A 288,358-nucleotide genomic window follows, 5' to 3' on the forward strand; every position below is an offset into this window, starting at 1 on the left:
CCCGGGCAGACTCCGCTCCTGGCGCGGGGGGCCGAGGGGCACGAGCTGACTGTGTCTGCCCGGCCGCCTGGGTGCAGCTGGGGGCGCTGCTGGGGAGGGTGCGCGGTACGGCCGCCTCCCCGCGGCTCGCTGAGCGCTGTCCCCCAGAGTCACTCGCAGCCGGGCTGCTGCGGGGCACTGAGCAGCGCCCGCTCCCCGCGCTGCGCCGCGCTGCGTGCCTTGGCCGTGCGCACGCCCCCCGCCGGGCTGGGAGCCGCCTGCCGCGCTCGCTCGGGGAAGTTCCCCTTTGTTGGTAACTCTCCTTTCTCCTGGCAGTGCCGCGGGCGCAGGGCGGCGCCGAGCAGGTGGCCGTGCGGCGGGGCCTTCGCTGGAGACACCCGCCTGCAGCGAGGTGAGGGGAGGGGCGGGGCGGGGCGGGGGGGACCCTGCCTTTGCCTCTCTCGCGTGCCGAGCGGGGACCCCCGCGCGCGCCGCGGTCTGCAGGCTGGTGACCATCCCCTGTGGCCAAGGGGCCCCGCTCTCAGCTGTCGCCTGGGGCCAGGAGGCAGCATTTGCCTTGAGATGGGCTTGCTTCAGGTAAAGCGTGTGTTACCTGCCGGGGTGACTGCATGGCTCAAGGGCTGTTTGCCCATGGCAATCTTTGGGGGTGTAGTGAGACTGAGAGGGGTGACGGACTTTCTCCAAATATCCCCACTCCCCTTTGTCCTCCACACCTACAGACTACTACTACTTTTTAAAATCTGGATAACGCCTAGTAGATAACCAACAGCTAATCAGACAAGCGTTGTAGGAGGTTGTGCAAGCCAGTGTTAAGTCTCTTGTTGAGCCCAGGGGGAGTTTGACTTCTCCTCCCCACCTCACGATAAGGACTGCTGGCAATACAGTAAATAAATGAGTAAGGTAGCGCACCCTTTACAAGAATCCCCTTAAAGGCCAAGTGACAGCTTTGTACTGCCCTCTTTAAATCATGCGCTGAAAACAGATATCACATGATTTTAAATGGACAGTATCAGTTTCATCTAAGTTCAAATATCTTGTTTACTTATCACTATTTATACCAGTTACTTACATTTTGCCTTACTTTCCACCTGAGCAACGATTCAAAGATCAATTTCATCATTGTGTATAGTGAGTTTCACTTTCAGGGCCTTAATTTTGAAATATTTAGTTTGTAAATACTTCAAGACAATGGTATTGTTTACAAATTGAAGAAAAACTTATGTTGGATTTAGGTTTTGCAAAAGCTTTTTTTCCCCTTAAAAACTTACCTTAAGTTTGTTTGTTTTTTTTTTAAAAAAAAAATTCAGCTCTCCAATGCAGGAAAAAAATCTTGCAGGGCTGTTGGTTGGTAATTTGCCTGCATTTGTCTAAAAGTAGCCTCATAACTTTTTGTTGTAAATTGCTTATTTTAATACTAGGTCAAGGTGTTGAAGTCTCTGCGTATAGTTATCCATAGTGAAGCAGAGCTATGATAAAACAATTGTCCACAAAATTTCTGTCTTGTACAGTGACTAGAGCATATAGGAAAATATTTAGTGCAGACACTATTGAACTGTATTACCTAGGCAAGGACAACTTTCACTAAAATGGAACTTTCCTTTATCTTGACATCCTCCCTGGACTAGGAGCTGGTAGCAGTGTATCTGTAGTGCAGCAGAGGGTGCTCTTCCATTATTGCACTCATTCATTATTGCACAGGCAAGTAAGGAATGAAGTTTAAAAATATGAAGGAAGTGTCATTTCTCTTTACTGGAAGAAGTTGTTAGAGGCGTGTATGTGTGAGAGAGATCTTCTGATTTTTGGTTTAGTTGGAAGAGTGCGAAGAGGAAAGAATCAGCACAATATCTGGTTACTGTTATGCATAAACTCTTGATTTGGCCCACAGCCCAAAACCAAAAGATGAGGTTGATTAGCTGCTCCTCCCGTAGGAGGTCTGCAGTGGGATTTTGGCCTGCCATTTTCTATTTTCCCTGTCTTTTTTGCAGAAGTATGAGTAGAAGGGGAAACAAATATGTTTAGATGGACAGGAAAAAACAAGTAAATGAGTAGATGCTAATGTTTATAAACTCAGTAATGTATTTGCAGGAAGCTGCCTGCAGTGCAGAAGCACTGTACTATAGTTGACTGTTTAAAGGCTGCTTTGGAACTGCTCTGCTTAACAATGCTCCTTAGTTCAGGCATGTGGTTGTGGATTATGATTCTCATGAGAGCTTGAAGGGGTCTTGCAACAGACTGATTACATATGGATTTAGAGCTTGGCAGGGGGCAATAAGGCAGAAGTTGGAAAGCAAACAAGAGTAGAGACATTATCAGTTTATTCTTGATGTTGTGCTTCGGCTTCAACAGCTGTTAGTGTCGTCTGAGCTAAATAGTCCCATGTTAATGTCCCTGGTACTAAAGAGCAGGGCTTTTATATTAGTTAACTATCGTTTTTGGAGGGGTGGTTCACATATACTCAAAATGAAATATAGCAGCTAAGAAGTACAGTCTGGCTTAATACAAATGGTGGGCTTTCTTAAAAAAATCATTTATATTTTGTTAAATGCTGACAAACATCTTTCAATATTTCGAAGTCTCATACAAATTTAAAAAATAATAGCCGTTTGAAAATATAATGGAAAACTCTTTTGATCAGCTGTTCCCAGTAAATCTGTAGCTTGGTTGGTGCTGTTCACAATAGTAAGACTGAACCATATTTTAACTATGATGGGATATTATTCAGGGTCTGATGTATACAACCACCCTATAATGGCTCCATGCCCCAGCTCTACCCATATACCGTGGGCCTGCCCCTGTTACCTTGTCTGCTGGGATATCTGCTTGGACCTATTGCACTCTTCTGTTGCATAGTCCTGCTAGGATAGTGCTGGCTGCTTCCAGGTGTAGCTAACACTCTATTGAGATGCATGCAGTAGTTCACTCCTGTCAGGGTTGTTATTTCCGGCTGTCCGTAGAGTCTCTCAGACAGTTTACTATAAGGTGGGTGCATAACTGGTTGACAGACCGTACTCAAACAGTAGTTTATCAATGGTTTGCTGTCAAACTGGAAGGGTGTATTTAGTGGGGTCCTGCAGGGGTCAGTCCTGGTCCAGTAGTAGTCAATGTTTTCATTAGTTGGATAATTTAATCGAGTGTGCCTATAAAATTTGCGGGTGAAACCAAGCTGGGAGGGATTGCAAGCACTTTGGAGGTCGGGTTTAAAATTCAAAATGACTTTGACAAACTGGAGGGTTGGTCTGAATTCAACAAGATGAAATTAAATAAAGACCAAATGCAAAGTACTTCACTGAGGAAGGAAAAATCAAATGCATAACTATAAAATAGGAATAATTGTCTATGTAGTAATACTGCTGAAGAGGATCTGGGAGTTACAGTGGCACTGGCGAGGCCCCAGCTGGAGTACTGTGTCAAATTCTGGGCACCACAGTTTAGGAAGGATGTGGACAAATTTGAAAGAGTCAAGAGGAGAGCAACAGAAATGATAAAATGTTTAGAAAACCTGACCTATAAGGAAAGGTTGAAAAAACTGGGCATGTTTAGTTTTGAGAAAAGAAGACTGAGGAAGTGATCTGATAAGTCTTCTACTATATTATGGGCCGTCATAAAGGGGACGGCCATTAATCACTGGGGGAGTTGTAAACAAGGGATTTACAATCCTGTAAGAGGGCAGTGCAAGCATCACACAGTGGGATATTGCTCAACTCTGTGACTCAGCAAAGCCCACCAGGACATGTCTGGGCTAGTGTTTTCCAGGCACATGGACTGAATGTATAAAATAAGGGACAGTGGCATCATGCTTTTACCTTTCTTGTCCCCCCACCTACACTGGAAGCAACAAGAATACTGAGAAGACAAAGATTTGAACTGATGAGACTGGTCCCAGATTTAGAAGGGAAGCTTATGTATTAACAATTGTACATAGAGTAGGGTGAGAGAAACTGCTTGATTGAAATACTGCTTAGTCTAATAATGAGGTTTAATAAGGTTTAAGATTTAAACGGTGTGCTTTTATTTTCTTTGGTAACTATCTCTGACTTTTGTGACTACCACTTATAATCACTTAAAATATATCTTTCTGTAGTTAATAAATCTGGTTTATATTTTATTCAAAACAGTGTGTTCTGCTTGAAGTGCTTGGCAAATCTCAGCTTGGTTTACAAAGGCTAGAGTGCCTCCTCTCCACATGAAGGAGAAGCCGACTGAGTAGTGAACTTACACTGGCCAGGCTTCTGACCAGGGCAAGCTGGTACAGCTCTGGGGTGCAAGGCTGGGGGCTTGGGAGATTTTCTGGTGCCTTTCTCTGTGTGATTTGTGAGTGGCTCAGGTACAATTCCTGCAATTTAGCTGGGTTTGGGGCTCCACATGCTGTTGTACTGAGCGATAACACAATGTTGGAGGAGTTTGCTGCTTGTCACTAGCAAAGCATTGTGAGAGACAGCTCAGGCTGGAGAGTTAAGGGGGCACATCACTACCCCAGTTCCAGGTTGTACCCTGAGGATCTTGTCACAAGGCATATCACAGCTTCTCTTCTCTTGGAGTTGCATACAGTCCCTTGCTCACAGTGATATATAAACTTAGTACAATATGGTTGCCAAAGATATAGCTGTCACATAAATGGCACAGAAATGTCTCTTCTCCTCCCCTCTCCAATGATGAATGTGTAACTCCCGTTAGATAGTAAATTCTGAGTTATGTGCATTTCACCAAAGTAAGTTATGAAGGTTCATTACTTAGCTTGTGTTTTGGTGTCCATCACAGCTGGAAGAAATGGAAGTCTCCTTCATGTTGCTAAACATCCATCAGTTTGTCGACACCACTCAATCTTGTATTATCCTCATTAACTTAAATGTATACCCCAAATTAAAAAAAAATAGTAAGAGAAGCAAAAAAGTGCCACCATAGCTAAACAACAAAGTAAAAGAAGCAGTGGGAGACAAAAAGGCATCCTTTAAAAACTGGAAGTTAAATCCTAGTGAGGAAAATAGAAAGGAACATAAACACTGGCAAATGTAGTATAAAATATAATTAGGAAGGCCAAAAAAGAATTTGAAGAACAGCTAACCAAAGACTCAAAAAGAGGGAAGGTCCTCTCATGGTTTGGTAACTAATTAAAAGATAGGAAACAAAGGGTAGGAATAAATGGTCAGGTTTCAGAATGGAGAGGGGTAAATAGTGGTGTCCTCCAGGGGTCTGTACTGGGACCAGTCCAATTCAAAATAATTCATAAATGATCTGGAAAAAGGGGTAAAAAGTGAGGTGGCAAAATATGCAGATAGTTAAGTCCTAAGCAGACTGCGAAGAGCTACATAGGGATCTCACAAAACTGGGTGACTGAGCAACAAAATGGCAGATGATATTCATTGTTGATAAATGCAAAGTAATGCACATTGGAAAACATAATGCCAACTATACATACAAAATGATGGGGTCTAAATTAGCTGTTACCACTCAAGAAAGAGATCTTGGAGTTATTGTGGATAGATCTCTGAAAACATCCACTCAATGAATACTGCGTGCAGATGTGGTCATCCCATCTCAGAAAAGATCTATTGGAAAGGGTTCAGAAAAGGGTAACAAAATTATTAGGGGTATGGAACAGCTTCTGTATGAGGAGAGATTATTAAGACTGGGACTTTTCAGCTTGGAAAAGAGACGACTAAGGGGTATATGATAGAGGTCTATAAAATCATGACTGGTGTGGAGCAAGTAAATAAGGAAGTGTTATTTACTCCTTCTCATAACACCAGAACTAGGGGTCACCAAATGAAATTAATAGGAAGCAGGTTTAAAACAAACAAAAGGAAGTATTTTTTCACATAACACACAATCAACCCTGTGGAATTCCCTGCCAGAGGATGTTGTGAAGGCCAAGACTATACCAGGGTTCAAAAAAGAACTAGATAAGTTCATGGATGATAGGTCCATCAATGGCTGTTAGCAAGGATGGGCAGGGATGGTGTCCCTAGCCTCTGTTTGCCTGAAGCTGGGGAATGGATGACAGGGGATGGATCACTTGATAATTACCTGTTCTGTTCATTCCCTCTGGGGCAGCTGGCATTGGCCACTGTTGGAAGACAGGATACTGGGCTAGATGGACCTTTGGTCTGATCCGGCATGGCCATTCTTAAGTTTTTATCCTCAGCAAGAAAGGTGGTACCTCTGATGTAATGCTTCTGAGGGAATGTCTACACCCTGCATGGGTGCCGCTGCAGGGTTTCTAGGTACTCAGGCCTGGTTTACACTAGGAAATTAGGTTAGTACAACTACATCGCTTGGGGTGTGAAAAATCCATACCCCCATGAGCAACTCAGTTAAACTGATCTAACCCCCGTTGTAGTCAGTGCTTGGCTGATAGGAGAATTCTCCCGTCAACCTAGCTACTGCCTCTCGGGGAGGTGGAGTACCTGTGCCAATAAGAAAACCCCTCTCAATGGCGTAAATAGTGTCGTCACTGAAGCGTTACAACTGGGTAGCTGCGGCTGTGCTGCTGCAGCATTTTAAGTGTAGACAGGCCCTTGCCATGATGGAAGGGGTTCTTCTGCCTCTGTAGTCAGTCCGTCTCTCTGAGAGGCAGTAGCTAGGTCGACAGAAGAATTCTTCCATTGTTCTAGTGGTGTCTATACCAGTGTTAGAGCTGCTTAATTACATCACACAGGTCATGAAATTTTTCCCGGCCTTGAGCAATATAGTTAGGTCAGCTTAACTTTGTAGTATATAGACCAACCCTAATAAGAGTTCATGACTTGGAAATTGGAAGATCACTTGGGGACTGGGGAGACAAAACTTTAGTACAAGTCCTTATTTAAGTACAGTATTTGGAATTTGTTACCATTGCATTATATTAGGACATAGCTAAATACTACTTGCAATATGTTACCAGTGATTGCATAACAACTAGCAAATGATGACACCCTCATGTGTAAAACGCAAACTGACGGGAGGGTATTGTCTTGCTGTTTTAGGAAGTAAGCTTGTATTTTCATAAAAGTAGGTCACATGAGATTTTCTCTTCCCAAAAAAATAATCTTCCAAAATGCTAGATTTCTTTGTAAACTAGCTAACTTTTATGCAGGCAGGCTGTATCTTAGAAAGTTTACAAACTTGGTTTTCTTTGCTTCCTTCATACTACCTCAAACTACAGTGGTAAGAAGGAACCTTTGTGTATTGCAGATGGCAACTTACACGGTACTGTAGAACTGAACAAACTTGTTTTGGCAACCACTGGTGGAAAGCAAACGTTAAATTCAGAACATTTTTAGTGACACAAAGGGACTATCTGTTTTGGAGGTTAACTTGTGATTTAGAATCTTGTATCTTTTTGTCCAATTGGAAAATAGGCTGTCTATTTTGGTGATCAAGCTGCTGCTTTTAGGATGAATGTCATACTTCGTAAATGTGAACTCCATTTGTATCCACTTGCTGTGCTTTGTCTATGAAGAAAGGAGCAGCTGTAGTGCGTGCGCCAGACCTGCATTTGGCTGTTGCTGCCATTGTGTTGTGTATAAACATGTACCATTATTTTGGATCACATAGCCTGTTCAAAAGTGTCTTGCATTCCCCAGCTGTTCCGCAACTTTTCCATCTCTGAGCTTGCCAGCTGCCTAGAACAGGCAACTGTAGCTACATGTGTTGCTTTTGTGTTAAGTATTAGAGAAGATGATTTTTTTTTTTTTTACTTTTTGTTAAATACTAGTAATTGTAACTAGCTGTGTTATTTCTAATGGGTTGGTTACTAAAGAGACTATCTGTATTTGTGTTTAAAATTTTTAATATGAATAAACTAAGGTTTTAGAAGAAAATGTATCTACGGTATGTTAGAGTGATTGATTTGCATATAAAACATCTTAGACATTTGATTTTAGGTATAAAATGGAAAGGTTCAGAGTTACTTAACTAAAAATATATTCAACAGCACTTGTTTTTGCTGTGGGTGTATTTTAGTGGCCTTTATAGAAAACTAGTCTTAAAAAACCCCTATGCTTTGAGGAGAAGTCACCTTTCAAAATCACATTAATAATCTGTTTTCCTTTCTTCCCCATTTCATTGAGGGATGCCTACTCTTAACTGGTAGTCTTCTGCTACCTTAAATAAAACTTAAGACCAAATAACTCAGAGGGTTTGGCCAAATGTTTTTGTTTCACTGATGATACTGTTAGGATCAGATGGTTAGGAATAAAATGTAGCTCTCAAAATTTTCCGAAGGATTAGGTAGGGCTGCTGCTTGTGGTTTAGGTGAGAGCATTTTATGTATATCTTGTATTTAAAGGCAGACCCCATTTGTTTAGCAAGTTAAACTCAAAACTTTGCTGCACAGTGGAGCGACTTTGATAGCAGGGGGCCATTTGCTTTAACTTGCTCTTAGCTCATATCATTTTAAACATTTCTCAGAACAAGGTGTTGTGCAATGTAGTGAGCTACTACATATAGGGAACTAACAAGCTGTCAGGTCCTGCATAGTAAAGGACTGAGGGTGGCTGGCTATTTGTGACATCCAGGCCAATGATGTTTTTGTCCATAGTCTGTATGTTTTCCTCTTTCTATTGTAACAAGACATATCTGGAATTGTCTCTAGATGGTTATGTATCTGTTACGGTAACACGTAAAGGCCCCAGTCAGGATTGCATAAATAAACTAGAAAGAAGATGATAAGAAAAGGAGTACTTGTGGCACCTTAGAGACTAACAAATTTATTTGAGCATAAGTTTTCGTGAGCTACAGCTCGCTTCATCGGATCATCCGATGAAGCGAGCTGTAGCTCACAAAAGCTTATGCTCAAATAAATTTGTTAGTCTCTAAGGTGCTACAAGTACTCCTTTTTGCGAATACAGACTAACACGGCTGCTACTCTGAATCCTAGAAAGAACATGTTTGTCTTGGCAAACCAAAGTTTCCTGTCTCTCTGTGTGCTGCCCATCAAGGGAGAGGTGAACTCCAAGACTTCCATTGGAGAAGCTGGATTAAACAGAGAGGAACCTGAACCTGATCATATCCTCACTCATTGTAAGGCAGTTTGGTGGGCTGGTGGTCTCTCCATGTGGGGAATGACCTCTTACAAAGCTGGGCAATGTCTCTGCCATATGCTTTCCCACCTTTTCCATCGTTCTCCAGGACCACAAAAAAGGTAGGAGGGCGAGAGCTGCGGTTATACGGTTTATGCCTTTCTGGCTGAAGAGCCTGTGGATCACAAGTCTGATTAATCTTTCCAATGTCTCTGTCTCTCGGGTGTTTTGCTATTGGGACCAGACACGTTTGGTTTGGGTGAGGTGATCGTTCTCAGAGACCCCTAAAGAGAAGTCAACAAATAGAACATATTCTACTGGCTGGTGCAAAGCCCATAGTGTAACTACCATATGAAACAAATGAGACATAGCCTTGAGTTCCTCCAAGAGGATCTTGATTTGGATATATGAGTGTCCAAGCAAAAGTCAAGACTGTCATTATCATCATGTTCCTATTACGCCTCTGGCATTTAGGGCAGCAACGAAGCTCCTCCACTTCTGTCTGTTTCTGGAAAGTCTTTCAGTGGTTCCCCAGCTGTGCCCCAGGTTTTTCAGCTCAGCTTCCACAGCTTTTCACCATGTTGTTTTCGGGTGGCTTTGTTTCCGCTTGTCTTCAGGTGTCCATATTATTGCTACTCTGTTGATGGAATCAGTTTCCATCCAAAGTACATGACCAATCCATCTCCAATGCCTCCTGGCAATGATGGTGCTCAGATCCTCTTTTTGTCAATAGATCTTGGTTTGAGATTGTTCTGGATCAAAAGATCAGGACAATTTTTCTGAGGCAGGTTGAATGGAATGAAGACAGTTTGGACATGTCATACTTTCTCATTCCCTAGCATTCTGCACTATAACATAATGTTGAAAGTATGCAACTCTGATAAGTCTTGAGTTTGGTTTTGGTGGTGTATTTTGATGGTTTCTGGACTGTATTTAAACTCCTAAAGGTGTTCCTGGGTTTACTGATTTTGTTCTGGACGTCCTGGCTTGTTGTGCCATCCTGGCTGATGGTGCTGCCCAAGTATCTGAATGTTTCTACTTTGGTGAGAACATAATCCTCTATTTCTACTGGTGGTGGTGAGTCAATATTAAAGATCTTGATATCTGTCTTATTGTGGTTGATTTTCAGTCCAGTTTGCTGGCCGAATGCGTTGAGTCGAGTTGTTTTTTCTTGTATATGATGTTGGGTATGTGATAGGAGAGTGAGATCATCTGCAAAGTCCAGGTCTTCAAGGGATGAGAAGGGTGTACATTTAATGCCTCTTGGCATGTCTTCTGTTGTATGCTGCAATATCCAGTTGATGGCAGTGTTGAAGAGGATTGCAGACATGACACACCCCCGACGTGCTCCTGTTTTGACTTCAAAACTGAGCTCACTGTGATCAACACTGCAAGTAAAGTTGAAATAAAAGCTTTTGATGATGATGATTATATGGAGAGGGATTCCATATGCCCGCAGAATGAACCATAGGCTGGTCCTCTGAATGCTATCAAAAGTCTTCTCAAAGTCTATGAAGTTTATGTAGGATTGCCGTTGCCATTCTAAGCATTGTTCTGTTATGTTTCGTAGAGTGAAGATCTGGTCTGTGCATCCACGCCCTTTCCGAAAACCAGATTGCTCTTTTCTGAGAAAGTCATCAACTGCCTCTGATATATGTTGGACTATGATTTTACACAATACGTAGCGTGGCACAGATTAAAGTTTGACACCACGCCAGTTATTACAATCACTGATAGTTCCTTTCTTTGGTATATTCACTATAACCCCATTGGTCCACTCATCTGGCACTTTTTCCTTTTCCCAGACTGATGTAAATAGAGGGGCCAGGATAGATGCTGCTAACTCAGAATTTACCTTGAACAATTCTACATTCAAGTTATCCTTGCCAGGAGCTTTCCCATTTTTTAAGGATTTGGTGGCTTGAAATGATCTTTTCCTTAGTTGGGGTGTCTGTGTTGATATCAAGATCATCTTCTGCCTCCTGGATGTTTGCTTCCTTTTTAGGTGGCTCCCTGTTCAGCAATTCTTTAAAATGCTCTGTCCAGCACATTTCTTCTTCTTTCTGTTGGTAGGTGGCCTTGTTTGTCCCTGATGAGTATTTGTTAGTGTCTGTGGTTTACCACTAATAAGCCATGTCATTGTGTAGACAGTTCCTTGTTCACCACGAACAGCTACATCCTCTGCTTGTGTTGCCAGCTTATCAATATAATGTCATTTGTCTGCTCTCATAAGGTGTTTGACCTCCTGATGTGCCTTGCTATACTGCTTGCAATATTTATCCATTAGCTTCTGGGATTTTGTGTCTGAAACGTTATTGATAATGTTTAAGAAAAGACAGTTTTTTACAAATCCTAATGCTAAATGCTTCCTTAAGGTAACAACCCTTATTCCAGCTGCATAAGGTCATAGAGCCCAATCTTGGAACCTCATTCTGCTTCTTGCAGCACTATCCAGTTTGACCTCCCTGCAAGAGATGTCAGTTATATTTCCTGTCCATTAAAATGACCTACCGATGGCTACCGTTTTTATTCAGATGAGTTTGGAATTTGGGGGGAGGCTCTTAGATGAGACCCAGTATTGTACTTTTAATTGAGACAAGTGGAAATTCTCGCTATTGTCGTAGCATTCATTTCCAAAATAAACTGATGTTTTTTCTAGGGCTGTCAATTAATCAGTTTAACTCATGCGATTAACTAAAAAAAATTAATTGCGATTAATCGCACTGTTAAGTTTCAATTGGTGTTCTATTGTTTATTAAATATGTTGGATGGTTTTTCTACATTTTCATATATATTGTATTTTGTGTAATTGAAATCAAAGTGTATATTTTTTATTATTATTTTTACACTGCAAATATTTGTAAACAAAAGAAATAGTATTTTTCAATTCACGTCATACAAGTACTGTAGTGCAATCTTTGTCATGAAAGTGCAACTTACAAATGTAGGGTTTTTTTTTTTGTTACCTAACTGCACTTAAAGATAAAACACTGTAAAATTTTAGAACCTGCAAGTCCACTCAGTCCTACTTCTTGTACAGACAGTCACTCAGACAAACAAGTTTGTTTATATTTACAGGAGATAATGCTGCCCTCTTCTTATTTAAAGTGAGAACAGGCATTTGTATGGCTGCCCTCTTCTTATTTAAAGTGAGAACAGGCATTTGTATGGCACTTTTGTAGCTGGAATTGCAAGGTATTTGTGTGCCAGATATGCTAAACATTCATATGCCGCTTCATGCTTCGGCCACCATTCCAGTGGACGTGCTTCCATGCTGATGATGCTCATTAAAAAAATAATGGGTTAATTCAATTTGTGACTGAACTCCTTGGGGGAGAATTGTATGTCGCCTGTTCTGTTTTACCCACGTTCTGCTATATATTTGATGTTATAGCAGTCTCGGATGATGACCCAGCACATGTTGTTCATTTTAAGAACACTTTGACTGCAGATTTGACAAAACACAAGATACCAATATGAGATTTCTAAAGATAGCTACAGCACTCAACCTAAGACTAAAGAATCTGAAGTGCCTTCCAAAATCTGAGAGGGATGAGGTGTGGAGCATGCGTTCAGAAGTCTTAAAAGAGCAACACTCCAATATGGAAACTACAGAACCCGAACCACCAAAAATGAAAATCAACTTTCTGCTAGTGGCATCTGATTCAGATAATGAAAATGAACATGCGTTGGTCCGCACTGCTTTGGATCGTTATCAAGCAGAACCTGTCATCAGCATGTATCCTGGAATGGTGGTTGAAGCATGAAGGGACACATGAATCTTTAGCACATCTGGCAGGTAAATATCTTGCAGTGCTGGCTACAACAGTGCAATGAGAATGCCTGTTCAGGTGACGTTGTAAATGAGAAGAGGGCAGCATTATCTCCTGTAAAATGTAAACAAATTTGTTTGTCTGAGCGATTGGCTGAACAAGAAGTAGGACTGAGTGGACTTTCAGGCTCTAAAATTTTACACTGGTTTATTTTTGAATGCAGTTTTTTTTTTACATAATTCTACATTTGTAAGTTCAACTTTCATCATAAAGAGATTGCACTACAGTACTCTTGTTTTTTACAGTGTAAATACTTGTAATCAAAAATAAATATAAAGTGAACACTGTGCACTTTGTATTCTGTGTTGTAATTGAAATAATATATTTGAAAATGTAGAAAACATCCAAAATATTTAAATGGTATTCTATTATTCTTTAACAGTGCAATTAATTAAAAAGAAAAGGAGTACTTGTGGCACCTTAGAGACTAACCAATTTATTTGAGCATAAGCTTTCGTGAGCTACAGCTCACTTCATCGGATGCATAGCGTGGAAACTGCTTGCAATTAATTTTTTTAATCTCTTGACAGGCCTAGTTTTTTCTTATGTTCAAAACTAGACTTTGATGTTTGGGAGCAGTGATAATTTCAGGGTAGAGAAATCTTGTCTCCTGTGTTGAGATCTGCTAATTTGGACACCAATGTAAATTCATCAAATTTTATATATTAGTTCTTATCTTCAGCCAATGCCTTTTTTTGGCAGAAGACTTCTGAATGTCTTAAACCTGGAGAAGAGGAACATTTATATAACCTACTTCATTTATGATATTCAAGAATGATCTTGCTTTCCACTCAGGGGAGACACTGCTGCAAAAATTCCATTGCAACTGATTTGTGAACTTTAGCACAATGAAAAATAGGAGAATTTATCTGTGCATACCTGAACAATTTCTTTTTTCAAATTATAAGGTCCACAGATCCAGCCCACCCTGCAGACAAGTATATTTCCCAGAAGAGGGACAGAAATTGACATCCAAAGATCTGGGCTCATTTAATTAAGAGGACTTTCCTACACTCTGCGCTAGGAAAAATTGTGCCTTTTCTTCAAAGTATATTTAACAATTTGTAATTATGGGTATGTTTACACTGCAATTAGACACCCATAGCTAGCTCATGCCAGCTGACTTGGGCTCGAGCTAAGGGGCTGTTTAATTGTGGTGTACACATTTGGGCTTGGGCTGCCCTAGCTGTGGGACCCTCCCAGGGTCCTCGAGCCTGGGCTCCAGCTGAGCCCAAACGTCTACACCACAATTAACCAGTCCCCTTTGCCTGAGCCCTGCGAGCCTGAGTCAGCGGACACTGGCTAGCCACAGGTTTTTAATTATCAATATAATGTCACGGATTTTTAGTTAGTGTAGACATTCCCTTAGGAAAGTAGACTTGAATTATCCTGGCTGTGGAATTTTGTCTCAACTGAAGGGAACTTCAGTCGCTGGGCATTCCCCCTGCTACCAGTTGCTGAGATGTCTGATTCTTCCCCAAAGCTGTAAGCAGGTTGAAGTACCCATTGACATGGACCTTGTTACCGTAAGAAGAAACTTTCAGATAATTTTTTTTTTTTTTTTGGTCCTATGTCCATTGCCAGTTCTAGTTGACTCTTGCCAATTCTTGTTTTAATGACTGTATTCAGCAACAACAGTACTACCTAGGTTATAGTAATAGGAGGATTTCTTTGGTTTAATAATAGTGCACTGCTTTGAAAAAGCCAATTGAAATTTTATTTGATGTTTTCAATTTAATGGAGCATATTTAAGGGTCTGTTTTTTATATATTTCCAAATAGCTGAAATACATTTCCCTCAAATTGTTAATGGTCTTAAAAGAAAATGAAACCTTAACTGTTTCTGGGTAAACACTTTTGCAATGTGAAAAACTATTCTGTCGGGATTAACATCAGAGCACTAATATTCAGATTTATTTTTGTCTTGAAAGTTACAGCAAAAATCTTGCTCTGCCAGTTGAAACTATTACTGTGTTTGTGCACTCAGATTAGTGTAACTGTGTACCAGAGTCCTAAAGTATTAGCTTAAAATGTATAATTAGTTAATCTGGAAAAAGTGTTTAAGAAACTAACCCCTGTGCTAACTCTGATAGTTCTATAGATTTGCATAGCTCTTTATGAAAACAAATAGACACAGAGTTCCTGCCTTGAAGAGCTGACAACTTAAATTAAATCAAGAGTAGGTGTTCTTATGTTCTTAGGTGCGGGTAGGGGAAGATGAGTAAAAAGATAGTAATCTCCCATTGTGGGAGGGGTCAATGGATACATTTGGAGACTTTTTTTATTTTTTTAAATGACTAATTTGAGTCTCTCTACAGTGAGTGTCCAGAAGGGATTTAAAGGAAAGTGGAGTTGAGGCAAATATAATCAGGAAAGGGTTTCCAGGCTGTTAAAAGAAAGAACAGAGATATGTATTGGGTGAGGGGGGAGGACAAAGGAAGCAGTGGAGTGAGTGGTTTGGGCTGAGCAGAGGAAGAGGAGAGTAGTTGAGAGGTAAAACAGAGAATAAGGAACTTGAACTTGGGAGGCAATAGGGAGCCAACTAAGGGATTTGAAATGGGACTGAATGTGGCCAAATAATCAGAAAGGTAGCCTTTTTCAGGGGAATTTTGGACTAGAAGGGGATGAGGCTAGCGCCAGGAAAGCAAGAGGAGGCGGTTGAAGACCTAAGACGTTAAAAGCTTTTTATGGTGGAAATCTAGATGTGTTTTGTAGTGGCAGTAGGAGAGTGGTGGTGGTGAAGAGAGAGAGAATGGCATGTTTGTAAATGTAGATGAAGAGACTATTTCAACCATTTTTCCTTAAACTGACACAATTTTTCCTCCCTGTTAACTGATTAAGTTTATAGTAAACACTTTTTCCTGTGGGAATGGAGTCAAATTCTCTTCAGTCAGTTTCACCACCCTTTTAAAGGCTAGTGGCTCTCCACCCTTCAACATCTTCTGCCCTCCATAGGACTGACAGCTGAGAGGGTTCCATGGGGCAAAGCTTTAAAGCCCCGAACACCCGTAGAGACAAGGAGACCAGCAGGGCAGAGAGGATTTTTGCTTCAGAGCACTAATATTCTGACCTCAGAGACGTCTTGAATTCAGCATTTCAGTCTTTGACTCCTCCAGCTGTAGTCAATGGATTTCTTGTGGGCATCTAATGGTATCTGCCTGTTCAGTCACAATGCTTCCTACTTGCATCTTCCTTCCCCACCCCTGGCCTCTTCCATTGTCCACTATAACTTAAAGCGTCCCTGGATGTCTGTGTAGTGTTTCAAAATAAAACTTAAAAATAGGAAGAGGCTAAAGTAAAAAATGATTTGCACTTCCTAGTAGTGCATATTGTTACTTGCACATTCATTGTGTAATCTTATGACTGTTACCTTTGTCCTCCCTCCTGTCATCTGCCATTGACTCAAGCTGGATTAACTCTTCACGTTAGGTATAATGCCTTCTTATGTTTGTATAGCACCTAACACTGTGGTTTTAATCCTGACTGGGGTCTCTGAGCATACCAGAACATAAATAATTAACATATTTACAATCATGCCTTTAAGCACAGGCTTACAGTTTTCTGAATGTAGCTTTTCATGTGTTTATTAATCTTTAAATGTCATACTCCTTGACCTATTGTATGGGGGTCACCAATCTGCACTGTTTTCTTTCCAAAACACAGTTCCTAATTTCCTTGAGGTAATGATTGGTGGTATGAACTCACTATCAGCAAGAATAAGTCTATTTGTGATCCTTCCTAGAGGGAATCCAGAAGTAATCATTTCTTTACTTGGTGGCTATATGTTACTTCCTAGAATGCAGAAGACTGGTACAGGGTTATTTTTACATAATACCTGAATAGCATAATATCTGGCGCATGCATGACACTGTATTTGGCATATAAAATGCCTTTTCCACATTGTGTTTGCGTGTTTTTGTTCCTCTTTTTGAGGGTTGGAAGAGAAGATATTCTAATCTAATATTTCAGGTAAAACACTACAGTTTGAAGTATAGTAAATCTGCATATAGAAATATTTGTAGGGAGTCCAGGTATGTGTACAGGATTCAAATTGAAATAACTTTTAGATTTGGATTGAAACTACTTTGAATAAAATGTGCTGGGGGGAGGAGCTGTTAAATAAGTGATGTGGGACCAGTCTGAACAAGCAAAAATAACTTCTTGAGACTTGTTACGTTAGTCAGATATGCTGTATTTAACTTCTATTGCTGCAGGGTATTGAGTGCTCTTTGTATTTTTAACATTTCAGGTCTGGAAGAGGTCACTATAGCTCAGCTAAGGTGTATAATTTTATTATATTACAATAATGCCCCAAATGTTTTAGGCACTGTGCAAATCTCAGAATGGCACAGTCCTTTTACAGCCTTAAAAAGAAAGGGGATGTGCTGGTGGGGAGTGGGGAAGTGAGCATCCAAGGTGAGACCTGAATCCACGGTCCCTGGTTTGGGAACCCAGTGTCTTTTCCATTAGGCAACTAGGGTAAGCGTAATGGATGAGTTATTTTTACCTGCCCTGCAGTCTATTTCTTGTTGACACATTATGTTGTGCATGCTCTTCCCCAGGCTCTGCAAGAATGCATCTACCAGTAACAAAATCTGAAACTGAATAGGCAGATATAGTGATAAAGAGAGAGGGGAGGGGTTTGGGTTTGCATATGCGTGGTGTTGCTGTTCAGCCTTTCTAAAAGACCTCTCCAAACACAAGAGTTAAAACAAAACAAAACAAAACCAAAAAAAAAACCAACCACCCAAACTTGTACATATTTTTAAAGAATTAACATAAACTCAAACACAACAACACTGGCAATGATTAAGTTGCTCTGAGAAAACTGAATTTGAGTGCAGTAGTTGATAGTGTCCCTGTAACTCAAACAAATGCCACATTTGTTAAGCAAATGTATCTCTTTTGTCACAAGTTTGCATAGGAACTCTTAACCATACCAGTTTTTCCTGAACTATTTTTTTCCTGAACAAGTCACGTTGTCTTGGCATTACAGAAATTAGTTGTTTTATGCAACCCCCTAAAAAAGTTTCCATGAACGAATTAGTTCCATTCTAGAAGACTAGGTATTCTTCCTCTTGCAGGAAACCACAAGTTCTTATTGTGTAAAACTTCTGTTACTTTTGTGAAACAGTCATTGGTTTTGTGTTAGGTGTTGAGAATGTTTAGCTTATTTGGACTAACCTCTAGAGAGCTGCTGTAAGAAATTTTACTGCTTGGTAATAAGTGAAAACTCACTTCCTCAAAGCTTCCTAGTCCCTAATGTTCACTTTGCACATTATTGGGTAAGTTTTTGAAGCCCCACTACTTACTATCCTGAGTCTACTCAGGAGTTCAAACCCTTCCCTTCCCCCCCCAGGCCCAAAAATAAAAAAAATCAGTCACCATGTATCCACCAAAGCCGTGACTTATACAATCTAAATATAAAACAGTTGGCTATGTTCATTCAGTATAGTGTTTTAGTTGATTATATGCTGGAATTAACTGTCAATTTAGCTTTAAAAATGTATCCTACTGCATCACTTGCTTTTGTTACAACTTGTTGCCCTTTCTGCTTTTTTTCACACTGATCATGGGGTATATCTTTGTTTTCAGTGTCTTTCTCTTGCACTCTTATGTATCTGTTGCTACGTTATTCTGTCTTCTGTTGTTTTTAAAAAATCTATCCCAATCTTCCAAAATCGATCAATATTCCTTTCCTCCCTGCAGCCCAGATCTTTGTGTGTAACTTGCGAGCTCATTTTAGATTGAAAAGCTCTTTGAACATTTTCTGTGAAGCACCTACGGCTTGAATTTATTCAAGTGACACCATCATAGGACCTAATCACATTAGCCACGCCATCAGGGGCTCGTTCACCTGCACATCTACCAATGTGATGTATGCCATCATGTGCCAGCAATGCCCCTCTGCCATGTACATTGGCCAAACCAGACAGTCTCTACACAAAAGAATAAATGGACACAAATCTGACATCAGGAATCATAACATTCAAAAACTGGTAGAAGAACACTTCAACCTCTGTGGCCACTCAGTAAAAGATTTAAGGGTGGCAATTTTGCAACAGAAAAGCTTCAAAAACAGACTCCAGTGAGAAACTGCTGAGCTTGAATTAATATGCAAACTAGATACCATTAACTTGGGTTTGAATAGAGACAAGGAGTGGCTGGGTCATTACACGTATTGAATCTATTTCCCCATGTTAAGAATCCTCACAGCTTCTTGTCAACTGTCTATATGGGCCATCTTGATTATCACTATAGAAGTTTTTTTTCTCCTGCTGATAATAGCTCATCTTAACTAATTAGCCTCTCACAGTTTGTATGGCAACTTCCAACTTATCTGTATGCATATATATTTCTTCTTACTATATGTTCCATTCTATGCATCCGATGAAGTGAGCTGTAGCCCACGAAAGCTTATGCTCTAATAAATGTGTTAGTCTTTAAGGTGCCACAAGTCCTCCTGTTCTTTTTGCATCTACCACACTTGTGGGTGTTTATAAAATAGCTGGTAATCAACCTTTTTCCAAACCACACTTATACAGCACCCAGCTTAATCTTTCCCACCACCCTACCCACACACAGCCCTGCATCCCTTATACTTGTTGCCCTCACCATGACTGTCACCCTCCTCTCTGGCAATTTTCTCAAGACTAATATATGAGATTGAGACAAACACCTCAAGGATAAACTAAGATGAGGCTCTCCATTGCTGAGGGGTAATGCCCAGCAACACTCTTAGCTACTGGGGAAGGGAGCATGTTGGGATTGCTCCCAGGGTTCTGTTCCTGGATCTTCCTCAGTGGTTCCATCTTTTACTAACTGAATGCTGTGGGAGTTCTATCAATGTGGAGTGTCCCAGCAACCTGGTCAGTCAGAAGGGAGGAGTGTTGTGTTCCTCTACTACACCAGAGCCTCCTGGGTGCTGTGAGGCTAGAAATCATACACCTTTCTGATAACATACCCCTCTGCAGCCTCTGATTTTTGGGTGGTTGTCCTCAGGGAATAGTTTTAGTGGCTATCTCTGTTACAGCTCTTCGCTTTTCCAGGTAGCCATAGAATGAAATGTACCGTGTCAATTTCATAGCTGCCCATAGCCACCTCAGTAGCAACAATGAAAACAATATTTTGGTCCATTTTTGCTCTGGTGCAACATTGGAAAGGTATGAGAAGTGGTAATGGCAATAGAGTTGTCTGTCCACAGACTTCAGTAAACCACACTGGATCTGTTTATGTCTATTATTTTGCAACCATAAGGGTTAGGAGCTCAACTCTTTAAGAAAATGAAAACTAAAGTTCTGTAGAAGTTGATTGTGTCACCTGAATGCAATCTGTATAAGCAAGTGGATTATTTTTTAAGCCCTGCATGATGCAAACAACTGTGCAGCTCTTCGCTCGGAGGACTGAGATTGTGTGGAAGCTTGCCCAGCACTTAGCCACCACTGTTTATAGTAATAGACAAAAGTTCCTGAGAAACTTAATGGGTATAAAAACTTTTGGAACTCTAAAATACAGTTCACACCAGAAGTCTCTACTGCATATTACCAAACCCCTTTTCTTGTGCTATATTTTATAGTAACATATTAGGTCATGTATAATTATGTTGTCTTGCAGAGATGTGGCTAGCATGCAAAAGGAACATTGCAGCAGTCCAGGAAAATAATGAAGTAACTTGAAAAATGGGGGGCAGTATTAGTCTTGTTTGTACTGTACCCCAAATGCAATGCGATAACTTTTCAGACAGATCGCTTAATGAATCGTGATCTTCACTTGGTTTATACAGAAGTTAAACATGTCCTACAGAATTTCTTGAAACTCTTTCAAGAATTCTGACTGTACATATGAGAAAAACACACAAACCTTTTCTTCCATCAGCTGGCAATTTGCCACTTCTCTTGCCACTCTATTTTCAGAGATATTGAATCTTTCCCCTGTTACACTGTAAATACATCTCTTGGAAAAGGCTCACAGAATTTGAAATAAGGCTTATCTGTCTAGTGACAGAATCATCTTTTGGATTCGTCTGTAGGAATGCCCTGTGAAACATCTTTTGTACTGTAAAACGTACCCTATATTTTGTTTCCAAAAAATCTATTTCAGAAGATTACTAAAATAATTGTTGCTATAGTGTCTTGAAAGATATCACCAGAAGTTCTGAGAAATTTTCAGACGCAACATATTAATTCAAAATGCAAACATGCAAGGTAATCTTAGACACGCTTATACCTTCAACACCATGTAACAAATGAACTTCATAATAGCAAACATATTCCAGCTCTATTCATAGAAATATTCTCCAGCTGCACATATTCCATAATGGGTAAGGCTGCCGTTCTGTCGCAGAGGTTGCAGAAGTCACTGATTCTGTGACATTTGCAGCTGCAGTGACCGGTGCAGCTGGCCCCAAGACCAGCTGGCCCCGGGGCCACCTGACCAGCTAGCCTTGGGGCCAGCTGCAGCGGCTGTTGCTGCAGCGGCTGTTGCTGCAGCGGCTGTTGCTGCAGCGGCCCTGGGGCCACTGGGCCCCAGGGCCGCCCGAGGAATGGCTGGTGCCGCTAGCCTCCGGACCACCAGGGCAGCATAGGTCCCAGGGGTCTCGGAGCAGTGGCTGGCTGGGGCCAGTCAACCCCTGTCGCCAGTGCATGGGCTAGCTGTCGGCCCCTGGAGCCCTCCAGAGCAGCAGCGCCCTGGGGCCCCAGGAGCTGCTAAGATTTAGTCAGAGGTATTTAGACAGTAAAAGTTATGAACATGTCACGGGCCGTGAATTTTTGTTTATTACCCATGACCTGTCCATGACTTACTAAAAAAAACAACCATGACTAAATCTTAGCCTTAATAATGAGAATTTACAGAAGTGTAATGCACTCTGCAATTATATTCACTTCAAAAAAACTCATACTGATGAAGGATTATATTGCTGTGCAGAGCTGGCTGGGTCCTTTAACTATTCAAATTTTAATCTGAAAGCGATGTTTGGGACTTCTGTAAAGTATAACACTTTAGTAAAGATGATGTAATGCTATTTTTGGGGTGGGGGTTGCTGGACTCTGACATACTTGAATGTCATTGCTGTTATTTCAGGCCATACATCTGTCATGATGTTTGAAGTTTGATTTCTCATTTTTCCAACACATTTTTTTACTTACTTACCTTTGTGTAGCTTTTTTATCTGAGTTTCTCAGGTTCTTTGCAAGTGTTATATCTGACCTCAGCCCTGTGACACAGATACTACAGATAAGCAGAGCCACAGAGAGGAGAAGTTACAGGTCTAAGGGGTAGCATCCAAAAGCAGAGAGTTGATGAGAATTCACAATGTCTGGGTTTGTCTGCTTTAAACACTAGACTACCCTAGCAAGATCAAAATACTTAAAACGATGTTCTGTATTGAAATATCTAAGTGTTCTAATACCTCAAGTATTGGAAGGGGCACACTAACTGAAAACATAACTCAGGAACAAAACCAAAATATGTTAAGCATATGGTCAAATCTCTTAAAATGTAGGTTTTTAAATTTATAGCAAATAGGTACAATAGGTATAAAAGGTATACGCTGTTGGTCTCTGTATTATGGCCAAATGTCTTGTCCCATCTGAAAAAGGCATGGTGAAGCAAATCAGTCCTACTGAAGTCAATGGGCCTTCTCTGGCCCTAATAATGTAAAACTTGCTAATGCACATCCTGATGTAGCCTGTTGCTTTCAAAGCATGGCTTATATGTGAAGTTCTTTGGACTATTTGGACCTCTTTCCTTACTTTCGTTTCAAAAAGTTGACTGCTCTCTCAGTAGCAGTTTGTGGCCTGACCGCCATTAAAATTGCACCCTATTCTAAAAACCAATATTGGACTGTAGCCATCTGTTCCCAGTTCACTCCCTACTCATGCATGTGGGTTAACTATCTGCAGGTTCAGAAATTGCTGCTGGAAGTGGCAATTTGGCAGTCTAGGAGGAAGGAAGTAATTTAAAATAGTCACTTCCTACTTTCCGTAATCTTCGTTACCTTTGAAATTATACCCTGTAAACTTTGTTTAAAGAGGCACTCTTTAAAAAACAAAACTGAATTTCATTTAAAAATGAGTTTCAGGTACAATGTCTGCCCTGAGTCCCATACTAACTTTTATGATTTTTACAGTAACATTATCCTAGTTTATAATGTCTTTTGTTCTCCTGTTGCTGTGTGAATTATCCACGTAAATGGGAAACTGAGTCTACAGGAGAATAGCAAGATTGACTATACAGTGTGTATCTGATAGCAAAATAAAATTTTAAAAATTTTTTTTCCTCATTTAGTTTTTCAGTTGTTAGATTTTTAAAAAAATAAATCATCCAATAGAACATAGTATAAGTTCAAACAGGGAAAAGGAAAAAAAAAACTATCACTTTTTTTCACCTCTGTTTTCCTGAGCTGCCTCACTCAGTGAACATGAGCACTTTTTTCAGTGAAGTCCAGCTCTGAGGTAGTGAGGGTTGGTACAGCAATGTGCCACAATTGGGCCCAATTGGATTGTGGCTCTGGATGATTGGCATCCCGATCTTTATTCTAATACAGTGGTGCACAACCTTATTACATAGGAGGGCCACATAAACCTACGTACAACCTTGTGTGGTCCAAACAGATTCTACGTATTTTAATAAGATTTAAAGTCACCTGTATTGATTTATATTTTAAGTTGAGCTTGTTTAATTTATGTTAGACAACACTATACATAGAAACAAGCTATATACACACTTGTGGAAACTAAAATGATGTAAACCTGATGACAAAATGCTAATGAGATAGCTGTTAGTATATTGTGTTGAAGCAGACCATGGGCCATATGAAATGCTCTGGAGGGCCGTGTACAGCCCGCATTCCATAGGTTGGGTATCCTTGTTATATGTACTTAACACTGCAGGCTGTAAGGGAAATTTAGTGCTGAAAGTGGAGACATATTGGCATGAGATAGCATGAGCTGTCATTGAAATTCTGGAACTGATTTTGTCACTACCATGATGCATCTCTTCAAAACTTTAAAAGGAAGGGGGAATAATGGGGGAGGAGGGAAAGGAGAGGTTTAGAAGGAGCGATGGTTTCGTTGAATGTGGTCAGGATTGGAACATATTCTGGGTCACTTCATGCTGATGGAGGAAAAAAAAAAGTTAAGGCTTTGAGACCTATTTTGTCTTTAACAACCTGTACAGACTCTTTAGGCACTTTGGGAGGTTACTGGAGACACGTACCTTAGCTAAGATGGTGATGGGCTGCAGCATATGCTTGTTAATAAGGCCTGATTTTTCAACAAACGTAACAATTGGGATTTACTTTGACTGAAAGGGGTCAAATGGCTTGCTTGAGTTAGCATAATGCAAGTGTCTGGTTGATGTGATCCTGGAACTGATTTGGTTCCTAGCCATTTGCTGTAACCACTAAATACTGCCACCAGTGCATATTTGGTTACAAAGGAGTTATGAAAAAGCCGTATAAACTGCCGTGTATGTGAACATCATGCATAACCGTATTAAATGCTGTCTTAAAAGCGGCTTTTAAAAAATCTAGTAAATCTACTGACTTCAAACAAGTGGGTAATATCTGACATCATTGGCCCAGGAGACTCTACTGGCTTCCTAAAGGTTGCTAATTGTATCAAGCTACTGTTGCTACTTCTCCTGGACCCTGACTTCATAGTTTTGGGAATTTGTGGCATCTGGGGTGCAGCTTGGCAAAATAACCTCTAAAACAAAGAAATTAACTGTATCAGCTCTATAGGTGGAAGGAAGTAGTTAATTTTCTTCCGGAAGCCAGTGCATCCTCAATCCTATTGATCCTGTCTCTGTAGGATTACTGTGAGGCTGTCAGAGGACTTCCTGGGTTTTTCCAGGTGGCTTCTACTGTACCTGCCAAGCACTGTCCCCTATTTCAGGCTCCTGAAGGTACATAGAGTATTTTGGAGTTGGCTATTAAGTAATCCCAGACCTTCTGTAGAGAAGAGACTGAGTAGGTGGGTTGTTGTTTTTTAAAATTAAAAGTCCTGGTTTCTGTCGCCCCAGCCGGCCCTCTGAAGAGCAAGACTCCTCCGTTATTTTTTAAAATTTGGTTCATTACATATGTCCTATAACAGAGTATTTTCTTAAACTATTAGCTATATGTAACTTTAAAAATGCTTTTTATTGTAAAATTTATTACATTTGACTTCATTTCCTATGACAAACATTAATTGCAATATTGTGCTATAACTTCCTTTTACAATTTATAATTACAGTTTTTCTATTTACCCTTATTTACAATCCATGATACAAATGAAGATACCACAGGTGATTTGAGAGAAATGGTCAAGATAATGTAAAGTAACTGTTGCATGGCCACTTTTCTTTCAACACTTTTTACCAGGAATTGTGTTAATCCATAATATACAAACCCTGTAGTAAATTATGCTAAACAAAAAACAAATAAATTCAAATATACACCAGACTTTTTATTTAATCTACCGTGTCATAAATATTATTGAGTTTTTTCCAAACAGTGGGCTATTTTAATCTGATGAATTTAATTGTTCTTTTTCTGTGTGGGAATCAAATCAGTTTCCAGCCCTAATTCTGTATTACTTTAAGTCCTGCCATTATCATTAGACTTCAAATTGGAAATTTAATTGTAGAATTCCTTGAAGTTGGACTGCTGCTGTGCGTGTTGCCAAAAGCAGGTGCAGCCACTGTACAAGTTTACTCCTTTAACTTTGAGTTTTCTCGTGACCTGCAATACCCCAGACTTCCAATTTTTGTCTAGAAGATCAAATACGACACTTGGATTGAATTCTGAGATTTCTGTGATTTATATCAATGATGGTGAGTGGCTGAGATCTACGGCTTGGCTGCACTAGAAAGTTTTGCCATTTTAATTATACCAGTGTAGTTAAAGTCCCCTGGTATGGACTCAACTACACTGGTATAGCTTACTCTGATTCGGGACCTGAAATAACTTATACTGGTATGAGGCACCTTTATGCCAGTATAAATATGTGTACACTAGATGTTTTATTGGCATAAATGTATCCGCAAAATATTGGCGTAATTATACTGGTACTACTTTTAAGTGTAGACCAACCAATATTCCAGATATCAGCCTTCGCCCGTAGGTAAAGAGACTGACAACTCTGCAGAGGCCTTTTGGGGGTTGGGGCAAGAGAAAAGGGTAGCAGGCAGGTGGGTAGATTAAAGCTTGGAAACTATCCACATTTTACTTGAGTGCAACTGCTCAATTGCATTGAATTTTCCATATAAAAGCAAAACTCAGTCTATCCTCAGATCAAAAGATATCTTTACTTCTTAACTTTTCCTGTAACTGTCTGGCTATTTTACTGACGAAATATTACACTATACAACTCCAAGAGGGTTAGACTACGTTAGGGCTTGTTTAAGTTTGTAAGCTTGAAGTGCAGGACCACTGCCCACAAAATAATTCCTTAGAGCTCAAAGGTGATGTGTGTGTTGGACTATATTGACAATTCTTACCTCATTTTTCTCAAGCATCAATTGTAGCATCAGCTTAATTAATCTTATCAAGACATACTATCTCCTGCACTAATGGAAGGGGAAGGACTGATCTAACTCTTCCATCTCTAATATCTGATTCACTGCTGAAAGTATTGGTATTTCATCTGGTTGTGGAATGTAGCAAAAATATCTTTCTTCTTTTTTGAAAAAAATCTCGATAGCCCCTCTGCACCCACTATTGGATTCTAATGTTGTTGGCTGAGGAAATGTGGTCCCCATAAATTTGCAGTCTAGAGGATTTATCTGCAGAAGTCTTAAAGTTGTCCTTTGTTTTCTAAAATACTTCGTAGACTTGCTCCAACCTGTTTTGTATCTCTTGTCTCTGCTCTCTTCCCTTCCTTTTAATGTCAGTTGAAAGCCTTTCTCCCTTGCCTACAGCTCAGAATTTCTTCTCTTTCTGCAACTGTGTTTCTCCCTGGTTGTACCCCAAAGCACTTTGTAGAGTAAAACATTAATTTGTGTGAAATGTGCCGTACAAAAGTTAGCATATATACAAGGTGGCGAGTATACCACCCCTAAATTCCTCAACTGGAGTGGGGGCAACGGAGCATATACTATGTATTGTAAGGGCTAAGGAGAAATTATTTTACTAAACTGGTTTCTGCTGCTGCTTAATGCAAATAATACTATTTAGCCTGATTCTGCAGAGTTTTTAAGAGGGGAGAGAGTCAGATGTGGAATTATAGGAGGAGTGAGGGAGGTGCTTTAAAGCAGGCACTGATGGAACTATGTCTCCCTCTGGTCAGAGTTTTTGTGCTCTCAGACTCCAGTCTGAACTCCATATTATTTATAGATGAAGTATTTTTGTAAATCTCTGCCAAAGTAAATAGGAATGATAGAAACAGCCTGTTAAGTCCAGTTTGGTCATAATTACTGTGGCTTCCCTCGAAAATCTCCCTCCTAGACTAATACACTTCTTCCTTTGTGAACTGAATCAAGGTAATTAAATATATTTTGTGAAAGTTTTTCTTCTCATGTGTTTTAAAAATTACAAGTAGATCTGCTGTGTCTGAATGTCTGAGCCCACAAAATATGTCTTTCAGACACATTTCTCTCAGGCTTGGTCTAGACTAGCAATTTATGTCGTTATAACTACGTCGCTCAGAGGTATGGAAAATCCACACCCCTGAGCAATGCTGTTATACTGACTTAACTTCCAGTACAGACAGCGCTATGCCGATGGGAGGGCTTCTCCCAGTAACATAGCTCCTACCTCTCGGGGAGGTGGAGTACCTATGCTGATGGGAGAAACCCTCCCATTGGCATAGGTAGTGTCTTCACTGAAGTACTACAACAGGGAGCTGCATCAGTGCAGTTGTGCTGCTGCGGCCTTTTAAGTGTAGACAAGCCCTGAGTCTGACACATTCTTAAATGTAACCCGAGTTAGCCACAGTGAATGGTCTACCAAGGATGATTAGGGATCCAGATATTGAAAGCAGAGGATTATGGTCCAATCCTCTTGCCTTAGATAAGGGAAAGTCAAATGCCGAACGTTCCTTCCATTTCCTGATCTAGCCTTTTCTGGAGGCAGGACTTGTTTGTGACTGAATAGTGTTAGGTAGAGTAAGCTTCACTTTCCTTATATTCTGATTTCTGAGTTTTGTATTCTGTCATATTTCTCTCCTCAATCTCTTCTGTTGTTTTTTCCTTACTTCCATTTTCACTTCTGGGTCTTGGCCAAAAGTTCTTTCCCAACCTGCTCCAGATAATTTTGGTGTTAGATACTGGTACTGGAGCTAACCATGATGCAAGTAATGCTGTTGAGGGCTCCTTGATTATAGGGATTGCCATGATGTCCTAAGAGGTTAGAAATCATGCACTATTGGACTGGGATGATGTGACTGTGATGCTTCCATGCACCTGAAAAGAACCCCCCTACCTCAGTTAGGGGGCATTATTGTGCAGCGGAGAGGAAAAGGAGGGAAATGAGACACGCTGTTTTAGGGGTAGGGAGAGATCTGCTGCAGAATAGGTATATGGTTAAATGAGCATTTCTGTTAGGAAACCCCTAATAGAGATTTCTACTTCTGATCCTCCTTTAAAATTCTATGAGTGACTTTGTTGCATCTAAACATAACCTCTGGTCAGGGTGGATAAAAATCAATCTGTTTTTTATTTAAATCGTATTTTTTGATAAAATGTTTTTTTTCCTCAAAAAGCATCCAAAGATCATTTTAATTAAGATACATTGTAGCTCAAAGATATCTCATCATGGAATAGGGATTATAAATTCTATTAGAGAGAAAATATATTCATGTAAGGTTTAAGAAAAGTTTTGTAAATGAGTTCCAATAGTTCATGGATTAGGGTCCCAATTTTATGGGGTTCCAGAGGCTCCTGTATAGATTATTTAGGTTAATCTTTCTATCTACCCAATGGGCTTCAGTGCTCAGTCTGAAGATACCATCAGAGATGCTTAATTTTGCAATTCTCAAACTGGATTTGTGTCTCCAGAGGCAACATGCTTGTTAACAGCAAAAACGTTTTTAAATAAAATATATATATAAGTGAGAAATAACAGACCTCAACTTCAATTTCAAAAAGTTCAATGAATAGAAGATTGTTGGGGGTGGAATAAACCTGGACAAAGAGAAGAACTCTGGAGATAAATGTGAGAAGCAAGGGACATACAATATTTTAACAAAACAAGCATATGTTTGCCGTTGAAGAAAAATATCCAGAACACTTAACATTGTTGTTTTAGTTAAATAAAACAATTTAAATGTCTATCTGGTGAAGTTCTCCTCCTAATACAGCATGGCAAGAAAATCCTCCAAATATTAATGATTAACCTGTTGAATTGGAGATAGTTCACCTCCTAATGACTTCATAAATATCTGCCTCAATTACCTCTGGTAAATGAAATAACCAGACAATTATTCATTTTCTGATATAGCTGTAAAACTAATCTGAAAAGTTTTCAAAATAAATCACTGTTTAAAAATGTATACAGGTGAGTCGTATTTAACTTACGCGAATTCAACTATATGCATTCGGCAAAAAAAAAAAAAAGAAAAATAAGATACCTGTAAATAGTATGGGCGATTCCACCCATCATTCCACTCAATGAGCATATGCCCTGGAGTGAGCGTGAGGTGGGAGACGTGAATCTGCTGTTCTCCCAGTCGGTCTCAGTTCCCATAAGCCTCTCATAGTGTGAGCATCTCACCGCGCTGAGAGTGCTTCTAGTATTTCAAGATGCTGTATGTATTTTTTGTACAACGTGGCCCCTAAATGCAGGCCAACTACTTCATCTGGTGCTCAACTGAAGAAACAGTGATCTGTTCCAATGCTGGACGAAAAACTGGCTGTGTTAGACTTATTGAGAGACATTGGTCTCCAACGTGGTGCGTAAATATGGCCGCAACGAATCTAGCATTCGTGCCATCAAGATTCGAGAGAGAGAAATTTGTCAAGCCGTGGCATCAACTGCTCCAATAACTGCTAAGGTGACGAGCCAGGTGCGTGAGAAGACTTTAGTGAAGACTGAAAAGGCATTAAACATATGGCTGGAAGACATGAACCGTAAACGTGTGCCTATTGATGGCAACACGTTGCGAGAAAAGGCTCTTAGCCTCTATGCGCTGTTCAAACCTCCTGCCAAAGAGGGTCAGCCTTCTGATGAGAAGGAATTCAAAGCCAGCCAAGGTTGGCTTAACAGTTTTAGGAACCGCTTCAACCTCAAAAACTTGCAGGCTACTGGTGAAGCTGCATCTGCCAATGAAGAGGCACCAAAAGCCTACCCCAAACAATTAAAGAAAATCATAGAAGAAAAGGGCTATGTTCCGGAAGAAGTTTTTAATGCTGATGAGACTGGGCTCTTCTGGAAAAAAAATCATAACTGCACTTACACTTCGAAATCAGAAAGGCAAGCCCCTGGCTTCAAAGCAGCTAAAGACCGCGTGACTGTGTTGTTTTGTGGCAATGTGGCTGGGCATTTAATAAATCCGGGCTTGCTCTACAGGGCTGCAAATCCCTGTGCCCTAAAAGGCAAGAACAAAAAACTCCTGCCTGTGTTCTGGCAATCAAATAAAAAGGCTTGGGTGATGGCAGCATTATTTCTGGTTTAGTTCCACAAGTGTTTCATTCCGGAGTTCAAGCAGTACCTCAAAGAGAAGGGACTTGACTTTAAAGTGTTGCTGATTGTAGAAAATACTCCTGGCCACCCTGCCGCACTCCAGTTTGCGCATAATGACGTTGAAGTCATCTTTCTCCCCCCTAATACCACGTCCAACCTCTCGACCAAGGCGTGATTTACTGTTTCAAGGCCACGTATATGACGCTTACGCTCTCATGGATATGTAGAGCTATGGATAGTGATCACAATGTTAATGTGATGGAGTGTTGGAAGTCCTTCAACATTGGCGATTGCATCACTTATATTAAACAGGCAATGGATACAATCAAGCCTGAAACAGTCAATGCATGTTGGGGAAACCTATGGAAAGAATGTGTGAATGATTTTAAGGGTTTCCCGACCATTGACAAAAGTGAAATGCATTGTTCAGGTGGCCAGGCAAGTAGGTGGTGATGGCTTCGTCGACATCCTTGAGGAATTAATTGAGAGCCATAGAGAAACATTGACTAACGAAGAGTTAGAAGAAAGAACAGGCGTATTTGTGGCACCTTAGAGACTAACAAATTTATTAGAGCATAAGCTTTAGTGTGCTACAGCCCACTTCATCGGATGCATAGAATGGAACACACACACACACAAGTTGGAAGTTACCAAAATCGTCTACAGAAGACGAAGATGACGACGATGATGATGATGATGAACAGGAAGAGCCAGCAAGTTGGAATCTTTATAAATTTGCTGAAGTGTTCCAAGCAGCGAAACACTTGAATGATTTTAATTTCTGAATACGATCCCTCTATGGAACGCAGCCTCAAAATCACATGTCGTATTACGGACGATTTGAGACCATATCAAGAAATGTTTGAGGAGCTCAAGAGACAACAGCGATAGTTGTCGATCACCATGTTTTTCAAGAAGAAACAACCAGCAGCAGATGAGCCTATGCAATCAACTTCTCAAGCTGAACCAGAGCCAACCACTTTGTCTATGACTCGCTCTCCGTCACCTCCGTCTCCTGGATCGACATCAAGCCCTGATGACCCCCTGTAATTAAAGATACAGTACTGTAAAATTATTTTGCATATGTACTCTTTATTATATACTGTACATTACTGTATACATTATACATATTACTGTACAGGGTTGTATACACAAAACCATGTACAGTATACCATACTTTATGGACGATTTAAGGGATTTTCAAGGGTAATTTTGACTATACACGATTTTCTCCTTATGCGCTGACTTTAGAACCTAACCCCCGCGTAAGATGCGACTCCACTGTAGTGTGTACCTTCTAAAAATGAAACCTACATCTCTCTGCATTGTGAAGAATATGTGTTAAGGTTATAGCAACCAACAAGAATGCACTTTTATGTAGAAAACCATGAGTAAATTGAGTCTTCCTAACTAGCGATTCAAATCATGATTTAAATCAATTTGTTTTAAATCAAATCCACCCTGCCTCTGGTTTTAGCCAAATATATGCAAAACTTTTATTGTTGCACTGCTGTGCTGCTTTTGACAGGTGATGTTGTCCAGGATTGTGGTTGTTATGCTAATGAAACTTCAGTGGGACATGACCAAATCATTAATGTTGTCTTGGCCAAACCTAGATTTGAGTCTGGCTCTTTAGAGATAAAAGGACTGTGAACTAATCACTGCTCCACATATCCCCAAACAGATTTACAGTACAGCTGAATGTTCTTAATGAAAAGGTCAAAATGATCTTCCAACTTTAATAGCCAGTACCATCTGTGAGTATGTGACTGATCCAGTAATGAAAACTGACCAAGTGGAAACTTACTCTGTCTTCTTGCTTAAAAGTTAATTTGAGTGGAATTGAGACTTTGGCTGGTAAATGAGGCTGCCAAATTTAAGCAGGGTGAAGATCAAAGCCCCACTTTTGTCCCTTTTGTTGGCTCTTGTTTTTGGGACCACTGTGGGTCCTGGACTCTCTACTGTTGTCTCTTAACCTGGATGTCTTGACCCTTTTATAATACCCACCACCTTTTCTCTCCCTTTCCCCATTTCCAAACTCTCCTGTCTCTCTGTTCCAGAAGACAGCATGATAATCCTGTTCTTCATCCACTCCTCCTTTCCTCTGACCCATGCTCTACCCAGTTGGCAATCATACAAGAATGGGCTAGCAGTATGAAGGCAGAGCTCCTCCCGCCGGCAAGGTAGTAGGAAGGAAGATATTACCATCTAAAAAAACAAGAAAAGTAACTAGGACCAAAGATTTTAAAAGTTATGTCGCCAAAAACTGGGCAGACATTTAATTGAATAAGCTTAAAAATTAAAATGCACACATTTTGGTGTGCCGCTAGTTCTCTCCTTAATTCTTGCTGTGCAGAAATGGACACTTACTTTTAAATAGCATTTGAGCCTTCTGTTGGGGAAGAAAATTATGAAGAAAAGGTGACATTTGTGATACAGTGGATTTCCATTCTATTAATAAGATTATAACCAGCTCCCCTGCTGCTTACAATAATGGTTTACAGCTTTCTGTTCCCAGTATTGCAAGTATTGCTGCTTTTAAACCAGATGCTGAGAAGCAGTAGCGTGTGAAATGCCAGTTACAACAAACTTAATTATAAAATACTGAAAGTGGCGAAAAGTGTTTCATTGCAAATGCTCTTAGGCTGACCCAGTAAAACGAATGTGGAATACTTCTATAGTGGAAATACAAACTTCTGTACTGCTGTTGAAAAAATAAGTGCTGGAGTGGTTCAGGCTATTGTCATCTGTGGTAGAGTCACTTTACCATAGAGGTTGCTTGTAATTAAGGCTTACAGTGCTGGCACTTAAGAGAAAACTGATAGTGAAGCAGTCTCTTGCTCTTAAAACAGTGCCAGAGGTGGGTATAGTAACTCTTCAATAAATCTTGGTTTGAAATCAAAAGGCTTAGTGTTGTAGCAAGCATTGATTGCTCTGTTTACTTGCTAGTTTATTTACTGCGGGCACCATTCCTTTTTTGAACTTCTCTAATATAGTATGTTGCCATACATTAAAACATCCAATAGAGTACAGGTTTCAGAGTAGCAGCCGTGTTAGTCTGTATCCGCAAAAAGAACAGGAGGACTTGTGGCACCTTAGAGACTAACAGATTTATTTTGAGCATTAGCTTTCGTGGGCTACAGCCCACTTCCTCGGATGCATAGAATGGAACATATAGTAAGAAGATATATATAGACATACAGAGAAGGTGGAAGTTGCCATACAAACTGTAAGAGGCTAATTGAGATGAGCTATTATCAGCAGGAGGAAAAAAACTTCTGTAGTGATAATCAAGATGGCCCATTTAAACAGTTGACAAGAAGGTGTGAGGATACTTGGGGAAATAGATTCAATATCTAATAGAATAGTTCAACATCTGTGTACAGCTTATGCCTTAGCCCTTTGCTATTTTCATATAGGGATACAAGTCTAGTCAATTCTGGAAGTGGACCTAGGGCAGGGGTTCTCGCAACAAATTTCTTGATGACCTCAGAGTTCAGCCACCAACTCTTTCTGGTGGCCGCACTGACCCTTTTTCCTAAAATACTTGATTAACTTTAGGAAGAACAAATAAATAGAACATCCACATCATTGTAATTTATGTAGGGTTTTTTTTTTGCAGACTCAATAATACAAATATTACTTATCACAGTGATATTTTTATGTTTGTTAATATCAATCACTTTTCACAGGACACTTAGTAGCTGGTCTGAAAGGCTGTGAAAAGTGATACTTGCATACAGCAAGTGGGGGACATGGTGGGATGGATGTAGGCCGGGGGGAGGCAGTGGGGGTCTGGGGCAATGTAGGGGTGGATGCGGAGTCAGGAAGGCAGTGGGGTCTAGGGGCGATGGGGAGGGAGGCATCGATGCGGGGCGTAGAGACAGGAGGATGGGTGGTGAGCTTCGTGGCTGGGGCCGAAGGTTGGCGCCTGCCGCTGTGTGGCTGGGGATCAGTGCCCATGGCTGGAGCTGAAGGCAGGAGCTGCACAGCCAGGGAGGGGGTAAGTGCCCATGCCCAGAGCAGGAGTTGCACAGCTGGGGCAGGCAGTTTGAGCCTAGCACCAGTGCCCGTTGCCATGCGGCTGGAGCTGGGTGCTGGAGCCTAGGGCTGCATGGCCATATCCAGGGGTAAATGCCTGCTGCCACGCACCCGGGGATCAGCGTCCAGCCGGGCCTGGGAATTGGCATCTGACTGGGGATCAGTGCCTGTCGCTGCATGGCCGGGGATCAGTGCCTGCTGCCTGTGGTTGGGAATTGGCACCCAGGGCCAGCAAGCAGGACTGGGTGTCAAAGCACACGACTGGGGGTCGTTGCCCAGAGCCAGCGGCTGCTGCTGGGGTTGGGGGTCGGTGCCTGGGGCCAGCAGCAGCTGCCAGGGTCAGGGGTTGGTGCCCAGGGCCAGAGACAAGGATTGGAGCCTGCCGCTACATGGCCAGAGGTTGGCGCCTGAGCTGAAGCCCCATAGCTGAATGCCAGGGCCGCGTGGCCAGAGCTGGGGGTCTGAAACCCTGCAGCTGGAGCCTGGTGTTGGCGCATGAAGTCCCATGGCTGGAGCCCTGGTCTGTGCAACCCGGCTCCTAAGTCCCGCCACTGGAGCCCCCCTCCCAGCCACCCCAGGGCTGAAGCCCGAGCCTCATTTCTCTCCCTGTCTCCCCCAGGTCGAGAACTCACCGTGCTCCTGCAGCGTTGTGCCCCACCTTTCTCCAGGGGCCGTGCAGGGCTGCACATCCAGGAGGAACAGGGAGTGGGGAGGGGCCAATGCTCCTCCTCCCCCCCGCCCCCCATCACAGTTCAGGAAGCTGTCGTGGCCGCATGGAAACCCTCTGGGGGCCATATGCAGCCACGGTGGCCACATTTGCGAAATGCTGGGGATAAGTTACAGCTTTGTGGAACTGTGACCCACTAGTAGTTTGTCTCCAGAAAGTGAATTGCAATCTTGCTGATCACAGATCTGCTGTATTGGGAGGCTACAATCTCATATTTAAATAGATCAGTCTTTTCTGCATGCACCAGTTGATAGGTGCTGTATTTAGCATGCCAAAAGAATTCCATCCTTTGGTTCAAACCTGCTTCTGGGTGTATTGCAAAGATTCTGTAGAACTGTACACTAGATCTGAAAATAAATACATACAATTTTTAAAATAAATCTTTAACTTCAAATGGGAGTAGATAAAGGAACAAGATTTTGGTAATACACCTCTATCCCGATATAACGTGACCCGATAAAACACGAATTCGGATATAACGCAGTAAAGCAGTGCTCCAGCAGGGTGGGGCTGCGCGCTTCAGTGGATCAAAGCAAGTTCGATATAATGCGGTTTCACCTATAATGTGGTAAGATTTTTTTGGCTCCCGAGGACAGCGTTATATTGAGGTAGAGGTGTACACAGGAAATTGACTAGAGCTAAATATTAGCAGTATTCAGACTTTGCTGGGGTATACGTAGGACTGTCTTATTTGAAAAATTCTTACTCAATTAACTGACATAAATGTCCAAATTAAACGATGTTTCTTTGTGACATTTTGCTTCTGAACCCAGGTTAGAGTGGAAAATGTTTCAGATTTTTAGTACTTCTCCCCAAATTAAAGTGCTGTGGAAAGTAAGAGACCAAGGATAAAACAAAAGCTGATAGTGAAGACCATACAAGATGACCATCATCAGATATCAGGTGGAATAACTCAGGCTTTTGTGAATGAGTGCTTTAATTTTTTTATACCAGGCATCTACATTAAAAGCTTAGAATAGTTAGACATCCTTCCCATTGTGATTTCATATTCTATCATAAGTGCTTGTAAACTGGGAAATACCAAGCTAGACAAACAAAACAAAGTTTAGCTCCTGGCAGTTACATCTTGCACTTACCTTTTTGAGGAAGAAATATTATGCTGAATTTCAGAGTGCTTAAACAAGTATGTTGGGGGTGGGGTTGGGGGAAGGGAATTACCATAGATATGAAAGCCAGAACACTCAAGACTCCAAGCATGGAAGAATGTTACTCAAAAAAATCCCTCTGAATGCTCAGAAGCCAGTCTAACAAATACAAGCATTGCTACTTAAACTTACTTATACACTTATTAAACCTGTTTTGCAGCCCCTATAATGAAACTTTTCCTAAACAATTGATGGTTAAGGGCTGGAGAAAACAGGTATCATGGAACAGTGTCATGCTTCAGCTGTGCACAAGTATTGTTTGATCACAGAACTTCTAAATTGAAGAATTCTTTATAGTTTGTTGTAGGTGAGATAGGCATTCTATAACTGAAGAGTTTTTATATTTCCTTCAAGCATTTGTGAGAACTTCCTGAAACTATAAAATTTTTAATATTTCTCTGAGTACCTAGCTTAATCTGATGGTTTATAATTAAGGCTAAGATTTTGGCATATGTATTTTTATAAAAATAGACAGGATGCTGGCAATAAATAATGAATCACTGAAATGTACACAGTAAGGGTAGGTCTACACTACCCGCCGCATCGGCGGGTAGCGATCGATATATTGGGAGTCGATTTATCATGTCTAGTCTAGAAGTGATAAATCGATCCCCGAGCATTCTCCCGTTGACTCCGGAACTCCAGCACCATGAGAGGCGCAAGCGGAGTCGACGCGGGAGCGGTGGCAGTTGACTTACCGGTGTGAAGACGCCGCAGTAAGTCTATCTAGGTACGTTGACTTCAGCTACACTATTCTCGTAGCTGAAGTTGCATACCTTACATCGACTCCCCCCCCCCCCCCCCCCGTGTAGACCAGGGCTAATGCAGTTTTCACTACATCAATTCTGAAGCCTAAGCCCCACTGTGTGGGGCTAAATTACTGGAATTTTCAAGAAGTCACTGAGGTCTCGTAAAATCACAGCATCTGTGACCTCTTTGATAGATTCATAGACTTACTTGTAATGGCAAGAGACACTTGGCATTCACTATTCACTCTCCTGTAGCAGCTCATCTTAAATTTGTAATTGCTGTATTGTGCAGATTAGCTGAGTCACTGAAATACAATTACAAAGGAAGCCTGACAAATTGAGCTTGATGTAGTAGTTTCTCTAAATTGCTGCAGATACTTAAATTACACAGCTATTACCTCATTAAGCATACCAACTAGTTCTATTTCACTGCAAAAATATGGAATCTATACATCAAAACTCCTGTTTAGAGATTTACCATGATATGATATATAAAAGCTTAAAATGAAGCAATGAAATGAGAAGAGCTTTGGATTCTAGTGACACTCCTACTCCTGGCACATGTGCTATGTTTCTGCATTTGCACACAAACTGACTTTTATTAATTGAATTTTGGAGCTGGAGTGAGAAAAGAGGCTTATATGTTCCAAGTTGCCAAAAATTATTTTTACCAAGATAATCAAGGATGATGGAGTGAACTTAAATTGAAAATTAGGGTTAGAATCAACTTCCCTGGAGTGGGTGTCTCAGACACAAGAACTTAAAAGTCAAGACAGATTTAACAGATAATTGAAGTCCTGGCAGCGTACTAAACACTGTACAAGATCCGCCTCTGCCTTGAGGAGGCTGCAGTCAAAATAGCATGTTAAATATGATACATGCCCTGGAACTAACAAGAGAGTGCACCCTGGAAGTGTGCATGTTGCAGACTGAATTATTTGATTTGGAAGTCTAATTGTGAAATAGCTGTTTGGTGTAGAGGCCAAATCTAATTCAGGTAGCCCAGATGGGTGGATCCTGAGGACTAGCTTCAAATGGCTGATGTGAAAGGTTCCACACAGCACCAATCACTTCATCCTGAACTCAGTTTCTGACTGCTTGGAGGAGGCTATAGTCAACTCCCACACTTGCTGTGCCATCCTGGAAATATCCAGTTTTTGGACTTTTTCTCTGCTCCTTCTCCACAGTTCAGCTTTTGCACATTCCAAAACTTGCAATTCCCCTTGAACTTGCTACAGCTGTGCCATTAGGATCATGCAAATACCCACTCACTCACCCCTAGCAAACTGAGGTTCCTATCTTACTATGCCTAGCATAGCATTGCTGTGCTCCTGAGGGCATTGGCTTTCATAAGGCTTGACTAACTTGTTTAAACAGACATTGTCAGTCTAAAAATGTATAGACTGCCTCATAACCAATGTGGTACCTGAAACTGTTTAGTTTTTTGGGTTGTTTTTTTTTTTTTTAAGTGGAGTGAATTTCAAATTGACTGTATCCGTGTAATTTCTTTGGATAGTTGCCTGGTTTAAAAACTTGCAGCGCTAGTAGCATACATACAGTACCAAGATATGCTGTGTAAACAGGAGATCACTGGGTAATTGACTCTAAAGTATTCCCAGGTCTTGAAAAATGCACTTGCTCACTCACCGTTGATGAATAGAATATGTTTATGGTAGATGAGCTTGATGGCAGTCAGGTGCTGAATAACTTGGTTGTTACTGCTGTTCCAGATGCTCCTTCTAAGCAATGTGGACAGTAAAGAGAGGGCGTTCTTTTTGTTACCTTGCAGACACAGTGTCCAAGCAGTAGAGGATGGAGTCCGTGCCTGCTGTTGCTCATAGAATTCCAAGTAGCAGCAGTGTAGTGAAGGTGGGGGGAGTGAGGGAACATGGGATGGAGGGCTTCCCATTTGATCAGTGATCCAGACTTAACAAAGCCTGATATGAAAGATAGAGCCTCCAGGCAATGTTTAGGATGAGCACCTGTTGGGATCCCAGCAGTTGTAAGGGACAGTACTGGATTTTTCACAGCCTGATGCTCCTGTAGCTGTAAGTGAAATGAACTACTCAGTCCCATTGCTTATGTGTATGCCTGGTTACAAAGCTTTCCTTTTAAATATTTTAAAGTAGACTTTACCATAATGCTGTGCTGGTCCATTTTTTCACTTGGTTGATCGGAAACTGTAAAGTCCCATCTCAAGTCACTTCTGTACAGTAGAGACAACATAATTTGCCTCTTTAACAAGAGCTATATATATATATATATATATATGCTCATGCACCTGTAATTCCTTTTCATTGCTTTTTCAATAGTCTGTCAAGAAGCTTTAATCTTTGTTTAGAATTCATCTATGTTATTCACCAGCTTTGTATGGTAGTGACATTGAAATAATTAAATATAATAGAAATGCTGTCTTTTAAATATAGTACATTGTCCTGTTGCTGGTTTGCAAGACATGGATTATAATAAATACACGATCAAATCTTTTTGACTTTAGATATAAAGTAGAACATAGGTTTTTATCGTCCACAAGGTAGATCTATCGAAAGATGACGAGAGATTGTAGGCATATGAAACAGTGCATAGCGCATATTGCCCTTGAGCAGAGACAGTAAGAGTGGGGATAACAAGGGGTAAGAGAAGCACAGGGTGCTATGAAATCTAATCCACTAGATGGCATATACTGCAATTGTTTTATCTACTTGGGTGAATTATCCAAAAGTTTGTTTATAAATTGAACTGTGTTTTTTTACAGTGTGGTTGGAACTCTGATTTCATAAAACAAATGAGGTTACAAGAGGGGAGTCTGAAGGCTCCTTCAGCTTTTCAGAGAAAGGTGACATCCATTACTTACTGGTTTAAAAATACCTGGGAGGAGATGCACATCTTTAGAATTGTGTGATTTCTCCAGGTAATGGCTAAGTAAGTTGGAGAAGGAAAAGCTTCATTAGAAGACTCACTCCATTCCTCTGCTCAAGAAAAATTGTTCTCTACAATACTCTTCCTACTGTTCTGTCTAGTTTAGCTTTAAAAGTCAAGTGACTGGGGTTTCCAGCATTTCCTCATTCCACAGGCTAATACATCTTGCTGTCAAATATTTCCTGCCTTATATTCTAGTTCTGCTAACAAAATGGCAATTTTTTTCTTCATGTTACTGCTTTGGGGCTGTTTAATTCTCTAGTCTGAATATAACCTCAAATGCATTTATCAGTTTGAGGTTGACTAATACTGGTTAGATAATTGAGGAGGTGAGAGTAAGGAAGAGCATATAATTTTTTCTCCTTCCAGATGGCTAAAAAACAGCTTCTTATCTTGTCTGAAGGCAGAGGAGAGAGACAGCTGACAAGCAGAGTTCAGCCTTGACTATTCTGGGACACTTATTATACCCTTCTTCCCCTGCCCCTAAGTAGCCAGCTTGTGAAGGCATTCGTGGTACATGTCATATGATTGATTAGAGGTCTTACAAAGCTGCATGAACACTTTTGGTGTACAAATGTATATCTGCACGAACCTTCTTCAGCTTTTCTCTTTCTGCAGTATTGTTACAAACAGATGTAAAAGCGACAGGTGAATAAGGAATCATGGATTAGGAAGCAAACTTTTGGTGGTGGTGATGCAAATTTCTGCTTTAAAGTACCATTTTCGTCGTATGTGCCCAGCTCTCGGAAAGCAAGATGCTTTTATGTTTGTTTCCATTTGATTCTGTTGCATTTGGACTTCTTTAGATACTTAGTTTAGACAGCCATAAATCATTCATGTGGTCTCCTCTTGCCTTTACAGATTGCTTTGCAAACTTTCTTTGCTTCCTGAAATCCTGACCTATGCCCTCTTGATAATGGTGACAGACTGGTTTTATGGCATTGTTAAAAATTACTACAGTTGCTTATGTGTCATACGAGCTTAAATCTTGGACCATGGAGTTTTCCTGTAAGGAAATGTTACAAGAAATCTTGGAAAAGAGGTCGCACAGGATTAACAAGCAATTCCTGTGAGTCCTCATCTCATGGCTTCTGATTGGATAGTATTCTTAATGGTTGAACTAATCCATTCCCAATACTATATACTTGGGGGGGGGGGGTGTCATTATTACAGAGCTTTTCCAGCATAGCCACGATCGAGACACAACATAAGCTGGTAGAAGGAGCTCTTTTGGCAGCGTTGCCACGCCACCTCCAAAATGACATTAGCTACGTTGTCAGAAGCACTCTTCTGTTGGCAAAGAAGCATCTACATGGGGGGTTTGCCAGCATAGTTATGTCAGATAGGAGGTGAGGTCTTTCTACACTCGTAGCACACACAGTTATGCTATCAAAACTTTGTAGTGTAGACCATGTTTCATTGAGAGTGTTGCTGAATGTAGGTTAAGTTGAACAACTGGAACTTTATTAAATCCTGTATTGGGGGTAGCTGTGTTAGTCTGTATCCACAAAAACAACGAGGAGTCCGGTGCCTCCTTAAAGACTAACAGATTTATTTGGGCATAAGCTTTCATGGGTAAAGAGGTTTTTTTATCCACGAAAGCTTATGCCCAAATAAATCTGTTAGCCTTTAAGGTGCCACCGGACTCCTCGTTTTTATTAAATCCTGTGCACTGTTCTGTCCATGTGGCTGAGTTGCTTCCAGGCTAACCCACATATTCTTTGTTCCCCTGGAGTCCTGTCAATAACAGTCCTTCCAGGGAACATTTGGCCCTTTGACTCCAGTTCCACTAATCATAATATATCTTCCCTATTTTAGAAATATTTTAATATAAACATTTAAAACCAATAATTGACTCCCAGACCCTCACCTTGTGTCCCTTTGACCAAAGGTTGCTAGCACATAGCTAAGTTGTTTTGCCATAGACTCAGGTGGTTACATAGTCTTTGAGGTAGTTTAGTGTCTTCAAAAGGCAACCACATCAGAAGCTGACCTATCTCCGTCTGAGTCAAGTTAGCAAACTATCTCTCTGTGACGTCTCCTCCTTCCCTGTGAGGTTGGTTCTCGGCCTCCATTCTGTGATGTCCTCTGTATGCTCTCTAGGTGTTGTCTTCTGGTTCACAAATGCCTCCTGTTCCTTTGGATCACTTGTCCCTCTTGTGTAGACATTGTATGAGCTGGGTGACACTGCACCCCTCATGACTCATTAGTTAATGTCTTATGGTATTTCTGTAATGGCGGGATCCTCACAAGAGTGTCTGTCTCTAGGGCCAGTGGTCCTTGGCTGACCTCCCAAAAATGTGAATCATAATCCACTGTAGTCAGATATTGCTTTTCTTGAAGGTAGGTAGGTGTTCTCCCACCTTTCCCCATGTCCGGATGTGTAGTTCATGCAGTAACAATCCTTCTTCTGGCGGTTATCACATGACTGGCAGGAGTCACACTCTTTTATCAAGGAGCCGAGTTCTATATTCCTTCCTGGCCTGGTAAACACACTTGTGAGCCCATCTAAGACAGCTGTCAATGCCCAGGTGTGAGGTGCACCTGTGTGTGGTGTGGGGAAGGGAGGAAAGGTGTTTTTTGTTTTTATGTGTGGTGTTTTGCATGACATCCTCACATAAAGAGTCAGGGACAACAGCTCAGTGTCCTCTAATATGACTTCATCCTGCACATTCAGTTCATCTTTAATTTTCTCCTGCCGCTACTTGGCTTTTGTCTGCTGGCCACCCTTCCAGTATCACTCTCTTCAGGTTCCACTGTGGGGTCTATTTCCAGTTGTAGCTTTTCTTTGAGGAATCCTGTCACCTTTGAAAACATCCCCATATGCTTTTATAATTGTCTCCATTGTCCATGTCAGTCCTGCTTCTTGCACTGCAGCTGTAAAATTCTGCTTCCCAGGTGTTGATCTGATCAGATCCATGACTCGTATTGCAGTATTTCTACAAGAGGGAATACCATCCACCGCTACAAACTTCAGTTGGTACCAGCTGTTATTTTTCAGATTAGTTACTATGAAGTCACATTTTCTTACAGACTGCATTGTTACTGTTAATGTACTCTTGTACATTATTGGATTGCTCCTCCTCGTTGTAATGGGATGAAGTAGATTCTAACACACCCAAAGAATCACATTGCAGGAGGCCCCACTCTCCAGCTGAAATCTCACAGGGTGTTTCCCTATTAACATTGTTGTTGGCATAAAGGTTGGTATTGTCCCTTATTGCTTTCCTGTACTGACAACCTGTCTTGATATGCTCTCATACTCAAGGAGAGAGTCCAGATGTCATCACCACTGTCTGATGTAGAGTGTCTTCCTTTTGTACAAGTTTGCTTGAATCTTTCTGACACCTTCCTCTGCTCTTGCACACACTGCTGAAATGGTTCATCTTGGCTCATTCCTTTTCAATGCTGTCCTAGGTCAGGGCACGTCTCCTTTATCTGCTCATGATGTCTCCCACAGTAAATGCGTCTCACTATGGGTATGGGACTCTGGCCTGCTCTCCTTTGCTGTTGTCTCATTGCATGTGTGATGTCTAAGCGTGTTGTCTCCTAGGGCTTTCATCCGTTCTCTGATACTTCTCCTGTACGCACCACATGTAAGCATCTGTCTAATGTAAGATTGCTTTCCTGGAGCAGCCACTCCTGCAGGTGTTTGATTTCAGGTGCCACAGACTTTCCTGTCCCAAATCAGGGAGTCTGTCAGGTCCCTGAAATTGCATGTAAGAGCCAGCATGCGTAAGGCAGAATCATAGAGGTCTATCCCATCCCTTCCCCTTCAGATTGGTCTCAAGTGAAAAACCTGTGTGGCTCCACAGTTTCGTTCTGCCTTGGAGTGCAATAAGTCCCAAGGGCTCTCACAACTGCTGAGAGTCTTGAGGCACTGGTGAGCTTCAGAGTGGTGCAGATCTGTTTGCCTTGTTCCCCATTAAGTTTGCTTCTGGGGGAATTCTGCACCACTGGATGTGCACATAATTAATGAGCTGTGCATATTTTTATTTTTTTGGCGCAGAGAATAGCTTCTGCTGGAAAGTTGCTGCAGTTCCTCGTTTTGCCCAACAGAGGGCACTATGGTGCTAGAACAAAGCAGCCTCCCCCAGCAGAAAGAACTTTGGCTGGAAAGTTGCTGCAGTTCAGCCTTTTTCCCCACAAAAGGGAGCTGTGGTGATGGAACAGAGCAGCAGCTCCTGGCCAGCAAGGAAGAGAGAGAGCCTGCCGTGCCTTCTTCACAGTGCCTGTCGGGCCAGGTCAGGAGGCAGGGGCTATGGGGAGACAGACAGCGTGGGACAGCTAGGGAGTCACAGACAGGGGCTCATAAGAGCTAGTGGGAGAGGACAGACTGGGGCAGGGGCTGAATGCAGGTGGAGGTGCAGGGCCAAAGGGAGGGGAGGGGGTGACTGAGTAGGGCACAGAGAACCATGGGGAAGGGGTGCAGGGACACATGGAGATGGAGGAGGGGTGTCGGGAGGGGATGGACACGTGGACAGGAGCGGATGTGCCTGACTGAATGGGAGAGGCTAGGTGTCAGCCAAGGTCTGCATAGGGAAAGCTCCCTAACAACCCTAACCCCCCCCCCCAAAAAAAACCCCCAACAACAAAACCCCAACAACCCTGTTCCATACTTTTCCCACCCATAGCCAACAACCGTCCAAGTTCACACTCAGGCTCCTTTCCTGCAATTACTTCCCTCTCCTTCAGCTCCTCCGTTACCCCTGACTACCCCAAGCCTTTGCACTGCTTCTGAGGGGTGTGGGATATACGGTTCTGTACTGTAGTTTAAATGAATTATTCAGAATTTTATATTAATATGCTAGTAAGGAATCTATTTGTCAAAAAATATTTCCTGAATCTCTCTTGTTGTCTGTATTATTACAAACATACTTGCTGACAAGTATTTTGAAATAAATTACCAAAAATAATTGAAACTGGTATGATTATATTGTGGTGGTTTGAAAAATATGCAGAATTTTGCAGAATTTTAAAATATTATGCACAGAATTTTTAATATTTTGGTGCAGAATTCCCCCAGGAATAATTAAGGTAAAGTAACAATTTTATTTTCCTGTTGCTGTTGTCCTCTTTGGGGGCCAGGTCTCTGTGCAGATCAAATGCCTCCTTCCACCTGGTCCACTGCTGGGCTAGGTTTGTGTCTGCAAGATCCAGAGCTCTGGAGAGCTTCAGACAGAGTTCCATGGCTCATGCTTCCAGCTGCTGCACTGCAGAGAGCTCACAACTCAGACATTGCCACCAGTGTTCCCTCTAATTTTTTACCTCCATGTGCAGAATGAATTTTGTTATGTGCACCCATATGGGCTGGGGTAGAGCGTTGGGGAGCTGGGGGGTGAGGGCTGGGGGTGCATGATTTGGGGTGTAGTTGGGGGCTCAGGGCTGGGGGTGCATGATTTGGGGTGTAGTTGGGGGCTCAGGGCTGGGGCAGAGGGTTGGGATGTGGGAGGGTGTGGGCTCTGGGGTGGGGTTGGGGATGAGGGGTTTGGGTGCAGGCTTCCCTGGAGCTACGGTGGGGAGAAAGGGCTTCCCCCAGCCCTCTCCCGGCTGCGGCAGGCCTGGGCCAGGCTGAGGGAGGGGCTCTTCTCCCCATGAGCTCCAGAGGGCCTGCGCTGGGGGAGGGGCGCCACTCACTGTCTGCCTGCGCAGCCCTTGAGAGCCTGCAGCGTGGCCGCGCAATTTACAGGGAACATAGATTGCCACCATGTTTCACTCACAGAGAGTGATGCTGAATGCTGGTTAACCTGAACAAGTAGAGCTTTATTAATCCCTGTGCACTGCTCTGTCTATGAGGCTTGAAGACACTCAGCCAAACTCCCACCTTCACTGTTTTACTCTTGTCTTGTCAATAACAGTCCCTCCAGGGAACGCTGGCCCTCTGGCTGTAGTTCCACTGATCATGATGTAGACCAGGCCTAATACTCAAGGATGCCAAGCTGGTTTGAGGACCTCCATATAAGATAAAATTAAATTCAATGTTTCACAAGTAAACTGTGTACTTCTGACCAAGAATACACAATTAACTTCTGACACTCCTGTAGGAATCTTGTTTATTGGATTACAGTGCGTACAGACAGTGATCTAATCAGTGACAGGCCTGTTTATGTTAAGAACCACTGCTTTTTAATCAAGGTAGCTGATAGGACAGACTCTTGTGTCTGTAACAAATCCTTTATATGGAATTGGATTACTGATTAAATTAAACTAGGTCAGTATATTCTATTTACTGACAACTCTACACTATAATATATACAATGCATCATGCTATCAGTGGCAAAATGTGAAATCCTGCTTAGAAATCCTGCACTGGGGTTATATGATTAGTCACTAACAAGATACACAATGTATTCTGAGCCATGTTCGTTGTGGCTAAAATCATATTAAGCATAAGGCTTTGAGCACAAAGCTTAGAGAAAAGCTGGTGTATTCTACATGCCCTTTTTATGTGATTTTGTTGTTGTTTGTTGTTGCATTCCTCCTATAGGGGAGGTAGTGGGGGTGGGGAGCAAAGGAGGATAAATTGAGCAACTTGTATCTAATATTCCCTTGTCCATTTTCTTAATGTTTGTACACTGGCAGTAAGAATGGTTGACCTATCTCATCTATCTGTTTTTCCCATTTCCCAGGAAAAATGTCTTTTTATCTTTTAAAATCAAAAACAAAAAACTTACGATTTCAGAGAAGACTAGAAATGTTATAGGTAATATACTTTTTTGAAAGGTAGACATATGTTAGTCTAATTCTTAACTAGAATAAATTGTAGACCATTGTTCTTCAAAAAGTCTGTCATAAATTTTTAAGCTAACACTTAAAATACTTTTTGCACTCTTTAACTTTTTGAAACATCTAATAATGAATAGTTCTTTTGTTTAGTTTTTTTTCTAAAATAGCGTCAATCTAGTATGTTTACACAAATATAAATCTTCTGGAAACAAATGCATTATTGTGCGGATTCTTACATAGCAGGTTTTTCAGGTTAAGTTGCAATTAGAGACTCAACATTAGTTACAAAGTTTGGAATATACCTCTCGCCCTTCGAACCTACGAGTCTGATACCAACAATCAAAATATGTAATAAATGACTGCAATATGGAGCACCTGGGTTTTGCTTCACATTATACCATTCTTCTTCTTGTGCAACGTGCCTAAGGTGGCATGTGACCAGGATTAATCACCGAATTTGGTCTGCTGGTTGGATCGTTAGTGATGGAATATAATTATACATACGCATCCAAAGGATGTTTTCTCCCTGTCAATTAAATATACCATTTAAAAAAAATGGAAATGCAAATGCAACCATAAGGATCTCCCACATGGATCATCAGCACAGTATAAACGCCTTGGGCCTTCAAATCCCTGCATAGACCTAAACCACTTGAGCTACAGGAACAGTTCCTGTCAGCTATGTGGAGCCCCAGAGATGTCCTTGATAAAACACTTTGTCAGTAGGTTGCGTAACTGTTTGCTAAACAAAAGTAGAATATTAGCAATCAGGACCCCGAAGTGGTGTCCCTAACTGTGGGTGGAGTACTGGTTATCCATAGGATAATAAAGGACATATATTTGGCACACTCAAATCAGAAATGAAATGTGGTGGTGTGGATAAGACCTGAGTCTGCCGTATTAGACATCTGGATTCTATTCACAACTCTGCCTGCAGTAACCTTGTGCAACCTGCATTCCATTTTGTAAAACTGGGGTGGGAATACTTGACGACATACTACAATTGGAGTGTGAGACTTAGCTATTAATGAAGGGCTGTGAAGCACATGGAAAGAAATAACAATTGGTAGAAGTGAGATTTGAACTTGGTGTTCTGGCTTCCAGCTCAATACTCTTTCTCCCAGACTACAGGTTATTTGGTGAGGAGGAGCAGGAGGGATGGACTTTTTTCACTCGTGTGTGTCTGGAACACTGCCTGTTTTGGGGACATAGCAGACCAGGCAGCCAGCTTTGATCAAAATGCAGAGTCCTGCAAAATCAGTTACATTTGAGGTCTGGTTTGGGGCTGCTCAGATTCTTGGTTTTGGTTTTAGGCCCCTATGTGAATTAGTGTATCTGGCATAAGCTATACATAATTTCATACTGTACCCATATTCTTCAGCAATGATGAGATTTTTGTCTTCCAACTATTTTCTTTTGGGCATAGAGTTTTAGAAGTAACCTCTAATTTTGGGTGCCCAACTTTAGACACTTGACTACATATTTTTTTAAAAGAACTGCTGAGTTTGACTTACCTGTGCTCACTGCCACTGGAAGGGCAGGTTTTACATGTCTAACACTGAGTACCCAACATTAGAGGACCTATACTTCTAGACCAGTGGTGGGCAACCTGCAGGCTGTATGCGGCCTGTCAGGGTAATCTGCTGGCGGGCCACGAGACAGTTCGTTTACATTGACCATCCACAGGAACAGCCGCCTGCAGCTCCCAGTGGCCACGGTTCACCGTTCCCGGCCCACCACTGTTCTACACAGTCTATAGTCAGTGTGAACTGCTTGAAACTGAGAGCATGTTGAATTTTGCCCAGGTATTTATTTAAGTCCCTGTTAAGGACCATCTTTTGGAATCTTGAAATATTTTTTTCTGACTACAGTAGAATCTTGGAATTACAAACACCTCGGGAATGGAGGCTGTTTGTAACTGAACAAAACAAAGTTGTGGTGGTTTCAAAAATTTACAACTGAATGTTGGCTTCATACAGCTTTGAAACTTTACTATGCAGAAGAAAAATGCTGCTTTTCCTTTATTTTTTTTAGTAGTTTACGTTTAACACAGTATTGTTGCTTGCTTTTTTGTGTGTGTATCTGCTGCTTCCTGATTGTGTACTTCCAGTTCCAAATGAGGTGTGTGGTTGACTGGTCAGTTTGTAACTCTGAGGTTCTACTGTACTGAGAAACTGCAATGGCTTTTTGGCAGTTAAGGTTCTCTCTTTAAGCAAATTTAGCATTGCTTGTTGACAATTTAGCATTCTTTTGTTAATCTTAATTGAGAACGTGTGCACAACATTAAAGTTGCACAGCTTCTTGTGGTAAGAATGGGGGAATAACTTAGGAACTTTGACTAAAAGTTAAATAACTGCTTGGGACGTGATAGCTGAGTTTATAAGTGCTTCTACTCTCCAGAGCAGACAAAGCTCTTGGCCAAAACATAGCTGTGCGTGTCCGTGAATTCCAGAGGAAGTGAGCAAGGAAATCTGAACACTTAAACGCTTTTGAAAAGGTCACTCGATTCAGAAGCAGTTCCTGAATAACTTCCCTACTTTAAAGGGAGGGCTGAGAACCAAATCAAAGCTAGAAACCAATATGTCTTACGGGATTCAGGCTACGTCTACCAATATAGCTTATGTTGGTGTAATTTATGTTGCTCATCTGAGCAATATAAATTACACCAACATAAGCGCTGGTGTGGACAGCACTATTATCTGTGGAAGAGCTTCTCCTGCCAACAGAGCTTCTGCCACTCATGGGGGCTGGAGTAGTTAAGCGGATGGGAGAGCTCTCTCCTGTTGGCTTAGAGCAGCTACATTAGACAACTTACAGCAGCACCGCTGCAAACTCTCTCGTGTAGCAGTGCCCATTGTATCTGTAATCGTAGGGCCAGTGTCTTACGAAACTCCCACAAAATAAATATGAAGGTGAGTAATCATTCAGCACAGCCATTGAATCTTAAGACCATCCTGTTGGACTTGTTTTCAACTTGTTACTGTTATGATAAAGGACATCTACTGAAAACTGAAATGTATTTAAAACAAAACCAGCCTCACAGGACAAAATCCAGATTCCATTGTGCCCAGTGAGTGTTGGGCACTCCTTCTGAAGCATCCCAAAGCAGGTTTGTATCTTCAAACTAAATACTAATTTTAAAAAATCAGTCATGGGTTCAAAAACAGCTTCAAAACAAACTTCTTGGCATCCTCAAAAATAGGTCTGCACTCAGTCCCTAAGAAGAGTCCCAGCACCCTTACTGACTCGTATGGGCATGGAATGCTTCTACATGGAGCCTTGTCTCTCTTTAAGTTTGAAGAAAGTGGGGTGATATCCTAGGTGGTCCCCTCATTCCTAACAAAAAGTTCTTCTGTTCCAAATATTGGCTATAACATGTGCAGACTGGTTTGTTTTTATTCTGTAGACTCCATTGTGAAATTACTGGACTCAGTGGTGTTTGACCATCCCAATCTGGCTTTTGATTATTTTATTTAACTGTTTTACAAAGTTCAGTAAGCCTGCTGTACTTCACAGAATCTGTAGGAGTTAAAAATAAATAAATAAAGTTGGCGTTGAAAGTAGCCCAGTGTGGCTTTGATGTGGAGTGCATTATATAAACACAGCAGCAGTTTAAATCATTAAAGCATTTCAAATCTTATAGTTTATTTTGATATTTTTTCTCTCCAGTTTTTTTTAAATGTGAGTAATCGCTATGAGATCCATCTGACCTCAGTCTCTTTTTATTGTCTGAAAGGCAGATCATGGTGGAAATAACTTACTAAACGTTTCCTAAAGCTTTGAAATGATTCCTGATGTCTCAAGTTTTATTTACTACACTAGAGGTCAGTGTGTGATGGGAACTTCTACAAGGTAGTGTTGAGTTTCTCTCAGAATCCTATTTCATCAGATCCTGAAACAAAATTCTATGAGAAGCTATACTCCAGTACTATGGAAAAAAACGTCAAATTAATGTGTCTTATGACTTTCTTGGCTAATACTCCTATTTGAGTTCCTGCTTTTAATGTTTCCTAATTAAGGGAGGTACTTGGCAAGTAGTAGAAGAAGTTGAACACGCTATTCAATCCTAACGCTCTACTGTTTTTATACATAGACAGTTTCTCCAACATGCATCTCAAACATTCATTTTGTGTTGCAGTGGCAAGTTTTTTTTGGGGTCCAATATCATATACACTGTGCTATTTACTGGAATCATCCTTACCCCATATGCTGTATAAACCTAATCTTGGCACAGTGGAAGGAGTTACATATGCACCTCTATTTTTAGTATAGCACTCACAATTCCCTGAGCATATAAGTGATAACTTTTTAATTTTTTTAAAAAAAGATCAATGCATCACTCCTGGGCAGAGGGGAGGTGTTGTCATGCACACTTCTTTCATGGTACAGTCACTGTCATTCTGTTGAGCTGGTCTCCTCAGCTCTTCCTAGAAAAACAGTCTCTAAACTACTGGGGAGGGGAAACAGCAAAGAATGTGTGAAAGAATTGTTGGCCAAAGGGACTATGATAGATGGACAGTCCATAATAGCATTATGGGAGGCAATACAGAAAAATAATTAACTGAGGGAGACTACTGTAACCAATGTCACTTTAAGATTGCAAGGGGTATTGACATAATGGGTTTAACTTCTAAAAATAAAGCTTTTAAATTTGTTTGCTAAAGAAAGTGTCTAACATTCAGCCAGTTACTATCTAAGCTAAAACACCTAGCATCCTAAGTTGCACTTTTGCTTTAAATGGCTGGAAGTCTATCCTTTTCTTCTGATGTGTTTCTCTATTGTCTCTACATTTACTCACTGTACTACTGCCCATGAGCAGACTGTATCTGTAGTAGCAGGCATAGCTTGGAATTGTGTTCTTTCCTTAGCCTTTAATTCCTTTGGTTTTAAGGCAAATATATGCATTAGCACGAACCATACTTCTGGATATGGGCAGAAAATGATGAGTAAAGGCATTTGTGGTCTTTTCAGGGATGGTTTTAAAAAAACCCACAAATGTCAGTTAAAATAAACACAGGATTAACCAGTTTCCCACCCAGCACTACCTGCAACCTGATATTGAAGGAATCTGTTATAAGAAAATTTTCATGATCTTTTAATTAAGTCTGTGTTTCAGCTTATCATATATGCTAAAATCTGGGCAGTTGGTTTGCCACTCAAGTATATATTCTAATCAGCTGGTGCTCATGGTCTTTTGGCATCACTCTTGGTTACATGATTGTTTTACTGACTCCTAGTCACCACTCTGCTTCTTATGCTCAGTAATTTTAAATATGCTAATTGAGGCTTTGTAGCCTTACAATATCTAGTACTGCATACTGTGTTCAGTCAGCTATTGACTTTACTTCCTAATGGGGTCCTCTTCCCTGTGTGTGACAAGGACACCTAATGTACTGCACAGAGTAACAACTGCCTCATTTGGTGGCTGGGGTGGTGGCACCTCCCGCATGCACTGCTGAGAAAGAAGTACTTGTGGTACTAATAAACCACATGATTCTACAAACACAAAATTTGAACCCATTTTGGCTTCAGTTTCGATTGATGTTTACTGTTTAAAACTGGCAAATAAGTCAAGAGTTGGCACCCCCGGACCAACATTGGACAAATGTAGAATTTTAGCCAGATGTTTGCACAGATGACCTCTCAGTATAGAGGCAAATCCTTCCCAAAATCTTATCCTAAACAGATGAAGCATAATACAAGTCACAAAAATGTTAGCAGAAAAGTTTCCTTTACCTGATGCCTGTTCCTGTTGTACTCCTAATGCTCCAAAGAAGGTCAAATTGTATAAACTAAAGCATGTTTCTGAAAGTGGTTTCTGTCCCTAAAACTTTCTTGTTCAAACTTGATGCACCAGGATAATTTCAGTCCCTTCTCAGAGGGTTTATGTAGAACTTATTGACAGGAAAAGAGATGCTGCCTTAATGTAAGCTCAGTAAAAATTCCTCGTGTGTACATGCATACATTTATGCCTTGAGGGAAATTTTGTAATTTGAAGGAATGTTAGTAAAACTACAAAGGTTCCAGAAAAGGGGGTATTGACATAATGGGTTTAAATAAAAAAAAAATTCCATCAATGTCTCATTTCTGAGGCATCTTTGGACATTCTCTTCAAATAAAATACAGCCTTAAAAAACCTCTAGCTATTCAGAACAGCTGTCTGAATTAGAACAGCTCTCTGAATTAATCCAGCATAGGACAACTTTGTTTCTGAAAGACATAAAGTAGTTGTACCCGTCCTTGATCGGATAACTTAGAGAACCACTCTTCTTAAACATATTGTAGTAGATAGTCCACAGTGGCTAAAGAATGGGACAGACTGCCCCCAAGGTAACTGTGATGCACTTTTGTAAATAGAAAAGGAGTACTTGTGGCACCTTAGAGACTAACCAATTTATTAGAGCATAAGCTTTCGTGAGCTACAGCTCACTTCATCAGATGCATATCGTGGAAACTGCAGCAGACTTTATATATACACCGAGAATATGAAACAATACCTCCTCCCACCCCACTGTCCTGCTGGTAATAGCTTATCTAAAGTGATTATCAGGTGGGCCATTTCCAGCACAAATCCAGGTTTTCTCACCCTCCACCCCCCCACACACAAATTCACTCTCCTGCTGGTGATAGCCCATCCAAAGTGACAACTCTTTACACAATGTGCATGACAATCAAGTTGGGCTATTTCCTGCACAAATCCAGGTTTTCTCACATTCCCCCCACCCCCATACACACACAAACTCACTCTCCTGCTGGTAATAGCTCATCCAAACTGACCACTCTTCAAGTTTAAATCCAAGTTAAACCAGAACATCTGGGCGGGGGGGGGGGGGTAGGAAAAAACAAGAGGAAACAGCCCCCCCCCCCCCCGCCCAGATGTTCTGGTTTAACTTGGATTTAAACTTGAAGAGTGGTCAGTTTGGATGAGCTATTACCAGCAGGAGAGTGAGTTTGTGTGTGTATGGGGGTGGGGGGAATGTGAGAAAACCTGGATTTGTGCAGGAAATAGCCCAACTTGATTGTCATGCACATTGTGTAAAGAGTTGTCACTTTGGATGGGCTATCACCAGCAGGAGAGTGAATTTGTGTGGGGGGGTGGAGGGTGAGAAAACCTGGATTTGTGCTGGAAATGGCCCACCTGATAATCACTTTAGATAAGCTATTACCAGCAGGACAGTGGGGTGGGAGGAGGTATTGTTTCATATTCTCGGTGTATATATAAAGTCTGCTGCAGTTTCCATGATATGCATCCGATGAAGTGAGCTGTAGCTCACAAAAGCTCATGCTCAAATAAATTGGTTAGTCTCTAAGGTGCCACAAGTACTCCTTTTCTTTTTGCGAATACAGACTAACACGGCTGTTACTCTGAAACTTTTGTAAATGTTTTGGGACAGGGAGTGTCTCTTCATTGTATGTATGGTGCTTAATGCAATGATTTTCTGATCATGGTTGGGGCTTGGCTCTAGACATTAATGCAGTACAAATAATAATTATATGATCCAGGCAAACAGGGAAGCAGAAGCTTTGATTTTACTCTAGGTCTGAACTTCGGTTCTGATGCATGTTTTAAACACTATTTTCTATTTGGGGCCAGGTTGAAATGCTTGCAAACTAGAAAACAGAGTGAATGGGTAATTGCAAGTGTCCCAAGGATATTTGGATCTTCCTCCTTGCCTAAATCATTACTCTGCTGTAAAGATCTAAACACTGCTTTACTGGTATGAAATAGAGTATCCCATCAAAATATAAAAGGCAGCATCTGAATGATGCTCTATAATTTCTTTACCTTGTTTTTCTAACTTCTAAAAATTTGAGAGTCTTTTTCAGTATTCTCTTCTAGGACTCATGCTTAGCACCACACTGCTTACTACAAGTTCTTGCCAAAATTTTCTTGCTAGTGGTCAAACACCTTAAAGAGTGTATGGAAAGCCCCATACCTAGCCAGCCAGCGAAACACTCCCTCAAGATAGCTCAAATTTTAGAGGCCTTTCAGAGGCTGGATTTTGACGTTTTAAAGAGAGCATTACGTAGGCTCCAGCTTTCTGTCATTGGCACTGATGGGCAATGAGCTGCTGCAGAAAGAGTAGACAAGTAAGTTGGTACGGTTATGGAGTGTTGATAGCAATAGGTATAGTTGAAGCAAGCTTCACACTTAAGTCCTGTCTCTTCAACTTATTCCTCCCCCTCCTAAAAGAAACTGACTTTCATGAAGCTTTATGTGTTGCATCTGATCTCAGGATAGTCTTTGGGTAATTTGCTAAAAATCAGAAAATGGGGTTTAAAGTTAAATTTCATCTGAAGCTCACCTTTTGAAAATGTTTATATTTTTGGCTCTTCTCTGAACTTGTGGTTTTGGCCTGGCTGAAAAGAGCTTTTGTGCGTTTATGGAAAATGTAATTTTTTTTGGAGGGGAAGAAGGAAAGAGCATTACAAAGATGTAATTAAAAAAAGAATAGTTTGTAATGCTCATACTAAGGTAGAGGGGGAGTAGGTTTACTAGGACTATTAAAGCCGGATAATAAAAATAAACCAGTTGAATGTAAGGAGGAGGATTCTTGAGTATAGAAAAGGAGGTGGTACCTGCATAGCTGTGCCTTAGGGTCAAAAAGCAAGGAGGAACCAGGAGATGGAAGGATAATATGCTGTTTAAGAAACTGTCAGTTAAGGATTTGATTTTGGTTTATTTTCTTCTGAGCTTAAGCTTCTCTTGCTTGCTGTTTTTTGGGGGCCAGGGTGAAGAGAACCCCAGTCTTGATGCCCTGTACCTTTAAAAAAAAAAAAAAAAAAAAGAAGAGGAAAATTCATGTAGGGATGCATGAGGCTAAACAACAATGGGGTGGGGGGAGGGGAACCTTTTAAGGTTGCATTTCCTTTTCTAGTGTCTTGCTTTGATTCTGCCTGAGAATATGGAAACATAAATGTAGGTGGGCAATGTAAATTGCGTGGGTGAAAGTGATTGATGAACTATATATATAACATTGGTAACAGGCTAGATCCCTTTCCTGCTCATTTCTAGTCCATTCTGTGATTTGGGTGTTTTTAAGGAATTGATGATTTAGGTATTGCTGGACTCCATTTTAAAAACGAATGGAAGTGTGTGTGTGTGTGTGTGTGTGTATGTGTGTGTGTTTTGAAGCAGCTTTGTTTAAATCTCTGGCCAGTAGCAAGGGAAATACCAGTTTAGATAGGACTGACCTCTTGTCTAGATATTGTTCCTTGTGCTCAACTTTCCTCTTCTCCCCATGGTTTAGCCATGGCTGTGGAAGCAGAGCAGTTTCCAATAAGTTAGGAAATCCCTGACTTGGTTTTATAGTATTTTCAGAATGCAGTAAAGCTTATCATTGAAAGAGCTGGACTAGGCAATAAGTAACTACCAGTGCATCACTGCAGAGATGTCTTTGGTCTCCTATCAGCAGCTGTACAGGGGCAATTGCCTTTTCAAGAAGACACAATTTTTTTCTTAGAATTAGTTGTTCAGTTCTGTTCTTGAAGTTCATTGTATCCCATGGCAGTCCTAATAACAAACAACTGCATCAGTGGTCGGGTGTATATAAATGAGCCTGAAGTAACTTGCTAATCAATGAGTCTGTCTTTGTTTAATTTAAGGAATAGGCAACTAAGCACCCAGAGTTTAGGAAGTAAATAAAGGCAAACCTGGTTAGAGGCAGTGATCAAAAAGCAGACGATCTGGCATACATTCTGAACACAAACAAGTTTGCTGAGATACAAACGTTCAACTAGGACAGTCCTCAGTTCTGTCAGTTGCTTGATCCAGTGCTGGGAAGACTACCAGCTGCTCCACACAATCAAAAGACTTTAAAGTTAAAACTTGTTGTGGTTATAGTTAGTAGCTTTCACTAGTTGCTGTGATCTGTCTTACTAGCTTTCCCCCTACTTCAAAACTTCTTGCAAGCAGCCCAGCTGGAACTGAGGAAATAGATAATGTCCAGCCTTGAACACCGTGGAAATCCAGTTTTTCAATCTAAAATCTATTAAAGAAAACAGTATGTTTACAGAAAGGATTAAGTAGGATTTCTTCTAGGTACTTAGTGTTCTCCAGTAACAGGAACTGGGATTGAGCCTGTAGTTTAAAAGGCCAGTTTTTTCTTGGACTTTTAAAGCTCTGCAAAAGATCTCACTGTCCTGCCATATGAATATCTAGCCAGAGTGGATTGTCAGATTCTTGGAAAGTAGGTTTCCAAGTGCCGAACATTTTGCCCATGGAAATGGAGGGAGATTACAACCTTTTCCTGTAGGTTTTCCTTTCTCTCCCCACAGCCTTGTGATTAGATCAGTCCTTTATTCTCATTCCTAAAGTTTCTTCCTTATTCCATGTGAAGCAGAATGTATGCTTGTCTTTCAGCCATCTCCTACTTCCTAAAAATGCAGCAAGGGAAAATTCTCTAATGAATTTGAGAAGCTCTAACGAATTTGAGAAGTTTTCTTCCCTTCCCCTACCTTTCTTCAGATCCCAAGACATCAGACACGATCCTGTAATTTGGATTACCTCTTGTGTTTGAGTCGTCTAAGAGAGGCAGGTTTGTAAAAGCCCATTCCACTAGAGCCCTGGCATTTTGCTGGGCATCAACCGTATCTCCATTCTGAAGAGATTTGCATGATAGCTACAGTCTGTTCATTGTTTTACAATGCTCTGTAAGTTACAAAGTGGGGCCTTGCATGTAGCATCTGACAGGTTACTCAGTGCTATTCAAAGCATTAATGAGTTCCCATCTAGGATTCTGTTTATAGCAGTTTTCTAGCATTCTGCATCAATCCATACATCTGGGCTCAGTCTAACGAGCACATAAGAAAACTTGCTCCTGACTTACAAATTGCTCTAGTAGGGAATCCTCCAACACAATTGGACATAGTAAACCTATTTCATTCCCCAGTAACTCTGGAGTGACCACTATACCTTAAATAATATTTGGTGGCAATGAAAGTAAGGCAGAGATTTGAAGTTAGGAATAGAATGTGGAAGAGAATTGTGCCAAAAATTGCCAAGTATAATTGGTCCATCTGCCAGGTTAGAGTGGAAGAGCTGTTTCAACTGGTAAATCTAGTGAGCGGAAGCCTTGGTTTTTTGGATCGTAAGTGAAATAATGATAGTTATAGATAAATGTACTGGGAAAATATTTTTTTAACGAACGTGTACACAAGTGTCACATTTTAGTAATGGAAATTTGAATAAGAAGCAAACAGGTCAGACTAACACTTGGTCATACTTTTCTTCATTTGTGTTTAGTACTTCTTACCTTTTTTGGTAAAATTTAAAGATAACCGCATTTCCACAATTCCATGTGTGGGTGAGGGGGAAGCTGCATGATCACAGGGGACTTCAATTTGAGTGACATATGCTGGACGTTTCATGCTGCCAGTACTAAAACATCCTTGGAATTTCTAAACATTATAGATGACAATTGCCTAACTCAACCAACACTGGAGAATTCTATATTAGACCTTGTCTTGACAGATAAAAGGGAACTGATCACAGAACTAAAATTAATGGTATCTTGGGTAGAAATGATCATAACTTGATCACATTTGTAATGTGCAAACTGAATGAAGTCCAAATCAGTAAATTATACCACTAGGTGCTTTAAAAGAGCCAATTGCACAAAGCTGAAATCAGTTACAAGCCACATCAGCTGTGAGGAAGAATGTAATCAGAAAAATGTGAATAATTTACTAGATGCCCAAAAAGTCACCTCACAATCAAGGAAGAAGTCTGTATTGATTAAAAAAACAAAAACCTTGATTTAGAATGGGAGCAAAGGCAGCTATAAAATAAATATAAAAATAAATGGAAGAAAAGGGAATATAAATTAGAAGCTAGGAATTGGAGAAAATTGGGAAGAGAAGCAAAGAGACACATTATCTTTGAAAACTCATGGCGATCGGGGGAGGTCCCGAAAGACTGGAAAAAGGCTAATGTAGTGCCCATCTTTAAAAAAGGGAAGGAGGAGGATCCGGGGAACTACAGGCCAGTCAGCCTCACCTCAGTCCCTGGAAAAATCATGGAGCAGGTCCCCAGGGAATCAATTTTGAAGCACTTAGAGGAGAGGAAAGTAATTAGGAACAATCAGCATGGATTCACCAAAGGCAAGTCATGCCTGACTAACCTAATTGCCTTCTATGATGAGATAACTGGCTCTGTGGATGAGGGGAAAGCAGTGGATGTGTTATTCCTTGGCTTTAGCAAAGCTTTTGTTACCGTCTCCCACAGTATTCTTTCCAGCAAGTTAAAGAAGTATGGGCTGGATGGATGGACTATATGGTGGATAGAAAGCTGTCTAGATTGTCGGGCTCAACAGGTAGTGATCAGTGGCTCCATGTCTTGTTGGCAGCCGGTATCAAGCGGAGTGCCCCAAAGGTTGGTCCTGGGCCCGGTATTGTTCAATATCTTAATTAATGATATGGAGGATGGCGTGGATTGCACGCTCAGCAAGTTTGCAGATGACACTAAACTGGGAGGAGTGGTAGATACGCTGGAGGGTAGGGATAGGATACAGAGGGCCCTAGACAAATTAGAGGAGTGGGCCAAAAGAAATCTAATGAGGTTCAACAAGGACAAGTGCAGAGTCCTGCACTTTGGATGGAAGAATCCCATGCACTGCTACAGACTAGGGACCGAATGGCTAGGCAGCAGTTCTGCAGAAAAGGACCTAAGGGTTACAGTGGACGAGAAGCTGGATATGAGTCAACAGTGTGCCCTTGTTCCTGTATAAGTTTGGGCTGTATAAGTAGGGGCATTGCCAGCAGATCGAGGGATGTGATCATTCCCCTCTATTCAACATTGGTGAGACCTCATCTGGAGTACTGTGTCCAGTTTTGGGCCCCACACTACAAGAAGGATGTGGAAAAAATTGGAAAACATCCAGCGGAGGGCAACAAAAATGATTAGGGGGCTGGAGCCTAATGACTTATGAGGAGAGGCTGAGGGAACTGGGATTGTTTAGTCTGCAGAAGAGAAAAATGAGAGTTAGTTTGATAGCTGCTTTCAAAGAGGGGGGTTCCAAAGAGGATGGATCTAGACTGTTCTCAGTGGTAGCAGATGACAGAACAAGGAGTAATGGTCTCAAGTTGCAGTGGGGGAAGTTTAGGTTGGATGTTAGGAAAAACTTTTTCTCTAGGAGGGTGGTGAAGCACTGGAATAGGTTACCTAGGGAGGTAGTGGAATCTCTTTCTTTAGAGGTTTTCAAGGTCAGATTTGACAAAGCCTTATCTGGAATGATTTAGTTGGGGATTGGTCCTGCTTTGAGCAGGGGGTTGGACTAGATGACCTCCTGAGATCCCTTCCAACCCTGATATTCTGTGATTCTATGAAGGGGAAATCTATGGCCAACATTAAGGACAATAAGGGGCTAAAGTATATTAGGAACAAAGAGTCCTAATAACAGTATTAGTTCATTGCCAGCTGGAAATGGTAGAATTATCAATAATGATTCAGAAAAGACATAAATATTTATTGAACACTTCTGCACTGGGGAAAAAACAGATGATGTAATCTCATAACACGATTTCCATACCACGAATATCTGAGGAGGATGTTAAAAAGCAGCTACTAAAGACATTAGGGAGACAAGGGTAGGGTGGGGGTAATATTTGGACCAACTTCTGTTGGTGAGAGAGATGAGCTTTTGAGCTACACAGAGGTATTCTGTGCTTCAAAAGCTTGTCTCTCTCACCAACAGAAGTTGGCCCAATAAAAGATATTATCTCACCCACCTTGTCTCCCTAATATCCTGAGATCGACATGGCTACAAATACACTGCATGCTACTGAAGATAGACATTTTTAAATCAGCAGGCCCAGAGAACTTGCATCCAATAGTTTTAAAAGAGCTGGCTGAGAAGCTTTCTGGACTGTTATTTGTTGATCTTTCAATAACTTTTGGAACAGTGGGAAGTTCCAGATGACAGGAAGAAAACTAATGTGCCAGTGTTTAAAAAGGGGGATGACCTGGGTAATTATAGGCCTGTCAATCTGACATCAGTCATCCGCAGGATAATGGACCTGTCTTGATTAGTAAAGAATTTAAAGGAGGGTAATATAATTAATGTTAATCAATATGGGTTTATATAAAACAGATCCTGTCAAACTAACTTTATATATAATTTTTTTGAGATTGCAAGTTTGGTTGATAAAGGTGATAGCACTGACCTGGTTCGCTTAGACTCCCAGAAGGTGTTTCACTTGTTACCACATGACATTTTGATTAAAAAACTAGAATAATATAAAACGTAACACGAGTCAGACAAGATGGGTGAGATAATATCTTGCATGGGGCCAACTTCTTTTGGTGAAAGAGATGAACCTTTTTTCTCTCTCCTATCGTGGGACCAACATGGCTACAACAACACTGGAATTATAAACAGTCCATCATCAGTAGAGGAATATGTGCTCCGTACGGTAATGCAGGGATCTATTCTTGGCCTTAGGTTATTTAACATTTTTAACAATGACCTGGAAGAAAACACAAAATCATCACTGACAGCTTGCCAATGACACCCAAATTGGGGGAATGGTAAATAATGAAGAGGACAGGTTGCTGATGCAGAGTGATCTGGATCACTTGGTAAACCGGGGTGCAAGCAAACAATACACGCTTTTAATACGGCTAAATGTATACATTCTGGGGACAAAGAACATAGGCCATAATTACAGGATGGGGGACTCTACCCTGGGAAACAATGACTTCAAAAAAGATTTAAGGGTGTTGTAGAACTTGGCTACAGTGTCACACTGGGAGCTAATAAGGGCTTGGATGAATAAACAGGGTATCCTGAGGAGGAATAGAGGCTGTTTTACCTCTATTTGGTACTGATGTGACTGCTTCTTGAATACAGTGTCCCGTTCTTGTGCCCACAATTCAAGAAGAATGTTGAAAAATTGGAGAGGGTTCAGAGAAGAGCCACAAGACCGATTAGAGGACTAGAAAACATGCCTTAGTTATAGTGGTAGATTGAATGCGCTCAATCCATGTAGTTTAGCAAAGGGAAGCTTATGGGATGGCTTGGTTACAATCTATAAGTATTGACATGGGGAACAAATATTTAATAATGGGCTCTTCAGTCTAGCAGAGAAAGCTATAACAGAATCTAATGGCTGGAAGTTGAAGCTATCCAAATCCATATAGGAAATACAGCACAGATTTTAAAATCAGAGTAATTAACCATTGGAACAATTTACCATGAGTTATGGTAAATTCTCCATTGTTGACAATTTTAGAAAAACATCTAGTTTTGATTTTAAAAGATATGCTATAGGAATTATTTTGGGGAAGCTCTACGGCCTGTGTTACTCAAGAGATTAGACTAGATTAGACTAGATGATCACAATGGTGCTTTCTGGTATTGACCATCAGAGCCAGGTTAAATTGAGGATTTTTGCTCAGATTCAACCAGCCAATAATAGTGTAGAGCAGTGGTGGGCAGATCCACTGGGAGCTGTGGGCAGCCGTGCCTGCGGACAGTCAATGTAAATACTGTATCGTGGCCCACCAGTGGATTACCCTGACGGGCCGCAGGTGCCCACTACTAGTGTAGACTCTTGCTTGAATCTGTATAGTCATCAATAGTCTTACCTATGCTTCTTGTTTTCTCTAGGGCGCAGTGCCTACAGCTCAAAGCCCATCCTGTTTTGAGTAGTGAACATTTTGACGCAGTTCCACTTGTGAAGCCATGTGGCCTAATGATTAGCATTTGAGGTAAGCCCTGTATAGAAAAACTGTGGATTTTTAAAAATTGACTTTCACTTATAACTGCTTTCCCTCGTTGAGAGGTTGGCCTGTGCAGGACTGACTGTTTAAAATGAGGCACTGTTTACCTCAGTGCTGACATGAACATCGCACTACTACTGCTGACAATACAGGGTGAGGATAAAATCAATGGTAGCCTCTCTGAGGGGCAGGGGGATTAGAGAGATGATAAATATTAGGGAAAATGTATACTACCCCTGTTATTGGATAAATGCTTTTCCACATAGCAGTTCTATTGAATGGAACATTAAAATGAGGAAAATGTTGGGATATAAGGTATTTAACAGCACAGGTGCTGTACCTACCTTATATGTTGTGAAGCTGTTGTCTCTTAAAAGTACACTTTTTTTTAGTTGAAAAGCAGATAATAAAACTAAAGACATAGATATCTATTTCATCTTTTAATACCTTGAATGCTTCTGATTTTATGGGCTTTTGAATATTTGCAGGTTAGATGTACGATTTATTTTCATTTTTGGGCTGTGTCAGGATGGTTGTGCCTGGACCTGTTCTGTCTAGTCTCGTAATTTGTACCTTTATTTTCTGTAATTGAAATAACTTTCTAGGCTTCCTTTGTGTAATTGATAATGGTTCTAATGTATGTTTTGTGACAACCCAAAGTGTTGTGTGGACTACTGCTATGCAACTTACATTTGTACTGCTAGACCTCAAAGTTCAACTATCTGAACTTGTCTAGCAAAACACTTCATTGCTAGCTTCGTTTAGTATCCTTGTCATGCTGGGCAGTGCTCTTCAGAGTCCTGCTTTTTTATACAGAGGAATCAATCCCTTTTGAAAGCTAAAGTTACAAATAGGCCCATAGTTTCCCATGCAGTCGTTGTTTGGAAACAAACCTCATGATCCTTAGGCACTTATAAAGAATCTTTCTCCCTACTGATTTAATCCATTGTTTTCCTTTTCCTGACACAGAAATGCATTTCTTAGCATATAGCATTAGCTCTTACTGTATATTTAACAGCTGTTCAGACACACCAACATAGAATTCACATAAAAATGTCTGTTTCTAAAGCACTGTGAAAATGTTGAGCTGTTGACAAATATAATCTTATGAGCATCTCAAACTGTCTTGTATGTAGCTTCTTACTTCTTTTGATCTTAGTTTAGAAATCTGGTTAACCCAGAAAACTGTCACACTTTTGGCAACTGTTTCTCTCCCATTTCATCTCTTAAACTTGGTCAATCTCTCTGCTTGGGCTTTCTGCTCACATTTATTACAAATGGAGAAATAAACTTGACTCAAACTGAAGTCCAAGAACAACGACGAGTCCTTGTGGCACCTTAGAGACTAACAAATTTATCATCTTATTTCAGGCCGCAAAATATGGATTTGTAGTAGGTAAATACTCTTCTCATGAACCAGCTGTATTTTAGTAGTATAACTACTCTACTATTGAGCTATGTTGGAGAAGTTGTGGCCAAACTGTCCTTCACCATGTGTAGTGATTGTGTCTGCTGAAGTTATAATGTTACTACAGTTATGAGAGTGGCAGTGACTGCTAATGGTGAGGGTTGTATAAGAATTTCAGTTCATATCCTTTGTTTTCAGTTGCTTATAACTTTCCTTAACTTTTATTCCTCAAGCTCAGATTCCGCGGGCTTGGAAAGTTTGAGGAAAAAATGATTCACTTACTCTTCAGGACAGAGTTGGGGAGTAAGGTGGGTAGGAGGGAAGGGGTGTGTGTGTGTGTGTGTGTGTGTGTGTATTCCCTCCATCAAACCCTTTGTCCTCAAGAACAGGAAGAACAGGAGAATTATTTCTTATCTATGTCTTAAGAGCCTGAGGAGCCAAAAGGACTTGGGGTAGAAAAGGGAAACTCGGCATAGATTCATTGCACAAGGTCTCTTCACTGTTGTAGTGAAAATTGGATTCAATTTAACTGTTATAAGTCATTTTAAAACTTTATTCATTAAATGAAACTTAACTTCTTTAAAGAAAAAAAATCCATAAATATTAAGGCTGCACAACTAAGAAGTCAAGTCAATAAATGACAAAGCTAAAGTTGCATGTATAATCCTAACTAGGGCTGTCAAGCGATTAAAAAAATTAATCTTGATAAATCGTGCTGTTAAAAAAATAATAGAATACAATTTATTTAAAATTTTGTGATGTTTTCTACATTTTCAAATATATTGATTTCAATTACAATACAGAAAACAAAGTGTATAGTGCTCACTTTATATTTATTTTTGATTACAAATATTTGCACTGTAAAAAATATCTCATACAAGTTCAGTAGTGCAATCTCTTTATCATGAAAATTGAACTTAAAAATATAGAATAAAAATAGAAATACAGAAATAATTGCATTCAAAAACAAAACAATGTAATACTTTAGAGCCTACAAGTCCACTGAGTCCTACTTGTTCAGCCAATCGCTCACACAAACAAGTGTATTCACATTTGAGGGAGATAATGCTGCCCGCTTCTTGTTTACAGTGTCACTTGAAAGTGAGAACAGGCGTTCGCATGGTAGTGTTGTAGCCGGCGTCACAAGATATTTACATGCCAGACGCTCTAAAGATTCTTATGTCCTTTCATGCTTCAATCAGCTAAATGCTGAAAATGGGTTCTGCTCAATAATGATCCAAAGCAGAGCGGACCGACGCATGTTCATTTTCATCATCTGAGTCAGATGCCACCAGCAGACAGTTGATTTTCTTTTTTGGTGGTTCAGGTTCTGTAGTATCCACATCAGAGTGTTGGTCTTTTTAGACTTATGAAAGCATGCTCCACATCTTGTCCCTTTCAGATTTGGAAGGCACTCCAGATGCTTCAACCTTGGGTCAAGTGCTGTATCTTTTTAGAAATGTGACATTGGTAACTTCTTTGCGTTTTGTCAAATCTGCAGTGAAAGTGTTCTTAAAATGAACAACGTGCTGGGTCGTCATTCAAGACTGCTATAACATGAAATATAAGGCAGAATGTGGGTAAAACAGAGCAGGGGACATACAATTCCCCCTAAGGAGTTCAGTCACAAATTTAATTAATGCATTATTTTTTTAAATGAGCGTCGTCAGCATGGAAGCATGTCCTCTAGAATGGTGGCTGAAGCCAGAAGGGGCATATGAATGTTTAGCATATCTGGCACATAAATACCTTACAATGCCGGCTACAAAAGTGCCATGTGAACACCTGTTCTCGCACTCAGGTGACGTTGTAAATAAGAAGTGGGCAGCATTATCTCTCGTAAATATAAGCAAAGTTGTTTGTCTTAGTGATTGGCTGAACAAGAAGTAGGACTGAGTGGACTTGTGGGCTCTAAAATTTTACATTATTTTGTTTTTGAGTGCAGTTATGTAACAAAAAAAAATCTACATTTGTAATATGCACTTTCATGATGAGAGTGCACTACAGTACTTGTATGAGGTGAATTGAAAAACTATTTCTTTTATCATTTTTACATTGCAAACATTTGTAATAAAAATAATATAAAGTGAGCTGTGTACCCTTTCTATTCTGTGTTTGTAATAGAAGTCAATATATTTGAAAATGTAGAAAAACCTCCAAAAATATTTAATAAATTTCAATTGGTATTCTATTGTTTAACAGCAGCTTTAATCATACTATTAATTGTGATACATTTTTTTAATCGTGATAAATTTTTTTAGTTAATTGCATGAGTTAACTGCTATTAATTGACAGCCCTAATCATAACTAGTCTAATTACACAAAGTGAACAACTTCTGAGGCATATTAATTTGCAGTTTTTTCACAACACTGGAGATATGCATACCGTTTAATGACTTGAAGCAAGGTATAATTCTCAGTGTGATAAAACATTTTGATACAACTGCTGTGTATTTTTATATTATACACCATAGAGTTTATATATAGAGTTACACACTATATATTATTACACACTATAGAGTAGTAGAACAGAGAATGATAATTGAAAAAATTGCTGGCCTCTGTAGGCCACTTAATTTTGTAGCTCAGCTTTGTAGTTCACTGCCACATCCGTTGAATAGGACCCGAGGAAGGCTGTGCTGCTGGTTTTGTGGGGTGTGGACTATGGTACCTGAATACTGACTAAATTTATTAGTCACCTAATTTAAGGCCAGAAGGGACCACCATCATCTATTCTGACCTCCTGTATATCACAGGCTGCCAACACATGCACTTTAAACCCAATAAGCGAAATTAGACCAAAATATTACAGCCCACAGGAGACTAAACAATTATGTGCTACAGCCAGAAAATATGAGGTACCAAGGTTCACCAATGCCTGAGGCCTCCGCAGTGTCAGAGGATTGATTGAGAGAGGTATTCAGATAATTCTGGCAAGTGAGCTGTACCCACACGCTCCAAAGGAAGATGGAAAAACCCCCTTAGTATCAGCCAGTCTGAGTTGAGGGAAAATTGGATCCTGACCTCACATGTGGAGATCAGTTAGACCCTGAGCCTCTGAACAAGCACCAGCCAACTAAGTATGAGAGTTGCTCGATGCCACCTCAGATCACTGGGCTACCCTGGCCAGTGTCCCATTTCCAGGGGTGACTATTTCTGATGCTTCAGCAAAAGAAGACCAAAGAAAATCCCACACAAAATACATAGGGAGGGAAATCACTTCCTGACCCCTGCACGTGATCAGTTGAAGCCATGAAGTATGAGCTTTAGGAACATAAGACAACTGGAAGGAGAACCCCAGGACTGCTGAGAACTGCCCCCTAATATCACGGACACCTTCATCATATACTCATAATCATAAATTTGTCCAGCTCTCTCTCAAAGCTAATTAAGTTGTTTGTCTTCCCTCCCACCCCCAACTCCTATTGGGAGGCTGTTCTTGAAGCTCACTCTGATAGTTAGAAACCTTCCAGTCTGAATTTGTTCTTGGCCAGTTTACACCCATTTGTTCTTGTGCTGATAACGTCCTTGAGTAGAAAGTGCTCTTCCCCATCCCTGGTGTTTGTTCCCCTAAAGTACTTGTAAAGAGTAATCCTATCCCATCGCAGCCTTCTTTTTGCTAGGCTGAATAAGCCAAACTTTCCCCATTTCCTCTCATAAGATGCGCCCTCATTCCCCATATGATTCTCGTGGCTCTTCTCTGTACCTGTTTTGAGCTTGTATTAGTCTTTTTTGACCACAAGTGACCAGAATTGTACACAGTATTCCAGCTGAGGTCTTAACAGTGCCTTTTACAATAGGATTAAACCACTGTATCTCTACTGGAAATTCCTCACCAGCTACATCTTAGATTGCATTTGCTTTTTTTTTTTTTTTCACAGCCACAGCACAGTAGTGTCTTGTAATCATCCTGTGATCAACCCACACACCCAGCTCTCTCTCTTCCTCTGTTCCAACTGATGATCCCTCCAGTTTGTAGCAGAAATTCTTATGAGACCCTGTGTGCATGACTTTGCATTTTGTACTATTGAATTTCATCCCATTTCTGTTACTCCAGATCTTCCTGTATAATATATCCATTTTCCTCTGTATTGACATTGCCTCCCAACTTTGTATTATCAGAAGATTTCATTAGCACACTCCTACTTTTGTGCTAAGGTCATTTAATAAAAATATTAAAGATGATTAGTCCCAAGACTGATCCTTGATGAACTCCACTAGTAACCTCCCTCCAGTCTGATAATTCACCTTCACACAACCTGTTGCATTCTCCCCTTTAGCCAGTTCCTTATTCACTTTACAGTGCTTGTACTGATCCCCATCTTCCCTAATTTAACCAATGATTTCCCACGTGCCATTATGTCAAATGCTTTTCTGAAGTCTGTGTATTAGTTCTACTGCATTTCTCTTCACTAAAGTCAATTTAATTTCCTTCTTTAAGCAAATAACTATCTGGCACAATTTACCTTTGGCAAACCCTTCTTCTGTTTTCTCTATGGATTTAATTATTCTTTCTTTCATAATTTTGTTTCAAAGGCTGACTACTGAGGTTAGACCAGGGTCGGCAACCTTGGGCCCACTGCCCATCAGGGTAATCCGCTGGAGGGCCGCGAGACATTTTGTTTACGTTGACTGTCTGCAGGCACGGCTCCCTGCAGCTCCCAGTGGCCGTGGTTTGCCATTCCCGGCCATTGGGAGTTGTGAGAAGCAGCGGCCAGCATTATCCTAATTTTTTCCATAGAATTGGTCCCTAGCTATCTTCATTGTCTCTTCTGCAGGGACTGTTTTTCCTTTTTTTTCTCCCCCGCTCGCATCCCCATCTGCCTGTTTCTCTTCTTTTTCCAATGCACCAAACTTATAACTCAACTTTTTTTTCACCTACACTAGCCAGTCTCTTCCTCTGTTTTGTCTGGTGGTCACATTCTGCCATGGATCACCCTTCTCTTCTTGCAGTTTTCCCTCCAGGTTCTTTTGTTGATCTGATGTCAGCAAATATTGAGTTGTCTGTAACCTCTTCTCTTCTCTCCTGTTTTTGTATCTTCAGATCACCGTCTGAATTTTATCATTAGTCTGCAGCTGCTTATTTTTATCTTTTTGGATCATCTCTGCCCTGAACTATATCAGGTAACATTTCATGCATAGGCGCTTCCATCAGATACCCACTCAAGGATGTGGCATATCATGTAGCTTCCTCATCCAACCATCTTCTGTCTCCTCTCCTGCTTGGGTCCTTGCTAGTTTCGCCTCAGGAACCATCATTGTCTTCTTTTCCTAGTACTTATTCCTAGAGACAAAGAAGGAAGAAAGAAATTTTTAAAAATCCTCCCAAACTGCCACAGAAACTCTATTAGCTGCTAACTGCTAAAATACATACCTGAGGGAGGACTTACTTAAAAAGTCTAAATCAGTGTATATACTGGACCATAACACCAGTGAAAACAGTATAAACAGCAGCAACAACAAAAATTGCCTTGTATCAAAGGCAATAAATTGTATGATACATATGTGTGAAATAGCATGTGACCAGGCAATTGGATTGTATCATGAGGCATACACAAAAGGGAGCAAAGTGAAGGCTCCACATGCAACTCTTAATTCTGTTACTTCCTGATTGTCACCTTGGGAAGGCTGCAAAATGTCAGTTTGGTGTAGCTTCATGAAATCAAATAAACTACACTTGGCATCCTCTAATCCTTCTCTTTTATAAAAGTTCAGCCATAATGCAGCTTGTGACCTAGTGAAATTTTCACTTCTCTTCAATGGGTTGTAACTGACATACCAGTGATACCCAATTTTTACAAGACCCATGTTGTTTTGATACAATGCAATAGTGTTTACACTGTTAATGTCAGAGATTGAATATCATCACTAAATCTAATTTAAATAAGCTAGAAACATACTCTGGCTCTACATGCCTATGGGGCTACTTTTATTTCCTCATTTCCATTGATACCAATCAAACTGTTCCTGCTTCATCTTTACTAGTTTGGAGTCAACTCCTTTCTGAGAACCATTTAATCTGTGTTTAGCATATGCACAGGTTGATGAGTACTACCATATTTGTATCCATTTATCATTCTTTTAACGTTGAAATGATTTGTGCCTTTGCCACTCTGTGATTAGATAGCAGTAACTTCTACATACTGACTTGCCAAACCAGGTTCTGTATCCCTCTCATTGTGTGGCATTCCCCAGAACAAATATTTGATGCTTTAGTTGCAGAAATGTGGTTAAAGCAGGTTTGAATGCTTGGGAAGCTTTAATGGCAGATGAGTTCAAGAATTTCCTTCTAAAAGTGGAAATGACTGTTCCTGCCAATTGTAAGACTGGGGACTGAATTGTCACCTGAGGTAACCGACTTTCAGGTGATAGAGAGGCTTATCTTCTGTATTCTAGGAACTGCAGTATGGGATGATACCAGTGGCCCATTTAGACCTGTTTCTTGTATCAGATAGGGACTAAGTACCAGCTACTTCAAAGAAAAATGCTTGGAACTGTGGAGTAGGCAGTTAGGGAATAACTTTCTCACATGGAAAGTTTCTTCCTTGCTCCCATTAATTAAGGGTTAGCTTATATCTTGAAGCATGAGAGTTCATATTTCTTCCCAAACTCTTGTTTTGGTGTCCTATTATTGTAACTCTGGATGCCAGGAATAAGTTGTCGTCTTTCTTCATGTATTATTTTTCCAGTGTGGTTAACAGACTGAATCAGGCCTGTATCCTGGTACAATGCCACTTAAAGCCAGAGTAGATGCAAAAAATATATTATGAGGGATGGTGATTCAGCAATATTGCTCATGCTAATCCTCCTAATTATGGGTTCCAATTTGTTTGGAAAGCCTTAAACTCAGTGTTTATAACATGCAGTTCACATCCTTAAAAAGAAGGGAGAACCCTTTGCTTGAATAGGTAATAATTTCAAAATTTTACTTGTGGCTTTATCACTGAGTTATGAGTCCTACCGTAACTAGTGTGCTGAGGTTACAGCTTAGTGAGTATACACTCTTAATTTAGAAAAAGTGATGCTTAGCTGGTGCTTATCAGAAGACAGATAAAGAACAGTGGCATTTCATTCACTCTGTTTGAAGCATGTGTATAGACATACATTCTGTTGACCATTCAAGCTACAAGAGAGATCACCTTAACTTTCAAAGTCAAACTTCAGATCTTAAGGATTTCACGATACAAAAGCAACTTTTATTTTAAAAAAATTTTTTTATTTGGGCCTTCCTTCAGCTCCATTAAAGTTGAGAATCCTGCCATCTCCCTATCAAATAGAAATTCCATTAAATTGTTTTTTTGTTGTGGTGTGTTTATTTCCCCTGTGGCAAAGTTCCTGCTCTACCTTGGTGGGTCTTCCGCTTATTGGCAGATTTGCTCGCCTTGGAGCTTCACGGCAGCCCTCAGCTTGGCCATTTTTCTGAATTCACAGTCCAGGTCGACAACTCCTGTGTCTGACCAGGAGTTGGGAGGATTTGGGGGGAACCCAGGCCCGCCCTCTACTCTGGGTTCCAGCCCAGGGCCCTGTGGAATGCATGTGTCTAGAGTGCCTCCTGGAACAGCTGTGTGACAGCTACAACTCCCTGGGCTACTTCCCCATGGCCTCCTCCCAACACCTTCTTTATCCTCACCACAGGACCTTCCTCCTGGTGTCTGATAATGCTTGTATGCCTCAGTCCTCCAACAGTCCGAGTTCTCACTCTCAGCTCCTAGCACCTCTTACTCCCTGCTCCTCACACGCACGCACAACAAACTGAAGTGAGCTCCTTTTAAAACCCAGGTGCCCTGATTTGCCTGTCTTAATTGATTCTAGCAGCTTCTTGATTAGAACACCTGCAGCCAATTAGCCTGTCTGTCTTAATTGTCTCCAGAAGGTTCCTGATTGTTCTGGAACCTTCCCTGTTACCTTACCCAGGGAAAAGGGATATACTTAACCTGGGGCTAATATATCTGCCTTCTCTTACTCTCCTATAGCCATCTGGTCTGACCCTGTCACACCCCCTCCCCATCCTTAGCTGGAATGTTGTTTTTTAAATGGATTTAAAACCTCTGAGTATTTCACACAAGACCATACATTGTAGGAGCCATGAAACCAGTTGCTACTTTTATAGATCCCCCTCAGTGAGGAACAAATAGTCTGCCAGCCCTTAGAGTTCTAGGTGGTATTCACATGTGCTTTTCATGCAGTCAGATTACTTCCTAACAACCTTCAAATTGTCTAAGGGTATGTCTATACAGCAAAGAAAAACGTGCAGCTAGCCTGTGCCAGCCAACTTGGACTCATGGGCTCGGGCAGGATGGGAAGGTCCCAGAGCTCGGGCTCCAGCCCGGAAGTCTACACAGCAATGAAACAGTCCCATAGCTCAAGCCCCATGAGCCTGAGTTGGTTGGCCAGTCACAGGTATGTCTACACTGTGAAGAAAACCCTAAGAGGGTAAATCCTGCCTCACCATGGTATATCCAGATGTAAAAGAGAGTGCGGTTTTTCACTGCAGCAGGGTTGGATGACAGCTCTTTAGATGGGCCCCCAAACTACGTGGATCCTTCAGCCATTCGCCCTGTGGATGAGAAGCACGTTAGAATTCGGGGTTACTGCAGTGGGTGGGGGGGTGTTTTGTTGCCTCTCCCCAGCATATAGGCAGTGTGTTTCTCAGGCAGTGTGCTGGGGAAAGTATTTTGGCCCTATTAAAATGAAACCAATTGGGACTATTCAGTCATTGAAAGAGTGAACTTTTCCCTCTCCCAGAGGGAGAGAAACCAGGCTGGACAAAAACTATGTGGGTTTTTTAGGCTCGCACAGAAACGTGAATATGCTAAATAAATGAGGTATTTTAAATGAACCAATAGGGATAGCTAGGCAGAGGGTACAGGCAGTGCTTTTATCCCACAAGAGGGAGGAGGAGTGTATGAGCCAGAAGATAAAAGCTGAAACAAAGCCATGCTGTGTCCCTTTGAGTTATTCACATAACACTGGATGGTAAGGCTTTCTGCTTCTGAGATACAGAAGTGGGGTCATGATTCTAACAATGGACGCTGGTAAGTTGCATTAAGTTTGTCTTTCTCGGTGTGTAACAAAGCTTTTCACAGGAAGGAGCAAAGCTAGTAGCTAACTTTTTTGTAAGTAATGCAGTTTCTTGTATAGTTCTACATCTTACAAAGCCTGCAATAAACTTGGCATAGTGTGTGTATTATACTATAATTATTCCATGACTGTTACGCATTGAAACGTGGTCTTCTCTGGAAATATGAGTCCAGGATACCACAATGAGCATGTTAATACGAGCCCTTCTGACTTCATTAAAGGGACAGTCGTCATGGGTCTGAATTACAGCTCCAGTGTCTCACTTCTAGAGAAGCCAAGATAACTGTCCATGAAATGTGTAGGCTGAATCACATATATGCACTGTGAGGTATCCTGGAGGGAAACCTATGATAGTAAGCAAAAACTAATGGTGAAGCTAAAATTTGTAGCTGTAACTCCTCAAGGTCTTTGGGACCCTACAGAATCTTGTAGTGTGTGTGATTGGGGTCACAGCACTCTTACAAGATTCAGAACCTCTTCCCATGTTTTGTATTACTAAGGCAGCTTGTGTGAAAATAGGATCTTAAACAACGTTGGGGTTTGCTAAAAAGGGAATAGTTCAGGAGGGTGGGAACAGGGCCTTAAAATTCCACCTGTGTTGGTAGTTACAATAAACTTACTGTTTGGCTGTGTAGTGGTTTGTGTGAAATGTGTTGGTAATCTCAGTCCAGTTTCTTATTCACGGGAAGCGGTGTCCGTGTCTTAAGGGTCAGTCATTTTTAGAAGTCTTCAGATAAGAGAGCCAGGATTTAAATGGATATGGAGAGAGCACTAATTGCCAGAACTTTTGCTGTACCTGTGGATAAATTTTCTTGTTGCTTTCAGTCTGATTCCCATCACAAACAGATTATTTACTCCATTTTAATGAATATAGTAATATAAGAATTCTTTTGAATCCCTTCTGTTATCAGCCACAGTATACTCAGTTGTGGTGGGAAAGGCTACTGATCTTAGAAATTGTTTTACTTAAAAATGAAGGACTTTTTTGAATAATGTTCAAACTGGAACACAAAACAGTTGGGACAAATTTCACAGTTCTGAATACTTGTCAGCCCAGTGCCTTTCTCCAGTAATGTGCATCTGGCCCCATTTGAATTAATATTTATTCTCTAGGGCCTGAGGAAAAGTTGTCTCCATGCCCTTTTTCAATTCTTGGCCTTTCTGCTCAGACTTCAAAAGCAGGCCAGCTGAGGTGATTTTGTTGATGGACATTTCTTCACCAGAAACTGAGCAAAGATTGCAAACACCTTTACTTAAGTCACCAGCATTTTACTGAAACTACTTTGAAACTAGTAACCTGGGCACGATTAAAACCAGTGACTCCGATGTGGTGCTCACAGTATGCTAGGTGCTTTGCAGACAAGGTTGAAACCAGGACCTTGCCACTGTCTAAGTTGACAATGTGCAGAATGAGGAAGGTGATGGAATGCAACACAAAGCTAACTGGTTATCCATGATTTTCCTTCTGGGGAAATCCTTTTGGGGATTTTCAAACATTACTTCATTTTCATTGCATATAGGCCCTAACCAAAATTCAGACCCTCATTTTGCGAAGCGCTGTGTGAACTCATGGTAACAGGGAGCAGTATTCCCATTTTGAAGAAGGGGAACTGAGTCACAGACTAAGTGACTTGTCTGAGGTCTCAGAGAGAGACTCATGCAGAGCTGGGACTTAAACACAGCTCTCTCAAGACCTACTCCAGTGTCTTCTCTGCACTACCCTTCTTCCAAGCACTGTAATTTGTAGGATTCATGGAAACAGTTGTGGGCTTGTTTTGTTTGTAAGGATGAACCTGAGCGAGAATGTGGAAGCATATAATTTAATCTTAAAGATTACATCTAATTTTATACTTTCAGTTCAAGAAAATGTACTTTAATTGGCGTGTTCTTTCCCTGTGATGTTGAGTAACTTAAAATGAAATGCTGTTCAGGCATCATTATTTGTAAGTTCTCTCTCTTAAATTTTGCCTCAGGACAATGTCACTATTTTACACTTCTCCAGGTGTCACTGTACTTCAGTAGTGCAGTTAATATTTTTAGAAAGTTACATTGCCTTGCATTGGTAAAACATAAAAATAGCCAGTGGCTTCAAAATGTTCAGGTATTTAAATGGTAGTTCTTGGTTTTTGGGGTGGGAAAACACTTCTAAATACTTCAAAGGAAACATGGTACTTTAAGCATGTATTAAAATGAAGGTCTAAGATTTGCTCCAAGGATAATATTTTAACATTTGGTTTTTGTTTTTAAAAGTCATGGAAAAATATCTAGGCAGTTTAATCCACTCACTCTAATAAAAACACTCAAATTGTTACAGCATTACTATCTGCTCAATTTCACTTGCTTTTAAAACTCAATTTGTTGTTCATTCTTCCATTTACTTATTTCAGATCATTTGCTTTGCAAGTCTGGGCTATTATTTTGTCTTGGACATCAGATTGTTAAAGTGCTTTCTTACACACTAAAACTCTGCTGGTTTTTAGAAGGATTTTCAGAGATACTATTTTAATAAAAATCTTTACTAGAAGCACTCTCTCTACTTTCCATCCCATTCCCAGGCCCTTCTCATATTGTGATTGGCTTTCTTTTTTTATTGCCCTTTAGTTTGTGCTGTTTTTAATTTCTTGGTTTGGTGGGGTGGGGGTGGGGATTTAAAATGAAAGCTGCAGGCCATAGTTGACAATATAAGTGGATTTGAAGTAACTACAGGCTGGGAGTGTTGCAACAGCTGATCTGATCCTTCTGAGTTTCAAGAGCTATTTATGGTAGATTAGCTGGTATCAAAGCTCTACTGTTCAGCCCATAAATGGTTGGTCCCATGTGAAGTTGCCACACTGCATTTGGCTTAGTCCTCGGAGGTTGGAGAGCCTGAAGTTTTATGTGGATAAATCAAGTGATGGATGGAAACACTAAAGGCAGATCAGGGAACTACATTGTTGAGGACTTTAGACGGCTGAGGACTTTTGAAAGGAGAGTTTTGCTAATAACTTTCTTCCCAAATATATCAGAAGCAGCACTTGGAATATAGCTTTTGCATATTTACTCTATTTGGCACCCACATGCCATAGGAAAGCACCGTTCTAAATTTATCTGTCTCTGAATCATCTTGGCTGCAGATGTTGCCAAGCTTGCATGTTGATATTTGGTAACTTGAGTGAGGTGTCATTTTTGTTTTCTTAGCACCTGAATGTTTTATATTCTTTGGAAAGAAATTTTTAGCTGAAGTGAGAAACTTCACCAAAATATTGCTATGGAAGTCTAACTCTTACTGTTGGTTAGAAGGAGTTGCAATAATTCTGTGACTATTTTGTGAAAACTTTTTTCCTATATAAAAGCAGACAAGCAGTTTAAAAAAAAAAAAAACTCAGGATTTTGAAGTAAGTAACACCTCTTTCTAAACGCTTGAAAGCAGATGTTTAAAAGGCAGTTGTTTTGAGAATGTTTGAAGCTTTGTCAGGTTGAAGTGCCAGTAGTTTTTTCCAGCCCTGTGCATGCCAGTCATTCAGTCTTCCTTTGAGGCATTTTTATTCTTGTGGTTTTGTTTAAATGAAGAGTTCATTTCAATATGGATGGAAAGTCTGTCACTGACCTGGATTGTGTGTGAAACGTGATACTTTTTGAGTGTATTAACCTATTATACCAATATCTCAAATTGGAATAGGAATATTATTTAAGTAAAAGATATTGCAGTGGTTTTTCCCCCCTTCCTCCTCCCCAGTGTTTTGGGGCAGGTGTTGTAAAACCGATACTTAAATGTATGATTTGAATCTGACAGAAGTCTTATAGTAGTTTAGATGAGATACAACAGCTGCATTTTAACAATTGATAGACTTGAAAGTTTACTCAGAATACTTATCTCTGACTCTCCAGTTTCCATTCTTTTCACATGTTCTCTGGCTTTCTCTGTTAAGATACCCCGGTGAGGAAACTGGTTGCACATTCATTCTTGACCATCAGCACAGCATTATTAGCTGTTGAACCTTTAGGGTTTTTCTTTCTTCTCTCCCAGTATGCCCCCTGATGTTCTACGTTAACTGGTTTAGAGACACTAATTTACAAAACATCCTGTGAAGGAAATATAAATACCATACCCATTTTAAAGATGGAGAAACGGAGGAAAGGATGATGTAGGTTCTCAGGAGCTAGTGATCATGAGTTTATCTCCCAGTACTTGAACTGCAAAACCATAACCTTTCCTCAAACAGTTTTAAAAACACGTTCCCTTAATCTACCTGCTATCCCTTTGAGATTGTGTTCTACTCAGGTGTTTCACTATGCAGCATCAAAAGGGCCAGACAGCTAGATTTTATGTATTTAACTGTTAACAGTCCTCTTTCATCAGTTGGTGAGTGGAGGTGAGACATTTTATTAAAAGTTTTAGTTGTTGTTTTTTGTATGCACTTGAGTTTTGGTAAATTCTGCTTGAATGCCCATTGAAACCTATGCATGCAGTCTAAGTCTGTCCAGTATATTACACAAGGATGGATCTTCCCCAGTACAGAACTTGTAGCCTTAGTCACATGCTGCATCAACCGAAACCATCCTTCAGACGCCATGTCAGCTCAGTCTCTGACAAACAGAAGTTAGTTGTGTTCTCAATGTTTTTACTATCTTATCTCACTAAAACTCTTGTAACTCTTTTTTAAAAATAATTCCTCCCCTTATCAATCGGTTGACTAGGTTTGGATTTTAATAGCAGCATATTCTAAAATGTTACCTCTTCACATAAGTCAATTATTCCTTGTCTGCTGCCACTGAGAAAGAGGGCTGGTAATAAATCATATCACTATATTAACATACCTATACTTTGCACTTATAACCACGCATTGAAGAGTGCTTTTGGAAAATGTCTCATCTGTTTCTGAATCTGACCCCCTGCATGGTGGTTTTGGGCAGGGGAATTGGGACTAACCCTTCTATGAATTAGGAATTTACAGGGCTAGTGCAGCATTCAAACATACATGAGGATGTGGTAAGTCTTATGTATCAGTTCAAATCCAGGGTTACCATCCTGTAAGAACAGGAAGATTGTGCTAGAATCCTTAAGCTTGGATCTAACTTCAAATGTACTGAAGATGTAACTGGATATTTTAGGAAGCATTTTGATTAATGAAAAGAAATGTTATCGGTCCCTCTTCATACAACGAATTCTCAAATTACTAGGATTCAGCAATTAACCAATTCCCCCAAAGATAACAGGGAAAATAGTCAGTATGTCAAGCATTAATCATTCTACTTTTTAGAAGTACTCTTTTCATCTGTCACATTCCTAGCAGAAACTAAGTCGGTGTACGAATATTTTGAACTAGGAACCTCCTTTATTCAGGTAGGACTACAGGTGTGTAGCTCTGGCGTTCAAGCAAAAGTCCTAATCCTGGTACTGTGATGGGGTGGGGTGGGGGAGGAGGGCACGGAAAGGTAGCTCCTTATCTTTAATCCATTAAAGATGTCCAAAGAATTCTATCTTCAATTCATTATGCAGAAAGGAAACATTACATACACTGAGCCTCTGGGATTCTGGTTAAGGAAAAGTGAAATGTCATTTCTCCTTTGTTTTACTTATTGTAAAAGTATGGTGGACCCAGTCTGTTGTAGTGAGATGACAAAGATGCTACAGTTGAGTCCTAGGGTAAGTGTCACTAGCCACCACAGAGAATTAAGGTGCATTCTGCAATCACTATAGCTTTATTTGTGAGGGGGAAAGAAAGCACACAGTAAGTTGTAAAAGCAAATTGGTCCATTATACACATCATTAAGCATCATGAGCTGAAGTTGTTTTCCTCTGGAGATCCAGTTTCTCCAAGTGGTGGTGTGAATGCTTTTTTTTAAAAACCCAGGGCACTTGCTTATGCACATTTGTGTTCTCGCTAATTTGTGGAATTTATGTTTTGACATAGGAAAACCCACTACCTTCATTTTTTTCTTATAGAACAGGTCCATGAGATCAGTTCATCCAAGTGAATTTTAATATGAAGAATGTAGCTAAAGAAATAAAAAAAAAATACTGCCATAGGATGTATATAGCATGGTTGTCACTAATTATAATTGTAAGTGAGTTGTAGCTTTGGAATGCAAAGGTGTAGCTGGTGACCTGAGACAGCTCACCTTCCACAGGCATTGCTTGTGATGGAAGATTTGTATTCAGACTGCCTTTCTGCACTGTGAAGGACTCTGCCCTCTAGCCAGAATTGAAGGGCATAATTTCCTCTTAAAGAAGCAGTAGGCAAGATTTTCTTCTGCTTTTTAATGACACATTCTTATCTTTGTGTTAACTGTAAACTATCTGGTTGAAGTAACTGAACCACTTGAAGGTCTCTGGTTTTAGTGAGCAAAGCATGTTCTAGTTGGAATCTGCCTTAAGCAGATAAGGATGCATTGGGTAACTGACGATAAAAATGCTTTGTTCAATGAAGTCTTTCAGTATAGAAAACAGGAAAATTATACACCAAGCCTTTACTGATGGGCTTAGATTTATTAATGGAACACATTATTTTCTTTGTAAGCTTGAATTGTTGTATCAAATCAATTTTTTATAACTTAAATGAAAAAAAAAAAAGACATTGCATATCCAAATTGAAAATGTTTAGCTGTAGTCCTTGAAGAGAGAATATTTAAAGTAATTTGGCTAGGATAACAGTCTCAAAATTCCTCATGTAATTTATATGATGAAGCATGTTTACTTAGTGATGAGCTTGGACATTAAAAAGCATCATGTGTTGCTAGTAATACCAATGATGTTCTAGGAAAAAATTCAGGCCACATTATTTTGCAGCTATTTCCACAGGATTTGACATTTTGTAACATATGACTAATGAGGTTTCAGTTTCTAACACTTTCTAACAGACTTTATTCAGGTATTTGGAGAAGTGCTGTGTAGACTCTCAGTAGATCAGAGAAAACTGTGCATGCCAAAGAGCAGTGGGGAGTTAACAGTATTATTTGTATGAAGTTAATTATTACCAGATGTTCACTGTGATTATACCTGCAAAATCTACTGTTAGAAAACTATTGGCATTGAGCTGACAGCGGTAGGATCTCATTTTTTGTTTAATCAGATTGGTCTCAAATGTAAGATAACTTTTTTGAAAGATGCACTAGATAATTTACGGTCTATTTTCCATTGTGGTGGAAATGGGGTATGAGATGTAGTATTCAAAATGAGATTAAACATGTAAGAAATGCTCTAAAGTATGTTCAGATTTCATGTGCTTCACGTGAGCTTTCCTTTCCCGGTCTCTCACTTATGGCAATCTGTTCCATTAAGCTGCCAGGGAACACCTCAAATAGTAGTATGTATACTCTTAATTAACTAAAAAAAAAAATCACCTCAACCATTATATTGTACTGAAATATGAAACCTAGGAACCAGGGCTAGTATTCACCGAGGCACTGAAATGGTGGCCTTGTGTTTACAACATGGTACTGGCAGTAGGGACATCTAGGTTCAATTCCTATCACTTTTGGTGCCAAAGTCACTTAAATTGTTTGAACCTTCATTTTCCCCCTGTGTAAAAATTGCACAAGGAACTATTACCTAACCTCTAAGGTGTGCTGCAAGGCTCAGTATGTTTGTTTGGAGGGGGATATAGAAGTTCGCTAATGAATAGCATCTTCAGCTTGTACACTTAAGGCTAGTCTACACCGGCAATGCTAAAGCACTGCCGCAGCAGCGCTTTAACGTGCCTCGTGTAGCCGTGGCGCAGCAGTCTCCCAGTGCTCTAAAAAACCACCTCCATGAGGGGCGTAGCTCCCAGCGCTGCGGCACTGTTTACACTGCCTCTTTGTAGCACTGAAACTTGCTGCGCTCAGGGGTGTGTTTTTTCACACCCCTGAGAAAAAAAATTGCAGCGTGGTAAATTACCAGTGTAGACAAGCCCTTAATCTGTTAACTCTGTAACACCACTTCCCTGGGTGCATCGTCCTCACAGTCATTGAACCACAGACCTCTAGATCTAACCCCTACTGCCTCAGCTAAGGCCCAGGCGTTTGGTCTCAAAGCCGCCAGTAGCAGACTTACAAATCTCCGTGATCTGGCTACTAGTAAGGGATAGAGAGTCATGCTTCAAGTTTTGGTTACACTTGCAATATCTCTATTGGTTTGAGTTGCCACTAGCCACATATAATACACACATGCTGAAAAGTTAGATGGTTGGGTCGGGGGGTTGCAGGAAAAGAATGACATCGAACAGTACTCAATGTGTGTTTATATCCATGCTATTTAGAAGGCATGTGGAGATGCTGGCCCAGAAACTCAATGGAGTAACTCTAAGCAGTTCAATGAACTTCTGAAGCTAAGGCAAATGCAATACACTGCACATTTTCAGAATCCTGTTTCTACAAAGTTAATTTATTTCAAAATTACTTCAAGTCAAAGCATGTGTTCCTTGTTCAAGAGCACATAGCATCCAAACTGGGAGTTTGGGGGAGCAGGGGAGCAATTGGAAACACCAGAGGCTGGGATTTTTCAAAAGGGCTAAACACAGCCTATTTCCTTTGCAAACTATTGGGATTTGAGCACCCACCCCCTTGGGCCCCATTGAAAAATCACAGCCTAAATAGCGTCTCAGATGAAATCTCACATTTGGATGATGCAAATTGACATTTTTAAATTCAATTTAGCCTTTACTGCTTCCTGGGTTCTGAACAGCATTCATGCTCTTCAGTTCCAAAATAACTCTCCAAAAAAGTAAGAAGTTCCATCTTGTAGCTGTAGTGCCTCATAAAATTGCATTGCAAAAACAGTCAGTGACTTAATTGTTGTAGTTTAAGTGTTGAACTGGAGCTTGTGTAATTAAACACTGTAATCTTAGTTCGCTATCTCTGATCATGGAAAATACTAGTGAAAATAATTACTGTGCCTGGCTGATAAAATCATGATCTGGTATCACTGATTTATGTGTAGAGCTCCATAAACTATAAAATATTCCAGCAATGAAAGTACAGAACAACAATGCTGTAAATTTCAAAGTTAACAATAAACGTTATTATTGTACTAATTGAAAATAGTAATTTAATATAAGCATGACTTTGTTTTATCAAACTACATATGGATGTTATAAAGACTGGACAAAGTATTAGCCCGGGGGCTCTCACTTTTTAATGAGTGCTCTCCTACTACATAAAGCCCCGGCTTAGCATCTCTGTTTGGCTGCAAAAGTAACTTTGAAATGACTGAGTAGAGCCAAGTGTAAGAGAACCATTAAACCAAAACTCTTGCTCCAAAAAAACAGAACACCACCTTTGCAGATTTTCAATAAAATAGTGCTTTCCTTAAGCCTTCAATTGATGCACTAACTAATTAGCTAAAACATCAACGTTTATATAAATGTGCAACTGCACTTAAAAAAAAAAAACTCTGGAGTTTTACTAGTTTTATTTTATGGAGAAAGTAAAAATATTTCACCTCAGGAAATGTATTCTTTCCACAAAATTGTTGCTTTTATTTTGTGTTCAGAGAGAAAGTAGTATTTTAAAGAATACTTTGGTAACAAAATTTATTTCAACCTACTTGCCATTATGATCTCTCATAAACTCTGTTATGTGCATGTAGCAGGAAGCCCTGTTTGCCTTTAAACCCTATGATCGTGTCCCTGATTGGTCATGGTATTGCCTGCTAGGTGAACTCATAACATTTAATGCACAATAATTCAAATTAAGGTGGCAGTAATGGGGTGTGTTCTGTCCCTGTTCTATGATGCCCTGGAAGACTCTCAGACTACATCAGAATGTGGCACGTTCATGTGAATTTATTTATATTCCCATCACCAGTCTCATGTAGCAAAATATTTTGTTTTTCCCACAGGGCCAGGGAGGAACAGAGATCTCCCTTCCGCAAGATGTCAGATCATATTGGGCTCAGTTAGCCCAGGTCCTCCCTCCTCACTTCCTTCTGGTGTCCTCTTTTATACCCCTGAGCTAATAGCTAATTGATTTATCAGCTCTCCCAGACTGATCAGCTGCATATCCCCAATCAGCCTTTTCCAAGGGAACTGATTGGTGTCTAAGTGACCAGAGTGCTGGCTCACCTGTTAGCTTCCAGCACTCTGTCAAAGTGGCCCCAACTAAAATTATCTACACTGACATGTTCCTCATTCAAAGCAGTCAAAGGTTTGCTTTTCTAATTTTAATCTTTCCTTGCTTTTGGCTTTTTGATTTATTTTTTAGTGTAGTACACTGCAGTCCTGTGCCAGGAGCCTGAAATCATCAAAGTAAAGAGGGGGTACATATTGACATTATCTAACAGACTATCCTGCTATTGCTTATCGCTATTATATTTTTTACTTCAATAAAATTAGGGGGAATGTAATAAACAGTTATCTGATTTGACAGCATTATCCTGTAGCTTTTAAATGGAAGTCACTTGCTGAAGTGTGGTTCCAAAGTAAATAGAATGTTGCCTTCAAACTTTCCAGGTTATTGTATGGTCTCTATTATAATACTTGAAATGGATAATTGGATTCCAAACTTGATGCATCCCACATCTTTAAAAGTCCAAAAGGTAAAAGATATGAAGAAATACTGCATGACAATGTAATTTTGTATAGGTAAAGATTACACATAGCTTTTAACCTCCAACTTGATAGTTTGACTCTTCTGGCTTGAAAAAGAGGACAGCTTAGTCTTAGCATCCTTTTTGTCACATTATTGTTATTACATGAAGTCCCCAGTATTAGCTTACCTTATTTTCATAAATAAAGGTTTCAGAGGCCATTACCTATCAAGTAACATTATCTGTGGGGAGGGTTCCTATAATCACTAATTTGGGTCAGATCAGAGGAAGGTATTTGGAAGTTGCACAACCCACAAAGGTGTTTGATTAGCATTTCAACCAGGACTTTCCTCATGACTGATTTGGTTTCTGATGGGTGACTAATGGATGGATCACTTGATGATTACCTGTTTGGTTCATTTCCTCTGAAGCACCTGGCATTGGCCACTGTTGGAACACCAGATACTGGGCTAGATGGACCATTGGTGTGACCCAGTATGGCTGTTCTTATGTACTAATTGGGGTTTGACAGAGCACTGTTAATTGTAGAGCTACTAGAAATGCAAAATCAAATTCCAGATTAGGAAGAAAGAAGAGACTGATACCCACAGTTACAAATGTATGTTGTGGTTACTGCCGGTAAACTACAGTTCATAATAAAGATCTGTTCTACACTCAGAACTTCGAACAAATTAGCTAGTCACGGGTGCGAAATTCAAACCCCTGAGACACGTAGTTTAAGATGACCTAAATCCTGGTTTAGACACTGCTAGGTTGATGGAAGAATGCTTCTATTGAACTAGCTACTGCTCCCTGAGGGGATAGATTTGCTACAGAGATGGAAAATCCCTTTCTGTCTCTTTAGCAAGTATCTACACTACAGCAGCATAGCTGCAGCAGTGCCACTGTATTACTTGTGGTGTAGACATACACAAACCACTGATTTTGTGGCTCATTACATCGATTTGTAACATTCCACACTGCCTGTTACCCTTAATTGTCTCTATTAATCCTTTATAAATACAATCTAACCCTTAATTGTCCACTTCATTTCAAGGGACCTCCTACAACCAGTTAGAAGAACATCTTCAGTCTGGGGACAAAACTTTGTTTAGAATTCTGAGGGTTAAAGGTGGCTACTTTGTGAATAACTAGCTGCCTCTGGACCTACAATATAGGCTGGATTAATGTTTATATAAAATATAAAATATATTATATATTGGGCATGAATTGGAGGTCCTAGTATAGGTAACGTGTATTTTTGGCTCATGGGAACTTGCTAGGTTCACTAAAGTGAGCATAAAAGCAATTGGTCTCTACAGAAACATTTAAATGACTAGGTGCTTCTAAATCATGCCAAAGGCAATTAAGTGTTTTATTAGACTTCTGTGATGGATTTGGAGCTGCCTGTAATTTATGGGTGCTGTATCTTGACTGGGTTATGATGTTCACTGTAGCAAACACTTGAGACAATGCAAGAGGCCATTCATTTTTATGCTCTTGTTCAGCTCCCTCCTGGTCTTGCCAGACTGGCTTCTTCAGGAATGACTTGCTCCCTGTGGAGGGTGTTGGTCAAGGGATCCAGGAGATTTTAAAGATCCTTTGTTTCTTAAGTGGAAGACAAGTTTTTGGGACTATACCCTAAAATCAGCTGTGAGAAGGCTTGAGAGAGATTAGTCCTTCCAGAGTCTCCCTGAGAGTGGTTAAATTCTAGGTAAGATAGATATGCAAGTAGTCCTTTTTGTCTTTTTAAAATCCATTCTATTATGTTATGCTTTGTTCCTACTTTTAAGATTAAACAGTTTGTTTTAAGAAGGGTGTTTTGGGTCACTGTACTCCCCACTTGCCACAGGCTCCCAAAGGAAAGAACCACAGATACTGAAACAGAGTTGGATGTGCAGGATAAGAACGCTTGGTAAATAAGTTACTATAGCCTAGGACCAGTCTGAAAGTGGGGAACCATGAATTCTATCCCAGGAGAGGTAAAGGCATGAGGCCTGCCATCTGAAAAGGTGTTCTCAGTAACCCCAGACAAGGGATCAGAGGTGCAGCTAGCCCTGTGACTGTGACAACTTCTTACTCAATAGCTTGAGATTCCTTTTTGTTCATTCTACACTGATGTAGATGTTACATCACATACTTAGTGGTTGTTTTCATAATACTGCTTGACTACTTAATATTGCAAGTAAACTTAATTTAAAATAAATTTAAAGATTTGATTAACACTCTTAAACTACTTTCTTCCCTGAAATTTTTTTGGGACAATTACTTTAACATGCCGTAGGAGACTGGCATCTATGCAATATTTATGGTTGGTCCTGCTAATCCAGATCCTTACATTGAGCATAATTAGAGTTTACAATTGCATCCTTCTTCTTTATCAAGGTGCTGGCTGACTAACAGTCCTCAATGTGAGAACACCTGGGATGGCTAGAATTATCTGCCCTGAAGGCAAGCCTGTGTTCTGCTCAGATTGAGCAGGCTTCTGATTCCGAGATCTTCACCACAGACCTTCTCAGGTCAGTCCCCCAGACTTCTGTCCTATCCTGCTGGCCTCCATTTAGAGTGATTGGTCCTAGATTTTACTTACAGCCCTCTACCTTTCTCTTATCTGAGGGTTCCCCCTCCTCCCTCACACAATGTGAATATTCTACCGGTTAGATATGGAGACCCACTTTAAATATTACCTTTACCAAGGAGACATTTGGGCAGCAGTAGGAAATTGGATCCTTCCGAGTCCAGGCCTCATTACTGCTTTGGAAATAGCTCAAGTATCTCCATGATAGAAAAATGAATAATGACGTTAATACCTGGTTTTTGGTCTTCTTCTATGCCACGCCAGATTTTGGCCATATTTGTTTGCACAGAAGCTGAACAAACTTGCATTGTCTATAAATTGTTTTAAATTAGCTTTCAAAGGTGACTGAGCTAGTAAACTCCGAGCAGGGAAATGAGGATCAGAATTCTATACTGCCTTGTACTGCCCATCTGTTGACAAGTAAAAACTATAGCCAAATGTCTGTGCAGTAGAAATGGTATGCTACTTAGCTTTCAACGTTTTTTTATGTCAACTTTGCAGTGACGTTAGGAGGATGGCTACTGAAAGTTTTAAAATCTCTGGATTAGCACTTCAAGTGTAGTTTAAATTTCACTGGGTTCACAAACTTGGCTTCTTGTTACTGATAGATACCAAGGGCAAATCCTTTTGTTATTTGAGCAGCCTCTTATATCAAATGACAACTATGCTGTTTTTTCTCTGTCCCATACTGCAGATAGCTGCCCTATGCAAATCAGAAGCTTGCATAAATGTGAATTGTCCACACCGTTAAATTCTAGCCAGTTCTGTTGCTCTTTTGAAGTTGGGAGCTGCTGTAAATCCCAACCCTGCCCAGCAGCTTTTTGTGAATTAGATCGTGGGTGACATGTTGTGTAACTTAATTTTAAACTTGTTCTAAGTGCAGTACTGGATGCTACTGTTGTGGGCAGTGGGAAATAAATGACTGTCATATGAGTTATCATTTCAGTCCCCTTGATATGCAAACAAAAAACTATTCAGACTCCCATAAATCTTCTTGGTATTGAACTTCATGGAATGTGTCACAAACTTTATTTAGCTTCTGTAATGTACCAGTTTCCAGCAGGCTTGTAGCATGTATTGGAGTAAGTTGGGTATGTAAAACAACTGTCTGAACAAATCTCTCAGAATTTTTATGTGAATTATTTGGTCTTCAGAAGGGTGAAATTTGCTCCCATATGTGGGATAAACCTTGAAAATTTCTTTTAAGTCAAATGACATGTAAAGGGAGTGAAATAGGAGATAAGGGGGAAAAATAGTTTTAAAAGCCTATCACAGATTAACCCATGTGAAAGAGGCATGATGTCCAGGAAGGAGATTAATAGGTATCCAATCTGTGGTACTGTGATGTCTGCTGCTTCTGCTAATCTGTGTAAATGACCTAGATGGAAGGACCAACTACAGGCTAGATAAATTTTCTGACAGCATAAAACTGGGTTTGTAATAAACACAAAGCAAACAGCAAGTATAATACAAAGGATTGAAAGCGGCATTGTCACTGGGTTTGTATAAATCTCTGGAAGTGTAATGTTAGCAAATTAGTATTAATGAATAGGCCATTAAAATTAGAAGCACCTTGAGGGGTAGTGATGAAAACTCCAGAGGTAATTATAGAGATGGCAAAATACTAGGCTATTTAGTTCAATAATTACATTGTCTAGGAAACTATGATGAGATTATACTGTGTGGGAAAGCCTTTCGGGGACGTTATCTGTTCTTTGCATTTTATAAATCGATCCCTGAATTAAAAGTATATCCAATATAGAGAAACTAAGTGCTTACTTCCATCTATTAAGTAAACAGATCTTCATTTCAAATGCTGAGACTGACCTTTCTCTTGTTCCGTTTTTGTGTTGATCACAATTGCTGGTTTGCTGGCAGAGGGTATCTTTGGACGAGGGAAGGGACATAGTGGTTATCCTCTTAAAAAACTGCCAGTTGTGTTAAATAAATAGACCTCAGTATTTGTGGTAATCAGTAGGGTAAGGGAATACTGCAAATACTAGGAAGAAGAAAAGGAGTACTTGTGGCACCTTAGAGACTAACCAATTTATTTGAGCATGAGCTTTCGTGAGCTACAGCTCACTTCATCGGATGCATACCGTGGAAACTGCAGCAGACTTTATATACACACAGAGATCATGAAACAATACCTCCTCCCACCCCACTGTCCTGCTGGTAATAGCTTATCTAAAGTGATCATCAAGTTGGGCCATTTCCAGCACAAATCCAGGTTTTCTCACCCTCCACCCCCCCCCCCACACAAACTCACTCTCCTGCTGGGAATAGCTCATCCAAAGTGACCACTCTCCCTACAATGTGCATGATAATCAAGGTGGGCCATTTCCAGCACAAATCCAGGTTTTCTCACCCCCACCCCCACCCCCATACACAAACTCACTCTCCTGCTGGTAATAGCTCATCCAAAGTGACCACTCTCCCTACAATGTGCATGGTAATCAAGGTCCCCCCCCCCCCCCCCCCCCGAACATTCTGGTTAAACTTGGGTTTAAACTTGGAGAGTGGTCAGTTTGGATGAGCTATTGCCAGCAGGAGAGTGAGTGTGTGTGTGTGTGTGTGTGTCCCCGGGAAAAAAAAGGGGGGGGGGGTGAGAGAGCCTGGATTTGTGTTGGACATGGCCCACCTTGATTATCATGCACATTGTAGGGAGAGTGGTCACTTTGGATGGGCTATTCCCAGCAGGAGAGCGAGTTTGTGTGTGTGGAGGGGGTGGGGGGGTGGAGGGTGAGAGAACCTGGATTTGTGCTGGAAATGGCCCAACTTGATGATCACTTTAGATAAGCTATTACCAGCAGGACAGTGGGGTGGGAGGAGGTATTGTTTCATGATCTCTGTGTGTATATAAAGTCTGCTGCAGTTTCCACGGTATGCATCCGATGAAGTGAGCTGTAGCTCACGAAAGCTCATGCTCAAATAAATTGGTTAGTCTCTAAGGTGCCACAAGTACTCCTTTTCTTTTTGCGAATACAGACTAACATGGCTGTTACTCTGAAACCAGCAAATACTAGGGTAACGTTGGATAAATATAAAGGCTAAAATTTGTACGTTTGAAGGATGACCACAGCATACAAACGGTTGATTCCCTTTCAGAGAGATGATGTTACCAATACTTTGCATGGTTAACAATATTAAATGTTCCTTTAAAAAAAACTAAACAAACAAACAAAAAAAAAACTTGTGTGGAGTCTAAGGAGAACTACAGATTCACAGCTTGTTTCCATCCCCTGGCAAACAAAAGTTAACGGAAACGTCTGTAACTTGGTATAATATGTTTTGATGTTTGGGTTCACCCAGGCCAGTAAGGGGTTGGTCATCATCTCCCTTGTAACCCTAGATGTCTTGTGGCTGTGCCACATCGGTGCAGGCATGGACCCCAACAGCCTGCCAGCACCGCACAAGCCTCACCCTGGCTCTGCCTAAGCTGGTTTCTGCTTGCAGGCTGACCTTAGTACCCTTCTGGCTCTGAATTTGCTCCCAAATCATTCTACTGCAGGGACAGTCCCTTTCACTGGACCCTCACAGAGACAGTGTTTAGGTTTGCAGCCTTACAGAGGCAGTAATACACTCCAACTCGTTAGCTTTAAAGAAGCACACACTTTACTGAACTTAAAAAGAAAAGGAGGACTTGTAGCACGGTAGAGACTAGCAAATTTATTTGAGCATGAGCTTTCATGAGCTACAGCTCACTTCATTGGATGCATTCAGTGGAAAATACAGTGGGGAGATTTTATATACACAGAAAATATGAAACAATGGATGTTACCATACACACTGTAAGGAGAGGATCAGATAAGGTGAGCTATTACCAGCAGGAGAGGAAAAAAACCAAAAACCTTTTGTAGTGATAATCAAGGTGGGCCATTTCCAGCAGTTGACAAGAACGTATGAGGAACAGTAGGGGGGGAAAATAAACATGGGGAAATAGTTTTACTTTGTGTAATGACACATCCACTCCCAGTCTTTATTCAAGCTAAGTTAATTATATCCAGTTTGCAAATTAATTCAATTCAGCAGTCTCTCCTTGGAGTCTGTTTTTGAAGTTCTTTTGTTGTAATATTGCGACTTTTAGGTCTGTAATCTAGTGACCAGAGAGATTGAAGTGTTCTCTGACTAGTTTTTGAATGTTACAATTCTTGACGTCTGATTTGTGTCCATTTATTCTTTTACATAGACTGTCCAGTTTGGCCAATGTACATGGCAGAGGGTCATTGCTGGCACATGATGGCATATATCACATTGGTAGATGTGGTGAACGAGCCTCTGATAGTGTGGCTGATGTGATTAGGCCCTATGATGGTGTCTCCTGAATAGATATGTGGACAAAGTTGGCAACGGGCTTTGTTGCAAGGATAGTTTCCTGGGTTAGTGGTTCTGTTGTGTGGTGTGTGGTTGCTGGTGAGTATTTGCTTCAGGTCGGAGGGCTGTCTGTAAGTGAGGACTGGCCTTTCTCCCAAGATCTGTGAGAGTGAAGGGTCGTCCTTCAGGATAGGCTGTACATCCTTGATGATGCGCTGGAGAGGTTTTAGTTGGGGGCTGAAGGTGATGGCTAGTGTCATTCTGTTATTTTCTTTGTTGGGCCTGTCCTGTAGTAAGTAACTTCTGGGTACTCTTCTGACTCTGTCAGTCTGTTTCTTCACTTCAGCAGGTGGGTATTGTAGTTGTAAGAACGCTTGATAGAGATCTTGTAGGTGTTTATCTCTGTCTGAGGGGTTGGAGCAAGTGCGGCTGTATCGTAGAGCTTGGCTGTAGACAATGGATCGTGTGATGTGGTCTGGATGAAAGCTGGAAGTATGTAGGTAAGTATGGTGGTCAGTAGGTTTCTGGTATAGGGTGATGTTTATGTGACCATCACTTATTAGCACCGTAGTGTCCAAGAAGTGGCTCTCCTGTGTGGAGTGGTCCAGGCTGAGGTTGATGGTGGGATGGAAATTGTTGAAATCAAGCCCCCCTCAAGGACTTCTTTTCCATGGGTCCAGATGATGAAGATGTCATCAATGTAGCGCAAGTAGAGTAGGGGCATTAGGGGCTGAGAGCTGAGGAAGCGTTGTTCTAAATCAGCCATAAAAATGTTGGCATACTGTGGGGCCATGCGGGTACCCATAGCAGTGCCGCAAAAGGTTTTTTGTTTGTTTTTCTTTTTTTCTCTCCTGCTGGTAATAGCTCACCTTACCTGATCACTCTCATTGCGGTGTGTATGGTAATACCCGTTGTTTCATATTCTCTGTATATATAAAATCTCCCCACTGTATTTTCCACTGAATGCGTCCGATGAAGTGACCTGTAGCTCATGAAAGCTTATGCTCAAATAAATTTGTTAGCCTCTAAGGTGCCACAAGTGCTCCTTTTCTTTTTTTGCAGATACACACTAACACGGCTGCCACTCTGTTTACTGAACTTACACAGCACTGATAATTTTATAATGAAAGCAAAATAAGTTCAACAACAAAAGTGGATTAAGTGATACCACGTAAAGAGAGAAAGGTAAAGATGGTTACAAGCAAATAAAACTGAGAACATGCATCTAAAATTCTAAAACTTAATCTAGCAAGATAGTCTTTGTTCAAGATGATTTCTGTCCCTGTGTCTCCTGTCCATTATTTACTGGCCACGACACATCAATGATCAAATCTCTTGGGTTTTTTTGTTCTCTAAGATGAAGGATAAAGATAGAATCTCTCTCTGTTTCTTATATCCCCAAAGGGATGTCTTTGTCTGAAGCCCTATTGGGCATTCAGTTTCCTGAGTCCCTCTCTGAGGAGCAGAAGCCATATTAATTCTCTCTCTTGAGTTTAGGATCAGGATAACCCCGCTGGTTTAGCTCGATGGCTTTGTTTACTGATGATACGTACATAGAGGTAATCTCATATTCCTTTGTCCAGAATAGACCTGTTTATCCCCTTTACCCCGGCTAGGCTGTCTGGTCTGAAACATGTTCTAGTAACATCATACAGAGGCAATTCATAACTTCATTTAGACCGTTAACACATTAATTCTGCAATATTAATAACCAGCATGTTGTCAGCTTTCAGCTGATACCTCACAAGGCATATTTCATAGTAGTATATAAGGTGTGACTACAGGGGTCACATATGCTTGTATTTCTTTTTTTATAGAATAAATATAAAGGGAAACTTAATTTTGGAACAAATGCTGAAGCAAATCCCCACTGGTAAGATTAGCATTTGAAATTTGGGTAAACATGAAGCATTTGAACATTCTTGAGTAGGTGAAGTAACAAACCTTTAACGTTTGTTAGCACTGAGTGGTTTGTCAATCAGCTTATAAATTTCCACAGGTTTTAGGGTGGGACTAAAAAAAGAGCACACCATTCTGACATTCAAAAATTAAAGATGTCCTTATATTATAGTTTATAATGATGATGAAATGCCTCCGAAATCCTGGGGGAAAAATATTATGGTCTGAAAAAAAAAAATCCTGTAAAATTAAAAACAAGCCAAAAGGACCCTGATGGGTTGGAAGCATTTAAACTGTTCTTCCAACTTGATTTCAAATTGAAAATAACACTTTTAGAAAGGACTCTTCAGCCACTGACTTCAACAGATAAGCTACATACCCATGAAGATTTAAAAGCGCTCTGTTAATTTAGCATATGAAGTATTAATACTGTATAAACTAAAAGAGAAAATAACCATCACAGGAACTCTCCCACCAGCTGGTAAAATGCAACTGAAACCTACTGCCAGCTGGTCAGTTCTACTGCAGTGTTGGGGGAAGGGAGAAGACATTTAGATTAGCTCTGTCAGCACCAGGACACTGAGGCAACAGGAGACCAAAGAGGATAGGCCTGCTTATGAGGGAGACGTCCTGAAGCAAGTAAGCAAGTATGAGTTCCAGAGCAATGGTCTGCCAATTCTGAAGACCATTCATGTGTAAGACTTTTTAGATATAATCTGGTTGTGCACAGCAGTGGCGGCTATCCCAGAAAGTGCTAAACAAGGTGAGAAGTGTGTGGTCCTGCCTCCCTGTTCATCAAATCAATCTTCAGAACAGTTAGGTCATTCACTAGAAATTACCCATAGAAACTATTCACCTTGTTTGATGCTTCTTACCCCAGAGGGCACTTACCTTTATAACCTGTGATTTATGTGTTTCTAATCCCTAATTTTAAAAATAAGGAATAAAACCAAATTGAATTATTTAAGGAATAGGCTCTCCAACTGTGGTTTGGGATTGTGCCATCAGCATATGGGATTGCAGGTCCAGTGGCCCAGATTCAACTTGAGATGATGCCATTGTACCCAAATGTGTCCGGACTAGCTCCACAAATGCTCCATCAGGAGGGCACTGTCTTGATCAATAAAATGGTGGCCTTCTTGTGGCGTGACCTCACATGTAACTGTGTGTGAGGTCACATGTGGAGGCTGCCATTTTGTAGATCAAAATGGCGACCCCTGGTGTGGTGTTTGTGGAGCAGGTATGGACGTGTTGGCTGTGCGGAGATGGCGTGCAGATGTCAGTTTGGCTATTTTCACCACCTGTCTGTGGAAGCATCCAGCTGAGGGACTTAAGTGCAGAAGATCCTTGTCTGTAGCAGCCACCTCATCAACAGAGCATAAAAAAATCATTGCAAGACTGTTTCTATGCTGTCTTAGTATCACCACATAGGGCTTTTCTAAGTCTTGGCCTCATTTGCTTAATCGTGAATTCCTCTTTCTGATTTGCGATAAAAGGCACAACTGACTCATTTTTATGCAGAGTATCTGCTTCAGCCTCCAGTGGTGAGTCTCGTGATGCAGGAATGAATGAAAAACAAGAAACATACTCACAAGTATGGCTAGGCTTTCTTTGATTATGGATCAGCAGTGTTTTGGTCAAGAATGAAGAAAGGCCAATATGCCCCTGTGTCACATTTTGTTATCTCGTTTCACATTAGAAAGCATTAAATAATATACTTAACATATGGGTTTCTTGGCCGCTGTGTTGCTTTCTGGGATCACAGGAAAGAGGAAGTCTCAAAATGGGGTCATGCTGGCTTTAAGGTTCAAGGCTCCAGAGCAGTTACAGATAATTTAGTTTAGTGGAGGACTGTGACTGACACGAGTGATTAAAATTAAAAACTTTGCTTAACTATTTTATGTTAAATAAACAGGTATTACAATATAACCATACAATGCATTGACACCCACATTCTAAGATGAAATGATGCATTTAGGGATGATCAGTCCCTAAATGAGGAGAATGGGTATTATCCTTCCTCTAATGGTACCTTGATAGTGGATGGGCATGCCTAATCTTAAATTAGTAAACTACCCTTTTTAGAATCCATTATAATAATGCACCTTAAGTAATTAGCATTAAATCCACCTTTTTTAACTATAAAATAGCCAATCAGAAAATAGAAAATATTTATTAACATTAAACTCATCTTTAATATTTGCGTAAATGCCATACTAATAACTATCAATATAGGTAGCATTTTCCAAAACATTAACACTTCATGTCAAAGGCTTATAAAAACCCAGTTAGGAGCAAAACATGTTTACCATATGACCTTATTTTCAGCTTGCTTTTGAATGTTCTCACTTCACTTCATTTCTATATGAATGGAAGCAAGCACCACCCCTATAGGCTACAACCTTCATGGCATTTTTCTCCCCCTTTGACAAATACTGGGGGAAAAATCAGGCAGGACAAAACCAAATTCTCACTTGCAAGGTGCACTTCTTGGTGGAATTGAGCTTCAAGATACTTCTCAACAAACAGTGCCCACTGAGTGCATCTTTCAGAGTACAACTTACTGCCAGCTCACACCCTATTGGTCACATCTGCAGTTGGGCATAAGGTATCGTGTAAGGAGACTACAAGGCCATCTTCCTGAGAAGAACACCATGCTCATCTTCGAGGATTCTCATGTAGTCTGGCTGTGGCTTGGCAAATGTCCACAAATCTTTCCTCTGGAAGGAAAGCTCTGTCTTGTTTTCAGTCCAAGATATCCCACGTGAATGATGTTTCTTGAATAGATTTCTCCTCCCCCCCCCCCCCAAGTGTCCATAATTATTTCACTGTCACCTTGTGCACCTCTGCTCTGTCTACCTCCACCTGTTGTGTCTTAGCTTTTCCTTGAATTTTAAGGGCCGGGACCACACCGTTGTTATGTGAAGTACAGTGCCTAGCAGAGGAAACTCTCACCCCCTAGGTGCTACCACAATACAAATAATATTCACAGGCCTGGGGACTGAAATAGACAGCTCATTCTTTCTGGGGATTCATTTACAGCTAGTTGAAGACAAACCCGAATCCATGGAAGTGTGGAGAAAAGGTGTTTGTTTCTTGAAGCCTGGTATGTTGTTACCAGGGCCAGGCACCTGATTGTGAAACTATAAATTGTTTAGGTCAAGAGCCCTGAATCAGTTTTACAGGGGAAGTGTAGGGATTATACAAGCTAAAGGAAGTTTGCAGAATTTAAACTTTGTTTGGCATTTTGTTTCAGTTCTTGTTTGGCTTTGGGAAAGATGAAGTACCTTGAGTAGAAACCCTCTCTCTCCCCTCTTCCCCCACTCACTTCCCAGTTCTGCTTTAACACCTTTTTCTATGTCCATTGTCTCTGCTTTGAGCATTGGCTTGTAAGAGAGATCACTAAAAAGGGACGGTAAGTAGCACAGTGTGGAACTGGATCACTTCTCTCACTTGGATTGTTTCCAACACCTGGCGATCTGTGGTAATTCCACACCATTCAACCAGAAATAGACCAAATACTATCCAAAGGGAGGAGTTGAGGGGGTAATGGAAATACCAACTGGCCTGAGTGACCTGTCAAACTCAAGACCAGCTGGGTGCTGAGGTGTGTCCTCTTTGTCTCGTACACTGCTGGCATAGCTGAGATTTCTGGAAATTAGGAGTTAAAGGCACCATATCAAACCAAAAATAGACTAAGTCATATATTTTCTCCAGGAAGGGTAGGCTGGCCACTATGCAAATGTTGTCTTTATCTTCTCAAGACCTCTGGTGGAGTTGAAGCAGTCAATGGAGACGACTTAATGTTCTAAGTCTATTCACTTCAAGACCTCTAACTTTGAACATTCATATATTGGTTTCTCGAGCTTGTCTTTATCACAGTATTGCATGGCTTAAGAAAACCAACATTGGGAACTGTCAAGAACATTCACATTTTTGAATGGGTGATTTATATAACCACAGAATATTTTTGTAACAGTTGCCCATCGTCCATCCTTTTGTTTGTCATCCTTGCTTCTTGTCTCAAATTAAACTGTAAATTCTTCAGGGCAGGGACTTTTGCTTGCTAGAAGTGGGTGCAATGTCTAGCCTAATAGAGACATATTTATAATTGGGCCTTGAGGGTGCCATGGTTAATACAAATAGTAAAGAATTTTAAAAGCACATCATCATCAATCTTAAACCAGTCAGTTTAATCAATGCACTTCTCTAAATACAGATAGAGAAATGGTTCCTCCCCTCCACACTTAAGAGATTACTAAATAAAGGGACTATTGTGAATGGAATTAGTCATTGTTTTGTTAGAAACCATAAAGCTTTTGTAGAAGAGTATAGCTTTTTGAAGATAAACCCTGAAATTCAGCATGTTTTTGAGTGGCTAGAGTAACAGAGGCAGCACAAAGCTGAATTGATTGTGCCAAGCTGTCACTCATTTTGCCAAGTTGTTGCTAGTTTACATGTGGCTGAATACCATTTAAGAAAACAGTTATGCAGTGCCTGCTCTTGATTTGTCTCCAAATAAAGGCACATCTGACAAGAGAGGAGTTAAGCCTCTAACTATCAGACGTTGAAGGAAAGGACCTTTACTATGAACTGAATAGAAGTGATTTTCCTGTAGCAAACTGTTTCCCAAAAAAGTTGATTTAAGCTTTCAGTTGTGCAAACTTGAAAGCTTATACATTTTAAAAGCATGTTTATAGCTTAAAATATATTTTGTTGTGGAGCCTAACTTTCAGGCCTGTTGCTTAGCCCCGTAGTTGCTTGAATAGACTACTCAAATGCCTAATCTAAGAATTATCTCAGGTAGTTAAACAGAATATTTACCGTTAACACTAAAGGAATGCAAAAGTGAGCCTTAGCTTGCATATCAGCTCTGGTTGTTCCACAGAAGCATGGTGTAGACAAGGGTGTGCAATATATTGTAGAGCTGTGTATGGGCCCTGGAAGGCATTCTGCAGCATGGAATCTAAGGTAAGCCTTTGATGTAGGCTTCTGCTGTGGGTTCTGTTGAAAGGGTAATGATGATTTTCTCCTCTTAATATGAAAGTAGTTTTTACTGCAATTTATTCAGAAAGGTTGTGGTGGCTTTATAAGGAATATGGTGGTAGTTTTAAGAGACTTGAATTTTTCAGATAAAGTGTATTTCAATTGGGTTCACATGGTTTTAAAGGGGTGTAAGTTCTTTAGGGCTGGTTGAGAAGGGACACTCTCCTTCCTAGGTCTGACCCAGTTATTTTTAGACCCAGGTCTGGTTCCCTCCTGCTGTACCAGAGAACTCCTGAAGTGGAAGAAAGTACTTGTGGAGCTGCCAAATGGGATGTGAGACCTGTTAGGGAGAAACGAGGATTCCTTGTGGCACCTTAGAGACTAACAAATTTATTTGGGCATAAACTTTTGTGGGCTAGAATCCACTTCATCAAATGCATGGAGTGGAAAATACAGTCGCAGGTATATTTATACATAGTACGTGAAAAGATGGGAGTTGCCTTACCAGGTCTGGGGTCAGTCTAATGAGACAATTCAATTAACAGTAGAATACCAAGGGAAGAAAAATCACTTTTGAAGTGGTAATGAGGGTGACCCATTTCAAACAGTTGACAAGAAGGTGTAAGTAACAGTAGGGGGAAATTAGTATGGTAAAATTAGGTTTTGTAATGACCCATCCTCTCCCAGTCTTTATTCAGGCCTAATTTGATGTTGTCCAGTTTGCAAGTTAATTCCAGTTCTGCAGTTTCATGTTAGAGTCTGTTTTTGAAGTTTTTTTGTTGAAGAATTGCTACTTTTATGTTTGGTTTCAGAGTAACAGCCATGTTAGTCTGTATTCGCAAAAAGAAAAGGAGTACTTGTGGCACCTTAGAGACTAACCAATTTATTTGAGCATGAGCTTTCGTGAGCTACAGCTCACTTCATCGGATGCAGTTTCCACGGCATGCATCCGATGAAGTGAGCTGTAGCTCACGAAAGCTCATGCTCAAATAAATTGGTTAGTCTCTAAGGTGCCACAAGTACTCCTTTTCTTTTTACTTTTATGTTTGTTATTGAGTGACCAGGGAGATTGAAGTGTTCCCCTACTGGTTCTTGAATGTTGTAATTCCTGGTGTCAGATTTGTGTCTATTTATTCTTTTGCGTAGAGACTGTTCAGTTTGGCCAATGTACATGGCAGAGGGGCATTGCTGGCACATGGTGGCATATATCACATTGGGGCATATATCTGTTAGGGAGAGTGACTGACTATGCACCCCTTTAAACTGCCTTGTCAGTGTAGGATCGAAATTTTTCTTGGCCTCTCTGAGACCTGAATTCTCCCATTAGCTCTCTCCAGATTAAGCCATATCTATAAAACTATTCATTTTTCATTATCTCAAACAATACAATTAGACACATTTTTGCTGAGTTTATAAACTTGGTGAGAGTCATAATCCCCGCTCTGCCCCCTTTCCCTCCCCCACCCCCCGATCTCCACCATGCCCCACAGAGTTGGAAACTGTGACAAACCTATACACCTTCATACTTGTTTGAATTTGTAAGAATTGTTTCATTGTTTAACAAAAATGTAGTATGTTCAAATACAGCTCTAAGGGCATGGATGGTGCCTGGTATGGAACCTGCCCCATGGAGCGAACAATCTGAGCGTGAGCAGGTAAGGTGGTGGCAGATGACCTCATCCAACAGGAAGGAGGAGCTAAACAAACGGCTCTGGGTCTGTGTGGCTGTCATGGTATTGCTATATTATCTCTTCTTGATCTAGAGGGTAAGCCTTGTAGAAGGGCATTTGGAAAAAGGTAACCCTGAGCTTACGATAGGAATCCAAGGTATTATTGTGATTTGGGCTAGTACTGGAGTAATCGCTATTCAGATGGAGATCGAAGGGAATAAGTTATGAGATGACCTGGAGGTAGTGTATCTGAAAAGGGCTAATGTTTCACAGGACTCCAGAACCCCATTCGGTGGAGATAATTATAGTATATGGTACGGTTTATGACACACATCTATGTTTAGCCCTCTTTATTCCTGTTCTTAGAGAGGTGGGGTTTTTGTTTGTTTTTTGGCAGTAATATTTTGGAACGCAATCTAGTCTTTAGATTTAATATACAGACAGCTAATATAACTCTCTCTACCTTTTTTTGAAAGAAAAGTGTTCAGGATCTCCCAGGACAGGATCCCCTGGGAGAATAACATGAGGGGGAAAGGAGTCCAGGAGATCTGGCTGTATTTTAAAGAATCCTTATTGAGGTTGCAGGAACCAAACCATCCCGATGTGTAGAAATAATCGTAAATATGGCAGGTGACCAGCTTGGTTTGACAGTGAAATCCTAGCTGATCTTAAACACAAAAAAGAAGCTTACAAGAAGTCACACTTTTGGAGTTGCAGCTAGCAAGGGACATTAAGAGTAACAAGAAGGGTCTCTACAGGTATGCTAGCAACAAGAAGGGCAGGGAAAGTGTGGGCCCCTTTCTGAATGAGGGAAGCAACCTAGTGACAGAGGATGTGGAAAAAGCTAATTACTCAATGCTTTTTTTGCCTCTGTCTTCACGAATAAGGTCAGCTCCCAGACTACTGCACTGGGCAGCACAGTATGGGGAGGAGGTAGACAGCCCTCTGTGGAGAAAGAAGTGTTTCAGGACTATTTAGAAAACCTGGACGAGAACAAGTCCATGGGTCCGGATACACTGCATCCGAGGGTGCTAAAGGAGTTGGCAGATATGATTGCAGAGCCGTTGGCCATTATCTTTGAAACTCATGGCAATCAGGGGAGGTCCCAGGTGACTGGAAAAAAGCTAATGCAGTGCCCACCTTTAAAAAAGGGAAGGAGGAGGATCCTGGGAACTACAGGCCAGTCAGCCTCACCTCAGTCCCTGGAAAAATCCATGGAGCAGGTTCTCAAGGAGTTAATTTTGAAGTCCGAAGAGGAGACAAAAGTGATCAGGAACAGTCAGCATGGAGGGCAAGTCATGCCTGACTAGCCTAATTGCCTTCTATGATGAGATAACTGTCTCTGTGGATGAGGGGAAAGCTGTGGACATGTTATTCCTTGACTTTAGCAAAGCTTTTGACACGGTCTCCCACAGTATTCTTGCCAGCAAGTTAAAGTAGTATTGGCTGGATGAATGGACTATAAGGTGGATAGAAAGCTGGCTAGATCATCGGGCTTAACGGGTAGTGATCAATGGCTCCATGTCTAGTTGGCAGCCGGTATCAAGCGGAGTGCTCCAAGGGTCGGTCCTGAGGCCAGTTTTGTTCAATATCTTCATTAATGATCTGGAGGATGGTGTGGATTGCACCCTCAGCAAGTTTGTAGATGACACTAAACTGGGAGGAAAGGTAGACATGCTGGAGAGTAGGGATAGGATACAGAGGGACCTAGACAAATTGGAGGATTGGGCCAAAATAAATCTGATGAGGTTCAACAAGGACACATGCAGAGTCCTGCACTTAGGATGGAAGAATACTATGTATGAAATTCAGACTTCTTTTACCAGTGATGCCAATCTCAATCTTTCCTCTCCCCTTTCTTTCTTCCATGTCCATTTATACTTGGAAAATCATTCTTCAAGGCTAGTTGCCAAGAAGGAGCTTTACCACATTCAAATTTCTCCCCAAAAAGCACATTTCTGCCTTCATCATGGGAAATGAACAGGAGACTAGGTAGATAAGAACCTTTCCTTGACATGTGTAAATGCCTCCTGAGTAACTGTAAAATCTTAGGGTGAAGCATTACTGTATCTATCTTGTTGACTTTAGATTGTCTGTTCTTTGAGGCTAGGGCTGTCCCCTCATTCGTTATATAAAGGCATAGTAGGTCTTTGGGTGCCTGAAAAATAGTAACTCTGTTAAAGTAGCCTATAAATTGCAAAAGTCAGAGCCAGCTTTATGTGATATGAGTAAGTTTTCTGTTCATGTAGAATTATATTAATAATTCATTATCAAAGGATTTGCTGATCAGTGCATATTATATTGCTCTTCAAGAGGAGGGGAAATACAGATCAAACAATATTCAGAACTTCCACAAAATTGTATTTATGGTGTCTTACTTTTTAATCTGTGAATTTATTAGAAATTTTAACTCCAAAGATTTAGAATGTATAGCAGTGCCCTAAAAGACCTGTCTGGTCTGTCTTTAAGTCCTAGCAGCAAATTTGCTACATTGTTCTACAGCTTTTTTTAGGATGCAGCACTGTAACTGTCATCCTGCTTCTGGTAAGAGATATTGCACTATTCAGTTTAAATATATGCTCAACCAGTGGGCATAAACCAAAAATCTCAGATGCTAAAATAATACTGATTGTCCAGACTGCCTGTCACTTGCAAAAAAACGGTATGTGACCACTACAACAGATTTGAGTGAAATCCATCTCCCTTCCCTGTAGTTAGGGTAAACTCCCAAGTACCTGCTCTTGTCCCGTTGCTCTGTCTTGGTGCTCAGCTAGCCCTCATTGACACAATGTCAGTCTCACGACCATAACACATTTTTCACAGAACACACATGAGGTAGGGCAGTAGTATCCTCATTTTGCAGATGGGGCCCTTGTGCACAAAGAGACTATGTGATAGAGCTCAGAAATGAACCTAGATTTCATTAGCTTCAGCCTAGTGCCTTAACCACAAAGTCATCCTTTCTCCTATAGACCATGCTTCCTCCATAACAAATTCGTTCTCCTCAGGCTCTTTACCCACTTCAAAACTTCGAAAGCTCCAGCCTGCATCCATGGAGGCTTTTAGCATCTTCTTCCTCACGATAACTTACAATAAATTAGAATAGCTTTTGGCAAAAAAAAGAAAAAAGGGGAGTGCTCACAGATGGCAAGTCATGAAATGTTCTTTTATCGTCCAAAGTTGATGTCATAAATATAAAGGGAAGGGTAAACCCCTTTGAAATCCCTCCTGGCCAGGGGAAAGCTCCTCTCACCTGTAAAGGGTTAAGAAGCTAAAGGTAACCTCGCTGGCACCTGACCAAAATGACCAATGAGGAGACAAGATACTTTCAAAAGCTGGGAGGAGGGAGAGAAACAAAGGGTCTGTGTCTGTCTGTAGTCGTCTTGGCCAGGGACAGAACAGGAATGGAGTCTTAGAACTTTTAGTAAGTAATCTAGCTAGGTATGTGTTAGATTATGATTTCTTTAAATGGCTGAGAAAGGAATTGTGCTGAATAGAATAACTATTTCTGTCTGTGTATCTTTTTTGTAACTTAAGGTTTTGCCTAGAGGGGTTCTCTATGTTTTTGAATCTAATTACCCTGTAAGATATCTACCATCCTGATTTTACAGGGGGGATTTCTTTATTTCTATTTACTTCTATTTTTTATTAAAAGTCTTCTTGTAAAACACTGAATGCTTTTTCATTGTTCTCAGATCCAAGGGTTTGGGTCTGTGGTCACCTATGCAAATTGGTGAGGCTTTTTATCCAACATTTCCCAGGAAAGGGGGGGTGCAAGTGTTGGGAGGATTGTTCATTGTTCTTAAGATCCAAGGGTCTGGGTCTGTAGTCACCTAGGCAAATTGGTGAGGCTTTTTACCAAACCTTGTCCAGGAAGTGGGGTGCAAGGTTTTGGGAAGTATTTTGGGGGGAAGGATGCATCCAAACAGCTCTTCCCCAGTAACCAGTATTAGTTTGGTGGTGGTAGCGGCCAGTCCAAGGATAACGGATGTAATATTTTGTACCTTGGGGAAGTTTTGACCTAAGCTGGTAAAGATAAGCTTAGGAGCTTTTTCATGCAGGTCCCCACATCTGTACCCTAGAGTTCAGAGTGGGGGAGGAACCGTGACAGTTGATTATTAAAATGAAGTGGTACTGTCCAATAAAATCTCGATGTGATGTCCTCCTTAGCAGCCATCCAGTAGTTTGGATCAGTCTTATAAAATATGTTCTAGTGCCCCAAATTTGCTTGGATATGCTTTCCTTCTTTTACAGCACACTAGTGTGGCATTGTAAGCTAATGCAACTACTGGATCAACTCCAGCCTCTTCTGTACTAAATCTAGATTTAAGGTATAAGCTGATTATTTTTGTTTCTTAGGAAGTCAGAAACCAGAATTGAGCTGAAGAAAACTTTGCAGCCTTTCACAAAGATCCCACTTGTTCCCACATGCTATTAGAATTATTTTAAATTTCTTGAACTGAATTTTAATTTAGGGATACTGTCCAATAGAGTTCAAAATACTACTGTAGTTTGACTTGAAGCCATTGGCGGTAGGTCCACTTACAAGAGAGATTAAATTACTCTAATCACAAAATGGGCTGAGATTTATTTCTGTTTAGTTGGCTTCTTGAGAATTAGATTTTGAGGTCAAACTGAGAACACTTCAGTGTATATGCTTTGCAGCAACTTTTTGGTTTAGACTTTATCTGAAGAAGCTCTGTTACTACCCAACTTTTCTGCTTTTTCCACTTACTTATTCAGCCTGATCTGACTTTTATTTCTGGGGGGGTGTCTGACCAGAATTATGAAATTTTTGATGTCTTATTGTGGGGATCATGTCTTAATTGGTTTGTGAAGCACCAAATATACTTGGTGCTGAAAGAATGTTCACTAGTGGCATTTAGATTGGGACCACAGTCAGAGGGAGAGCTGTTCTCACACACATTGTAAGAATCTTGAATATCTTTCCAGAGGCTCTTTCAATGTGACACTTGCTAGCAGTGTAGACTTTGTAATCTTCAGTAGTTTGTTGTACCCTTTTTAATAGATATACTGTGTAAAGTTTTCTATCTGTTGTATTCACATTTTACATCTACTTAGAGCCGTGGTTTTCAAAAAATTTTCCTCATGACCCAGTTGAAGAAAATTGTTGATGCCCATGACCCAACATAATTATATCTTTTGACTAGCGTTTTCATAAATTCATAATATTGCAATACATTCCAGCTTAACCTACTTTACATAACTAACACTAGACACTAGCCTTAGTAAACCTATGGTAAGGAGTGTGGGAGGTGGCCCAGAGCAGAGGGTGGGGTGTGGGGGTGAGGGCTCCCGGGTGAAGCTGGAGATGAGGGGTTCAGGGTCCTGGAGGGGGCTCAGGGCTGGGGCAGAGGGTTGGGATGCTGGGGGGGGGGGGCGTGAGGGCTCTGGCTGGGAGTGTAGGCTCTGCGGTGTGGCCAGGGATGAGGAGTTTGGGGTGCAGGCAGGCTGACCCAAGGCTGGGGCCAGAGGATTCCCCCTAGCCCTCTCCCCACTGGCAGCAGCTAGCTCTGGGGGTGGGGCCCCTCCCCCACCGCCAGGCAGCACGGAGCACAGAGTTCTGAGGAAAGGGTGTCTCTCTCCCGCTGCATGGAGCTCTGGGGGAAGGGTCTCTTTCTCCCCGCTGGCAGCAGCCCTGGGGGAGAGGGCCGGGGGAGAGGCCCGCAGCAGCCCTGCAAGCCCCAACTTGCTCCCCTCCCTAGTTCCTGCCCACCCCGCACCTCTCTCCTCTCCAGGTCCCTGCTGCGCGGCCCTTTAGAGCTGCTGCACGGCCGTGATCATTATAATTTGAATCAGCAAGGCAACCCAGTGCCTGACATTCCACGACCCAGACCTGTACTTTGAAAAACCCTGACTTAGAGGATGCACATTTTAAGGTTGCATGATTAAGCACTGGAGTCAGGAATTGTACGTTTAACTCTAGCTTCAGTGCTTGTGGTTTTTATTCCACTGCTTCTCAACTTTTCTGGGGTATGTCTACACTGGAAACTTCAAAGCGCTGCCACTGGAACGCTCCCACGGCAGCACTTTGAAGTGTGAGTGTGGTCAAACGTGAGCGCTGGGAGACAGCTCTCCCAGCGCTCCTGGTAATCCACCTCCACGGCTTCCAGTGCTCAGAGCCTGTCTACGCTAGCGCTTTAAAGCACTCAGACTTGCTGTGTTTGGGGAGTGATTTTTCACCTTGCTGAGCCAGCAAGTTAGAGTGCGATGAAATGTAAATGTAGACAGGCCCTGAGTCTGTACCCCAACTAGTTGTCCTGTGAGCTACCGTATCCCATCATCCCTTTTTAGCTGTAAAGGATTGTGTGGTTTGGTTAACAGGAAGACACAATGGGGATACTAGGTGGAAAGTGCCACCCCCATCTACTCTTCTCCAGGCTACTGCTGCTTCCAGAGACTGTGAAGTCAGCTCCACAGTCCTTTGGAGCACTGGTTCCTCTGTCCTGGAGCTGAGCACTTATGACTATGGGTTGATAAAAATCTCTAATTTTAATCATGATTTAAATCATCAAGCAGGAAACCTTGATTTAAATCCATTTTAATTTTGTTTTGCCTTTGTACTTTCTAGTTCTTTTGCTAAAGAAAGGTTAATTCTCCTTGGTTGATAATGATTAAAATGTTGATTTGCAATGAAATATAGCCTCTAAACTAAATTTGATACTGCTTTTTGCGAACCAGGAGAATATAGTATTGCGATGCATATTTATTTAAGATATTATATAGCTTAATTTACATCTATGCATATTCTCAATTTTTACAGTTTTTATGTAAAACCGAGCCTGGAAGTCTACACAGCAATGAAACAGGCCTGCAGCCCAAGCCTGGCAAGCCCAAATCAGCTGGCATGGGCCAGACGCAGGTGTCTAGTTGTTCTGTAGACAAACCCTTAGTGACCACTGTGGGTTTTATGACTCCCTGTGGACCCCCCGCAATATATAGTAACCCACCCAGTGCTCCCTCATGACCCACCTGGAGTTTGTGCCCCACAGGCTGATAAACACTGCACTGTGTAATAGTCTTTAATTATATGATCATAGACTATTATGAGAATATACTTTTTTCTGTACCTTTAAATAAACATTTAATTATTACATATTTGGATTAAAAACCTGGGTTGTAAAGTCTGTCTCTTACAAAGAGTTTGTCCATTACCATCACAATTGCAACCTCTTCCCTAAGTGGTACCCCAGAGAAACAGAGAAAACCTGTTTCAGAGTAACAGCCGTGTTAGTCTGTATTCGCAAAAAGAAAAGGAGGACTTGTGGCACCTCAGAGACTAACCAATTTATTTGAGCATAAGCTTTCGTGAGCTACAGCTCAGTTCATCGGATGCATGTTTTATAGAGAAAACCTGGAATCCTTCATTCTTTACTACTTTATTCTGTCCTAGTTAGAGAGACACCCAACTTTTCTGAGGAATGTCAGCTGCCATCTATGGGCTTGTCTACACTGGCAATTTACAACACTGCAACTTTCTGGCTCAGGAGTCTGAAAAAACACCCCCGAGTGCAGCAAGTTTCAGCGCTGTAAAGCGCCAGTGTAGACAGTGCCCCAGCGCTGGAAGCTACACCCCTCATGGAGGAGGGTTTTTTTTAGAGCGCTGGGAGAGTTCGCTGCACCACGACCACAGAAGGCACGTTAAAGCGCGGCCGTGGCAGCGCTTTAGCATTATCGGTGTAGACTAGCCCTACGTTGCTGCGTTGGTTGAAGACAGGCCTTCTTTTGCTGCTATTCATGGGATGAACTAGTTAACTCTGAAGCAAATTTAGCTGCCAGCATAAGTGGCATGTATAAGAGCATATTTCCATTATCGCTCTGTGGTGGTAGACTTATCTGTAGTAAGTGGCGGTAGACAGTAATCTTCTGCGTAAGTACAGTTAACGGTGCACTCTTCATCGACTGTCTGGGGTATGCAGTAATGCACTATACTGTAAGATACATTTTCTTCCACTAATTTATACACATTTGAATATTATATTTCAGAAATGGTACAGGATCACCCCATATACAAGGGACTCCTCATAACTCAGCTTGTGTATGTCTTTGCAAAGCTCACAAGGGTGCCCTCTCAATTCATTTTAACCTTACTGGATACACATGAGCCTTTTCTCCAATCTTAGGCATCCCCACCAATGTGCAGCAGTATATTTAACTAGACTTTTCCCTGTATAGCTAAATCACCTTTGTAGGCATGCCCGGTAGGCTTTTGTAGTGAAAAGCTGCCACACAGGTTAAGTACACAGCTTTCAGAATACTTAGAAATGAGTCAAAGCAAAATCAGTTCCCTTCAGAACAATGTAGAGCATTGCTTCTCAATGAGCATGATTTCTTGCCACAGCTCTCTTTGCCCTAAGACTGTTCAAAATAAGGGTGCAAGAAAGAAAGTGTGGAAGTGTTTTTTTCCATTGTGCTCAAAAATGAACTCTTTATCAAACTGTCCAAAAAAGCGCACTTTCGAGCAAGTACATTTCTGGAAAACTTCACCCTGGAAGTTTGAGCATTTCAGAAATCTGTGAATGGTAGAAAATGAGTGATTAGAATGGAACCAGTTATGCATTCTCTACTACCAGTGCAGCAGTCACTTTCACTCCTGCTTAAATTCAAGTTTTACGATATTTTACATGCATTATGACTTTTAGCATCTGCTAGTGTGTAGTTTTGTAGGTGTTCTTAAATTCATTGGTGCAACTGAGTGTGGAATACTAAGATATCTGTAAAAATGGCATTATGGGATTTTGTCTCATTGATTTCTGTATTTAATTGTTACATGTAAATTGAAGGAATGTTCTGTTTTTTCCAGCCTTGCAGAATCAGTCTGCACTCTGAATCAGACTGGGGGGATTCTTGCAAATCACTCCCTGCACTAAAAGTTTTGTAGGCCAAATTGGATTTGTTACAGATGATCTTCAAATTGACCGCCATGACATCTGTAAATCCCATTGCCTTCAGTGGTTTAGTGCCACTACAACTGATTAAAACTTAGTTAATAATTCTGTTAATGTGCAATAAGCAATAGAATCCAGCTCATTGCTGCTTAGTTGTTTGCTCCTGCAGTGTTGGAGGGAATAAAAAGCAGTTGGAACATACTTGTTAAATTGAGCAAGTTGGACCATGAACACACACAGGCAGCAGATCTGCTGAGTAAGGTGCCATTCTTACATAGTCACACTTCAAAATACAGCTGCACTAAAGTGGCTTTTAGAGGTATTTCCTCGTTTTGCATTGGGAGAGCATAATATAGTTCTGACGTTCTGTACCTCGAGGGAACACCCTACACCCCATGTTCATCCTTATAATGTGATTGTGTGGTGTCTAATGCAAAGTTTGTCATGTCGGGTGTCTTCGGAAGGCTCATGATGCACTGAGTATTGTTGTTATAGTAATGTTATGGTAATTGTTATAGTAATGTTGTAATTTCATGTATATGGTTATGAGGCTGAAAATGTATCCTCATGGCTTAAAGCAGGCCCAGGCAAAACTCTCCAAGGGCAGTGGGGCAGTTCACACCTCATCAGGGCATGTATGGGACAAGACAAGCCCAGCCCAGCCTCACAGGAACAAAGGACACTGGCCTAGGCAACAACAAAGGATCTGTTTGACTCTCAAGTGAGTCATCCGCCCTTCCATTGGTCAGTTTGGGACTGCGATGAGATAATGCTCACCTAATCCTGAAGGGGGCGGGCAAAGCCAAGAGGGAAGAAAGAACATGATAAAAGGGAGAGACGTTTGCCATGCTTTCTCTCTTCCACCTCCATCTACAGACATCCGCATCAAGCGACTGAAGCGCTGATCAAAGGGGAGAGAGCCTGGCGGAAAAGCAACCAGCCAGCCTGTGGTGAGAAGCATCTAAGTTTGTTAGGGCATTAAAAGTGTTAAGATCAGCATAGCATATGTTTTGCTTTTATTTAATTTGACGAAATCCGACTTGTTGTGCTTTGACTTATAATCACTTAAAATCTATTTTGGTAGTTAATAAATTTGTTTGTTTATTCTACCTGAAGCAGTGTGTTTGGTTTGAAGCGTGTCAGAGACTCCTCTTGGGATAACAAGCCTGGTGCATATCAATTTCTTTGTTAAACTGACAAACTCATATAAACTTGCAGTGTCCAGCGGGCGAAATTGGACACTGCAAGACAGAGGCTTCCTAGGGTTGTGTCTGGGACTGGAGATATTGGCTAGTGTCATTCGGTTGCACAATCCAAGGAGCAACTTACATGCCAGAGGCTGTGCCTGAACACCCCAGGAGTGGGGGTTCTCACAGCAGAGTACGGTAAGGCTGGCTCCCAGAGTCAAGGATTGAAGTGACCAAGCAGATCACCGGTCCAGATAACACCGGAGAGGAACGTGACAATAGTTTGGTGGGAAAATAGCATTTTTAATGGAAAAGAATAATAGGCAGGTTTGATCCAAGAGCTGCTGTTACACTTTGGCACAACTTGGACAGTAAATGGTGATAGAAGCTAAGTTTACCAACTGTCAACATGATTCCCTGCAGTGTTTTTAATACATTCTGTTTATAAGAGCAGTTCAGCCATATACACTTGTACTTTTTAACCATGATAGTATGAGCATGAGATTCATTCCAAGTGTAACTGCACAGTTGTTGCCATCCCCTGTCCCTGTCCCACATGGTGGCAGATTTGGTTCCCTTTATTTAGTCATTGTGGGCTAAAGATTTTTCTAACAATGGAAGTCACTTGGCAAATGTGTGGCTGTTGTGCCCAATAACACTGGATAGTTATTTTGGTTTTATGCTGTGTCAGTATTTTTCACTATTTCAAACCAACATATACAGTGTCAAAATCCTAAAAGTGAAGAAATATTTCCAAGTTGTCAGACAGCATTTTTTTGTTGGTGTCTAGTGACCTGGTGACTATGCCCTCTTTCTTTTATAATCTTTCCTTCTCTCACCCCTAATATCTACTGAAGTGTGGGAGTCTCCTGTCCTCTGGAAGGAAGTTAGTCAATAAATTGTGCCTTCGGGGGAGACAGGGTCTTAACAAAATAATGACTCAGATGTTGGAAGTGGTCATTTGGGGAATTGCAGTTAAACTAGTGGTGTAGGGAGGCTTGGTGAAAAAGCCAATTGCAATGTGAGGGGGAGCACTCACTGCAACGTACAAGAGGGAGCGTGTGGAGGGAGCTCCCTTCTTCTATACCTAGAATGGGATTTGTACTGCCCTCCACGTCGTCGTCTCCCCCCCCCCCCCCGATTTTTACCTGTGCTGTAAGCATAGGGAATGGTCTTGCTGCTCTTCTCTCAGAAGCACCATAGAATCATAGAATATCAGGGTTGAAAGGGACCTCAGGACGTCATCTAGTCCAACCCCCTACTCAAAGCAGGACCAATCCCCAATTAAATCATCCCAGCCAGGGCTTTGTCAAGCCTGACCTTAAAAACTTCTAAGGAAGGAGATTCTACCACCTCCCTAGGTAACGCATTCCAGTGTTTCACCACCCTCCTAGTGAAAAAGTTTTTCCTAATATCCAACCTAAACCTCCCCCACTGCAACTTGAGACCATTACTCCTTGTCCTGTCATCTGCTACCACTGAGAATAGTCTAGAACCATCCTCTCTGGAACCACCTCTTAGGTTGTTGAAAGCAGCTATCAAATCCCCCCTCATTCTTCTCTTCTGCAGACTAAACAATCCCAGTTCCCTCAGCCTCTCCTCATAAGTCATGTGTTCCAGACCCCTAATCATTTTTGTTGCCCTTCGCTGGACTCTCTCCAATTTATCCACATCCTTCTTGTAGTGTGGGGCCCAAAACTGGACACAGTACTCCAGATGAGGCCTCATCAATGTCGAATAGAGGGGGACGATCACGTCCCTTGATCTGCTGGCAGTGCCCCTACTTATACATCCCAAAATGCCATTGGCCTTCTTGGCAACAAGGACACACTGCTGACTCATATCCAGCTTCTCGTCCACTGTCACCCCTAGGTCCTTTTCCGCAGAACTGCTGCCTAGCCATTCGGTCCCTAGTCTGTAGCTGTGCATTGGGTTCTTCCGTCCTAAGTGCAGGACCCTGCACTTATCCTTATTGAAGCTCATCAGATTTCTTTTGGCCCAATCCTCCAATTTGTCTAGGTCCCTCTGTATCCTATCCCTGCCCTCCAGCATATCTACCACTCCTCCCAGTTTAGTATCGTCCGCAAACTTGCTGAGGGTGCAATCCACACCATCCTCCAGATCATTTATGAAGATATTGAACAAAACCAGCCCCAGGACCGACCCCTGGGGCACTCCACTTGACACCGGCTGCCAACTAGACATGGAGCCATTGATCACTACCCATTGAGCCCGACAATCTAGCCAACTTTCTACCCACCTTATAGTGCATTCATCCAGCCCATACTTATTTAACTTGCTGACAAGAATACTGTGGGAGACCGGGTCAAAAGCTTTGCTAAAGTCAAGAAACAATACATCCACTGCTTTCCCTTCATCCACAGAACCAGTAATCTCATCATAGAAGGCGATTAGATTAGTCAGGCATGACCTTCCCTTGGTGAATCCATGCTGACTGTTCCTGATCACTTTCCTCTCATGTAAGTGCTTCAGGATTGATTCTTTGAGGACCTGCTCCATGATTTTTCCAGGGACTGAGGTGAGGCTGACTGGCCTGTAGTTCCCAGGATCCTCCTTCTTCCCTTTTTTAAAGATTGGCACTACATTAGCCTTTTTCCAGTCATCCGGGACTTCCCCCGTTCGCCACGAGTTTTCAAAGATAATGGCCAATGGCTCTGCAATCACAGCCGCCAGTTCCTTTAGCACTCTCGGATGCAACTCGTCCGGCCCCATGGACTTGTGCACGTCCAGCTTTTCTAAATAGTGCCTAACCACCTCTTTCTCCACGGAGGGCTGGCCATCTATTCCCCATGTTGTGATGCCCAGCGCAGCAGTCTGGGAGCTGACCTTGTTCGTGAAGACAGAGTATTGAGTACATTAGCTTTTTCCACATCCTCTGTCACTAGGTTGCCTCCCTCATTCATTAAGGGGCCCACACTTTCCTTGACTTTCTTCTTGTTGCCAACATACCTGAAGAAACCATTCTTGTTACTCTTGACATCTCTCGCTAGCTGCAGCTCCAGGTGTGATTTGGCCCTCCTGATTTCATTCCTATATGCCCGAGCAATATTTTTATACTCTTCCCTGGTCATATGTCCAACCTTCCACTTCTTGTAAGCTTCTTTTTTATGTTTAAGATCCGCTAGGATTTCACCATTAAGGCAAGCTGGTCGCCTGCCGTATTTACTGTTCTTTTGACACATCGGGATGGTTTGTCCCTGTAACCTCACTAAGGATTCTTTAAAATACAGCCAGCTCTCCTGGACTCCTTTCCCCTTCATGTTAGTCCCCCAGGGGATCCTGGCCATCCGTTCCATGAGGGAGTCGAAGTCTGCTTTCCTGAAGTCCAGGGTCCGTATCCTGCTGCTTACCTTTCTTCCCTGTGTCAGGATCCTGAACTCAACCAACTCATGGTCACTGCCTCCCAGATTCCCATCCACTTTTGCTTCCCCTACTAATTCTACCCGGTTTGTGAGCAGCAGGTCAAGAAAAGCTCTCCCCCAGTTGGCTCCTCTAGCACTTGCGCCAGGAAATTGTCCCCTACGCTTTCCAAAAACTTCCTGGATTGTCTATGCACCGCTGTATTGCTCTCCCAGCAGATATCAGGAAAATTAAAGTCACCCATGAGAACCAGGGCGTGCGATCTAGTAGCTTCTGCGAGCTGCCCGGAAGAAAGCCTCATCCACCTCATCCCTCTGGTCCGGTGGTCTATAGCAGACTCCCACCACTACATCACTCTTGTTGCTCACACTTCTAAACTTAATCCAGAGACACTCAGGTTTTTCTGCAGTTTCGTACCGGAGCTCTGAGCAGTCATACTGCTCCCTTACATACAGTGCTACTCCCCCACCTTTTCTGCCCTGCCTGTCCTTCCTGAACAGTTTATAACCATCTATGACAGTACTCCAGTCATGTGAGTTATCCCACCAAGTCTCTGTTATTCCAATCAGGTCATAATTCCTTGACATCACCAGGACCTCCAGTTCTCCCTGCTTGTTTCCAAGGCTTTGTGCATTCGTATATAAGCACTTGAGATAACCTGCTGATTGCCCCTCATTCTCAGTATGAGGCAGGAGCCCTCCCCTCACAGACATTCCTGCCTGTGCTTCCTCCCGGTATCCCGCTTTCCCACTTACCTCAGGGCTTTGGTCTCCTTCCCCCCGGTGAACCTAGTTTAAAGCCCTCCTCACTAGGTTAGCCAGCCTGCTCGCAAAGATGCTCTTCCCTCTCTTCGTAAGGTGGAGCCCGTCTCTGCCCAACACTCCTCCTTCATGGAAGACCATCCCATGGTCGAAGAATCCAAACCCTTCTGTCCGACACTACCTGTGTAGCCATTCGTTGACTTCCATGATTCGACGGTCCCTACCCAGGCCTTTTCCTTCCACGGGGAGGATAGACGAGAACACCACTTGCGCCTCGAACTCCTTTATCCTTCTTCCCAGAGCCACATAGTCTGCAGTGATCCGCTCAAGGTCATTCTTGGCAGTATCTTTGGTGCCCACGTGGAGAAGCAGGAAGGGGTAGCGATCCGAGGGGTTGATGAGTCTCGGCAGTCTCTCCGTCACATTGCGAATCTTAGCCCCTGGCAAGCAGCAGACTTCTCGGTTTTCCCAGTCAAGGCGGCAGATAGATGACTCAGTCCCCCGGAGGAGAGACTACTAGTAAACATGACACGATGGCAGTTTAGCATGTGAAAACTCTGTTGGGAGCTGTGTGAAAACTTTTGTGAATAACAGTAGGAGCTATGGGCATCGAAAGCTAAAGAATTACCAGATGTTAGATTTGGTGTGAGTACTCCACTGCAGAACTCTTCTGTACCATTGTACAACAGAAGTCTCTCACTACCGAAGATTAGCCAAATTAAAAAGTGTTTCAAATGAATGTTTCTATTTTGCTTTCATCTAGTTCAGGAGAAAATACATATATTGGACAGGTTTCAGAGTAGCAGCCGTGTTGGTCTGTATTTGCAAAAAGAAAAGGAGTACTAGTGGCACCTTAGAGACTAACCAATTTATTTGAGCATAGGCTTTTGTGAGCTACAGCTCACGTCATTGGATTTATTCAGTGGAAAATACAGTGGGGAGATTTATATACATAGAGAACATGAAACAATGGATGTTGCCATACACACTGTAAGGAGAGTGATCACTTAAGGTGAGCTATTACCAGCAGGAGAGCGGGGGGGTGGGGTAGGTAACCTTTTGTAGTGATAATTAAGGTGGGCCATTTCCAGCAGTTGACAAGAACATCTGAGGAATAGTGGGAGGGAGTGGGATAAACATGGGGAAATAGTTTTACTTTGTGTAATGACCCATCCACTCCCATTCTCTATTCAAGCCTAAGTTAATTGTATCCAGTTTGCAAATTAATTCCAATTCAAAAGTCTCTCATTGGAGTCTGTTTTTGACGTTTTGGACAGTTAGGTGCCTTACTGTCTAGAACGTTGGAAAGTAGCTGTTTGCAACTGATGTAGTGGCCCATTTTTAAGCAAGCAGCAAATGCGTTTATTTGGGAACTGATTGACTTTGAAATAGCAAACGGTCCTAAAATGCGTTGAATGAAAAATAATTGCACTTACCATCTGGGGCTTTATGTTCATGTTGGGAAAACAAACTAACAAAGCTGTAAGCTGCTAGTATCATGAAACGGCAAATGCAATATGTTCCAGCCTCTGCAAGTGAGATTCAGCATCTTCATCACTTTTTATCGAGTAGTCTCCTACAGTGTTTCCTATTGCTGTGTTAATATAGTGAAGCTTTTTTCCTGCTGTTGACAAGGGATAGCTGAGCACCCTCTGTCTGCCAAAAGGTAGGCTGTCAGTTGCTTGCATGCTGTAAGCTTGCAAGGTAAACACTGGATGACCTATAAGCCAGCCAGTCAACTTGCATGTTGCCTTATTAGGTAAGCAACTGAGAATGGTGTCTGGGGACAGAGTATGCTGGATGGCAGCTAACTGAGCAGTCAGCTTAGAACTAGATACAGCCCAGATCTATGCGATGTGGCCCAGTGTATCAGTTGTACAGATAATCCATTGCATTTCAGTTCAGTTTTCATAAGAGAGAAAACTTTAGTTTGCAGGTGGCACAAACTAGGCTAAAGAGGATGTGAAGCTCTTTGTAAACACTGTGATTTAGAACAGGGGGCTTCAGTATTACTCTTCACCTGCACAGTGAGCACTTTGATGATAATGTGCATTAGCTCATCACTCTCTCTGATCATCTTGCCGGGGCTTTATGAGATATATTCCTTGTGGAGCCTGTCGTGTCAATCGCTTTTTGTCTGAATACCCTATTAACAGAGAAACCAGTTTCAGAAAAATAATTTGTGACTTTCTGTGTCTTCAGGTAATGTTCTTTTAGCACAGCAGACATGCAGTTTCATTTCCCTTCTCAGAAGACTGTTTACTGGCTGAAAGTGTGAATTTATCCTGTGTGAAAGAGAGGGAATAGCAAAACAATTACACACACACACACCTCTTTCCTCCCCTCTTGTCAGCCCCACTGTTAGTAGCTTGTTCCTCTCTCGAGTACACTGGAGACTGTCTGGTATATTTGCAATATGCACTAAAGGGGACTAAGAGGAGCGATCTTGCTTTTAGCCATTCAACCCAGGTCACTATGGCAGCTTCCCCTCTGGTCACTGTGCTGGCCAGTTCCCTTTTCATATATTCTTAATGCATTTTGCTCAGAACTTCAGAATGTAACATCAGACTGAAATACACTTGTCACCATGAATGAGCAGTAACTTACCAGAACATTTACAATTAGGCTGCCCTGGGGCTGGCATTCTAGACAGTTGTCATAGTGAAAACTCCTGAGATGTCACCCCAACAATGTGGCAACCTAGAGAAAGAACAAAATGTAGTGTGAAGCCAGCACTAAGAAAAAATAGCAGTTAATGTTAAATATTTTGTTTAAACATTATAGCTTTTTATAGCGTCATAGGCTCCCTTATGACTTAGTGTCTGCCTCATCGCAAAGCTTGGAAATGACCATTATATTTCTAAGTAACTAGTCATGGTGTAGCTTGTGAAATGGGGACAGTGCTGTAGTGGTAAACAGAATTGATGTTTTCCTTTAGCAATCAAATATCTTTGTTTTGAAGGCTTTCTTGCAGCTGGTCGACTCTTCCTTGGGCGAGTCCTGATCTTTGCATTAGAATACACTCTTATATTGTAGAGTAGTCTAACCGAGCTCTTTTTCCTGGCTTAGCTGCACAGGACCACTTTCCATTTGTCTGCCAACCAGACTGCTTAGAGCGGGGGTGGTCAACCCATGACTCCGGCGCCACATGTGGCTCTTCAGAGGTTAATATGCTGCTCCTTGTATAGGCACCGACTCCGGGGCTGGAGCTACAGGCGCCAACTTTCCAGTGTGCTGGGGGGTGCTCACTGCTCAACCCCTGGCTCTGCCACAGGGCCTACCCACCCCTCCCGCACCCTCCCTGAGCCTGCCATGCCCTCACTCGTCCCCATCTCCCCCCCGAGCTTCCTGCACGCCACAAAACAGCTGATTGAGAGGGAGGGGGAGGCGCTGATCAGCAGAGCTGCGGTGGGTGGAAGGCGCTGGGAGCGGGTCACAGGGGAGCTGATGGGGGCGCTGCTGACGTATTACTGTGGCTCTTTGGCAATGTACATTGGTAAATTCTGGCTCCTTTTCAGGTTCAGGTTGGCCACCCCTGGCCTAGAGTTAACAGAATTCCACTCAAGAGGATCATCTTGTAGTTGGGAGGAGACTGAAGTGAATATAAGTATGGGAAGGTGGAGAGGAAACAGTTTCTAGGAAGGAGGCTGGCACTCCCTCACTGACAAAGCTTGTCAGGATGGCATGGTTTTTGCAAGCAATGCCTCTGAATACTGACTAGGCAAGTCCTTGTTCAATTCCAGGAGAAGTAGGGTTGCCTATTCCTGGAGAATTCATCACCTGACTTAATCTGTATTTAAAGATTAATCTTTAATTTCTGGAGAGTCTAGAACAATCCTGGAGGGTTGGCACCCTAAAAGAAGAGATCCAGTTCACCTCAGAGTTAAGTAAGAAGTGAATCTTCTTGTTGAGCAAGTAGGGGGGAAAACAGATGTTTTTACAATGCTATGGCTAAATGTGGCAGACCTGCCTGCACAAGCAATTATGTGACAGGAGACTGAGAGCGTCTCAGAACGTAGCTGTTTAGAGAAGGAGAATTGAATTGAATTGGAGGTGGGTTTAAATTACTTAACCTGTTTGAACAAAAAAATTAAAAGCCTCTGGAGGACAAGCACTTTATTGTGAACCACATCCAGAAGCTTGCAAGCTTACAGCAATGGAATTTCATGGACAAGGCAAAACTCTGGTTCACAAATGCCTCCTTTTTGTATACTGTAACAGGAGAAATGTAGTTTTAATACATTTCAGCCACTGGTGATTTCTCATGTTGATATATCTTTAACCTGGTTTTGACTTCATGCTTCATAAACTACTGATATCCAAAACCGCACAAGATTTTAATTTAAATTAGGTATGGCTTTATCTCATATTTTTTAAAATCTTTAATGTTATGCATAGCAAAAATTCAACGTGGGTGTGAAGATTTTTGGCAAAATTGCTGATTTAATGGATTGCAGTAATTCAGTATTGTAATGAGTTACATGTCGACTTACTTCAAAGACTCTACAAGCCATCTTTGCTTTAAAAGCCTCAGACTTCTGAATAGAGAGACAAGGTAGAGGAAGTAATATCTCTTATTGGACCAACTCCTGTTGTCTCTTTCACCAAGAGAAGTTGGCCCAATAAAAGAATATCACGTCATCTACCTTGTCTCTTAAATATCCTGAGACCATCACACTGTATACAGACTTCTGATTTTCATTCACTCACAGAGGGACTCAAAGATGGTGTCTAGACACTGCAGTTTGTCCATATCAGCTTTCAGAAGGTTAAGGGGTTCTTGGTATAATAGAATACGTAGATTCTGTTAGGACTACACTAAGTATTGACTGCTTTATTAACAAATGGTGCTAGGTCACCCTAATCAAATGAATGAAACCATACCCAATGTACATGCAAATCAGTCTATAATGCATATTTCAATGTGTTCATTTTGAAACAGTGGTGTACATAATTAAAAAAATCCGTTCCAAATGTACGGCAGACTTGAGAGAGTAAACAGGAGATTATTTTCCTGGGGATGCCTAACAAAGAAGGGTCTAGAAAAGATATACTTTATACTTCTAGAACAATAAACCTAACACTAGCACGGAAAGGAATGTAATAGGACTTGAATTGGTTTTACTGTGTATTGATACAGTTCCTCTGTTTAAAATAGTGTTAGAATTATTAACTTAAAATAATTCTTTATGAACTCTGAAGCTGTATTATAGATTCAGGAGCATTTCAGGTAAATCTGATTTTATTTGGGTCAATTCTGTGTCTTGCTGATACCCCTATATGCTACAGTAGATCACTGGGATGGGGAAATGGGCTTCTCTGACATGAGCCAGAACTTACATGGATGCGTAATACTTTTTTTTTTTTTTTTTTTAAGTATTATTCTTAAATCATGCTATAGGCTTGACATACAGTCTAGTGAATATTGACATGCATTACGTGAATGCTGGAATAAATCCCTCCATGCCTCCATCTTTCTTAAAACTTACTGCTCTTGGAAGCAATAGATAATCTTTTTCAGGAGACGTGTTAAAATTGGTGCCTTTTTCAAGAAATGTTGCTTCTTTTGTTCTTTGCTTACTGAAACAGTAATGCAAAGAGTATCTAGATTCTTGGGGTGCATACAGAAGTACTGGTTCTTTTTCCCAAGTGAGAATTCATGTGTAAGTATATAGAACAGGTGGATGGGCACCTTTTCAACACATCTGGCATTTTACAGCAGATAGCTCAGTACTCAGAGTGCCATTTTACTGACCATAAGAATGGCCATACTTCCTTTTGTTTGTTTTAAACCTGCTGCCTATTAATTTCATTTGGTGGCCCCTAGTTCTTGTGTTATGACCACTAACTTTGTTTTTGATCTCTTCACATGTGACCTATTTTAAACTACCTGACACAGGTGATGCAATGCAGAGTTCTATTTATCTGAAGACTTGTCCAAAATAGCAATACTAACCACAGAGCACAAACCTGTTTGCACAATAATTATATAATAATTACACAGAAACATAGGATTCTGGAACTTACTGCACAACAATAGAAGTGATAAAAGGAAAGTGAAAAGGATTAAACATACTCCCCACTCAAGGGTTGATCTCATGTCAGGAGATTTTATCCCAGATTAGAAATCCTGCATAAATTACTTTCACTAAGGAAAATGAGAATACCACTTGCAAATATACATAGGGGGAGGGGGTGATGAGAGTGTATATGAGGTTGACTGATGTCATCAACACACAATATATTGTATTTAAAAAACTGTGCAGTCTTGCTTGAACATAGTGTGGATCATCATTTTCTGTTGAACGTACCACAGGACAAATACTTTAATTTTATATAACTTTATTTTGTGGGCTGTGTTGTGGTTGTTCGTTTTTCTTTCTTTCTTTCTGGAACCATTAGGAAAAAATGCCAACTTTTTGTCCTGAATTTGTGGTGATTTTGTTTTGTTTTGTTCTTGTTGCATGTGGCCACAGTCCCCCGAGTCTTGTGATTGTGGCACCACCTAAGATGCCATTTGCAGACAGGCTTGAAAACAAACTCCCAAGAACTAAAACTCAAAATTTAATATTTTTTAAAATGTTGTGATTGGGGGTGGGGGTGGGCTGACTCCTGGACAAAGCTGTATTGTATGTTGAGAGCAGCTTACAAGCAGTCTGAGTTCTAGCTTTGTCGGTATCCCCAAACAAAATGATGACATTTTGCCGCAGTTCCTGAGGGAAGTTACAGAACAATCTTCAGCTGCCAACAGATCTTTCGTGGGCAGTCTGTTTTTGATTAGAAATGTATGCTTAACCTAATTTTTTCATTAACTGCAATTTTAACTTCCAGCTGTGCTCATATATTAGAGGCATCTGACATTTAAAAATTGGTCTGGGGGATGGGATGGGCAACGGCAGACCTATAACATAGCCTTGCTATATCACCGAGATGGACATGCTTCTGCTCTTGGTCACTAGATCATTCTGAAGGACAGAATGGCCACCTTGAAATATTTGGAGATCTCCCTCTCCATGGAAAAGATTCCATCCTAGGAAATGGCAGCAGCTTCTAAGCAGACATGCAATAGAAAACTGAACCAGCTGATACTTTCATTTTATCTTCTTCTTGCTAACTCACACATTTTCATGTATAAAAGGTTTGGGATTTTTCTGTTTTTTAATGCCAAATTGATGGGTCTTCTCACGGGACTGGTTTTAGTGTAACAGCAGTCTTGTCACTGTGCTGACCCCATGGGCCTTATGAAACTAGGTTTGCCAAAAAGGTCAGGTCAAATTGTGTGTATTGGGGAGAGGGTGGACTTGCTCATTGTATAAAGGATGGAGAAACTCTTGAAGACGGAAGTATGTGTCCAAATTCCCCATCTCTGTGTGGCACCACACTGCTATTGTATTTTAATCCTCTGCCTCCAACAGAACTAATTCTGAAGGACCGGAACAGACCCATTGTCCGAGCGTGGTGTGACAGTAATGTAGGGTCACAGAATGCTGTGTTAGAAGTAGTATTCAGTGCTAAGATCAGATGGGGTGTATTCATGGCTATCCTGCACAGAGCGGCACTTGGCGAATAATTCCAGTGTCAGGTGAAGAGAGCTTGATGCTGAACTCTAGACCAAATGATCATTTGGAAAAAATCAGATATGGATATTCTCTGTAGCAGTTCATCTATTCCCTCCCCCCCACCCCCCAACTTAAGCCCTTCATAGTAGTTATCTTTACACTCATGTGCTACCCCCTGCATTCTTGAACTGTCAGCCCTGAACGCGAGGAGAGGAAGTGCGACCCACAGTAGTGTCTGTCATAAGTTCTGCTTTCACAGTGGAATTGGCAGCTGTTCTGGAAACTCAGGCTTATTTACACATCCTATAAGTAGCATTTGAACACTGAGTAAGAATTCATTTAAAATTACTAAGTTCATAGAGGGGTGTTTTGAAGTTATGATGTTCTTCCAAAACTACATACACTTTTTTCCTGCTCATTGTATCTCTACCACAAGCAAGATTTTGGCTAAAGTCCCAGAGGAGACTTACACAGAGGGTGAGTGAAGGAGTACAAGATGCCTTCAGCTGACAGGGATAAGGCATTTGGGCCTATCACAAAGAAGGTGGGTCCATTTTAGAGATAATGGCCATAGCCTACTTCCCCACCCCACTGTACCCCCCAAAATTGCAACACGTAGACCTGGTAACCAGGAGATGTCTGGCTATACCCCTGGAACCCAGATCCGGTCTTCTGTATTGAACATACTACAGGCTGCTTAAGGAAACTGGAAGAAGAAATAGGCTTTTCCCGCCCTGAATCGAGTCATAAATTACTCCTAAAAACCAAAGCAAATAAAAGCAATCCACTTCAAACAACCTGGCAGGCATACATACTGCTTCCTGGTAAACTGGCTGAAATTAACATTTTCTTTTCTTTTGAATGGACAGTATATTGTAACTTAGCTGTCTCCTAACGTTAAATCCAAAATAGCATCTTTCCTGTGTTTGTATTGGGGTAGTGTATAGAGACCTGTATGACGGATGAGGTCCCCATTGTATGAGACACCATACAGGTGCATAATTTAGCACAGTTCCTGCCCCAAGGAACGTACAGCCTAAGTAGGCAGTGGCTCTACACCTGCACACCCATAAGCTAGTGTTTTGTAAATCTAACACTCCTGACTGCTATTTAGTCTTCTATTGGTATTTAATCATTTAAGTGGTTCTGAGTGGAGGAGGAGGGGGAAGGAGAGTACTAGTTATACAATAATTGCCTTTGGCTGTTTTGGGTTTGTGCATGAATTTTTCTGTCACAGCCATATTTAACACCTCTTTGTTCTTTTGGTTACTTCGTTTTACTCCTGAGATGATCAAACAGGTCTGCTTTGTAAAACAGTTATTGCACCATTCTGAAAAAGTGCTTCCAGATTTTTAGAATGGAATATAAAGGTTCCTGAAATTCTCATTCTTGAAGTCCACAGTGAATCCAAACCCTATAAAAACTAGTTTAAAATAAACGTGGCACCTATGCTATACTTGTTAGATAAATTGTCTGACAGTTCTACACCACCTGTCTCAAATTAAAATGAGTGTCCGGGTATCTGTTCTTAACTCCCCTTCTCCGACCAGTAATTTTGTTCATATGTTCCCCATAAATCTTGGCTGCTTAAACATTCCTTTTTGGCCTATCGGATGGGCAAAATGTTAAGCATAATGACATGATTAAAAGTCAGTTTTTTGACAGCCCAGTTGCTGTGCTTTACTTTGTGCTTAAGCATTCTTTGCAGTTTATTCTGCTTAGAGCTAAGAAGGAATTACTTGTCTTTTGGAGAGAAATTTATTTTCCTGTAAAGAATATTGGGTTTCTACAATATCTTCTTGTTAGAATATAATTTGTGATTTGGCTAGAGCTTTGAAGTAGTAATATTATAAAGCTCCCAATCACCATTGTCCAATTTGTTTTAGAATTCAAGTGCCTAATTTCGCTTGTAATCTGATTACTGGGCTTGAGCTGCTCTACTTTGCAGCCTATTGCTATGCATTTACTATACTCCCTGGGACGCGGTAGCCTGACAGCTTCAGTCCTGTGCTATGAAAAATCTCTACACAGTATTGCTTAGACGGGCCTAGGGCTGTGGCTGGTTGAGAATTAGCTCCCATTGTAGTTTCTCATTGCTGAATCCTTTGTTTGTGCAACCATGTTCAGAAATCCTTGGATCTCCAGCTATCTGGGAAATGTTAAATACTCTGAGGAGCAAGGTAAGAGTTCAAAGTGGATAGAGAAGAATGCAGTAGATTTCTCTTCTCCCCCCCCTTTTTTTTTAATGTGTGTATATATATGCATACTATTTGTCCTTACATAGAAGCATTTGGTACTTTAATAATTACTACTCAGTTTGGCATCTAGTCTATTTTATAATTTCCTCAAAGGTCACTTTTCAAAAATCCGATTAGATGGATCTTCTAATTAGCTTAGCTTGCAGTTGAATTAAGGCCTTCAAATGTACTGAGTAACAATGGAATGTCCAGGTTTCCTAATTCAGTATTCTAACTGAATATATTTTAACTGCTTTTGTTTTTAACCACTATTTTTAAGATTGAGTGGGAATATATTGAATAGTTAAACTCAGAAGCAAGTTCATAATTTAACACTGAAGTAAATATACTCTGAATTGTAAATACAAATACTTAACATTATTTCTGATAGGATTATAAATGTGTTTATAATCTTCCTGTGACTGTTGAGGGAACACAATATTGTTACATTTGTAGTGATTTCTCTTTAGCATACTAGACTGTGTACATTTTTAGATTAACCATTGAAAGAGCCACCTTAAAATGATTTTTCTGTGGACTCCTTAAATTCTCCTGAAAGGAGCCTTTTTTGCCATTCTTTCAAATCTTTTTTAATAACTAAATTTTAAGGTTTAGTAGATTGTGACAGTAAGTTACTTTATTACACTCTAACAAGTCTTCAACATGTGAATGAATCAAGGCAAGGGGACCAATAAAATATCATAGCTGTATACCAGAAACAAGTTTTTGTGGGAGCAGATGCATTTGCCCTATAAAGTGCACAGCAATTTAAAAATGTTAAATGTTGATAAATGTGTTTCATGGGTAACAAAGAGTCCGTCATGTGTCTCTGTGAGCCACGGCTCCTTCCCCCTTCTTCAAATTTCAGATGGTGAAAGCTGCTCTCTCCCTTTTTTGGCTGTGGTGGGAAGGAATTTTTCTGTGGCCTACATGTGGTTTTCGTAGTGGACAGCTGTTTTTGTACCAAATAGTATAAGATGGGTTATATACTGTTAGAATGGTTATAAATTTTATGCATGCCTGGTTTTGATTAACCAAACTCATACTGCGTTGGATTTTTTGTGGAGAATTTTTATCCGCTGTGCTTTTACATTATTATAAATCTGACTTTTTTAGAAAATGCTTGTGGAGTATTTTTTTAAAAATTATTAGTGTTATGGTTTGTAAACCATTCGTAAATCTTTGCTTATAACACTTTGTAACTGGTCTTACAAAATGTCTCTGCTGTGTGATTAATGAGCTTTATTTTCCATGTAGTTAGTTGGAAAGAGAAACAAAATGCCAGCAAAAAACAGGAAAGATGATAATACCTATGTATACTAGAAGAATGCTGTTTACTTAACAAGATTGCTTGAAATACTGAATTGTTTCAGTGTATTTCAGTATTCTAGAAAAAAGGTCGTTGGTTTACATGTTTTCTAGCCTTTTTATAATCCTATTTAAATGGTCTCCATTTAATTCTATGTATCTCTGAGGCGTGGGAAGAGAGAATGAGCAAGCAAATTTTTAAAGGTTGTACAGACATCAGACCCTTTGAAAATGCAGCTCTTGGTAACCAGCTACATTAAACCTAATTACACCATTATTGTATCAATATCCCTTGGTTACATCATAGGTTCCATCAAGCTTATATATAGCTGTGTCAGGTACTGGTTACAAACCTGTTGTTCCTCGACATGGTTACACAACAGTACCATCTTAGTGTAGATGGCACATAACCAGCTTTTAACCATGTCCTCAAATCATGTTAAAGTGTTGGTCATGTAGCAGTCTACATTGCAAGATGCAACAGTCCCTCAGTTATGTCAAGGAACAACCATTCTGTATCTTGGTCCCCTGAGACAACTCACTTCAGTGCAGATGGGACCAAAGTCTGTTTCCCCACTAGGAGCAAAATCATAGTAGCTTCATCTGTTTAAATATCTGCTAGCTGGTTTCTAGCACAATGTCCCTGATTGGAATGTTTCTCAGCCTCCTAACCTTACTGCACTATTGACTGCTTACCTCCCTAATGGTTCTTCAATATTAGGAGTTCTGTGCGAGAACCCTGCCAGCTATAAATGTTTAAACAGGATTATATCTAACACAGCTTTACACCCACGGTGGACAAGACCCAAGGATGGAAATGACTAAGCATATTTCCAGTTTATTCACGAAGATTGTTTGGTTGTTGCCAGATACTAGGGGAACCTTTACTAATGTTTGTTACTGACATCAGAATAGGGTGACCAGAGGGCAAGTGTGAAAAATCGGGTTGGGGTGAGGGGTAATAGGTGCCTATATAAGAAACAGCCCCCAAAATCGGGACTGTCCCTATAAAATCAGGAAATCTGGTCACCCTACATCAGAATACATTGCTGCATCAAACATTTACTTAGGTATGTCTGATTTTTGCAGCGAATGTGCAGTTTTTATAATAATGCTAGGGTCCAACCCATGTTTGTTACAATATGCTTTTGTAACCCGTTTCATCTTCAAAGTACTTTATAAACCTTAAACTCGATACTCCCATGTTAAGCAGGCAAATATGTCCATTCTACGGTCAGGGAAACTGAGTAAGTAACTTGCCAAAGGTCACAGAGGAAGATGCAGCCAGAGTCAGGGTTAGAATTTAGTAGTTCCTGGCTCAGTCTCTTGTGTTTAAACGACTTGAACCATATATATTTAGTTGTCACAAACCATATTAAAAACTTATTGGAACATATGGTCTCTGTACTTTTTCTCAAGACTTTGTTGTCACCATTTTAGGCCTGCAGCTGTACATATGCATTCAACTATAGAATCTAAGACACTACTGTTTCCAACATCAGAGAGTTGAGATAATGATACAGCCATTTAAATATTAATACATGGCCTCTTTACTGTGTTTTTCCTTTCTCATAGATTTTGACAAAGAGAATTCAATCAGATTTAAAACCTCAAAACTACTCCAAAGAAGGAGAGCATTAAGGTAAAACATTGTAAAATTCCTTTTATCTGTCCAGTTTCTTGATAGTAAGATTATAACCTGTAATAACCATTTGAATCTGTGTTGCTTCTGACATATTTGAAAATTATTCTTTGCCTTAACAACTTGACAGAAAGCTATGTATCTGACCTGGGTATTCAAAGCTCTAAATGCCTATTAGTTAGGTGTCTTGGAGTAACTTATTTAAATATTTGCTCAACAGGACTCTAATATACCAAGTACCTCTTTTTTTTTTGTGGCTCTTTCTCTCCACCTTTATTGTTCCAGGCCCCCCCCCCCCCCATTCTTTGTGCGTTGTAGGGGAAAAGGGAATAGGAAAACCTTAAAGTGGGCGACATAGGAGAAATCAAAATGAACACAATCGAGGAGAGGGACTTAACTGTGATATCAAAATCTTTCCCTTTCAAAGTACAAGTGGAGGAAATGATGTAAGGGGAGAATGAGAAACAAGAACTGTATGCCCAATTTGTAGGGTGGCAAATCTATTTTATGATGGTGTATTTCTGTTATAATATTAAATCCTGAAGAAAAATATCCCATAGTATATGGGAGGAAGCAGTGGCTGAACACTGTAGCCGATGGGATTTGAGTCAAATTGCTGTTTGCTTCTGGATATGTAACTAGGTTAATGGAGCAGCTAATTCAAACATTACATGCTACAGTGGCAGGTAAAGTTTTCAAATGTTAATCCCGGTTGTCTAAAAACAACTGCCTGTCCAAAAATTGTCAGAGGAGAGCAGTACAGCTAGTTTGATTCTTAAATTCTCTTCTTATGCAGCACAGAAAAATGATTGCATTTAGAGGAATAAACTAAAATATGGAGATTAGGAAATGCTACCAGACACATTTGACATGATTCATGTGGATTCCTGAAGATTATTCTTTTATTAAACTTTTCATTGGGGAAAATACTCCAACACTTTTTATTATGTCTGGAAATAAACAGGAGCTTGTGGCACCCCATGATCTTGATCAGGCTTCATGAAATATAATTACAAGACATCTTCCAGCTGAGGATGTTGGATGCATTTCTTTTTTCTGAATCCTGTGCAGAATCCAGATCTGACAATGGCTTTGTTAAGGAGAAAACAGAAGAGAAGGTGATAAAATAACTTTTTCAACTTCAGCCAGAAAAATGCAAGAAAGGCAAACAGTAAAAATCCTGAGTGTGTGCCATAAATCATTTTAATACTAAAAAATGAAGTGTTTAACAGTAAAGTACAGCAACACAGAAGTTTCTAGTGCAGCTGCCAGAATCAGCATCTAATCATATTAAGTTACCTTTTTAGCTTTTTGGAATGAGGAACGAATATTCCTAGAATGTGGGAGTAGGGGGAGGGAATTTAAAGATTTTTTTTTTTAAATACTAGATTACGTATAAATCAAGAGACCACAGATTATCTGACCCAACAGGAGCAGCTAATGTTGGGGCTGCAACAACTCTTCCAGCAGAAAATAACTAATGGCGCAAAGGAAAGAATTTCTAAATATTTTCCCCATCTACAAAAAGAAAATCAGTGAGAAATAAATGAATTGTCAGCATCTTATTAAAACCTTTGCCTCTCATGACCTGCAGTACTGAAACCATAGTTCTTAGTTACCATAATCTCACTACTTTTAATTCAGTTGAGCTTGCAAATAAACATTTGTATTTAATGTTATAAGGAGGGGATTTGTCCCACTGTAGGAGGGGAATTTCTGTATGTACGCAGTACCCCAGCTGAACCAAGCAACAAAAGGATCTCAGTCCCTCCCCAACTCACTTCACCCAGTACCTGCCCACCTTGACTTTCCCTCCCAGCTATGCATGAGCATGACTCACACCATGCAAGGACTGAGCTCGGGCGTTCCTTCACGTTTACCTCAGTCTCTCTATGGGCAAGGATTGCCAATGTATTTCAAAAATAAGGGACTGCGTTCTTAGCACTCGCACCCCACCTTCCGATATTATTTATTTATTTATTTATTAAGAATTATTAACCAGTATTCACCTACATTTGCTAGGACTATTTCTTGCTGTTTTTGCAGCATTCAACAACACCCGATTTTGCTGTACAGAGATGAAGAAATAAGGGACGTCCCTAGTAATAAGGGCCTGTTGGCAACCCTAAACTCTGGGCTGGGATGAGGGTGCCCCTACTCCAGGATACTCCTAACTCCCTTGTTACCCTGTTAACCTGTAATCCCTGCCATTCACTTAAACACATATACAGTTTATTTACACCAAAGCTGTTTCTTTGGGGATTAAAGAACACCCTGGAAGCATTGTGAGGAGATGGCTCGGGTAGGGGGTCAAAGCAGTCTCTCACATGCAATAAACTTTACAGTAACAACAAATTTACGAGTCCAGCAAAGTCTTCCTGGACCTGGATGTGCTGCTGTGATGGTGCTGGTGTGGCACTGCCCCAGGATGGGGTTTGGCTCCGTGACAGAACCCATTCTGCCCTACTGTCAGGCCACGTCCCCCTATGGCTCTGGCACTTGATGCCCTCCATCTCTTTCTCTCTCCCTAAACCAGTGCACACAACTCTGCTGCATGAGCAGGAGACTCGCCCCAGCGCTCTCTCCCCCATCTGCTGCTGCTCTCTCCTCAGCCGTGTTCTGAGCAGCTGCTCTCTCCCTGGCTATCTTATTCTGCCCTGGCAGCCCCAGCTCACGCTGAGGAAGACCCTGGGCTATTGACTCCCTCATTGACCTGCCCACCCTGCTGATCCGATTGGCGTGGATGCTGGCCTCCTGCATTAGCCCTGGGGACTGTCAGTTTCAGGATCCTGAGTCCTCTTTCACCATTCTCCTTTCTCCTGGAATTGGGAAAGGGCCAACCAAAAAATCCACACAGATTTCAATAAGAGGCCCCTCACATTGTGATAAGTGCTAAATGCATCTCTGCTTTTTCAGGACTTCTGTATTTCTTTATACCATATTCTTTGGATAAATTGTATTGTTTTTAAAGAGCAATATCTTCCTTTTTGCCTTTTACTATCGGTATAGACATGCTGTCTGGGTAAAGCAGTACAAGGCATTGATTTGATTAAGTAAATGTTTTTGAAATAGTCAGATGGCAGCATGATGAATTCAGGACACGTTCCCAGAGCTCCCTCAGCAACTTACTACTAAACCTTCCTCAAAATTCTTTATGCGAACTGAAGCTACCTAACTGGCATACTGCCACACCAGTTTACAGCACACATGGTCCCATGCGGAAGACTTTTAAAACAACAACAAAAATCTTGAGGCCTTGAGAGAGGGGCTGAGGAAAAGCAGAAAACCCACGGAAGATATAGTGGCCAGTATAGGCAAGGGCTTACGCCCATTGAGTCAAAGGGGGATGTAAGCACATGCTTAATTGAAATGTGCTTAAATGCTTTCCTATGTCAGGAGTCTATATTGAACTAAACTCAAAGTATAATGTTATTTCACATGCACTATGGCAGCATAATCACTGTTGTCAATGGTACTACTAGCCCTATGTCAGTGGCTCTCAACCTTCTAGACGACTGTGCCCCTTTCAGGAGTCTGATTTGTCCTGCGTACCCCCAAGTTACACCTCACCTAATAACTACTTGCTTACAAAATCAGATGGAAAAATACAAAAGTGTCACCGCACACTGTTACTGAAAAATTGCTTATTTTCTCATTTTTGCCATATGATTATAAAATAAATCAATGGGAATATAAATATTGTACTTACATTTCTGTGTATGGTAGATAGAGCAGTATAAACAAGTCATTGTATTAAATTTTAGTTTGTACTGACTTTGCTAGTGCTTTTTATGTAGCCTGTTGTAAAATGAGGCAAATACCTAGATGAGGTGATGTACCCCATGGAAGATCTATGTGTACCCCCGAAGTACGTGTACTCCTGATTGAGAACCATGGACCCAGGGATTCAAAAGTCATGAATCAGGCTGACACCCAAAGCTTAGTCTAAGTAATCAGATTTTTAAGTAACTAATTTTGAGTTCATTTACCTTTATAAATTTTGAGTCAATATTGTTCATATTTTCAAGGTTTTCCCCACAATCATGAGGGCTAGGAACTTTTTAAATGAAAGCAGGGATTCTCTTGTAATCAAGCAATGCTAGGATCTGTGGCTTAATGAAAATGACACATCAGGAGAGTTTGGCAACACTGGATACATGGAAATATGCAGTGGGCTTTTCTTAGCCTCTGGCAGCCTAAAATGAAAGCCGGACTTACCCCATTTGCTGATGGCCACAGTATGGTTTTTGAGCCATTAAATTGTTTTATTCCATGCTGAGGTACAGATTTCTGTTATCAACAAGTTAATGGGAATCTGAGCATTCAACTTGCTATTAGCTTTCTTTAGCAGTTAACACAACTTGTCCAGCCAGCATATATAGTAATTTCATCCTCACTTGTAGGGAAAACCCCTCGTGCCTACTTGTGTCATTGTGGGAGACTTTGCCTCTCGTGTACACATCTAGTGGTCACTTTCTTGGTTCAGCAATGGCCAGGCCCAGCCCCGGCATCTTCTCCTGACTTCTGTCTCTGAGTCTTCTGTGGCTTGGCCATGTGCAATGTAATTAAGCCAACCTAAACCACAGTATAGACACTGCAAGATCTTCTGTCGACCCAGCTACCACTTCTCAGAGAGGTGGAGTTAGTACGGTGATGGGAGAACCCCTTCCATCACTGAAGTAAGTGCCTACGTTACAGCTGTGCTGCTGTAGCGGTTCTAGTGTAGGCATACCCTGATTCTCTCAATAGACTCTTCCTAACTTAACATAAGGGATCTCAGTGCCAACTGAAGATGTCTGTACGGTATAACACCTGTATTTTACATAACAATCTCAAAAAATGCTAAACAGTTGAATTTCAAGAAATATTTTTCTCACGTAAGTGGACAGTTGAGCCTTTTTTTTTTTCTTAATCAATGAAAGGTGCTGGATGGCCTGCTGTTCTAAAAGCCATGATATGTACACAGATACATAGATGTATGTGTGTCTGTATCATAAATGTCATGTTAATTGTACCCAGGGTGTTCTGTTTGGAATGTGTCATAGTACCGAAAAGATAAATATAACCTGCAACATTGTGTGAAATGTTAACATTAAAGGTATTTATAAGGAATGGTTTCACCGAGACTATTTCAGATATAAATTAGGGCGGTTAAGCAATTAAAAAAATTGTGATTAATCGTGCGATAAAACAATTTAATCGTGATTAATCGCACTGTTAAATAATAGAATACTATTTCTTTAGATATTTTTGGATGTTTTCCACATTTTCAAATAATATCAATTACAACACAGTATACAAAGTGTACAGTGCTCACTTTATATCTATTTTTGATTAAAAATATTTGCACTGTAAAAAACAAAATAAATGGTATTTTTCAATTCACCTAATACAAGTACTGTAGTGCAATCTCTTTTTATCATGAAAGTTGAACTTACAAATGTAGAATTATGTACCAAAAACCCCCCTGCATTCAAAAATAAAACAATGCAAAACTTTAGCTCCTACAGTCCACTCAGTCCTACTTCTTGTTCAGCCAATCGCTCAGACAAACAAGTTTGTTTATATTTACAGGAGATAATGCTGCCCACATGTGTCACCTGAATGTCACCTGAAAGTGAGAACAGGTGTTTGCATGGCACTGTTGTAGCCAGCATCGCGAGATATTTACATGCCAGATAGGGTGTCCAGATGTCCTGATATTCAGAGCTTTTGCTTATATAGGCGCCTATTACCCCCCACCCTGTCTCAATTTTTCACCCTTGCTGTCTGGTCACCCTAATGCCAGATGTGCTAAAGATTCATATGTCCCTTCATGCTTCAACCACCATTTCAGAGGACATGCATCCATGCTGATGACAGGTTCTGCTCGTTAACAATCCAAAGCACTGCGGACCAACACATGTTCATTTTCATCATCTGAGTCAAATGTCACCAGCAGAAGGTTGATTTTCTTTTGGGGGGTTCAGGTTCTGTAGTTTCTGCATCGGAGTGTTGCATTTTTAAGACTTCTGAAAGCAAGCTCCACACCTCATCCCTTTCAGATTTTGGAAGACACTTCAGATTCTTAAACCTTGGGTCAAGTGCTATAGTTGTCTCTAGAAATCTCACATTGGTACCTTCTTTGCATTTTGTCAAATCTTCAGCGAAATTTTTTTTTAAAGTAAACATGTGCAGAGTCATCATCTGAGATGACTACAACATGAAATAGATGACAGAATGTGGGTAAAATAGAGCCGGAGACATACACTTCTTCCCCAAGGAGTTCAGTAACAAATTTAATTAACACATTTTTTTAATGAGCATCATCAGCATGGAAACATGTCCTCTGGAATGGTGGTCGAAGCATGAAGGGGCATACAAATGTTTAGCATATCTGGAATGTAGGTACCTTGCAATGCTGACTCCAAAAGTCCCATGCGAATGCCTGTTCTCACTTTCTGATGACATTGTAAATAAGAAGTGCGCAGCATTATCTTCCGTAAATGTAAACAAACTTGTTTGTCTTAGTGATTGGCTGAGCGAGAAGTAGGACTGAATGGACTTGTAGGCTCTAAATTTTTACATTGTTTTCTTTTTGTGTGCAAAAAAAAATCTACATTTGTAAGTTGCACTTTCATGATAAAGAGAGTGCAGTACAGTACTTGCATGCAGTGAATTGCAAAATACTGTTTCTTTTATCATTTTTATAGTGCAAATATTTATAATAAAAATAATATAAATTGAGCACTGTACACTTTGTATTCTGTGTTGTAACTGAAATCAATATATTTGAAAATGTAGAAAAACATCCAAAATATTTAATAAATTTCAATTGGTAGTCTAACAGTGCGATTAAAACTGCTATTAAGCATGATTAATTTTTTAACCACACTTAATTTTTTTGAGTTAATTGCGCGAGTTAACTGTGATTAATCGACAGCCCTAATATAAATAATAATTTAATGCAGAATGGGCTACTATCTGTTGCAACTAAGTCTTCCAAATTCAGTAAAGCCTGGCATTGGTTTAAGTTTCTTTACTCTTTCATAGGTTTACTACTTATCTTCTATTACATTATATTATTATAAATCTAATATAGCACTTACATTGCTTCTGTTTACTGTACTACTTTCATTAATTGTCCCATTAATGGCAGTCTGGCCTTGTTTCTGTGTCTCCTGAAATCATGGCAAATACTCTTCTTTGTGTCTGTATGTTAAGGTATCATGAAGTAAATCTCTATATCTTGGCTTAATTTGATCTGTAGCTGAAGTGTTCACAGCTCGGTAAACCAGATATTATTATTTTCAGTTTTCAGAAAGAATTTTCATTTGAGGATAAAGAAGAACTTGCTAATAGCACAAAGGACATTGATGCTAATCTTTTAGCAGTGCTTCCAAAAGGTAGGTAAAGTAAGTGTGGGTGGGTGCACGCGCACATTGGGTAACAAAACTTAATATAGACAAATGCAAGGCACAGTTGAAACTAATAATAGGCACATGGGGCATGTAAATTAGTTTTCACCTCCCTGTGGAGGCTGTATTAATAACGGAGGAGAACAATACAGAAATTAGGATGCTCTTTTATATAAGTCATTTATTAAATCATTGCCTGTGGAGTTCAGTTTTGTTTTCCTAACTTCAAAAAGGTCAGACAGAAGCTGAAATTCAAAACTTCCTAAAGAAATTATTAGTAGAGCTAGATGAATATTTAGTATAGAAAAAGAACTTGCTTAAATTTACAAAAGAACTTTCTTTTGTTGTGTTTGCAGCCTTTTCTGTTCATCTTTAGCAACTATCCAGGTCACTGAGTTTACTGTATGCAACTCCTCACTTAACGTTGTAGTTATGTTCCTGAAAAATGCGACTTTATGCAAAATGATGTTAAGCGAATCAAATTTCCCTATAAGAACTAATGTAAAGGGGGGGGGGTTAGGTTCCAAGGAATTTTTTTTTTGCCAGAGAAAAGACATTATATACATATACATTATAAGTTTTAAACAATTTTAAACAAACAGTTTAATATTGTACACAGCAATGAATGATTGTAAAGCTTGGTTGAGGTGGTGGAGTAGGATGGAATATTTCCCAGGGAATGCCTTGCTGCTAAATGATGAACTAGCACTTGGCTGAGCCCTCAAGGGTTAATATGCTGCTGTTAATGTAGCCTCACACTCTACAAGGCAGCATGGACTGAGGCAGGAGGGAGGAAACACAATAGATGCAGGGCAGTAGCTGCAAACACTTCCCTGCAAAAACTGAACATGTTGATGAGCCCACGCTATCTAGCTGGAGCGCACCAATCCCTCCTCCTGACAGCACATGCACAGCTGCACTGGTGCTGACTTTCCAAAGTGCTGTGGGGTGCGTGCATGAGTAAGAGAGAGGGAGAGACTTGCAGTGCCCTTTAAGTACACTGACTGCACTTCAAGTACGTTGCCCTTTTAAGCAGATCAGCCCGTTCAGACAGGAACCAATAGCTTCCTGCAAGCTCTCCGCTCCCCCACTTCTGTCCCCGAGCCCTGTGACTGTCCCCTCCTCCACTTTGTGGAGAGGAGTTACGGAGTGGGGGGAGGGGCAGGAATAGGGGGACATCCTGACATCAGCACCCCTCTCCCCCCTGCCCTCCCCACCAAGCAGGAAGCTCCCAGGAGCAGCTCCAAGGCAGAGGGCAGGGCAGGAGCAGCATGGCAGTGGGGAGAGGGCCACCTGAACTGCTGCTGGGCAGCTGCCGAGCCACATACCTTACAGGGTATTTAGGGGAGCCGATGGGGGGGCTGTTGGCCCCCCCGGTTCTAATCCCCACAAGGAGGGGCTCCTCTTCCAGAGAATCCTGCAAGCAGTGGACAAAGCAGGCAGCTGCCAAACGACCTTATAAGGGAACACTGCGCAACTTTAAACAAGCATGTTCCCTAATTGATCAGCAATGTAACAATGAAACGTTCACCGGGACAGTGTTAAGTAAGGAATTTCTGTACTTATATAAATATTCAGTGAATTTTAAGCTTATGTGCTAGAATATCTGCACAGGGCATAGTTATAGTACATCTTATTTCAGATGAGATCCTTGGGGGGACAGCCAGGAGTGAGACAGTGTTCCCCAAGTCCCTATCTCATGCAGATAAACAATCCAGATAAGCATGTGATGGTAACCTTTGTGCCTAGAACCACTCAGGCAATTATTTGAATGTGATGAGAAAAAAAATAAACCTAAACTTCACAACGAGCAAGTAAATGCCATCTAAGCCTAATTACCCTAGGATTCGGAGTAGCAGCCGTGTTAGTCTGTATCCACAAAAAGAAAGGAGGACTTGTGGCACCTTAGAGACTAACAAATTTATTTGAGCATAAGCTTTCGTGAGCTACAGCTCACTTCATCGGATGCATTCTGTGGAAAATACAGTGGGGAGATTTATATACACAGAGAACATGAAACAATGGGTGTTACCATACACACTGTAACGAGAGTGATCAGGTAAGATGAGCTATTACCAGCAGGAGAGCAGGGGGGAAAACCTTTTGTAGTGATAATCAAGGTGGGCCATTTCCAGCAGTAGACAAGAACATATGAGGAACCTCGGGGGGGAATAAACATGGGGAAGTAGTTTTACTTTGTGTAATGACCCATCCACTCCCAGTCTTTATTCAAGCCTAAGTTAATAGTATCCAGTTTGCTAATTAATTCCAGTTCAGCAGTCTCTCGTTGGAGTCTGTTTTTGAAGTTTTTGTTGTTGAAGAATTGCCACTTTTAGGTCTGTAATCGAGTGACCAAAGAGACTGAAGTGTTCTCCGACTGGTTTTTGAATGTTATAATTCTTGACGTCTGATTTGTGTCCATTTATTCTTTTACGTAGAGACTGTCCAGTTTGACCACTGTACATGGCAGAGGGGCATTACTGGCACATGATGGCATATATCACATTGGTAGATATGAACGAGCCTCTGATAGTGCGGCTGATGTGATTAGGCCCTATGATGGTGTCCCCTGAATAGATATGTGGACAGAGTTGGCAACGGGCTTTGTTGCAAGGATAGTTTCCTGGGTTAGTGGTTCTGTTGTGTGGTGTGTGGTTGCTTCAGGTTGGAGAGCTGTCTGTAAGCAAGGACTGGCCTGTCTCCCAAGATCTGTGAGAGTGATGGGTCGTCCTTCAGGATAGGTTGTAAATCTTTGATGATGCATTGGAGAGGTTTTAGTTGGGGGCTGAAGGTGATGGCTAGTGGTGTTCTGTTATTTTCTTTGTTGGGCCTGTCCTGTAGTAGGTAACTTCTGGGTACTCTTCTGGCTCTGTCAATCTGTTTCTTCACTTCAGCAGAGGGGTATTGTAGTTGTAAGAACGCTTGATAGAGATCTTGTAGGTGTTTGTCTCTGTCTGAGGGGTTGGAGCAAGTGCGGTTGTATCGTAGAGCTTGGCTGTAGACAGTGGATCGTGTGGTGTGGTCTGGATGAAAGCTGGAGGCATGTAGGTAGGCATAGCAGTCAGTATGTTTCTGGTATAGGGTGGTGTTTATGTGACCATCGTTTATTAGCACCGTAGTGTCCAGGAAGTGGATCTCTTATGTGGACTGGTCCAGGCTGAGGTTGATGGTTCTTGTCAACTGCTGGAAATGGCCCACCTTGATTATCACTACAAAAGGTTTTTCCCCCTCTGCTCTCCTGCTGGTAATAGCTCACCTTACCTGATCACTCTCGTTACAGTGTGTATGGTAACACCCATTGTTTCATGTTCTCTGTGTATATAAATCTCCCCACTGTATTTTCCACAGAATGCATCCGATGAAGTGAGCTGTAGCTCACGAAAGCTTATGCTCAAATAAATTGGTTAGTCTCTAAGGTGCCACAAGTCCTCCTTTTCTTTTTACCCTAGGAATGTTGCCCCTGGTAATGCCTATGCTTTCTAGCAAGGGAAATGGTTATATTTCCTTCTCCTTTAGCCATTCTACCTAAGAGATTTAAAACACCACTAGCTTCTTCAATCCTCATCACAAGTTACTTAATCAATTAGGGAGCTGTAAAAATGCCATGTGACTTGTGACCCTCACACATTTTACTGGGGAAGAAACGATGAAAAAATCCAGATAAATGGAAATGTCTGTCTGCTCACAAATAGCCTTTGAACAGAAAAGGGCTAACTTCATCAAGTGAACTATTGACTTGAGAATAATATGTAGCAGGAATAGGAAGTCACCCACACTCCAAAGCATAATATTGCAGGGCTCAGGATGTTAGTACACAGCATTCATTCCTCTTTCTAAAGAGAACAGTATTTGCCATGGTCAGACAATATAGCATGGTAGACTGGTTTGTTGCATCATGATAATGCCTGTGTTCCTCCATGCATAGTTTGTGGCAAGACATTTTAGAATGGAACACTGTTTCCCACAATGCCATTGTCAAATAACGTGGCCGATCCTGCACTCTTTCTGTAATCACTTTTGTGATGTAAAATCAATATGCATTTTTTGATGTGTGAAAAAAGCACACATTCATTGAACTGGGCACTTTTTGCAATAATTGAATAACACAGTAGAAAAATGTATTTCTCAGATATAGAATATAAGCTATCCATAATACTACTGAGCTGTAGCAGTCAATACCCCCTCAGCCTCTTCATATACTGTACCTTAATCTTTACTCTCCAAGGAGGAAAAAAATGGGCTTGACAACATGCTTAGAAGCTTAGTGGATTGGGCACTGGCTGACCAAGATGGGAAACAAGTTTGGAGTCAAAGGGCCTTTATTAAAAACACCTTGTCAGCTAGTGCCTTGTACTTTAAACTGATTGAACCATCCAGCCCAAGAAACTCTTCTGATCATAAATGTGTTGTTTAAATGCCATTTTATCATAAAAAGTGATGTAGGAACAATGGTATTGTGAGCTTCCATTCTCGCTATACACTAGGTTCTCAATACGGCTCAGCTACCAGCAGCTCTTTTTAATTTACATAGGAACTACTTAGTACTAAGCGTTTTTTTGGATAGTCTAGCTCTAGGTATCACTGACTTTTCAATATCAGATTTGTTCAGTTTTCTAATGAAAAGATGGGAGGACAGGGGGTTTCTAACTGCCAGCTGAGCAAACTCATTTGAGGCTCTAAGAGTCAAGTCTGGAAGCTTTTATACTACCTGTAATTAAAGGGTCTTCGGTAGGAATTAGGCTCTGTGACACCTGTGCAACTCTGTTATCCATAAGTGGGCCAGCACATGTCCCTGATGGCATAATCTGAAGATGGTGGAGTTTCCTAGTTATGTCTGGTATAATTTGGCCTGTAGAGCACCATAAAACCAAAAACATTTATTAGTTTACTGGATTTTCCTCAAAACAAAGAGATTTAATACGTGATTTTAGGATTATATTATGACACACATTAACTGTAAATGAGGAGTGGTGCTCTGGCAGGTGAATTTTGATCTACCAATGTGACCAAACAAGCCTATATGCCCATCCTCTGAGGGAATTGTGAAAGGTTTAATTATATTTGCTCTTAAAACGGAGCTGTAAAAACGTCACGTGACTTTAAATCTTACTTTAAATCTCTCATATCTAAAAGATTTATAGCCAAAACATGAAGGTGCTCTTACCTTAGCAAGAAGCGTGTTCCTTCCTGAATTTTTTATGATTTTGAAAAGCATCCAAGAAGAATTTTTTAACAAAATAAAAATTATTTGCCTGTTATCTTTCATCCTTGAATGACATGTAGCTGCATTGAAAGATGAATACTGCATCTGCTGAAATGGCCAGTTTGGTGTCACAGGATAAATCCTGCTAGGAAGATCAATAAATATCAAAACAAAGATAAATTCAGCGAGCCTTCAATAGAGGATAACCCATTTAGTGTCCTAACCAACATTCTAAAATCGGTTCTAATGTCAAAGGCTTGAGCTGTTGCTGAGGGCATAATGGCTGTCCCACTTAGCTACAACATAGACCATCAGTAACTATGTATGTACTTTATGCCAAAACAAAGTATGGAAGTTTCAATGTAAATTAAACATTTTACACTTTACAGATGTTTCTCTCTTCCCCCTTTCCCAAGTGTTGCACATTTTAGAGTCGTGCAGGGATAAGTTCCCCACCAAGTTACTAATTGGTTGAAGCAATATTATCCCCAAATCTGCCATGAGTGTCTGTGTGCGACGGTATAATTCTGTTTGGTCACAGAACAACAAATTAGTGAACAGGCAGGGCCTTGGCATCAGCCCCCATAGAATCACAGACCATAGTAAAAAGAGAAACCCAAGTAGATAAGGTCACAAGAGCCAGTCCGCGTCTTTAGGAGAAAAATGTTTCAACATTTTATCCAGCAAATAAGAAAACCTTGCAGTAGCTGAAAATCCGGCCTGTTTTTAAAAATTTCCCAAATAGAGAGTGTGAGGGCATGCATACTCTGAGATCTTTTTGGGGAAAGTGCTATTCAGATGTTGATCTACATACCTGAAATTGCCTTTTGGAATCTCAAGCTTGGGGAAAAATGCAAAGCAGTATAGAGTAGGTCCATGATATTTTTGTCTCCATCTTGTTTGTGAAGGTGTTGGAGAGATCCTTCATGAGCCTGATGCTCTACTCAGAACTGCTGGCTAAAGTATATATATGATTTATAGTGTGGTTAAATTGCTAAAGTTTGGCTTAAAAAAAAAAGAGACTTCCTTTGTTTTATGAAGTTGTCTTTTTGACATTTTGTAAAATTAATCAAAAATAGCTGCTGCCTGATATTGCCTGTAGGTAAATCCATCTGTAATCGGGGAAAAAACGAATGGTCAGATAGTAAACATGAGAGCTCTCTACTCTCTTTATATAACCGAAGAATTCTCTAGGGAGTCTGTGTGTAATCATTTCACTGCTTCTTTTAATTGCATATAAAATTGTGGCCGGGGATGAAGAGGTTGTAAGGGAAAGAGGTCTTCTGACCAGCTTGAAATGGTGTAGTGTGTGTTTTGTTTTTTTAAATTTTGCCCAAGTTGTGTATGTATAACTAGTAAATAATGTGGAAAAGGCCTAAATAAATTTGAAGCAGAATTCTGAAGGACTAGTCTTTAAGGTAGGTGATGTCTGAGGTGAAGCTGTTTATTTAAGCAAAATATTAGTTAAAGGAACTTAATTTCTTCAGTCTTGATTAACTAGCTATAAGACTAAATGAGTAGTTTCAGTAGATGCTCCAGGCTCTTTCTCCCTTACTTTTAATTTCACTTCTCCCCTACCCATCATCTTTAAAGGTCTTGTATTGCAACAACCACTTACAAATTGTACTTAAGGTGCTTCAGCTGTACCTCCAGAACTATTTATTTAGCTCAGTTGTCAGTCACTGTTTAAAACCAACTGGACCTTGTTGATCACCGGGGTCTGACCTGTAGTCCCACATGGCATTTCAGCACACATTATCCTCATTAGGCAATCAGAGCAACATATACTAAATGAATGCTTTAAGAAAACAAAATAAAGTGGGTGTAGGTGAGGCGTGGATTAATTTAAATCACTGATTTTAGCTGTGACTTCAAATCAGCAAGCAGAAAACCTTGATTTAAATAATCAGTTTTCAGCATCTTTGCATTGGTGGTACTTAGTTATTTTCCCAAGGAAAGGTTGATTTTTTTTTCAAGGGTTGGGTGCAATTAAAACACATTGATTTGCACCTTAATATAGTCTTTACACTAAATTTTGGTGCTTTATTTTACTGACAAGGAAGATATACTATATTTATACACATTTATTTAAGCATATATATAACTTGCATCTATTTATAAAGTATTCTCTGTAGTTAGTGAATTGAACTGATTGTTTCTGGTCACCATGTCCTTCAGGATTTTAGATCTAGTAGATCTCATCTTCTCACGCCTAATTTTTATTCATGGTTTAGAAGAGGGGGGTGGAAAAGCATTTCTGCTTTTTCAACTCCTATCATTTTCTAAACATTGGATGAACTAGTCATTGAACTGAAATAGTTGAATAAACTGAAATGGAAAAAAAATCACTGCACCTGCAGAAGAGGCTACTGCTGTCAAAAGCAGATTTAGCACTTCAGCAAACTCTGATTCCAGCTATGTAGTCAGTGACTTCATCCCATTCAGTGGTTTGACTTTCTTTAAAACTTGGCAACACACATGTAATGCTTAATATTTTTTAATGATTTTAATAGATTTAGTAAATGTAGGCCTTAACACAGGTTGTTATAATTTCAAATTTAATTTTAAAATTAAAATATATAATATAATATAAAATAAACCTGTATTTAATTTAGTCAGATTTTTTTTAAAAAAAAATCTTTTTAAAAATCCATTTTTCTCTGACTTTGAGGGAAGCCTGCCCATAAAACCTCCACTCTCATTATCCAGCTATCCTCGCCTTGTGTTTAACATGCAGTTATCTAAAACTAAGAATTCAACTTTGCTAGGGTTCATCCTTTCATAATCAATATATCTTAAGCTGTATGCCTACAGAAAACTTGACAACTGATATGTCAAGCTCGTATGTTGAGACAACTACCTCTCATGCTGATCATTATTGTGTCATTGTTTCCATTTGCTTTCTCTGTATCCACCTGTTGTCTCTTGTCTTCTACTTAGATTGTAAGCGTGTTGTGTTTTGTACAGCACCTAGAACAATGGAACTCTGATCCAGGACTAGGACTCATAGGCACTACTACAATATAATTAAAAAATAAATAAAAAAGTAGATTTTTGCATGTTGTCTTTATTTTGAACCTCATAGTCCTGTGTTTAAACACTATCCATTTCTTTATGGCCACAGAAAAGGAAAGTTAACATATGCCACTTATGTTGCAACCCACATTGCCTATTATACAAAGCCATTATGTAGAACATTTAAAGTTTCAACCCATCATTCCCCTAACACTCCCTGCCCCTCTCTCAAAATACACTAAAATAAAATACATTTTTTTTTAAGCAAACTACACGTGGCTGGCCATGAGACTATATTATATCCAAAGTCCAATATTTAAACCAAAGATTGATGATAGTGCACACTGATAAGTGTTAGTCTACTCATGCTTTCATACAGAAATCCTGCAACCAATCTAAGACCTTGTGGTGAGTCCGGTACACTGTGATTAATATATTTTTCTTTAAAAAAAAAAAAATGATGGGATTGAATCCCACACTATTACTGCTGTAACATTTTTACACCAGTTGGTATCAGATCATCCTGAATAGTGATATCCAGGATATACTGTCTATAAGGTTGCAGTGTTTTGTTAGTTAATAGTGCTCCATATCCATTTTAGTTTAATTTTAAAGTGAATTTTGGTGCTTGAGGGAAGCTCTGTTAAGAGCACTGAGGGCTGAGATATCTGTCCTTCAAACAGGTGACTTCGTATACAAATTGCCCAGAATACCTTACATCTGTGCTTTGATCCTGGTCTGATTAGATTACTCTGGACCAATATTTAAACTCAACAATCTTCATATTGAATTTGATCAGGGAGGCTAATATTGGAGATAACTGGGGAAATCCACCTGATCTTATTAAACGTTTGGTTTTTTTCCTTTTGAAGAGTATGCATGCTATGGCAGACCACAAAAATGATTTTTAATGGTGGAATGGGAATCCAGCAACTGACTTTTCCATTTTCCAGGGATCTCCTTTTTAATTTGAAGTTGCTTGTTTCTGTGAGTTACAGCTGCATCATACAACTTCTCTCTGTGATGCTATCACAAATTCCAATCTACCATTTGACTGTCTGTTATATTGATAGCATCACATGAGCGCTTCTATTTAAAAACAAAAAACAAACCTGCACACCAAAAAAGTATCAACATAAACCCTGAAAAGCACAAAAGACACACAACTTCAACATATTGTTTTATATATAGCTATGATATATGTCAAGGTCAATCTGAACACTATAGAACAAGTGCTTGGACCATGTCCCGGAAGTTCCTGTGCAACAGTCTTCCACACCATTTTAGCAACCACTGATAATTCATGCACCACTAGGATCAGAAATTCACATCTTGTTCCCATTGAGAGCTAAATTTCCAAACTTACAGGGAGTGGGAAGGGCATCTAGTTTCTAGCACTAGCGGTTGGCCAAAAAACTGGTTGAGAAAAGCCAGTGGAAAGGAACAAAGTGAGGGAGAAGAAGCCCAGTGCAATTTGAATGGTGCATATTGGTAATGCTTGTTACCTTATGTCCCACCTAAACTACAAGGACTAAATCTGGTAAGCTTACTTTTGCAGCCGTGTAGAACATTCTCTTCCTGTTCTAGCAGTTCACAAGAAGTCAGGCGTGTTCTCCTCACCCCCCACCCCACACACACACAGGTTCAGGACTAAATAGAGCAAGTCTCACTTTGGCCCTCTTTAATTTTCAATCCCTGTCTAAATGAGGTAAGGATAAAGGGGCAAGAAGTGGTGTAATGCTTTAATACAGTTGCCTTTCACTTGCAGAGATCTTTCAGGTATGCAGGTAGGTATGTTCATCACCCATACTGTGCAATGGAAGTTAAGTCCAAATGCGCATTCATGTTACTAAATACTAGTGGTACGTTCTAAAACCTCCTCTTCAGGGACTTAATGCTGCTATAAAATTGAGTTCTTGGATGAATGCCAGCCTTTATCCTGGAAGCAAATATTTTAAAATATGGTTAATCTTGTCGTTCCATAAATTGAATATTTATTTTTATGTTGATTTATTGATCATACTTACTATGGCCGAGACCCTGAGTTGACACTGCTGTATTACTAACCAGACCTCATTTCTACAATACATCAGTCTGTGTATTTATGTAATACAGTTGCCGCACCTAAATGGAAGTCACAGGAAAAGAAGTAAATTACCAATTTTAGGTAAAACAAAACCCTAAACTTTATGTAAAGAAGCAGCAAGTCTTTTAAATATCAGCGGCAAGGTCAAGCCACTCTATATTAAAACCAAATCAGAGGTCTGCATAGTGATTCAGCTTTTAGTCCTATACTATTGCAAAGGAAATCAGGCTTCTAGCTTGTCACTCCCCAGCCCCTGTGGTAGCATACATGGAGTTTGTTGCCTGGTGAAAAGAAATTGTGCCACATTTATTTATATAGCATCTTTTTGTTCAAAGGGGTTTACAAATGTTGACTGAAACTGTGTACGTAGGGATTACTTCACCCATCACTGAAATGCTAGTGAAATGACAGGAGATGAAATGTGATAGTTGTCTAACAGCAGGTAACACTATTAAACAGTTTAGGATAAGAAGTAAATATTTATAGGGGGAAATTATCTAAGCAGACTGTAACTAACAAAGTAGGAAAATCACCAGGGTACTGGGGTTAACTCTGGGAAGAGTTGGTAAAAAGTACTATGTGGTCTTTGGCCACAAGTCATCAGGACTCTTAGGGCTTGTCTAGACTAGGATTAAATGGATTGACTTGGTGTGTTTTTAAAAATTTATTAGCCAACACATTTAGCTAATAGTAAAAATACAAGTGTAGACAGACCAACCTGTATTAACATATTAGCTCATTGTGATGTCACCTAAATTACCCATCAAGATTAACCTCAACCAATTAATGTGTTAACAACTTTTAAAACACTAGTGTAGACAGGGTAAATTTGTATTTTAACGTGTTCTTAAAATACCATGTTTTAACCTAGTCTAGCTAAACCTTTAGAGGATTCCCTGGTATTTACTACAGTATGTGCAAAATGTGTTTTAAGGAGGCTAGTAAATGAGGAACCCAAATAGGAAATGTTTACCTACAAGTGACTGGTTATGTGAAAACCTACTTTTCTAGACTATTCCTTCTTGCTCTGATGCTTAAAATAGAAGCTTATAGAGATCCTGCTGTGATGCCTGAGAATTCCTAATTTATAAAAGGTACACTGCATCATTTTTTCTTTTTCTTTTTAGTTTCAGAATTAAGAAAACTCTTTGAACCAAACAAGCAAAATATTTTGGAAATGAAAAGGTAAAATAGCCTTTTGTCTAACTGCTGTAAAATACAAATAATTTAGCAATATAATTATTTTGTGACTTCCTCTAGAAACTATCTCCAAATCCTTAGATAACGTTTACACATTTTCTTCCATCTTTTGCAGGAAAGAGAGGATCGCCAGACGTTTAGAAGGAATTGAAAATGATACACAGCCCATCCTCCTACAAAATTGTCCTGGATTAGTTACCCACCGTTTACTAGAAGAAGATACACCAAGATATATGCGTGCAACAGACCCATATAGTCCCCACTTTGGTAAGAAATATGTTTACATATATATATATATATATATATATATATATATATATATATATATATATATATATATATCTCAAACTGATATTGCTGAAGTACTTCATGCTTGGTATGTTATCGAGCTTGCAGTAGCAGATACACAGTTCTCACACTTAATGGTTTGCTTTCAGAGAGAACGCTGTCACAGATGCTTTCAAATTGCTTTTCAGTTTTCTGTCTGGCTTTGATTTATTTTTGTACAGAATCTCTGTTCTCTCACTATTTTAGAAAGAGACATTGGTTGTATTTTTAAAATCTGTGAGTTATTATAAGAATCCTAACTTCCTTTTGAAGGTGAAATACATGCTCAGTATTCAGGAGCATTTACTTCACGTTTCTCATTCATTGTATGTGTTTTGGAGATGTCAGTGCAAGAAGTAGAGGGTTATTTTGGAGTAGTTCATGGCAGTAGCCATAAACAGTTTTGCTAGTTAATTTTGAATCGCAAAAACCTATAATAACTAAAAAGAGTAAGTCACACTATATACGTTTGAAGCCTGCTTACTGAATGGCAAGTGTGATACTCCAAAGAGATTTGAATATTTTCAGTAAAGTGTGAATTCAGGACAAGTCACTAAATCCCTCTTAATTATTCTACTTACATACTTTTTGTAGGAAGATCAAATGAAGAGGAGGAAATTTCAGATTCTTCTGTAGAAAAACAACCTAGGTCATCCAGGTATCGAGCAGAACCTACAGGAGCACATTCAGAGCCTACATATAGCGCAGGAGCTATGGATACCCAGGGACTTGAGTCTAAAGCAGAAAGAATAGCTAGGTACAAGGCAGAGAGGAGACGCCAGCTAGCAGAAAAATATGGATTGCCCTTAGAATCTGAGGGAGATTCTGAATATTTATCCAGGTATACCAGGGCAAGAAAAGATCCTGACACTGGTGAAAAAAAAGAAGTAAAAAGTAACAAGCAGAAGGATGAAAGCAAGGAGTATAGTTCCCTGTACTCCTCCAGGTCTGAGAATAAGGAATCATGGAGTACTGCTTCTGAATCAAAGGAATACTCCTTCCATGAAAAAGACAGCATTCCAGATAGAGAGGAGCTTTCAAACTTGGAGAATAAAAGAGCACAGGATGTTAGTGCTCCTGGACAGGCTCAGAACTTGTCATCAGAAGTGGATGGTTCTGCATCCTTTTCATATTCTGAGCAAGAATCCTCCTTTAAGGAAGTGCCAGTGTCACCAAAGCAAACTTGCAGGGCATCCCTTTCTTCACCAAAGCAGCCAGTTTCACCAAGTCATTCACACAATGACCAGCTCTTGTACAGTGACACCAGACAAGGGTAAGCATGCTTTTACTATACTGGTATCCTTTGACCTTCATAAAAATCTCTCTACAATACAGACAAGACTTAAAGATGATGTACCTGAATAAGCAAATTCTCTGCTGGTGCTAACGTCTTGTGTGCCTTGAGCTGAAGATACTCATTGTCAATCTTGTAAACCTGGATTACTATGCTTACATGCAATAAGGTTTTACAAGTCCATGTGAGTGTTTGCTGAGTGCTGATTAGATTTAAGCTACAGTAACAAGAAGGTCCTTTTATGAAAATAAACTATCTTTTTTTAAGAGATTTCTGGAGAAATGAAGAATGGGGTGGTTACAGTACTACATTTGTTGCATTTTGAAAATGTTTATTTATTGTTTGATCTAGAAAACACTTTCAATTTAAATGTATTTACTTCATATTCAGTATCTTTTTTTAGTAAAAGTAAATTTTCTATATTATTTTCTCTCTATGAAGAGGAGTTTTTTGCCAATATTAAATAGAAGTTGCCTGTTTCCGTAGCCTGCAAATGAAAGTCTTAAACTAAAATGTATGTTGGGTAGGTTGAAAAGAATTGTCCGACAGTTGTAAAAAATTAGGGCCATGGGATTTAGGCAAATTCTGATTCTGCTGGTAGTCTCATACAGCATATAAATGTTGCTTTATGAGATCCTGCATATATTGAGTTCCAGAACACTTGAGATGTAAACTTTTCCACTCTGTCTTCCCCACATAAGTTTTCACATACTCTTATGACTCGAGAAATCTGATATTTGGTGGATAGGAGATCAAATTAATTTCCCAGTCTTCATTTGAGAGCTGCAGCATAAGATTGCTGATGTTACTTTGAAGTCTGAGAGCCTCATATGCTTTATTGTAGCAAATGAAAGCAAAGTCTCACTAGTAATTCTCTAAATACTTCATCTTCGAACAACTTCTTCCCCTAAAAATATGCATCTTTAGTTGTTTGGCTCCCTGAAGGTTAATATAAGCGAATGTATTGCAGGCTGTAAAGAAACAAGATGAAATGGAGACATCCAGTAACAGTAGTTTGACAGTGTACCATCTAAAAAATGGACAGTAAGCTGTTGTCAGTAAGATTTAGCTGTGCTAGGTAATCTTGACTACTTCAGAATAATTTACATGAACTAATATAAGTGGAATGATTCGTGAGGTTTATGTAAATTTAACCAGCAATGGGAAAAGATTATTAAAATCAAGTTAATTTGATTTAGTATATTGTATCTTCTTAATGAAGTTATTAAATTCAAATGAGAGAAGTAAAACTCCTCAGAGTCTTTAAATTCTTCCTAAATTCCTCGTTTTGTGGTATTTATGTACCTTTCAAGTAGTGTAAGGAAAGTGTCCCCTATCCCCTCCCAGTCAAAGGCTGTAGTATGAATGTCTCTTTTCGGTTTCCCTTTTCCTGCCGGTAGATGGATGCAGCCAGCTATCAATTATCCATATTCACTACACTTGTGCAATTTTGCTTATTTCCCCTTTCTGTTTCACATAGGACAGGACTGATGATAGTACAGGCAGTCCTTGACTTTGACGTTCGACTTACAATGAAAGGCAGTTACGATGTTTCTGAATTGACACCCTGATTCGATTTATGACAATTGGTTTCAACTTTATGATTCTCGGTCCCACAATGGAGTATACTGTGGTTCCGAGGTACAGCGTTTCAACTTTCGAAGCAATTTTCAGGAACCAATTGTGTCGTAAGTCTGAGGACTGCCTGTACTTCTAATATTTTAGAGCCTTGAAAACTCAATTTTTAAGATAGCTTCCTTTATGCATCTGCATACAGCTGTCTTTGGATACTCCACTTAAGCAAAAGTCTGAGAGGAAAAGTGCTCATCTAAGGGAGCTATCAGGAGAAAGTTGAGAAGACCGAGACTGTGTTATTATATATGCAAATAACTGCACTGCAGACTTTTGACCTGCTATTACATTCTACTGAGATGTTTCAGGGAGCCTGGTCCAACAGAAGGTCTCAGCCGAGCACTGCACACTTCTATGTCGAGCTTTATTCAGTTAATCTAAAGATAAATCACTCCTGACTAATCCTATTACTAATAGGAACAATTAAAGTGTGAGCCCCCAGGACTCTTCCTTCTCTGGTTTATAAATCCCTGAAGCTAAAGGAGTGGACCAAATTCTAGCCTTAAAAAAGGCACAGAAATTAGACTGTCACTCTTCAAAACCAAGAACCTGTCCACTTCAATTTGAGGTTCTTGTTCTCCCCGATAATAAAGTAAACTTAGTGCATACAGCCATGAGGAGATGCTTTTAGAATAACCCTCTCTTCCATGTTTTTTACCACTTTCCAGCTCCAGAACATGTTATTTCAGCTTTCCCACCACTGTAGGATGGTGGGAAGACCAGACTATGTTCCTGGTAGAACAACGTAAAGATCTGTTTGAGAGTAGAAAACTGGCCCTAAAAAGTAAATTATTTGTATTTACCTGAGGCTGTCTTATCTTGCCATTGTTTTGTTTCCTGTGGGTTCCCCCCTACTCTGGTCTGGCTTAATCCTTTGAGTTTAAATGGACAGCAATACAAAATTGAACAGGAACGCTAAGGCTATGTCTACACTACAGCCTATGTCCGCAAAACTTATGTCACTCGGGGGTGTGAGTATTCCACCCCCCAAACTATATAAGTTGCGCCAACATAAGCGCAGATATGTCCAGTGCTATACTGGTGGGAGAGCTTCTTCCGCCGACATAGCTTCTGCTGCTCGCGGAGGTGGGTTTTTTATCCCGACGGGAGAGTTCTGTCCCATCAGCATAGGGCATCTTTACCACATACGCTGCAGCGCAGGGTTACAGGAACAATTTGCATAGTGGGGGTGCTGAGAGCCATTGAACCAAGCTCTGAACCAAGCTCTAAACCCTGTATATGATGGAAACCATTTCAAGCCAGGGAGTGCGCAACACCCCTAGTTCCAGCACCTATATTGCAGCAGTGCAACGGTGTATGCATAGACATGGCCTAACGCACACAATATTCAGAAAACTAATGTGAATGTCTTCCAGTTCAACATAATAGGCTTTAAAGAATTCAGAACTATTTTTAAGAAATACTTATAGTTGTTTCAGGAGGGTAAATAAGCTGTTGTCTCGTGCAGTCTGTTCTACTAATGTTGCAATGTTGTATTCTCCATCAAGTTTGAATATGCAGGTATGACTAAAAATCAGTTTGCCTGGTGTAGAGCTTTGAAAATCAGAGTTTAAAATTTCAGTGTTCTTTTAACTTTTGTGTTCAGCTGACTTAAAATTTAAAAACAAATACAGCTTGCCTAGAACAAATATGAACATTTTGTGACTTCCTGTGTTAAGAAGGTTTGATTATTAATTCTATTTCCATCACTGAGCAGGCAAAGCCCGCACAAAGATATTCTTTGATATTGGCTGCATTTAAAAAAAATAACCTGTCATCACCTGTCAAATTATCATGCAATAACCCACATTTTTAACATGGTTTACTTACGTTTGACTGCTCTTTTCAAAGGACAAGAGATTGAATACAAATGCTCCTTGCTCATGCCCATTGTGATAAATGCCAGAATATATACTAACAAGCTAAGAGGAAGTTTCGTTGTTTCAAAGCAACCAAATCTCTGCTGGGTCAACGCCCCATGGAGTGCTTTGAAAGGCTTTTTCCACCCTTTGTGTGCAACTCTCTTTGGTGATCTTAATAAGATGAAAAACAAAAATTGTTTTAACAGTAAGGGGTAGATTTTAAATGAGAGATGGGGAGAAAGTCATAATGGTTGAGGTTTCAGACTGAACATTATAAATAGACAGATTTATTTACAGAACCTATACATGATTTCCCTGGGATCTTTTTATCTGACCCTTATAGGAAGGCAAAATAACAGAGTTTTTAATGAGTTTAAGGCTTACTCTAAATTCTTTTCAATTTAATAAAGATCCTTTTGCCAAATTCAGCTGTTAAAGCAGTGTGTAAATCCAGAGTGACTCTACTAAATCATAAAGAGCTACTCCAGATTTACACTAGTGTAACTGAGCAGAATTTGGTCCATTATGCCTTTACATTGCATTTTGTACATAAACTTCATCATTGTCTAAAAAGGTATATGATCTTCTATGGAGGTTGGACTCTTTGTGGATATTATAGATATTGAATGCATCTGTGAAAGAGTGCAGTGGTATATCAGTTGTTTCATGAAGGGCTTTTGAAGCCTTCAGTGCTTTCAGATTTCAGTAGGCGCTCATATATTGTTTCCATTTTGGAGTCTGATGCAAAAAGTATTAGGCCAAGAATGTGTTTCTTTGCTCGTTTAGAGTATTTTAACTCTTCCCACTTTATCCTAAAAGACCGCATACTCCCCACTCAGTGGGGTGGGAGTTACTGGATCTGAACTCCCTGAAACCTAGCATATTGCTCTCAGAGGAGGGGGTTTTCTGATGTTCACTGTCCTTATGCAAGAATTTCATGTAAGCTATGGTAGTACATTCTCCTAGCTTCATTAAACTTGTGTTTATTTGGGGCTAAAGATCTTTTGGTAGACTTTAGTTCTTTAGATTGCAAATAGAAGGAATAGTCCAACAGTAATCCTATGTACAATATAGTGCTTCTGTCCATGTAACTTATATAAAATGTCAAACCAGGAAGTAACATAAAATTACTTTCTATGTAGCTTCCTAATGATGATTTAGATGTGGCTGTCCAGGTTCTGAACAATTTGAGCATGGTTAGTTAAATGAATTGACAGAATGTTTAGGCTTCTGTGTGTTTTCAGAGGGGATGGATCACTTGATCATTACCTATTCGGTTCAATCCCTCTGAAGCACCTGGCATTGGCCACTGTCAGAAGACAGGATACTGGGCTAGCTAGACCTTTGGTCTGACCAGCATGGCTGTTCTTATGTATTCTTTTGTATGTAAAGGTGGTTATTTGATAAATTATCATGCAAATTTGTTAAAGTTAGAAGTGTGCAGTGTCAGTACTTCATAAACCAAGACTTTATAATTGAGAAATTTGAAAACAGTTTTAAGATTAAGACGGGGAGGGAATGAGTGTGCATGTATTGTCGTCTTACCAGAAAGTTATCTGAAATTCTGTTTTCTATAGTAGTACAGGGAAAGCAAAACCTGAATGGTTTCTTCAGAAAGATTCAGAAGGGGACACACCTTCACTTATCAGCTGGCCCTCCAGGTATCCTAGAATGTAGCTGTGTGGCTAATAATCGGATTATACATATTGTTATTGACTTCCCTCTCCTTCTCCTTTCCCATTCCCTCATTTAACATTTGTCTTTTATATCCTTTAACAGCAGTGAATCAGAAAATACTATTTCTGTTCAGTAAACTGCTGCGGAAACTTGTTTCTCGAGCATCTGCTTTTTGTCACTTATAACTAATTGATGTTTTCATGAAGAACTAGACATGCCCCTAATGTTTTCTTCACAGCTATTATGATATTGGTCTTCGGTTAACTTCTTATCTTATCTCCAGCCTGTTCTTGGCCATTTTCCTCCCCCCACTTGCACTCTGCAAGCCAACAGATTTTTGTATTACAAAATGCTTTATGCCCTGAATGCAGGATTTGACTAAAAATAAGACTTTATCGTTTTATTTTTTAAGAATAGAGTGGGGGAGGAGGAGTAAAAATGAAGCCACTGGAAAGACAAAACAACCAAATTCAGAGCTACAAATAGTTGCTACTCTCCAGTTTGACAGAACATCAAAAGAGTTCACAACTGGAAAAATGCTTTCTGGGGAGGAGTCTTCATTGCATTTCAGACTGTTAGTTAAACTAATTATCTGACTCTGAAAACCTCACCAGTGACTGTTCTGAGTAATTGGTGGGTGCATAATACCCTAAAAAAGCATTTTTTTTTAAGCTTTGAGAATGAGCGCTCTTATTCGTGTTTTGAAGTAAGTCACTGTGAGGTGCTTTGTTTTAAAATGGACCAGTCCTCATAAGAGAGAGAAAATATTAAGCAGATGGAAAGGGTGATGTTTCAAGTAGTTGGAGATATAATGGATTATACTAGCGCTCAAAAGCATTAGTTTATTTTTTTTAATCTTGTTTTTATGTAAAATAAATTCTGCAAGTAGGAAAAATCTGTTGGTAGCAAGCCTTGAATTGCACTTACTTGAGGGTTGGAATATCTGTTAATTGCCACTAAATAGTTAGTTTGGTACTGTACATGAGCTTTTCCCAACCTTAGGGCAAAAAAACACCTTACTGATTACTAGCTGCATGGTGGGTGTGGGGAAATAGCTTTCGATTTTAATTTTTTATATGACATTTTAAAATGTTATTCAGCTGTCTCACTGACTTGCACTTTTTGTGGTTCTAAAAATTATGCTAGAGATGTGTTACAATTATGTGGTTATGTGTAGGACAAATGCTGCCCTCAGGTGCTTATTATGCTTAGCTCCTGTTGATGTCAGTGGGAGCCAGCAGCCGGCATCCAGAGGCAGAATATGGCTTGTATTTGTGCATGTACATCGTAAAGGTTGAACAGAATTGCTAGAAAATAAACCAAAGTGGGATAAGTTTCAGTACATTCTCAGAAATTTAGCATATTGGGATGTGGTGAAACTTTTCTAAAATGTTCATACAATGTAAGTTCCTGTACAAACCCACAAAGAGTGACAACCATTCTGGGCTTCCATTTTCTACTGACATGTTTTTCATTTTTAGAGAGGCTCCTTAACATTATTTGGTTTCATTTATCAAGATAGATAAAGTTGTGTGCCACATTTGAAATGCTCCCATTTCTGAGGTTCACATGGAGATTTTGACTTGTCTATGTAACATATTCTGTAACTTTTTTTTTTTTTTGAAGGGATATGGGGAGATACCAAGATGTTTGACTAATTTGTTTCAAAGTGAGCAAGGATCAGTATGTTGGTAGCTTAACAGTACATATAGCAAAAGGAGGTCAGAATTTCACACTAACGACACCCTTCCAAAAACTATATTTTTTAGAAAGCAACTCTTAATTCTCTATTTTGAACAATATGAAAATGTATTACGTTCAACAAAGGAGTGGAATTGTGATTAATAGGAACCTGCTCTAAATTTGATTCCTTGCTCAGTTATCTTTCTGAAAGGTCACACATGTACTAGGTGCCTGTAAAATAATTTAAAATGTCCTTAAGTCTGGTGTTAATGCCAAGATTTTAACATGGGGAGGTTGTTTCAAAGTATATCCTTAAAATACTTAGATGCTTATCTTTTTATTTTGTTTACTATATGATGTTGCTCTCTGTTCCCACAATTGATATATGTTTTCCCCAAAACTAGTTATTGCTGGTCACAGCTTTAATCCTTTTTCTTTCTTAAAGAGTAAAAGTTAGAGAGAAACTGGTGAAAGAGGAAAGTGCTCATGGAAGCCCCGAACTTGTCACAGACCCTGTATCTCAGAAAAAATCTCATCCAGTGCCAGTTGATTACATGCCTCTTCAGTCAGAAACTTCTTCCTTTCATAGGGTTGCCACCCAGACACTCAGTTCAGTCCGCCAACCGATACATGGATATATTCAGCCTGCTGGTGTTGCTCAAACTGCCAAACTGATGGCAACAGAAGATCCAGAAAATATCTCAATTAGTAGCCTCTTATTACCAGACAATGCCAGCATCATGACAAAATCCCCACCAGCCACTGCACTGGAAAAGGAAAAAAGTAACATACTTCAGAATTATGGCTCAAAGCCTGACGAATGTCCTTTGGGGACAGAACAGCTTTTGAAAAACAGAAAACCAATTTTGCCATCTGAGGTTCTCAGGCAAGGGAAGAGCAATGAAGACCATTTTAGAGCAAGTGAATTTGACAAGGCTACTGTTCCCTCCTCTCTTATAAGCAAGCTAAAGGCTAACTCATCAGAGCTTCAGAAAGAGCAAGAGTGTACTAATCACCAGGTGCCTGAACCCCATTTTAAGACTCATGAGAACACTGAAAGGAGTGAGACCGTTATGTACATACAAAGTGGATCCATATCATATTCTGCTAAGGCGAAAGGTCAAGCTCAGGAAGTGTCTACAATGAAGCATAAACTCCTGACTCGCTCAATGTCTGATTATACTGGTTCTCCTAAGCCAGAGGCTTTAAACAGTAAGGAAACTGTTACGAGAAAGGAGATGGTGTTCCAGAGTGCTGAAGCAAATGTGTCCAATGGTGAGATTGGCATGGTTGACACAAAAGTCTCTGTTGCTCAACTCCGTAATGCCTTTCTGGAAACTATCAATGCCCACAAGAAAACTGAACTGTAGGTGACCATTTCAGAAATATTTTCGTGTGACACTTGCACGCCCTTGGCAAAATGACAAACTCAACATCAGTAGTGTTCTGCATTAAACCACACAGCTTAGCTCTCACCAGTGTGTATTGGAGGCTGAATCAGCCTGAATCTGCTCTTATGCTTCTGCTTGCTACTGCAAGTTACGATGTTGGGTAGCTGGAATGTTTGCTATACTTCTGTGCATGTTACTGTAGGAGCATGCAGAGTGATCTTTAGTGGATTGTTTTGGTGGGATGCCTATATCTGTGCTTTACTTTTCTCTTCTATTCTCTTTTCTTTGCACTTTCTATCATATGATTAAAAGTGAATCTCGATTTGAGATGTCAACATCAGGTACTGATTTGTCTGCCAATACTGAACCTGAAAGAGTGTCACGAAGGCCAAGGCGCTATTTTTCTCCTGGTGAAAGTAGGAAAACTTCTGAGAGATTTAGAACTCAACCAATCACTTCAGCAGAACGAAAGGAAACAGATAGGTAGGCATGTGCGAGACTGTATGTAGTGTTCTGGTCCACGTAAATACGAATGAGTTTAAGAAGAGAATTTTCTCACAGTAATGTTAGCAAAACCATTGTACAAAGGGTTTTGTTTCACCATAAAAATAAAAATAGTCACAGTCTTCATTTTAAGATAAGAAATGTAGTTTTTCTGACACCTGACAGTTTCATTTCTTTAAAAAATAGGATTTGCTTTAGGTATCTAGTTATAGGAATAGGTAATGAATTGTTGTAAAACACTGAAATGCAGCTATGTGATTGGTTCTCAGTAATAATAGATTTGTGTGTGTGTATGCAAAGTTAGGTCTTTAAAAAAAAATAAACCAAAACTCAACATTGTGTTAGAGGAACTGGCAGAAAATCTTAAACTACGATCTTCTATGAGTTGTACTTGAAAAAATTTTCTTTACTAGATTTAAGTTTGGCTGGAATTGCTCACTTTTCTGCTTCATTAGAGGTTGTCCTAAATGAAAATTATTGAAACTTTGAAAGCATCCATGATTTTCCTCATTCGTAAGACATCCGGTACCCCATCTGACAATTTGAGTGGAAGATTTGTGTTTCTAGATTTTCTATCCAACTGACTTTTTTTTTTTTTTAATTTGCTGATTTTTACCAGGTCCACTCTGAGTCCAGAAATGCCAGCTGCTGAGGGTAAGTCTGTCTCTTCATCCCCATTTCCGCTTGGGTAATTGTGGACTTTTTTTTCTTGAAAAAGGAGTTATATCAATATAAATATGAATCACTAAAATATGCTACTGTTCCTTGAGCTGTATCTAGAAGGGTTGATTTGCCATTCAGTGTTAGGCCCAAAAAATTGCTTCTGCAACTTCCTAATGAAAATTATATTACAAAAAAGGAATTAAGCCAAACTGCTTTTTTCTGTATGTAATCAGTTGTATCTGACCAAAAGTACAGATGAGTTTATACCAGGAATAAAAATCTATTACTTCGAACCAGTGGTCTGGGACCAGTGCTTAGAAAAGCTGTACTGCTCATGGAAACACTTGTACTGGTCTAACAAAATGTTCTAGCCCAGCAAATTGCAAGATATTGGATCTTAAAGCTGCATAATTTTGAATACCATTTTGCTAATCTCTTTGCCCCATACACATACTTCAATTCTGACTGACACAAATTAAGAAGCTAGTTTCATGGCTAATCTCATGGATAGCTAAATGTAAGAGTTTGGTGTTGATAAAAATATTATAAAATATTCCCACTTTGAGTCCTGTTTGTGCCTTAGTTTCCCCTATATGCTGTCCTGTTCATAGGCGCCGACTGCGTGGGTGCTCCGGGGCTGGAGCACCCACGGGGAAAAAAATGGTGGGTGCTGAGCACCCTCTGGCAGCCCCCCATCAGCTCTTCCTAACCCCCCCCCCCACAAGAGCCTACTGCCTGCCAGTGGGCCCCGCGGATCAGTGCCACCTCCTCCCTCCCTATGCCTCCTGTCCGCCGCAAACAGCTGTTTCTCAGTGTACAGGAGGTTGCAGGGGGGGAGAAGCGAGGACATGGCGTGCTCGAGGGAGGGGTTGGGAAGAGGTGAGGTCTCTGGGGAAGGGTTTGAATGAGGGGCGGGTCTTGGGGCAGAGCCGGGGTCGAGTACCCTTTGGCACTTTGGAAAGTCGGCACCTGTGTGGGTAGAACATATCTGTTTGCTCTTGGGGGGAGGCTAAGACACGGGTTAATAGCATCTAACTGTCTGGGCCCTAGACCCCATATCAGTGGAGCAGATAATGGGAAATCCAATTGCCCGGACATTGACACTTAGCAACCAACAACCCAGAGGGATATGGACTTTCCACCTCTCCTTAAGGAGGCTGAACAGCATTTCCCCAGCTTGAGAACAAAGGAATAGAGAGGTTTGAGGTGGGGGATAAGATTTGACTGCTGGAAGGAGTTGGGGAACGTGATCAGATGTAGGGAGACAGACGGAGCTTGAACCAAGTGGTTCACTACAGCTTGGCTGTGCTCTGGGCTAACCAGAATGGACTATGCTTTAACCTTAATTTCTCTCTGCTACCTCAAGGGCTTCCTATGCTGTGTTCCAGTTAACAAATAAATCCTACTGTTTTGACCACACAGTGCAGGTGTCACTGCAAATGCTTGGCAAGGTGCATTAATCCATGAAGATTAATCCATTAATCCATGGAGATTACAGGTCTCCATCAGGGGTCTGTCTCAGTTGGACTCACTGAACAGAGCTCATGGGGTGAAGCAAGAGTGCTGAAGGCACAGAGGTCCAGTCTAAGGAGATGATGAAGCCATGTGGCTTACCCTGGAGAAAAAGTGAGATCCCTAGGGTGTCTGGCACACCAAAGGGGTTCCTCCTAGAGACTGTTCCAAAGCTGGGGCCATAGCACCAATCCTGTGGATCCATGACGGATGTCTTATTCTATTTGAAAGCTGATATTCCCTGTAGTTTTCAAGATGTGTATAGCACTGGTTTTCAGAGCTGGAGGTGGACAATGGTATCTGCTAAGCATACCAGCTGAAACTTTTTGAAGCAAGATAGTAATCAGAATGTCTTTGTCTTAAGGTCTGATTTGGAACAGGTTATACAGTAGTATTGGTATAAAGTAGGGCTGTCAAGCAATTAAAAAAATTAATCGCGATTACGTGCTCGATTAAAAAGATTAATGGAATACCATTTATTTAAATATTTTTTGATGTTTTCTACATTTTCAAATATATTGCTTTCAATTACAACACAGAGTATGAAGTGTATAGTGCTCACTTTATATATTTTATTACAAATATTTGCCCTGTAAAAAAACAAAACATTTTTATTTTTCTAGTCCCCTAATACAAGTACTGTAGTGCAATCTCTTGAAAGTTCAATTTACAAATGTAGAATTATGTACAAAAAAACCCCTGCATTCAAAAATAAAACGTAAAACTTTAGAGCATACACATCCACTCAGTCCTACATCAGCCAATCGCTCAGACAAATAAGTCTGTTTACAATTTGCAGGAGATGATGCTGCCTGCTTCTTGTTTACAATGTCACCTGAAAGTGAGAACAGGTGTTCCCATTGCACTGTTGTAGCCGGTGTCACAAGATATTTACGTGCCAGATGCGCTAAAGATTCATACGTCCCTTCATGCTTCAACCACTATTCCAGAGGATGTGTAAATGCTGATGATGGGTTCTGCTTGATAATGAAGCAGTGCGCACCGACGCATGTTCACTTTCATCATCGGTGTCGGATGCCACCAGCAGAAGGTTGATTTTCATTTTTGGTGGTTCGGGTTCTGTAGTTTCCACAGTGGAGTGTTGCTCTTTTAAGATTTCTGAAAGCTCTACACCTTATCCCTCTCGGATTTTGAAAGGCACTTCAGATTCTTAAACCTTGGGTCGAGTGCTGTAGCTATTTTTAGAAATCTCACATTGGTACCTTCTTTGCCTTTTGTCAAATCTGCAGTGAAAGTGTTCTTAAAACGAACAACATGTGCTGGGTCATTATCCGAGACTGCTATAACATGAAATATACGGTAGAATATGAGTAAAACAGAACAGGCGACTTACAATTCTCCCCCAACTAGTTCAGTCACAAATTTAATTAACCCATTATTTTTTTAATGAGCATCATCAGCATGGAAGCATGTCCTCTGGAATGGTGGCGGAAGCATGAAGAGGCATATGAATGTTTAGCATATCTGGCACATAAATACCTTGCAATGCCGCCTACAAAAGTGCCATGCGAATGCCTATTCTCACTTTCAGGTGACATTGTAAATAAGAAGCAGGCAGCAATATCTCCCATAAATGTAAACAAACTTGTTTGTCTTAGCGATTGGCTGAACGAGAGGTAGGACTGAGTGGACTTGTAGGCTCTAAAGTTTCACATTGTTTTTTGTTTTTGAGTGCAGTTATGTAACAAAAAAGTCTATATTTGTAAGTTATGCTTTCATGATAAAGAGACTGCGCTACAATACTTGTATGAGGTGCATTGAAAAATATTTTTTATCATTTTTACAATGCACATATTTGTAATCAAAAAGAATATAAAGTGAGCACTGTACATTTTGTATTCCATGTTGTAATAGAAATCAATATATTTGAAAAGTAGAAAAACATTCAAAAATATTTAATAAATTTCAATTGGTATTCTATTGTTTAACAGTGTGATTAATCATGATTAATTTTTTTGAGTTAATCACGTGAGTTAACTGTAATGTGATTAATCGACTGCCCTAGTATAAAGCATTTGTTTCTAGGCCACAGTGAGGTGAGATATTGAGCCTTAAAATGGTTACTGGTCCTTCTGACTAGCAGTGTTCTCCTGGTACATGACTAGGGCTTAATACAAAATCTAAACATGGGCCAGTATAATTTTGATTTTATTTTATATGCTTATTAGAATGACATATCAAATTAATGCTAGTATGTAAAGTAACCGTCCAGAAGAAAAATCATTTTCCGTTCTTAAATCATGTTATAATATGCTGCACCTAGGAATGATTCTGATTTTTAAAAGTCAGTTTTACACTACTTCATGCATATGCATGATCACATTACTTTTGTTGAGCTAAACAGACCCTAACTTGCCCTGACATTTTACTGTTGGTCATTCTCTTGGTGATTCTGATGCTATTAAATATGCTTGTTCTTGAAGTTAAAAGGATTTCTGGACTTGGTCTCTGAAACACTTACTTACCTTTAGAGTGTAACATTTCAAATTCCTGCTATATCGTGTTGTTTGATTTCTGTAGATGAAGAAAAACTGGATGAACGAGCCAAGCTGAGTGTTGCTGCAAAGAGGCTGCTTTTCAGGGTAAATGTCATGTTTACTCAACAGAAATATTTTTGCACAAGGGTAACATCAAAAACCGTAATGCTACCTTACCATGTTTAATCTGTAGTTGCATTAGCATCCATATCCCAATACAGGTCACATAAATTTGCCCTGTTCTCCCCTATATGCGTGCTAGACATATTGTTTACATAGTTTTCAGGACACTATATGTCACCTGGAGATAGGTAGACATATATGTATATATAGAGAGCTGTATTTTTATCTCTTGGTACTGGTTGTCATAGTACATCTTACTGCCAATTCAGACAAGTCCATCCAAAAAATTTGACACCTGGCATCAAGGAAAGCCAAACAAACATTTGCTACACTAATTTATCTTCCTCTGGGTTATTGATACTGACCTGTATCTGATCCTAGGAAATGGAAAAATCATTTGAAGAAAAAAATATTCCTAAACCACGGTCAAGAAATTCAGCAATAGAGAGAAGATTGCGGCGTATGCAGGACAGGTCACGCACCCAACCAGTTACTACCGAAGAGGTGGTCATTGCGGCTACGTAAGTTCCACAAATGCATTAGCCTTGGCATTCGTTCAGAGATTAAATTTCATACCTGTGGTGTTTACAGCTTGGTAGTCAGAAAAAAGGTTGTTTGGAACCAACTTCCTTCAGAAACGTATGGGGAGAGGCTACGTAAAGATTGTTTTGGGGGGCAGGGGGCACAGAGCAGCATAAAACGCATGAACTATAATCCGGCAAAAGGCTGAGAAGTAATATATTTGAGGAGAGAAATTAATTACAGCATTGGTTTGTAAGCCAAGTGAAACAGATTTCTGCCTTGAGGCGGTCTGCACAATATGTTATGGAACATATTTGTATTGGAGAAAATCGGCAAACTCAATAAATCTCACATGAAAACAAATTTTTTACCCTCTCTGTTCACGCATCCTGTAACCCCTCTGAAAAATACAAGAGCAAGCCAGTTGTCAGAAGAGAATACATGCACATAGCTAATTACTAGAATTTGAAAACTGGTTTATCTTGTGAGAAACCAGCAAACTCTAGACAGAGAAACTATTTGTCTTAAGGTTTTAGTTCCTGGCATTATTTTGCAAAAGTTCACATTAGATAACTTGTAGTTGTTAAACATTGCTGTTTGATTTTGTCTTTTCTGTTAACACTTCATACAATGCTTTTCTTAATGCTTTTTTCTTCTCTCTCCTTGTGAATTTTCCTTCCCTTGGCAATTCTTTTTAAAGTGAACCTACCCCTGCTTCACGTACTGTGAATACCCACACTGTAGTGACAAGAATACCTAGCCCCACTGTAGTTAAGAGCACTGTACAACCTACCAGGTACTGGGGTGGGGAAGGGGGAACCTGCATGTTACATGGAGCACAAGGGTCCTGGATAGCAGATGCATCTTACAATCCTTGAATGCCTTATCAATGTGTCAAACAAGTCAATGATATTTATTTTAAGAATGTTTTAAAGATACATGTAACTTCATTTAGTTTTCTGCATGGTAAAATGTTAAATCTTTTTGCTTGTTAAGCATTTGACTTAGGACCTTTCTAACCACTATAGTTAACTATATGTTCTAGAGCATACATGTTTCCTATATGGAAGACATGAACTTGCATGCTGAAACCCTAGCAAAACCCCTCCTTGCTTTTTAGTTTTTTTTAAAAGTGCATTGTGTCTCTAAAATGAAAATACCAAAGCTAGTGGTGGTTGATTTCACAAGTAGTACATCCCTATTTGTCTTTCTCAATATATATTTTTAGCTTGCAGAATTAATGGAAGGATAAGAAATTGCACCACCTATAGGTGTAAGCATAAATTCCAGTTTGTTATAATTGCATTTAGTTCACAGAATGAGTTTTTGTTGTTACAGATATATACAGCAAACTGTATTTACAGAATACATTATAGAAAAATAATCAAATATCAAAGCACTTTAGAACTTGGATCTGTAACTAAGTTTAAGTGAAATGAGGTATACAGAGATGAGAACAATTATGCCTATATGAACAAACATAAACCTATATGCTGTCAATTTTGATCAAATTGCCATTAAAGTACTGCAATGGACTTCAAAATTACTATACGTAATTCCACTCAAAATTACCAAAGCAGAATTCTAGAGATATATACTAGCTCAAATTCTGAGTGTGCAGAAATTGAAGTATTTTCTAGTTCTATCAAGGTAACCTATAATCTTCAGTTAAATAAGTATACTTCTTGAAGTGAAAACTGCAGTTCTTCTGTTGCCTTTAAACAAGATGTTTTACCCCAGCCAAATAAATCTAGAAAGAAATTAACTCGTAATTTTTTAAGTCTGCAGCTGTTGAATCAAAATGCGTGATGCCAATGTTTTACACACTGTGTAACCACTTAAGCTGCTGTTTTATATTGGCTGTTATACTTTGTATGCAGTTCTCTTGGCTTCATATCAAGTTAAAATATTAAACCATAAACTCCTACAAAGAGGTTTTTTAATTAATTTTTCGTTCCACTGTTTCAGTTTACAGGCATCAGCACACCAAAAGACTTTAGATAAAGAAGAAATAAGAGAAGCAGTCGAGCAAGATCAGTCTGGAGAGCCAGACTCCTCCACCCTAAGCTTAGCAGAAAAGATGGCCTTATTTAACAAATTGGCTCAACCAGTATCGAAGACCATCTCTACACGGAGCAGAGGGGACATTAGACACAGGAGAATGAATGCTCGTTACCAAACACAGCCTGTCACGCTTGGAGAAGTTGAGCAGGTACTTCCAACTTTAACTTTTCGCCATAAAACAGGCTAAATTCAATTTCATTGTGAGCTCCCTTAATAGTTGTGCATGGAGGTCAGCTGTGTACTGACAACAGAGGTTATGGCATGTACTGCTGCTTACAGGAAAAAGCTTGTCAGGAAGCAGGCTCCTGGCACAAGGGAACATCATCCTGTAAACTCTTAATCTAGTTGTATTTTTTTAACTAGTAATTTAAGAACAGCAGCTCTTTCTGGTCTGAAAATTCATACATTGTTGTACCTTTCATAGTGCGTACAAGAAAAGATGTTCTGTTAGACTAAGCCCATCGTGTCAGAACAATTTTCCAGGCTGAAGTGAAGCAAACGCTGAAGCACAATGTGCCTAAAATATTTTGAGAGCTATTTGGAGCCCTTGTTTATGCACATTTCTTTATTAATGTTTTGTACGCTCCTTTGCAGCCAGTGTGTGTTTCTCTTACTTGTCGGGACGCTATTCTTGGTTGTTTCTGCATTTTTTCTCTATTTGGAGATGTTGATAAGATCTTCGAAGGCAGAGTTTTCATCAACTCTGATCACCCCTCCAATGGCAAATTAAACTGTGTACTGGGGTGATTTGTGCAGTGGAGTTTGTCTGCTGTGCAATGGACATTTTCTGCTTTGGACCTTATCCTAGCCACTGAATTGCAGAGGTTTTGCTGCAGAGGTTTGAGTACAGAATGGCCACACTGCAGTCCTGACTAGCATGAAAGGCAGCAGAAATGTCACCTGCTTAGTATTACCACATTGAGAATGAAATCACTTGAGTAGCTCAGACCTTATGGGTGCAAGGGACATTTCTACGTATTGTACATCAATTTGAGTTTAAATAAGCTGCTTGTTCTTGATTCTTGGACAGCATGGTGAGTGTTAAGAAGTCTACACCCTTTCCTCAAAGATCACGCCCCATTTTCTCATTTCACAAATGGCCATGTTCACTAATTTATCCACACTTTCCCTAACAGCAAAAACTTGAGCAATTTTAAAACAGGATGTCAGACTTCCCTGCTGCATGCTTCAATTCCACTTCCATTCACTCTCTATACCCAACCATGTGGACACAGAGCCCAACACCTTTGCTGACAGAGATGGTGTGGGAATCTGAGGCCTGGTCTACACTGGGGAGGATCAATCTAAGTTACACAACTTCAGCTACATGAATAACGTAGCTGAAGTCAATGTACTTAGATCTACTTACCGTGGTGTCTTCACTGTGGTCAGCTGATTCTCCCCCATTGATACCACCTGCGCCTCTTGCTCTGGTGGAGTCCTGGAGTCGACAGGAGAGCACTCGGTGATCGATTTATTGCATCTAGACTAGAGGCGATAAATTGACCCCCGCTGGATCGATCGCTGCCCGTTGATCCAGCGGGTAATGTAGACCAGCCCCGAGGAATGGAAATGGGACTGGAGCATGTGGGAGGGAAGTCTGTGATGGCCGTGTATTATAATCTGCAAAACTTTGTGCTTGCTGAACTTGATCTTAAAACATGGAAACACTTTAGGCACTGGAGCTGTGATCTTTGGCCTCGTCTTTATCCCAGCTAAGGAGGATGAACACATTTACCTGTAATGAACACACTATAGTGCAAATATCTTTTGAACAGATGAGCCAGTAGTGAACTGCGTAGATGGGGGGACTAGGATTTAGTTGTACTGGGGCAAAACACATAACAGAGAAGATTGTACAAATAAGCACTGCATGTGCATTACTAACAAAAGAGCTAAAATAAAATCTGCTGCATAAGAGAACGTAATTACAAAGTAGTAAAGATCTACTCATTAAAGCTTAAATCCTCTTCTTGTTGTTCTCCTCAACCTCTGTATCTGGTGACTCACTGCATAATCTGGCTTTTGAGAACCTGTGGACCTCTTCCTTTCTCTGGGAGTCTCTGAGCAAGTTCAGTGACATCAGCCTTGCTTTCCATTTTGGTTTAATCTAACATCACTTCACTCAGGGTTCCACTTCTTCTGTGGCGTTATAGAATTTGCATAAACATTTTACATTTTTAAAGGCAGTTTCTTCCTTCTATGTGGAGCCAGGAACTCCCTATGCATACTTAATAGGTCTAGTGCCATACCTGAAATGACTAGTGTCCCTCAATTTGTATAGAAGTGACCTGTATCAATTCCTGTGCAGCTTTATTCTCTTCTGGGCAGACAAAATTAAACCCTTTTATTTCAGTTTCACATGGACTGTTTAGTCTCTTAAACAATAGTATAACAAACTAGATAGAAAAGATCAAGAACATGCCGTGTTATAAAGGCCAAGTCATGTAACAGTTTTCAGAACAAATTAAGTATTTGCGAGGGGGGTGGGGATTCAACCTTTATATCACCGAAGATGCAAACACGCAGATTTGTAGCACAGGGGACTAGCAAAAGACAAACTTTGATGTTCCAAACATTTTCCAATAATGGTCTCATATCAGTGTCTTGTGGTTACTTGCATGGAGAAAGACATGTACTTTTTCCTCAGTTGAGGGGAAGACAAACAGCTTGCTACTGAAGATGCTAGCATTTTGATCATCTATGGAGTTGTTTCTTATTTACGTGCTATTCTGTATTATGTCCCCAAGCCAAATTGTAAGGACATGATTCATGCCTTCATTATCTGTTCCCCCTATATATTTAGATAGCACCATACACTTGCACAGGCAGTCGTTCCTTGCATTGAAGAGCTTATAAGAGGCTTATAACCTTGTACTTGTGAATTACTATTAGAGCTCTGTTGAAGGTCACACTTTTTTCAGTAATGGTTTTATTATGTATAGGTACAAAATGAAAGTGGAAAAATTACTCCTTTGTCACCTACTGTTGTAACATCAGTGTCAACTATGGTGTCTGTGATTTCTCCAATGTATGCTGGGGATCTGCATGCGAAGTCAACTTTTGATGAAAGTGTAAGTGCTACCAGTAAACCAGATTTGAGATTCCATTCTTCAGTAGAGAATGCCGATACTCCAGTAAAAGGCATACTGAAATCAGAACATTGGCAGCCTTCAGTGGAAGCAATGGAAAGCAAACAAGCATTGAGGGAGCATGAAGAGGGAGAGACAAACAGATTCTTAGCATATGAAGATAATGACCTCAAAAAGTACAGCTCTTCTGAAGAAGTAACCACACATCCTGTTCTTAGTAAAACAGAGGACTACCACAAAGATACAAAATACACTTTCCCAAGAAAGAGCAGTATGGAATTGTTTACCCAACAAGCACTTTTACAGCCTGTGGAACAGAAGGAATTTGTTTCTGATACTATCCTGCAGGGTAAACAGGAAGTCAAAGAAGGACAGTTCTTGGAGAAAAAGATGGAGTTGGAGAGTATCTTGAAAAGCAAGACCTTGCTGAGAGGTACAGTAAATAGTTGCTTTCATTGTGGATGTCTGACATGACCTGGAGCTTTTTCTAGCCTCGTAGTGTGATTGTTTACCAAAATAGAAAATTAGTTGTGTATCTTTAAGCCTTTTTTAAAAAGTGATGAACAAATCTTGTAGAGTTTGAGGTTTTTGCAACCATCTGAGTTTCTTTAGTTTCCCAGACTTAGTTTGCATTCCTCCCCCCCACTTTTTTTCTTTTTAAAAAAACTTTTAAAACTCATTGGTCTTCAAAGGTGAAGGAAAATGTTGCTTTTAACTGTCTTAATTTAAATGAAACAAGCACAGAAACAGTTTCCTTACCTTGTCCAAACTTTTTTTTAAACTTTCCCTTTTTGTATACAATGTACAATATGGAAATATAACTTATTTTCCTTACATTTTCACTTGTCCCTCTCCTCTTGTCTCTTCAAGGTGATACGTAAAACCAGTCGTATTTGAAGTAGTAGAACTTTTAATCCAATGATGTTTGTGTGGATTCAGTATTAGATAAAATAAGTTCGCCTGTCCGTACTTAAATGGCTTCTTGGCACATGATCAGTGCAATCCAGGACACTCTAGTAATTACACAAACTCTGCCTATATTATTGAGTTTGAATTGTAGAAGATTCTTAGATTAAATTGGTTTGCTTCTGTTTTATTAATGGGGAAAATTTGGCCCCTGCATTGTTAATGTGTTGTCTTCACTCTGAAGTTGTTCTTTAACTTCAGAATAAATGAAACTCATCTCAGAAGACAAAAATGCCAGAAGGGCCTCTTTACTATTCCCATCCAGCACGCATTCAGCATAGTTAATTTCCCAGACAGTATTGGGAAGAGAGAGCACTAGAGTAGCAGCAATTGTCCCTATTCCATTGTACCTCAGAGCTATAGTGTGCCTGTCAAGTTTTCAAAAAGAAAAGGAAGGTAATCCATATCATCCATTCTTCAGTATTGGGTTTTCCCATTGTACATGTTTATAAAGAGATTTTTTTTCTAAGCTGTTTTGTTGATACATTCTTTTGTAAAACCCCTCTTTTTCTTACAGATGTCCTGATATGCACTTTCACTCCATATCCACTTACCTGCAATTCATTTTCTCTCTCCTTTCCTCTCCCCCTGCCTCTCTACCATTGCCTCTTCCAGTTACACTTCTCCCTCCACTTCCTTGATTTTCTCTCTTCCTTTCCCATCTTTGGTCCCTTCTCTCTCCTCCCGTTGTTTCTCTTGAGATGGGAGCTGGAGCGTGAGTTCTGCCTTCTTCAAATGAAGGGGACCTTACGACCCTTTTTAATCAGTGCAAGGTTGAGATTTTATAGTGAGCACACTACCCCTGGGGTAATAGTTATTTTAGAATTCTTAATTCTAGTCAAATAATTTAGCTAGGACGTTCTTGTCAGTTAAGGTAGTGTATGATCTGAATGTTAAATAGCAAATCGGCTGGTTCCTGGTTAATAATATAAGAAATGTTTGGTTACAGCAGTAAGTGCTAATTCTGCACTTCTCAATACACAGACCATGTTGAGCCTACTTCTGAACTTGGCGCGACGGCAACACAGAGAGTAACGGTGGTATCCTATGGACAGCAGGAGGCTTTTGAACAACTAGAGGGAAAATTCTATACGAATCCCTGTGAGTTGTTTGCTGCTGGAGACAACAAAACAGAAACAACTGAGGACACCCTGGACACATCCAGCAAAACACTGTCCATTAAAGAAAGGTAATTTTGATCTCTGCATATACTCCTTTATAAGATCATGGTGTACACAGGATCATTTGTTTGGGATTGTTTTTAAAAAGCTACATGTGTGCTAATGCTCAGATTCTTTACTTGTCAAACAACTAAAAGTGAAAACATGTAGCTCATCTGTCTGACACTAGACTTGTAAAAAAAAGTAATTAAGGAAGCAAGTAACTCTAAATGGATATTTTAGGTACCTTTTGTGCTAGTGTATTTAATAAATTTTCCTCAGGTTTTACTTTTACTTGCAACACAAGTACAGTAGAAAATTATGACTATTTTGTACTGTACAGTAATCATGTGCTTTTTGATCTGGAGCAATCTGTTTTAATAAGCAGGCTATTGATAATTTAGCAGTAGAATCTGTGTATAAAGTGTTGGTCTTTGCTTTAGAAATGTGTACGTGGCTTCAGTTCATTTTAATTTAGGAAACTGCTGTATGGGATAACATTTAAGCATCTGTGTGGAAATAGGAGTGTTTACAAGCTCGTTTTCAAAACCCAATGACATGTTGAAATAAAATATAAGGACTATCCTATGTCTGTAGAGCACCTAGCATGATGGTGTCCTTGACTACTATTTGCAATGGTCATAAAAATAATAAGAAGATGTTAATTTAACTAAAACAGAATAAACAGTTCGAGACTGAGTTCAGTCCTCAACTGGCATAAATGGATAGCGTTTTAATTGGGTCAGTGAGGGTATGCCAGTTCACAACAGCTGGAAGACCTGACTCTATTCTCTATTTATCTCTAGTGACAGTACATTGAGAAACAAAAAAAGCCAGTGAGGTTATCAAAACATTGTGTTCCCAGAAATGTTTCCATGCTGAATTCATTTGGACCCTCAAGTTTGGACACCCAAGTCAAGGTTTTCAAAAACAGGAACCTAAAGTTTGGTTCCTAAATGCATTTTCAGGCACCTAAATACATGGCATAGTTTTCTACTTCATTTACTTCAGTGGGAATGATTCATCTCTCAATGCAGTTATTCTCAGACTTTTTCCTTCCTTCCCTGCGTAGTTGGAAGGCAAGTTTGGTGTGGGGGGTAACTGTAATTATCTCATTTTAAAAACCAGCAAGTCGCCACATTTTATGGTTCAAATTAGACAATACAAGTTTAAACTGCTGAACTTGCTGTAACATGATCAGGGATCAGGAGCCCTCTGTTTTCTTCATTTTTAACAGCATATCCTTCATGTAAAGGATCTGTAAAGCCAAAGTTACTTAGTGGATGCTGAGGGAAGGGAGCCAGGGGGAAGCCAAGTCCTGGCACTTGGATAAGAACAACTGATGGCATATTTTTAATATCCCATAAAATCCATACTTTCTGAAAGCTACAAACTTCACGTTAATGTACTTTTGGTGAGCTAGGGTAGAAATCTGGGATTTTCCCATATTTTCCCCTCCTTTTTACTTATCACTGTCCACTAGTGTCTGCAGAGATCCCCCTATGCAGTTCCCCTTCCAGTAGAATAGAGCCTATGCCCTCCAGTGACAGTCAGCACTTCTTCATACTTCAGCCAGAGGTGGTTGCTCATGAGTAAATATAGTAGTTGCGAAAGCTTCTGCTGGTTTGAGAGAGAACTGATTCTGCTGGTGTTCTCCATTTTAAATGTAAGAGCTTGTCTACACTTTCCAGAGGATCGAGGCGCAGTGATCGATGCGTCAGCGGTTGATTTAGCGCGTCTAGTGAAGATCCGCTAAATCGACCACAGATCACTCTCCTGTTGACTCCCGTACTCCACCAGATCGAGAAGAGTAAGGAGAGTTGATGGGAGAGCGTCTACCGTCAACATCGCGTAGTGTGGACCCTGCAGTAAATAGATCTAAGTTATGTTGACTTGAGTTACACTATTCATGTAACTCAAATTTGCACAGCTTAGATCGACTGTTCCCTGTAGTATAGACAAGGCCTAAGGAATATCTCTCAAACCAATTAAATCTTTTAAAGCTGGAGAAACTTAAGTGCAACCACTGAAGTATGACTAGTTACTAGTGCTTACATGCGACTGTGATAGGCACTAAGATACATATGAAACACTCCCTATTTCCTAGGTGCTTACCTTGAAACTTCCAGTGTCCTAGGCCAGGTACTGACTGAAAAACTAGGGAGTTGGGTGGCTGCTGGACAAACTTGCCTCCTTATTGCATTTCAGAAAACATAAAAATCTCCTTAATACATTGTCAAGTGTAAAATACAAAATGTCCAAATAACATCTTTGATATTTTGTCTTCAGGCTTTGGGCTCGTTTCCATGGCAAGCCAACCTGTGAATCTACAGCATGCCAGTTTGCCACTCATTAACGTTCTTTGTAAACACTGCTGCAGCACAGCGAATGTCCTGAAATGCAGTGTAGTGCCCTGCTGTACTAAGCTGCACTGTGGGAATTTCACTGCACCGTACCAGTGTTCATATGGCAAGTTGGTATCCTGTAGATTCGCACCTTGGTTTGCCATGCAGCAACTCGTCATGTAGACAAGCTCTGTGTATGTGTGTTTTGAGTTTCACGTGGCTAGACTAATCGTAACACATTTAGAAGCCTAGTCAGAGGCTTACTTAAAAACGTCCTGACTAAAACATTCTTGAAATGATGCAGACCGCTTTCCTGGGTAATGTTGAAATATGCATGGTTGACATATTTTTTTCCTTCTTAGGCTGGCACTGTTGAAGAAGAGCGGTGAAGAAAGCTGGAAAAGCAGGCTTAACAAAAAGCAGGAGTATGGGAAAGTGTCAATCACTGAGCGTAGCGCACAACTGCAAGAAGCTGAGCAGTTGTTCAAGAAGAAGGTAAAGCTTCCTATGATAGAAAAAGTATTCCTCTGCATTGGAGATGCATCAAACTAGACAAGCATGCCTAACATTGGCTAATGACTACAGCTTGTAGGATTACAGCCATCCTTAACTTGCTTCAGGGTTTATTTAAAAAAAATTCTGTGTCACAAGAACTCTTAAATGGGAAGTTGTCTTGTTGACTGTCTGCTGCCTCAGTATTTTCAACATTGGGCAGAGTATATTTTCATCAGCAGACTACCAAGAAGTAAATGGGCTTTTAAGATTTTGAGGGAGGTTAAATAATTTCTGAAACATTTGGATTTCACATGTTCACAAAATCAAGAACAGATTTCAGCTTAACTATTTAACTTACATGAATATTTTTTGCTATTTAATATAAAATGGTTTTAAGATCTTAAGTTTAGGGATTTTTCTAATGAAAAAGCTTTTAAATCTTTGGGTGGCCTTTTGCTGTCTTCATGCACTGAGAAGCATTTTCAGTATTTCTGATGGAACCAAGGATTAGTTGTTAAAGTGAAAATATTAGAATACCCATGAATTACTTCTCTTTTTGAGTACCTTATATAGTCCTGGCTGTTAGTGGGTGTCTTGCTTATAATATGCCCTTTATCAGTTGGGACAAGAATCTTTGTTTCATTAGTTAATAATAAAAATGTTGTTTTTATTAAATAGTCAGTGCAGGTACCCAGCCAACAGTAGAATATATCTCGTATTCCTATCAATATATGAATAAGAGTAGGGTTGGTGATCAGTCTGTCCTTACTGAAATAACTTTTGTTGTGTCTGAGTACCTGAATCATAAGTGAATGTCTCTGAAACATCTGTTACCTGCACAATAAGACTAAGAAAAGAATCAAAGAATCATTTGTAGCTGTATTTTTCCTCTGTAGACTATTTATTTTTAAAATATGCATTGCATTGCATTGCATGGTTGATAAAGCAAACTTCATTTGATCTCCCAGTGTAACAGTTCAGTCTCCAAAATCACCACCTTTAAGGTCACACTGGTAACATCCTCCAGATGAAAGCAACCTAAGAGAATCACCAATGAACTTAAAGTAGCCAAGCTAGTGTAAATCCAAAAATAACATTCTTGCAGATGGCTCCCCAGCAGCTATCAATGAGCATATCATTCCTGACTTAATTCAACTCCAGGCCAAAATAAATTTGAAGTGCTTTGAAGTGTGTTTAGGCCTGGATGTGATCATATTAGCAACTTGTCCCCAGCAAAAATTGAGTGTCCAGGAGTTGCACAGTATTAGCCTCAAAATAGGCAGGAGCTATGCTGAAAGTTTATCACTCCCAGCAAGCTGCTGGTGAAACCTGGGCCTACCTGAATGAAGACACAGTACAAAAATCTGACTTTGTGGCAGCCTTCCTTGTACCGCAGCATTTGATGATTCCCAGTACTGACATCAGTGATGCTGGTAAACAAAGCAATTTAAACAAAGCTTCACTAGAAGTAGTTTGTGTTTCTAAAGGTATTACAGATCCCTAGAATACTGTCTGACTCTGTAAAGTTTTGAAATCACTTTTAACCTTAATGTCTTCCATTAGAATCTACTGTGAATGTTGTTACTAGCTGCCATTTTGGCTGCAAGGCCAGTTATCAGTAAAACTGTCCCGATTCCGGAAGACCACGAAACAGTACTTCACTCTACAAAACAACTGTGTGTTGGGTATAGCTTGGATTCTCCTTAAAAGGTGTACAGTCTGTCTGGATTTGCAAGAGTATGGGAATTGTATTGACTGCTAAGCTTTGAACTAGTAAAGAATACAGTCTTTGCTTACTAGAATCATGTCTCAACAGAAGGGAATCAGTTACATTCACGGCACTTGTTCTTATTCAGAATAAGGCATGGATTTTCCAAATGCTACTGATTTGTCCAATTTTACTGATTAACATGCTTGGATGCAGTTTTAAAGAGCACGTGGCACAACTTACTAACCTTGCTTTAGAGGACTTGATTATTGTCTCATGGTGTGTAAACATGTAAGTTATCGAGTTTGTCAAAAGCCTTTTAAAAAAATAAACCAGGCAGGTAGTAAGATTCAAATTCCACAAATTAGCATGCGTGCACTAACTTTGTACAGTCAATAAGTTTTAATCAAAATGCTTAAATTATCGATAGGTAGGTAGTTGCCTACAGATGAGATCTTTCCAATACTCCAGAAATTAAGTTTCTTATAAATGTTCCGGTAATTTACATGTAGTTTAAAACTTTGAAGATCCACACAGTTCCAGAAGAACTTGCCTTCATGTCCTCAGATGAAAGAATAATACAGAGAGGAAATGATAAAATGGAGGAGCTTGATAAGCTCTGGAAGAGTTAAGGTTTACAAGAAGAAAAGTAAACATTTTTTAAAATAAACTATCCTAGTGTATTCTGTATATGTTTATTTTATGTTGAAATTTGATGTGAGGATTTTTAGTTCTTCATGTGTACTGTGGAGCCTGTTCATACAATTTATAGAACACCCTGTATACTAGTAGATTGCCTGCATAGTTCCCAGCCTGATAAAAAGATGAAGTGCTTTGACATACGGAATCTAAATTATTTAGAGGGATAACAGATTGGATTTAGTATGTTGTTGTATCAGTCTATCAGGTTGGATAATAGGTCATCAGTTTTCAGGGGGATGGAAGGTTGTTTCCCATGAAAAATAAAAACACAAATTAAAACCTTTCTAGCATAAAAAGCACAACATTTTACTAGAATGAAAATTCCTACGTCATAGCCATTTTAAGTGTAAATCTACTTAGCGTCTCAGATTAGTGTGTGATCTCCCCCCACCACCCCAACTATGTTGCAGTAGTTTTAAAACAGTGAATCAAGTTTGAAATCTGTTTCGTTCCCACAGCAAGTTCCTGCAAACTTATATTGTAATCTGTTACATTGCTAAAAGCATTTGTTTACTGTTGTCATGATTCGGAATTACTCTGAGGATGACACTTTTAAAACCCTGATGGGGAAAGCCTTTTAATAATAAATAATAAATAAATAAAGCATGTGTGCCTCCAGACAAACAATTTCTCTCTTGTTTTGGTAATAAGAGATAGTTATGCATCTGCTGGATGTGCATGCACACAATTCTAGTCACTAGAATGTGAAGCACTAGTCACTGGAATGTGAGTGAGCTGCTCTCTAATGAACTGCATGTTTCCAGCGTTCTGTGCAATGTTTCCTGTTTGTTTTAACCTGTAGGAAGAAGGAGGAATTACAGATGATAATTCCGTGTCTAATCAGCTTTGGGTAAGCCTGACTGTACTGTTAGGAGTTATTCTAGACTTTGGCTAAAGTAGTGAATTCGCTTTTGCTGGGTGCTGGGTGTTCGTATTTCCCTCCAGACGTCTTTCCAATTTGTATTCAAGTTTTAGAAAATGTTGCTTCATTTTATCTGGAAGATACATGGTTCCTTATTCCAGTAAGGGCTGAGGACACTTCCAGTGGAAACATCCATCTTGCGATAGGCATGCTTCAGTAATTTAATGGGTCATGAAAGCAGAGACCATTAAAAACATCTGAGTGTGAAAAGTGTTTCTCCTGTGTGTGCAGCTCTGTTTCACATCAAATGGCTGTGATATTGTCACTAATTCGTTTAATTACTGCATGAAATGTCGGTGGTAAACATGCTGTAATATGAAACTTTTTCTTGCACTGACTTTTCAGTAGGGAAAACGTTTCTAAAAGATTAGGGTTGGAATTGCAATAAGTAAATTCTTTTTTTTTTTTTTTAAAGAAATCACTTGATTTTTCCTCCATTGTCTGACAAATCATTTCCTTCCCCACTCTAATTCTCTTGCTGTGCTTTTGCCCCTACCATAGGAACCTGTCTATGCTTCTACTTATTCTCCTGCTATGCCTGTTGCCCATAAATTTCATCCTTTTGTACCTATTCATCAGGTGAGCAAAAACTTGCACACTTTTACATGGTTGTTGGAATTCCTGATCACTTAAGAGTACTTAGTTATGTGGGGAAACTACTATGTATTCTGCCTAGTAAATACTTCTAAAAAATGTACCATAAGAAGTCCCAATACTACATACTTTCCACCAACATAAATTCCATTAGTATTTTTATTAAACTACATTTCTAAAAATTGCATTTATCTTTTCGATTACAGATGATAACTAAATCAGGCTAAATACAATCTGCCCAAGAATGTTAGTGTGTTCCCTTATAGTACCATGAATCATTAGAAACTCACTAAATAGGATTATGAATGGAGTAATTCCTAAATGCTAAGCATTTTTGCTTCTTACAATAACTGCAGTGCATCGTGCATCTCTTTGAATTAAGTTTCTATGAAAAATATATATTAAAAAAACTGATCACATTTCAATTCATTAAATGATCAAAGCAGTCTGTCGTAGATGGTTTTTATTTCATGCTCTGGTTTCCTCCAGAGATGTTTTTCCTACGTTGCATTCACTACTCTTTTGTTCTAAAAGATTTTGTTAAGGTTGGTACATCCTGCTTCTGTTTTCTGCCTCTCCTGTCTTTCCTCACTCTTCTGTTTCTCTTCCTTTAAGGTCAGTAGTTCTAGTTTGAGAGCATCAAGCCCCCTGGTCTTTGATGAACAGCATCCTTGGAGATGGAAGGTGAAATATTGCATAAACTTCCTGTTTTAGTTGAAGGAGGAGTGAGACAGAAAATAAAATGATTTTAAGACACATTCCCAAAGCAAATTAACATAACCAAATGGATGCTTTGGTTGCTAACAGCATTCTTTTGCTGTTCTAGTAAATGTTAGGAGTGAGTCATATGACATTGCAAAATATAACTTTATAAAGGAATTCCAGGTCCATATTCCAAACAAGTTTTAAAGAACTAATTTAAAGCAGTTAATAGTTAATGAGGGCTTATAAAGTAATTCCCTTTCTCTCAGCCTCTTATTTAACCAGCGAAGTACAGCAGTCAGAGTGAGCAGAACCGGAATACCAGCCCTCCTTCAGAAGAGATTAGCGAAAAATGGGAGTGGGGGGGTGGGGAAAGAGGACTGAACGTATAAAATAGAGTTAAAAGAAATCTGAAAGAAAGTGAGGGAAGGAGCAAGAACAGTTAATTTGAAGGTCTGAACAGCTCTGGCAGCTTTGGTCTTGTTTTATATCATCACCCTGTCCTCTACCTCCCAGCACGGATCTATGGCTGCAGCATTATAGCAAAACTTTTGGGCTTTTCTCCAGATTAGGTACTAGTTGCAGCATGTGCTGTGATTGTCATACTTAAAATATATGGCTGTAGTATGGCTGCATGCCTTTGAGTAAGATACATATTACTGATAGAAAGAACAAATGAGAAACTGTCCACACACATCTGGAGTTTCTAAATAAAGCTTCACATTGACCATGACCCATACCACTTTTATTAGCTTTTCATGACTATTTGTATGAATGAAGTTTTGTCTGTACCAATGGTTTACCCAAAATAAAACCTCTGATTTTGGGCCTGCCGCTGAAATTTGCTAAAAACTAGTTTTGTGACTATATTAAATTCATAATTTATAAAGAAGGCATCTAATAAGGCAACAGATACATTAACCTTTAACCTTAGGTACCTGTAATTCTGTTCAGATATTGGACTTGTAACATCAAATTTTCAAGGTATACACAAACTGTTTGCTGCAAGGGCAGTCTGCTTGGTGTCTTTACAAAACATTAATCAAATAACTTCAAATAGCAAACAGTCTAATAAAAATGGTCTTTTGTTCACATCTGTGAACAGGAAAAAGGGCTATGTTACTATAAAGTCGCATAGGAAACAAAAATAATTCTCTCATGCGCTACATACTTTGGAAGCTCTGTTCCTGCTGTTCTCTGCTTTACAAGCTAAACTAGCACCTTTCTTCCTACTCCTCTGCACAATTCACAGCATATAGTTTAAAGGAACTTTTTGTTCTTTTGAAAATGACATGTTTTGATGTTTCCTCTCTCTTCATTCAGTCTCTTCCTTTCAGGCAAAGACAATCCTAGTGGTTGCCGTCCTTAACTACAGTCCCTTAATTCTCTCATCTCTGGCATTCAAACATACATGCAGCCGTGTCACGTTGGGCTGTGTTCTCGGAAGGCAAGGAGGGACATGATGGGGATGGGAAAATCCAGTGTTGCAGGCAGTGGAGCATTTACTTAGCTGTAAGCCATTCTTTCCTATGAATTGGTACTGAATAAATGTCCAAGCACAACATGTTCTGGAGCTGTGCTGCTGTAGATTTTAATGCAGAAGGGACCGTCATGATCATCTAGTCTAACCTCTGCAGGAGGTTAAGCCTCCTTTAGTAGTTCCCGCATCACGCCTGTAACTTGTCTTTTGAGCTAGAGCATATCTTTTAGGAAGATATACAGTCTTGCTTTAAAACCTTCAAGTGATAGAGAATCCACCACATCTCCATGCAGTTGTTCCAATAGTTAACCGCCATCACTATTTAAAAATTTTACCTTAATTTTAAGTCTGAATTTGTCCAGTTTCAGCTTCAACCATTGGGTCTCATTATGTCTTTTTCTGTTAAAGAGCCCCCTGCTAGCCAAAGTCTCTTCCCATGAAGGTACTTGTGTACCATGATCAAGTAACCTTGTAAACTTCTCTTGAATAAACTAAATAGATTGGGCTGCTTTATCCCTCATCAGAAGGCATGTTTTCCAGATGTCAAATCATTCTCCTAGTTCTTTTGTGAACCATTTCCAATTTCTCAACATCCTTTTTGAAGTGTGAAAACTAGAACAGGACACAATTTTCCAGCAGTGGTCTCACTAATCCCTTATACAGATTAAGGTACCGTCCTACTCCTACTTCCCCCATTTATACATCCAAGGATTGTGTTAGCTGTTTTAACTGCAGCAACATGCTGTGAATTTGTGCTCCATTATTTATATACCATGACCTCTAAGTCTTTTTCAGAGACACTGTTTTCAAGGATACAGTCCCCCATCCTGTTCTTTGTTCCTAGATCTGTGATCTTGCATTTGACTGTTAAAATGAATGTTACTCAAATGAGTCCTCCTTACCAAGCAATCAAGGCCTTCTTACCAAGCAATCAAGTGTAAATGACCTGTCTCCTCATTATGGGCCAAGAACAGATTCCTGCAGCAACCCACTAGAAATACCTCCATTGAATAACTACTTCCCATTTACAATTATTTTTTGCAATCTATCTGTTAAACAGTTTTAAATCTATTTAATATGTGCTGCATTGACGTTTGTATAGTGCTAACTTTTTCAGAAGATCATGCATGCCTGCGTCAAATGCCTTACAGAAGCTTTAAGTATATTATGTCCACACAGTTACCTTCATCAGGCAAACTTGTGATCTCATCAAAAACAATAAGTTCTACATGCCAATTTAAAAATGCTTAATACTTGGTGTTTTACATCCTCCCTCATTAGTGATGAAACAGAAATGTTCATTATTACTAGAAGATTTGAATTCATGATCCTGCTTTTTTAATACAAAAGAAATATTTATTGAATATTTTACCGTTTCTGCATCCTGGTGGATAACTTTATTATCCTCATCTACAGTTGGATCTATACCATTGCTTTAGAATTTAATTTGTTCCAGGTATATTTTAAAGAATGTCTTATTGTTTTTAATGCAACTGACTGAAGATTTTTTCATTGATACCTTTAGCTTACCTTATCAATTGTCTGTATTTCCTAAATACTGATTTGTACTCATTGCTATAAGTTTCTCCATTGTTCCATATTTTTTATTTTCTATTGCTGTCTTCATCTCCCCTCTTCACTAGGATGTTTTTAACCAAAGAAGCCGTCTTCCATGCCTGGAATTGTCTTATTTGGGTCTCTAAAAACATTAATTCCCAATTATGATTCACATTTTTGTTTAAATATTTTCTCCCACTCATTTTTGCTCATAATAGTTTTCAGCTTTGGGAAATTGGCTTTTTTTAAAGACTAAGTGTATATGTGTGTCTATATTACTGGTTGATAGTATATAAAATCAGATCATGAACACTTGCATATGTGTAACCAACAGTTTTTAGTTCAATAATCAATTAATCTTTCTCCATCAGAATGAGCTTGAATATGGAATTACCCCAAATTGGTTGCAATACTACTTGTGTTGGAAAATTATCAACTATAATTTTAGAAACTCCAAAGATGTTTGACCAGAGGAAACATGAAACTTCCAACATATGTCCCCCAGATTGAAATCCCTGATGACATATTTCTTTCTACACATTATGGATAAACGTTTAAGGAGCTGTTTATCCAGGTCCCTTGTCTGATGTGGTAGTCTAAACTCACCACTACCCCCATCTTGAGATTTTTCAGTACACTGATCCATAAGCATTCCTGTTTCTGCCCTTGTGAATTTTCAATAGCCAAGAAGTACAGGTGCTGTCTTTCAGCCAAAATTTAAAAGTAAACCACTTGGGGTTTGTTTGTTTTTTTCAAAAAGCCATTTGATTTTCCCCACACAAAGAAGGTTGAGTTAATGCCAGAGTTCTTGCCAAATTACAACTTCATATTCAATTTGCATATAAAATCCCCCTTGTGGTTTCAGTAGGATATTCATATGAATATTTATTTCCTGTCCAGATCTCCTATGGAATGTTGCTCTGATCTAGGAAACCAAAATTCACTCCAGAGGTGGCTGCACTTCCTGTGGGGGGTTGAGAATGTTTCTTTTAGTTTGTAAAGTATTCTGGGGTCCTTCTGGTTGAAAAGGTCATTGTCATTCCTTGATGGTGGGTCAACTGGCAGCACCCAGGCGGAATTCAGCCCATGGGACAATTCCATATCCCCTCCCCTCCAAGGCCTTCCAAGGTTGCCTCCCGCAGCAGCGGCTGCCTGGAACAGAGCATTTGCACAGTGAGTGAAATGGTGCTCTGAGTGGTGGGAGTCTGCTATAGACCACCGGACCAGGGGGATGAGGTGGATGAGGCTTTCTTCCAGCAGCTCACGGAAGCTACTAGATCGCATGCCCTGGTTCTCATGGGTGACTTTAATTTTCCTGATATCTGCTGGGAGAGCAATACAGTGGTGCATAGACAATCCAGGAAGTTTTTGGAAAGCATAGGGGACAATTTCCTGGTGCAAGTGCTAGAGGAGCCAACTAGGGGGGGAGCTTTTCTTGACCTGCTGCTCACAAACAGGGAAGAATTAGTAGGGGAAGCAAAAGTGGATGGGAATCTGGGAGGCAGTGACCATGAGTTGGTTGAGTTCAGGATCCTGACACAGGGAAGAAAGGTAAGCAGCAGGATACGGACCCTGGACTTCAGGAAAGCAGACTTCAACTCCCTCAGGGAACGGATGGGTAGGATCCCCTGGGGGACTAACATGAAGGGGAAAGGAGTCCAGGAGAGCTGGCTGTATTTCAAGGAATCCCTGTTGAGGTTACAGGGACAAACCATCCCGATGTGTCGAAAGAATAGTAAATATGGCAGGCGACCAGCTTGGCTTAATGGTGACATCCTAGCGGATCTTAAGCATAAAAAAGAAGCTTACAAGAAGTGGAAGGTTGGACATACGACCAGGGAGGAGTATAAAAATATTGCTCGGGCATGTAGGAATGAAATTAGGAGAGCCAAATCTCACCTGGAGCTGCAGCTAGCGAGAGATGTTAAGAGTAACAAGAAGGGTTTCTTCAGGTATGTTGGCAACAAGAAGAAAGTCAAGGAAAGTGTGGGCCCCTTAATGAATGAGGGAGGCAACCTAGTGTCAGAGGATGTGGAAAAAGCTAATGCACTCAATGTTTTTTTTGCCTCTGTCTTCACGAACAAGGTCAGCTCCCAGACTGCTGCGCTGGGCATCACAACATGGGGAATAGATGTCCAGCCCTCTGTGGAGAAAGAGGTGGTTAGGGACTATTTAGAAAAGCTGGACGTGCACAAGTCCATGGGGCCGGACGAGTTGCATCCGAGAGTGCTAAAGGAACTGGCGGCTGTGATTGCAGAGCCATTGGCCATTATCTTTGAAAACTCGTGGTGAACGGGGGAAGTCCTGGATGACTGGAAAAAGGCTAATGTAGTGCCAATCTTTAAAAAAGGGAAGAAGGAGGATCCTGGGAACTACAGGCCAGTCAGCCTCACCTCAGTCCCTGGAAAAATCATGAAGCAGGTCCTCAAAGAATCAATCCTGAAGCACTTACATGAGAGGAAAGTGATCAGGAACAGTCAGCATGGATTCACCAAGGGAAGGTCATGCCTGACTAATCTAATCGCCTTCTATGATGAGATTACTGGTTCTGTGGATGAAGGGAAAGCAGTGGATGTATTGTTTCTTGACTTTAGCAAAGCTTTTGACACGGTCTCCCACAGTATTCTTGTCAGCAAGTTAAAGAAGTACGGGCTGGATGAATGCACTATAAGGTGGGTAGAAAGTTGGCTAGATTGTCGGGCTCAATGGGTGGTGATCAATGGCTCCATGTCTAGTTGGCAGCCAGTGTCAAGTGGAGTGCCCCAGGGGTTGGTCCTGGGGCCGGTTTTGTTCAATATCTTCATAAATGATCTGGAGGATGGTGTGCATTGCACTCTCAGCAAATTTGCGGATGATACTAAACTGGGAGGAGTGGTAGACACGCTGGTGGGCAGGGATAGGATACAGAGGGACCTAGACAAATTGGAGGATTGGGCCAAAAGAAATTTGATGAGGTTCAATAAGGATAAGTGCAGGGTCCTGCACTTAGGACGGAAGAACCCAATGCACAGCTACAGACTAGGGACCGAATGGCTAGGCAGCAGTTCTGCGGAAAAGGACCTAGGGGTGACAGTGGACGAGAAGCTGGATATGAGTCAGCAGTGTGCCCTTGTTGCCAAGAAGGCCAATGGCATTTTGGGATGTATAAGTAGGGACATAGCGAGCAGATCGAGGGACGTGATCATCCCCCTCTATTCAACATTGGTGAGACCTCATCTGGAGTACTGTGTCCAGTTTTGGGCCCCACTTTACAAGAAGGATGTGGATAAATTGGAAAGAGTCCAGCGAAGGGCAACAAAAATGATTAGGGGTCTGGAACACATGACTTATGAGGAGAGGCTGAGGGAACTGGGATTGTTTAGTCTGCGGAAGAGAAGAATGAGGGGGGATTTGATAGCTGCTTTCAGCTATCTGAGAGGTGGTTCCAGAGACGATGGTTCTAGACTATTCTCAGTGGCGGAAGAGGACAGGACAAGGAGTAATGGTCTCAAGTTGCAGTGGGGGAGGTTTAGGTTGGATATTAGGAAAAACTTTTTCACTAGGAGGGTGGTGAAACACTGGAATGCGTTGGCTAGGGAGGTGGTGGAATCTCCTTCCTTAGAAGTTTTTAAGGTCAGGCTTGACAAAGCCCTGGCTGGGATGATTTAATTGGGGATGGGTCCTGCTTTTGAGCAGGGGGTTGGACTAGATGACCTCCTGAGGTCCCTCCCAACCCTGAGATTCTATGATTCTCTGCAGCACAATCAACGTGTGGAGACAAAATGGCATCCTTCATGAAGCGTGACCTCTCAAGCACGATACGTGATAGGTCATGCCATACACAGGATGCAATGTTGTAGAGCTAGTCTTCCTCCAGCATATGCAGTAAAGAGCAGCACTTAAGTATAGTAGCAGAGGATGAAGGAAGGTAGCTGGTGAGCTGCAGCAGCAGGAGAGTAAAGGTAGCCCTAACCAGCCCTTCCTCCGATACCCACACCTAGAGCCCAGTCTCCTGTAGCATTCAATCTAAGGTAGTGAGGACTGACTGGTTTCTCTCAAGTGCAAGGGAACAAGTAACTGTAATGGCTGCTAGCAATAAGAGAAAAGTGAATGCAGAGAACAGAGCATTTCAAGGTAAATGGGAAGAAGTCTACTTGTTCATTGAATGTAATGGATCACCACAATGTCTCGTGCACTTGGAAGTGATAGCTGTGTTGAAGGAGTACAATATCAGTTGACATTAGAACACACTTCACAAGGCAAAATGCAAGAAGTACCCTGGAGAGTCACTCGCCGCTCTAGTTAAGGACTTGAAAAGTAAACTTCAAAAGCAGAGAAACATACTGATGAAACCTGCAGCTGTACTAACTTCCAGTCTGGCTGCCCCTTACAAGGTGTGCCTTGAGCTAGTGAAATGTAAAAAGCCTTTTAAGGATGGTAATGTGTAAAATGTATGCTATCAAGCTGGCTCATCCATTTGGGAATGGAAAAAATGAGAGAGAATTTTGAGTGTGTCATTGCCTCAGCATACAGTAGCGAGGAGAATAAGTGACATGAATGATCCTGTGTCCTCAAAATTGAAGACAGTTGGTGAAAATTGTAAGTGCTTTTCATTAGATTAGTTCCAGACAAGAGTGCTGACATCGGTGATATCAGACATTTATTGCTTTTCATCTGAACCATTGATGAGGATCTCTTCATGCATTAATAGTTACTGGAGCTAGTTCCAAACAAGTGCAGTACAAAGGGAACAGATATTTACTAGTTTCTGCTATGAGCAGATATGGTGGCTTCCAACAGTGCTGCTGCATTGTCACAGCTAGTGCACAAGCAACGATTGGCAGTAAAAGTGGATTTGTAGGTTTGCTGAGAGAAAATGGAATAGGAAATGGAGGAAGTTTGTGGGAAATCTGTTAAAATTAGTGTGTGATAACCAGTGTAATACAAACAGTCGTCATCATCTGTGGAGGAAACAGAGCACAGAGGCAGAAAAAAAATATCAGTTTCCTTGAGGAGTTGAATGCAGAATGTGGGATTTGCATCGCCGGTCACAAGTTCAGTAGCTGAGTGGGGGACAGTACCTGCAACTTTTTTTTTTCCACTCAGAAAGGAGATTCTTGCTGTTCTGAAAAAAGAAAAAGTAAGCAATGCTGACCAGTGTCGAGCAGTTGGAAGACTGAGCATTTCTCTGCTCACTGGCCTTCCTAACAGACAGAACCAGCTCATCTCAATTCACTCAGTCTCCAGCAGCAAGGTAGAGATCAGAATATTTCTACACTTTTATGGGCCATGTTGACGCATTCCACAGAAAGCTTGGTATCTTCAGAAGAATGGCATCACCCATTTTCCATCATGCAAGGATCTCTCAACTGAGACAGTGGTTGTTGGTTTTCGCAGCTTCTTGACAATTATATTGGCTATCTCAGCAGAGTTCAGTACCAGATTTGCAGATTTCAAGAGTTTTGAGATCCAGCATTCAACTGTTCAACAATCCAGTGGAGGTACTAGTTGAGCAGCAACCACAAGATCTTTAGCTAGAGCTGTGTGAATGGCAGATTTATCCTTGGTTTCTTTCAGAGAAGAATGGAGTATGTGAAAACTTCTGGAAACTTGTCCCTGGTTCAGAGGCTTCTTGTGCTGAAGCTGGGCTCAATATTGGGAAGCACATACACTTGCAAAAGCACATTCTGTCATGAAATAACATGTGAAGTCAAAACATGGCAAGATGTTGGATACTGAATATTGATACTAACATTGGAATTGTAGTGCAAGGGGAAAAAAATTCCTTAGAGTTCTCACTGAGATGTGCTATTCTCTGATACTCATTTTATTTTAATGTTTTTTATGGCTAAAATAAATTCTGACCTTAATAAAAAGCTGATTCTAAAATCTGGAATTATATTTTTGTATATGACCCACCAAGGTGCCCCAAACCTAGCATCTGGCCCACAGCATTGAAAAGATTGCACCACACTCTGAATATTTTATCTAAGTTGCCATGTGTCTTGTTGTCAAAATGTCTGGCTGCCCAGCCAGTTAACATTTCTATTGAACTCCGAACAAACATAATTGTGGAGAGGTCTGTGGAAGAGGCACAAACAGAGAAAGGAGGGGAAGGAGAGGGAGCTTCCAATCCTTATGTTAGCTGCTTCTTACCCTGTAATTCCTCTTGCTACTGGTGGATGATTTTTTATCTTTTCAGATAAATTCTTAGTTACATGGAATTCCTTCCCTGTCTCCCTGCCTCTATAGTCACTCTATTGGTCCCTTAAAAGTATTGAATTGTGTTTAATTCATTCAGTATTGTCAACACAAGCATTCAAAAATCATGAGTCAGACTCTTTTTAAAAAAAAAAACGTGATTATCTATATATATATATAAATGGGGTTTTTCTATTTTTCTTTCTGGTTTCAGAGCCTGTAGGGTGCATTCATTTCAAGTTTTCAAGCTTTTCTCTGTAATTGTGAGGGCTAGAAAAAAATTTAAATGAAAGCTGATGTTCTCATGCCATTGTTTGATTACAGCAGCTGGGTTTCTAAGAAAAGCACCAAATAGCACAAGAGTGGCAATAAAATTGATTGTTGGCAATGCTGTTCTTTGGTGTGTCCTGTTCATGATTTCTATGTAACACAAATCCCAAAAATGTTAGCTTCTTTTTAAGGTAACTTGATTTGTAGAAACTGAACTTATTCCCTGATCTGAATCAGCTAAGAGGAGGGAGAAATTTATGGTGGCTTTTTTTCCTACTTAATGTACCTTCTTCCCCAGTCTCCTGTATGGATGGAGGGCACTGAAATAATTCCTGCTCATAGCTGTTTCTAATCACTGAAGCTACTGAATGTCTCTCCCTTAAAGCAAACTGGCAAAAGCTCCATGTGGGTGAGACAAACGGCATTTGAATGATCACAGAATGAAATTATTCAAAAGAACAAGCTGGAGCAGATCCCAAAGTGATCAGCCTCTAGAGACAAGGCTGCTAAGCCAGCTTGGAGAATGTACAGCTAGAGACTGAATTAAAAATCGTTAAACTCGGAGGTTAAAAATTCTATTTATAATCCACTGTGCTACTTAGGAATTCACATTTGGAAGCTTCTCACAGAAATCAGTCAAACAGATTACCAGGAAATATTTCAGCAGTACAATAATTTAGAAAATTTAAACCACCTAAAGTTTTAACGTTATTAATCAATTTGTTTATTTTTATTAAAACTAGGCTAATTGTCTTGCAGTGAATGTTGTCAATTTCCTGAACCAAAATATGCCATTGACTGAAATTTCATCTTACTACTGTAATAGGGTAGCAAAACAATAAAGCTTTTTAAGGAACAGGGTCCCTGGGCTGTAGCATCTATGGGTGTCCATTTGTAACATGTATCTCTTTTCTCTCAATTTAAAGGATAGTGGTTGCATTCATTGGTACATATTGCAGAGTTTACAGCAGTTAAAATCTATTTCTTCATTTCTCAAAAAAGCAGAAAATGGCAGACAGCCATGAGAGTCAAATGACTATTGAAGAAAGAAAACACCTGATTACTGTTCGGGAGGAAGCCTGGAAGACAAAGGGTAAAGGAGCAGCCAATGACTCTAGCCAATTCACTGTAGCTGGCCGAATGGTAAAAAAAGGTCTGTAAAGAAATCATCTGCAGAAAAATAAGCAATTGCTTCTCTATCTGATCAAAATAAAGGGCTAATATTAAACAGAAACAGTATTCGTGTTTAGCAAGAGAGGACTGTTTATCTTCAGCCAAGTGTCATTGTGCTGTTTGTTGTAACTTCCAGTGGGTGCTTCTGTTGGTCATTTTGTTCTGCATTGTTTGCAGTTGCATCCAGTTATTATGAAGCTCAATAGTAAATTGTTTGTACACTCATACTAATGTTCAGTTTTTGTCTCCAGTCCTACCCAGGGGGCACAACTGGATTTTCCTTTATTACAGAACTCTCATTTGACAATGGAAGCACTCTGTCTCAATAAGAACTGAGAGAGTTCGCTATTGACCTGTAACTGACTTCTTTTTGCAAGTCGCTCTCAAAATATTTAGCAAATGTACATTTACTGATTTAATTTTTTTTGAGAGAGAGAGAGAGTTGTGTTTAGGCTAGGAAACAGAATTCACCAGTAACTTTACTGTTATGCTGGTATCCTTGAGATACAATAATCAGCTGAAGGCTTTACAGCAGATTTTCTGCACAGAACAAATATTGAGGTCTCTGAGAATCATAGACTCAGCCAACCACAAAACCCTTGTTTTTTATCCTAAATGGTATAGCGGTCTGTATAGTGTGTCCATTTCAAGGTCAAAATATCAAGAAAGGCTCACCATCTTAAGTCAGTGGACCTAGAAGGGTCGCCTGTGTTGTGGGAATGGATGTCTAGCATTGGGATGGTGGGAGTTACTTCATCTAAAAGGGTCTCAAAATTTGTGGATGTAGCAGTAGCCAGTGGTGACAATAGATGCTGGTCCCTGCCATGCTAATTTTCTGCCATCCTGACCATGTTGTGTGACCAGGGCCAGAAATATCACTCTTGTTAGCATTCCTGTGTGTCACCCATATTAAAGAGCAGGCCACATCTTAACAGAAAACAGAACTGATCTCAGGGACAGAGCTGGGTGAATAACTGACTTTTTAGTTTGTTTTTCATTGGCAGTTCTGAAAAATCAACAAACACTCAGTTTGGGTGAAATGGAAAAATGTGTTTGACCTGAAAGGAAACATTTTGTTTTCGGTTTTTGGGAACTTTTGTAATGTAAAAGCAAGGGAGGGGTTTGGGCTTGGGCTTGGCACTCCCATGTTGTGGGGGAGTGCCCTAACCACTGTGCTTTGCGCTCATCTAGCATGGGTCTGTGGAAAAGTTGCTACTTCAGTACATCCCCTCCTAGCTAGCTGTGGCACTTGTACTTCGGTTTTCCCCTACTGTCCTTCAGCCTACTCAGGCTGTAGAGGTCTCCTAGCCCTCTGGCCAAACTACTTCATAGGCCAGGGCCCCACAGGGGTCCAGCCCAGGCCTGTGCATATACATCGCAATTTTTAGTCCTGCAGCCTGAGCCCTGTGAGCCTGAATCAGCTTACCTGGGCCGCCTGCGGGTTTTTTATCCCTATGTAGACATATCCAGAGTGCTTTATTGAAGTCCAGCAGAAATACTCAAAATGATGGAATATTCAATCCACCTGGGCTCAGTAGACCACCTCTTCCTGCAGGCATGCCTTGACCACGGTAATCATAAAATCTCAGGATTGGAAGGGACCTCAGGAGGTCATCTAGTCCAACCCCCTGCTCAAAGCAGGACCAATCCCCAACTAAATCATCCCAGCCAGGGCTTTGTCAGTCCTGACCTTAAAAATATCTAAGGAAGAACATTCCACCACCTCCCTAGGTAACGCATTCCAGTGTTTCACCACCCTCCTAGTGAAAAAGTTTTTCCTAATATCCATCCTAAACCTCCCACACTGCAACTTGAGACCATTACTCCTCATTCTGTCATCTGCTACCACTGAGAACAGCCTAGATCCATCCTCTTTGGAACCCCCTTTCAGGTAGTTGAAAGCAGCTATCAAATCCCCCCCCCCCATTCTTCTCTTCCGCAGACTAAACAATCCCAGTTCCCTCAGCCTCTCCTCATTAGTCATGTGTTCCAGTCCCCTAATCATTTTTGTTGCCCTTCGCTGGACGTTTTCCAATTTTTCCACATCCTTCTTGTAGTGTGGGGCCCAAAACTGGACACAGTACTCCAGATGAGGCCTCACCAGTGTCGAATAGAGGGGAACGATCACATCCCTCGATCTGCTGGCAATGCCCCTACTTATACATCCCAAAACGCCATTGGCCTTCTTGGCAACAAGGGCACACTGTTGACTCATAACCAGCTTCTCGTACACTGTAACCACTAGGTCCTTTTCTGCAGAACTGCTGCCTAGCCATTTGGTCCCTAGTCTGTAGCGGTGTATTGGATTCTTCTGTCCTAAGAGCAGGACTCTGCACTTGTCCCTGTTGAACCTCATCAGATTTCTTTTGGCCCAATCCTCCAATTTGTCTAGGTCCCTCTGTATCCTATCCCTACCCTCCAGCGTATCTACCTCTCCTCCCAGTTTAGTGTCATCTGCAGACTTGCTGAGGGTGCAATCCATGCCATCCTCCAGATCATTAATGAAGATATTGAACAAAACCGGCCTGAGGACCGACCCTTGGGGCACTCCACTTGATACCGGCTGCCAACTAGACATGGAGCCATTGATCACTACCCGTTGAGCCTGACAATCTAGCCAACTTTCTATCCACCTTATAGTCCATTCATCCAGCTCATACTTCTTTAACTTGCTGGCAAGAATACTGTGGGAGACCGTGTCAAAAGCTTTGCTAAAGTCAAGGAACAACACGTCCACTGCTTTCCCCTCATCCACAGAGCCAGTTCTCTCATCATAGAAGGCAATTAGATTAGTCAGGCATGACTTGCCCTTGGTGAATCCATGCTGACTGTTCCTGATCATTTTCCTCTCCTCTAAGTGCTTCAGAATTGATTCCTTGAGGACCTGCTCCATGATTTTTCCAGGGACTGAGGTGAGGCTGACTGGCCTGTAGTTCCCAGGATCCTCCTCCTTCCCTTTTTTAAAGAGGGGCACTACATTAGCCTTTTTCCAGTCGTCCGGGACTTCTCTGGGTCAGCATGAGTTTTCAAAGATAATGGCCAATGGCTCTGCAATCACATCCGCCAACTCCTTTAGCACTCTCGGATGCAGCGCATCCATCCCCTTGGACTTGTGCTCGTCCAGCTTTTCTAAATAGTCCCAAACCACTTCTTTCTCCACAGAGGCTGGTCACCTCCTCCCCATGCTGTGCTGCCCAGTGCAGCAGTCTGGGAGCTGATCTTGTTCGTGAAGACAGAGGCAAAAAAAGCATTGAGTACATTAGCTTTTTCCACATCCTCTGTAACTAGGTTGCCTCCCTCATTCAGTAAGGGGCCCACACTTTCCTTGACTTTCTTCTTGTTGCTAACATCCCTGAAGAAACCCTTCTTGTTACTTTTAACATCTCTTGCTAGCTGCAACTCCAGGTGTGATTTGGCCTTCCTGATTTCACTCCTGCATCCCCGAGCAATATTTTTATACTCTTCCCTGGTCATTTGTCCAATCTTCCACTTCTTGTAAGCTTCTTTTTTTGTGTTCAAGATCAGCAAGGATTTCACTGTCAAGCCAAGCTGGTCACCTGCCATATTTACTGTTCTTTCTACACATCGGGATGGTAATTTGTCCCTACACGTAGTTCCATGCCCCTAGAGGCTAGCACGTTCTTCCCTTTTTTTTCAGAGGTTCAGGCAGGCTTTCACTCTTCGGGGTTCCAGCTCACCCTGCAGGTAGCCTGTGTGCTCTTTTTCCCTTTCTGCTTCCCAGCCTCCTTTCAGTCTGTTTGCCAGAAAATAGGCACTTCCTCCTCCTCTCCTCTGGTTATCCCCCTGTCTAACTGGACTCACCTAGCTCTTTATGAGAATACCCTGCTGGGTCCAATAAATAAGTTGAGCTACCTGTTCTCCAGTCAACTTGATCTGTCACAGGCTGGACCATTAACGGCCAGCCAGCCTGTGTTGGTGTCATTCTCAGTCTCTCTTGTTGAAGCAGTTCTGTCTGGTATAAAATACCTGAATAGTCACTGAGCCAGAGAGCATGAATGACCCTTAGGTTAGTAGTTAGGGCTCTCATCTGGGAGGTGGGAGACACAAGTTCAGATCCCTGCTCAACATCAGACAGAGGGGGGAATTGAACCAAGGTCTCATACATCCCCCGTGAGTGCTCTAACCACTGGGGTAGGTGGTGGTGGTTTCTTTGCTCACTGGAGCAACCAGAGGAAGCTCTTCATCTCTATGCCAAAAATGTAACTGACAGCAAAACCATGGAGTACACTCACAATGCAAGGTTGGAAGGTTCCACCTGTTGATGTTGGGAAAGCAGGGGTGCAACCTCCAAACTTCTCTAGCTTTGGACTTAATTGTCCAGTTCTGCACTAGGAACTTTAGATCCAAAAGTAAAATACTGCATGATGGTATATTTAAAAATTAAAAAAACAAACAGTAGATTCCTTGAATAGACAACTCAAGTTTCGTTTAGAATATGTTAATTTTAAAAGTAACTGAATTACATGGGATCATTTCAAACTTCCTGAAATCTTTAGTCATTTGAACCAGGAAATAAAATGATATTCCTTCTTTCCACTAGGGTCTAAGATTGAAAATGATAATGCCTTGATTCATAGAATTAGTACTTTAATGACATGACAGATTGTTTTCAACACACAGTGGCAAAGACAAACTGTCACACTGAAGAGCTGCTAGAAGGTCCGAATAAGATTTCTGATATTTTCTTATTTCTTTTTCAATTATGATAATGACAACAATTTGTAGGGTCAAACTCAAAGTTCTGTCCTTCAATTTAAAAAGTGCTAATTTCATAAGCCAGAAGGTACCATTATTATGATCATCTAGTCTGACCTTTTGTATCACACAGGCTGTAAAATTTCACCAAGTAGTTCCTGCACCATACCCAGAACTTCTAGTAGGGCTGAAGTCGTGGAGGTCACGTATAATCCATGACCAACTTGTAGCCTTAGTTATACCCATAGTACACTTGACAAAAATGATTAGGGGTCTAGAACACATGACTTATGAGGAGAGGCTGAGGGAGCTGGGATTGTTTAGCCTGCAGAAGAGAAGAATGAGGGGGGATTTGATAGCTGCTTTCAACTACCTGAAAGGGGGTTCCAAAGACGATGGCTCTAGACTGTTCTCAATGGTAGCAGATGACAGAACGAGGAGTAATGGTCTCAAGTTGCAGTGGGGGAGGTTTAGATTGGATATTAGGAAAAACTTTTTCACTAACAGGGTGGTGAAACACTGGAATGTGTTACCTAGGGAGGTGGTAGAATCTCCTTCCTTAGAGGTTTTTAAGGTCAGCCTTGACAAAGCCCTGGCTGGGATGATTTAACTGGGAATTGGTCCTGCTTCGAGCAGGGGGTTGGACTAGATGACCTTCGGGGTCCCTTCCAACCCTGATATTCTATGATTCTATGAAACCAGGAAAATTACTTTGGTGGCAGCATTCTATATGTATTTAAGGACGAAAGTTGCAAACATCAAAGCCAGAGAGAAGGTTGCAAGCCTCAAGAGGGGAGAGAATTAGGGGCTGAACAAGATTTTAGTGAGCAGGGGCAGAAAGGAAAAGTCAGGTCCTGGAGACATGATGTAGATAGGTGTCTACCAAATCCACAGCTGTGAAAATCGCATCACAAACCATGAAATCTGGTCTCCTCTGTGAAATCTGGTCTTTTGTGTACTTTTATACTATAGGGTAAAAGTTCACAGTATTTCTCAAACTGTGGAATCCAACTCAAAAGGGGGTTATAAGCCCACTGTAAGGGGGTCACAGCATTCCCACTCCTACCTCTGAGCTGTCCTCACAGCTGAGCGACTGGCAGCCACCAGCAGCAGCACAGAAGCAAGGGTGGCATGGTATTGTATTGCCACCCCTATGTCTGCACTGCTGCTGCTGGCAGCTGCACTGCCCCTAGAGCTGGGCACCCGGCCAACAGCCGCCACTTTCCAGCCGTTATAAAGGAGGTACTACCACCTCCCCCGGTGTTCTGATGCTCCTCTGTTTCAGCAAATTCGTGTCAAATTTATGTATTGTTTCAGCTCAACCAAAACAGCATTTTTTGCTGAATAAACTATTCATCTGAAAAATTTCATCCGACCCTTCTCGTTGGCCATTTCCTTGTCCTATTTGTGATCTTCTCCACACACCCTACTATATGTGATCATGTAACGTCTTTGTGGGAATTGCATTAGGTGTTTAATGAAGAAGTAACATTAGGAAAGTATTTAATGTATTTCTATCTGCTGGTAATCAGGGAGCCGGTGCCATGTGACTTACCATATCTCTGTGGGCCTTCAGCACGTCCTCAGTGGGACACACACTGAAGGCTGAGAACCTAAGCCAAACATCCCTAAATGCTTGAGGCTAGCAGTTACTCTTTAGAAAAGAGAGAGAGAAGAAAACAAAACAATTGTGTTGGGGGAGGGAACTGGTCAGTTGCTGTGGATGTCAGTGTTGTGGAGGAAGCTGGAGAGCCACTGACATCAGTACTGGTTAGAAGTAGTCTGGGCTGGATTTTATTTACATATAGGCACCATTTGTGTATTGCCTAGATGAAGGAATTATCAAAGATCAGATTTAAATTAAATGGCAAGGTAAAGATGCAACAAAACATACAAAATCAAATGACTAGTATTTTCCTTCAGTCTTAATCACTTTGTGGTTGAAGATTCTTGTGTCTCCAAATTGGCAAATGAACGTTTTTCACCCTCTCTGCTCTCTGCACTGATTTGTTCATGCAGCAGGGGGAGTTGTGTGATCAGTCCAGGCACTCTCTCCCCTATACTCCAATGGCCAGAGGCTTTACCAGCTACTTTAAAATCTGCCCCGAGCTCAGGCCTCTTAATTAGTAGCAAAATGTGTCTTCGTTAATAAGCTGCCCAATTGTGTTCTATTTTCACTTCAATGTTTGGTAATTACTGCATGCTAGGGCCTGCTCCAGGGTGATGTGCCTTTCATAAAAAATAATGAAAAGAGTTGTTAAACTGATGCAGCTTCAATTTATGTTTTCTGAGGAAAACAGTAAAGTTTCCAAAACAAGACTTAAACTTGAGCTCCTCGGTAATTAACAGACAGTTACTACATAGAAAAATAGTCGTTACATTTTTAAAAGGTATTTAAGATTTTTCTTCTTCACTGTTAAAGCTAAGGAATGAGGGATACAATTCAGTGTTGCAATGTACTATCCCAACCAATGCAGCGTACCTTAATCCTGAATAGTGTCACTTCTTACTGAATCTCCATATGTTCATTTAAAAAAAAATGTTCTAAATTTATGTACTGAGTTTAATTTGTTCTGGTCAAACTTGTGCTAGTTATTAGGGAAGAGAGAATAGTGCATATTGAATTGGGACTGGGGTTTGAAATATACAGGATGCAGCCCCTGAATCTGAGTCTACTGCTCTGCGTCCCCTGTAACTCCTGTCTTCACACCTGCATATGCAAGCCAGGGGGCCCCATGGACTTTGGCTGCTGGTGGGAATGGGGGAGGGAATTCTCTTGACAATTCAAGCCTTTCTTTTTGCTACCTTGCTTAATAGATTTGTGAAGATTCTTTCCATAGATTATGTTCTGAGCACGAGCTCAGTAGATTCCCTGCAAATCATTTGTTTTTTCACAAAAACATTACAAGTGTCTGAGTGATATGCACAATGGTACATACAATCCAAACCATATAAATTTTAAAATAAGCACAAAGGGTTGTTTTAATAGAAAACCCATTTCCCACACTAGGTTACTTTAACAGGCATTAGTTTGTAAGAATAAAGCCTCATAGTTTGTAATGGATGTGGCAATCTGAAAGACTCTGCTCTATTCTGCAGGCTTGGCATCACCTACTGCCATAACTCCAGTGACCTCCCCTTTCTGTAACAGGCTGAAGTCTACCACTCCAGTTTCAAAGCCTCTGGAAGGTAGGTAATCAGAAATAGCTGAAAATTATGATAAGGCTTTTATAGATGTTTAATCACACTGTAACTATTTTTAATATTTTCATACTGCTTAGAAATAGAAGCCAGGCCTGATATGCAATTAGAATCAGACATGAAGCTAGACAAGCTGGAAACATTCTTGGGAAGGCTGAATAACAAAGGTATGTAAGAGTAATTTGAGAATGTAATAGACTCTATACCTGATTTTTCAAATCAGTTAATGTATTTTAGTTACAGTACCTGGTAGCAGAACGTTGTGTACTTGTATTGTTCATTTCACCAAGACCATAGTGAAGGTTGTACACTTCTTTTCGTGATTCAGTCTTTGCAAAATTTTGTTAGTCACCACCTGCTATTTGTTTTGTAGACAACAAAAAGCCTTTTTAAAAACTGTAATTCTTGTTTTGTACTGTCTCATCCCCACACACATACCCCACATCTTTTCCCATTACGTTCTTGCTTCTAGTTAGTGCTTAATTTGTAATGAAAGACATGCCAGGGCTCAAGCAATTTTTTTACATTCATAACTGATACAACAAGCCCAGAGGTGCCGAGGCTATGAATTGCCAAGCTTAGAGGTGCCAAGGCTCAGCCCTGGCAAACCCTGGCACAAATTAAGAACTGCTTCTAGCAAATTATTCCGATAACATTATAAAGTCGTATCATCACTTCGGACCTTGGTCAAGAATCTATCACTACTTATGATAATCTGGCTTCAAATGCTGGTTCATTGTTTTAATCATACTAATATCAAACCCGTGCATTGGTCATCTTCCCCACCCTCTTCATTGAAGTAATATTTAAAAATCTTTTTCTAGTGCCTTTTTATAATTCACTTTATAACTTAGTTTATAACCAAAAAGACACCAAGTTGTCCCCACATCTAGACATTTCAAGTTTTCCCATCTTTGTTTTGGGACCAAGACCTTATTTTCGTATTTGGCATTGTGTCAAGCATGTCAGAAATAAATAAGAGTGTTTACTGTTCAGTGGAGGAGGTTAAAATGAGCAATTCAATGTGGTGAGGCACTAAAATAAGATCTGGATTGTGCCACTCTTATTAATGCTGAGTAGTGTCTTTCCCTACAAGTAACCCTGATACATTACTTGAGGTGAGGATGGCAGAATTTGGCCTTCATTCTTTAGTGTAGGAAATTCATGCTACTGAGCACCACAGGCCCTGCATGTATCACCATTGTGTCAAGCTATCTAATAATTTTAGGCTAGCTTTTAAATTTTCTCTCTGTTTAAAAAAAAAATGCACAGAAAAACAAAAGACTGCCACACACAACTTTAAGGTGAGAAACCCAGCATGGTATTTAAGAGAATCTTTCTTTTTTCTGTATTTGCAGTTGGTGGGATGCAAGAAACCGTGCTAACAGTCACAGGAAAATCGGTGAAAGAGGTGATGAAGCTGGATGATGATGAAACCTTTTCCAAATTTTACCGTCACATGGATTGCCCCACTTACACAGTGCCTTTGGAGCTTGATGAGGACTTTGATGCCATCTTTGATCCTTATGCACCAAAGTGAGCTCCTTCTCTTTCACTATTCTGAATGAATAAATACAAATTTTTCCATGATGTCTTACAAATGGCCGTTGGTCTCCCCTTTTTGCCACTCCCCTCCCCTCCCACCTTTACCCCAACAGGAGAAACCTTCCAACTTAACCAAATCTTTGCCCAAAGTTGCATAACTTTAATCACAGATATGCAGAGCTCGACAAAATGTTCAGTTGTAGAAATTGTTTTGTAGAGGTCTATTAACAGTGGTCACATCCCATTCTTCTCTGGGTTTCTGGAATACCCCTACACATGCACCAATGAGCTGACTTTTTAGCTTTAAATATCATCCCAGTACAGAGCAAGTCTGTAATCATTAGTGGATTTTGACTGAGACCAATTATGTCATCTGAAGATTATAAAACTTTCATTTGCTGCTTAGGTTAATTTCTTCTGTAACAGAGCACAAACGTGCCGTGAGACCTACGCGCAGAGCTCAGGCTTCAAGGAACCCCCTGAAATTGCTGGCAGCAAGAGAGGACATTCTTCATGAATACACTGAACAAAGATTAAATATTGCCTTCATGGAATCAAAGCGAATGAAAGTAGAAAAAAGTAAGTCAATTTGATGGCTCTTATGTGCCAGTATCTTTCTAGTAGTGAAGCGCTAAAAAAAACATAGGCATAACTCTCTCTGAGAATTCATCATTCGGATTTCAGTTAGAAGGCTGAACATCGGTAAAATATTGAACCCCAGTGGAACAAGAAAGAACTGACGCATTTGGATCCTTGAGGGAAGGTTACCTTCTTCAGTACTCTGACACCAACTTTTCCAGTCTATTCAACCAGTGAAGAGAGAGCAACACTGAGTTTTTGAGAGATTGGGTCAAGTTGCGGGAGAGAGGATGAACATGCCACTAGCAGCTAAGGAGCAGATAAAATGGGTGTTTAGTATGATGACAAACTATTCTTCTGTTGGGAAAAGAGAGCAAGTCTAGTTTAGAAATAGACCAACTTTTGTTCTTGTAAATTGCCCTCAATCTCATGGCCATAATTATCCCTCACGAATTCAAAATTGACCTTGTAACTCCAAACCATTAGCTTCCCTACAGAGTAATTGTATTCTGGCAGTAACTTGCAGTGAAGTGGATTAGTGACGTGTTCTCATGATAACCACAGTATTAACAAGTCACAGTAGTGTAATGTTTCTTCAAAGTTTATTTGGCAAACCGTCATAACAGTGCATTGATTAAGAGTTTCCCTTTTGCCACTGCAGTGAAGAGAACTAACCTTTATGTTGCCTGTATTGATGAAAACAAATTCTGTGTAGTATTGTACTTTTCAGTGTTATACTAAACAATCTGTTCCACCTTGTATTTAGCTGTGACACTCTGAGTAACTTTCCCAGACCTGAAGAAGAGCTCTGTGCAGCTCAGACGCTTGTCTCTTTCACCAACAGAAGTTGGTCCAATGAAAGATCTTAGCTCACCCACCTTGTCTCTCTAGTATTGTGGTGTAATGTAAAGAGAAGCATTAATATGAATTAAAAACTTCTGAAATCATCATTTGCTTTGGTTGAGAGAGAGTCATTAATTGTGAAGAATTGAGTTTCTTTTAAAACTTTACAATAAGCTGACTCTGAGAATTTGGTGTGTGTAAATGTCTGTTGTATCACAATGCTGAGATAAATTTGCGGGGAATTGCAACTTATTAGTCTTGGCTTCTCTCTCGGCACCATTAATCATTTATATTTACATCACAAATGTACACTGCACTTCCCAAAATATTGAGTAAGATATTTCTTAAGTTGGAATTTCTGAAAATAAAATATGTTTGGTAAACTGATCATTGACAGTTCACTGTGGGATGATATCTAGAAACTTGCCTAACGATTAAGACAAGCAGAGTCTTTGGACTAACTGTTAACTTAAATTCAACCTGTTTTTTGTTGTCTTTTTCAGTGGCAACAACAAAAAAAGCTGAAAATGAGCCATGCAAGAAAAAAACTCATAAAATATAGAAACGAAACATAATGTGTTTTTTTTGTTTTTGTTTTTTGCTTTTTGTGTCTCCTGTTTGGTTTTTTTGTTTTGTTTTGTGTGTGTAAGTGTCTACAAACTCAAATTTCTCAGAAGTAGCACTTGCTGGCTTAGCAAGCAAAGAAAACTTCAGCAGCGTCAGTCTACGAAGTGTCAATCTAACTGAACAAAACTCCAACAACAGTGCTGTACCATACAAGAAACTGATGCTGTTGCAAATTAAAGGTATGCAAGAAGTTTTTATATTACCAATACGTATTCATTATGGTAATATCCAAAGGCTCCTGTAGAAATTGGGGCCCCACTATATTGACAAAAAAAAAAACCCTTGCCCTGAAAAGTTTACAATCTAAAAGATTCAGGAACAAGTGAATGTTAAGAGTCATGGATATAACATGCCACGTAAATGAACATGGTGGTGACTGGCATGACTTTGGTAAGGAAAGAGGAGAGGATAAACTTCAGAATTTCAGTTTTTCTATCCTGTGGAGTTTTATTTAATTTTTTTGCTTTATCTCCCTAATATTTGCCTCCATTCTAGTACCCATTACTATCCACTTTCCACTTGCAGTAAGAATACCATAATGCCATTTCAGTTATTCTTGCAACACATTGTTACTGTGTTTAATCTCTGCCAAATACTACTTGTTTGGCAAGTCAGAATCTTTAAAACTTGTTATTGATTATATAATAGTCTAGTAAGGCAATAAAGCAGTTTCACAAATGGAAAAGGCTATGGATTTTGGCTGCTTTTTATGCCATTTATTATTATTCTTTTTTTCTCCAGTGGCGTATAAAATTGTCAAGGCAGGAACAAGTGGCAATATAGAAATATCAGTTAATATAAGGAAACAAACTGTTTTCCCCAAGCATGAATCCTGTGCTGTTCTTTATTCATTCTTCTAATGAAAGACTTTTGGAAATGGATTATTAGTGCAATGGGATCAAGTTTATCTTTCATTCAAAATAACTAGGTCTTCAAAGATTGATGGCAGTATTTTTAGGAATATAATTATCCTGGTTTTCTATTTTAGGAAGAAGACATGTTCAGACAAGATTAGTTGAACCAAGGGCTTCATCACTGAACAGTGGTGACTGCTTCCTGTTGTTAACTCCACATTACTGTTTCCTGTGGGTAGGAGAGTTTGCAAACGTCATAGAAAAAGCTAAGGTTAGTCCACTAAAATGAGATCTCACAAGCCATTTCCTCCTTTCACATAATCACTCTTGATGCCAATTACCTAAATAGTCCAGTGCTGGAATATGTGCACAGTAGCATATCATTGATGATCAGCTGGAGGCAGATATGTCTTATTCCCCTAACCTCTGCATTTATTGGAAGCTGACGTGGGACATGCCAGTTGCAAAACCACAATAGAAAATAGGAAATCCTCAGGAAAGGGATTTGTATTCAAACAGAAAAATAGTTTGAATTGCAGGATGTCCTTTCTGTTTCTGCATTCATTAGGATCAGTTCTCATTGTGATTACAAATAAAAGCACTGGTGTATTTGTCATTTTTCTCTCGCTTCTGGGTGTTTAATAAAAAGAGAAGTAATGACCATTACCACTGCTACCAACCGTGCTGTCCCCTTCCTCACTCCTGCACTTTCCCTTGACTGAGCGTGCACAAATGACTTAATGATCCTATTCAGATAATTATGTTAATCTCTTAGGCTTCAGAACTTGCAACTTTAATTCAGACAAAGAGGGAACTCGGCTGTAGAGCTTCTTATGTACAGACCATAGAAGAAGGGATAAATACCCATACTCATGCAGCCAAAGACTTCTGGAAACTCCTCGGTGGCCAGACAAGTTACCAGTGTAAGAGTTTTTATATTTTCACTGTTTCAGCCCCTTATGTTTTATCACAGTAAAATAGCTGAATTAGCTGTTCCAATGTAGAGAAATTTGATATTAAACATTTTTGTATTTGTGATTTTTTTTTTCTCTTCAAGCTGCTGGAAACCCCGAGGAAGATGAAATGTATGAAGCTGCAATAATAGAAACAAATTGCATCTATCGTTTAGTAGATGATAAACTTATTCCTGATGATGACTACTGGGGAAAAATGCCAAGATGTACTCTGCTACAATCCAAAGAGGTACAGTAAGTTACATTTAGGAGTTTGAATTTGGAACACTTACCACTTCCTCTGGAAGATACCGATGGTCTGGTCTTTGGTAAGTTTGTAGGCACACAATTGCAAATACCCATCTGCAAACTTATTGAAAATCAGGTCCTTTGTACTTCTGATACTTTAAACTCTTCACTGCCAGAGACTGACCATCTGCAGAGCCCTTGGTACCAAGAAAGTAAAGAAAAATTAGAATGCATTGTCTCAACACTGACAACTTTTAAAGACTTCCAACCCTTTTTGTCCATGGTGGGTTCCTTTGCTTCCAGTCCATCCAAGTACAAACCAGACAGTCCTAACTTTTTTCCCTCTCCCCTTCCCAAAACTCTTTTCCACCCTCAGTAAAGTCTCACTTCAACAACCTCATCCAACCAAGAGGTATTGAAAGTAGGTTTTTAGAACAGGTCAATATTGCTTTGTGATCAGTAAGAGCTTTCAGTTCTCACATGACCTCACTCCCTCATAAGCAAATTCCCCTGTAGAATTCCCAGTATTGGCTTACCAAATATGCAAGTAATCAGGCCCATAAGTCAAACCCAAATGCTATGCAGGGGCTGCTATTTCATTTTGAACTCCTTTCATCACATAGGACATTTGTAAGTATTTGTTTCACTACATTAATTATATCACAACCTGGCCATTGTTATACCAAAGAGTTTTTGCTATAACTGAGTATATTTTCCCTGCAGTTAAATTACTACTGTAATTATTTCTAGGTTCTGGTTTTTGATTTCGGCAGCGAAGTATATGTGTGGCATGGGAAAGAAGTCACATTAGCACAGAGAAAAGTAGCATTCCAGCTGGCCAAACATTTGTGGAATGGAACATTTGACTACGCCAATTGTGACATAAATCCTCTAGACCCTGGAGAGTGCAATCCCCTTATACCAAGGTACCAAACTTACAGCTGTTATAGTACTTTTGCTCTCTTATTGATACACTGGGGACATACATTATTGGGAGTTAATGCAACTGAATGCCATTAGACTGGGTCGGTGTGTAAATGCCAGCTGCCATTTTTCTTTGTGAAAACAATGGCTTTTAATTGCCACGAACCGGCATAATATAACATGTAAAGTTGTGCCAGCTATGGAGCTGTGTATTGGCAAATAAACATTCAGGAAGGCGAAATCTTTCAGGCTGCCTTTGTACATCATAAAGAAGATGGTACACAGCTGTTTGCTTTCCTTTGCTGATCACTTTTAAAATCCGGCATCAAGTCGGTGGCAAATGTTTGATATCTGAATAGCTTCAAACTTTATAATTAGCAAACTAGAGTAAAGACTTGGAAAGCTGTATTGCAAATGAGTTTTCTCAGGGATGTTTAAAACATTTGATTTCTTGCATATATGTTACAGTATGTAATTTAATCAAGTTTTTTTGTTTTTTCTAATATAGAAAAGGACAAGGGCGTCCTGACTGGGCTATCTTTGGCAGACTCACAGAACATAATGAGACCATATTGTTCAAAGAAAAATTTCTTGATTGGACAGAATTGAAGAAACACAATGAGAAGAACTCTAGTGAATCTCTTCACCAGAAGGTAGAGCAAATAAACTTACTGAGTATTTTCAATATTTGATTTGTGTGTCTGTAATGGGAAGACAAATTTGAATTCAAAACATATAAATGACTAATATTAATCAGTAGAGACGTAAGTTTTTTCCTCAGTGGTCTAAATTGCATTCTTGATCATTCTGTCTTTGGAATGTTGGCCAGAACAATATCATTGATGGTAAACCCACATACATGCTCTTAATCAACTAGTGTTTGGGGGGTTGATCAATGCTTCAAAACTGGCTTTAGTACAAAGGGAAAACTGTACCAGTGTGTCACAAAGTATCTCATACATTTGCTACTTGTGTGTTTATAATTAAATCATTGGGTAAGAAGAAAAAAATCTAAACATAGACCAAAAAAAAGAAAAACTTGTTACATGTCTTGTCACAGGAAGACTCCAGGTCTGACTTGAAACCATATGATGTCATGCTAATGGTACCAGTGCCCCAAACTACAGTTGGCACAGTCTTGGATGGAATAAATATTGGCCGTGGCTATGGATTTATTGAAGGAGAAGATGGGAGGCAGTTTGAAATTATCACTGCCTCTGTGGATGTGTGGCACATCCTGGAATTTGATTACAGTAGGCTTCCTAAACAAAGCATTGGACAGTTCCATGAGGGAGACACGTATGTGGTTAAATGGAAGTACATGGTGAGCACTGCAGGTTAGTGAACAACTGAATTTCTTCATGCTAAAACTGATGTCTGTGGCTAAAATAACTAATGTTCTAGCAAAATCCTGAGCTAAATTTCCTCGCATGTGATGCACCCCATTAGGCAAACAAGGCAGGAATTCACTTACAGCATGTGGCCGTTAAACGAACTTTGCAAGCAAGATATAAAGTAGAATTCCTGGTAAAATCATTGCTGTTTTTCCTCTTCCTCACACCAAATGTAATCTGTGTTATCACATAGCAGTTTTCCATGTGTATTCGCTTACTTGCATCCAAATTGTAGTCGCATAGTTCTGGTTTGCATAATGGCTTGAGTGGTGACATCAAGAGTAACTGTAATCTACTTTAACCTAGAACTGAATCAGGTAGGGAGCTGGACTAGTGGCAGTGCTCTGAACTGACTTGTAAGAGATGTAGGTTTAGTTCCTGGTGAAGCCTTTGCCAGGTAGTGGAGAGAGGAACCCAGGGGGAAGAAAAAGTCTGTGCTAGATAGTGAAGCCAAAGTGCCAAGAGGGAAGGAATCTCTCTTTATGTTGGCTCTCCAAACACTCCTCAATGCATTTCAACCTTGATTTGAAAATTCTTAAGTAGGTAGATCTTTGGCAAACAACCAATTCGGGGTGATCTTTGCTCAGGTAGGGAACTGGTAGGGCTATGCCTCAGTCCATGCTTTCAAAATGGGGGATGAACTCCAGAACAGGAGATCTCCTCATTAGTAAGTAAAGTACAAACAGCCCCACAAATGAAAAGTGTGTTCCAAGTGCAAGTGCCCTAATCGGCCACAACACAAATATAGTTTCACTCTTAAAAGATGCAGATTAATGCGTGATTGTGGAGTCAAGATACTGGAGAATCCAATTAGAGCACAAAAGGGTGTGAATCCGAGAGTAGCTGCTGATGAAGTAAACCCAGACACATGTGCTTTGTTGCAGAAACTATTGAATAGAAAACGATCTGACTTAAATATGAAACGATAAGCTGATTCCATATGTAAACAAAACAAAAGAAAACCAACTTCTCGCTCCTTGAAGAATTTTTAGGGTTGTTTTTTTTTTCTTACACTTTGCAAATAGTTTGACTCTGAAAGTACGAATCTGCTTGGTTGGGCTGGTTTTGTCAAATGAGACAGCGCCTTTCACTGTTTTGAAGGGTTTAGGAGGGGACTGAGGCCAAGATTTTCAAGTGACTAGTGATTTTGGGTGTCCAATTTGAGATGACTTTAGAGGGCCTGGATTTTCAGAGTGGTTGTTCAGCACTTCTGAATATCTGGTAGGTGTCAAAATAGATTTAGGAGACTAACTTTAAACTCCTCTTTTTGAAAATCTTGTCCTAATTGTGTCACAGGTTATTCAGAGTGTTCAGTAACTAAAGTAAAGCTTTCCATTAAGGGTTTTAATGTAGAACTTGTCTTTTTTCACACACACTGTTGATTACTAATTGTAATATTCAGATAATGAATAAAGGTCTTTTTTAAAAATATTCTTGGCTCCTAGTCCTCTGCTCAGACTAACATGGAGCATTTAGTTAATTGGAAAATGAAACTTTTACAAGTAATCACGAGACTCTTTTCATGAAAGTAAGTTATTAATTTAGTGTTCTCTGATTGTCATAACTTGGAATCCCCTTGCAGTTTCCTTTTTTAATATAATTATACCAATAAGAATTTTCATGTTCTGCCCGTAGCTGTCTCAACTGCTGCTGTTTCCAATATCATTCAGCAGCCAGCCAATCTCTTGCTGCCAAAGAACAGTGTAATATGGAAAATGAGACATTGTGTGCTTTTTTTGTTGTTTGGTAACATGACTGGCTACACCATATCATGTTTGATTCTCTCGAGTGAAGTTAATTATTTTGTATGATCCTCCTTCTGGTTTGGAGGCCTTTGGCCAGTCAGTGGAGTCTGTGCATGCGGCTTTACATCGACCAGATGATGTCCCTGTGAAGAATTGGCACATGCATCTTGCACAGCTTGACTTAATGTTTCTCAGATTATGCGTGTAGTCTGTGCTGCACTGGATTTCACATCACTGAGCTGGCTGGCTGTGCACTCCACAACACTAGCAATAGCTGTTTTCCTTCAATGCGAGCCATTTGTTTTGCAGTTGGAAGCAGACAAAAGGGAGAGCAGCAAGTAAGGGCTGTTGGAAAAGAGAAGTGTGTGTACTTCTTTTGGCAAGGGAGGCACTCCACAGTGAGCGAGAAGGGGACGTCAGCACTAATGACTGTGGAGCTTGATGAAGAGAGAGGATCACAGGTGAGCTGCCAACATACCCACTATGTAGAAACCGCTATGGGAAACCTGTAGTTAAAAAATACTAGTACTGTCCAAATACCCAAATCTGGTGAGTAAATCTGGTGGTGGGATTTGGGGATCATCTGTTTTTGGCTCCCTTCTAATGCAGAAGTTGTACCTGTTGCCCCTGCATATACACAGCCCCCCCAAAGTCCCCTTTGGACTTGCAGAACAACGTTCCAGCATTGTAAAAAAAATTGGCTTCTTTGTGGATTATGTAATTCCAAGAGCTGCCTTCTGGGAAGTCTGTTTCTTCTCTCCTCCCCCTGGCTGTAGGCAAAGGCATGAACTGTAGATACCTCCCCTGCCTTCAGGTCCAGAATCCAGTTAAGGAATTCATATTCTCTCACACTGCAAGTATCAGAAGAGCTCCAGCCATTCTGCTGAGCCCCATAAGAAGCATTTTCTGCCAGGCCAAGACATAAAATTGAATTGTATTTGGAAAGTATTGTAATGACATAGCTTGGGGAGCAGGCATGGGGTGAAGGGAGCAAAGGACATGATCACATTTGACACCTCCCATATCAAATTCTGTGCAAGTGATTATAAACCAGTCGGTCCTATCCATTTAATAAGCAGCAATGTCAGTTCAATAATAACAAAACTTTTTAAGGCTTCATAGAAGCCAGCATTTTAAGCAATATTAAAGCATATTTGAATATGATTTTTACAATCTTAATAGGGCTGCCATATACCTATTGTCTCAATGTCTCAGTTCTTTGAGAAGATGGCTCCTGCCGTTAATGGACTCCAACACTGCTTGAAAATAAACCAATTTAAATTGCAATATAGTCCGTGCTAATTATCCTCTGAAATTTAAGATTGCTGAACACTGCAACATGGGTACAGGTTCCTCTTAGTTATGCAGTTCCTAACCAGAACAACGTGTACGAGTCCCACTGAATGTTGATGTATTTGGCAGCTCAACCAATAGTCAGTGTTTTAACATATTAGAAAAACCACCCTTGTGGGTGGCCAGGACTATATTATTTTTAAGACTCTGCCAAGAGGCAGTTTTCCTCAATCTCTACATTCATTTGCTGTGGTTTTGGTATTGTGGTGCTCTCCATTTCTAGGTACAAGTACTTCAAGGAAAAGAACCACCATGCTTTCTGCAGTGCTTCCAGGGAGGGATGGTTGTGCATGCTGGAAGAAGGGAAGAGGAAGAAGAAAATACACAAAGTAAATCACTTATTAGATACAAGTTTTCTGCTCCAAGATCCTCCCTTTCTGGAAAAATGGATTTTACATGAAGGCTAAACTAGCACTCATTCTATACCAAAGGGAATAGTGGAGCTTTTTCTGTAGATGATCTTTGTCACAGGGCTTATACCTGTGCTTTCATTTTAGTTCAGTCATCACTTAAACTTAAAATGTGTTTTGTCAACCCAGGAGCAAATTCATTTTGCTGTACATACATTTAAATTGTTGCCTCTGCTTTAAGATGCTCCTCTGTTTTACAGAGCAAAAAATGATTATTTGATTATGGACTTGCGGTTTTGCATGTTGTCATTTTGGACTTCTATTACTCAAACAAAACTTCGGTGACCTTTTTACCACACACTGAAATTCCTACTGTGTATTCTGTGAATACTAGGCACATTCTTTTCAATCCAATGGTAGCTTGGAAAGGCTGCAATTATATTGGGATAAACCTGAACTTGACTTGGTGTGCCCAGGTATTGCAATTCACCAAGTGGAGATGACATTAAAAGATAAGGTACCATTATTATATGGGTCCCTTGTTCACCCTAAATACAAAAGGGGGAGGGTTAATAAGCAGTGATAAAATTAACTGAATTTCCTTTCATCACTTTGTGACAACTTAAAGTTGTATAATACAATGCAGTGCTTGCCATTTATCCTAAAAGATCTTGAATTAGAAGTAACTTTGCCAGACTGTAATAAAGCTTTCGTCCTATTTGCGCCCATTCCAGGTGACTGGAGGCTGTACTGTGTGCGAGGAGAAGTTTCCATTGAAGGAAATTTACTTGAAGTAGCATGTCACTGCAGCAGCCTAAGGTCCAGGACATCTATGATTGTTCTCAATATAAATAAAGCCCTTATCTATCTGTGGCATGGCTGCAAAGCACAGTCTCACACAAAGGATGTAGGAAGAACAGCAGCCAATAAAATAAAAGAACAGTAAGTAGCTGACTTATACCTTGGAGACATTTGTATTTTGTAGCTGGATTATTAAATGTAGCTGTCTGCCGGAAAAAAAACCCAGCAACCCTCCAATAGCACTGATCTGGAGTGGGTTGAGAGATTGCAGCAAGGATGTGTGTTGGGAGAGGAGGAATGGACAGGGCACCTAGTTCATTATGTGCATATTCTGATTTTCACACAATCCCAATAGGGTGAGATACACTTACTGTTCTTTGCGGTATTGAATTGCAATTCCCTTTAAAGCAATATATTTTCAATCTCTGGGAGACGGAAAAGCATCTAAAAGTGAAGATTAAACTATGACCTAACAGAGGTGATAGGATAAAAAGAAGCCTTATGAGAGAGAGGGTATGAGAAGGCTAGGGAAGGAAGTTTGCAAGAAGCACTGATGGGGGATGGAAAGGAGAAACTGAAGAATTGGTAAAGAGCTCACATGAGCATTCTCTCACGCTCTGCATACACGATCAGTCGTACAAAGAAATACCATTACTGAAATGCCATATCTTACATTGTTATTTCCTGTATTGATTTTCATATGGATCAGGCTGGCAAAAAGGAAGTGCCAGTGTCCATGGAGCCAGTCTTTGGACTGGCTTGGGCTGCTGACAAGTGCCTGAAGCTGTATGTTGTTGGAAGTAAGGGTATTGGGTTCACCTACCTTCTTTGTGTTGCAGATGTCCATTGGAAGCTGGATTGCACAGCAGCAGCAAGGTGACAATACATGAATGTGATGAAGGGTCAGAGCCATTGGGATTCTGGGATGCATTAGGAAGGAGAGATCGAAAAGCCTATGATTGCATGTTGCAAGGTAGTATTGCAGTCCAGTGATGTTCAACTACATGTTACTGCACTGTAGGACTAGAAAATACATTGTGTTTTAGTTGAACATATTTCCATTGTTGAAGTGAAACTTTAGGAATAGTCAGGGCCCTGGTGAAGTCAGGACACTCATTGGAGAATTAAATCTGCTTCCTGCCACACACAAATGAATCTATTGGTGTCTGGGGATGCAAGGGGCCGGAGAGTGAAGTGTCCTCCTCCTGCACACGCATAGAACAGAGCAGCAGCTAACTCTTCACCCACCAGATATATTTCAGTTCTCCTCTGGAGGGATCGGATGATGGTTTTATGTTTAATCATTGACCGCTCTTCTGGAACTGCCAACAAAGATAGTAGTTATGGGATAGATTTACAATATGAAAATCTGTCAGTTAAGTAGTAGATTGTGAGAGAGGCTAACTTCACATAAGCCACAGAACAATCAGCCACCAAGGGTATGTCTAAACTGCAATTAAAAACCCATGGCTAGCTCGTGCCAGCTGACTTGGACTTACAGGGCTGTTTAATTGCAGCATAGACTTTTGGGCTCTAGGACCCTGTGAGATGGGAGGGTCCCAGAGCTCAAACTGCAGCCTGTGCCTGAACGTCTACACCACAGTTAAGTAGCCCCTTAGCCCAAACGCCATGAGTACCATTCAGCTGGTGGGACTCTAATTGTAGTGTGGACATACCCCATATGGCTGGTCACAACTAGCCAGGGTTGGATTCAAAATGGTGGCTAAAGCTAAAATGCTTTATATGCCAGCCATTGCCAGTCTCCTTTCCTGATTATTTAAAAGCCAAAGTGTAATGTAGCAAGCATAAATACAGCTTTTCAAATTAACTGTCCTGTTGTACTAAACATTTTTGTTTTTTGTTTTATTAGATCCTGGAAAGTTTAACTTCACCCCCCGCTTGTTCATCCTCAGCAGTTCATCAGGAGAGTTCTCAGCCACTGAATATATATATCCTGCAAGAGATCCCACTGTTGTCAATTCCATGCCATTCCTGCAGGAGGATCTCTACACTGCCCCGCAGCCAGGTACAGAAGCAGACTATTGACGTAAATACTGCACTGATCCCCGCTATGATACCCATGAATAAGTGTCCCAAATACAGAGACCCCTAGTATAAAGTTATTCTAACATGTAAGTAGGGAAACATACTGACAGGAGTTATTGAACAATGGTGACCTATAAAAGTATTCATGCAACAAGCAAGTAGGGAGGGAAAAGGCATAATGCAATGCTGCTTTGCTCTGGGACGCAGTAAGCATTACTTCTGGGGGAATTCTGCACCTAAAATGTCTGCGCACAATTTGTTAAAATTCTTCATATTTTATCAAAATAACATTGTATGATCACGCCAGTTTCAGTTATTTTGGTGATTTATTTCAAAGTACCTTTCAGCACTAGACTCCCCCAGGAGCAGAAGGTTAAAGAAACCCCTGCGACAACCCAGTTCCTGTTTCTCTGCATCCCTCACAAAGCCCAGTTGCGGGACCAGACTCCCATGCCCTCTCCCCCCCAAGAGCCCAGCTGTGGGGCCCCCGCAAGCCAGACATCCACATCACTCCCACCCAGCGTCCAGCCTTGGGGCACCCCCCAGGCCAGACACCTACACCTTCTCCCCCCAGGGCCCACCTGCAGCTGCCCAGAACCCTCCAGCTCCCCCTCCACCCCAGCAGTGTCCTGTATTTGCAAGCTGGGAAGCTGGGCTCTGAAGAGAAAAAGGAAATTCTGCATAGAACATTAATTCTGCACAAATTCTGCATTGCTCAGTGACTCAGAATTCTCCCAGGTGTAAAGCATGGGTCTGTTCAGATTTAATTAATAGCAGTAGTGCTTCAGTGTGCATAAAACCAGGAGGGGTTCAACCTTTAGCAACAAAAGATTGAAATTTCCACTTTGCAGATGCTTAAAACAAATTAAACATATTTGTACACAAACTATTACTAAAGAGAGCACACCGTTTCCTGTGGGGAACCAGAGATCAGCCCCTTGCTTCCTGGGTTTACAGAAATCTCTGGGGTTAGATAACAAATGACACTGGTGGACTCTAAGATGAGTCTCATCTGTCCAACCAAAATAGGCTGATTTTAGTCAAGGCTATGCAGTTTATCTTATGAATAAACCCAGTAAAACATATGCTGACTAAATCTCTGGTATTTTTGGTTCTTCTCTGGTTCTTCTTTAGCACTCTTCCTTGTTGACAATCACCATGAAGTGTATCTTTGGCAAGGCTGGTGGCCTGTAGAAAACAAAATAACTGGATCAGCTCGAATCCGATGGGCTACAGACAGGAAATGTGCCATGGAGACAGTACTCCAATACTGCAAAGGTAATAAGAAAGCTACTTTGTGCCAGTGTTGATCCTGACTATTTTAAGGCTTCTATAGTAACGATCACCAGAGTATTTAAGTGCTCCCCAGGTAAAATAAATTGGCAAGGTGAGGTCCCTAGTAAACTTTAAGGAATTTGTCTATTCTTTTCCCCAATACTACCATCAGGATTAGAGGCCTCTGTTTGGGAAGCAATGTTTTACTATATTTAAATCATCTTGCTTGTAATGTGAGTGTACTTCCTCAAAGAGGAAATTGGGCAGATGGTGGATTAGTTTGATCTCTGGAAATTCATGCTGTTATAGAACCCCCTTTAATGCTGAATGCTGTGGCTCCAGCTCTAATGTACTTTGTCCTGGGTTTTGTAAAGTGTATCGTCCCAAAGGAATGGTTGGAGATGCAATTGCTGATGTAACTGGGTTATGATTTGTTGATGGCTTTGAACTAACACTGGGAGCTCGTGTAGGGAGCAAAGCATGGGGTGATGTGCTCACAGTGGCCTGCCTCACAAAGGAGACAACCAGATATGATCTGCACAAGTTAGAGCAGGGGTGGGTAAACGTTTTGGCCTGAGGGCCGCATCGGGTTCCGGAACTGTATGGAGGGCTAGGTAGGGAAGGCTATGCCTCCCCAAACAGCCTGGCCCCCGCCTCCTCCAAACTCCCGACCCATCCAACACCCCCTGTTCCTTGTCCCCTGGCCGCCCCCCCGCCGGGACCACCAGCCCCTAATGCCCCCCTTCCCAATTACAAGTAAAGTGCTGATCTCTTGTGGCACTGTGGATCCTCGATGGCATTGCTTTCAGCTGCAGTAAATGACCTGTCCAACTCATGTATTGTTGGCAGCTGCATCAGTGGCACCTTCCAGCTTCTCCAGGGTCTCGCTCATATGCTGAAGAGTGTGAAGGAGCTGGAACGGGGGGAGGAATACATGTTGAACTCCACGTATGTGGGCCCTTGGGGAAGAAGGTGCCAGTGACCGATCACTGCTCTCTGGGTCTGGTAGGAGAGGAATGATTGTCATTATGATACTGTACCGTCTACTCCTGTTGTGTCACCTAAATGGATCAGTAACACCTTGTGGCTGAGTGTGGAAAGTCACCGAAAAGCTGAGCATTGAAACATGATGTGTATCCATGGCTATGCAGAGGTCCTCTTCCTGTGCCACTGGAGCACTGATGTACATCCAGGATGTTGGCAGATTTTTTTTTCACATGTTGGCCTTGAGTTGTTTCCAGTTGGAGTAGGAATTAGAGGTTAAAGAGGGAGCAGTAGTTGGGAAGGCCCTTGTGCACCACATGCTGGTTTTTTGAGGACTGGGAAGGCTATTGCATTTCTGAGATTCTGAAGGACATGTTGGTGACAATACCACCTAACTCTTACGTAGCGTTTTCCATCTGTAGATCTCAGAGCACTTTACCAAGGAGGTCAGTATCATTATCCCCATTTTACAGCTGAGGCACAGAAATGCATTGTCCAGGTCAACCAGCAGGCCAATGGAAGAGTCTTGAATAGAACCCAGGTCTCCTGAGACACAGTCCAGTGCTCCAGCTGCTAGGCAATACAGCCTCATGTTAATGGAAACTTTTTTCCCACCTGGCTTTCATCAAAGAGCAGGGGGCAGGTTGTGACTTGAACATGCCTCAGGACTTCTTGAATTTCAGTGGCTGTAATGGTAGCAGGGTGGCAAATGCTGTCTGCAGTGGTTTCGATTTTCTGCCTCTCTGTTCCCCCGTATTTGAATGCAAAGTAGGATGAGAGCTCCTATGATTCTATGATTCCTCGGTGGTCTGTGCTTGGGATTATGTGTCACAAACAGATTAATTGCTTCACTAAGTGCAGTAGCTCTGCTGGCTATGATTTTTCAGCTGCGGTTGCTTTGGAGTTGAAAGCTCCCTTTGCTCCCTTTCCAGGTGTGGTATAGTTCTGCAAGAGCTATTTGTGCTGTTGATGTAGCAAGTTTTCCACCATTAAAATCCTAATATTTTACCTATGCACTTCCCCTGCCAAAATCGGTCTGAATCCCAGGGTGATCTCAATCACTGTGAAGGAGGAGGAGCTAGGTTTGTGGCTATAGTCTCAGTGGGAGCAGGTACCCTTTCACTATGATGATCTACTGGTTTGTTAGCCTCTTGGGCCTGTGGGTGATTCTCCTGTCAGATATGCTGAAAACTTTACAGGAATTAATCTTTCATGGGTTAACTAGTGCTGGTCTTTCATTGCCCTAATAAGATGGCACACTTAAATAGCAAGAAATATAAATACTGCAGTTATCCTAAAACTAAGAGATAATGGCAAGAAGGATCTAGTTGAGTGGGTAATCAGAAGTAATCAGAAGTGTGTTTTTTTTTTTGTTTTTTTTTGGCTTACAGCCAGCATTCAAACTACAAGATTATATGAAGTACTTTGGTTTGTATCCTTGGATAACAGCTTGAATATTCCTAGCAGCATGCGCTGCTTCATTTGTGCACAAATATCTTTATCTAACCTCTCAGATTTTCTTGAAACTTTCTGAGGCTTTGTCTGATAAATCAGCAGACTGCTTTGGAGCACTGAGCTCCAGCATAGGGGAGAGAGAGTGTGTGTTGCAGTTCATATTCTTGCATAAGAAAGGCAAACTAGCTTGAGTAGAGAGCAGAGTTCACTTCATTACCTGAAATGATGAAAATGTTTCTCCACTCAAAAATTAAATTGTCCTACCAGATGGCTAAGCCGATATTAGAGTGTTATCTGGCACAAGCAACCCTTCCTATACTCCTCCACTAGTATCACTGAACTGTGTTGCTTACTGTGTAGACTAGGCTGACAAATTTTGCAAATTGCAGAGTTTCAAATCGCTGTCGTAGTATTATATGGCAAATTCAAGCAGTTTCCGCAGTGCGATTGTGGAACAGGAGGATTAAAAGTAAAACAAAGATTCAGATGATAAATCCCTTGTCTAAATTGTGTAGTTGAAGGATTCTGATTTGTTGCTAATTTGTTCATTGGGATACTTGAGATTAGAGCTCTGTAGATTAGTCTGTTTCATGCGAGTAAATTTTTCTAATCTGTTTGCAACCACATGTTTGACCTCAAACAAAACATGGAGTGCTCACAGTTTGCAGAATTATTGAGAAAGTGGTTGTGATGGTTCTCTGGGTACCCAGGACTGTGAGTCACCTTGTTACCACCCCCTACCTCTAGTGTGAGGACAGAGTCTTCCTTGTGCTTATCTGGGTGTCAGCTTCCTAACACCACCAGCCTGTTAGCCACCCAAACACTCTCCTCTGGGCTATGCCAGCCGTAGCTTTTCCTTGCAGTTCTTTCATAACAGTAGGTGCACCCCAGTCTCTGAGTTCTTTTGAAATGTTCCCCTGTGATATCCAGCCCCTTAGGCTAATGTAGTGCCCATCTTTTAAAAAGGGAAGGAGGAGGATCCAGGGAACTAAAGGCCAGTCAGCCTCACCTCAGTCCCTGGAAAAATCATGGAGCAGGTCCTCAAGGAATCAATTCTGAAGCACTTAGAGGAGAGGAAAGTGATCAGGAACAGTCAGCATGAATTCATCAAGGGCAAGTCATGCCTGACTCATCTAATTACCTTCTATGATGAGATAACTGGCTCTGTGGATGAGGGGAAAGCAGTGGACATGTTATTCCTTGACTTTAGCAAAGCTTTTGACACGGTCTCCCACAATATTCTTGCCAGCAAGTTAAGATGGATGAATGGACTATAAGGTGGACAGAAAGCTGGCAAGATCATCAGGCTCAACGGGTAGTGATCAATGGCTCCTTGTCTAGTTGGCAGCCGGTATCAAGTGGAGTGCCCCAAGGGTCGGTTCTGTGTCCGGTTTTGTTCAATATCTTCATTAATGATCTGGAGGATGGCTTGGATTGCACCCTCAGCAAGTTTGCAGATGACACTAAACTGGGAGGAGAGATAGATATGCTGGAGGGTAGGAATAGGATACAGAGGGCCCTAGACAAATTGGAGGATTGGGCCAAAAGAAATCTGATGAAGTTCAACAAGGACAAGTGTAGAGTCCTGCACTTAGGACAGAAGAATCCCATTTACCGCTACAGACTAGGGGCCAAATGGCTAGGCAGCAGTTCTGCAGAAAAGGACCTAGGGTTACAGTGGATGAGAAGCTGGATATGAAGAAGGCCAATGGCATTTTGGGCTGTATAAGTAGAGGCATTGCAGCAGATCGAGGGATGTGATAGTTCCCCTCTATTCGACATTGGTGAGGCCTCATCTGGAGTACTGTGTCCAGTTTTGGGCCCCACACTACAAGAAGGATGTGGAAAAATTGGAAAGCGTCCAGCGGAGGGCAACAAAAATGATTAGGGGACTGGAACACATGACTTATGAGGAGAGGCTGAGGGAACTGGGATTGTTTAGTCTGCGGAAAAGAAGAATGAGGGGGGATTTCATAGCTGCTTTCAACTACCTGAAAGGGGGTTCCAAAGAGGATGGATCTAGACTGTTTTCAGTGGTAGCAGATGACAGAACAAGGAGTAATGGTCTCAAGTTGCAGTGGGGGAGGTTTAGGTTGGATATTAGGAAAAGCTTTTTCAGTAGGAGGGTGGTGAAACACTGGAATGCGTTACCTAGGGAGGTGGTGGAATCTCCTTCCTTTGAAGTTCTTAAGATCAGGCTTGATAAAGCCCTGGCTGGGATGATTTAGTTGGGGATTGGTCCTGCTTTGAGCAGTGGGTTGGACTAGATGACCTCCTGAGGTCCCTTCCAACCCTGATATCTATAATTCTATGCTGACTTCTCGCAGAACTGCCAGGTTCCCAAAGGAACAGAACACACCAACTTCTAAGAGTCAATTCAGGATTAGCATTTTGCTTAATATCACACTTGGATATATTTACAATGTAAACAAGGGTAAGTTTGTCATCAAAGATTCAAATGATAGTGAGTAGGAAGATTGGAAACAAATGAAATAAAATCATAACACACTAGCCTAACTGACAAGTTTACCTGTCTAAAGAAATTTATCTCACCCAAAGTCCTCTGCAGCATTTTCAACCAAGGCTGCTTGAGAGCCCATTTTTATGAATACAAATGCGCGTTCCATTTACTTCCTAGGTGCAGGGTGAGGCTGTGTCTTATTTGCCTCCTAGATATACCCCCAAAGTTCATTATTTGCCTCCTAGATATACCCTTTAGTCTTTACTTTTAGCCAGCATAACCCCCCTCTCCTCCTCCCTGTTAGATTGTTTTTTTCCCAGTGTGCTCCTTCCCTGTTGACTTCACATCTCTTCCTTAAAGTTTGAGTTCATGTGTATATGGGCATCCATTGTGTTAGCTTACAATGCTTAATTTACATCCCAACAGAGACACATTGCTTACCTTACCTCACCTCGTCTGGAGGAAAACCTGTTTTGCACCTTTGCTGTTGCTTAATACCATGATACAGACATGAAAACCACATTTTCAGGGTAAGAACGGCCATACTAGGCCAGACCAAAGATCCATCAAGTGCCAGTATCCTGTCCTCTGACAGTGGCCAGTGGCAGGTGCCTCAAAGGGAATGAACAGACAGGTTATCATGAAGTGATCCATGCCCTGTCACCCAATCCCAGCTTCTGGCAAACATAGGCTAGCGACACCATTCCTGCTCATCCTGGCTAATAGCCATTGATGGACCTATCTTCCATGAATCTATCTAGCTTCCTTTTGAACCCCGTTATAGTATTGGCCTTCACAACACCCTCTGGCGAGGAGTTCCAGAGGTTGACTGTGCGTTGCGTGAAAAAATACTTCCTTTGTTTGTTTTAAACCTGCTACCTATTAATTTCATTTGGTGGCCCCTTGTTCTTGTATTATGAGAAGGAGTAAATAACGCTTCCTTATTTACTTTCTCTATACCCCTCATGAGTTTATAGACCTCTATCATATACCCCTTAGTCACCTCTTTTCCTAGCTGAAAAGTCCCAGTCTTATTAATCTCTCCTCATACAGAAGCCGCTCTATAACCCTAATCATTTTTGTTGATCTTTTCTGAACATTTTCCAATTCCAATATATCTTTTTTTAGATGGGGCCACCACATCTACGCGCAGTATTCAAGGTGTGGGCATATCATGGATTTATATAGAGGCAATACGATATTTTCTGTCTTATTATCTATCCCTTTCTTGATGATTCCTAATGTTCTGTTTGCTTTTTTGACTGCCGCTGCACATTGAGTGGATGTTTTCAGAGAACTATCCACAATGACTCCAAGATCTCTTTCTTAAGTGGTAACAGCTCATTTAGACCCCATCATTGTATATGTATAGTTAGGATTATGTTTTCCATTGTGCATTACTTTTGCATTTATCAACATTAAATTCCATCTGCCATTTTGTTGCCCAGTCACCCAGTTTTGTGAGATCCTTTTGTAGCTCTTTGCAGTCTGCCTGGGACTTAACTATCTTGAGTAATTTTGTATCATCTGCAAATTTTGCCACCTCACTGTTTACCCCTTTTTCCAGATCGTTTATGAATATGTTAAATAGGACTGGGCCCAGTACAGATCCCTGGGGGATGCCCCTATTTACCTCTCTTCATTCTGAAAACTGACCATTTATTCCTATAGTTTGTTTCCTATCTTTTAACCAGTTACCAATCCATGAGAGAAACTTCCCTCTTATCCCATGACTGCTTATTTTGCTTAAGCGCCTTTGGCGAGGGACCTTGTCAAAGCCTTTCTGAAATTCTAAATACACTATATCCACTGGATCTCCTTTGTCCACGTGCTTGTTGACCCCCTCAAAGAATTGTAGTAGATTGGTGAGGCATGATTTCCCTTTACAAAAACCATGTTGACTATTTTCCAACAAATTATGTTCATCTATGTGTCTGAAAATTGTATTCTTTACGATAATTTCAACCAATTTGCCCAGTACTGCTTACATTGTATTTATACGTGGAATTTACAGCAACATTAATGACCCAGCTGACACACTGGCTTTCATTTGAGACCTCTCGTGGCATTCTTTGGTAGACTAGCATGTACGCACCAGTCTTATGAGATTTCTGCAACCCCTCTGCTCCCCCTTGTCAGTTGACATTATGTGGTTCTTGGGTCACAGCGGTTGAGACAACTCTGGCAGTGTCTGGACTCCTCAGATTTCATTGATCCCTGTCTGGCTGGTTTACGTATAGGTATAGTGTGAAGCTGGCATTAGTTTCCACGACTGACTTTCTAGTAACAGATGAAGTTTAGGTATCCATGCTGACTCTTCTAGATCCTCCTGCTGCTTTTATTACCATGAACCACACACATTTTTAAGTCCAGACAGTGAGTGCAATAGACAGGATCATTCTTGATCCTGGATTGGTGCTTTGTCCTATGAGATCCTAGAATGCTTGGTAATAGCTCAAGTGTGTCCTCTTGCAAGGTTCTGTTGTCATTCCTCATGCTCAGTGTCTATGGGAGGCTGCTAGAGGAGACGGCAAGGTGGTTTAAGCCAATGACAAGCTGCTCTGTCATCATTTCATCTAACCCATGAGTTGCCTACCTGAGATAGAGACTTGGAGTATTGTGAGCTGGATGAGGCTGTTTTGAGAAATTATGCCTGTCTCCATTTTAAGGATGTTTGTCCACCCTTCTTCAGGAGTATTCACTATCTAGGAGCACTTGTGGGTCCCCCATTGCTATGCACTAAGCTGGCCAAGAGTTCCTTTTTTCCTCTGCGCTTGGTGTAATAACTGCAGACATTATCTATGGGCATATCTTTCTGACCTCCAGGTAGGATTATTACAGTGTTCTGTATGGTGTGCAGGGCATCCTTTGAAGATCCTTGGTAAGTTCCAACTACAGCAAATTGCAGTGGTCCAGCTGGCCATAGGGAACATATTATGAGTGCTGCATAGACTGCAGTGATTTCCTGTTCACTTCTAGGTACCGTTCCAGGTGTTTGTATTGCTTTCTAAAGGCCTGTATGTTTTAGCTTCTAACCACCATTACCACCTTGCATTCCCCACGTACTGCAGTGACATTGTGGGCAGCTGAGATGTTCTCACCAGGGTCTCCATACTTGAATTTTGCATGCTGCTGACATTTTCCAATGCAGGACACTCTGTTCTGGAATTCCCTTCTTTTGGTAAAATTATGCAAATTCATCTTTCCATTCAGGCTTTTTTGCAGGTTGGTGGATTGGGCATAGGGTAGGGAAGGCTTATATTGTGCACGTTAGGAGAGGAGTCCATTTTGTTTTGTTCTTTTTCAGTAGTAAGCTACGTATTTGGATTTGTACATATGCCCGGAGATGACATGATAGGCACACTTTTAGAATATTGAAAAATACACCTTTTTAAAGTTGCTCTGATGCGCAAAAGAAAGTTTGTTTAATAAAGTCTAGATCAGGGTTCTCACAACACATTTTTGTTGGTCTCAGAGTGTGGCCACCAACTCTTGCGTGTGGCCACTCTGACAATTTGTCCGAAAATACTTACTTAATTGTAGGGGGAGAAAAATGCACATATACATGTCCAAATTATTAGTCACAACAGAGTAACTCAGCCCCAGCAAGCCTGGGTTAAATTATCCCCTGAATGGGAAGGTGGGTACAGAGGCAGTGGGGGCTGGGGCGATGGGGGGTGGTGAGCTTGGGGCCAGAGTCCGTCACTGTGCAGCCAGGGAATGGAACCCGAAGCCTTGTGGCTAGAGCCCGCCACCCCAGGGCTGAAGCCTGACCCCACCGCCCCCGAGAAAGTGCAGAACTCACTGGCTGCCTGCTCCTCCAGCTTTTGTGTCTCCAGAGGGGGGCATGGCCCAAGCACTACCGGCAGCCTTGGAGGAGGGGCTGCTGCTTTGTGTTTCTTCCCCCACTCCCGCCCCCATCACAGCCCAGGAGGTTGTGGCTACAAGAAAAGCCCCATGGTGGCCGCATTTGAGAAATGCTGGTCTAGATCAGTGGTTCTCAAACTTTTTTTTTTTTTTTTTTGCGGACCACTTGAAAATTGTTGAGGGTCTTGGCAGAACACTTATTGATCTTTCCAAATGTTGTTTTGTACCGTTAGCTATCTATTGTAGAGTGCTTTGGATAAAAGTGCTATATGAAAAAAAATAATAATTGGTTTTTGTTCTACAAATAAAAATACGCAATTCATATTTTAATATCAGTAGTATTACCTTTCTAATGCAATGGATGTACCATCTCTCCCCCGCCGCGGCAGCCCCTGAGTTGAGACTGGGAGGAGGGAAGGTCTCTCCCCGGCAGCCGCAGCCCTGGTGCTGGGGAAAGTCACCTCTTTCTCTGGCTGCTGCAGCCCTGCACGTCCCAAATTCCAAGCTAATTAGGTGCCTGGACCCTGGAGAAGACACACATGTAAGGTGAGATGGTGGCCTTGGGGAGCCCTGCCTGCGCGGCTCCATTAATTAGGTGGGTGGCCATTTGTTTTCTTGTGTGCGGCCACCCAGGCGTGTACCTTAGAGGGAACTATCCGCAGACCACCTGAATGGAGCTTGCGGACCACTGGTGGTCCGCGGACCACAGTTTGAGAACCTCTGGTCTAGATGAAGGGCCTTGCTAAAATTTTACCTGGTAATGTAGAGTGACAGAGTCTGCAAGATAATTCGTGTTTTATAACACCTCTGGTTTTGTATTTTGGATGTTATAGGAAAAAACGTAAAGAAGCCTCCCAAATCCTACCTAATTCATGCTGGTCTTGAACCCCTGACGTTCACCAATATGTTCCCTAGCTGGGAACACAGAGAAGACATAGCTGAGATCACAGAAATGGTAAACAAACCTTCTACTGCAATTGTTTCCTGTTGCTGCGCTTGTATTTTTCTGTTTGATATTGTTAGTACCGGCCTGCACGTTTTCTGCTGGGAAGTCCCAAACTCCAGAGGATTAACCTAAATAATGGACTTCAGGAATCTGGAAGAAATAAGTATCGTTACATGGCTGAATTTTGATAAGTGCACGATAGATATTTTCAATGAGTTACAGATTTTCATACATTCTAGTAAATGTTTCATTCTTTGAAGACTGAAGTGGAATTAAAAGATTCTTAACTTGATTCTCAACATTGAATCCTACCTAAAAACTAGTAAGATAAAATAGGGGTGCCACCTCTGAGCTGCACAAAACCTTGATTAAGCTCTGTCTCCCAACAAGGCAGCCTCCTGTTTTCTTTGAAGCCATGGACTGGAATATTGTCTGTTTTCATACAAAATATCGCATTGTCTTTGGTGGCGATGGCCCACCTGGAAGAGTCTCAGTGTAACTGAACAAAACAGACAGCAGTATGTTTTTGTTTATGTAATTCAAATCAGAATCTCCATACTAGCATGTCAAAGTGCCATTCTACAGGGATTTCTTTGGGCCTCTGCATCAGTTTCCCCTTCAGGAAAACGAAGTTAATTCCAGCCCATGTGACTACTTTAAGAAGCTCAGATGCAGGATGTTTTTAAGTGTAAACTATGGCCAAGAAGGGACACTGGCTATCTCCAGGAGTCTTCTGCAAGTCTTCCTCCTTCGTCAAAATGTGGTGGCAGGAGTAAAAAAATGGGTGAAATGGGGTTTCTTAAGGAAGAGGAGTGCCCTCGTGTTCTTAAATACAAATATTTTATAGTAGCAGATTGTTCCAGCCAAAGAACTGGGCTAACACCAAATGTGCATAGTCTGCTTCTAAAATACAGGGGCCAGCTAACCATCCCCAGCTAGGGCAGAATTGGTACCAGCTCTGTAGTAGGCTGTATTTAAAATCAGCAATTGCTGATTTCAGTAGCATGTTTCTAAACTCTCCTTTTATTCCTCTCTCTCCTCCAGGATGCTGAAGTTTCTAATCAGATAATCCTTGTAGAGGATGTGTTAGCCAAGTTGTGCAAAACTGTGTATCCACTAGCAGATCTTTTAGCTAGGCCTCTACCTGAGGGAGTTGATCCACTGAAACTTGAAATTTATCTTTCAGATGAAGACTTTGAGGTAAGAGGGTGGAGGGTACATTTTTTGTGTACATGCATGTATTGAATCATTCCCACACACTCTTGTGACAGTTTCACTACTCAATTGGTGAGCACTTTGAGTTTAGTAAATTACTTTCCTATAGTGATGTGTCTTTTTGTCTTAAATTCAGGCCGCCTTAGAGATGACGAGAGACGAGTACAATGCACTGCCCTCTTGGAAGCAAGTTAACGTGAAAAAGGCAAAAGGACTTTTCTAAGTAATGTTATCGCTTAGTGATAGTACCAGAGGGATCTGTAGCGTCCCTTTCAACACCTTGGAATTAGCAAAATGAATTGCTCTGGATTAGTGTTCAAAAAAGAAATTAGAGATCTTAAATTTTTAGATACTGCCTGATCTTGAGTTGTGTAATATTGTAAATGTGCAAGAGAACTCTTTGGAAACTTTGGTTCAATTCCAAGGGTAATGTGTTTAGCCTTTGCTCTCCTGTGCACTCAAACAGTAGTTTCTCAAGCTACTACTGCAACAACCCTTTGGCTATACATAGTCCTTGCCATGTGGTTTTTTTGAAGATGTTCTCTTTGTAAAGTGTTATTTTGTTAGTTTGTGGATTACAAAGAATTTATATTTATATAAACACATAGAACAAGTATGTATTTAACAATGCAATATGTATTCACTTTCAAGACTTTCATGTAAAAAAAAAAATCTCTACAGAAAGGTAGTTGGATGGCAGTTGCTTATACTGAATTAGCTGTACCACCTATATATATATCTTATGCATTCTGAAAAGTTTCTCTTTGCAATAGGTAATGAATTATTTTCAATGCTGCTTCAGGTGCTAAACTAAACAAAGCATTTGTATTTATGGCATGGGTTTCTTTAGAAACTATGCAAATCAACCTTTATATTTCAATATCCAAAAATGTATAGTGCCTTGTTTTTGTGTACAGTTTATATACAAACAAGATTGGTCTGCATTTTGAAGATGGTTTAGAACGGTCTCCTATATTACTTTTATAATGGTAGAAATAAAAACATCTCAGTTTCTAATAAACGTTGTAAAGATTAAACATCTTTCATGATATAAGAGCTTAAAGTAAAAGCTTCAGAATAAACTCCTAATAATGCTCTGGCTAGTAATTATTTACACACATACCTTTTGCTAGCATATAAAAATGTTCCATAATATTGTATTTACATTTGAAATGTTTGTAACCTGAGGCATTTAGATGATTTGTACAGTGTTATGATTTAAGAGTGGCAGATAATACAGAGAAATTTAAGATGATTATACAAAGATAAAATTAGACTGTACAACAGTCTTAACTAGTGCTACCTCTTGAAACAATTATATAACTATTGAATTATTGTCAATTGCCCCTTTTTTATACTTGATGTAAAATGTTTGGCCAATTGAAAACCTATCAAGAATATGAATCATGGTGAGTAAAGCTCTTGAAACAAAATTAACATGGTATTGAATGTTAACTGTATTTTCATTCTCAAAGAAAGTGATAGAACTGAAAACATGGCCATTTGCATTAGTTTGGCCAAGCAACTGTTTAATCAGGTTTCAGATTCTGTCATTGCTTGAATCTTTATTTTCAGGTAGTTGCTATCTCTGACTTTGAATTTCTGTAAGGATTGCTACTGTTACCTTTGCAATATCATTGTACCTTTCAAATACTACATCCTGTGACCCCAGAAAGCTTGCCTTGTAGACTGTAGCCACTGGAAATCTCCTTTCTACTTATAAAGGGAAAACACCTTTTGTTACCTATCAGTGCCAAGTGACTTTGTATTTTTGTTAATTTGCTGCTCTTGACCTGACTGTGACCACAGGGAAATAAAGTGGATCTTGAGTGTAGTGGGATGTATGTTTTGTCAAACCTCCATACAAAATCTGATTACCCACGTGCTTTCAAAAGAATAGGCTTTGTAAGTACTCTGGCAGATCAGTGAAAAGTTTTAAATTAATGCACACCTTTTTTTTTTAAAGTCTAAAATATTTTTTTCCCATCTCTGGCATGAGTACCATGTTAAGTTGCATTCAACAGATGTGCAGTTATTTCAGCAAAAGGATTTTTTTTAAATGGTATATTTTCTTTTGTTACTGGTGTCTGTGAAGAGTTAGAAATAATAGGGGAAATACTGCCAATATTTCCAATCCCTGTAAACACTTTTTCTTTCAGCCTTTGCAGTGATAGGGTCAAGCTAGAATTAAGGATTCGTTCTATTTATTCATGCAGTCACTTGCTTTCTTTTTTTTTCTTTTTTCTTTTTTTTTACTGTTTCCATTTTGTCTCTACAACAAAAAGCTAATCTGCATAGTTTGACTTTGTTTTGCCCCACTGTGGGAGACCATCACTGGATTTTTTGGATTGGTTGGTTTGTTTTAAAAATACCAGCGGTGTTCTGGGTGCTGATCACAACACAGACAATAGCCGCCCCTAACTCTACAGTCTTAAAAAACAATTAGAGAAGCAGGCACAGAGATCCAGAGGTGGATAATATAGAATGCAGTGTTGTCAGCTCATGATTTTTGACATTTCTGGTGCTATTTGGAGTGTCTCTTAGTCCCAGTTCCTGGAGTTTTGTGATAGTATGAGACTCTGAGCTTTTCGTTTTAAAAAAGGTAAATTTCTTGTTCTTATGGTTGCAGAAAAAAGTTTGAAAATATGAGCTCGAAAGGCTGAAAAACGAGGAGGCAAATAAAAAGAACCTAAAAATTATTATTATATATTATTATATTATATATTTTATATATATATTATAAAATAATTATTTCATTTTTGATCAAAACTCGTACTTTGGTGGGGGGCGGAGGAGAACTCAGATGATTTGAACACTTAAGGCTGACATTACTGAGAACTGAGCATGTGTCATGTGCCCTTATAAAGCAAAATCATTGCACATGGGTTTTTCACAGAAAATCTGCCAACTGTGATGTAGTTAGAAATGGCCTGTCTTTTCATGAAGGAGGGGGAGCCTTTAAAACATTTGAATTCTTGTGATTGCAGCTCTCAATGAAATGGAAGTGCAAGCACCAGCTGTTCTTAGAGCAGTCTCCTGAGAACACAGCTAAATCTTTAGAGTGCCCTCAATAAGGCAAAATCTAATGCCTGGCACTTCGGCTCTGTGGAAAATACAATTGTAGCTTCAGTGTATCATCCTGGCTGGCTATTAAGCTTCTAGATGAAAACAGCATTCTGGACATCTCACAAATTGTGATAACTTCCATCTTGCAGACTTAAGTGTGTCATAATTAGGAATTTGATCTCAAAGGCTTTTTTTTCCCTCTCAAGTGCACACGCAATCTAGACATCTGTAGCAATGTTGCTTCCCTTTCTGTCCCTCCTTCCCTGCCCCCCTCCCCCGCATGTGCAGGAATGTTTACGTGAGGATTTGTTAGGTGTGAAATGGGCTGGAAATGAGCACACCAAAACAAGAAATATAACTTCATGTTTGAATAACCCACAGCTGGTATGTTTCAGCTACAAGAGGAGGCTAATGAAGTATAGGAAGGAAAAGAATCAAGTAATCTTACCTTTGATTACTGTTTTTCTCCAATTGGTTTCAATACTTGGTATCCAGAATTGTGGACAGGCCCTTACTGAAAGCAAAAGCTTCATCCAAACTCCTCCAAAAGAATGCACTAATCTCTCTGCTTCATCAATTGAAGATGGCTGGATGATGTGGAGACTGGTAATGTAAAACAGGGTGGGCAGGACTCCATGAACAAGAAACCATAACACTATGTTAGTGGCCTTGGTCAGTAAGTTAAGTGAACCACTCATTTCAGTCTACATGGAGTGTGCCTTCTATCTTATAAAAGAACTAATGGATTACTTCTCTCTCAATTCCAGGTGTCATGAGCTGGATGTTGGGGCAGTGGGAGACTCCAAAAGGGCACTTCAGCAGGCAGAGAGCAATTCCACTGGGAACGCCTGCATCTCTCTACCAACTGCCTCATAGTTGTCTGGAGCTGGCTACCAAGGCCGCACTGTGAACTCTTGCCTTCACTCTACACTGCCAGCTATGCAGCTCAGCCAGTACCTGAACTGGGGAGAGGGTGAAAATAACCGGACAGAATCTCCACGACTTGCATGCTCTACCTAAAATGTTCTGTTGTCACTTGCATATGGGTGCAGATGAGCAGTGGAAAAACTAGTATGTCAACCCTGGTACATAGCTGGAAAGCACACCAGTTTCCCTTGTGTACAGGCGTATGGGTTGGTGTAGGTATCATCGAACACCCTGAGAAATGGCTGGGAAGGCAGCATGGAGACTTCCTGCCACCTGCTCAAGTACACAAGGATATCCGTTTCAGTCAGACACATGCACAACCAGTGCCACTAAGGAAGCTAATACTTGACCTTTTTAGCAGATTTTTCTATTCTAAGAGGTCAGTGTTAAAACTGAGTAAAGCCCTACCGCGCTTCTTGGTACGGTGCTAGCTACAGGTACCTTTGCACATCTCCGGAGAGGAGCGGGGGACTGGATTGATCAAGTATGCCCAAGATGTCTCCTCCTGTGGGAGGAAATTGTTTTGACTTTGCAGCTTGTCCAGGCCAAAAGCTGGGCATTGTTAGGGGGTTGGATTTTTTTGGTATAGTGCGGTACGGGAAGGTAGTATTTCGCACAGATCTTCCTGCCTACCACCATGTTTCTATTCATTTCCTTCCAATTTGACTCTTGCCCTTGTTGACCGTGGCTGCCACTTCTGCATTGTTTCTCATAGTCTATTTATCTGTATCTAATCTGCGGTGTAAGACTAGCACACAGACCAGTGAACTGACTGTGAATAATGGTGCTATAAATGCCCCGAGAAATCTGTAGTTAATGTTATCCAGTGTCCGAGCAGATGATGGTGATCCCAGAACCCTGGAATAACTCCATGAGTCAGAAATGTTCTGGTTTGATTTGAATAGTGCAAGGATTAGAGACTCTCATCCAGTACCTCCTGCCCTCCCCTTGCAGATCTATAGAGCTCATGTCCTCCAGCCTCCCCTCTTTTAGACCACCAGAGGGTCAAAACAGACATTCAGAGCCTAAGCCCAAGAGAGGAGGGGGGACGGGGGGAAGAGCCCCTAAATGTGTGCAAGGGCCCCAGCTAAGCTTGGTTAAATTTTGCCATGGTGCAATGTTACACTCACAACATCAAACTGCATCGTCCTTGCAGGATGGTGTCTGACTAGGGTGAAGGGGTCTGGCCCTGCAGCCAAGGCTGAAACGGGGGGCCTAGGCCTCCTTTCTTTTTCTCCACATTTGTGTTTGAGGGTGTAAGCCTGTCCACTTCCCCAGTATTACTACCATAGGACCATACGCTACTATCCTTTCCAGGTTCTCATCGCTCCTTCACCCTGAGAGTAGCTGGAGAGAGAGGCACAGCCCAAATGACAGCAAGGTTAGTCCAAGAATGGAGAGTATCAGATAACAAATGTTCTATTCAGCATTCACTAGCACCAATCCAGGGAAGATGCTGGTAGAAATTCAGCAGTCTGCCCATTGATTTTAACATGCTGAACTGACTCGGAGGGCCAGCCCTGCTCTAGGACAGTAGCCAATGCCACTGCTCCTTTCCTGAAAACCCATTGTTCTAAAGTGGCAGCAATGAACGCGGATTCCCCCGAGCCATGGCTCTCACCCGTCTGGCAAGAAATGCCTGCAGCTTCCAATGTAGTCCCTTGACCCATCAAATCACACCAATTGTTCCACTGTCTGCTGGGCAGGTCTCAGTCAGAGTCAGGGACGGTGGCGGGTGGGCTGATCAGTTTTGGTGACATTTAGGAGGGAGACCTGACAAGTTTTATGTATCCTGCATGACATGCTTTTGGCAGCCCTGTCGTGGAGAGACCGAGACCGTCTCCCACAAAGTGCCCTTTGGGCTAGAGGAAAGCATACTGGGCCATGGCCTCTTCAATTTGTCTGATCTTCCTAACAGCGCAATTTAGCTGCCATATTTCTATATAATGGTAAAAGCACATGAGGGTCAGCCCCAAGCAGCCTGCAGAGCTGTGGACTTGGTGCTGAAGCAGATTATTTTTTGATCTCTGGAGAGCGTTCCTGCTACCATTCAATGTATTTGAATGGAGTCAGGGAAGAGGGCTGCTGTGCTGCATAAGCGATGTAGATTCTTGTGTTCCAGGCTGCCTACAGCCCTGCTCTGTCTCCAGTCACCCCCCGCCCCAGGCTGCTTTGGAGAATCGGAGTTCTCTGTGCTGTAAACATATGGTCTAGGCATGCAAAGTGCTCCATGGCAATATTTTCCCCGCCCCCCGGGCTGCGTCTCCAGGATAATAGGCCAGATTCTGGGATATCTCTCAGGAAGTGGGGGCAAAGGTGGCTTTACACCACTTCTGTGGCTCCTGATTACAGTCAGCCACAAGGCGGCAGAACAACCCCCAGCACAAGTGAGAGGTGCCCCGGGGGCTACTAACAGGTTGATCTGTCACCCAGCATTTGCTAAGCATAGGCCACACTCTGGCTGCTGCCTCAGCATGCCCCTAAACTGAGACCAGCGAAGTGCTGTGCAAATCAGTTCCCCAGCACTATAGCTGGGAGCCTCTTAAACACACACAGAAGTATTTGTAGAAGTACATACATACTCCATTTCTCCATCCCTCTTTTCGCCTCTAGAGTGGACTATAGTGGTCCCAGCTGAAAACCACTGAAATTTCACCTGTCTGCTTAGCAGAGTTTCTCTCTGTGTTGCATAATTTTTGTGTGCCATTGTCTGTGCTGGCTTCCAATTTGGTTCCAGGAGCAATTCAAAAGCTGGAGTCTGACTAGAGCTGGTGGAAATTTTATTACAAAATGAAACAGAAACACCCTCCCCCCCCCCTTTCAGAAGCAAAAATGTTTGTTTTTAATGAATCCTAAAAACAAAAAGGGGGGTGGGTTTCAGGTTTTTTTCCCCCATTTTTTTCACTTCCCTCTTCCCTCTGACCCTTCTTTAAGTGGTAACATGGAAATAAAGGGAAAGTGAGGAAAGAAAAGTCGGAGGGGGACCCATAAATGTGTCATTTTAAAAGAATGAAAACTGTCCAATAAACTAAAAGTTGGTTCCTATCTGAAATTTGCAGAACAAACATGACTGAAAATTTTGGGAGTTCTTTGTGAAAAGCCCATTATATTTTTTCAATCCACTCTAATTTTGACCTTTTATTGAAAGCCTCTCTGTAGAAGCTGCCTCTTGCTGTGTTACCAACGCCACCAGGATCATCTCAGGCACTGGAACAGATAGCCCCTGCTTTACTTGACTCTGTAATTCAGTTCCCACCCTTGGTCACAGAGCGTTTGAATGTATTGATTCTCAGGTGCGTTTTCAAGGTCAGTTGATTGTTTTGTTTTTTAATCAGGCCTTGAGAAAAGGGGTGGGGATAAGAGTAGGACTTCGGTGTTTGTTGTTAAGAGTGATAGATCCTCTTCCTGCTCGACACAAGGGAAAGGGTTTCTACTTGATGTAATTTCTTGTACCACAGGCAAACTGAGGATGGAGACCGATATTAGATTTAAGGTTACTAAACAAATTTGTAAACCCTCAGAAGTTCAGTATGGTGACTCTGGCAGCTATAAATCCTTCACTAAATTCACAGGATTGGTTTTTGGTCCTCGACCTACAAGGTGCTTATTTCCATAGAACGATACATCCACCTCACAGAAAATATCTACCTTTTGTTATAGGCCAGGTTCATTTTCAATACTGGGTGCTCCCCTTTGGCCTCTCCTCAGCTCCAAGAGTGTTTTTAAGGGTTCTTGTGATGGTGGCCATTTACTTTTGTCGAGAGTCCATTGTAGTTATTTCTGTACCTCAACGATTGGCTGTTCCAAGGTCAGTCTTACAAAGCAGGGCTGGCAACCACGCAGAGGTTCTTTTAGCTGTTCCTGGAAATGGGTCTTCAACTCAATGTAAAAAAAATCCATGCTGACCCCTGTACAGCAAATACAACTCAGAGCAGCATCCTTGTATTCATTGGCAGCCAGGTCCTACCTTCCCATGGACAGTTTCATGTTGTCAGATCTAGCCAAGACTATTCAAACCTCAGTGAGAAATTGCCTCTCTCCTCCCTTTAGGGATATGGCTTTCAGGCATAACCTGTAGCGGAGTACACCCCCAGGGACACCAGTCAAAAAACAGGAGGTTACTCACCCTGTGCAGGTGACCTAACTCTGGTTCTTTGTGATGTGTCCTCCTCTGGGGGCTCCACTCCCACCCTCCTTCCCTTTTACTTCAGAGTTTCCAATGTAGGCCTTTGCAGTAGAAAAAGAACTAATGATTGTTCACCCACTCAGACCTATATAGCCTCGATGCAGAGTAGGAGGCTGTGCAGGATGCATATGCAAGCCAAATGGGCACTGCTAATGAAAATCTCTGATCAAAGGCATATGGGTTGCACAGAAGTGAAGCACTCATAGGGACACACATCTTGAAGAACCACACTTACTGTACAGGATGAGTAACCTCCTCTTCATGAATGGTTTGCCCATGCAGCGCTTTTATAGGGCTTAATTAATACAGGGGGCTGGCAGCAGAAGTGTACTTCACTAACAAATGAAGAGAAACACCTTGTAACAAATAATGATTCATGCAAAACAGAGAAGGAGAGGGTTGGAAAATGTTCCTATGGATGAATAGCCACTCCATGCGTTCACCATGCTTGTTTGACATACTCACAATATTCTAGTCACCCAGCAATTTTTGTTGTTGACAAGCAGCAAAAATATAAGGTTTTTTCATTAACATTATGGCACAGATGGCCAGTTAATTTTTGGCCTAATCTTGGTAATTTTGGAAGCATTTTCACAAGGCTGCATTGAGTTATTTTTTAAAAACCGAAGGGGAACTGAGGAGGTGCCATGCAGGACGTCTGGAGAACAGCAAATGCAGGAACAGTTTTCCAAAAAGACCAGGAGAGCCTTCCTGTCAGTTGTCTGGTAAATGTTAATTATCTTCACTTCCTTAGTACTTTAATTTTGAGTTTAAATTTACTCTTATCCAAAATTGGTATTTTGTTCAGACCCTCCAACTGAAGTCTCTGGGCTCCAGACTAGCTACTCCTTAAAGATTTGATCCTGTCAAATATCTTGGGCTGTAATGAGATCAGTTTATGACATGCAATCATCTTATTGAACAACTAATTTTTAAATTGCACTTGAGGTTGAGTTTACTTTATGGGGATATTAATTGTTTTTTATGCAGCCAGGAAATATATAGTATCCTAGATTTTATTGCCTATTCTAGATAATGGTGACATATTACTAGGAAATGCATTTGCTTCCTAACTTCATAAATTGGATGTTGTTTAAAATGTAGCTGGAGTGGTGACAATTTGATATAAGTGCCTTTGAACCCATGGAAAACCATTGTTTTCTGTATGCTTGATAAATTGGTCATCACTTAGAGAAAGCAAATAAATTGATCTGTCTTGTTTTATTTACCAAGTAGGCAAAATTGTATCTACTTGTATCCTTTTTCACTAAAAGAATCATGTTTATTCTGGAGAGTCATTCAAATAATTAGTTCTTTATTCATGTAAAATTCAAGCTAATCCTCTTGCTTTTTCCTTTTGTTTCTCCATCTTTTCCCCACTGAGAGCACTACTTTCATTTCTGTAAAGTCTTAAAGAATAAAAAAGGGCCTTTCTTTCATGATCCATGTGTTCTGTCCTTACCTATGTTTATGTGAGCAGGGCACCAAGTCTACAGTTCTGGTTGCTAAAGGGTTTCCAGTGGGTGGCACTGTTTCTGTTTCTGCTACTTTAGTGACTTCTCAGAGTTGCTGAGCATTCCAACTTTCCTGTTGCTTGTCTAGCTAGTGTCCTTAATATTTCAGGTTCATCTGTCCTCAGCAAGAAGGAAATTACCATTTCTCTCTCAAGAAACACAAATTTGGTCAATGAAAAGAGCAACTTTCTTTTAAGTGTCTCAAGCTATTTTATTAGAGCTGTGGAGAGGATGAAGTTCCATTTTTGGAAGGATTAAAAGATTTAAATTTTTGACTTCATTTTTGAATCAGAATGAAAATCGAAATTTCAGAATTCTCCAAAGGAAAGTATATTAATACATAACAAAAAATAGAATTTGAAATAAAGTAGTTTCAAAAAATAACAGTCTTATTCCAAGAATAGCGAGACAGGATATTGCAACACTGTTGCAACTTTTTTCCATTTTTTTTCCAAAATGAAATTCCAGGAAAATGATCCAATTTAGAAGCATTTTGAGTTCAGCAGAACCATATTTTCTGTTGGAATATGGTTCTGTCGAAATTTTTCTAACCAGCTCTACTTTTTACAAGTGTGAGCAAATTACACATCACAACCCCCTGCAAGCAACATTGGTATTTGTTGTTCACATATTTTTAACTGATAGGCAAACTGAGGCACACAGTGACATGCCCAAAGTTATACAAGTCAGTGGTGGAGTCTGACATAGATTTAAGTGATTTCAAGCAAGTGTGGAAGAAAGACGGAAGGGTTAAATCAGTGGCGGATTATCCAAGGGCGCCTGTGCCCATGGGTCCTGGCCAATTGGGTGCCCCTGGAAAAATGGGCTCCCCAGCAGAAATCTGCTGCAGCGCACTGGAAGTTCAGAGCCCTGGCAGAAACCGCAGGGCAGGCAAAGGAAGCCCCAGGGCCATGACCCCGGTCCCCAGCAGAAGCACCAGGCCGGGGAAGCCTCAGCGTCCCAACCCCAGTCCCCATGGGCAGCGAGTTCTATGGGCCTGTGGTGTCCAGGCACCAGGAATATTCCTGGCTGAAGGGCCCGGCTCCAGCAAAGTTTCCCGCCTGCCCACACTCCCCCCACACATCCCCTAGCCCTGCCTGCTGCCCCTGGGCAATTTAAAACAGCCCGGGGGCGCCACCCGGCAGTGCAGCGGGGCTGAGCGCCTTCCTGTGCGCTCATTCCATGTGGCTGCCAGCATGTCCTTGCAGCCCGTAGAGGGGGGTTGTTTTTGTTTTAAACCCTGCACCCCACAGCCCCTCCCCCAAAACTCCCTCTTGCACCCCCACGCTCCCCCACACCCACTGTTTCCCCCAGACTCTCTCCCAGAGCCTGCACTCCTCACCCCCTCCTGCACCCCCACCACTTCCCCCAGCCCAGAACCTGCACCCAGCACCCCAACTCCTGCCCAGAGCCTGCACCCCCTGCTCCAGCCCAGAGCCTGCACCCAGCACACAAACTTCCTTCCAGAGCCTGAGCTCTCACCTCTTCTGCACCCAAACACCCTCCCAGAGCCTGCACCCCAATCCTCTGCCCCAGCCCAGAGCTTGCACCCAAACTCCATCCCAGACCCTGCACCCCAGACCCCCTCCCCCACCCAAACTCCGTCCCTGAGCCTTAGGCAGGTGGGAGTGGGGGAGTTTGCAGGGGGCGGGTTCTGGGTGTTCTGGGCACCACCAACATTTCTACAAACCTGCCGCCCCTGCCAGTCCCTGGGAGAAGTGCCAGGCAGGGTGGGGCAAGCCCTAGTGTCCAGACCCTGTCTGCAGCCCTGGGACTGAAGCCATTCTTGCTCCCTGCTATGGCCTCAGGGCTGGGGGCACTTTCACTCCCCGCTGCGGCCCCGGGATGGTGGCAGAAGTACAGAGCTTCTCCGGTTTTGGAACCACAGGGAGGGGGCAGAAAGGAGCAAATGGTTTGTGGGGCCACGGGGGGGCAGAATAGGGTGGGACAATGGGTAGAACAGGGGCGGGGCTGTGGGCGGGGCCACAGGGGGAGGGGTGGAATGGGGGCAGGATCATAGGCAGAATGGGTGGGGAGGGCACCCCCGACTTGCTGGGGCCCAGGGCCCCAGGAAACCTTAATCCGCCTAGGAAGGGTTACAAACAAAAAGAACATGTTTATAGTGTGTAAAACTTAATTCTAGCAAGATACAGCTTTGCCTACCCTAGTTTCTTTCTCACACCAAGTTGTCAGAATTCTCCACCACATTTAGCAGGAGGGATCTATCGTTCATAGATACAAAGTACTGGCTTCTTTATTCACTCAGGTGATGGAGCCCCAAAGTCTTTCAGCAGTTGCTGAAATCCCCAAAGTTTATCTTTGTCTTCAATGTCAGGAAACCTGCCTGGGGGCTCAGTTTTCTTTCTCCCCCATGGAGCCAATGCCATGTTTAATTTTGCAGTCTCCTGCGATTTTATGGTGCAAATGAAATTCCTGCAATCTCCAATGCAAATTAATAGCTGTTTTTTCTTGTCCCTGGTCCCACCTGGCTTGATTTACAATTGAGCCAAAGAGATGTTTGCCTTTGTCTGGAACAAAACCTGTCTTGGCTCCTTTGTCTGTTTACAGACTCCAAAACATAATACTGGAGACTAGCTATAATTCCACATACAGCGTTGTTACACACGTTTCCCAGTGATATTAATGACCAGTGTGGTGGTAGTTTTCAGATGATCCATTGCAAGACACCTTTTAAACCAATATCAAGAGAACAGTGTGTGAGGTGTATTGAGCTGGTCAGGCCAGCTGACCTTTACTGTTCCACACCAGGGAGCCCCTTGCCAGCGGCACTGGGGAGCTCTTAGACTTAAAATACGACATGATCAAAAGAAGTTTCCTGTAGGGGAAAGTTTCCGCAGGAATGCTGTATTTCAGTGGTTCTCCAGCCATGGGCTACAGCTCCTGCGTTCCAGAAACTAAATAGCATTAAATAAAAAACACATAACAGTTCCATGTAAGGAATTGCTGTATTTGTCATCATAACATTTTGTGATAGCAAATGAATCAGTGGGTGGGCTGTGCAATTTATAATGGCCAGTTAGCTGGCTTGAGTTAAAGTTTAATTGTTGGGAGCAGCCTATATAGACAGCCTGATGTTTTAAAAATTCTTTATTCCTTATTGAATATACTAATCATAAGTTAGAAAAGAGAGCTATGCAAACATTCTATCAGCCACGAGCAAGACCAACAAATGTTTGGCAACCTACCTGCTGCCCCGTCACACCTGCAGCGAAGAAGAAATGGCAGTAAAAAGTGTTCAGTGAGAGCGACTTGAGAGAAACTCCTAAGGAAACAAAAGCCAAGCCTCATCAGGAATAACACCACCACAATTAGGCTGGTCAGTAACAAATTCAGAATGCCTCTGTTTAGTTAGAGCAATCCTTAGTGGTGCTTGTGGTTGAATAGCACATTGATTAATAGCATGTTCCAGAGCGCTAAGAACAGAAGCATCTTACACAGAAATCCAGGGGGGAACAAGAGAAGGGGAACGGCTGCCTTCCATTGGATCATTCAAGTAAACGCATTGTCTACTTTTAGTCTCGCCCTGAAAGGCCACAACTCCCGCCTATATCAGGGTTGAAGCTATGCAATAGACATGATTGAACTGTCTAGGGCACCGTGGTTTCCCTGACACGTGTGGGCAAGGATGAGAACCTGCAATGGGCGTTGAGCTCTTGCAATTTTATAAGAATTTGGATTAACAAAATACTGAACTCCACAGGATCCTAAAACTCACCACATTGCAAACCATGCAATGCTAGACTAACCAGGGAAGAGAGTGTCTATTACGCTGATAATCTATCACATTGTTTGGAAGGGGAGTGGACTCCCTATTTAAACTGATCAGGGAAATCATACTAGCAACAGTACTTTAACAGGATTGCTGCAAGCAGGTTCAAACACAGTATTGGACAAGGCCAAATACAGAACTGAATTTGGAGTACCAGATCTCTTGCTGGAAACCAGTTCTATATCACTCACCATGTTTTGCCTTTGATTTTGTTTGTGGACAGAAAACAAAAATGAAGAAAATATTAGAAAACTCAAGATTTCAATGGCATGTTCATTCTAAGCTCTCTTGGCTCACATCTCATTTCCTCAACATTTTCTCTGACTACCAGTTCCACTTTATCCTCTGTTAGCGCTTCCTCTTTTTACTCAGTTTTTAATGACTTCTCTTCCTCTGCTGAAAGAGGATCTTTATTGTGCAGCACAAAACACATCTTTCCCCCAAAGTTATTGCACTTTTTTTTTCCTAAAACCATTTGTAGTGGGCCTGGCCTGTTAATCAAGCACCAGCTTTACGTTTTTGAAGTCCCAAAGGTGTGTTCAATCACTGCTTCGTGGTGTGTTTTAAATTAAACTGATTTATTCTTTGCTGACCCAAATTAACTGAAATCAGCTGGGCTGTTGTCAAGTTAAATCCAAGATGATATTGGGCAGTCGGTACCTAGAACAAGTGTTCAAATGAGACTTTGTCCAGCATCAAAGGGAAATCGCTTAGAATAATGAAACAATTCATACAAAGGCACCAGCACGAGTGCAGTGGTCATGCCCACAGCGTGCAATATGTCCTTGATAGCTTGAAGATAGATGTCTAATACGCAGATCATGGTGTGATGTTCTGCTCAGGACACACACAACCATAAGCCACTGTGTTACCCTGCTGCCCCAGCAAGTGAACTGTTTGGCTACTGCTAACCTCTGTGTCAGCTCCCTGACGCTCCAGCCTGCCAGCGTTGGTAGCAAACTCTTCGAAGAGATGCCATTCAAAACCTTGCCTTGCGGGTAGCAATCAGGGAACTCCAGTTCCCAAATTCTCCAGAGACATCTCCCTGCAGTGTCTAGGCCCCCACACTGGCTGCTCTCAGAAATAATTAAGCTTGCTGTCTCTGCAGAGGCAGAGCGTGCACCACCAGTCTCTTAGTTTAGCTGGGGACTCCCATTTCACTTTGGTGTAACAGCAGTGAGCTGGTTTTGAAATAAAACAAGACTAAGATTATTAAGAAAGAGAGTGAAAAGAGCTACAAACAAAACAAAAATAACATGCTTTCTAGTGCCTAAAACTTAATTCTAGCAGCCTAGAACTTTCCCTAAAACAGTTTCTGACTTATAGCAAGCTATCAGCAGCTCCTGCCCTTTGGGCCAAGAGACTCCATTGTTCGCAGGCCCAGAAGGGGACTGTTCCCTAAGTGATGGATTCCTGGGAGTGCAGACTCTGTCCCCTGGTATGCTTCTTAAGCTGTTTCCTCAGCCGCTTGTTAGTTTGATTGCTTTGTTTACCTTATATGTAAATGTACTTTCATTCATAATCTAGCCATGTAATTCCACAGTCCTTTGCCTAGGGCCGTCTTGATCTATTTGTAACTTTAGTATCCTCGTGGCCAAGATGGAGTCTGCTCTGCAGGCAGCTCTGGCCAAGAGATGGCAGGCGCAGGAATGCAGCAGGAAAAATTCCTTCCACCCTAGGGGCACCTGTTCCAAACCCCCCAGAGTGAACACACACCCCCACACGAAAAGTACAATGGATATAATAAAGGGAGATATTTATTTACAAAAAAATAAAAGAAAAAAAAACAAGGGGAAATGTAGGGGGAGCAGTAGAACAGGGTTGCATTCAAACCAAGGCCCCACAGACCCAGTGGTAGCACAGTCTGAAAGGGCAGACACTGAGCAATGTGTCTGCACACAGAGTTCAGGAGTCCTGAGCTAAGTTCCAGTCCAGTGCTGAGTCTTGGGTGCTCCTGGTCGTCTTCAGCGCCAGTGAACTTTCCCCAACAACCCCTCCAGTGCCCTCTTCTGCCGCTCTCTGCAAAGCCACACAGAGCAACAACCTCCCCACTTAACTAACTAGCAGCCTCCCTCCTTATTCCCAGAGTCACAAGCCCCAGTACTCACAGTCCCATGCAGCTCTGGGCAGCAGTGATACTGGGTCCAGCTCCGGCCTGTCCTTCTCGGGCAATTCCCCCCCGGCACAGTGCTCCTCCTGGCTCCTGTCCTGGGGTGTCCCCGATCGGCCGCCCTGTTCTTCCCAGGCTTCAGGCAGGTTCTCTCTCCTTCACTTTGCCCCGGGCTTCCTGGCTGCAGCCCTTTTCTCCCGGGGCTGCAGAGCCACACCCCAAAGTTTCCCTCCTTTCTCTCACTGCTCCCCTTCCCCAATAGGAAAAAGATTTAAAGGGGCCATGCTCTCTAAACCCCAAGGGGTTACACATTCATTGCCTCAAAAATGAAATTTTAAGAACATATTTTCAGGACGCATTAGTAAGTCTTTATACACAACCAGTACCTATGTCATACAATGCTATTCCTGACCAGTGCGTCACCAGTCTACATCGATACCTTACAAGCCACCTTTAGGTACATCTTATGACAACAGTGTGCAGGGGCCAGTGGGTGTGTCAGGCCTGATGAGAGTTACAGTATGGTGGGCCCTCTGCCCATGGTTCTCTGAGGAGTCTTACGGTCACACATTGAGTATTAGCTAATACAATAGTTATTATATTGGTTGCATCAGCATCTACCTGCATGTTAAGTGGTGGAACTGCTTTTCTGTGTTTCCTCATTCCCAGTGGAGTGAAATCCTTGGCTCCTAGCCCCTCAGGTGTCGTGAAAAGTTTCCTTCAGTGACAATTACTATGTTGCTCATGATCATTCTGTCTAGGAATGGCATAAGGCACCTAAATTCAATTGTCCAATTCATCTGGGTGACAACTCCTCTGGCGTACATTTGGCCACCTTTGTTTTAATGCTACGTTACTTTGCTTTAACCATCTCCTCTGCAGCTAATTACAGCTGTATTGCTCATCCACCTTCTGGCATATTACTGAAAGGCTAGCAAGTCTGATGCAAGTGTTATTTTTCATGTACACATAAACACACAGCACCATGAACTACCTACTGTGCATGTTTTCAATCCATTTCTAAGCGTCATCCATGTCTTCATTTTTCTTTTCTGAATTTGTTAATGTTTTGTTTTAGAAAAAGCTTGAAGCCACTACTATATATATATATAAACTCTTGTATTCTATGTTAAGAAGCCAATCGAATGTGCTATCCTTGTCTGAATTTAATATGAGTGCATTCTGTTTCATGCAATAATAGCTTATGTCTCATCATATGATGCATGGTCATGAGATCTTGTGAGGACAGATGAGTAGCTACAATACTGTACAACATAGCTCGTTTGAGGGCAATGCTCTTTCCAGCCACTTTGGGAACAATGGCAATACATAATGTATATGAGTGTGATTGTGTCTCAGTTCTCCCACACTGTCACCATCTGTATGGATGGAAAGTCAGACCAGCTCAAGAGTGTCTGATCATGTCAAACTGGCTAAAAACTTCTCCAAGAATGACATTGCAACGGGTCTTGTCACCCTTCACTGGCCGATGCCTACAGCGGATCCAAGCATGGAGACTTCAGACGGTATCATAAGATGGTTATGGCCAAAATTTTCAAATCTGAGTGTCTAAACTTAGGCCACTAAATCCAGAGTTAGACACTTAAAATAAGAGAGGCCTGGTGTTAAGTGCTGAGCACCCACAAATCCCAGTGAAGTCACTGGGAGCTGCTCGTACTCAGCATCTTTGAAAATCTGGCCACTCTTATGTAACTAGTCAGATTTCACAGTATTGGCCTATGTGTCTGTGTGTCGCTGGACTTTTGTCATACAAGTGTATGTATGAGTACATGTGTGCAATTAACAACACTGGTATTAAACTACAGCCAAAGAGTAAAACACTTGAGTTCTCAAACATAGCCTGAGCATGTCATTGCCTGGCTTTCAGTCGAACTCCTGTAAGCTCGGATTTAGTGACTGCTTTTTTCTTCAACCTCTCACGCACCTCACACCCCCTCCCCCGATTCTTTTATTACCTCCTGTGAAGTTGCTCGTCTGTTCATGGCTGTTATTTAAGGGCAGGGGAGCTTGTTTTAATGCAGTGGTGTTGGGAGTCCGGATTTCCTGATGCTAACAGCCAATGGAGCCTCTCACTGCTACTGCACTTGCTGTTGTCAGGAAATCCTCTCTCTCTTCCCCCTCCCGTCCCCCCAGCCAAAGCTTAAAGGCAACAGATGGTCTTTTTTGGTTTACGTTGGCTGTTGCCAGTCCATATGTGACCTGTTGCTCACCGGCGTTGACTAGGCAAAAGCTGAAAGTGGAGAAACCTTTCAAGGTGCTTTTTCACCAAACAGCTTCAAAACCCTAGGAGATTTAAAACAAAAACAAAAATCTTCCTTACTTCAGCTCTCCCTTAGAGACAGTAACTAAAAGGGCAGCTATCACTTTTTCCACCTTATGGTTGCACTGACTGAGTGAATATCCAGAGGTTTCAGCATCTCTGAATCCTTTGGGCTGTGCAAATATTTAAGTTCTAGTAACGTAATTTATTTCCTTCCAATTTAATTCTATATCCCATAAATTCTCTTGAAAGCTACAGCCCAAAATGGCGTAGTTATTTAACAGCCTATTTACTTAATGTTATGATTCCTTATCCCACCATTTTGAGGACTGCCAGAAAAATATTACATTTGGGGTATTCCAAGTTGAGGTCTAAAACCTTGAACGTTACAGTCTCGTGGCTGAAATCAGAATCACGGGTGTTTGCAAATAGCAGTGGGGTGGGGGAGAAATGTGACATTGATACATACAACCAGCAGATGGCACTTCAGGCTAATTAAGAGAGCTAGTCTGGATCTCAGTGCACTAGTAAATGCTATGGAACAGGTTTCAGAGTAACAGCCCTGTTAGTCTGTATTCGCAAAAAGAAAAGGAGTACTTGCGGCACCTTAGAGACTATTGGTTAGTCTCTAAGGTGCTGCAAGTACTCCTTTTCTTTTTGCTATGGAACAACTCAGGGGGCAGGCCAGGGGAACAGAGTGTGGGATTTTTTTTGTCGAAAGCGCCACTAACATGTAGAAGGATAAAGTTGCTCAGAAAACTATTTTCAGGCTCTCCATGGGGTGCGGGGGGGAAGGACTGGCTCCTAGTTTAGTGTGAATACGGTGTGCTGTAGAGCTAGCAATGTAAACTGGAAAGTGCTGACCAGTTATAAAGACTACACAATAAAAGGAAAGAAACAGCAAGTTAGCGTGGGCTGCTAAGCTTCCAAGCTGTACTAGGCCAGGCCAAGATAGAAAGTGAATTGGCACTAGTTAAGGGTATCACATACAGTAAAACCACCAGATTGCTAATCTATACAATCTGGGTTAAAGGAGTGATACTAACTAGGGTAAGGAATGTTAATCCCAGCAGCCCTAAGCAAGCAGGCAGCTTTCACACTGATTTCACCCTGCTATCAAGACACAAGCACACAGCATCAGCTTGTTTTCTGTGAGGCACAGAGGTCGAGCAGCTGGGACTGCACGACACCATCCCTGCAGCAGCAATCAGCCACCCTCTTTCACTAGAGACGGGGGTGGCATGGAAATTCAGGAAAATGTGATCTCATAAAAGATTCTTACTTTATCTGGGCAACATTGTCGTGTCACGGTTGCCATTGCCAAGGGGGATCTGAACGTGGGCAGCCCTTTTGGGTTTGTTTGCCAAAATTTCACATTTAAGATTTATAATTTAATTATTGCACCATACTGGGATTCCAAAAATGTACACCCTCGAAGTGCCAGTTACGTCATTATGGCATGATACATAGTGGTGTATTATTCAGCACAGAGCAGCAGCATCAATAATTTATTGTACAAAAAAAAATCAGATGCTTGAGGGAATACTTCAGCAACACCACTGGAGCCTGCTAGCTGCTGCTTTCTTGAGGGGTCTGTCTTTCTTACAGTTCCGCTGGGGCAGTTAGGCTGCATCCACAGCATTCACAACTCAGGCTTGGAAGGGATTGTGGTTAAATCCCATTCTCGGACATGAGCTTATCCCCATTGCTGACACTGTGCTGTATAGGGAGATGACCCATTCTTCAAATAGGATTTTAAAACCAGGTTTCTCTCTGCCTGTGTTCAGGGACTATAGAGAGTCGGTGTTTCTATGCTTGTAGCTCACACTAGTGCAACAAGGGGCTTTGTTTCTCTCTAGTGGCTGGACCATGAAGGAGATTTTTCTGCCTTATTGTGTTTACGTTAATCGAGCTGGTTGTTTAGGCAAACAGTAGAGGCTTCTGCCTTTAGATTCGGAAGTCCCAGGTGCCAAGCCCTATAGGGACCGTCTGTTCCTATCAGTGGTGAGGCACCGGGCACATCAGTTCATCTGCCTTTTATGGAAGTTACAAAGGTGTTGTCCCCTGCAACTTCTCTGAAATGGTAACATCTGTGTGATGAGTGCAGCAGCTTCCTTCATACATCCGACAAATCGAAGATGGCAGTTCTGCTCTTCCTCCCAAAGTGCATTTTGTCACTTAATGAAATACAGTCACAGGCTCCGAAGTCCTTTCCCCATGACCATTAGCACAGACAAATTCTGTCTTCGCATTTGCCAAAATATTTACAAATATTTCACCCTGCGCTAGGCATGGTCTTTGGCTCCAAAAATCACAGCCAAAGGACTCTCTGGTAACTGGTAGTAATATTATCACTTATTATCTGGCTTCAGGTCAGCTACTAGAAAGCAAGATGTTTACAAATGGCTAAGCACTGGAGCGCCTTAATAATCCATCCAGTAGAGGGCACTGTTGAACACACACAGGCCAGTCTATTATATAATATGTGGCTGGATTTACATATAAGGAAGTCACAGAGCACAATCTGACGCACTCCTTCAATTTGTACCATATATTTGCTGAAATACCTAGGGAGGCATTTCTTCTATAATGGAACTATTGATTCAACTTATCCAGTAGGTTGGGGGGCAGGGAGAGGGGAAGACTGTGGCATCCCACCAGCAACAGAATGTGCATTGTTCCTCACGTAACATTGACACTAATGTCTGTCTTTATGCAGGCTGGTGTGACGCTGAGTGTGCTCTGCCTTGTGGGAGATGCTCTGGCCTATCAGGCATTTTCCTCTTAAACTTGGCTGGAAAATGTCCCAGTGTCATTTAACCCTTGCTCACCGTTCCTGTTTTGAATATTTCAGCACTTGCTCACTGGGACCCGAGGCAGGCTGAGTGCATGGATCAGGCCCTCTCACTTTAAAGGCATCTCAGTTACGGGAAAGAGCAGGCCAGCTTGTGAGTTTGCATTTGGTGTTTTAGTACAGTTATGTGGCTTTTATTCTGTTTACAATTATTAGCTGTAATTAGGCCTGGGTGAGCTCAGGGGAAGGGCTGCCTGATGGATGCTCTCAGAGAGGGGGGTGGTGCTTGGAAAATTTCCCTGTTATGCACATTGGAGAAGCTCACTTAGGACATCCTAAATTAAAGGCGCAAGGGAATTTTAACAGTGAAGGGAAAAAAGAGTTGTGTGTCTTGGCCGTGTGTGCACATGTAACTTTATGCTGCAGACTTGTTCGCTCCCTCCCCCTCCACCCCCGGCCGATCTTCCTCTCAAGCCCAAGCAAAGCAACTGGCAGTTCTGTGACCAGTTCAGCAGTGGCATACATCTGGCACATATCAGCTATGGATATCTGGCCCACAGCTGTTCGATTTGGGATTTGCTAGCTTGCTACATTTCTGTGCTGCCCACAGAGAGAGAGAGCTGCTTTAGTCCACTGCTAACACTAATTACAGCCAGAATCACCTTGCCAAACCCTGCTGGAGTGAGAGCCACCGATGCTCACTCCTCCCTCAAGTGCCCAGCTCCACTCGCTACTTCTCCATGAGTCACCCTTGTGTTCTCTTGCCTTCAAAACTGTCAGGAAATTTTACCCACATTTAGCCCAGTATGGGGGAGGGAGTAACACCTGCTGCTATTTTTTAGTTCTTGGCTTTACAACAGCTCTTGTGTTGGATAAATTAGTTCGTTCTTTTTATTCCATTTGTGAGGTACTTTATCATCTCACAGCCATCGTATCTTGCAAAAAGTTGAATTTCTTTAAAGACAAAGGTGTGCTGAACAGCGTCAATATTTCCTAGCTGAGCCCCTTACACTTTTGGCAGGATACTGTGCAATGGGGGATTTTTTATTTTTTTTTGAAGAGTGTGTCTTGTATAGAACTTCTAAATGTGATACAATAACATCTCACAATATGTTACTAAAATAGTGTGTTTCCAGAGCCATAGAAAGGCTTGTTTGGGCTCTGTGACATTTTCAGTGGTTGCTTATGCTTTTTGTTTTGGGGGGGGTGGGAGCATGCTATTTTTAGCCCCTGTGTCAATTGTTAATATTTGGGAACAGGGCAAATTGCAGAGTGTTTTAGGAGAGGAATAGTGATATTTGTATTGGAGATAGGGCAGGGTTTCCACCAAAGGGATGGGGTGGACTGGGACTATTCCCCAAAGAAGGGCTGAGCTGGTCTAGCTTCCAGCTGCCAAAACACTCACCGAAACCAGGGTGGCACCAGAATATGGCTGCTTCCTTCCAACAGCTCTCATCCCAGCCACTGAGCCCAGAGGCAGAGTCAGCACAGCTGAAGGGCACAGGGAGAGAAATGGCCAACAGTAGAGAGGAGAAAGGGATGGAAGGAAGGGTCCTCAGAGATGGGGGAGGGGCAAGTTGTGGAGGGGTTGATAAGACTGACTGAGGTTGAGTCCATTTAGTATTCAAGTGATACAGAGGTGATCATAGTATCTGAGCACCTTCCATAAATCCTAGCAGGGGGCCTGCACATACACACACAGTCTGTTCTCTTTCCCTTCCCATGAACAGACAGAGGTTTTATTAATGTATATGTTATTATGGGAAACCCAAGGCAAAGGGTAAGGCCTTGCATTCTTAGCTCTTTTGGAAGGAAATGGACAACTCTTGACGGGTGCCTTAGAGGCCTGTTCCCTTCCACTAATCTCAATGTTCTGTTGCTCCCAAAGACCACTGATGCCACAGGAGCTCTTGATTGCAAAGGGAGAGACAGTTGAGCCCTGCCCAAGACAACCAAGAATTCTGAATATCGAGAGCAGCTTTTGCAAAGAAGGATTCAACACATGGCAATTGACCGCTGAAAACCACAGGATCAGATAAGGACACTCCTGTGTGTGCCACAAGGTCAGGGCTAGATCCAGCTGGAGGAAGTGTAGATATACCCTGCAAAAACAAAACAAAACAACCTTACAGCAAGACTCAGAGTCCAGCTCTGCAGACTCCAGCTTGCACTGCATAGCATGTAGATGTTCCGGCTCAGGCTGGCACTTGGTCTCTGAAGACCTCCTCACCCCGACCCAGGCTCGGAGTCTGAGTTCCAGCCCAAGTTGGAACATCTACATAGCTATTTTTAGCACCATAGTGGGATCCCTGCAGCCAAATCTGAGATTCATTGCCATGGGTGTGTTTTTTGCAGGGTAGACACACCCTCAGACTTCCCCTCGCAAGAGAGTGCCCTAAGCATGGGGCTACAGGATATTCTGGGGCAGGCCTCGCTCAGTCTGTCCTGTTGCAGCAGCTCCACTGTGGATAATTAGTTCAATATGCATTGCACCAGGGGGACTTGAACTTGGCTCTCCTGTATCTCAGGTGAACACCCTAAACCAGGTATGCTGTCACGCTCCTATGCTCTGGCTCAATGGATATTTAAGTATTTATATAAAGTAGAACCATATCAACAGGAGAGTGAGGAAGTCCTGCCCAGAATCCCTCGTCACCCAGCAGTTAGGGCATTCGTCTAGGAGCGGGGAGGGACAACTTCAGATTCCTTCGCCAGAGCAGGCTGAGGGGGGTATTGAATCTTGATTTCCCCCAGGGCAGGTGAATGTTCTCATCACTGAGCTAAAGGAGGAGGGTGGCTGCAGCACCAGCAGCAATGTTGTGTTGTATTGTATGGTGCCTAGGGGAATGCCTGCCAACCAGGCCTTACAAGTGACGTAAGCAGAAGAACACCAGGTCTGAAGATCCTACTGGGACGTAGGCCTGCGCTAGGGGTCTGAGCAACTAAACTGAGGCATCTGTCCACATCTCTGCTGGCCAATTTTTAGCTGCCTAAGGAACTTTACCATCAAAAATGTAGGCACCTACAAATGTGCCTCACAAAGTGAGGCAGCAGCTAAGTGGAAGTTTTCAGGATGTGAATTTTGGATTTAGGTGCCAAAAGTGGCAGTTCAATTCATTTGTGGATCTAGCCCTGGCAGTGCCAGGCAGTCCACTGGAGCCACACGGGGTTGGCAAGCTCCTTTTACAGTCAGAAACAATTATGCTGGATGAGACTTTGCAGCTGCTATAGCTGCACAGAAGATCGAGCTCTCCACAGTTTCCATGGTCCTGGCTTAGGACTGTAGGATTTCTCATGGCAGAAGCTGCCTGTGGAGCTGAAAATGCGCTTGTAGCATACTTAGTTTTGAGCCCTTAGAATAGCATATATACTTTTGTTTTGATCAACCCCATTCCATCAGAGTGTGTAAAGAGGATCCTTGCTTTCCAGAAGTCATACATGGGGATATTAGAGAGCGTTCTAGGGATTAAGTCTGATTTCAGTGAATATTAATCTGCAGGATCCTTTACAGCCTAGTGAAATGGTGAAACAGAAACCATTTCCTGTAAGAGATCCATTTTCCTCAAACCTCAAGGCAGTGAAATTAAAAATGCTCAGTTCCTGGCAGCAGAGGCAACTCCTCAGTCATCAAGTGGAAAATAGGCCCTCAGGAAGTGAGTGATGCACTGATGAAAGGCCGTGAAGCAGCTGATAACGTCCGAGAGCTGAGAGGAACCTTTGTTAAAAGAAATAAAATAAAAGCAAAGCCAGAGCTGACTAAATGGTCCAGTAGCTGTACTGGAAGACATTTTGGGTGGGCTTGAGCTGGTAGAGAACATTGCTGAAGAGAAAAATGTAACACCATTCACGTTAGAGCCCTGAAGTACAGTAATGGCACAGGCTCTCAGGCCCCAAGGCTCAAAGATATTTAGGCAGCTAACACCCATTGCAATCAGAACTGCATCTCCCAGAATGCCCTGCGAGGAGCCCCTCTTCTTAAGTAGACGTTATAGCCAAAATTATTGATGGGATCTACGAGCACTCAGCAACCCTGAAAATCAGGACATCAGGACATTACTGAATGAGGGAGGCAACCTAGTGACAGAGGATGTGGAAAAAGCTAATGTACTCAATGCTTTTTTTGCCTCTGTCTTCACGAACAAGGTCAGCTCCCAGACTACTGCACTGGGCAGCACAGCATGGGGAGGAGGTGATCAGCCCTCTGTAGAGAAAGAAGTGGTTCAGGACTATTTAGAAAAGCTGGACGTGCACAAGTCCATGGGGCCAGATGCGTTGCATCCGAGAGTGCTAAAGGAGTTGGTGGATGTGATTGCAGAGCCACTGGCCATTATCTTTGAAAACTCATGGCGATCGGGGGAAGTCCCGGACGACTGGAAAAAAGCTAATGTAGTGCCCATCTTTTAAAAAAGGGAAGGAGGAGGATCCTGGGAACTACAGGCCAGTCAGCCTCACCTCAGTCCCTGGAAAAATCATGGAGCAGGTCCTCAAGGAATCAATTCTGAAGCACTTAGAGGAGAGGAAAGTGATCAGGAACAGTCAGCATGGATTCACCAAGGGCAAGTCATGCCTGACTAATCTAATTGCCTTCTATGACGAGATAACTGTCTCTGTGGATGAGGGGAAAGCGGTGGACGTGTTGTTCCTTGACTTTAGCAAAGCTTTTGACATGGTCTCCCACAGTATTCTTGCAGGCAAGTTAAAGAGGTATGGGCTGGATGGACTATAAGGTGGATAGAAATTTGGCTAGATTGTTGGGCTCAAGGGTAGTGATCACTGGCTCCATGTCTAGCTGGCAGCCAGTATCAAGTGGAGTGCCCCAAGGGTCGGTCCTCGGGCTGGTTTTGTTCAATATTTTCATAAATGATCTGAAGGATGGGGTGGATTGCACCCTCAGCAAGTTTGCAGATGACACTAAACTGGGAAGAGAGGTAGATACGCTGGAGGGTAGGGATAGGATACAGAGGGACCTAGACAAATTAGAGGATTGGGCCAAAAGAAATCTGATGAGGTTCAACAAGGACAAGTGCAGAGTCCTGCTCTTAGGACGGAAGAATCCAATGCACCGCTACAGACTAGGGACCGAATGACTAGGCAGCAGTTCTGCAGAAAAGGACCTAGGGGTTACAGTGGACGAGAAGCTGGATATGAATCAACAGTGTGCCCTTGTTGCCAAGAAGGCCAATGGCATTTTGGGATGTATAAATAGGGGCATTGCCAGCAGATCGAGGGACGTGATCGTTCCCCTCTATTTGACACTGGTGAGGCCTCATCTGGAGTACTGTGTCCAGTTTTGGGCCCCACACTACAAGAAGGATGTGGAAAAATTGGAAAACATCCAGCGAAGGGCAACAAAAATGATTAGGGGACTGGAACACATGACTTATGAAGAGAGGCTGAGGGAACTGGGATTGTTTAGTCTGCAGAAGAGAAGAATGAGGGGGGATTTGATAGCTGCTTTCAACTACCTGAAAGGGGGTTCCAAAGAGGATGGATCTAGACTGTTCTCAGTGGTAGCAGATGACAGAACAAGGAGTAATGGTCTCAAGTTGCAGTGGGGGAGATTTAGGTTGGATATTAGGAAAAACTTTTTCACTAGGAGGATGGTGAAACACTGGTATGTATTACCTAGGGAGGTGGTGGAATCTCCTTCCTTAGAAGTTTTTAAGGTCAGGCTTGACAAAGCCCTGGCTGGGATGATTTAATTGGGGATTGATCCTGCTTTGAGCAGGGGGTTGGACTAGATGTCCTCCTGGGGTCCCTTCCAACCCTGATATTCTATGATTCTATGATTTAACTTTAAACAACTATGTTTGAAAATGTTGTCTGCTCCTTTCCCCTTATGACACACGGGACCCATTGCAGGTTATTCTGGGAGATGTAGTTCTGAAAGCCTCTGTGATCAGAAGTGTGGGCCTGCAAACCACTACAATACATCTCTTGGTAATCAGACAACTATCCTAAAAAAAAGAAAGCAAGGTTTTGTACTTGCTTCTTGTTGTTGTAGCCCGTGAAGGGATTGAATCTGATGAACTGGATGGTTCCTTTGCAAAATGGCTGGCAGAGTTCCTGGATTCACATGCTGGCTCATGTCCATTTTCTCCAGATTTTGGCCCAAACAATTTGAAACAAACAGAGGAGGATACAGAAATAATGCAGAGGGACTGAGAGGTTAGAAATATGAGCAGGAAATAACAGAATTAGACTGAGCCTGGGAAAATGGAAGTTAATACATCTGGGGAAAATAATGCAAAACACAGCTATTCAATATAAGGGCGAAACCTGGAAAGCAGAGCACTGATAGTAGACAACAAGTTAGATATGACCTGGAGTTGCAACGTGGAAACAAAATAAGCTGGTGTGATTTGAGGCTGTATACACAGAGGTATCGCATCACAGAGCAGGGCCATGATAGGCCCAGGTTACAGGATGCTGCTGAGACTGCACCTGGAATATTGCACTCATTTCTGAGGACCACAAAGATGTTGACAAATTGGAGAGAATTCAAAGAATACCACCACAAATAATTAAGAGGCTGGAGGGAATGACTGAATGAGGAAAGGCTGAAAGAATTCAATATGAGTAGCTTAGCCAAATGATGACTAAGGGAGGAGGATATGATAACCATCTACAAGTATTTGAAGTCTATAAAAGCTATAAACACCCACAGTGGTTCATGTGGAGTAAAACTTGGTGGAATGGGACGAATTTACTCAAAAGAAAATCAGTTTTTCGCCTAGCGCACAAACTCTGAATGGTGAGATGCGCCAGACTGTGGAAGAGTCTCCCTTTGCTTGGCTCATGTAAAACGGGTTTAGATAAAATTCTCATATGGAGTTGTAGAATCCAGGAGTAAAACACTACTTCAAGTGGGTTCACTGGCAAACAGCAGAGTAGAACCCCAGCAGCTTACTCAGAGTTCACCTTTATGGCCAGAAGGGACTATCATGCTCATCTAGTCTAACCTCCTGCACATCGCAGGCTGCAGAACCTCACCCACCAACCCCTATAATAGTCCCATAGCCTCTGGCTGAGTTACTGAAGTCCTCAAATCTTGATTTAAAGTCTTCAAGTGCCAGATAATCTGCCATTTACTCTAATTCAGACCAGCAAATGACCCAGGCCCAACACTGCACAGAAGGGTGAAACCCCCGCAGGGTCTCTGGCAATCCGACCTGGGGGATGGTCACAAGCTTACTGTATGGGGGATTGCAGTACTGCTACCCTTACTTCGGCACTGTTGCTGGCAGAGGCAGTGCCCCCAGAACTGGGCAGCTATAGAGCAGTGGCTGCTGGCCAGGAGCCCAGCTCTGAAGGCAGAGCTGCTGCCAGCAGCATCACAGAAGTAATCATGGCATGGTATAGTATTGACACCCATACTTCTGTGCTGCTGCCTGCAGACCTGGGCCCTCAGTCAGCAGCCGCCACTCTCTGGCTGCCCAGCTCTGAAGGCAGCAGCGCAGAAGTAAGGGTGACATAGTACGGTATTGCCACCCTTACTTCTGAGCTGCTGCTGGTGGGTTGCTGCCTTCAGAGCTGGGCAATTGTCCAGCAGCTGCCACTCTCAGGCCACTCATCTCTGAAGAAAGCGCAGAAGTAAACGTGGCAATACCATGACCCCCTAAAATAACCTTGTGACCCCCCTGCAGCTTCCTTTTGGGTCAGGACCCCCCAATTTGAGAAACGTTGGTCTCCCCTTGAAATCTGGTCTTTTGTGAGCTTTTACCCTACACTATACAGATTTCATGGGGAACACCAGATTTCACGGTCTGTGAAGCATTTTTCATGGCCATGAATCTGGCAGGGCGCTATATATCAAATATTGCTACTATCTCATGACAGGTTCATACCGAATGTGAATACAAAACGAGACTGGTGGGCTAATGTTTCCCTAATTGACAGGAGTCCTCATCCTAAAGGCCAGCATCACAAACCTTGGAATTAAGATAATTGTTGACAGCCTCAGTAGAGAAGCCAAGGATTGAATGGATCATGGGACCTGATCTGACTCTGGCCCTGCTCATAGAGGTGCATTCCCCCCCTTCCCCGACCAAGATGAACCCACCTTGGAGAGGAGGTGTGGGAGAAGCACACACAGCCTTTCTGTGGCAAATGGAGCACTCCAGTATGCAGGGCTGTCAAGCCACCTTTCACAAGTGGAAAATATCACCACCACCACCAAGGAACAAAGTATCCCTCTTCAGGGACTTGCACGGCATGCCAGCTTGTGAGCATACAGCAGCTGAGGCAGCCCAGTAAAAAGGAGATTTCAAATACAGATTTGCTGCATCAAAGCTTAATCCTGCAGGCTGCTAGGCCCCTCTTGAGAGGTGCTTAGTGTGCCCTCAACCCCAGCATAAGTCAACACTAATCCTAACTCCAATGAAGTCACTGGACAAACTCCCACAGAGTTAAATGGGAGCAGAAGCAGAAACCGTTGGTAGAAAAAATATTTTTTCAGGTGTGGTTCATTCTCCAGAGTTGATTAATTAAACACATTTTAAAATACACTTTCCATACCACACCTTGGAAGTCTCCTGCTTTGCCTGGCATTCAATGGCTGAGCCGTCGTTCCTGGGTTGCCGTCTAGATGGCAGCTTCCTGTTTCCCTGCTAGTTATTCAGCACTAGTTGATTTAAGACATTTTCAAAATATCAGGCCAAATCCAGAAGCTACCCCTCACATTTTACTCACTCTAAGCCGTGGTCTACACTAGGAGTTGAGGTCGAATTTAGCAGCATTAAATCGATTTAACTCTGCACCCATCCACACGACAAAGCCCTTTTTTCAACTTAAAGGGCTCTTAAAATCGATTTCCTTACTCCACCCCCGACAAGGGGATTAGCGCTGAAATCGGCCTTGCTGGGTCAAATTTGGGGTACTGTGGATACAATTAGACGGTATTGGCCTCCAGGAGCTATCCCAGAGTGCTCCATTGTGACCGCTCTGGATAGCACTCTCAACTCAGATGCACTGGCCAGGTAGACAGGAAAAGGCCCGCGAACTTTTGAATTTCAATTTCCTGTTTGGCCCGCGTGGCAAGCTGCAGGTGACCATGCAGAACTCATAAGCAGAGGTGACCATGATGAAGTCCCAGAATCGCAAAAGAGCTCCAGCATGGACTGAATGGGAGGTACAGGATCTGATCGCTGTATGGGGAGAGGAATCCGTGCTACCAGAACTCCGTTCCAGTTTTTGAAATGCTAAAACATATGTCAAAATCTCCCAGGCATGAAGGACAGAGGCCATAACAGGGACCCGAAGCAGTGCCGTGTGAAACTTAAGGAGCTGAGGCAAGCCTACCAGAAAACCAGAGAGGCAAATGGCCGCTCCGGGTCAGAGCCCCAAACATGCTGCTTCTATGATGAGCTGCATGCCATTTTAGGGGGTTCAGCCATCACTATCCCAGCCATGTTGTTTGACTCCTTCAGTGGAGATGGAGGCAACAAGGAAGCAGGTTCTGGGGATGAGGAAGATAGCTCACAGCAAGCAAGTGGAGAAACCGGTTTTCCCGACAGCCAGGAACTGTTTCTCATCCTGGACCTGGAGCCAGTACCCCCCGAACCCACCCAAGGCTGCCTCCTGGACACGGCAGGTGGAGAAGGGACCTCTGGTGAGTGTACCTTTTTAAAATACTATACGTGGTTTAAAAGCAAGCATGTTTAATGATTAATTTGTCCTGGCATTCACGGCTCTCAGTACAACCACCCTGGATGTACTCCCAAAGCCCTTACAAAAGGTTTCTGGGGAGGGCAGCCTTATTCCATCCACCATGGTAGGACACTTTACCACTCCAGGCCAGTAGCGTGTACTCAGGAATCATTGTAGAACAAAGCATTGCAGTGTATGTTTGCTGGCGTTCAAACAACATCCATTCTTTATCGCTCTGTGTTATCCTCAGGAGAGTGATATCATTCATGGTCACCTGGTTAAAATATGGTGCTTTTCTTAAGGGGACACTCAGAGGTGCCCGTTCCTGCTGGGCTGTTTGCCTGTGGCTGAACAGAAATGTTCCCCGCTGTTAGTCACTGGGAGGAGGAAGGCGCTAGCCACGTGCTGGGGGGAGGCAAAATGTGACCTTGGAACGAAAGCACATGTGCTGTGTATGTAATGTTAACAGCAAGGTTTACCATGAAAGAGTGTACCCACTGTTCTATAAAATGTGTCTTTTTAAATACCACTGTCCCTTTTTTTTTTCTCCACCAACTGCATGTGTTTCAAGGATCTTCTCCTTCCCAGAGGCTAGCAAAGATCAGAAGGCAAAAAAAATGCACTCGCGATGAAATGTTCTCTGAGCTCATGCTGTCCTCCCACACTGACAGAGCACAGATGAATGCGTGTAGGCAGACAATGTCAGAGTGCAGGAAAGCACAAAATGACCGGGAGGAGAGGTGGTGGGTTGAAGAGAGGGCTGAAGCTGAAAGGTGGCAGCAGCATGATGAGAGGAGGCAGGACTCAATGCTGAGGCTGCTGGAGGATCAAACTAATATGCTCCAGCATATGGTTGAGCTGCAGCAAAGGCAGCTGGAGTACAGACCGCTGCTACAGCCCCTGTGTAACTAACCGCCCTCCTCCCCAAGTTCCATAGCCTCCTCACCCAGATGCCCAAGAAAGCGGTGGGGGGGCCTCTGGCCACCCAGCCACTCCACCCCAGAGGATTGCCCAAGCAACAGAAGGCTCGCATTCAATAGGTTTTAAAGTTTTAAACTTTTAAAGTGCTGTGTGGCCTCGTCCTTCCCTCCTCCACCACCCCTCCTGGGCTACCTTGGTAGTTATCCCCTTATTTGTGTGATGAATGTGAAGCAACAATGACTTTATTGCCTCTGCAAGCACTGATTGAAGGGAGGAGGGGAGGGTGCTTAGCTTATAGGGAAGTAGAGTGAACCAAGGGGTGGGGGGTTTCATCAAGGAGAAACAAACAGAACTTTCACACCGTCGCCTGGCCAGTCATGAATCTGGTTTTCAAAGCTTCTCTGATGTGCTCCACGCCCTCCTGTGCTCTTCTAACCACCCTGGCGTCTGGCTGCGCGTAACCAGCAGCCAGGCGATTTGCCTCAACCTCCCACCCCTCCATAAACGTCTTCCCCCTTACTCTCACAGATATTGTGGAGCACACAGCAAGCAGTAATAACAGTGGGAATATTGGTTTCGCTGAGGTCTAAGCGAGTCAGTAAACTGCGCCAGCGCGCCTTTAAACGTCCAAATGCACATTCTACCACCATTCTGCACTTGCTCAGCCTGTAGTTGAACAGCTCCTGACTACTGTCCAGGCTGCCTGTGTACGGCTTCATGAGCCATGGCATTAAGGGGTAGGCTGGGTCCCCAAGGATAACTATAGGCATTTCAACATCCCCAACAGTTATTTTCTGGTCTGGGAATAAAGTCCCTTCCTGCAGCTTTTGAAACAGACCAGAGTTCCTGAAGATGCGAGCATCATGTACCTTTCCTAGCCATCCCACGCTGATGTTGGTGAAACGTCCCTTGTGATCCACCAGAGCTTGCAGCACTATTGAAAAGTACCCCTTGCGGTTTATGTACTCGGCGGCTTGGTGCTCCGGTGCCAAGATAGGGATATGGGTTCCGTCTATGGCCCCACCACAGTTAGGGAATCCCATTGCAGCAAAGCCATCCACTATGACCTGCACATTTCCCAGGGTCACTACCCTTGATATCAGCAGATCTTTGATTGCGTTGGCTACTTGCATCACAGTAGCCCCCACAGTAGATTTGCCCACTCCAAATTGATTCCCAACTGACCGGTAGCTGTCTGGCATTGCAAGCTTCCACAGGGCTATTGCCACTCACTTCTCAACTGTGAGGGCTGCTTTCATCTTGGTATTCTTGCACCTCAGGGCAGGGGAAAGCAAGTCACAAAGTTCCATGAAAGTGCCCTTACGCATGCGAAAGTTTCGCAGCCACTGGGAATCGTCCCAGACCTGCAACACTATGTGGTCCTACCAGTCGGTGCTTGTTTCCTGAGCCCAGAATCCGTGTTCCACTGCATGAACCTGCCCCATTAGCACCATGATGCCCACATTGCCAGGGCCCGTGCTTTGAGAAGAGTCAGTGTCCATGTCCTCATCACTCTCGTCACCACACTGACGTCACCTACTTGCCTGGTTTCGCTTTGCCAGGTTCTGGTGCTACATATATTGCTGGATAATGCGCGTGGTGTTTAATGTGCTCCTAACTGCCAAAGTGATCTGAGCGGGCTTCATGCTTGCTGTGGTATGGCGTCTGCACAGAAAAAAGGCACGGAATGATTGTCTGCCGTTGCCCTGATGGAGGGAGGGGCGACTGATGACATGGCTTACACGGTTGGCTTACAGGGAATTAAAATCAACAAAGGGGGTGGCTTTGCAAGAAACTGAATGGCCCCCTCAAGGATAGAACTCAAAACTGGGTTTAGCAGGCCGTTGATTTCACAGAGGGAGGGAGGAGAAAATGAATACAAAACAAATCTGGTCTATTTCTTGTTTTGAGCCACTTCATCTATCTTTATACATCTTGCTGGCAGCAGACTGCAGTACGACTGCTAGCCTTCGTCATCTCCAGGGTGCTCAACAGAAGACGGTGCAGTATGACTGCTAGCCATCGTCTTCTGCTGGCTACAGATTAAAAGATGACAGTGCACTGCCAGTAGGACTCAATTGCCATGAGACGAAACTTAAAAGGGAAATGACCTGGCTGAGTCACTCCCATGTTTGCCCAGGCACCCCTGACCTCATTGAGGTCAGTTAAAAGAGCACCCAGGACTACGTCAACGACGGCTACCAGTCACATTGCACTGTCTGCTGCCAAAAGGCAATAAACTGCTGCTGTGTAGCAATGCAGTACCGCATCTGCCAGCACCCAGGAGACATACGGTGACAGTTAGCTGAGCAGGCTCCATGCTTGCCGTGGTATGGCGTCTGCACAGGTAACTCAAGAAAAAAGGTGCAAAACGATTGTCTGCCCTTGCTTTCACGGAAGGAGGGAGGGAAGGGGGGGGGCTGACGATATGTACCCAGAACCACCGGCGACAATATTTTAGCCCCATCAGACCACTGGGATTTCTACCCAGAAATCAAATGGGTGGCAGAGACTGTGGGAACTGTGGGATAGCTACCCACAGTGCAATGCTCCGGAAGTCGACGGTTGCCTCGGTACTGTGGACACACTCTGCCAACTACATGCACTTAGACCCTTTGTGTGGGGACACACACAATCGACTGTATAAAAACGCTTTCTACAAAACTGACGTCTATAAATTCGACCTAATTTCGTAGTGTAGACATACCCTAAGTGCCTAACGAACTCCTGAACAATGGCCTCAGAATCTGGGGCCCAATTCTCTCCGATGTTGACTGCTTTCAATTCCAGTGGACTTCAAAACCGGCAAAAAACATCTGTAGGTGTTAATGGAAGTGGTGGGTATTCAGCACCTCTCAAAATCAGGACTTTGGTCCATAAAAATGTAGGGCTTCATGCTGCACTCTCAGAATTCCTATCGCTATCAATCGATAATGAAATCAGTGGGAGTTTGGGGAGTATAAAAAAGCACCCAATTTTATTTATAATGAGATGTAGTGACCAGGCTAACGTTACATTGCACTCCTTTCATGCCATTAGTTCAGTTTTCATGTTGCCCTGTCCAACATAAACACACAAACAGTTCAATAAATTTTCCCTTCCTGTGTAAGTAACTCAAGAAAGAAATGAGTGTTGGACAATAATCCTCTCTGCAGAGATATTTTGTATGAAATTTTTCATGTATGTGATGAACTGCAGCACATGGGGAAAGGTTATTTTTCTGTTTGGTTTCCAACGTCTCTCAATGCATCAAACAAACCATTTAAGAAATGCAGAGTAAAGCCAAAATAAATCATCCTAAGGGAAGCCTGAGGTGCCCTGAAAGGTGGGCTGTAAAACTGTCTCATGGCCTCCCTGGACAAAAACCCTGCCATCATTTGTTTTTCGAAGACAAAATTGATTTAATGTCCTATTATAAATTGCATTTTCCTTAGTTCAGTGGAAGCCAGAGTCCTTTCATTCTTATACCTTATCTAACAATTTTCCTAATGTAAAAACAAAACTACTTTGAAGTCATCATGCAGAATCTGAAAAGCAATTTTCTAGTTAACTAAGGCTCTGTTTACAGGCTTAAACAAAGCTAGTGCTTTTTGTTACCTATCCCATATTTAAAGAGGGAGCTCTGTTCGCAAGTGGCTTTATATATCGCTCTCCCCCATTTAATCAGATGAGGCTAGTGCACCCAAAAACATGCCGGATAATATTTCTAGTTTAAATCATTAGCTGATTTTAATGAGAAATTTCTCATTTCTAATAAACTGATATAATGGAAACTCATTAAATATAATCGAGAGGCTCCTCCCACAATAAAGCATCATAATATTTTATTGCATGCTAAAGTGTAATGGTTTCTGACATTGCTAAACATTCCATAAGTGAACTGATCTTCCAAGATGTTACTAAAGAATTAATTTTTCATGGGGCCGTCCAAAAGAATAACAAAGAGTTAATACCCCAGCTTCATTTCAGTTTGTCTGGTAGGTCAGACGCTTGTCATAGTAGCTGAAAGAAAGAACTTGCCAGATGCCTGACATGAAAGTTCAGTCTAGCAGGAGATAATGCTGAGGTACTGTACCTAATAAAAGGCAGCAGGTCTGGAAGTGCTGTGCAAGTCTATGGAATGGACACAGACAATGGCTCCCCCTGGAATTTTCCGATACGTGCTAAAAGGAGGCTGCTCCATGTACAAGCCATTTAGTTAGCGTGTTAAATAGTCATATGCATATGTCGAAATGGTGCCAATAGAGCACACTGCTTAACTAATTAGCCTTAAGGAAGCTCTCACGTTTGCAAATCTTTGTTGCTCTTCAAGTGGAAAAGGGGATTTTTATTTTATTTTATTTATTTGGTAGCACATAGGGTGAGGGCCATTAGTAAGTTCCCTGGCTTGAACTATTGTGTAGTGCAGCAGCAGTGAGAACTTTCTTGTGCTCTTTCCTGCATGAGATCGTACTGAGAAGCATCCTGTTATGTTGAGAAGCTTTAGGCCAATGGAAGTACATTGCAATGCTAAAATCTCCCAAAGAGTGTGGGCAAAACATGGGGTCATTATTCTGGAGTTATGTGGATTTACAAGTGCAGGAGACCAAGTCATTTCATTCCACTGGGGGTTCAGTGACCCTTTCCTTTCGGTTTTGTGTTATGTTATTTCTCTTTGACCTTCCGGTCTGAATGAACCTGAAAACAGAGTGAAACTGCCAAAATCACACGTTTTGATGGATTTCAGATGAAACCTATGAGAAACAGGTGCCTTTTCCAGGGCTTTCACATAAATCCATCTCCAGAAGACCTCTAACATCCCTGGTACCCAGAGGACCTGGGGAAAGCCCCATGAGGCTCACCTCACTTCAAACCAATTTCCACATCTCTGAAGATGCCTTAAGCTCCCCCTTCCCTTACTATTTACTGTCATCTTGCAGGAAGTCCAGTATTTTACGACTTTTCTTATTTCATAGATCTCCACCCAATTGCCAACTGGCCTCCCACCTCCTTCCAACTTTTTCATTGGGTATTTAGCTAGCTTCAGTTTTCATGGCCCTGACAAGCTAGGCCAGACCCAATTTGGTCAGTGGGGAGGGCAAGCCATCTGCACAAGCTGCCAAAATGGACATGTGGTTTGAGTCAGTTCTCATTGAAACTGTTAGTATCTAACACTTGTACGTAGCTCACTACAGTACCCCCCTTTACAAAGTCCATTCCTGTTTTTGAGATACAACAGGTTTTGAAGATATTGCCTATATTTAAAATAGGGTCTGCTGCTAGAACTGGTAATCTCTCTCGCATGGGAATGAAGTGGGAATTGAGGTGTGTAATTAACTGGCTAGTGAGTAAGCCTCTCCACAGAGTGGGAGCTCCATAGGTTAGGAGGGAGATGAGAAGGAGAGCAGCTGCTTATTGGGGCATGCTCAAGACCTCACAGATCTCCTAGAGACTAACCATGAAGGAGTTAATGCTGCTTCAGGCATTAACTCCTGGAGTCCCACCTCCCCTCTGCTCTTGACTTGTACTGCTCAGTCATCTGGAGAGGCAGCCAACAGGCAGGGTGTTGCCAGTAGAGAAGAGCATCCTGCAGAACACAATGCCAGGGGACGTCAATGGGAGTTGAAGATGCTGAGAACATTGCAGGATCAAGCCATTCATGAGGGAAGGGAATCTGAAGAGAAGGCTCACAAGTAACCAACATGTTTGATCAGTGGGTCCTACTCATTATTAGTCATATGTTGCCAGAGGTGCTCTAAATATGTATGAGATGACAAGGACCTGGCCATGAGGAGCTGACAAAAGTGAGAAGGCGCTAGTGGAAATCTGTAAACCAGCAAGAAATGGGAATGTTGGAGACGAAAGTGCAGTTTTGAATTCCCAGTCTCCCCTGCAGTTTCACAGTCCGCTGGGCTTGAGCCAAGCTGACACGAAAGAACGAGTGCCTGTGAAAAACAACACACATTAGCCCGAGCAAATCACTGTTTTCTTAAAACTGGATTTCACACCTAATTTTTACTAAAAAAATATGTATTGTGAGATTTATAGCTCGGCTCTGCCTGGCTTTCCTCATTAGCTGTGACTGGTGTTTCGGGAAAAATGATGAGATGCTGGGCCTTGCCGCCAGTGCCCGTTGCTGCCCAGAGCCGACTCAATGGTGCCAATGGGCCACCTGCATCTTTAATAATGTCAAATGGATCCAAAAGGCTGACATCTGCTCATGAAGTTTGCAGTTTTAAGTGCTTTCTCAGAGATGCAAGTCAACGGACACTACCTGGAACCTCGCTTGGAAAATGTTTGACATTTCTATAGCTCATTTAGGAAAAAGTTATCCAGAGAAAATAAGGGCTTTGCTCCCTAGCCAATTCCTACACACAGTGAGAGTGAGCTGCTCTCTTGCTTCATTTCTAAGTTGTCATGTTTCTACAATAGGGAGACTCACCGTGGCTATCAAGCTGAATGCAGGCTTCTCACCTCCCTGAGGAACTTTATTTCAGTGCTCATAAACTGGCAACTTTTATTTTATTTCCTCTTTAATAACGGCATAGCAGAAGACCAGTAAAATTGTTTTTGTTGTTTAACTGGAATTATTTATCACTGTGCAATAATGTAATGAATTTAGTACAGAGATTTAAATTATTACCCAAACATCAAAGCATTGGCAGAAATACAGGATTTCTTACAACGAAAACAGGCTTTTTCTAAAGACCAACTGTAAGTCTTAAATTTATATTCTCTTATAAGTGCCACATATATGAGCCTCATATGTTCACAGGGTACAGTGTTGGGGCCATATAAGTACTTAGGTAAGATTAGATTAGACTCTGCATTTTGGTACAAATACTGATCAGATGCTTCTACACAAACAAATCTGAATAGTTCTGCCTCAAAATAACAAACCCAAGATCAGAGTTAAAGCACCTCAGCCCTTCCAAAAAATCAGAGACACAATCAGGCATGATGAATTTGTGACTGGTTTAGTCTCTATGCCTAGGAAAATGTAGAATTCAGGGCCAATATACCAGATAGCATGAACAGTATGTACTGTTGATGCATGGCTAAGAGATTAACCATGAGTATCAAGGGGTTAAGGTAAAGTAGTTTAGTCAAAATATGAATGGCGTACACAAATTAACTCAAATGAATCTGATTGGACCATAGGCACTGACTCCGTGGTGCTCCAGGGCTGGAGCACCGTGAAGAAAAATTAGTGGGGCTTAGCACCCACCCACAGCCAAGCTCCTCTCTCCCCTCCCCCAACTCCTGGTGCTGGTGACCTTGCTAATCAACTCCTCCCCCACCCTCCCAGTGCCTCCTGCACACCACAGAACAGCTGTTCTGCAGCATGCAGGAGGTGCTGGGAGGGAGGTGGGAGAGCGGGGATGTGGTGCACTCAGGGGAGGGGGCAGAAAGAGGAGGGGCAGGGATGAGCAAGGTGGGGGTGGAGCTTTGGGGGAAGGGGTGGAGCCTGTGGCTGAGCAGAGGTTGAGCACCCTCAAAGGAAAATTAGAAGCTGGCGCCTGTAGATTGGACTCTGGTAGATGAACAGAGAGCGGTAGACCTATGAGTCATCAGCATACAGATGGTAGTTGAATTTTTACTTGTGGGCAAGATTACCCAGAGAAGGTACAGAAGGAGAAGAGAAGGGAACCAAGGACAAACCCTGTGAAACACCTACGGAAAGCTGGAGGGGGAATAAGGAAGATCCTCCAAAGTACACACTGCTGGAGCAATTAGCATGAGAGGAGGAGAACCAAGGAAGAACAGAGTCACAGAACCCAAGAGAGACCAAGATTTCAAGGAAAGCATTGTTGATGGTGTCAAGGCGGGGGCTGACATGTCAAGGCAGATGAAGATGGGTTCTGAGCTTTGACTAGAAAGAGGTCATTAGAGACTTTGGCAAGAGCAGTTGCCATGAAATGTAAGAGACAGAAGCTGGATTGGAGACGGTTTAGGATGGAATTGGAGGAGAGGCGCTCCAGACAGCAATTGTTGAATTGTTGTTCAGTAAGCTTAGAAATGAAAGCGAGGTGAAACAGTAGCTGGAGAGGCAAGTAGGGGGTCAAGTATGTTTTTTTTTAAGGCTAAAGCACGCTTCTATTGTTAAGTTTCAGAGTAGCAGCCATGTTAGTCTGTATCCGCAAAAAGAAAAGGAGCATTTGTGGCACCTTAGAGACTAACACATTTATTTGAGCATAAGCTTTCGTGAGCTACAGTTTACTTCATCGGATGCATACAGTGGAAAATACAGGGGGGAGATTTTATATACACAGAGAACATGAAACAATGGGTGTTACCATACAGACTATAACAGGAGTGATCAGGAAAGTTGAGCTAACATTTAAAAACCAGTCGGAGAACACTTCAATCTCTTTGGTCATTCGATTACAGATCGAAAAGTGGCAATTCTTCAACAAAAAAAGTCAAAAACAGACTCCAATGACTGCTGAATTGGAATTAATTTGCAAACTGGACACAATTAACTTCGGCTTGAATAAAGACTGGGAGTGGATGGGTCATTACACAAAGTAAAACTATTTCCCCTTGTTTATTTCCCCCCCTGCTGTTCTTGTCAACTGCTGGAAATGACCCACCTTGATTGTCACTACAAAAGGTTCCCCCCTCCCCGCCCCACCCTCCTGCTGGTAATAGCTCACCTTTCCTGATCACTCTCGTTACAGTGTGTGTATGGTAACACCCATTGTTTCATGTTCTCTGTGTATATAAATCTCCCCACTGTATTTTCCACAGTATGCATCCGATGAAGTAAACTGTAGCTCACGAAAGCTTATGCTCAAACAAATGTGTTAGTCTCTAAGGTGCCACAAGTCCTCCTTTTCTTTCTCTTGTTAAGGGAAAGTGCTAGAGAAGAGCGAGAGGCTGATGAGAGGAGAAGAGTAGGGGAAGAGATGGGTGGGCATGAGGGACACCAGGGATGGGATGGGGTCACTGGGATAAGTGGAGGAGTTAGAGGAGAAACTACTGGGTATGTGATAGGGAGGAGGTGAGCATTTTAAGTGGGGGGAGCGGAACAGGAGGGTCATGTCATATTTTATCAATTTTCTCTTGGAAAAAATCAGTGAGATCCTGTGTCGAGCAAGATGTGGAGGCAGGACGAGGGGAGGGTTTGAGGAGTGAGTCAATGAGTTTAAAAGGCAGCTGAGATTGTGGGGGTGGGATTCAGTTAAGTTCGAGTAGCATTGCTCAGGTAGCAAGTTGGCAGCACATCGTGAAGGAAATGAGCCTGGTCGTAGAATTTCTGCAAGGGCATGATTTCAAAAAATTCAGGGTGGGGAACGATGTGTCAGCACATAGAACATTGTATGGGATTATATGCAAAGTCGGTGGGGAAGTGGAAGACAAAATGGAGCATACAGACCTCTGAGAAGTTTGAGGGGGGAGGCAAATCATGATCTGGGAGGGGCAACAGCCCCCTTGTCCTATAGCAATTAGCAAATGACATCCTTGGATTTCTGCCAGAGATGTTTCACTGCATGAGAGCCGGAGCACAGAAAGCAGATGGTGGGTGATCCAGGACTGGGAGGGTACCAGAGTGGACCGGGATGGGATAGAGGGACAAGAGTAGGAGAATGAAGCATGGAGAGAATCAATAACCACGTCACTGTAAGAAAGGAAAGGGAGGAGAAGGTTGAGAGTAGATGAAATGACTAGTCAACACTGATGGACTGGAAGATACAGGTAGGGGATGAGGGAGGGAGCTGATTAAAGAGACAAGGTGAGGGCTGGAGAGGGGGAACGCAGCAATAGAAAGAGAACTGTGGAAGGAGTGACATTCTATATTAGTGGGGAGAGGAGAAACCCACACTATTGTGGAAGGCTTGGAGGTTTTTAAAACGGTGTCTATATGAGGATGCTCAGAGTTTGGATGGACACACACACACACACACACCCTTTTTTAAACCCCAAAGAACGACACTGCATCCAATACGCCAAAGTGGGTCCAGAAGGACCATAATCGGACTTCAAAATAATCTGCAAGGGTTTGTTTTCAAAGTCAGCTGAATCTTAAAAAGAAAAGGAGTACTTGTGGCACCTTAGAGACTAACCAATTTATTTGAGCATAAGCTTTCGTGAGCTACAGCTCACTTCATCGGATGCATACTGTGGAAAGTACAGAAGATCTTTCTATACACACAAACCATGAAAAAATGGGTGTTTACCATTACAAAAGGTTTTCTCTCCCCCCACCCCACTCTTCTGCTGGTAATAGCTTATCTAAAGTGATCACTCTCCTTACAATGTGTATGATAATCAAGGTGGGCCATTTCTAGCACAAATCCAGGGTTTAACAAGAACGTCGGGGGGGGGAGGGGAAACCAGGGGAAATAGGTTACCTTGCATAATGACTTAGCCACTCCCAGTCTCTATTCAAGCCTAAGTTAATTGTATCCAATTTGCAAATGAATTCCAATTCCACAGTCTCTCGCTGGAGTCTGCATTTGAAGTTTTTCTGTTGTAATATCACAACTTTCATGTCTGTAATTGCGTGACCAGAGAGGTTGAAGTGTTCTCCAACTGGTTTATGAATGTTATAATTCTTGACATCTGATTTGTGTCCATTTATTCTTTTACATAGACTGTCCAGTTTGACCAATGTACATGGCAGAGGGGCATTGCTGGCACATGATGGCATATATCACATTGGTGGATGTGCAGGTGAACGAGCCTCTGATAGTGTGGCTGATGTTATTAGGCCCTGTGATGGTGTCCCCTGAATAGATATGTGGGCACAGTTGGCAACGGGCTTTGTTGCAAGGATAGGTTCCTGGGTTAGTGGTTCTGTTGTGTGGTATGTGGTTGCTGGTGAGTATTTGCTTCAGGTTGGGGGGCTGTCTGTAGGCAAGGACTGGCCTGTCTCCCAAGATTTGTGAGAGTGTTGGGTCATCCTTCAGAATAGGTTGTAGATCCTTAATAATGCGTTGGAGGGGTTTTAGTTGGGGGCTGAAGGTGACGGCTAGTGGCGTTCTGTTATTTTCTTTGTTAGGCCTGTCCTGTAGTAGGTGACTCCTGGGAACTCTCTGGCTTTATCAATCTGTTTCTTCACTTCCGCAGGTGGGTACTGTAGTTGTAAGAATGCTTGATAGAGATCTTGTAGGTGTTTGTCTCTGTCTGAGGGGTTGGAGCAAATGTGGTTGTATCGCAGAGCTTGGCTGTAGACAATGGATCTTGTGATGTGGTCAAGGTGAAAGCTGGAGGCAAGTAGGTAGGAATAGCGGTCAGTAGATTTCCGGTATAGGGTGGTGTTTATATGACCATCGTTTATTAGCACTGTAGTGTCCAGGAAGTGGATCTCTTGTGTGGACTGGACCAGGCTGAGGTTGATGGTGGGATGGAAATTGTTGAAATCATGGTGGAATTCCTCAAGGGCTTCTTTTCCATGGGTCTAGATGATGAAGATGTCCTCAATATAGCGCAAGTAGAGTAGGGGCATTAGGAGACGAGAGCTGAGGAAGTGTTGTTCTAAGTCAGCCATAAAAATGTTGGCATATTGTGGGGCCATGCGGGTACCCATAGCAGTGCCGCTGATTTGAAGGTATACATTGTCCCCAAATGTAAAATAGTTATGGGTGAGGACAAAGTCACAAAGTTCAGCCACCAGGTTAGCCGTGACATTATCGGGGATAATGTTCTTGACGGCTTGTAGTCCATCTTTGTGTGGAATGTTGGTGTAGAGGGCTTCTACATCCATAGTGGCCAGGATGGTGTTATCAGGAAGATCACCGATGGATTGTAGTTTCCTCAGGAAGTCAGTAGTGTCTTGAAGGTAGCTGGGAGTGCTGGTAGTGTAGGGCCTGAGGAGGGAGTCTACATAGCCAGACAATCCTGCTGTCAGGATTCCAATGCCTGAGATGATGGGGTGCCCAGGATTTCCAGGTTTATGGATCTTGGGTAGTAGATAGAATATCCCAGATTGGGGTTCCAGGGGTGTGTCTGTACGGATTTGATCTTGTGCTTTTTCAGGGAATTTCTTGAACAAATGCTGTAGTTTCTTTTGGTAACTCTCAGTGGGATCAGAGGGTAATGGCTTGTAGAAAGTGGTTTTGGAGAGCTGCCGAGCAGCCTCTTGTTCATATTCCGACCTATTCATGATAACATTCATAAACCAGTCAGAGAACACTTCAATCTCTCTGGTCACGCGATTTCAGACATGAAAGTTGTGATATTACAACAGAAAAGCTTCAAAACCAGACTCCAGCGAGAGACTGTTGAATTGGAATTCATTTGCAAATTGGATACAATTAACTTAGGCTTGAATAGAGACTGGGAGTGGCTAAGTCATTATGCAAGGTAACCTATTTCCCCTTGTTCCCCCTCCCCCCCGTGACGTTCTTGTTAAACCCTGGATTTGTGCTGGAAATGGCCCACCTTGATTATCATACACATTGTAAGGAGAGTGATCACTTTAGATAAGCTATTACCAGCAGAAGAGTGGGGTGGGGGGAGAGAAAACCTTTTGTAATGGTAAACACCCATTTTTTCATGGTTTGTGTGTATAAAAAGATCTTCTATACTTTCCACAGTATGCACCCGATGAAGTGAGCTGTAGCTCACGAAAGCTTATGCTCAAATAAATTGGTTAGTCTCTAAGGTGCCACAAGTACTCCTTTTCTTTTTGCGAATACAGACTAACACGGCTGTTACTCTGAAAGCTGAATCTTAGTGTTCGGTTCTTAGGGTTCAGTCCTGCAGGGTGCTGAACAGAGTACCCTCAGAGGGGTGCTAAGCACCCTCCACCCTTACTGACACGAGTGGGCATAGAAGATGTTTAGCAGCCCTCTCAAAGCCCAAATCAGGGCTGAATCAGGTCCTTATTGCCCAGATAAACCAGATTAGCAACACTGCAGCAAATATCATTTTACCTTCATGGCTGTAGCACAGTCCCTCCTTCGCCGCAGAGATACACCCCATCCTGCTTCACAGTCTCTACAGATCATTGTTAGAGAACGGAGTCTGGCACCTGGCATGATGAAAATACACTTTTTTTGCTTATAAAAACCATTAACTGTTGTGGGTAAACATACTCAGCAGGGTTCAGAATAGTGAATGGGATATTAGACTTCCATTATGATAGGGCTAGAGTATAATTAATCAATTCTAGTTTGCATTTCCTATTGCATCTTCAGTCAAAGTACCATATTTGCAAGTACTTTACAAGGATTAATGAATTAAGCCTCCCAGCAGCCGTGTGAGGCTAGGTCAGTACTGTTAGCCTTGTCTTACAGGTGTGGAAACTGAAGCATAGAAGAGGCTAAGCAACTGGCCACAGTTCAAATGAAATGGAAGTCAGATGTACCACATGCCAGTGCTATGCTTTGAGCACAAAACGATGCTCCCTCTCATCCACGATAATGTGTCTTCTCTCCAGGAATGGTACATTTGGTTTTGCCCACCACATCCAAACAAAAAAGGCAGAGAGGACCAGAAAAGATCCAGGGAACGGCAACCAAAATAATTAGAGTCCTGTAGGGAGCTTCCATATGAACAGGCTTGAAGAGAGAAAAAGAGGGGCTTAGCTGAAGATAATATATACTAAATAGCAAGGGATAACACATGACAGACAGCAAGATTATAGGGTGTTCTAATGAGGCAGCTGTCACAGTCAGCTTGTTAGAAACAGGGACTTGGCATCAGGAAACCTGGGTTCTATCCCTGGCTCTATTGCTGATTTTCTGTGTGCACTCGGGCAAGCCTTTTAACCCTTAGTTTTCCCATCAGTAAAATGGGACTAATAATACCCAGCTTTGTAAAGCACCCTGATAGCCCCAGGTGAACAGCAATGAAAAAAGAGCAGAGTAATATTTTATTTTTTACCTTTCATTTTTTGTTCCTGCATGGCCATTCCTTTGTACCCCCAGTCACTGACCCACCTTAGCAGCACAATGAATAATGCAGTATCTAAGCAGAGCAAGAACTAAGTGGGCATGTCAGAGACTTGACAGGCACAAAGGAAAATAAGTTTCAAATGGCCACAATAGCCCTCTTGGTTATTTAGACAAGCAGCACCAGGATTTTTTTTTTTTAAACTGCTCAGATCTCCTTTAAGGACGTTTTGACACTGTATGGAAGTCTTCTTCTACTCTACATCTGCACCCCACCTAGCAACACAATTTATTTCAGAAACCTTACTTTGTGGAGGGCTATATGGCTGAGTATTAGAGCTAGGGATTTGAACATTGATAAGGATGATGTTGATCAACTCAATTTAGCAGAAACTGAAATATAGTTACAATCTGATGGCTATTCGGGGGTTTAAGCAGACTGTGTCGGTGCTCTTACTCCAGGTCATAGGGAACGAACCCCATCACTGCTGTGGTACTCTCAGTGGAGATGCCTAGGACTTGAGGGACCATGGAGACTGAAGCACCTTCTGAATAGTGTCCAAGCACAATGGCAGGGTGCTGTGGAGGAGCATGAAATGCTACCTTCTCTGCTATACCCAGTTTGTGAATAGAGGACCTTGGCTCCCCAGGCTTCCAAGCTGGGTTAATTCATGACCCCAGTTTCACACAAAAACTAATTTAAATGAAAGAAAAAACCTGGTTTGCTTCATCATTGAGGTTTTCTCTTGCTAGCTACAGAGCTGTCAGAGATGCCTTTGGGGTGACAGTCACTGTGTAAATGCAATTTGCTGTATAGACGTGCAAACGCTGCAGGGCCCAGTGAATGATAGTATTTCTGACATGAACTCTGCAGTTCACTTCACAAGTCCTCTTAGCTTATAAGTTCAAGTTCACTTAACTCAGTCCTTCAACATCCCCTTCTCCCTTAATCCCCAACCATTCCCTCCAGTTGCCATCTTTCCCAGCATGCCAGGAAACTGCCTTATTACAGGAGAGGCCCAGTAGTTCCTTTCCCCCTTCTGCTGCTTCTTGGGTGATTGCTCAAAAATTCATGCTCTCTGCCTCTGTGCATCCTGTATCTGACCAAGGTAAATCACAAGTGCCTTTTGAGGGAACAGAAAGTGACTTGAAATGTTTCTGCTGCAGCTAGCTTTGCACTAAAAAGCAGTGGAATGCAGCACCCCCATGAAGTTCAGCCAGATAGCTGGAGAACCTTCAGGGGACTCCTTCTACCCACATGCGAGGAAATCTATCTCCATAATTCCCAGTGCATGATTTCTAGGGAACCCCTAAGAATTGCCTAGCTGCCATGTTAAGCTTTATGGGATGCTTCTTGGGCTTATTGCAAGGTTTACCTCTGCCCTTTGTATATGTAGGGGACAAGCTGCTTCTCACTGAAGACCATTGGGAGAGAAACAGATAAGAGGCAGTAGGAATGGGGAGGAGGCAACCTGGAGACACTCATGGTAAACAGCGAGGATCCAAGGAAGTGGCAGGGGGAAGCAGTGATTGCTGGTAGGAGAGAGGCCAGCTGGTTGCCTGAGGGGAGGAAGTTTGTAAGTATAGATAGCTGCAGTATATTCAAGAATTACAAGCTAAAGTTACCCACATACACAAAACCCCTCAAAGGCAGATTGTATAAAAACTGAGAGGGGGATCCCAGGAGAGTCCAGAGATGCAAAATTAACTGAAAACCTGGCCTCACTTCTGCTCTTCCATCCCAGATGCCATTAGAGCAAGAAGTTTCTTTTCCAGCTGCTGTATCCAGCTTCTTTGCAGCTCTGGAGGCTGCTGAGATTTACTTGGGTTTCCTTGCCCTCTAGACACCATTTCCTTTTGTCTCATCTTTGACTGTGAGAAATCCCCATGCTGTTTTTCCATCTATCTGCGCACAGCATTCCTGGCAGAAATTGTTCTACCTTACATCAGGTGGCCTTTTGCAATAAAGCATCTTTTCCCACAACCGCAGACCTTGTCAATGTTCCCAAAGTCACCCAGAACCCAATATGTACTTAAGGTCCTACTCTCAATGCGTGGTACACATGTTGATGTGAATATGGGGTTTAAGAAAGAGCTGTCCCATTAGCTCCCATATTTATAATCTGCCTGAAACCCACAGTTGGGAAATCTAAGCTGAGGTTTGCCGCACTGTGCATGGGAAAGAACAAGCAATAACTTGTCTTGATGAGCAAGCTATTCCAGCTTTCATCTCCTATCGGATCAATTTCAGTACCACAAGTGTCTGCACAGACTTTAATGTTTGCTTTTATCCTGGTCATAGGATTTTAGCCCATATACTTCCTTTTTTCCCCGAACATGCCCACATATACCTCATTCTGAAAGCCAGCATGCATAAGGGGTAAAATAAGTTAAAACCTTTACTTTACAATTTCTAAAGCATTCACATTTGAAAATACCCTAATTCTCTGACACCCAAAAGTGCATTACATTATAATTTATCAACCATCACATTTTTAATGATGTCAGACATTTGTCATAAAATCACTATTAAATTGCTATCTAATGGCTCCCAATAAATGTCAAAACTGACTTGCCTCTTGAAATATATTAGGAGCCATTAAACAGCAATTAAAGAGAAGTTTTACAAATAATATTTTGTCAGATTTGATGCAGATCCACACAAAAAAAGCCAGCTGACATTTTAAAGTCAGTTTGAAACTTTTTTTTCACTTGCTATTAAAGAGTGCCACTCTCCTATAAAATACATTCTGACATGGATAACTGTGATTAACCATGCCAAATAACAGTGCACTGCCCAATGCCTTCTGTTGTAAAGAGTCTCCAATTACTGGGCATACTAGGGTACTGACTCACTACTGTAATGGAGCCACAGCGATCAGCACAGAGTGGCTTTTAGCAACGCATAGGAATGCTACGCTATGGCTTAGCACAGGAAGTGACGAGTACAGAAAGCAGCTGATGTGTGGGCCTGAGGTAGGCAGGCAAAATATAATTGCCCAAACTGGGGTGTAAATCCCATCTCTGCAACTCACCCCACATTGCTTGGAAGCCTGAAACAGCATGGGGCCCACCAAGGCCACTGCAGAAAATCTCAGCAGCTACTGCTGCATGGTCAGCTTGCTTTCACGGGGGCTCCTACTAGTACAGCTGGGACCAGGGTCATTACCTCCTGTGATTTTTCCAGACAGCTGCAGCTCCTGCACTTTGCCCTCTTTTCCCGCAGTTACCACCTGTGCTGCTAGACTGCCAGTAGCTGGTTAGCACATTCAGGGAACAGGAGTATAGATGTAGCAGAGATGCAAATTAATGGGGTGTGGAAGGGTAGGTGGATGTTGGGGGCTGAAGCAGAGACACGTTGGAGGGGATCTGAAGCAGAGAGAAACACCTGATGATGGAGGGGCAGAGTGACACAGGGAAAATTATGGGTCAGAAGAAAAGCGTTACAAATGCAATGGGGACATTAGGGCAGAGAGAGAGACATTTTGGGCAGTCACACATTCAGTGAGATTTGGAGGCAGCAAGCAGAGAGAGATCATAGAATCATAGAATATCAGGGTTGGAAGGGACCCCAGAAGGTCATCTAGTCCAACCCCCTGCTCGAAGCAGGACCAATTCCCAGTTAAATCATCCCAGCCAGGGCTTTGTCAAGCCTGACCTTAAAAACCTCTAAGGAAGGAGATTCTACCACCTCCCTAGGTAACGCATTCCAGTGTTTCACCACCCTCTTAGTGAAAAAGATTTTCCTAATATCCAATCTAAACCTCCCCCATCTTTGGGAGGGCCACAAAGGGCAGAGCTATGTGGGGCATGGGGATATGGAAGTAGAAAGGCACACTTGGGGGGAATTGGTGGAGACTATTTGAGGCTATTATATGCTCAAACTGGAATTTGCAGAACCTACAACTAACTGAAAGGGAAAAGTGCCGCTTCCATACCTAACTCTCAAACGCCACTTCTATAGCGTGAGGCCAACTTTTCCCAACCTAGTGCTAAAAAATTCCCAAATCTGGTGAAAAATTCCCAGACTCTGGGAATTTACCAATTTGGGAAATTTTTGGTGCTAGCCAGTGCTTCTATATCCTGGGAAACTTTCCAAAATCTGGGAATTTTTGAGTAAAATGTTTCACCTTGGGAAACTGCAGGGTACATGCTGTTAAACATTTCCAGATTTTTGGGAAATTTCCCAGGATATAGAAGCACTGCCCTGGGTGGGGAGACCCAGATACTGGGTTACTGCCAGGGGCAGGACCCTGACAGGGAAGGGGTCCGGGAGGGACATGGGGGCAAGCGGTGAGTGGGACGGCGACCAACAGAGGGCGCTCTGACGGCTGGTGAGCTAATTCCCAGACAACCAGCAGGAGGTGCCGCTGGGTGAGTCCCACACCGTTACTGGGTGACAATATAAAACACTAATTTCTATAAACATGAATAATAAAATCATAGCATTTAATGTTCACACTCTGCACCTAGTCCACACAAAGCTTGGAAATGGTTACATAAAAATATCAGAAATTAAATCTAATTTACTGCATACTGTAGCCTTTCAGTTTTAGGTTTCCTTAAAGGAAAAGTCCCTTTTTTTCTTTCTGGTTTTAATTTTATAACCTACAAAAGGCAAGGAAGTAGGTATGTGAATGTTAATTGTCACAGGGCTTAGACCAACACAGTGGGAATTATCTCACGCAAAGGATGTACAACCCAGTAGGGAAAGTACATTCTAATGTAGTTAGGCAAGTGAACAACAAACCATTTAGTTACACACGTAGGTATTAGCGGCCAATAATAGAACCATTGTGTCAGTCCACAAATATGTTGTTATGCTCCACCTTCCTTCGTATTTGTTTCTTAGAGTACTATGGCTACTTTCCTCTCTTTTATGTATCCTAGAATTATTATTGAAACAGAATAACAAGAGAAACATTTTTGTTAAAGTTAACCCTGTAATCCCTCCCTTTTTAAGAGAACCTCTCTATATTGGTAAATTAGTGTATTTGCATATTAGAAGGGATCAAGTAAACGTGTAACATATGTTGTAAACTGAACTAATGTCTAAACATACATGAAAACCTGGGCTAACAGGTCCTGCCAACATATTTTAACCATCTGTTTTTGCTTAGCTATTTTTGAGCAAATTATGTTTATTATGTTAATTTATTTTACTGTCAACACCACCAAATGAGACAGTTGCCGCTAAACAACATCATTATATATCACATTCTGGCATAATACCAGCTGTTTTTTTTAATGCAATTGGAATAAATGCATATTAAAATGTCAGTTTGTTTAAAATCTAAATTCAGGATGGTAAATACATCTGCACAGATTTGTACCATTCCAGCATACACTGTTTGCAAAGAGACGGTTAAGGATAAGGCAGCATGACAGTACTTGGAGAAGGCAAGAGAAATATGCTCTAGTACAGAATTCCTTTTACAGGTCATGTATCAGTCTCCCAAGTTAATTCAATTGGGAGGGGCTGTTTTGACTTTGTTTCTGTGAGTTTATTGGGTGTCTTGGTGTTTTTTTTGTTTTGTTTTTTGTTTTTAAACGTAGTTTGAAAAATGGCGACATAACCATGATGAGTCTTTCCTTCAGTGTGACCCCAGGGGCTCTACTCCGTTCAGAGGAAAACTGAAAATCAAGATTAAAAAAAAGTTGACCCTCAGCCTAATTCTATGCATAATGCATGTGATCACATCTCACTCCAACTACAACAACCTGCTCCTTTCTCAGAACTAGCAGGTCTTCCTTTTGCTCAGATGAAACAGGCTTGTGGTTTTGGTGACGAAGGTCCCAGGCTTGAGTCCCGATGACGACCTTGGTGTCAGTGTGTAGAGGCCACATAAAACATTCACATACAACATCCAGGACTCTCCCTTTAATACCATGGCATTTTATTGTCTTCTGATGCGGGTCTATGGCAAGGACAGAAGTTTCAGGAGTATATAGTACTCATCCCCATGGGGGCTCCGGATCAGCACCTGCTGGTTTCATCCTCCACCCAACAGCCACACCAGAGGACTGATGTGCACTGCCAAACATGTCCTTAAGCCCCTACAGAAGAGTTGTGGCCTGCTGCCATATTGCTGTGGGTGGTGTGTGATATGGAGGGGATGGGGGCAGGGGGAAGAGTATCGCAGTACCTACATTGTCCAATCAAAAAGCCTGAGAACTAATTTGCATACTAGTTGCTAATTCACTCATGTTTTGCCTCTTCCCCTTTCTCCCTCCTTCCCCCCCACCCCCCGTTACATTTCTTCCCCACCATCCTGTGCTAGAGATAGAGCAAATCCTGTGCTAGAAAAGATTCCTAGCTGGAACCTCGGTTAATGGCTCCCACAAAAAGCAAAACACCCCCACTATGCAGTTCTTTTACTATCCACGAATGCTGCATCCATCCCCGTAGCAAAATCATTCATTGTCCCATTGCCAAAAAACACTCAATGCTCCCTTCCCTCCTATCTCCCTGCCAACAATTCCCCCTCACACGGTTTCTCCCTCCCTCCGCCACAAAAATCAACTTTACCTGCAAATAACTTTTCCCGTCCATCCAAACATCAGTCCTTCTCTCCCCTAACACAATGCATTTGCCTCCCCAGGTGAGTTCCTCTCTCCAGTACCTTACTGGGGCTGGGTCAGGCTCCTCTTCATTGGTCCCGCTCCCCTTCAGAGCTGCCTCAGCATGGGTTGTCTTCTTTCTCTGAGTGCTGCTTCCTACCAGAGAGCTTGGAGATGCCTGCTGGGGGGCTAGACCTGGACCTGTCTGGTCCCTCTTCTCCCAGCTCCACAATGAGGCTGGAGGAGCAGAGGCTGGGAGTCAAGAAGCCCCTTGCAGGGCAGGAGGCATGAGCGGGCCCTCTAGCTGTCATGCCACATTGTTCCTCTTGCCTGCTCTGGCAGTAGTGGGTGGGGCAGCTCAGAGCCCAGCACACCTGGAAGTGGATTTTAAAATATTCCAGCAGACGGCCAGACACACTGAAGAGGGAAAAGGCAGAACCTCTGGCCCAAAATCAGGTCCTAGGCAGGTTTGTTCTCACCCAAACACTTCCCACCTCTGAAAGGGCAGAAACTCACACTCCTTTCCCACATACCTGCTTAGTCCTTGCTCAGGCACAACTTCTCACTGACATCAAACTAGTGGAAATGCAGTAAATGAGATTCCAGCCTACGAGTTAAAGAACTGCCCGTGATGTCTTTATACGGGCCCCCCAGTAAGAGTTGCCTAAGTGAGGACTGGGAAGAAACATGAGTTAGGACTTCAGAATTTGGTCCTTGCTGAAGAACTTAAATGAAGTAAGATAAAGGTGAGTCAAGTGGAAAAAACTGGAAAGGGGCCATGAAACAAAAGCATAAACAAGTGATTTCTGCCAACCCACATGGCCCCACTCCAATGGGAAGTAATCACTCGTAGTACTTGTGTTGCATCAAACGTTGGTTGCACTTTAGCAGTTCCTTCCTTTCTCACAGTGTATCCATAGTTCAATGCATAGTTCATATTTACACACGATGTAGTTACTATATGGTACATACCGGGGTGCAGCATACTAAGGCCACAATCCTGGCAAAATTTATGCACGTGCTTAACTTTAGGAATATGAGTAGTCCCATGGGATTATCTGTGCGTATACAGTTAAGCATTTGTATACGGGATTTCAGCTCAGGGCCTAAGAGTACAGTGTCTTCAGTGATGACCTGTCTAGAGCTGAGGAATCTCAAAATAGCAGCACGCTGCCTCTAACAGTTAATCAATGAAGAGGCAACATTAAGTAAATACAGAAAAATTTCCTAAGAAATAAACCACAAGCGCTCTGGGGCAAGATGTTATTTAATAAAAGGAAGAGGGTTCATTTTTGTTAACATCAGTCATTTCAAAAAGTCTAATGAAGAGATATTGCACACACAAATATCTCGTGATCCCTCGCTGATCATAAGTCATGCTGCATTTGTTTAAACTGTTTTCTCCAACATAACAAGGACTGTTCATAGCGACTTGCAAGGAAATCATTGTTTTCTTGTAGTATCAGACTTTGTCAGCACGCTAATAGCTGAGAGGCAACGCCAAATTGTGTCTGAGTTTTTTCTCCGCTCTCTAAATTCTAGTTGTGTAGAGAGGAATGTTACACGGTTTATATTTCAGGAGTTTAAGTCCTGAGAAAATAAACCAGAGTCCAACTGCTTGTCCAGCACACAAAAGATGTTCCATAAAATGTATGGGCTGATTTCACACATATGGCTGTTCACTTTACAAAGGGATGATTAAGATGGTCATGGTATTGTTGGCTTCTAGTCCAAAATGCCTCAGCTGTTCTGGATTCATTTAAAATCATAATGTACCTCTGCGTTTAAAAATAAAAAGCCACCTAGCGCTCCCCTGCTTTTGCAGGCAGTACTTTGAACCCACCAGTTTACCTTTGACACTGTCTCTACCATAGCATATTAGACGTTATTTACTTAAGCAATCAATCTTTTCATCCTTTTTAGTTGACTTTCATCTCACTTTGCATTTTCAGCTGGCAGACTTGCTAAAAACGCAGAGCTATCTTTGGCAAGAGGAGGGTTTTCATTGTAGTTATTGAGGGTTTTTTTCCTTTTTCTTTGATTTTTCAAGATTGGTATTTCATAACTCTCCTTATAAGAAACACGGGCCTGCTACATTTCCCTGTCCAGTGCGCCTGTGGCTCCTTAGGTACTTTCAGATGGCTAATGTATTGATGAGGCGCGTTCCTAGTGGTGGTATGATCAGCTGGACGGCAATGTGAAGCCACTCTTCCTCTAACTTGAAACTTTAACACCTGTAGTCCAACCCTAATCTGGAATTTCTGACTCCCTTGAAAAAATAGTTTTTCCTTTGGACAGAGGGAGAGATTTTACTGAATGGTTTGGGGTGGAGTAGCTTTGCAAGGTATTATTCTAAACACAATCAGTCCCCATCCCATAGGATGGTGAGTACAATGGGACTGATTATATAGATGTAGTGATAAAATACAACCGTTTGATGCAATACAAGTACAAAGTCTCTTCCCATTTTAATCTGATTGTGTCACCTTGGTCTCTTTCAATCACATTTTATCTGTTTCAGAATGTGAGTTTTTATATTGTACCTCAGTGATGTCCCATCTCTCCCTTCACCATCAAAAGAAAAGGCATTTATTGCTTTATTCACATAAAGTGATTATCATGTGTCAGAAATAAACTGCTTGTTCCTATATAATCACAGATTACTTTACAGAACACAGGCTCAGAACAACAAAGGTAAAAATCTGCATCAGAACAAAATGTCGCAATCTCTTTCTTTTCTTTTTTTTTTTTAAATCTAAGTATCTTCCTCCAACTGCAGCTGATTTCCTGTGTAAACTAAAACCATGTGATATTCCATAAATGCTTCCAGCTCTAAATTACAGGAAATGAAAACCATCATGGAAAAGGAAAGCTTCAGAATAAATTCCCAGATCAGATATCGTTACAGCTACGTTTCAGCCTGATTACAGTGTGAACGGTCGCTAACATAGCTATTACTAATGAAAGTGGCTGATAGCAGCTGATAGCACACAGTGTCACATTGGTACAGTACACTGCAAGTGTTCCCCTGCTGCAGTACAGGGGCATGGTCCACACCCATGGCAATGTTTACAGTAGACCATAGCTTAAATCATGAACAGACAATAAAAGGAAATATTTAGGAAATGCTGGTGGAGGTCAAGTTCTGATCTTTCAACTGCATTAAATCGGGTGTGCCATACATACGTATTGATGATATGCAAATAGTATCAGCTCTCACACACATACTCGTCCTGTGTTACCATCCAGGACTTTATGGCCAGGCTGTTCTTTACAATTTAGTAATATTATTTTGGAAGAAGAAGTTAGAGCAATGTTAGTGTAACTTGGATTCGGCAGTGGCATAGACCTGACATAGAAAAACGGCTAAGATGACTCTACTCTACACTGATCGTGGGCTGCATTATCGATCCCCGTGGCTGTTGGAGCACCACCTAATCTAGAATAGCCCTCAGGCGGCTCTAAGCTAGGGCAGGAATATGGCCATGCACAAAGCAGTACCACACTCAGGGGAGGCAATAGAATGCTTGAAGCCACCTTTATAAGCTACCTGTCAAGGTTCCTCCCCCACTCTGAACTCTAGGGTACAGATGTGGGGACCTGCATGAAAAATCTCCTAAGCTTATCTTTACCAACTTAGGTCAAAACTTCCCCAAGGTACAAAATATTCCACCCTTTGTCCTTGGATTGGCCGCTACCACCACCAAACAAATACTGGTTACTGGGGAAGAGCTGTTTGGAAACGTCTTTCCCCCCAAAATACTTCCCAAAACCTTGCACCCACTTCCTGGACAAGGTTTGGTAAAAAGCCTCACCAATTTGCCTAGGTGACTACAGACCCAGACCCTTGGATCTTAAGAACAATGAACAATCCTCCCAACACTTGCACCCCCCCCCTTTTCCTGGGAAATGTTGGATAAAAAGCCTCACCAATTTGCATAGGTAACTACAGACCCAAACCCTTGGATCTTAGAACAATGAAAAAGCATTCAGTTTTCTTACAAGAAGACTTTTAATAGAAATAGAAGTAAATAGAAGTAAAGAAATCACCTCTGTAAAATCAGGATGGTAGATACCTTACAGGGTAATTAGATTCAAAACACAGAGAACCCCTCTAGGCAAAACCTTAAGTTACAAAAAAGATACACAGACAGAAATAGTTATTCTATTCAGCACAATTCTTTTCTCAGCCATTTAAAGAAATCATAATCTAACGCATACCTAGCTAGATTACTTACTAAAAGTTCTAAGACTCCATTCCTGTTCTGTCCCCAGCAAAGCAGCATATAGACAGACCGAGACCCTTTGTTTCTCTCCCTCCTCCCAGCTTTTGAAAGTATCTTGTCTCCTCATTGGTCATTTTGGTCAGGTGCCAGCGAGGTTACCTTTAGCTTCTTAACCCTTTACAGGTGAGAGGAGTTTTCCCCTGACCAGGAGGCATTTCAAAGGGGTTTACCCTTCCCTTTATATTTATGACACTACCTCACATGCATTTTGACTGCAGTCAATGGCCCCCCTACACTTTTCTGGGGGGGGGACGGACCATTTTGATAGTGGCCCCCCCAACAATCCATCATATCTTGAATTTTTCATATAATTAATACTGACTGTCTTACAAGTGGATTCTAAATAACTTTGCCCCTCTTACTGACAAGCCAGGTACTGGCCAAGCTGAGATTTATGTAATTTTATTCCAAGGTTCTCTCCACAGACTACTACTGGAGAGGTATTTTCACTCATGTTGAAAATCCACTCTGCAGATCACCACATACTTACTGCGAACAAGAGTTATATACATCTGAGTCACTAACCCCTCCAGGCCCTGATTCAGCAAAGCACTTAGGCATATACTCATAGGATTTACTAATTGATACCCTAGTATTTTATTAATATTGCCAGATAAGTCAGAACTATTTTTCCTCTTCTCTCTAAAGCATTGTAGTAGAATAGCCATCATACTGAAAAGTAACTTAATCAAAGCACACATTTTAAAAAGGTCAATTCCACCCCATACTGATAATGAGGGTGTTCTCCATCTATCCATACCCAATTTCAAAGATCACAGCAGTGATGCACCATTCCTACTACCCAAATCATTCCAACTGGGTGTCGAACGAACCCCTAAGTATCTCATTGACTTTTTCACCTCTTTTACCCCACATCACTATTATTTCCGAGTCATAAAGTTTCCAGGGCACGCTCCTCAGATGTCTGGATATTTATTCTAAGCTGATGCCATCTGTTGGATTCTGAAAACAGCTCTAACATTTCTGGCATTGAGTGTTCTGGGTCCCTCAATGTCAACAATACATCAACCACATATAGGCTTGCCTTGATTTCTACCTTATTGCCAGAACAAGACAGAGCCTCAGCTGGTGTAAACTGTCCTAGCTCCTTAGAAGTCAATAGAGCTATGAACATTTGCACAGGATCTGGTCCTATAGCTTTTCTAGTTTGGTCTTGCTGAATCTCTCTGGCCAGAGGCTCCACTGCCAGAACAATCATTACTGTGGGAAGCTTTGCTTTGTTCTCCTACCCAAAAGAAATTTCTAAGTTGGAAGGTCATTTGTTGTTCCTCAGGTTGTTAGATTAGTGTATGGAATCTTAATTCATTTAATACATCCCTGCCTGGTATCTTATCTATCTAGTGTTTGTCTTTAACAATCACCTTCAGTCACCACAAAGGCTTTCTCTGCTCCCATCAATAGGGCCCTACCAAATTCTTGGCCATGAAAAACATGTCACGGACTGTGAAATCTGTCCTCCCCCCCCCCCCCCCCGGTGAAATCTGGTCTTTTGTGTGCTTTTACCCTATGCTATACAGATTTCATGGGGGAGACCAGAGTCTCTCAAATTGGGGTCCTGACCCAAAAGGGAGCTTGGGGGGGGTTACAAGGTTATTTTAGGGAGATTGCGGTATTGCCACCCATACTTCTGCGCTGTCTTCAGAGCTGGGCAGCCAGAGAGGGGTGGCTGTTGGCTGGGCCCCCGCCTTTGAAGGCAATGTCCTGCCAGCAGCAGCGCAGAAGTAAGGCAATGGTATGGCAATACCATACCATGCCATCCTTACATCTGCGCTGCTGCCTTCAGAGCTGGGTGGCCAGAAAGTGGCGGCTGCTGACTGAGGACTCAGCTCTGCAGGCAGCAGCTCAGAAGTAAGGGTGACAATACCACACCACACCAGCCTTACTTCTGCGCTGCTGCTGGCGGTGGCTCTGCCATCAGCACTGGGCTCCTGGCCAGTAGCTGCCGCTCTCCAGCTGCCCAGCTCTGAAGGCAGCGCCGTCAGCAGCAGCGCAGAAGTAAGGGTAGTCATACTGCAGCCTCCCCCGTAATAACCTTGCAACCCTCTCTCCCCACAATTCCTTTTTAGGGTCAGGAACCCCACGATTATAACCTTGTGAAATTTCAGATTTCAATAGCTGAAATAATGAAATTTACTATTATAAAAATCCTATGGCTGTGAAATTGACCAAAATGGACTGTGAATTTGGTAGGGCCTGCTAGGTCTTGTATTGTCTTTGCAAGAGGAATTCTATTTTCTGTATTCCTGGAGAGGACAGTTCATCACAAATTGTCCTTTTGCTCCTATCCAATGAGGTTTCCACATATATATTGAGGGTACTTGGATTAAAACTTATTGGAAACCCAGGCTTTAACTCCCCCAGGTCAGCGAGGGCTAGACTGCGCTAGGTTAGCTGTCCTACTTTCTGTTGTTGAACTGAGGAGACAGTGGCGGGCGGAGGGGGAAGCAGAAGAATGGGGAAATTGCCTCAGATAGAACAGTGGGAGAACAAAGTGATCTCACTGAGACCTCTTTCGTATTGTGCTTGAAGACTTTTGTTTAAAAATTATTACCAGAGACTAAAAGTAGGGAACCCTACCAAGATCAGCACACAACTTTAAACCAAACAAATTAGTAGCGAACCGGCACTTTTACTCCTAAATAGCTCACAAATGAACACATTAGACCATGTCTTTGACAGAACAAAGGCACTTTAAAAGTGACCATTCTAATCTCACTTTAAAGAAAAAAATCTCTGATCACCTCACCTGCCACTTCCCTAGTTGCCAAGAAAAATTTGAGTATACACCAAAAATACTAAAAGAGGGTTGAGTGTTGCATTAAATTTATGTGCCACTAGAGACTCGGGTTGAATGTGCTGACTGAACTTTTTCTAATAACTTAGATGGGAAAAATCCATCGTGCAAATCACCTGACTTAGTTTGGCTTAACAAGAACTATTTACACCAAAAAAAAAAAAAAAATCCAGAGTGCTGATTATTTTCATTCTTACCCACGAAGCAAAAAATGGCACACGTGCAGAACATGAGATTTTTCCAGCTGTAAAACATGTGAGAGGGAGAAAGAGATTGTGGATAATTCATTAGTTCGCTCTGGGGTTTTTTTCAGTCAGATTTAAAGATTTCTTCACTGACTTACAAAAAAGGGTTTCCCAGTGAAAACGAGGGAGGCTTAGAGGAACTGTATAGCCATCAGTCAATGTAGTGCTTACATAAGGAATAAAAGTCCCACGGCAGCTGAGACTGAAGACCTTTAGCTACAGAGTAAATGCAGCACGGGTTAGTGACAGTGCAGGCTTTTCCCTATTGCTCTAGCAACATGCCTCAGCCCTGACTTAGACCATTATAGGGGGAAGTTTCCAAGTACTGCCAATTATGATGGGTTGCTTTTTGGTTTTGGTTATGTAGAAATTTGTCCCCTGGGAACAAGGATTATACCACCCACTCTTTTAACATAAGCCACCAAAAAGCCATTAGATAAGTAGTATCAATTTTCAATCACTGCCAACCTGAGCTAGATTTGAACCAGATGAAAGGTTAACATGAGCGATTTTTAAAAAAACATTACCATAACATTAGGAAAGGAGCTGTGTTAACCCTTTTGGGATGCAGACATACTGCTGAGCATTAATTTGGCTGGCAGCTTGGAAAATGCTAGGATTCTAAGGGTTACAATCAGGATAGGGCAATTTCCCAAGAGAGCAAATAAAATCAGAGAGGTACATTTTTCTTCCCAGTTCCTGCCTGCTGTAACTCTGAACCCTTCATTAAAAATGCGATAAGCCATGCAATATATTTTTCTGTATATTATGGTCTTTAATCTTTAATGTTAATGACAGAAATGTTACCATTAGCTAGCCTGTATTTTGCTCTACACTTTTGGCATACTTTTATAGCCACGTTTTCCTTTCAGGCAGATGGTAACCATTTCAGCCTGAATTCCTTTTTATATTAACATAGAGAGATTTTGAAAAAATAAACTAGACTATAATATACTAAAATAGAATAACTTGTGGCATGTCAAATACATTTTTCTAGCCACACTTGCATTTAAACTTTACTGTTACTAGGTGTGTGCCTTGAAACTGTAGTCAATTTCATAAACATTGCTGACGAAAAGAAATTAAGTTTACCTCTATCGCTAAGGCACGCAGACTTGTACTTTTACCATGCACAGATTCTAGAAGAGAAATTATTGGCTGACCTACTGGAAAATACATGTATTTATAACGTAAGAGGAGTGTTTGAGAAAGGCTCGGTTCAGTGATTAGCTAATGGGGCGAGGCGCAAGGAACTCCTGAATTCTAATCCCAGTTCTGACCTTTCTCTGTGACCTTAGGTTATTCATTTAATCTCATTCCCACAATTTTTTCATCTTTTAAATGTGGGTAATGATACTTACCTATAGCACAGGGGTTTTGAGGGGTAATTAGTGGGCTGTGTCTGTAATTACAGGGCTAACACAGCATTCCCAGTGCTACTACACTGGCTGCATCAGGAGGTCTGTGAAGGTAATCACCATCCCTCTCACGGGGGAGAGTGGTAAAGAAGACTGGAAATAATACTGGCCAGCATGCTCAGCAGTGTCTTAGCACACCTAACTATTGACAAGCTTTATGCAGGCCTAATGGCAAAGGAGAGTTTGAGGGAGGGACTTGAACATCCACATATCATGGTCTCCATTCCTCCGGCTGCATGAAAGGAGGAGCAGTCGCATGATGGTAGAGCTCAGTGTTAATGTGACAGGGAAGGGTGAATCCCACATATGCACACCATCCAGTGATGTCAGCAGGGAGAGCTAGTGTCACAGGGGTCAGAGGAACAGCCGTGTTAGTCTGTATTCGCAAAAAGAAAAGGAGTACTTGTGGTGTTCTGCTTATAGACGGCAATACCTTCTTTCCTCCATCTCTCCACCCACAGGCCCCAGCCTTGAGGGTGTGACAGTCACTGTGTCACTTTACTAATGTTTTTTTCAAATTGCACAGAAAAAATGCAAACGCAATTCCTTTCACTTTGGACCACCGGTTAATTCTGATGCCACTGGGTATACATTTATCCACCTGAAAATATCACTTCCCGCTGCTACAGCCCTTCTCCAACCACCACAGCTCCCTGGCAGGTCATTCTTGCATACCTGGGCACAAGGTGAATTTGAGTCATGGTGTAATAGGGAGGAGCAGAGCACAGCATTCCTGGGTGTTATGAATGAGAAGCTAGTACGCCATACCAAAGTCAAGCTGCAGAGGCAGGGTACACCCTTGAGACTTGTGAGCAACGCAAAAATAACTCAAAGCCAAGAGAAAGCCAATCCTTCCTTATCTATCTGTGCATTTCTAGCAAGCTCATCACTGTAGTGTCTAGATGCCACTTATGCAACTAAGGTTCACAATTTGTTGCCTGAAGCAGGATGCAAATCACTCTACACTGTCCCTTATTCAGACTTTGGCAGCAATCCTTCAGTAGTTCATGGCCCTTCTGCTACTTTACTTCAGTGACAAGAACAGGACTTTGCCTTTATTAAGCCAGCAAACAGAGGTAAGTCTTGCATCCTTCTCTGTACAACGTAGCAAGACTCAGGACTGGTCTGCACTAGGAAATTAGGTCAGTATAACCACATCGCACAAGGGTATGAAAAATCCACGCCCCTCAGCGATGCAGATAAACTGACCGAACCACAATGTAGACAGCGGTAGGTCGACAGGAGAATTCTCCCATGGATCTATCCGCCACCTATTGGGGAGGTGGATTAAGTACGCCGACAGAAGAAGCCCTCCCACCAACATAGGTAGCCCCTACACTGAAGTGCTATAGCTGCGCCACTGCAGTGGTTTAAGTGTAGACAAGCCCTCAGGCTCATCCTGATCTCTTCCATCGAGAGAAAACTTCAGATGCTTTACAAATTCATAGGCTTGAATCTCACTCTAAGGAAGGAAAGGAAACACTGTGGAATTGGGGCTGTGGATTAATTGCAATTAACTCAAAAAATTAATCATATTTAAAAAAATTAATTGTGATTAATCACAGTTTTAATCGCTTTGTTAATAAATTTCAATTGGTACGCTATTGTTTAAGTATTTTTGGATGTTCTTCTACATTTTCAAATATATTGATTTCAATTACAACACAGAATACAAAGTGTACAATGCTCACTTTATATTATTATTTTTATTACAAATATTTGCATTGTTTAACAGTGCAATTAATCACACGATTAATTTTTTTAATCGCTTGACAGCTCTATATGGAATATCATCAAAATAAACAAACTGGGTGAAATACTGGCCCCACTCAAATAAATGCAAGATGCCGTTGGGGCATAATTTCACCCTTATCATCTGCTCCTGCTCTAATGGGAGAAGGATGGGTCTTCCAGTATTTCAGATGACATGAGAAAGAACCTGAAATGTAAAAAATAAACATTAGTTCAACAAGCGTACAAATACCCACGTGTTAAACTCTTGAAAAAGCAACCAGCAGTAACCCCATGCAAAAGCAATGAATGATACTCTACGGAAGGTTTTTGTTTGTCCCCAACAGTAAATGTCACTATAGTTACAACATGTAAGCAAGCACTCTACAGGTGTCAGCGCTCCTTTATAGATTCATAGATATTACAGTCTGAACGCCCCATGTGCGATAATCTGATCTGTGTATCAGAAGCGATAACAGTTCAACCCATAATTCCTGTATCATTTTCATCTGAACAGGGAGGAAAAAGTGGATCATTGACAATAAGGGTCAGGAGAATCCAAAACTGAGTACTTTCAGCTCTTCAACGCTAAATTATTTCCCAGAAATAACTCACACCTACTTATGCTATTAATGAAATTTTACTGAGTTGAATCATAACCCCAATTTGACTGGATTTTTACGTCCGAATGCTGCTTGTGCCATCTATATATGCAGGCATATACATAGATGTGTGTATATATCTATAGATGTGTATATAGATACACATACACATATTTACATATATAATCAGTATTTTGTCATGTTAAAAAAATTATTATAGATATAATTCTGGATCTGATTTTAAGACATTATGGGCACACACACACGTGGCATCCATTGGAAGTAATTATGTAGGGATAGGCAGATAGAACTTTTTATCCATATCTATCTAAGACATGACATTGAAGAACAGGATGCATCTTTATTTACCAGACTTTAAAACTAGTAGGTTTCAGGTAATTATTTTAAAAGAAAAGCAGCTCCCAAAACACTAGAACACACAGAGGCATCCATTTGAGAATCTATGCATAATTTGAGACGACTTTCCCCAAAATTCGCCAACTTGATTACTAAAAGATTAGACCTAGACCATAGGTTTGACTTTAAAAAAAATCCATACAAGTTACCATTTAAATGAGCAGTAGCATATCCACAGTATCCTTTTTAAACATAACTTTTCAAAATCGGATTCTGGATTATATCCATAGTAATTTTGTCACACTTCCAAACTACAGAGTGACTTGATATATTGGAACAGACCCAATCATTTCAAAGTTTTGTGTCAAATATCCACTTATTAAAGATCCACTTCGTGTGCCTGACAGTTCTGTTACAATCTTATGTTTTCATTACATCTCTGCATTATGAGGTAGAGATAATAAATCTTAGTTGCTGTTAAGAATCTGTTCTGATGTATTTTGTCAATGTTTTTTGTTACTTTTACTTGCAACTATCTCCATTTTAATTCATGCTGCCATGTTTGGAGGATGCATTATTTTGCACCAAAGCTTGGCATCATTGTCTGGGTTTAAACTAGAGTGCTTGAAACTTTCTTTGCAGCTAAAGTGTAATATTAAAATTAATCAGTTGTTTGTAACTAACAAGAAACACCTGAAACCAATAATGTGCGTGATTGGCACTACGCAAGATATCTTTGCTTCCCAAAGAACAGTATCCCTCTTCCATTGCCTGTTAACCACCCTTAGCTTCCATCAGTTTTGATGTGTTTGAAATTTGTCATGTAAAATTTTTAGGATTGGGACATTATCTTTATACCTGCCTGTAAAAGCATCATGGACATCTACTGTGCTCAGTACACAACAACAATATTAATAACAAACAGCCGAGTTACAATTCTTTCACATTATACTCGTTAAAAGCAAAACACTGCCTCATCCTTAACTATGGACCCATTATCAGTGCTGCCATAATACAACTGGGCCCAATTCCAATCTCTCAATGACAGAAGAACACATGGAAATAAAGGAAAAATGACAATAAGACTGACAAATAAGAATTAGGTCTGCTAGGTTTAAGGCTGCATGCACAAGTTTTGGTGCTTGTGGGGATTTCCTCTTTTAATTCAAAATAATGATTTATAGGCTCCGAGTTATTTAACAAACAGTTGAGTGTAACCAATGTCCTGGAATAACTTCATCTCTGCCACGAACATCTTCTCACATGTCTCTGGAGGCCAAAGAAGAGAAGGGGGATAATGATTTAATCAAAGCAAACTCAAATGACAGTTATCCTGTGCAGATGTAAACAGAATTATGGATATCTTCTTTCATGTTTCCTTTTTAGAAACCATGAAGAAAATACAGCACTTAAGAAATCTGAGTTAATGCATGCTTTTACCAAGTACTTTTATATTTGAGGGAAGGACTAAAATCTAATAGGTTATTGGCTGGATCTTAACATATTTATGAGGTTGTGAAAACAAGGTGTTTATTCTGCATTTGATCATCACATTTCACAGAGAAAAATCAAATAATCTGTGCTAGCTCAACGTTTGCTGCTGTAAAAGGGTTCCTCAATCACATATATACAAATAGAAAATTATTAAAATAACATATGGCCCTAAGAGATTGGACCTTAATCAAATAGCACAGTATAGTAGGTACTAACTAAAAGTCTAATTTGTTCTCTCTCCCTCAGTTCAAACGGTTATTAAAATAAAAAAATAACCAATACGTTCATGAAGCTTCGGGACCGTAACTACCACAGGGCACTGGTGTTTTCAAACCGGATTTCCTACATGCCAATCTCCCACGAAGGAAAATTATATGACCAAAGCTACTGTCCTAGGGATATATAACATCAGGCATCTGCTTATTTTGCAACAGTAACAACCTGTAAAACATCATTGACTTGAACAAGTTTGTTTCAAAACCCTTTTCATACTAATTCTTATGGAGTTAATTTAAATTTATTACAGTTCTTCTAAGTGTAAATTTGTTCTCAATTGTTGGAGACTGCTAAATTGAAAGGTGTGTTTAGAATAAAAAATACCGTAAGCAGCTTAAAGGTTTATAACTATAGATGAAAGATTATATTCTGCTACAGAAATTTTACAGGGCAATTCAAGCAGAAAGTGCTCAACGCCACTGACAAACTAATCTTTCTCCATCACAAACATATATACTTCCAAGTTGAGAAATGTAAGCATAAGGATGGAAATGTCACAGGCTGGATAGAGTGTCTCGGTAACCTTAACTCCATAACATTTTGCAAGTATATTGCTTTTCTTTTAAGGAAAGAAAAAACAGACAGTGGCACGTAATAGTGGTAAGAGCATCAGTCTGCTCTGCCTGCTAGATCAGGATCAAACAATCTGGATTAAAAAGAATATAAATATACCTGATATTCCAACTTCTCCAGAAATAATCTGCATGCACTGGGAGGGGTGGAGGAAAGGAGGGGAAAGAGATTTTATTTCCAAGTGTTCTTTCACAGTTACAGGATTACCTTGACTTTCATCCCTTCTTTATTCATTCAGTTCTTGACTCTTTTATCCTCCGCTGGCAAATTGAAGGTCTGCCTGGTGGTCATAGGTCACTGAATTAATCACTTTAAATAAGAGCTTTGCTGATGTTCCACAATTTCTAGTGTGACCTACTTCTCCCTTTCTATTTTTTGTAACTTTCCCATTTTCCTCTGTTGTTAATAAGGGAAAATAAGTGGAACAAGATCATGAGACAGACCATACCAAGGAAAAAGAAAGAACGCGAGGGTCTCCTGATAGCAAAAGTAATGGAACTGGCAACTGAATATGAATACACAAAGATGGAATAGCTGGTTGATTAATGAGCTCCAAATAGAATTGAATTGAACCAAAGTACCATGTAGCGACTCATAAATATTATCAATGTGGCATCTGGGGAGACTAGAAGGCTAAATGATTAAGGCTACAGTGCTAAACCCCAGACCACAAGTCTCTTCCTCATGTTAACAGTGACATCCCCACTTTGAATCATAGGAGGCAGAGATGGAAAAGCCTTATTAGATTATTCAGTCCATCTCTCTGCAAATGTAACATTGTTTCCTAATGTTTTGCCCAATATAGTTTTTGAATTTCCATGGTGATAGGATTTCAATTCCTTATGAATTACTGGTATTCTTTATTAGGCACCAACAATAGACTCTGTAGTGAACAAGTCACACACAAAAAAACAGTCCTGGGTCCAAAAACTTAAAAAGGCAAAACAGCAATAAAACAAGATGCATTGGGGGTGACCCAGGACCTGTCTGTGACGCTGGCAAACCAGGTGCCAGCTCATGTCAGGCCCCCAGGCCAATTCACTTGTGCATTAGTATAGTTAAATGGGTAAGAGTGTATTTGGTGTTTAAACTTCATGAAAACTAGGGGGGTGTTACTTGCATTGTTTTCACTTATCTGTATCCCGTTATAATACAGTAGCAAACATTTACATTGTGTATACCCCGGTAGCTAAATAACCCGTCAAACAAGACATCAAATGAGAAAAAGACCTTGTGGAATGAAAAATGAAGAACTTTAACAGGAAAGTGCTAATTTGAAAGCAAGTGGTCATGTGTGATGATCAGAGGTCAAAGACTCAAAATGCATTCCGCACTCTCCCTCAAAGGAAAAGCCCATGTGGGTAGTGCCACTCTCAGCTTGTTTTCTATTAAAAGAAGCTGTAAGTATGGATTCAAGGAAAGATCCTGCCTCTCTGGACTGTTTGGACTCTCACAGGGAAGTGTATCAGATGCAAAGCAGAGATCCCCAGAGACAATCTGGGTACCCTAAAAGACTTTTGGGAAACTGGCAGTTTATTACATCACCACCACCATTTGGAATTACAAACTGTGACTCACCTGTGCATATATTTTACCTGCTTTAACCTCTCAAAAACTCTCATTTCCTTTTCTTAGCTAATAAACCTTTAGTTACTTTACTATAGAACTGCTGCCAGAGTTGTCTTTGATATAAGATCTAGGATACCAATTGATCTGCGTAAATGACTGACCTGTTGGGGCTGGGAACAACCTAAATGTAATGTGATTTTTGGTTTATCACAAAGTCCAGTGTGTCTGGGTGGCAAGATTGGCTGGAGAGTCTAAGCCGACTATCTTTGACTCCATGGTAAGATTGATACAGTGATCCAGGAGTTCACATTTGTTACTGGCTTGGTGAAATCTAATTATAGAACACGCCATCAGCACCACAGTCTGCCCTGAGATTGGCACAGTTGTGAGCCACTCGAGACAGCATGAAACTGTCTACATACAAAAAGTCTGATGCTATAACTATACATGCATAACTAAAGTGATACAACTCCCCTAGGGGAAAGGGAATAAGCTAAACCAGTACAAGACAGCATTATACTAGTATAACTGTGTGCACAATAGGGGTTGTACTGATACAGCTATATTGGTTAAAAAAAATCACACCCCTCACTGAAACAGTAGAGCAGGCCTCAATGGAGAATGCAATCTTGGAGCTTTATTTATTTTACTGATCGCAGTGGCTCTAATTCAGGAAAGCACATAAGCAGGTACTTACGTCCAACCATATACAGGAAGGCACCTAGCAAATGCTTAAGTTGCATTGACTTCAATATTAAGCATGTGCTTACGCAGCCTTCCTGAATAGGGATGCTTTCCTGTATGGGGGCCTCTGTCTTCTCTCATGTAATATTGGGGTTGGTGTGGCTATTGACATTAATTAATGTGTGTGCGCATCACAGGAGGAACAAATCTTTTAGAAGATTAGAAGAGCACTTACAGACACTTCCCTCTGGGAGGTTATTCCACAGCACAGTCAAAGATGTACCTGGAAAATAAATACTATAACAATTGTACATTGACTAGTTGACATATTGTACTGGGGAACCTGGTTCAATAGGGTGAACCTGGTTCAATACATCAGTGCTTAAATCATAGAATCATAGACTATCAGGGTTGAAAGGG

General features: G+C 41.3%; 1 protein-coding gene across 9 annotated transcripts; it reads left to right on the forward strand.

Annotated features, from left to right (window-relative positions):
- Positions 1 to 72,880: 72,880 nt before the first annotated feature.
- SVIL (supervillin) lies at positions 72,881 to 222,197 on the forward strand. 9 transcript variants are annotated; one of them, XM_073334375.2, is made up of 38 exons: positions 72,881 to 72,925; positions 125,822 to 125,888; positions 133,182 to 133,273; positions 144,717 to 144,774; positions 144,905 to 145,056; positions 145,711 to 146,389; positions 151,482 to 151,565; positions 153,710 to 154,630; positions 154,968 to 155,138; positions 155,779 to 155,813; positions 159,876 to 159,937; positions 160,337 to 160,476; positions 162,446 to 162,689; positions 165,487 to 166,066; positions 167,584 to 167,788; positions 170,467 to 170,599; positions 173,812 to 173,859; positions 185,717 to 185,867; positions 193,703 to 193,792; positions 193,885 to 193,971; positions 195,163 to 195,340; positions 195,756 to 195,928; positions 197,422 to 197,577; positions 198,387 to 198,523; positions 199,028 to 199,175; positions 199,310 to 199,455; positions 200,205 to 200,380; positions 200,887 to 201,031; positions 201,439 to 201,715; positions 203,827 to 203,978; positions 205,094 to 205,199; positions 205,955 to 206,162; positions 206,861 to 206,994; positions 207,892 to 208,047; positions 209,202 to 209,345; positions 218,943 to 219,064; positions 220,100 to 220,255; positions 220,407 to 222,197. In XM_073334375.2, the coding sequence occupies exons 1-38, from the start codon at positions 72,904 to 72,906 to the stop codon at positions 220,491 to 220,493; spliced, it is 6,822 nt and encodes a 2,273-aa protein (XP_073190476.1). In that variant the 5' UTR covers positions 72,881 to 72,903; the 3' UTR covers positions 220,494 to 222,197. The 9 variants fall into 9 exon arrangements, with proteins under 9 accessions (XP_073190476.1, XP_073190480.1, XP_073190479.1 ...); XM_073334379.2 differs by lacking the exon at positions 173,812 to 173,859 and having other exon boundaries at positions 185,720 to 185,867; XM_073334378.2 differs by lacking the exon at positions 173,812 to 173,859 and having other exon boundaries at positions 72,882 to 72,925.
- Positions 222,198 to 288,358: the final 66,161 nt, after the last annotated feature.

This window comes from Lepidochelys kempii, chromosome 2 (genome assembly GCF_965140285.1).
Source record: "Lepidochelys kempii isolate rLepKem1 chromosome 2, rLepKem1.hap1, whole genome shotgun sequence".
Lineage (NCBI taxonomy): Eukaryota > Metazoa > Chordata > Testudines > Cheloniidae > Lepidochelys > Lepidochelys kempii.

Bases quoted from the DNA above. Each gene is read 5' to 3' on its own strand.
- SVIL (XM_073334375.2), top strand. From the start codon at position 72,904: ATGATTCTAACAATGGACGCTG. The intron at 151,566-153,709 runs GTATCCTAGAAT...TCTTTCTTAAAG, and splicing joins CTTATCAGCTGGCCCTCCAG to AGTAAAAGTTAGAGAGAAAC. The intron at 162,690-165,486 runs GTACTTCCAACT...TATTATGTATAG, and splicing joins CGCTTGGAGAAGTTGAGCAG to GTACAAAATGAAAGTGGAAA.